General features: G+C 34.4%; 32 protein-coding genes, 3 non-coding genes and 1 pseudogene across 56 annotated transcripts; 12 read left to right on the top strand and 24 right to left on the bottom strand.

Moving 5' to 3' along the window:
• Positions 1 to 398: 398 nt before the first annotated feature.
• Positions 399 to 3,139, bottom strand: LOC100242416 (uncharacterized). The gene is made up of 3 exons (XM_019225778.2): positions 3,044 to 3,139; positions 962 to 1,185; positions 399 to 778 (listed from the first exon to the last, which is right to left on the bottom strand). Exons 1-3 carry the CDS (start codon positions 3,124 to 3,126, stop codon positions 681 to 683), a joined length of 405 nt encoding a protein of 134 aa, XP_019081323.1. The 5' UTR covers positions 3,127 to 3,139; the 3' UTR covers positions 399 to 680.
• A 6,190-nt stretch (positions 3,140 to 9,329) lies between these two features.
• Positions 9,330 to 15,019, top strand: LOC100247487 (serine carboxypeptidase-like 35). The gene is made up of 8 exons (XM_002278278.4): positions 9,330 to 9,643; positions 11,810 to 11,917; positions 12,146 to 12,334; positions 12,418 to 12,506; positions 12,627 to 12,905; positions 13,172 to 13,308; positions 14,040 to 14,132; positions 14,587 to 15,019. The coding sequence occupies exons 1-8, from the start codon at positions 9,373 to 9,375 to the stop codon at positions 14,843 to 14,845; spliced, it is 1,425 nt and encodes a 474-aa protein (XP_002278314.1). The 5' UTR covers positions 9,330 to 9,372; the 3' UTR covers positions 14,846 to 15,019.
• A 1,391-nt stretch (positions 15,020 to 16,410) lies between these two features.
• LOC100252595 (glycine cleavage system H protein 2, mitochondrial) lies at positions 16,411 to 20,059 on the bottom strand. Its single transcript, XM_002278216.5, has 3 exons — positions 19,843 to 20,059; positions 17,850 to 18,109; positions 16,411 to 16,769 (listed from the first exon to the last, which is right to left on the bottom strand). The coding sequence occupies exons 1-3, from the start codon at positions 19,916 to 19,918 to the stop codon at positions 16,641 to 16,643; spliced, it is 465 nt and encodes a 154-aa protein (XP_002278252.1). The 5' UTR covers positions 19,919 to 20,059; the 3' UTR covers positions 16,411 to 16,640.
• A 4,160-nt stretch (positions 20,060 to 24,219) lies between these two features.
• Positions 24,220 to 24,879, bottom strand: LOC104879364 (putative F-box protein At4g38870). The gene has a single exon (XM_010652002.1). It carries the CDS (start codon positions 24,877 to 24,879, stop codon positions 24,220 to 24,222), a length of 660 nt encoding a protein of 219 aa, XP_010650304.1.
• Positions 24,880 to 24,988: 109 nt separating this feature from the next.
• On the top strand, positions 24,989 to 27,028 carry LOC104879367 (putative F-box protein At5g52610). The gene is made up of 2 exons (XM_019222975.1): positions 24,989 to 25,141; positions 25,901 to 27,028. Exons 1-2 carry the CDS (start codon positions 24,989 to 24,991, stop codon positions 27,026 to 27,028), a joined length of 1,281 nt encoding a protein of 426 aa, XP_019078520.1.
• A 240-nt stretch (positions 27,029 to 27,268) lies between these two features.
• LOC104879009 (uncharacterized) lies at positions 27,269 to 28,597 on the bottom strand. Its single transcript, XM_010650269.3, has one exon. It carries the CDS (start codon positions 28,595 to 28,597, stop codon positions 27,536 to 27,538), a length of 1,062 nt encoding a protein of 353 aa, XP_010648571.1. The 3' UTR covers positions 27,269 to 27,535.
• LOC100257798 (pentatricopeptide repeat-containing protein At2g35130) lies at positions 27,269 to 32,854 on the bottom strand. Of its 2 annotated transcripts, XM_010650282.3 has the most exons (8): positions 32,690 to 32,854; positions 31,981 to 32,165; positions 31,647 to 31,879; positions 30,688 to 30,937; positions 30,405 to 30,550; positions 30,043 to 30,248; positions 29,604 to 29,728; positions 27,269 to 29,372 (listed from the first exon to the last, which is right to left on the bottom strand). In XM_010650282.3, coding segments are annotated over exons 1-8 (1,725 nt in total). In that variant the 5' UTR covers positions 32,692 to 32,854; the 3' UTR covers positions 27,269 to 28,794. The 2 variants fall into 2 exon arrangements, with proteins under 2 accessions (XP_010648584.1, XP_010648592.1); XM_010650290.3 differs by lacking the exon at positions 32,690 to 32,854 and having other exon boundaries at positions 28,773 to 29,372; positions 31,647 to 31,884; positions 31,981 to 32,070.
• Positions 32,855 to 33,885: 1,031 nt separating this feature from the next.
• On the bottom strand, positions 33,886 to 41,481 carry LOC100262851 (proteasome subunit alpha type-2-B). Its single transcript, XM_002278090.5, has 11 exons — positions 41,289 to 41,481; positions 41,131 to 41,207; positions 40,596 to 40,660; positions 39,553 to 39,599; positions 39,335 to 39,410; positions 38,100 to 38,167; positions 37,448 to 37,517; positions 36,117 to 36,202; positions 35,548 to 35,610; positions 34,886 to 34,951; positions 33,886 to 34,156 (listed from the first exon to the last, which is right to left on the bottom strand). The coding sequence occupies exons 1-11, from the start codon at positions 41,327 to 41,329 to the stop codon at positions 34,108 to 34,110; spliced, it is 708 nt and encodes a 235-aa protein (XP_002278126.1). The 5' UTR covers positions 41,330 to 41,481; the 3' UTR covers positions 33,886 to 34,107.
• A 6,737-nt stretch (positions 41,482 to 48,218) lies between these two features.
• LOC104879015 (uncharacterized) lies at positions 48,219 to 59,875 on the top strand. Of its 8 annotated transcripts, none has more exons than XM_010650314.3 (5): positions 48,219 to 48,397; positions 55,080 to 55,177; positions 55,973 to 56,255; positions 56,420 to 56,536; positions 56,632 to 59,875. In XM_010650314.3, the coding sequence occupies exons 2-5, from the start codon at positions 55,107 to 55,109 to the stop codon at positions 59,578 to 59,580; spliced, it is 3,420 nt and encodes a 1,139-aa protein (XP_010648616.1). In that variant the 5' UTR covers positions 48,219 to 48,397; positions 55,080 to 55,106; the 3' UTR covers positions 59,581 to 59,875. The 8 variants fall into 8 exon arrangements, with proteins under 8 accessions (XP_010648616.1, XP_010648612.1, XP_010648602.1 ...); XM_010650310.3 differs by having other exon boundaries at positions 55,964 to 56,255; XM_010650300.3 differs by having other exon boundaries at positions 55,952 to 56,255.
• A 2,017-nt stretch (positions 59,876 to 61,892) lies between these two features.
• Positions 61,893 to 71,802, top strand: LOC100268073 (uncharacterized protein At4g19900). Its single transcript, XM_010650334.3, has 5 exons — positions 61,893 to 63,525; positions 63,992 to 64,141; positions 67,217 to 67,351; positions 68,136 to 68,330; positions 71,249 to 71,802. Exons 1-5 carry the CDS (start codon positions 62,027 to 62,029, stop codon positions 71,433 to 71,435), a joined length of 2,166 nt encoding a protein of 721 aa, XP_010648636.1. The 5' UTR covers positions 61,893 to 62,026; the 3' UTR covers positions 71,436 to 71,802.
• A 544-nt stretch (positions 71,803 to 72,346) lies between these two features.
• LOC100854077 (hypothetical protein) lies at positions 72,347 to 73,661 on the bottom strand. Its single transcript, XM_003631190.4, has one exon. The coding sequence runs from the start codon at positions 73,586 to 73,588 to the stop codon at positions 72,584 to 72,586; it is 1,005 nt and encodes a 334-aa protein (XP_003631238.1). The 5' UTR covers positions 73,589 to 73,661; the 3' UTR covers positions 72,347 to 72,583.
• Positions 73,662 to 76,585: 2,924 nt separating this feature from the next.
• On the top strand, positions 76,586 to 79,074 carry LOC100854972 (pentatricopeptide repeat-containing protein At4g19890). Its single transcript, XM_003631144.4, has one exon. The coding sequence runs from the start codon at positions 76,752 to 76,754 to the stop codon at positions 78,876 to 78,878; it is 2,127 nt and encodes a 708-aa protein (XP_003631192.1). The 5' UTR covers positions 76,586 to 76,751; the 3' UTR covers positions 78,879 to 79,074.
• A 2,100-nt stretch (positions 79,075 to 81,174) lies between these two features.
• Positions 81,175 to 84,645, bottom strand: LOC100268002 (uncharacterized). 2 transcript variants are annotated; one of them, XM_002277850.5, is made up of 6 exons: positions 84,417 to 84,645; positions 82,522 to 82,746; positions 82,251 to 82,427; positions 81,924 to 82,148; positions 81,706 to 81,834; positions 81,175 to 81,603 (listed from the first exon to the last, which is right to left on the bottom strand). In XM_002277850.5, exons 1-6 carry the CDS (start codon positions 84,495 to 84,497, stop codon positions 81,370 to 81,372), a joined length of 1,071 nt encoding a protein of 356 aa, XP_002277886.1. In that variant the 5' UTR covers positions 84,498 to 84,645; the 3' UTR covers positions 81,175 to 81,369. The 2 variants fall into 2 exon arrangements, with proteins under 2 accessions (XP_002277886.1, XP_059593654.1); XM_059737671.1 differs by lacking the exon at positions 84,417 to 84,645 and adding an exon at positions 83,502 to 83,533.
• A 621-nt stretch (positions 84,646 to 85,266) lies between these two features.
• LOC100245685 (uncharacterized) lies at positions 85,267 to 90,257 on the top strand. Of its 2 annotated transcripts, none has more exons than XM_002277795.2 (7): positions 85,267 to 85,454; positions 85,837 to 85,936; positions 87,408 to 87,632; positions 87,718 to 87,894; positions 87,995 to 88,219; positions 88,317 to 88,445; positions 89,848 to 90,257. In XM_002277795.2, the coding sequence occupies exons 2-7, from the start codon at positions 85,844 to 85,846 to the stop codon at positions 90,079 to 90,081; spliced, it is 1,083 nt and encodes a 360-aa protein (XP_002277831.1). In that variant the 5' UTR covers positions 85,267 to 85,454; positions 85,837 to 85,843; the 3' UTR covers positions 90,082 to 90,257. The 2 variants fall into 2 exon arrangements, with proteins under 2 accessions (XP_002277831.1, XP_010648666.1); XM_010650364.3 differs by having other exon boundaries at positions 85,273 to 85,454; positions 85,826 to 85,936.
• A 620-nt stretch (positions 90,258 to 90,877) lies between these two features.
• Positions 90,878 to 91,334, bottom strand: LOC100245750 (uncharacterized). The gene has a single exon (XM_002277750.4). It carries the CDS (start codon positions 91,288 to 91,290, stop codon positions 90,994 to 90,996), a length of 297 nt encoding a protein of 98 aa, XP_002277786.2. The 5' UTR covers positions 91,291 to 91,334; the 3' UTR covers positions 90,878 to 90,993.
• A 2,262-nt stretch (positions 91,335 to 93,596) lies between these two features.
• LOC100250825 (protein NARROW LEAF 1) lies at positions 93,597 to 101,840 on the top strand. 4 transcript variants are annotated; one of them, XM_019225158.2, is made up of 8 exons: positions 93,597 to 93,806; positions 93,934 to 94,025; positions 94,192 to 94,320; positions 95,048 to 95,553; positions 96,098 to 96,241; positions 98,458 to 98,698; positions 100,032 to 100,532; positions 101,032 to 101,840. In XM_019225158.2, the coding sequence occupies exons 4-8, from the start codon at positions 95,059 to 95,061 to the stop codon at positions 101,439 to 101,441; spliced, it is 1,791 nt and encodes a 596-aa protein (XP_019080703.1). In that variant the 5' UTR covers positions 93,597 to 93,806; positions 93,934 to 94,025; positions 94,192 to 94,320; positions 95,048 to 95,058; the 3' UTR covers positions 101,442 to 101,840. The 4 variants fall into 4 exon arrangements, with proteins under 4 accessions (XP_019080703.1, XP_010648685.1, XP_010648699.1 ...); XM_010650383.3 differs by lacking the exon at positions 94,192 to 94,320 and having other exon boundaries at positions 93,598 to 93,806; XM_010650397.2 differs by lacking the exons at positions 93,597 to 93,806; positions 93,934 to 94,025; positions 94,192 to 94,320 and adding an exon at positions 94,337 to 94,667 and having other exon boundaries at positions 100,998 to 101,840.
• A 4,296-nt stretch (positions 101,841 to 106,136) lies between these two features.
• MIR167A (microRNA MIR167a) lies at positions 106,137 to 106,487 on the bottom strand. The gene has a single exon (NR_127761.1). It is a non-coding gene; the product is annotated as a microRNA MIR167a (primary transcript).
• Positions 106,488 to 109,553: 3,066 nt separating this feature from the next.
• On the bottom strand, positions 109,554 to 114,854 carry LOC100250897 (cytochrome c6, chloroplastic). 2 transcript variants are annotated; one of them, XR_785593.2, is made up of 8 exons: positions 114,732 to 114,854; positions 114,528 to 114,654; positions 113,255 to 113,352; positions 113,148 to 113,179; positions 112,572 to 112,635; positions 112,335 to 112,492; positions 109,936 to 110,010; positions 109,554 to 109,809 (listed from the first exon to the last, which is right to left on the bottom strand). XR_785593.2 is itself a non-coding variant. In XM_002277563.5 (6 exons), exons 1-6 carry the CDS (start codon positions 114,789 to 114,791, stop codon positions 112,352 to 112,354), a joined length of 522 nt encoding a protein of 173 aa, XP_002277599.3. In that variant the 5' UTR covers positions 114,792 to 114,854; the 3' UTR covers positions 112,209 to 112,351. The 2 variants fall into 2 exon arrangements, 1 of the variants encoding a protein (XP_002277599.3); XM_002277563.5 differs by lacking the exons at positions 109,554 to 109,809; positions 109,936 to 110,010 and having other exon boundaries at positions 112,209 to 112,492.
• A 7,619-nt stretch (positions 114,855 to 122,473) lies between these two features.
• On the top strand, positions 122,474 to 125,251 carry LOC104879371 (MADS-box protein FBP24-like; annotated as a pseudogene).
• Positions 125,252 to 127,008: 1,757 nt separating this feature from the next.
• On the top strand, positions 127,009 to 135,594 carry LOC100255965 (lecithin-cholesterol acyltransferase-like 4). Its single transcript, XM_002277480.4, has 11 exons — positions 127,009 to 127,564; positions 128,662 to 128,753; positions 130,331 to 130,449; positions 130,803 to 130,938; positions 131,094 to 131,145; positions 131,674 to 131,774; positions 132,523 to 132,705; positions 133,037 to 133,194; positions 133,361 to 133,415; positions 133,596 to 133,649; positions 134,898 to 135,594. The coding sequence occupies exons 1-11, from the start codon at positions 127,327 to 127,329 to the stop codon at positions 135,309 to 135,311; spliced, it is 1,602 nt and encodes a 533-aa protein (XP_002277516.1). The 5' UTR covers positions 127,009 to 127,326; the 3' UTR covers positions 135,312 to 135,594.
• Positions 135,595 to 136,954: 1,360 nt separating this feature from the next.
• LOC100261052 (large ribosomal subunit protein eL27x) lies at positions 136,955 to 137,662 on the top strand. Its single transcript, XM_010650427.3, has one exon. The coding sequence runs from the start codon at positions 137,083 to 137,085 to the stop codon at positions 137,488 to 137,490; it is 408 nt and encodes a 135-aa protein (XP_010648729.1). The 5' UTR covers positions 136,955 to 137,082; the 3' UTR covers positions 137,491 to 137,662.
• A 3,666-nt stretch (positions 137,663 to 141,328) lies between these two features.
• LOC100244000 (protein CYSTEINE-RICH TRANSMEMBRANE MODULE 6) lies at positions 141,329 to 142,386 on the bottom strand. Its single transcript, XM_002276680.5, has 3 exons — positions 141,996 to 142,386; positions 141,623 to 141,872; positions 141,329 to 141,532 (listed from the first exon to the last, which is right to left on the bottom strand). The coding sequence occupies exons 1-3, from the start codon at positions 142,024 to 142,026 to the stop codon at positions 141,487 to 141,489; spliced, it is 327 nt and encodes a 108-aa protein (XP_002276716.1). The 5' UTR covers positions 142,027 to 142,386; the 3' UTR covers positions 141,329 to 141,486.
• Positions 142,387 to 142,625: 239 nt separating this feature from the next.
• Positions 142,626 to 162,562, top strand: LOC100249170 (phosphatase IMPL1, chloroplastic). Of its 4 annotated transcripts, none has more exons than XM_010650457.3 (12): positions 142,627 to 143,024; positions 143,109 to 143,176; positions 143,598 to 143,731; positions 145,866 to 145,954; positions 146,692 to 146,749; positions 146,852 to 146,904; positions 147,097 to 147,195; positions 147,337 to 147,450; positions 148,732 to 148,836; positions 152,050 to 152,207; positions 161,780 to 161,820; positions 162,248 to 162,562. In XM_010650457.3, exons 1-10 carry the CDS (start codon positions 142,734 to 142,736, stop codon positions 152,146 to 152,148), a joined length of 1,110 nt encoding a protein of 369 aa, XP_010648759.1. In that variant the 5' UTR covers positions 142,627 to 142,733; the 3' UTR covers positions 152,149 to 152,207; positions 161,780 to 161,820; positions 162,248 to 162,562. The 4 variants fall into 4 exon arrangements, with proteins under 4 accessions (XP_019080272.1, XP_010648759.1, XP_010648756.1 ...); XM_002276661.4 differs by having other exon boundaries at positions 142,628 to 143,024; positions 148,735 to 148,836; XM_010650454.3 differs by lacking the exon at positions 162,248 to 162,562 and having other exon boundaries at positions 161,780 to 162,130.
• LOC132252534 (lectin-like) lies at positions 154,794 to 155,894 on the bottom strand. The gene is made up of 3 exons (XM_010650448.3): positions 155,623 to 155,894; positions 155,380 to 155,495; positions 154,794 to 155,215 (listed from the first exon to the last, which is right to left on the bottom strand). Exons 1-3 carry the CDS (start codon positions 155,854 to 155,856, stop codon positions 154,846 to 154,848), a joined length of 720 nt encoding a protein of 239 aa, XP_010648750.1. The 5' UTR covers positions 155,857 to 155,894; the 3' UTR covers positions 154,794 to 154,845.
• LOC104879035 (protein PHLOEM PROTEIN 2-LIKE A5) lies at positions 160,277 to 161,528 on the bottom strand. Its single transcript, XM_059737650.1, has 3 exons — positions 161,319 to 161,528; positions 160,971 to 161,095; positions 160,277 to 160,863 (listed from the first exon to the last, which is right to left on the bottom strand). The coding sequence occupies exons 1-3, from the start codon at positions 161,367 to 161,369 to the stop codon at positions 160,482 to 160,484; spliced, it is 558 nt and encodes a 185-aa protein (XP_059593633.1). The 5' UTR covers positions 161,370 to 161,528; the 3' UTR covers positions 160,277 to 160,481.
• A 954-nt stretch (positions 162,563 to 163,516) lies between the features above and the next one.
• LOC132252533 (protein PHLOEM PROTEIN 2-LIKE A9-like) lies at positions 163,517 to 165,201 on the bottom strand. Its single transcript, XM_019224859.2, has 3 exons — positions 164,980 to 165,201; positions 164,787 to 164,878; positions 163,517 to 164,280 (listed from the first exon to the last, which is right to left on the bottom strand). Exons 1-3 carry the CDS (start codon positions 165,028 to 165,030, stop codon positions 163,890 to 163,892), a joined length of 534 nt encoding a protein of 177 aa, XP_019080404.1. The 5' UTR covers positions 165,031 to 165,201; the 3' UTR covers positions 163,517 to 163,889.
• Positions 165,202 to 171,925: 6,724 nt separating this feature from the next.
• LOC100243937 (uncharacterized) lies at positions 171,926 to 179,166 on the bottom strand. Its single transcript, XR_009465906.1, has 4 exons — positions 179,152 to 179,166; positions 177,613 to 178,981; positions 177,438 to 177,529; positions 171,926 to 176,950 (listed from the first exon to the last, which is right to left on the bottom strand). It is a non-coding gene; the product is annotated as an uncharacterized LOC100243937 (transcript).
• A 948-nt stretch (positions 179,167 to 180,114) lies between these two features.
• Positions 180,115 to 186,150, bottom strand: LOC100252517 (uncharacterized). The gene is made up of 5 exons (XM_019224785.2): positions 185,926 to 186,150; positions 185,721 to 185,813; positions 185,516 to 185,578; positions 184,770 to 184,951; positions 180,115 to 180,354 (listed from the first exon to the last, which is right to left on the bottom strand). Exons 1-5 carry the CDS (start codon positions 186,092 to 186,094, stop codon positions 180,274 to 180,276), a joined length of 588 nt encoding a protein of 195 aa, XP_019080330.1. The 5' UTR covers positions 186,095 to 186,150; the 3' UTR covers positions 180,115 to 180,273.
• A 2,120-nt stretch (positions 186,151 to 188,270) lies between these two features.
• LOC100249093 (exocyst complex component EXO84C) lies at positions 188,271 to 195,353 on the bottom strand. The gene is made up of 7 exons (XM_002277054.4): positions 195,011 to 195,353; positions 194,058 to 194,152; positions 192,369 to 193,413; positions 190,513 to 191,022; positions 189,662 to 189,850; positions 188,836 to 188,972; positions 188,271 to 188,764 (listed from the first exon to the last, which is right to left on the bottom strand). Exons 1-7 carry the CDS (start codon positions 195,110 to 195,112, stop codon positions 188,503 to 188,505), a joined length of 2,340 nt encoding a protein of 779 aa, XP_002277090.1. The 5' UTR covers positions 195,113 to 195,353; the 3' UTR covers positions 188,271 to 188,502.
• A 689-nt stretch (positions 195,354 to 196,042) lies between these two features.
• LOC100254202 (uncharacterized) lies at positions 196,043 to 210,053 on the bottom strand. 2 transcript variants are annotated; one of them, XM_002276969.4, is made up of 16 exons: positions 209,759 to 210,053; positions 209,566 to 209,610; positions 209,366 to 209,406; positions 209,177 to 209,258; positions 208,544 to 208,588; positions 203,301 to 203,357; positions 202,678 to 202,737; positions 202,459 to 202,586; positions 201,835 to 202,102; positions 201,670 to 201,736; positions 201,174 to 201,244; positions 200,768 to 200,857; positions 199,524 to 199,632; positions 198,000 to 198,091; positions 197,544 to 197,649; positions 196,043 to 196,587 (listed from the first exon to the last, which is right to left on the bottom strand). In XM_002276969.4, exons 1-16 carry the CDS (start codon positions 209,876 to 209,878, stop codon positions 196,499 to 196,501), a joined length of 1,470 nt encoding a protein of 489 aa, XP_002277005.1. In that variant the 5' UTR covers positions 209,879 to 210,053; the 3' UTR covers positions 196,043 to 196,498. The 2 variants fall into 2 exon arrangements, with proteins under 2 accessions (XP_002277005.1, XP_059593622.1); XM_059737639.1 differs by having other exon boundaries at positions 196,043 to 197,649.
• A 1,143-nt stretch (positions 210,054 to 211,196) lies between these two features.
• LOC100257653 (chaperonin 60 subunit alpha 2, chloroplastic) lies at positions 211,197 to 216,916 on the bottom strand. 2 transcript variants are annotated; one of them, XR_785608.3, is made up of 10 exons: positions 216,667 to 216,916; positions 216,400 to 216,574; positions 216,142 to 216,263; positions 215,827 to 216,034; positions 215,595 to 215,740; positions 214,654 to 214,960; positions 213,664 to 213,914; positions 212,584 to 212,784; positions 211,586 to 211,933; positions 211,197 to 211,502 (listed from the first exon to the last, which is right to left on the bottom strand). XR_785608.3 is itself a non-coding variant. In XM_010650508.3 (9 exons), exons 1-9 carry the CDS (start codon positions 216,718 to 216,720, stop codon positions 211,646 to 211,648), a joined length of 1,752 nt encoding a protein of 583 aa, XP_010648810.1. In that variant the 5' UTR covers positions 216,721 to 216,916; the 3' UTR covers positions 211,197 to 211,645. The 2 variants fall into 2 exon arrangements, 1 of the variants encoding a protein (XP_010648810.1); XM_010650508.3 differs by having other exon boundaries at positions 211,197 to 211,933.
• A 1,681-nt stretch (positions 216,917 to 218,597) lies between these two features.
• On the top strand, positions 218,598 to 221,085 carry LOC104879053 (transcription initiation factor TFIID subunit 8). Its single transcript, XM_010650516.3, has one exon. The coding sequence runs from the start codon at positions 219,031 to 219,033 to the stop codon at positions 219,826 to 219,828; it is 798 nt and encodes a 265-aa protein (XP_010648818.1). The 5' UTR covers positions 218,598 to 219,030; the 3' UTR covers positions 219,829 to 221,085.
• LOC100259316 (putative vesicle-associated membrane protein 726) lies at positions 220,600 to 224,447 on the bottom strand. The gene is made up of 5 exons (XM_002276731.4): positions 224,037 to 224,447; positions 222,209 to 222,350; positions 222,013 to 222,133; positions 221,458 to 221,520; positions 220,600 to 220,954 (listed from the first exon to the last, which is right to left on the bottom strand). The coding sequence occupies exons 1-5, from the start codon at positions 224,224 to 224,226 to the stop codon at positions 220,805 to 220,807; spliced, it is 666 nt and encodes a 221-aa protein (XP_002276767.1). The 5' UTR covers positions 224,227 to 224,447; the 3' UTR covers positions 220,600 to 220,804.
• Positions 224,448 to 225,873: 1,426 nt separating this feature from the next.
• Positions 225,874 to 229,223, bottom strand: LOC100262776 (peptidyl-prolyl cis-trans isomerase FKBP17-1, chloroplastic). Its single transcript, XM_002276480.4, has 4 exons — positions 228,825 to 229,223; positions 227,602 to 227,724; positions 226,621 to 226,737; positions 225,874 to 226,293 (listed from the first exon to the last, which is right to left on the bottom strand). Exons 1-4 carry the CDS (start codon positions 229,131 to 229,133, stop codon positions 226,171 to 226,173), a joined length of 672 nt encoding a protein of 223 aa, XP_002276516.2. The 5' UTR covers positions 229,134 to 229,223; the 3' UTR covers positions 225,874 to 226,170.
• A 48-nt stretch (positions 229,224 to 229,271) lies between these two features.
• On the bottom strand, positions 229,272 to 229,344 carry TRNAK-UUU (transfer RNA lysine (anticodon UUU)). Its single transcript has one exon. It is a non-coding gene; the product is annotated as a tRNA-Lys (tRNA).
• Positions 229,345 to 229,728: 384 nt separating this feature from the next.
• LOC100267922 (vacuolar protein sorting-associated protein 52 A) lies at positions 229,729 to 256,735 on the bottom strand. 3 transcript variants are annotated; one of them, XM_059737623.1, is made up of 21 exons: positions 256,605 to 256,735; positions 256,182 to 256,468; positions 255,122 to 255,216; positions 254,849 to 254,906; positions 254,227 to 254,322; positions 253,923 to 254,024; positions 245,069 to 245,152; positions 243,363 to 243,443; positions 241,755 to 241,898; positions 240,810 to 240,901; positions 239,632 to 239,713; positions 239,086 to 239,268; positions 236,589 to 236,704; positions 236,435 to 236,493; positions 233,346 to 233,446; positions 232,177 to 232,227; positions 231,407 to 231,586; positions 231,176 to 231,310; positions 230,857 to 230,931; positions 230,390 to 230,447; positions 229,729 to 230,303 (listed from the first exon to the last, which is right to left on the bottom strand). In XM_059737623.1, exons 2-21 carry the CDS (start codon positions 256,215 to 256,217, stop codon positions 229,999 to 230,001), a joined length of 2,133 nt encoding a protein of 710 aa, XP_059593606.1. In that variant the 5' UTR covers positions 256,218 to 256,468; positions 256,605 to 256,735; the 3' UTR covers positions 229,729 to 229,998. The 3 variants fall into 3 exon arrangements, with proteins under 3 accessions (XP_059593606.1, XP_059593601.1, XP_010648842.1); XM_059737618.1 differs by having other exon boundaries at positions 256,182 to 256,230; positions 256,508 to 256,680; XM_010650540.3 differs by having other exon boundaries at positions 256,182 to 256,333; positions 256,508 to 256,673.
• Between the last annotated feature and the right edge of the window lie 5,942 nt (positions 256,736 to 262,677).

Genomic DNA, 262,677 nt, shown 5'->3' with positions numbered 1-262,677 from the left:
ACCTAAGAGGTGTGATTTTTTTGAATTGGATATAGGCTCCATTGTCCAATCATCATAGTTTGGGAAATTGAATTTAGAAAAAACACAAGCACAAAATAAAAGAAAAGGAAGGGCCACCTTTCGGATTCGAACACTGCAGAAAAGAGAAAAGGAAGATGGGAGTGAGGAGTTTGAAAAAATGGTAATGGCGGCAGGCTAACAGTCTGAACAGTTCAACATTTATCTGAGTTTCAAATCACTCCTTTGAATGGGGAAACTTAACCATTATTGGGAAGTTTGCCAAAATCTTTAATTTACTTGTGCAAATTGGTTCTCTTCCTAACAAAAACAACACCAAGAACCAATTCAATGAGGCACAAATGTCATCAATCCAACACCCCCACATATGCATACAAAATTAAGAAAAATAAAAGAACAAAAGAAATTGATACCAAAACATCAATAATTCATTATAAAACAATATCAACAATTCATTTGAAAGCAATATCACAAACACTAACCAAGCATTTGAGGACTCAGCAAACCGGGTGAGCTGTTAAGCTCTTCATTAACTTCAACCACTTTTCCAGAAACAGGAGAGTTTATATCACTTGTGGCCTTCACGCTTTCAACTGCACCAAAACTGCTGCCCTGGGTTACAGCAGCCCCTGCTTCAGGTAACTCAACATACACAACATCACTTAATGATCTTGAGCATGGTCGGTTATGCCCACAATAGCAGAATTCCCATCAATTTTCACCCACTCATGAGAGTCAGCATACTTCAGATCCTTCACAACTGCAGATAGAAGGGAAAGTATGATCAAAAGTAACAGGAAGCTATATTTGTAACCAAATTCACTAAGGCTATGTTTGGTTCCAGGAAAATACTAAGGAAAAAAAAATGTTGAATAAATGAATTTCTCATGTTTAATTTCACCATGGAAAATCCCAAAGAAAATCAAATATAATTAAAATTAACTGAACTTTGCCATGATTCTTTTCTCAAATTCAGGACCATTTTTTGCAACAAACCGTGCAGTCTTGTCAACAATGTTTCTAATGTCTGGAGGAGGATGTATGATTCCAATGGTCCCTGTGTGGGTTGCAACTGAACCTGCAGCTGAGATAGGGGAAGAGAGCCAAGATTCCCATCTGAGGGAGTTGCTGGAAGGGGCAAGATTGGCAATGCACCCAGCATTATTCCTAATAAAAAAAAAAAAACAGAGCTTATAAACAGGAAAAGTAACACGAGTCAGCACACTTTGGTCTAACAAAGAACAATCTGCACGTTCTTAGGTTTTTCCACCAGATGGGCACTATTGGCAGCACACACAATACCTGACAATAACAAATTTCACATAAGATAACCTTAGCCCAAACACTAAAGTAACAATCAGTGTTTAAAATGTTCGATTTTTATCGGTGAAATTTCCCCGATATTTCGGTTATCAGTTGGTTGGGAGAAATTTTGCTATTTTTTTGAAGTTATCGCCGGCATTTATCAGCTTTTTTGCCGATTTTTCAAGAAATTTCCTGATATTTCGTTCTACAGCTCCCCTCAAAATTATTTTTTCACTGTCACTGCAGCGTGGGGTTCAAACCCTGGCCAAAAGACTTGAACTTCAGCATGGCCACCACTGGGACAAGTTTGCCCTTGTTAATAGGCATGCATATTACTATATCAAAGTTCCTTATTAAAACAAAATTCTAATAAATAAATTAATTCTAATTATTTTATTTTAATTTTTATTTAATTGATTACTAAAAATATAAAGCAATCATTATAATTTTCTTAACAAGTTTTTTATATCATTTATATGATAATTAAATATAAAAAATATAAATATTTAAAAAAAAAAATCATATATGTATCATAATTTATCTCATTAATCCTATTTTAAAAAATTGCCACAATAGGTTGTCACCATAATAAAATTTTGGAAATTAAATCTCAAATAAAATATTTTATATAAATTAATTTAATTTTTTATTTAAAATGTCATAAAACAAGTTTCAATAAAAGTATTTTTAAAATTTTTAAATAACTGAATTTGAATATATTAAAGGAATTTAAGCTAATTTTTTTATAAAATTTGATAAATAATATTTTTAATCATACTTATATCAATTACATATAAAAATAACTTTAATATGTGAATGCGTCTTTATTTTATCATTTTTTTGAAAGTTTTTTAAGCATTTTCATTAATTTTGGACAAGATCGATATTTTTGTCAAAATATTCATTGATATTTCTCCAATATTATTTCAAACCTTGGTAATAATTCTATCAGTTGTTGTTGAGACAAAGAAATAAAGCTAAACCCGAATTTTCATTCCCACATATTAAATCTGAGCAATTCCATATTCCAAACAAGTTATAAATAAGACAGTAGACTTTTTCTTGACTACTGCCATGGTATCTCTATAGATCGAGCAGTATCAAAAGATATAGTTTCAAAGACATAAAAGCATAACAACATGCAAAGTCAACTAAATTATTTAGTCTATCAACAAAGCATTAAGAACAAATGGAGTATGTGAATCTGCTTCTTTCTCTTTTTCTACAAAGAATAAAGACAACACTATACACTCAGAATATCAGATTATTCATACATATGATCTCAAACAGAAAGGAAAACGAAAAAATCTAAGTTATATTTGATAATTCCATTTGCAAAAACTTATAAATGAAGCATGAGAAAACCATACAAGAACCAGAAACCCTAGAAATCATCAAACAAACGAAAAAAAAAAAAAAAAAACCTAGAATCGCTTTAGTGATAAATAGGGATATGTCATTAGCGAAATACTACTTATACGAATCATTTTCAATCAAAACAACGACGTGGCTACGTTCTAACCAGAAAACGGCTCTCCATATCCAAACGAAGGGTAGGTTTCAGTGAGAAAAACCGAGAGAATTTCACAGGAAAACAACACCAAATGTCAAATACGATGCCACAAACAAATATGAAAAGCCTTATAGGAAAAGAAGAGAAAATTTCCATTTGCGGATCTTTGACTGTTCGGGAGACGAGAAAACAAAACTTTCAACTCACTTGAAACTGATCTGATTAATCCGAATAAAAATCCCTACAACTACTTGACTATTTTTCAGAAATTTTCTCAAGAGTACTAACATTAGGGATAGGGTTTTACCTAGAGCCGGAGAGAGAAGAAGGTGAGAAATTAAAATTTCTTTTATTTTTGTATATATAAAAGTCCTTTCACTCTTAATATTTCTCAATTTGACCCCAAACCGACTTGGAATTGGGGCTCGAGATGGGCTCCAAATTTAATGGGCCAAGCCCATCCAATTGTTGGGCCTGACAACCTTTGGGTTAATTGGGCATGACACTTAATCGAAAATTATTTTTAAATTACACTGCCAAACATGCTCTAAGTAACTATTTTTGAAAATAAAGAATAAAAAAAGAAACAAGATTTTTGAAAATAATTGTTAAAAATTAATTGTTGACAATGATTTAAAAAAATAGTTATGGATAAATATTTTGAAAAATACTCCTCATTCATATCAAAAGTAAAATCTATTTTTTCAAATTATTCTTCGCATTATATATATATATATATATATGAAAAATATTAAAGTCCATATTTTTATTTGTGTTTCCAAGAACTTTACAAAAAAAAAACACATGAGAAAATATATAAATTTGTTCTAAAAAAACAAAATTTTTAGTAAAAAAAAAAACAAAAATATATAAAATAATTTAAAATTTTGTACATGACACAAAATAAAAAATAATTTTTTAATAAATTATTCTTACCCTTTTAAAGCACCATCCTCAAAAATATGTTTTTTTTTTTTTTTTTTTAACTTTTTATGAAAGGACTTGTTGGGCGGAGAGCATGACTCTTGACTAGCTTGCAAGTTCCACGGCCCATAGCCGGGTCTGGCGGCGAGATTCTTATTTTTGAAGAAGATGTATCTAATATCACACGGTTGACTAGGAATTTGTGTCACAACCATACATCATGGATTCAAATTAATTAAATGATAAGTAGATTTTTGACGTAGTAATTATGAAAATAACACTCTAAAAAGAAAAACTTTAAAATTGAAATGACTTTAGAGTATCTAGTGTATTTGACAGTTATTTTTGAAATTTTTTATCTTTCGGTATTAAAAAGAGAAAAAATATTTCTTAAAATTATTGTTAAATACATTTTAAATATTATTTTAATTTAAAGTGTTTCTAGTAAAAATATATTTTCTAGGAGTATATTTTTGGCGAGAAGATTTCTATTTTTGAAAAAGATGTATTGAATTAATTTATAGGGTTGTCTCAAAAATGACAAATTGGCTAAGACTCTACCTCACAACCATCAATCATGAATTCAATTTCATTAAATGATAAGTAAATTATTTATATTGTGGGTTACTAATGTCATAATCATGAACAAAATACTTTAAAAGAAAAAATTTAAAATTGAAATGACTCTACAGTGTTTTGTGCATTTGAAAGTGATTTTAAAAAATATTTTTAGTCTTTTTTTAAAAAAAAGATGTACTGAATTAATTCACACGATTCTCTTAAAAATGACAAATTGACTAAGGTGGTGTTTGTTTTTTTTGGCTTTTTGCTAAAAGCAATTTATTTTCAGAATTTAGATTATTTGTTTTTCTACTTTTTCATAACTTATTATAAAATTTTTATAATTTTTGAAAAAGATGTACTGAATTAATTCACACAGTTTTCTAAAAAATGACAAATTGACTAAGACTTTGCCTCACAACCATCAATCATCAATTCAAATTCATTAAATGATAAGTATATTCTTTATATTGTGGGTCACTCATGTCATAATCATGAACAAAATGCTTTAAAAGAAAAAATTTAAAATTGAAATGACTCTAAAGTGTTTTGTGCGTTTGAAAGTGATTTTAAAAAATATTTTTATTCTTTTTTTTTTTTTTTGAAAAGGATGTACTGAATTAATTCACACGATTCTCTCAAAAATGACAAATTGACTAAGATAGTGTTTGTTTTTTTGGCTTTTTGTTAAAAGCGGTTTGTTTTCAGAATTTAAGTTGTTTGTTTTTCTACTTTTTCATAACTTATTATAAAATTTTTATAATTTTTAAAAAAGATGTACTGAATTAATTCATACGGTTCTCTTAAAAATGACAAATTGGCTAAGACTTTACCTCACAACCGTCAATCATCAATTCAAATTCATTAAATGATAAGTACATTCTTTATATTGTGGGTCATTGATGTCATAATCATGAACAAAATACTTTAAAAGAAAAAATTTAAAATTGAAATGACTCTAAAGTGTTTTGTGCATTTGAAAGTGATTTTAAAAAATATTTTTAGTCTTTTTTTTTTTTTGAAAAAAATGTACTAATTAATTCACACGATTTTCTCAAAAATGACAAATTGACTAAGATGGTGTTTGTTTTTTTGGCTTTTTGCTTAAAGTAATTTGTTTATCTATTTTTTCATAACTTATTATGAAATTTTTATAATTTTTGAAAAAGATGTACTAAATTAATTCACATGGATCCCTCAAAAATCACAAATTGGCTAAGACTTTGCCTCACAACCATCAATCATAAATTCAAATTCATTAAATGATAAGTAGATTCTTTATATTGTGAGTCAGTGATGTCATAATCATGAACAAAATACTTTAAAAGAAAAAATTTAAAATTGAAATGACTCTAAAGTGTTTTGTGCTTGAAAGTGATTTTTAAAAATATTTTTAGTCTTTTTTTTTTTTGAAAAAAATGTACTAATTAATTCACACAATTTTCTCAAAAATGACAAATTGACTAAGGTGGTGTTTGTTTTTTTTTTTGCTTTTTGCTGAAAACAAATTGTTTTCAAAATTTAGGTTGTTTGTTTATCTACTTTTTCATAACTTATTATAAAATTTTTACTAAATAAAAAAATCCAAAATATGTAACTTTTTCTAAATAGAAAAAATAACATATTGGTTTTTCTTTACTTTTTAATACTTAATAAAAATAAAATATTATAAAAATAAACAACTTAATATTTAACACTATTAAGTATTAAGGTTATATTTAGAATTAAGTAAAAAAACAAACACCACCTAAGACTTTGCCTCACAACCATAGATTATGGATTCAAATTCATTAAATGATAAGTAGATTCTTTATATTGTGGGTCATTGATGTTATAATCATGAACAAAATACTTTAAAAGAAAATTTTTTAAATTGAAATGACTCTAAAGTGTTTAGTGCATTTGAAAGTGATTTTAAGAAATGTTTTTAGTTTTTTTTTAATTTTAATTTTTTTGAAAAAGATGTATTGATTTAATTCACACAATTCTCTCAAAAATCACAAATTGACTAAGACTTTGCCTCGCAACCATAGATTATGGATTCAAATTCATTAAATGATAAGTAGATTCTTTATATTGTGGGTCACTGATGTCATAATCATGAACAAAATACTTTAAAAGAAAATTTTTTAAATTGAAATGACTCTAAAGTGTTTAGTGTGTTTGAAAGTGATTTTAAGAAATGTTTTTAATATTTTTTTTAATATTTGAAATTTTTTATCTTTTATTATTAGAAAAACTATAAATATTTCTTAAAATTATTGTCAAGCATATTTTAAAAATTATTTTAATTTGAAGTGTTTTTAGTAAAAATGTATTTTCTAAGAGAATATTTTGGTTGTGAGATTTCTATTTTTGAAAAAGATGTATTGAATTAATTCACACGGTTTTCTCAAAAATGACAAATTGACTAAGACTTTGCATTAACACCATCGATTATGGATTCAAATTCATTAAATGATAAGTAGATTCTTTATATTGTGGGTCACTGATGTGTAATCATGAACAAAATATTACAAAAAAAATAAAATTGAAATGACTTTAGAGTGTCTATTTGAAAATGATTTTAAGAAGTATTTTTACTCTTTTTAATACTTGAAATTTTTTATCTTTTAATATTATAAAGATTAAAAATATTTCTTAAAATTAAAGTCAAACATATTTTAAACATTATTTTAATTTGAAGTATTTTTAGTAAAAATATATTTTCTAGGAGTATATTTTTGGGTTGTGAGATTTCTATTTTTGAAAAGAAATGTATTGAATTAATTCACACGATTTCTCTTAAAGATGACAAATTGGCTAAGACTTTGTTGAGGGATTCAAATTCATTAAATGTTAAGTAGAATTGGCTAACACTTTGCCTCACAACCATCAATCATGGATTTAAATTCATTAAATGATAACTGGTTAAGACTCTGCCTCACAAGTATCAATCATGATTCAAATTCATAGATTCTTTATTTGTGAGTCACTAACGTCATAATCATAAACAAAATACTTTAAAAGAAATTTAAAATTGAAATCACTTTTAGAGTGTTTATTGCATTTGAAGGTGCTTTTAAAAAGTGTTTTTAGCAATTTTTACACTTGGAAAATTTTTATTTTTCAACATCAAAAAGGTTAAAAATATTATTAAAATCATTATCAAACGCATTTTAAATATTATTTTAATTTGAACTCGTTTTAAACATTATTTTCATTTGAAGTGTTTTTAGTAAAAAATTTATTTTCTAAGAGTACATTTTTGGAAAGTCACATTTCTAAGTGTTTTTTATAAACTACTATAAGCGAATTTTTTAATTTTTTTAAAATTAATTTCTAAATCTTATTTAATATCTCTTTTTTATTCAAAAATATTTTCTAAACTATAAGGATTTTCTACAAGTATTGATAGTAATTTATTTTAAGCACTTTTAGTAAAAATTATAAATGTTTTTTGAATAATCACCTATCAAATATTTCTTAAAAAATATAAGTGATTTTTTAACTTTTTAAAATTGTATCCAACATTTTGCATTTGATAGTATTTATACTCAAAGTGTTTTTAATGATTTTTTTTTTAGAAAATCATATATAACGTGTTTTTCTATAAAACATTACAATTGACTTTTCAACATTTTTCTGTTTCCTTAATTTTATCAAACACTCATTTTTTTTTTTTCAAAAACACATTTTAACTTAAAAACGCTTCTTATAATCATCACCAAATGGACTATTTTAATCATTTTTAGATTAGAAATGTTTTCTAAAAATTAGCTTAATCTATAAATTTATTTCAAAATTTTTTTGTATTAAACTTAGCCTTTGTTATTTTAACTCCTACATTTCAATTATTGAAGAAGTAAAAATATTTTTGTACAATCAACTATATTCTTAAAACACTATTATAAATATTTCCAATAAAAAAACATAATTTTATTATAATTTTAAAATATGGATAAATCAAATTTAAAAACAAAACATTTTCCCTCTATCCATTTTTTTAAAAAATAAATTGTAGACTCTAACTTTTTTTTTTCTTTTTCTTTTTTTCATTTTGCAACATCAAAAAAAAAACCACTCAAAAAAATGGACCTTCCTTCTTTTTTTCTTATTCTTTTTCCCTATTTTGAATGCCCAAAAAGATGACACGATTCCTAATTTTTTGGGTACTCAAAAAAGTGGGATTAATCCACAATCCGAAACGAGAAGGCTCCTATTGGCAACCCTGTCTTAAAAAGCCAAAACATTTGTACAAATCTTGTGACCAATAAAATATTATATCATTCAATTTACTTACTTTGGTTCCACTTGCCCTCCTTTTATTCTCCTGTGCATTTGAAAATGATTTTATAAAATATTTTTAATACTTAAATAATAAAAAACTTAAAGCATTAGAAAAATTAAAAATATTTTATAAAATCACTATTAAATGGGACTTTAATTAATAATAAAAATATATTATGGGTTTATCCAATATCCATTTACACAAAGTCGTTTCAAATTTTACATTCACTTCACTTTTTTTTTCAATAAATAAAGGAAAAAGACCAAAAAAATTAATATTAATTTTGTACTTGGAAGAGCTTTTAAAAAACCACAAGCATTGTTTTAAAGTTCAAGTGCAATTTAGGAGTGTTTAAATACAACTTTCAATCAGAATCCATAATTTAGATGCGGAAATCTGATTTTTATTTAATTAAAATATTTTAAAATTGCATAATTATCCTTTTTTTTTAACAAAAATATTTTTGAAATAGAAAATAATTTATTCTAGTGCTAAAAGATACCCAAACAAGACTTAAAAAAAATCATAATTTTTCATTCTAATTTAAATTTATAAAATATTAATTATAATTCTTGTGAGTTGTGTCTTCGTTCATTCTTCAATGCCATAAACATAAGTTGGGATAGAAAAATTTTGTAAGTGAAGTAGTGGAGCAATAAAATTCAGTTTTTACAGTTACTTTTATGAATTTAAAAAAAATAAAATGAAACTTTATTAGTGCTTCATTGTCTCTGCTGTTCGTCTATAAAGTAGACTGAGAGAAGGGCTGCGAGCACGGAGAATGGTTTCAATGGCGTCTTCTCTCTGCAACTGGCTGATCTTCTGTCTGGTTCTACAGGCGATGACGGCGGCTGCCTCGGTGGCCGGAGCGGAGGAATTACAGCAAGAGAAAGACAGAGTTAAGGATTTGCCGGGACAGCCGGCGGTGGAGTTCCGGCACTACGCAGGGTACGTGAAACTCCGGCCACAAGACGAGAAAGCACTCTTCTACTGGTTCTTTGAAGCCCAAGGCGGTGTTCTTGAAAAGCCTCTTGTGCTTTGGCTCAATGGAGGTCTCTCTTCTCGCTTCTCTCTTCTTCCTCTCTCGATTTATCCATTTTCTCAGATTTACTGCTTCATTTTCACAACTTTTCTGTTGGTCTTTTTCATCACTGATACACACGCCTCTGTAATAATTTTGAAGAAAAATGCCAGATTTTAAAGATTCTGTTTGGATGAAAGGAAACTAGAGGGAAAGGTAGAAAAACACAGAACGAAAAAGTGAATTGAAGTTGGATGCTGAAAAAAAAAAGGAAGAAGGAATTTTGCTATTTATTTATGTGATATAATTTTGCATACGAAGAAAGAAGAAAACATAATTAACTGATTTTATTGGTTTTTTTTTTTCTGATTTGTTTTCTTTAGTTGAACTATCAAATCAAGTTTCTATTTATGATCAATTTTTTTGTATATATATGACTACCCATATTTTGATATAAATTATAAGTAAAATTAAATTTAATTTAATTAAAATTTATAAAAATATAAAAAAAAACCTCTTAGAAATGAAATTATAAATATAATAAATTTTTTTAATTTTTTTTATGATATATATATATATATATATATATATATATATATATATATAATATAATATATTATATTTGATAATAATATTATATACGTGGATTAAAAAATATAAATTTTATAAATATGTATTAATTATTAAATTAATATTATGATATTTGATTATAATATATTTAATTTTAAAATATATTTAATATTAAATTATGATATATTTAATTCAATTATATTAAATGATGATAAATGTATAATTTTATATTTTTATTAATCAATTAAATGGAATTTTTGTATTTAAGTATAAAATAATTATAATTAATTTGTTTTTTAAGTAATTTTTTATATGATAGCTTTTAATATATATATATATATATATATATTTGGTGCAAAATATTTATTAATTTAGGGGTTCGAGTCCTCTCAGCGTTGCCCGCAAAAGGTGCGAGTCCCCTCAACGCTCAAAAAGCGTTGACCGTATACGAGAGAATATTCCCTCTGTTGTATCTCTAACGGCTTCTATAACTCTGTGATTCTCACCTTTCATAACTTTTCATTCATAATTTCTTTCTCTGCTATCCAAATCCACAATTTTTTCTGGCATACCATCCTAAACCTGATTTTTTGAATTTTACGGATATATATTTTTTTATATGTTGAGGAGTCAAAGACTTGAAAATAAAGAAGTAATATCGAAAAATAAAATCTGATTTTTTAAAATCTCAAATTATCTTTATAATTATTATTTTTTGTCAATATTTTATTAAAAAAAGTATTCACATATAAAAAATACCTGTGTAATGGATATATCTGGATTTGAAACGTATTTAATTTTTGGGTTTGACTGGATTGGAGATATGGAATAATAGCCGTTGGATCAGAAGCCTAAGATATGGATCGTTGCACAGGGGTGTCAGCCACTTGATTCGTCGCACTTCATCTTGGCTTTTTTTTTTTTTTTTTGGTCCTTTTCTTTTCTGTCAACCCCTTTTTCATGTGTTTGCGTTGGACTTTCTTCTTAATGTTATCCCCTTCCTTCTCTTTTGTCCTTCTGAGAAGGTCCACCTCACTGTGTAGTCTGTGTTCAGGCCCTAGGCATGCACCCAAAACTGGGTGGAACCCACCAAGCCTTACCATTATTTTCCTGGGAAAATGTGAGAAAATTTATGTTTTGCACACTGGGTTGTTGATTATGGAATGTGGGTCCTTTCTACTCGTGCTTAAAAAGGAGAAATGGGGGTTATTTGTTTGCAGGGATAAGATAAGAAATTTCATTGGCAAGTGGGGTTTTCTCCATTTTTGAGGTAAAAATGGGGTTGATGATGTTGTTGTCTTCCTTTTTTCTTTTTTTTCTTTTTTTTTTGTCATGTGGGTCTCTTTCTCTTCTTCAATGGCTTTAAAATATGCCCTCCTGTTGGATTTCAACTGAGAGGAAATACAAATTTGCAAATCATCTTTTTCTTTCAGAATCCGAGAAAATTTGGCTGGTTTGGAACAGAAGCGTCTTGGAAACTCTGAAAGATAATAAAAATCTCTCACTTAAAAGGAAAACAAATTCAAGCAAAACTCATGATATATCTAAGCTTGCTGCAACAACTCAATCAAAACTCACTATCCATTACCTTATTTCTACCTATCAGAGAATGTTCTTCTTATTGCAGGACCTGGATGCTCATCCATAGCTTATGGAGCTGCACAAGAACTCGGTCCGTTTCTTGTTAGGAGCAACGGAACTAAGCTTATCCTTAATGATTTTTCCTGGAACAAAGGTAATCATTTCAATAAATTTTCCTTCTGGATTAGCCATGAGCCCTGGAGAAAGAGGGTTTGGTGTAGAGTTAGGGGTAGGTTAGGTAGCCTACCAATTCAAGGCGGTCCATTCTATTGTTCTAATCAATGATTTGAATTAGCTTTTAGATCAAATGAAAAAGAAGTCAAAAACAATTTATGTGTAATTGTACTGATCACCTTCATTTTCTAACTACAATATCATCCAGTTGCAAACATTCTGTTCCTGGAGGCACCTGTGGGAGTAGGGTTTTCATACACGAACAAATCATCGGATTTACTTAAGCTTGGTGATCGAATCACAGCTGAAGATTCTCATGCATTCTTAGTCCAATGGTTCAAGAGGTTCCCCAGCCTCAAAACCCATGATTTCTACATCACTGGAGAGAGCTATGCTGGTATCTATAACTCCTTTTTCTTCCTATTTTTCTCTTCCTAATTCTTTGTAGCCAAACTGACCTCTTTCTCTCTTTCTTTTAAGGTCACTATGTTCCTCAGCTTGCTGAGCTCATTTATGAAAGGAACAAAAGAAGCAGCAAAGACTTTTACATTAATCTCAAGGGTTTCATGGTATATATGCCTCATCTACCAACTAAACTGATACTCGCTCCCTTATCAAGATCATGATCATGAGACTGTCATATTTTTATTAAGTACTGCTATTTACTTAAGGTTGTGATTGATAATCAGATTGGGAATGCAGTAATCAATGATGAAACGGACGATATGGGCCTCATTGAGTTCGCATGGAGTCATGCAATCATATCAGACCAAATCTACCATGGCATAATGAAGAATTGCGACTTCAAAAGTGGCAACCTTACAAACCTCTGCATTAAATATGTCGAGGGCTTCTTCGAGGCTTATCTCGATATCGACGTGTATAGCATTTACACACCTGTGTGCCTCAGTTCTTCCAAAGAAACCTACCGAAAACTTGTCACTGCACCAAGACTCTTCGCACAACACGTAAGTTGACTTGTCTCCAATCCCCTGTCCTGTGTTATGAAAAAATTTCCAGGATTATAGAGCCTTCTGCCTAAAGGGTCTCACAAACAAAAGATTATTCTTCATTTTCAAGAGGATAACTAATGAAATTAATGGGAAAAGAGCAAGATGCTATGTCCTATAAGAAGCTTAGCTTTCTGTTTTGAATCATGCAGCATTAATACAAGAATCGAAGTCCAACTGAATATGTTATTTAAGTGTATGTATTGTTGATTTCTTGATTTCAGGACCTCTGGCATCAGCTACCATCGGGATACGATCCATGTACAGAAGATTATGCTGAGAAATATTTCAACAGGGAGGATGTTCAGAAGGCCCTTCATGCCAATGTCACCAAACTCCCCTATCCATACACCACATGCAGGTAAGTAACAAATGAAACACAAATATTCAATTATGAACAACATTCAGCCACATTGAACAAGAACTTATTCTAAGTTCTACCCTTATATTTACATACATTTTTATTCAGAAGCATGCAATAAATGTATGCATTATGTAGAAAAGGAAAAAAGACATGATGGCGGTATCTTTTAATTTGGAGGACATTGAAACATTTACTAGACAGTTGTGGAACCTTCGAAGGAGAGCTTTCAAACATTTACTCAACTGTGGAACCTTTGACGGAGAGCTTTCACTCTGCTTTCCCGTCAGTAATTTAATGAACCATAGCAGTGGGATCCTCGATCTCTCTTTTTCATTTCTTTCTGGCACTTAAAAACCCACCTCCTAATACTTGCAACTGCTACTTCTTTCAGTAAATATCAACTTTCTATACTCTTTTAAGCCACAACCAATTATTGGTAGAAACTACACCAAGGAATGAATTTAATGGTAATTAAAGTAAATCTTCTCAGAGCTTAGACAACATTGGTTGTTTCACAGCTTAATATACCGTACGTGTAAGCTTAGGGGCTAATGATACTGAGATAATCTAACATGATGACAAAGCTTTTGATACTGTAGATTTGTTGTTTATCCCTTGTTTGTCGTACCTTTAAATGTGTAAGGACAATAGTGAAAGTATGCATTTTGTTTGGAAGGACTATTGGCAGAGTAGAGTTGTGAGTTATCTTTTGTTGGGTGTGTATGCAGTAAAGTTATTAGGAGGTGGAATGATTCGCCAGACACCGTGCTGCCCACCATTCAGAAGCTCTTAAAGGCTGGTCTGCGCATTTGGGTCTACAGGTACACTCTATAGACACCAAATTTCCACCCCCTCCTTTTTTCTTATCTTAGCTGTTGGTAAAAATGAGATATCAAAGCTCCTTTTTGTCATATTTGCTTTGATTGTAAATGAAAAAAAGTCATTTATCTCAACTACAGGAAATCCGGAGGCAAACTACCTGCACCCCATCCCCCAAAAGAAACATCAAAGCCAGTTTAGAGTTCAATTAGTGTGGTATTTTTTTTCATATTATATTGTTACATGATCAAGTAATGCTATTTACATCATTCACTGCAGTTTTTATACTCAGACACCAAGGGAGAAAAAAAGACCTCCAAATTAATAGCATAACCCAATCAAAATTTGTCTTAAGACTTTCATTACTAAACAAAAGCTTCTTCCATTCAGGACACATAGATAAACTATTTTGTATCATTAACACTGATAAAAATAGTGATGGTGATGATGAAACAGTGGGGACACAGATGGGAGGGTGCCAGTGACATCAACAAGGTACAGCATAAACAAGATGGGGTTAAGGATTCAGCAAAAGTGGAGGGCATGGTTCGACAGGAAACAAGTGGCCGGTTGGGTGGTGACTTATGAGGGTGGCCTTACACTAGCAACCGTAAGAGGTGCAGGTCACCAGGTCCCCATCCTTGCACCTTCTCAGTCCCTTGCTCTCTTCTCTCATTTCCTCTCGGATGCCACCTTGCCGTCTTCCAGAGCCTAGTTGCTGCTCAGATTCAGACTGCTACTACTTTTTCTATCAACTTACAATTATATCACATTATTATCATATTATGATTCATGTCCCTATCCCAAGAACGTTCAATTATTTACATAATGCAGAATTATGAGCATTGTAAGGCTTTATCCCTAGAAATTTTAAAAGAAAAAAATAAAATAGCCTGTTCATGCCATCATTTGTACTCCTTTTCCTACTAGTTCACTGGATTCCAAATTGAGGCAAATACATAAGTATTCCAAAAACAATTTCCAAATGGAAGAAAACACATATGACTGGAGCCTCATACACATGCATAAACACACAGAACAGAGTCAACAGACAGTATCACTGCATTAACAGTTGCATATCTAACAAATTGCCGGTTGCTCCAGGAATGTCCCAGTAATTTACACATTTGTATGATAGAAGACATGGCTTCATATAAGGGTGAAGTTTCACTATTCTGCATGCCTATGAATAGAATGTGGCTTGGTTTCTATTCTATGGCCAGACCTGATTAGTGTTACTTATTTGTACTCTTAAAACTAGAAAAAGTAGAGGAGAGAATGTCAATACAATGGTTGGAGGTCACCTGACCCTATACGGAAAGATTTGAGCCTCAGAATGGTCCTAGATATCAGAGATGTGGATTGATTATGGTATTTCTACTCGGAAAACCATTAGGATATAGGGCAATGCTAAAGGGAAAAGGCTGACAAATATTTATTTGCAGATATCGGCAAGTTAAGCAATTGGAGAGGGCAAAATTAACATGAAGAATATAATTCCCAAACAAACTGCACCAGAGACTGTAGGCTGGTTCCTTGACTTCCAGGATACGATATTTAATGCTAGGTTTGTGTATAAATTGTTGGGGATCATAAGGGTACCCAACAAAGTGGCAGCTAAAAAACACATACAGGATATAGAGACAGGATAAAGAATAATTACAGTACTAAAGAAGCCTTACAAAGCACCATGGAATGCATTTGATAGCCTGAAGATGTTTGCTTGTGATGCTTGATTCACAAGGGACATAATGAGGGAGTATGAGAGTAAGATAACAAACTGACCAGATGAGGGTGTATGAGCATTAGAAGTCATCATTTAGAAACCAAATACAACTAGTTGGTTTTGGGTTTACAGCCAATCATATAAGCATATTATAAAATATAAGAACACATCTATTCTTGGTGAGAGTCAACCATCGGGAGACCAAGTAGCTTTAATGCCCAAGAAAACATAAGGTCCCAAATAGGTGATATAAAATTGAATACTTACCAGAGAGGTGAAGGGCTTCATCAAGAAATGGAAAGCCAGTAGAATAAGACATTTAGAAGCCTAATGAAACAAGATTGTTGTTGGGTTTACGGCCATTCGTACCAACAATTAAAAATTATTCTTAGTGAGAGTAGGACTATCCACAGACCAAACAGCTTTAATGCCCAACAGAACTTAAAGTCACCCACATAAATAATAGGAAATTGAATGCTTCTCTGAGAGGTGAAGGGCTTCAGCAAAAAGAAAAAATTCTCAAATGTGAAATTTGTTAGCATGCCAATGGGAGATTAAATGCCAACATGAACAATTATTCTTAATCCAGACAGAAATGTTCTGTTCAAAATCACCGGAATTTATAGCTTGTAAGGAAAGACATAAAAGGAGTGCACAGTTGAAAGCACAATGGACAAAAATGCCAAGAAGAAAAAAAGCCCACCCTCTGGCTTCCTTTTAGAAATGATCACTTGTCCATGAAAAAGCTCTTTCCAGTTTCCATAAGGTGCCTAGAGTACCTCACTCAATGCTTGGCATCTTCTTCTTCACAAAACTTGGTGTACTGTTCTGAGTCCATCAAAGAATTTAATTCACCGGTGTCACTCATCTCCACCTTTATAATCCACCCATTTTCGTATGGGCTCGCATTAACCTGAATCAAGAAAGGGGTATCAAATATAGATAACGAGGAAAAGAATTAGGAGGAGAACACTTTGCTTTTTGCGTTTATATCAAGAAACCAAATATAAAAACTAAAGAGAGTGGAAGTAAGATGCATTTAGCACAAGGAAGTTGAAACCTGTTTAATGAGATAAGCATATCTTGGATAATTGCTGATACAGAATTCGAGCTCAGTGCTCTCAGTATTATGAGGAATTTCTGTTAAATTATTTAGTTTTGAGTCTAACTCGATTTTCTACTTTTGGTTATTTCTAAACAATGTTTTCACGACCCACAAAAGAAACTAGTTCAAGTCTAAAGGTTCAATCACCTCCAGGAGTGCCCAGTGAGCACCAATAAATTGAATGAACAACTCAAGATGAAGCACTGAAAGAGCTTATCAGTTGGGCCAATCTCATTATCCTTTCATTATCGACCAACCATTTTGAAAGGGATTTTAGAACAACAAATAAGGAACTAGAAAAGGGTGATCCTTAGGAACCTAGAAGTGGAATGCACAAAATCAATGCAAGCAAAATCGAAATGATGAAATACCCAAGAGGTATGATTTTTTTAAATTGGATATAGGCTGAATTGTCCAATCATCATAGTTTGGGAAATTGAATTTAGAAAAAACACAAGCACAAAATAAAAGAAAAGGAAAGGCCATCTCTTGGATTCAAACAGTGCAGAAAAGAGAAAAGGAAGACTGGAGTGAGGAGTTTGAAAAATTGTAATGGTGGCAGGCTAACAGTCTGAACAGTTCAACATTTATCTAAGTTTCAAAACACTCCTTTGAATGGGGAAAAATTAACCTTTAGTGGGAAGTTTGCTAAAATCTTTAATTTACTTGTGCAAATTGGTTCTCATCCTAACAAAAATAACACCAAGAACCAATTCAATGAGGCACAACTGTCATGAATCCAACAACCCCACATGTGCACACTAAGAAAAACAAAAGAAAAGAACAAAAGAAATTGATGCCAAAACATCAATAATTCATTATAAAGCAATATCAACAATTCATTTCAAAGCAATATCACAAACACTAATCGAGCATTTGAGGACTCACCAAACCGGGTGAGCTGTTGAGCTCTTCATTAACTTCAACCACTTTTCCAGAAACAGGAGAGTTTATATCACTTGTGGCCTTCACGCTTTCAACTGCACCAAAACCGCTGCCCTGGTTTACAGCAGCCCCTGCTTCTGGTAACTCAACATACACAACATCACCTAAATGATCTTGAGCATGGTCGGTTATGCCAACAATAGCAGAATTCCCATCAATTTTCACCCACTCATGAGAGTCAGCATACTTCAGATCCTTCACAACTGCACATATAAGGGAAGGTATGACCACAAGTAATAGGAAGCTATATTTGTAACCAAATTCACTAGGTTTATGTTTGGTTCCCATAAAGTATTAAGGAAAAATAAAAAGTTGAATAAATGATTTTCTCATGTGTTGGTTTCACCATAGAAAATACCAACGAAATTCAAATATAATTAAAATTAATTGAAAATTCATACATGTTTAAATTATTTAATCTTTACATAGAAGAGAAAAATTAAGTAAAATGAGTTTGAAATAGCATATAAAAATAATTTATTGATTTTAAATCTTTTTTTCCTTCTGCTTTTCTTCTCTATATTCTTTCTCTCACATTTTCCCTCATATTTTCCGGGAACCAGACATAACTTAAAGAACCAATCTCAAAATCCCTCAAAATAGAAGCTAGATCAAATAGGATCGATCTCTTCACTAACAAATAATAGTGCCAATTAGCTTCTTTTTTTGTTTTTTTTTTTGTTTGTTTGATAAACCATAGTGCCAATTAACTATGAAATTGACAAAGTTGATCATTATCAAGCCAATAAGCAAAATTAACAAAGGATTCGGACAGAGGCCATTTTGATTAAACACCATCTACTCGTTATGGAATAAAACTTTACCAATTCTACATAGCAACAAATGTACAGAAAAATGTGACCAAGATCCGAGGTATAAAAAAATTGACAAAAGGTACAAAAAATGTGGACAGGAAGGTATGGTACCGAATAGGTTGCATTTTATTTTAGAACCAAAGACCCCCAATGAACGAGTGTGAAGTATGTGGTAATACTGCCAATATCCAAAGATGATGATGGTGATTGGTGACACTCACCATTGAGGAGTGATGACAAAACTTTGTTAACCCAAAAAAGAAAACACATACACGCAGGTAAGCATCAGCTCTGCATTTCAATTCTGAAACCTAAACAAGAATAACCTGGGCTGTGTTTGGAACACTGGAATAGAGAATGGGGATGGGAAATCAATTTCATTCCCATTAATCATTAATGTATTTGGATTGTTTTTAAATCGGGAATAAGAATAAAAAATTCATTGTTTTGGAAATCAAATCCCGCTCTTCCAAGGATCTTGATTCCTCCATTCTACATGATATTATTATGATTCGTCTTCATTCCCATCTCATTCCCATTCCCATTCCATTCCCATTCCCATTCCCATTCCCATTAATCATTGATGTGATTGGATTGTTTTTCAAAACGAATAAAAAATTCGTTGTTATGAAAATCAAATCCCATCCTTCCTAGCATCTTGACTTCTCCATTCTACATGGTATTATTATGATTCATCTCCATTCCCATCCCATTTCCATTCCTATTCCCATATACCAAACACACCCAAGATGATTTAAATCAAGAGCCAAGAGCATGTTAACATCTTACTGATCCTGCTTAAAACCACCGATAATGCAAGGATATACAAATTCAAAATATTAAATACCACAACCTCAAACCCACGAAAAAAAGAATCCTCATACTGTCAATGAAATCAATGATTGAAATCTACACCAACCCAATGAGAAAAATAAACACAACCCATTTGAAAAAACCAGATCATTTCGCTCAAGGTTAATCAGATCAAGCATTCCCACAAACACATAAATGAGATCTACAAGGGCAATCACTTTACTCTGATCAGTGCCCAGATATGAAACAGCAGATCAAGATACCATGAACTGATTCAAATGAAAGAAGAAGTTGGGCATTTGATTTACCAGAAGAGAACCCTCTGTGGAAGACAGAGAGCCTGAGGTATGAAGCAGCCCTCGAAGCCCACAACCTTGAAGCCATAGCCTCTGCTTCTCTTCAATACACACACTCTCTGAGTTTTATTTATATATATATATTGGAAGATGTTTTTATTATTTTTGGTGGGTGTCTCATGGGAATAAAAATAAAAATTTAGTGAGGTGGTGGGTCGATGTGTCAACAAACCCATGAAGTTGGTGAGAGCTGGCTTTAGTGTTACGGCGGTGATGTAGTGACTCTTAGTTGCATCAACTTTCTATGCAACTATATTTTGCTTCTAAAATGTGTAGCAGATGGAACAAACATTCCCCTGCCCTGCTCACCCACCGGGCTTTTCTCAATAGTACAGTAGTTTAAAAAAGTTATGCTTAAATTATTGTAGTAGAAGAAGTTATTACAAATATATGGTAGTTTTTGCCACATAGGAGAGAGGAGAGAGGAGAGAGGAGAGAGGAGAGAGGGTGAGAGAGGAGAGAGGAGATAGGAGATAGGAGATAGGAGATAGGGTGAACGGATATTACAAAAGGGAACTCGTCTCTTGAAGAGACGAGTTCCATGAAAAAAAAAATATATATTTTTTAAAAAAAATTCCCATTTACTCAAGGCAACTCGTCTCTTCAAGAGACGAGTTCCATGAAAAAAGACAAAGGAAAGATGAGTTCCCAGGGAAATTTTTTTTTTTTTAAATATATTTTTTATTTAAAAAAAATCCCAAATTAAATAAATAAAAATTTCCTAAAGAGAACTCGTCTCTTTGGGAAAAAAAAAAAATTTTTAAATATATTTTTTATTTAAAAAAAATCCCAAATTAAAAAAAAAAAAAATTCTTAAAGGGAACTCGTCTCTTCAAGAGACGAGTTCCCATGTAAAAAAAAATGTATTTTTTTTTAAAATATATATATTAAAAAAAAAAATTTCCTAAAGGGAACTCGTCTCTTGAAGAGACGAGTTTCATGGGAAAAAATTTTTTTCTTTTTTTTAAATATATTTTTTGATTAAAAAAAAATTTCCTAAAGGGAACTCGTCTCTCTCCTCTCTCTCACCCTCTCTCCTCTCTCCTCTCTCACCCTCTCTCCTCTCTCCTCTCTCACCCTCTCTCCTCTCTCCTCTCTCCTCTCTCCTATGTGGCAAAAACTACCATATATTTGTAATAACTTCTTCTATTACAATAATTTAAGCATAACTTTTTTAAACTACTGTACTATTGAGAAAAGTCCCTCACCCACCCCTTTGGATTTAAATTTTAACCAGCCCAAATTCAATTCAATCCGTTGAATGATACTGAGTTGACCACCTTGAATTGCGGTTGGATTCGATAGAATGTTTGTTAATCCTGATTCAATGTTTCTTAATTTGGATTGTGTTACAAATTATATACAACCTTAATTAATAAGAATATTAAAGAAAGAGTTATAGCATGACTTAAATATTTATATACTCATATTTTTTAATAATTATGAAAAAATTTATTTTTCACCCATGATGATTATTTATTTGAAGTATATGAGTAAGGCCTTGTTCCGATTTTTTTAAACTCAATAAAAGCTTTTATGCTTTTCGGGTTTGACTAAATGTTAGTCCATAAAATATTTATTTTATCAAATTATATAATAATAATAATAATAATAATAATAATAATATTTATGATAATTTGTGAAGAACAATCCTATTATCATATATGTATTATTACCGTATTAACCACTTAACTTATAAAATAAGGGTTTACATGTTAATAGAAAAAAATTGAATAATTAAGTTATTCTTCATTTTTAATTTCTTCTCTTTTAATCTTTATATTTATTTTATAACATATTATCACCATGGTTTAGGCAAAGAAAAAAAAAAAGAATTAGTCTACAAGAGTTCTTGTAGTAGTGTTGTTTTATTTTCTTTAAATACTCTTATTTCAATGTATAATGCAACGTATAGAAACTTGTATATTTGTGTATAAAATATATATTTGATTTGTAATTTAATTTTTTAAATATATTTTTTGAAATTTTGGAATTTTGAAATTTTGTAATTTAGTTTGTCTATCAATTTTTTCTGAGACATGGTTTTTTATGTGTAGAAAATTTGGAGTCACATAAAAATAACATAGGTTAACCACACATGGTCTCTTATTAATGCAATGATTTTTTTATTTGAGAATGCATTAGGTTCAAATATATATATATATATATATATATTTGTATAAATTATTTTTTAATATATTCATGGTTTTTTCAATTAAAAGCTTCAAGGTATGGGACTAATCGCAAGATGTTTCAAATCATATGATAAGTTTTCTTGAAATTTTGATTTATGAATAAATTTTTGCACATTTAAATTATAATATATTTAACTAGAAATTATTGATAGTTCAATTATAAAATAGTTTTTAATTATTTAATGTATAAATTACTCTACATGTACAAAATTAAAAATGTGATGGGTTTAAGAGATATATTTTTAAATTCTCTCTTACATTTTTTTTTTTTGTGTTATATATGTTTTCATTACTTATGTACAATTTACTAAGCCTAGTCCTTATTAGTGACTAATGTTTTTCCATTGATTTTAATCATCCCTCTAAAATAAGTTTTCTTCAATCCTATAAGAATAAGGTTTTTATGAGTTGTCATTTTGATAAAACTATTATCTCATTCGTTGTATAATACTGATAGCAAACAATGTTAATATCATATCAGTTGATAAAAACTTGATTAAAGGCTCTAAAAAAACTTACATTATGTCACTAATAGCATTTAATTCAATGTAAATAACTTTTTGTATTATGTTAAATTTAGAAGAATCTTATAAGACTAACTTCGTCTTCCCAAATAAACAATCATACATCAACTCATTGCAAAATCATATGAACATACGTCATAAAATCAGAAGTTTTTACTAGGTAACTATCCTACTTATACACCTGAAGATGATATGTAGTATAAATTACTATGAGATAAATACCCCACTATTAAAGGGAGGAAAACTAGTTTTAGAATTACGATGCAAAATTATTTGAAATGCATTGATTTTATCTCATTTTGATCCTCATACTAATCAATGTAAATTAGAAATTCAGATATTATTCTTTTGCAAGGACTTGCAAATCAATTATTAGATGCATTGCAAAGAAAGCGACAAAGGTTGTGAATACTTCATTTTGAATTGACGCCTTTAAAGAACAATTAACTAATAAGTTTAAGACACATCTAAAATGCGGTAGACCTGTCAACTCAAAGGATTCAATTCCCCAAGAAAGGAAAACATAAGAAAAGACATTGGAAAAGATGACATTCATAAAGAAGTTGCATCCAAAAATAAGTTATTAAAAATGATTGGTTTGTCCTAAGTAGGCACCAAATAGTCATTAAAAGGGCATATATTGAACAAATAGCCCCTAAAGAAGTACAAATTAAATGAATTTTCCCAAAGAGATATAAACACTTGAAGAAATCTCTAGTAGTTATGTACATGACACGGGGAAGATGATATCAAAATAATGTTGTCATTAACAATACATGTATCTTATTTTTATATGATCTTTGATATCACGAGGAATGATAATGATTTCAAATCATGAATTATGCTAAATGTTAATATAGAAATAATTGGTCAAAGTGGAGAGATGCAATATAGATAAGTTAAACTCATTAATGAAATGAAGAGTGTTTTGGACTTGTAACCCATATGCTAGAAGACATTAAGCTTGTTGAATATAAATGGACTGAAGTCTAATATATGAAGACGTAAAATTGTTGAATACCATTGAGTTGCACAATGTGTGTGGATTCAAAGAAATTAAAATTTTGAAGGATTCAAAATAGATGAAACAACCAAGTCCTTGAAGCAAATAAATCCCTAAAAGATGTAAGATACCTTAAGCACATAATTTGAAATCTCATAACTTAATATTCATTAAACTATAAAGATCTTTGTATGAATTAAACAATTTAAATGCACGTGAATATTTGTTTATATAGACAAATCACATTTATTAAGTTCTCTATTGACTATTTGCATACATAAGTGACCATGATCCATTTCATTTTAAAAAAGATAACAAAGAGTTGTTTGATCTAGAAGTACCATATCTAAGTTTACTGGGTACATTGATGGATTTGGAAAATTTTCTAAAATTAAATGTATTATTATTTATGAATTTACTATAAAGATATCTTACAAGGACTAATAATATGGGATCAAATAATTGTCAGCAATTAGTATAGATTCCTTTTTGGAAAATGTTTTAAAATTTTAATTAATATAAATTCCTTTTTGTAAAGAATATTGATTAAATATTTCCTAAGTTGATAGTTATTATAATATTATAATAACGTAAATAAAGAAAGTTACTAGGAGAGCACAATTCTTTGCTTCATACTCCAAACCCCATTCGAAATAGAGGAAAACACAATTCTTTGCTTCATACTCCAAATCCCATTTTGATCATCTTCCAGTACCCATATCGGTATAGTGTCCCCACTGATCAGACCCCTGTAATTCACCATCACCAGACGCCCATCCAACTGTGCCAAAGAACTGTACTGGGCAGTGGGCACACCGGCCGGTGGTGGAACCAGTCGAAACCTCTCCTCCACCAGACCAAACGCCACTATTGCGTCTAAGAGCTCATGATCCCAATACAGACTTCCAAGGACGCATATAATCTGCAGGTACTTAAGGACAGGGAAATAATAAGAATCAACTGTAACTTCCCTCCATGTTTTGGAGCCGAGAGTGAGAATCTCGCATACGCAACTCCCTGGCTGATAGGTTATCGAAGCCTTCAAGATTTTGTAGGTGTTGCTGCAAGAGTCAAAGCCCAATGAGAAGCATGATTCTGGGAAGCTTAATCTTGAGGGCGGCAGCGTCACAGACTCTCTGGTGCTTAGATTGCAGAATCGGGGTTTGGGGCCGTTCAAGCAGATTAATCCGTTTATGCTCTCTGAAAGGTCGTAGAAAGATTCGTCGTAGGGAAAAGCGTTGCAGTCTTCTCCTTCCCCGTGGTCCATGGAGAATAGAAGCTTCACCGGCTGTTAGTAGAGCCGTCGGGGAAGGAGAAGAGGAGGAAGTTGCCATCGGAACGAGTCAAGGAATGGGTGCGGTGCAATTCGATGAAGGATGAATCGGAGATTATACGACGCCAAAGCTTGCAGACGCACCTGGATCGGAGCAACGATTGACCGGAAGTCTGACGAGTATTTCAAACACCACGTCGTCCGGAATGAAAACGGCGCTTGCCATCCTCTCGCCGCTGTTACGGCCACTGCAATGGCAATGAGAATAGAATTTACTTCATTTCCTTCTAAAAACACTTGCTTTATTATCTACCTCTAGAACGGGCGGAATCATCATGTTTCTTATTTGATTTTATCATGAAAAAAAAAGAAGAAAAAGAAAAAAAACTCGAAGCAAATAAACATTAAAAAGGAAAAGATATAGGTTATTGTTTGGTAAAGTAATAAAAATAAAATAATGGTTAAAAGAAATGAATTTTTTATATTTGATCTTATTATAAAAAATATAAAAAAATTAAATATAATTAAAATTTTATATATTTTAAAATTATATAATTTTATATCATGAAAAAAATAAGAAAAATGAATTTAAAAAAATATATAAAAATAATTTATTAATTTTGAATCTATTTTTAATTTTATTTTTTGTTTTTTTAAATAAAAATTATTTTTAATATTTTTTTTAAAAAAATTGACTATTTTGTTACCTGTAAAATTTTTAACTAAAAAGTTTAAAAAATTTAATAGGAAATACATGGGATACTTTGTCTTTATTTTGATGAAAAAATAATTTTAAATATTTTTACCTTCTCCTGTTTTAGCTAGTTTGAAAATCCCACGAATTGTATTAAAAAGAATATTTTCTTCTAACATGTATTTTCCAAAAAACAGTTTTATATATATATATATATATATAAAATTATCAAAATATATATATATAAATAAATAGAAACTAAAATTAATATATGTACCATGGACTCATGGACTCGAGTATAAATTTTCTAACTGCGGTGAGAAGATCACGGCCGTCGTTCAAATTCCCGACGACGTGGTAGTTGAAATACTCGCCAGACTTCCGGTGAAATCGTTACTTCGGTTCCGGTGCGTTTGTAAGCTTTGGCGTAGTATCATCTCCGATTCATCCTTTATCGAACTGCACCGAACCCTTTCCGTTACTCGCGCCGGCGGCAACCTTCTCCTTCTCTGCTTTCCCAGCGTCGCCCACTGGCCGTGGAGACTCCTGTTCTACATAGACCACTCGGAGGAAGAAGGCCACTGCAACGCTTTCCGCAACGACTTCTCTCTTTCAGGGTTCTCCGAGTGTATAAACGGACTCATCTGCCAGGACGATCCCCAACCCCAAGTCTGCAACCTGAGCACTAAAGAGCGCGTGATCCTTCCGACGACGGCAATTAATTTCCCGAAATGGATACAAACCAGTTCGCATTGCTCCCTCGGATTCGAACCTCGTAACAACACCTACAAAATCTTGAGGACCTGGAAAGTTTATTGGTCGTCCCTCGATTGGTCGTCCAGATTCGAGATTTTCACTCTGGGATCCAACACATGGCGGAGTCTTATCCCTGAATCCAACATCTCCGTCCCCGGGAACCGGCACAGTGTCTGCGTCGGCGGAACTATGTACTGGAATAATCTGCGGGAGAAGAACGTAGTGGCGTTCGATGTGGCGGAGGAGAGGTTTCGACTGGTTCCATCCCCCTGTCGTACCATCCATTCCGCCATAGTACAGTTAGATGGGCGGGTGGCCATGGTGAATTACCATGGTCTCGTCGATGGCGGCGACAGTATGAGGGTGTGGGTACTGGAAGACGATCGAAATGGGACTTGGAGTATGGAGAAAAAAATTGTCTTTCCATCGATTTGGAGGGATGTGAAGCGGGGCATGCCTTCGTTTTGTCATCTGATATTTGAAACAACGCATGGGGCTGAACTGGTGTTTTTTCCACAGTCGGAGTCAAGTGAGAAGATATATGTGGTGTATTATGATATAGAAAGGAGGAGGATGAGGTTCAAATCTTTGGTGAAACCAGAGATGTATGGGGTGGGATGTCCTCCCAGTGTTTGTAATTATGTGGAGAGTCTTGAATCGTTGAGGGAAATAATTAACCCAAACAATTCCTAAAATAGGGTTTTAAATTTTTCAAAACACAAATATTATTGTTATTTTATTTAATATTGTTGTTGTTATTGATGCTATATGATGTTATATGCTTATATATGTTTAATTTACATTACTGGGCAGTGTTTGGGGGATAATTTGGACTGTTTGGATGGGAAACACAAGTCAAAAATCGTTAATACAAAGTTATCTTAAAAAAGGTGATAATTTTTTTTAAAAAAATTATCAAAATATCTTTAAATCTTAAAACAAAAAAAACAAACAAGACATTATTTTTTTTGTTATTATTTTGAAATCCCAGGCCCATCGGATGCCACGTGGTCCATAATTTCTTTTTGGGCCTGGTCCATTGGGCCTCAATGAGATTACAGTTAGGTCAGCAGAAACAAAAAATGGGTTTCTTCGTTTGCTGCACAATGCAAGTGAGTAGTACGTAAAAGATACGATACAACTAGGAACGGAAGGATCATTGGATTACTACAATCATTCCACACTTACAGTGATCAGGTTTCAGAATCCATGGTCATCATCAATCTCAGCTGTCGATTTGATCTCCAGCGTGGGGGCCAGCGCACAAGATTCGTAGCCGTCCATTGACCCTTCAATCTCGCAGGAAGATGCTTGGGCCACCGGCGGATCATTGAGGTGCGGGAACGGCTTGGACAGGCCGTGAACCACGATCTTGAGATTATGGACGACATTAGGGCTCGTGATCCGCACGTGATTGATCCTCATTGGCTCCAACACTCCGCCTCCTCCGGCTGTGGTCACCACTAGGGTTTGGTTACGTTCCAAAGTCGGCAACACCGTCGCCGCCGGCATTTCTTCGAGATCGGAGGCCATCAGTAGGCGGTTTGGCACTATGTGAAACCTCACATCACGAACGTACGCCTGACCTCCGGCGAAGATCGCTGCATCGTCCACTCCAAACACCGTCACATTCTGCAGCCCTGCCAGCTCAGCGTACTTCACCCTCAGAGCAAGCGCGAGCACGCTGTACCCGCTGATCCTCAGTCTCATGGAGGCGTCCCTCAGCATCAGGCGCATGACAGAGAAGGCCGGAACAGGGTGCGCCGGTCCAAGGATGCAAGAAAAGGGCGAGAGGTGGGAGACGAATCCAGAAAGGCCATGAACGACGACAAAACCATTGTTGAACAGATTCGGACGGTCGATCTCGGCTCCTCCGAGGAACACCTTGGTGCCGTTGAGCAAATCGGACGTGATCGTGATGCACCTCCCCGGCACCATAGTCTCAAGTTTGGTGCCGAAGGCTAACGTGCGCAGGTAGTTGACGGAGAATATACCTGGAAGAGTGTGCTCCTGGAGGATCCTTGACACAGAACACGAGCCGCAGACGCTGATGGCAGCATCCGTTGGCGCAAAGATAGTGTACGGACCACCGCTCCAGGGTGACTCCGTGAGAGAGTAAGCGGCCACAGACAGCTCTCGGAAGCCTAGGCTCCTCAGAATCGAACCCAAGATTGGCGCTGTTGGAGAAAATGGAGATGGAGAAGCTGAACCAACAAGGAACGAGGCCATGAAGATGGCCACTTTCAGCAGAACATTCTCCATAGGTTAGGGTTTTGATTTGAGAGAGAGAAGACTCGAAAGTCTTTGTCTCATAGATGAAGAGGCTGATATGCAGTAGTTTGTAATATAACGGTTTTGAGAATCAGTTAGGATTTTCTCAATTCATGACGATAATACCCCTGGATTATCACCAGAATTACAATTTTACCCTCCCCTCTGTGTAAACGGTACCATTTATATTATAATGAAGTTCTCATGTCTTTATGCATTGTTCTAATTACAGTAGTAACCTCTTGGATTTGATCTCCATTTGAACAAGCCGAGAGAAGTACCTTGGCAGTTCCTCCATCTGGGTAACACCCGGCATCGATCATTTCTTCAAACACTTCCAGGCATCGATTGTACTGTTTCCTTCTTGAGTAGGCTCCAATTCGTGAAGTCCATGTGACAACGTCCGGTATCAAGTTTCTAGCAGGAAGTGATCTGAAAAGTTCTTCCATTCTGGCGAAGAATCCCGCCCTGCCGTATATGTTGATCAGGATGTTGTATGTGCTGATATCAGCTGGATATGGTCCTTTCTCCATTGCAGTCAAGACTTCTTCCATTTTCTCAAACTGGCCTAGCCGGCCATACAGGTTGAGCATACTGTTGAGGACGAATGTATCAGGTTTGATCCCTGATTTGTGCATCTGGTTCACGATCTCTTCGCATTTTGCCACTTTGCCGGCTCGGGAGTAGGCAGATAGAAGCAGCATGTGGGATTTCATAGTGGGAGTTATCCCCAATCGCTTCATCACCTCAAACACGGCTTGTGCATCTGAAAAACAACCAGCAAAAAGGGTAATGCAGGTTGAGTGAAGAGAAACAGAGATGTGGAACTTGAGAAATATCGAAACTCAAACGATCTATCATTTTAGGGGAAGAGCTAATCAAAATTTTCAAGGATTTTCAGGGTATATGGTATAGATTACTGATGAGAATGGTGCAAATTGATGTTTTGGTAGGCAATTGGGGCTAACGAATATAGCTTATGGGATCGAGTATTTACCCTCATGAAGACCAGCCCTTCCATATGCATCCACCATGATATTGTATGAAGCTCGATCTGGTTCACACCCCATGTGCTGCATGAGGGAAAATATCTCTGCAGCCCCATAGGGAAAACCTGCGCGACTATTAGAAGAGGGAGATCAAAAAAGGAAAGCGGGGAAAAACCTGAGAACTTTGACAAACAATTTCTAAGTCCCTAATCCAGAGTGAAGCGAGAAACATGTTGCTTGAGCATTGTACTAAACAACACCTAGTCTATCAATTGATTCAACCCAAAACCCCATATTGTATTATAATTCTTAATGTTTGATTGTCATACATATTTCTGAATAATTTCTAATGAGCTCAGGCAATTCTGGAAAAACGCATCGAGATGACTGCATTGCCATTGGGACACCCCTGACACCAGAGATGAGAGAACAGTATTCGATATTAACCTGTAGGCTTCCATGAGGGCATTATAAGCGTACACATCCGGTTCAAGCCCAGCTTCTTGCAGCTGCTCAAATATTTCTTCTGCTTTCTCACAAAGCCCCTCTCTTGCAAATGCATTCACCAGAGCAGTGAATGTGCAGATATTAGGCTTACACTTTTGACTCCTCATTTCATGAAACACCTTTAAGGCCATATAGGACTTGCTAGCCTGCATAGTGAGTAATATGCATATAATCCTTGAGTTCTAAGGAAAAAGAAAGTTACAGGGCAAAGATTTTATTGCCCGTTCTGGAGGGTTGAGAGTAGAGTTGAGGAAGGAAACCGCGATACTAAGATTTAGAATAAAACAATTGATATAATTCACCTTTCCATATAAGTTGATCAACATTGTGTAAGTTGCAGTAGATGGTTGACAGCGATCTCTCTTCATCCTCTCAAAGATCTCCACGGCCTTTTGGGTGTCTCCTCCCTTCATTAGCCCATCAATGTAAGCATTGTACACAACTGCACCTGAGTAAAATTAAGAACCCCCATACGTAAATTCACTTTTCTATTCGGTTCATAAACAAGTAAACAAGTATAAGCATTTATTGATTGTGATGCTTAACAATATAGTATAAACCTGAGTACAAGTATAGAAACCCTACTTGGGGGGAAGCCATATTTTCGCATCTCAGCAAAAACAGCTTCAGCTTTCTCCAGCAGCCCTGATGTGCAGTAGGCCTTTAGAAGAAGGGCATATGTATCTTCAGTAGGGACACATCGTGCTTCAAGAAGTTCTAAATATGTGGATTCTGCCTTCTTGTAAAGTGATTTCTGCCCATAAGCATCTATAAGTAAATTGTAACAGATGACATCTGGATGGAAGGAGCTCCTGTACAATATCCATCCACAGATCTGGAAAATGATCGAAGTGTTACACTCGAGAAGACGATTAGGAAAGATAAGTTCTGACGCAGATCCATCTATGAAAGCTAAGAAAGGGTAAATAAATCCATTACATATGACGGAGGCAAAAGTCGATCACATTATGTACAAGGTCTTCAATTTCTTCTGTGAACCATTTTTGAACGTTTCGTTTCTTTTTAAAACCAAACTTGCTTTTTCCTTCTCAAATGAAGATTTCTAGTAACCATTATTACTAAAGCAACCCAACATAATCATTGGAAGTATAGCATTACCAATAATAGATATTCAAGCAGATCAAACCAAAAAAGAGTTGTTCTGACATTAACCTTCATCTGAGTTGAGTGTTCTCTGGACTGTGAGCCTTTTGAAAAATTTCAAATATCAGTGGTTTACCATGGTGTTCACTCCATTCAAAGCACTAAAGAGTTATTAAAACATCCATCAAATAGCAAAAACCATAATCAACTGTTCAAACTTACTTCATCAATAGAATTCTCGATATCATGGAACTATTAGCCACATGACACAAACATTTAAGAAAATCCAAACCTTTAAGCTTTTACATTTCAACCAAATAACATAAATTCCCAGTTGGTTTTTCTGATTCTAAGAACATTAAATTCCAGTCCAAGATCATATACGAATGTTGAGGCCACTAATACCAATTCCACTAAGAAAGGGCAGATAAGTTCCTTACCAGCACAATCGCATCCCATTGTTTATTCAGACGAAGTTGGACAGCTACATTAATGATATCATCCCAGGTGGTGTGATTGGGGGAGAGAGAATCAAGTGAACCCCAAATTCTATTTGAACGCTCTTCCTTCTGTACAAAGTCGAGAATCTGCTGAGCAATGGGGCTCATTACAGGGAAAATCCCATCAACAAAACCAGATCCATATTTCCATCCTCGGCCCCTTAAAGAACCACCTACACTAAAGGCCATTGTTATGCATCTAAAGACGATATACACTTCAACATATGGATCAAAATTGCAGAGCAAATTTCAGATAAGAGAATTTTTGCTTTACCCTTTTTCCTGGATTGTTTTTTGAAATTAAAGCTTCTAAATTTGCCACGCTTGTCAATAAACAAACTGTCGCGTTTGCCTTTCTCAACCACACCACCGTTTGTATTCTCTGCTCTCCATTGGACATCACCCTTGCAACTTCTAGGTTCTACAAATATGTACTTCGATGTGCATTCAACAATCAACCTACCAAATTTCAGTGAAAATCAAAATGGGGTCAGTCTCTATTCCCTCTATCTATCAAATATGAAACTCTCTTAGTTTACATTCTGCATGAAGCCAATTACCTCAAAGAAAGGCAATAAGAGTACAAATATGACTAAATAGATCTTCAGGCCTCTTTGGAATTAAAAAGCAAACACATGGCAGGCAAAACTCATAACCGGGAACTGTCAATTGCCTCATCCCATAATGGTATTATCTTTAGGTTCTAGAGTCTTAATAAAGCCCACTTAAACATCAGCCATAAGGTTTTTAAGCTCAAAATGGGAATGATTTTGTATTACATGAACTTGAAAACAACTTGGCAATTGTATAAGAAACCCATCTCTAAACAATGTAATTAGAAACAAACAGTGGAGAAGTAAGAATTAAACTGAGAGAATTATTAAGAAAAAATAACATAAAAATTGAAGCTAAGAAACAAAGAAGACGAGTAGTGGAGAAGCAGTTAAAGTGAAACAGAGAGAGAAGTGAAGTGTGAGAGTTACATATGGAGGAATTCGCGGTTCGGGTGTAGCTGGAGAAGAAGCTATGCTATTTGGCCACGGCCATCAGGACCTTCGAGATAATGTAGCAGTCTGGTGGGGAAAGCAAACAAACGAGCTTCGAAATATCTGAAGGCGCAGCCATTCTAGCCACGTGGATGGATGACGTGGCCAGATTTATTTATCTGTATACGTAATACAATTATACAAACCAAAGAAGAGATGGAATAGACAGCATCTCTCCCTCTCAAAATGGAATCTATTCCAAAGATACATAACATATGGTTACTAACAATTTAAAAAAATATCTATATTTGACATTTTTAGATACTTAGATCTTTTCGTGATATTATGTGTGATTCAAATATATATAATATATTATTACAAAATAAAAATAAAAATATATATTAAAAAATGATTTTTCTCATATTTGATTTTAGAATGAGTAAAATAATTTTTTTAAAATATATAAAATAATTAATTAATTTTAAATTTATTTTATTTCTTTGACCTTTTTCGATAATCAAACATAATCTAACGTCTAGAAATGTTACTCATTTACCGAGGAAGAAAAAATTTAAGCTAGAGAAAGAATACAAGAAAAGAAAGAAAGAAAAATAAATTATTAAATTTAAAATTAATAAAATATTTTTATATATCTATTTAATTAATATTTATATATATTTCTTTAGTCTATTTTCATTTTTCTCATCTACATAAAATTTTAAATAATTTAAAAACACATTAAAAAATTTAACTAATTTTATTTAAATTTGATTTTCTTCCTTATTTTTTTTATAATAAAATGTAAATCAAATATGAAAAAGTAAATAAAATTTCATTTTTTTTCCGTTATTTTTTCTCCTTTCAGTTAATACTTTCATGATCAAAATATAATAATAGCATAACATAAATCATGTTTGGAAGTATTTTTATAAAGATTAGAATGTTTTAAAATTTTTCAATCCAACAAAAACGCTATAAATTAAAACCATTTTTCCTAGAATCATCTTCATCCGGCCTTTTCAAAGACTATCCGATTCTTTGAGGCACTGAAGCACACTCTCAGTAGGGCTCATAACCTGCCGTCAAACTCAAGTTTTCTTCCCAGAGGGAGCTAGCCTAACTCATACGTCAAGCATAAATTAGAAATAGCAAATTTAGAACAGTGGTAGTTTCCACTTGTAAGGGATAAAATGTGGGTTAAAATCTTGAATATTTGTTTGCTTCACCGTTCTGGGTAGGTTTTAAATAAATCCTCAATTCATAGCACGTTCATTAATCTTACATCAAATTGCCTTTTCCTGCTGAACAGCAAGGTGGGTACCACAAACAAAAGTCCATGCAACATAATAAACCAGAATCATAAATTTTGTTTTTGTTTTCCTTTTCTTCAAAGTGTTTTCTGGAAACAGGGCAAGCTACTCCACTTCAGCCAAATAGTCATCAATTTCAGCTGGTGTCAAGACCCTGCAACCATGTAACAGAAGAAAACTCAGTCAGAAGTATAAAAAATAATCGGAAAGATGTGTCCAGAATTCAGAAACTAATCATGAACATCTTATAAACAAGTCAGGAATAATGAATGATGAAATCTGTTGCCAGCTTGGAATTGCACGTTGTAACTTGGAATTTTCATGTGTAAATTTGAGAAATGCTAGTTCTCAAACCATTTAATGGCAAGCAATGAAATTTGGATCCAAAAACACAAAGGAAAAGTGAGGACTATTTTTCATTCAAGAATTTGCACTCTATGGTTGTGTGTGAATAACATCAGGCATATCTAAACAATTTGTAAATGAGGAAAAAGGTTAATGAAATTTTAAGAGTGGTTTGAGCATTTAATGGCAAGCGTTTTTTCTTTTCTGTCTCTTTTTGCATCAAGAACTATAATTTTGTTTATTTATTCTTAAAAGAAAGCACCTGAAAAAAAAAAAAAACAAAGCATTATTCTTAATTTCAGCAGAATGTAACTAAAAGAGTTTTGTTGCAGAGCAAAGGCCACAGAGAGAGAGAGAGAGAGAGAAAGAGTTAATATAATCATCTGATTTAAAACTAGAAAAGAAAATTTGCAGATCTGAGGATTTGAGCCAAAAGAAAACTTTCAAATCATTTTGGACTTAACCTAGGTCAATGTTCTGGGTCTCATAGGCATAAGACAACCAGCAAGCTTAATGAGAAAATGAAAACAAAACTTGCCTGAATTTTCTGTCAGTGCCTATAATACCAATCTCAATGTTTTTGCTAGAGATTTGCCCTTCAAATCTGCACAAATTTATGAAACTCAGCATATAACTAAAGAGTACGAAATGCAACATCATAAGTAAACCTGCAAGGGCTGATGTGGCACAGGCCATAAACAAGAAATATATTATCTTAAAATCCAAAAGAAAGAAACAGATCATTTCACCATGGTGTATGCATGAATCATGAGCCCAAATTGTGCTAATTAAAGGAAAAAGCTCATAGCACGGCAATGAGACTATCCAGTGATAGCCTCAGTTGTGATGAGTTTAATGATTCTATTCAGAGAACATTTTGTGCATTTTAATATCTCATACAAATTTTGAACACAATTTGAAGTTCTCAAAAACTCCGATTTAGTCAGCCATACTAGGCATCCTTTTTGGCCAGGGAAGTCCCTCTAGCAATCCAGGATGCGGAACCCTCTTACTCAAAGAATGATAAAATTATACGTTAGTAAATCACTCAACTGAATTTCTTTCAAGAAGAAAATTCACTAAGCAACTAAATGCAGAATGAACAACAGATAAGTTCAAAGCTTCTTGATGTGCCTTTTGATAGTTTTCAAACATTCGTTAGCTGAAATTTAAAAGAAAAGAAGTTTAAGATGCATATACCCCTCCTTGAGTGTCAAAATAGCTGTGTGGACAGCATCATCAAGTTCCATATCATCAGTGTACCTACATGGAAAAGGAAGATATTAAATTCTCCTCCTAAGTTAAGATCAAAGAGAGGGAAAGGAAATTGAATGTTAAAAAAGAAGGGAATGGGAAAGGAAAAGAAAGAAGGGAATCAAAGTTACAATAGTGAACAGAAGTTATTACCAAAATGCAGAAATAAATGAAAAAAAAAAATCACATGGATTAAGTTCAAGCCCTGGCAAAGTTGAAAGTGCATCCTACACATAAATTACCAATCCAATTTATTATAATTTTTTTATAGGAAACTAAAAAATCAGAAAACTCAAGGTGAACACAAGCCTTGCCCTTCATTTCCCATAGAAAGTTGAGTATGAAACATAAGGCTTATAATAGAACTTCAAGATGCAGCCACATAATCCTAGCAATGTGGCAATTCGAAGAGCCTTAAAAAAATTGTTGTTGCAAAAGTATCAAACACAATAAAGATAGGCTGCTGCTTGATATCATTTTAAAAAGACACAGCAACCAAATTCTGATTTAAATACCTCTTCTCAAGAAATGTCTTTGCATTTGAGACATTCTTCCCCATTGCGGAGGCTTTCCATGAGAAATATGAACCTGATGGATCCACCTAGAGGCATATAAATAAGTAAATGAATATTAGCAGAAATTTGTAGCATTATACTAATGCAGGATAGGGTAAAAAAACAGACTCAAAACTTATAATAATGACTACAAGAGCTTGCTGGGCAATTGAACCTTATCCACTATGTCTTTTCACCAAGAAATCTGAATCAGGTAGTTTTTTAAAGATAACTGTTTGGTCTTTTCTGCATTTCTATCAGTACCAAAGTGACTCATTGATTCCAAACAGATTTCAAAACTATTCTACAAATTGCAACAAAGGATCCTACAGTTGTAGATGGGCTGATGACCGTATCAAACCCAAAACAATTTGCCCAAAAAATGTAAAGAAACCCTAATGCACAGTTCGCAATACAGATATCCATATGATGAGAGATGGCAAGGTAGAAGGAAAAGAAAGAAAAGCATGCCAACATCCAAAGAAAGAGAAATTTAGATAAGTTCATCAATCTAACTGTTGAACTACCAATCTTCATAATGTGGTATTTAGCCCCACAACGTATATCATGCACTCTAACACCCTCCCTCATGTGCAACCCCATATTTGCACATGGAGAGACACAGAAGCCCATAGGCCAACAACCACAACCAGACTCTTTAGGGGTTAATAAGTTGGGGATATAAATATATGGTAGTGACATTTGAACACATGATCTCCTATCAAATGAGGCTCTAATACCATGTTAACTACCAATTTTCCTAAAAGTTTAAGCATGTAAGATTTGGGCCCACAATGTATGTCATGCAATCCAACACTAACCATAATATAGGAAACAAAGAATGTAAATACTCATATAGAAAATGAAAAGAAAGAAAAAGGTAAAACTGTTACTTTTTTCCTAGGATTAAGAATCAAACAAGTCACATCTTTTCTCCATTGCCACTCAAATAATAGAATCTACCAAATCCCTGAAAGTAAGTATTGTTCATATGGAAATTGAAAGCACAACAATCTAGAGTTGATAATAAAGGTGGTGGATAAAACTAAAGAACTACTCATTTGAGCTAAACAAAGCCTTAAGCCCAACTATTTCGGGGGGGCATGAACCCATGTTCTGCTGCCGGGTATCAGAGGAAAAAACCTATTCTGGAGTTGCCAATAGGTTAGATTGAAGTCAAGAGGATTGGAAATTGCCCAACCCACCAATCCATTAAATGCATTTGAAAAGGGAAGAACATTAAATAGTATATTAATAAAATGCTTAATAACTCAAACTTAAAATTTGAGTACCTGGTACAATTGTGGACCATTGTCATCAAAACCAGCAACCAACAGTGATACTCCAAAGGGCCTTACACCACTATAGGAATAAGAAGAAAGAAAAGATATCAAACTTCATTTAAATAATTGAGCTTTTCTATATGCTTCTGTAATTCAGAGGTTTATGCATTGCTTAAAATCAAATTGTGTGAAGATCCAAGATCTAGAGCGACTCGTATGAAGATCAAGTTATGTTTGGATAAGGATATTTACAGTAGCGTCTTTTTGTGACTCATATTGCCTAAAGCACGCAATTTAGTCTTTTTCTGGAAATGAGAACATTACAAACACCTACTGAGATGGTAATCAATCAATTAAACAAACTACAGTTTGGTGCAAAAACTTGCTACTTTAAACATCACCAGTTTCCATTAAAGTCCAAAATAGTCTGAAGCCAGCCTAACATAGGTCTCCCAGATCTAAGCAATCAATAAAGAAAAAAATACAGATAAGCACAGAATAGTGCAACTATAGAAGCCACTGGTTAGACATTGAATACTGAGGATATTTGAATATAACCTTTGATCTTTCAAGCTCCCCTAAAATCATGTATCTCTCTTTAGACACTAATCAGGAAATGATTGCAGCTAATTAATCATCATACTAATGAGATGGTGGTTACCCAGATTGAGTGAACTCCTGCATAACAGCTGCAGTCTCCCTCACAAGTTGCGTGACAGGGATTGATTCCTACAATCATGATATTTGCAATCAAGTTAATACCTTTTGCAAGGGACAAAAGCATGTATATGATTGAAAAAGGACACTCCATAATTAGGTAGAAGTTCCTTCTCATCTCCTTGACCATGTTGATCCAATAAAGGAAATAAAATCAAAACACACAACCAACCAATTGCAAGTAACTATGATCCAGAGCATCTTGAAAAAGACAAGGAAATCAGGACAATTGGGAGTCTCTTTAAGATAGGAAGTATTAATATTTGTATGGGTACCTCTTTGTAATTTTATATTTGGGATTCTTCAGGAAATTTTAGAATTTAAAAAATCTCTTACTCTGAATTCAATTAAAAGTTTGCTATTATGTTGTAAACCATTCTATTAGCTGCTTCGAAAAATTCTAGTTACCAGAATTCAAATCCTATTTGGCTTTTGCATCTATTAGTCTAGTTCTTAAAAGGTTCAATCATGAAAAGTTTCAGTCTATTAATATGGTCATCATCTAATGTCCTAAATATTTTAATTCACCACCCAAGGCAAACACCCATACATAATCTTTTCAGAGCCTGACAACTGTGCGCTAAGTTGTACAGAATGTTTTAATCCTATAAAAACTCAATAATAGTCATGGGCAAAGTTGTAGGGAGTGCCTTGATCAGTTGATCCTGTGGAAACCCAAATACAGCCCAATATTCATAGATATTTTTTTCTTGACCCAGAGTTCAAGGACGAAAAGAAATGTTCAGTAAATCAATTTGGAATGTCTCAACCTATGCTCCTATATCAGATCATAAAATAACATTCTCATCCACAACGATCACGAAGACATCTTCACAATCTAAACAAAGAAAGTAATGCATGTCTGCAGAGGTTAAAGAAAATTTTACATTTTGGAAAGAGAGAAAAAATGGTCAAGAAGCTTCTGAAACAAGTAGATACATGTTTAACTGATTGGACCACAGACCTCTTGCAATTAAGATTCCTTGTTGCCTTTGCCATGTCACTCCATTCTTCCCTCTTTTCTTTTACTTAATAAATAAAAAATATTTTTTTAATCCAATCAGTTGAGCAAGGCTTAAGCCATACTGATGATAACCTTAGAAATTAACCATTAAACATACATCACATCACGAATTATAGAAACAGCCAGTGGAAAAAATAAAATAAAAAATAATATACCTTATATAGCCTGTGATACTGCTCTGCCTGCTTCCTACTCTTTCGAACCAAAACTCGAGAATCAGGACCCATGCCGCTGCAAAAAATAAAACAACATTGATAAAAATTAAAACATGCAGATTAGGATCAAGTTAATGTGTGAAACACCACAAGCAGGGAAACATAAACATTAAATACTTAATCTCCCTAATAACTAAGAGGCAGCACAAAGATCAAACCTGTAGACAACTCCAATATTTGGTGTCAAAACCTGTATCTTTTGGACCTGAAATCAAATATAACAGATGTCGTTAAGGGTCACAAATTCAGGTGATTGGTGAAATTTTGGTGGAAAAATAAGACAAACTGCTGCCACTATGACATACTAAACCAATAGTGTGTGTTAGACATAAAACTGCAAGTTTTTAAAGGAAGGAGATGCTTACAACATAAGAAGAGAAAAATAAAGATTTAAATATGGATCTTTTTCAGTTTTAAATCAACGCAAATCAATTTCCTGGTGTTCATTTGTGTAGAATACACACATCATCAGGAACAACGCAACTTATTAAATGCAATATTGCACAAACTTTGGGTTGTCATAAGTGAATAAACAATCAAATGGAAAGCATAAATTGACATAACCACATGATCCACAATGTTCAGTGGATAAAAATTCTCCCCACCACAAGGAAAATAAACCATCATAAAAATAAAAAATAAAAAACAATACACCACTAACAACAATCATGAGGAATTGCATGAAGCAGGGAACAGATAGTGTACATAAATCTCAGATGGTCAAAATTGTATGTACATGATTTTGAAAGCATCTGGAAACACAAATATGCAAATGAACTCAATAACATTGACTATAGAGCATCTGACTACTATATAGAGCCAACCATACTCAAATTATTGTTTATATTAGACAAGGTGTTTGTTCAAATGTCTAATTGTTTCAAATAATGAATACTTTGAACTATATGAGACAAATGGCAACTTGACCTGCTACATCCTGATCCTTTTTCTTCATTAAGCATCCTAGCAACATGACCATGAATAAGGCAAGTAGGATTTTCGATATAAGAGTTATAACTGATAGAAATATAAAACTTATTGGCCTGGAAGAAGTAGGACCAAATCATTTTCCTCAGAGAACTATGAGCTGCTGCAAATTTAATGAAGTGCTAGGACGCCATTCATCCAAAAAGTTATACCCAGAAAAAGTGAGAAAAAAAAATATACAAATCATCAAAAACTTAGTCCACAATTGACTCACCGATGCCTCATCCACCAAGATAGAAGGTAGTTTCTTCTCAGTTGCAATAACAACACCATTGGCAGCTGCAGTAACAGGCAAAAGTATTAGTCAATTGGTAATGGGACAAGATGAACTCCAAATATGACCAAATTTGAGAACAAATCAAAACCATTATGCCACATTAAAATACAGAAGCAGCATAAACAAGCTAAGTATTGCGATCTATTCGTGACTTGCTCTATGGTAAGTAGCAAAGAAAACAGAAAGAATAACAAAAGAAGTTCAAAATTAGGATTGTACTTCTTTAAGACACTTAAAAAGAAAAATAAAACTATGAAATTCAAAACCTCATTTCCTCTCCTTTTCCTGATTTTCTCAGTAACCAAGTAGAGGGTTAACTCGGATTGCCCAAACCACAAACCAAAAACGAATCCAAAATTTCTAGAGAATTATAACAAAATGAATAAGACCATTACATAAAAAAGAATTCCAATTTTATTTTTTTTTTTTTTAAATGAAGTTTCCAAGAAACCAATAAAAATGGCGAATATACCTTTGATCCCTAGAGATGTTTGGCCTGAGCCAACGGCGGTCAATGCATGCTCGATCTGAACAAGCTTTCCCGAAGGACTGTCTCGTGACACACATAGAGATGTGAGAAGATCGAAAATATGAGTCTCTGCATGTGAATCTAGTGAATAAATTACTTACCTGAAAGTGGTGAGGGAGAATGAGTATTGACTGTCTCCCATGTTTGTTTACAGAGAAAATCTAGAGAAGGAAAGTAGAGAGAAAAGGGACTGAAACTTGGCGTTTTGGAACTGAGATGGAGGAGAAAATGGTTTTAGGTTTCTTGCTGGAGAAGAAGAGAATTATGGGCTTCAGTCTTTGGGCTTGAACAAAGCCCATGAAATCCGTTTGGGGGAAAGGAATTGGGCTTGGGTCTGTTTATCACTTGGGCCACCTATTGCTCACCCTTTGGCCCGTGGCCGAAGGGTGGGTGGAACGGATCCGGATGAGTGAGCCACGTGGCAACAAAGATGCATATGGGTGACCCACAACGTGATGAGGACAGGTAATAATAACAGTCACGTCACGTCACGTCTTGCCAACCTTTCCAACCTTTGGTAGTGCTTTTGGCTGTCGCTATTTAATGAAATTCTTGTGAGTTGTGACTACTAATTTTAATTTTTTTTTTAAATTCTTTGTGTAAAACACACCTCCCACCCAAAAACTATTTAATTAAAATTTTAAAAATATCACAACAAATTCCAAACAAATCGAAATATATTAAAATTCTAAAATTTGAATTGAAAATGACTTTATTATAAATGGGGAAAGTTATGTAGAAAGGTAGATAAAAATAACTATAAAATTATATATGATAACGGAGTAGATTTTCGTTTTTTACTCGGGACAAATAAATAAATTATGGGTAAGTTTTAAAAAAATTTTAAAACTTGGGACAGTTTAAGTAATACCTTGTCTCATGATCATATATAAAATTAATTAATTTTATTTTTTATTTATATATATTAATAATAATAATAAAATAACTTTCAATTAAGTAATTTATAAAAGAATATATAATATTTTGAATATTTATAAAATATATTTATTTTATTATAATTACAAAAAATTAAAATTTATTTTTTAACAAAAATTAAAAAAATTAAATAATCATAACCATCACATCTCATTTAAATTTCAAAATGAAACGATAATAAAAATTATTTTAAATAAATTAGGTAAATTAGACAAGATTGAATGGGTCATCTACTCGTTCCATTATCATCCCTAAATTGAACACGTGTTTTTCTACTTCTTAAAAAAAATGATGAAATATAAAAGAAAATAAAAATAACATAATATAATAAAAATAAGGGAAATAAACAATAAAACCAAGTAGTTTTTACCATTTATTAACAAATTTGATTTTTTTTTCTTTTTTTGATATGAAGAACAAAATATTTGCAAATGTACACAAAATTAAATAGATTTAATTATATATGATCTTTTGCGTAAATCAAATAAGAGCTTTTGATTTGTATTTCTTTTTTCCTTTTTAGTTATAAAAATGCATTTGAAGAAAAACTTAAAAAGGAAAAAAATCAAATTGTATTCTTATTAAAGAGCATGGACCATAAAAGTTAAAATAACTATTCATAAGTATCGATTTTAGTACACCATGGAGCAAATTGGAAATTAATAATATCGATATTAGTTTTAGTGTTTTTTTTTTTAAATAAAAGTCAAAGTTACCATTTATAAATGTCGATTTTGGTATATTGTATGGTAAATTATAAATTAATTTAAATTCACTTTCATGAATATTAAATTCACAATGAGAAAAATCCAAATTAGTCATGTTGATTAGGAGACATGTTTTGTTCAGTAATGATATATTTGACAGTTATTTTTAATAATAGTTTTTTATTATTTAAAATAAAAGCAAAAAAACATTTTGAAAGTTAGAAAATTATTTTTTATTTTTAAAAATAGAAAGGAGGTGAGATAAGATTTTTTTCTAATTGTTTTAAAAAATAATTATACGAATGTATAAAAAATTATATAGAATAATTAAAAATAAAATATTAAATATAAAAATAAATTTTAAAAATCCAGGTTTTCAAAACTTTTGTTATACAAAATATTATAAAATAAATTTTTAAAACAATTTTTTATGACTATTTTAAAAAATAATTACCAAGTTAATTGTTTTTTAAAATAGTTATAAGAAACAAAATTTTGGAAACAATTTTTAAAACCCGTTTTTTATATTTTGTAAGACAAACATTTGTTTGAAAACTTGATATATTTTAACTTATTTTTTATATTTTTTTAAAAAAAATTATCTACAATTTTAAAATTTTAACCATTTTCTATATTCTTATTTTTAAAACAACCATCCCAAAACAACTCAACAATATTATATAAAAATATTCAATTTTATATTTTTTTATTATCAAACTGTAGACCCCCTGTTTTAAACCAAGTGTATTGGTTCAAGGGTACGTTTTTTTTTAATTATTATTATTGCCTTCTTTTATTATTTTTATAAGTTGAAGCAAGGTGGCATTTCAAGGATGATCCCGGAGTGGGATTTAATGAGGAGGGGGGACCTCCCTTTCGGCATGAAAGCAGCTACGAGAGATGGGATGTGCAGCAAGTCAAGATGGCAGGGGCCATGCTGGTGATTGGAGGGCCATGCTGCTGATGCGAGGGAACAGTAGGGCAAGTAGTGGCTTGCCAAAGAAGATAGGAACAGGGGAGGATATACAAAACGGGAGAGGAGAGTTGTGGGGCGAAGGATTTTTTTTTTTTTTTGGGAGCATTGTATCTTTTCTGGAGGTTTTCTTTGAGAAGGACGAATCCCACTCGAAGCTAAGGGTGTGCATGGTTTGAGCAGAATTTTTCCCAGGTATGTTTGTTTTTTAGTCGTTTTGCTATGATCTCATTCACACTTCTATTCTTCTTTATTTATTTATTTTTTTTATTTATTTTTTTTGAATTCCTTGACATTGTTTGTGTTGGTATGGACATCATGATCACCTGTTCGTTTGCTGAATCTGATTGCTGGTTACCTTGCTCTGTTTTAGTCGTATTCTTAGGTTCTTTGTTTTTCTCTCTGTAAGCAGCTTGACTCATTCTTGAGTCTGATACTTGGTGAACACATGTATGTTTCCATGTTTGTCCCACCTGTTCATAGCCCACTGATTTTGAAACATGAAACCTGGTTCTCTTGGTTCATTCCACTTCTATATTTTCATGCTCTGTTTTGGATGTCTTTCCCGGTCTCTGATACTTATTTATGAAGAACGGGATGGAAATTTATGCTGAGAAAAGATATCCTGAACCTTTTCTCTTTCTTTGTCGTCAATATTGTGAGTGGTGGGGTGCGTGCTGTTGGAGGGATTGGCAAACCCTTGAGTGCAAGACCAGTTACACGGGTTCTATTGGCTGAGCTTCTCGGTCAATATTTGGTTTCCTGTAGGGTGGTCATCAGGGACAAGGAAGCTTGACACTAGGTATTGCTACAATTGGTCACGTTGGGCTCCATTTTGAGAATCAAAAGCTAACGAATTTCAATCCAAGGGCAATGAAAATGAAGATTCGACTGTGATTAATCTAGCTCAAAGCATTCACAGTGCTTTCTTCCCAAGTTTCAGCCAGGATGGGAAGTTTCTTGTGTTTTTATCCGTAAAAGAAGTTCTTTGGATTCTGGAGCACATTCTGCAGCTGTTTCAGTTCACACAATTGCTTGGCCTATCAATGGGAACCCTGCCCGCCTACATAGTTGATGTGATTCCTTGTTGTGATGGCTGCTAAGAATGAGGAACCTAGAAAGAGTGATGAAGAGTTAAGACCGGCAGCTTCTCCTTGGTGCTGTTTGCTATTGTGGTGACAGTGAGCACCATGTTGATCCTAACTTTCCACCCTCAACCCCCTCACCCTCTCATCACTCACGTTTCCCAGCCACTCTGCCTCTATACCCATATCTCACCCCCAATGCATGTCATCACACTCCCACACTCCACTATACCCGTCATTCATCTATCCATCTCTTCCTCTAAGTCTTCATACCAATTGTCATCCATTATAGCCATCAAGCCATCCCACTAAACCCATTTTCCTATTTCCTCATATCCATCTTTCATGCCTCCATGCACATCACTTCTTTTTAACACCACCATACCCCCCACATTTTCACCATGCATAGCCACCTTTCATACCCATCTCTTCCCCTCTTGGCATGGCCATGCACGGCCACATTGAACCCATTCCATGCACACCACATGCATGTGTGTACTCATCCCACCACCATTGGACTCACTTCCTCTCCTCAATTCACTCACCACCTATTCCTCACCCATTTATCTCTCATCTCTATGCCCATCTTTTTCTCCTTACCCATCTTTTGTTCCTGCCACCTTTCCTCTCTCTATCACCACCTACCCATTTTCTCACCTCATGCCCACTATACTCAAGGCCAATCTCATGCACTGGTAGATATATATGCAAGGCACGAAGATGAAGCTGTTGGATGTTTTTTTGAAATGCTCAACTAAGGGATAAAAGCAAATGACGTTTGTCTTCATGGGTTTGTTTACAATGTGTATTCATGCAAGGTTAGGTTGGTAAGGAGCTGTATCAATGCTATGGAAAAGGAGTTCATTCACTTGCATCTAAGGCCCCACGTGTATTGGGTTGATGGGAAAATGGGTTTGTGGCTTTTTTTTATATTATTTGTTTGTTTGCTTTTCTTTAAGTACACGCCTGTTTTCCATGCTAAGGTCATTCCTATTTTTTTTTATCATTTTCTTGGTTTTTTCCAACTTTTGATGCCAAATATTCATTTTCAAAATTTTATTTTTAATTTAATTATTTTTAAAAAAACTCCCATTAAAATATATATATATATATATATATATATATATATATATATATATATATATATATATGTATATATAGTTTTCAAAACTTTGACCTCCCAAACTTTAATTATTTTATTTATTTATTTATTTATTTTTAAAATTTCATCCTTAAAATAATTTTTCGGGTTTCCACTTTTCAAAATTTAATTTTCCGATGTTCCGTCCTTAAAATAATTTTTCGGGTTTCCACTTTTCGAAATTTAATTTTCCGACATTCCATCTCTAAATAATTTTTCAAATTTTCAATTCTTAAGTTCACTTCCCAATTTTCACAATTATTTACCTAATCATTATTATTATTTTTCCATTCGTTTATCCATTCACTTATTTTTTTATTTAAAATCTCATTTCTAAATAACTCTTCAAACTTTCAATCTCAAATATTCCACTATTCACGGTCATTCGTTTAAATATTATTCTCATTATTATTATTATTATTCCATTCATTTATTTTACAAATTCCAATAATTAAGGTTCAATTTTTCAAGATTCCGTTTTCTAAATTTAATTTTCAATCTCAAAAATTCCACTATTCACATTAAGTTGTTTAATGATTATTTTCGTTATTATTATTATCCTATTCATTTATTTATTCACTTATTCATATATTTAAAATCTCATCCCCAAATAATTTCTCAAAATGTCAATCTCTAAATTCAAATCTCCAATCTCTAAAATTCTATTTTTTGCAATTATTTACCTAATCTTTATAATTTCATCATTATTATTATTCCATTCATTTATTTATTCACTCATTCGTTATTTAAGATTTTGTCTTTAAATAATTCTTCAAAATTCCGATTCCCAAATTTAGTTATCCGAAATTCCAATTCCTTTCAAATTTAATTTCTAAAATTCTCATTCTTGTATTTAATTTCAAAAATTCCAATTTTCAAATAAATTTCAAAAATCCGGTTTTCCCTTGAACAGTTTTTAATTTCTATTTGGTGACGCATGTGATATGTTTTGTACTCTTTATTATACACTAACCTCACTTCTTGATAGCGCCTCATGGATCACTGCCCAAGTACGCATCTACATCCGCTCTGGTCATTTTCGATATGCATGTTTAGATTCTCACGTGTGCATGATCACTCTGAGTATTCATTGATTTCCTCATCAATTGTCACGATTATTTCATTTTATTAGTAGAGACCCGTTTTTAGGGACTTAGAAGGGTGCTACGGTTTTTACCGTACCTTCCTGATAAGTAACCTGACCCCCGAACTCGATCCGGTTTTTCACAGACCATCTTTTCCAAAACAAGGAGTCACACTTAGGGTTTTTCTTTCTTATTTTGTTTACCCTTTAAAAATAAAACAAAAATAAGTGGCGACTCCAAGTCATTTTCTTAATCAACAAAAATCATTTTTTTTCGAAATTAAAATCGAGCTCGCCTTCGAGTGGGAAACGCATGAGCTGAAATGCGAGGTCCACACAAACATTTTTTTTTTTTTTAGTTTTGGAAAACCAAAAACTAGTTTTTTTTTTTAAATAGTTACCAAACACAATTATAATGTCCCGATTAGTTTTAAAAAAATTATAGAATATCAATTTCGTACTCATTAAATTTGTTATATGTATTGGTTGAAAGTGTAGGACCAAATTTAATTCATTCGATTAAAGAAAAATATTAAATTATAATAAGATTAGGTTTTGGGCTTGATACTATGATCAAATTATGTATATATATATATATATATATATATATATATATATATATGAAATATGTTGATCGGTGATTCGCCTGTCTTTTCTTCCCTGATGAAGGTCAGGCTTGATCCTTATTTTAGCTAAAGCCAGAGTCACCATCGGTTTTTCTCAAGAAGGTTTTCAAGAGAGTTCTTTTCTTCAAATCAAATTAGTCAAAATGGAGACGCGGCAATGAAAAAAGTCAAAAATTTTACCACCAAAACTAAAAATGAAGTCTGCAGCAGAGGCGGGCCCAAACAAGATCTCAAGAAAAGGGGCGAGCCCGTCGAGCCGTCGCATTTTAAACATAAAATATTAAAATGTATGGGCGCCTTCTCCCACCAGTTTTTTTTTTCAACCAAATCAAATGGATTCGCTCGCTTGAAAATCACAAATAAATGTTGAATATTCATCTATGACGTGGCACAATCTTGGTGCCCATCGAGGCAAAAACCCAAAATTACCCCTATCCCACCGCCATTGCTCACATGTGGATTTCTTACATATAGATGGGGAGTGCGGTGCGTAGTGGTTGCCATTTTCAGACGTCTGTGCTGCAACAGCCATCAACGTCTCCATCATTGTCACCTACCGATGATGGCCGTCTGTCTTCCCTTCGTTCAATCTCTCTCTATCCTTTCTTCCTTTCTCTAGAATATCCGATCTTCTGGGGAGCAAATAAATAAGTTGCAGGTTCGGATTTGGTGGATTCTATCACCTTGGATTTTGTTTTTTATTATATAGGGTTTCTTTTTTTGTTTGGATCGATTCAATCCGTCTGCATTGGTATTGCGGTTGCTTTTTTTTTCTTTTTCTTTCCCTTTATATCTGTTTCTGCGATTTTGCATCGGCTTTGAGGCAGCTTCTGCAGATTTGAATAGCGACAGAGAATAGTTTGAAACCTGTTCGCCCGTTTGCGAATAGTGTATTATTCTTCTAAAGAGACTCTGGATTTGATTTTCCACTCTAGAAAGTGGCGATGCTTGATACTTCTGTACTGTGTTGTTGATCAAAACCTATATTTCTGTTTGTTACGAGCGTTATCTTTTTGATTCAGAGCTCAAATCCTTATTGACATGGATTATTGATTTTCTCTGAATATTGTTTCTTTCAGTATTTGAAAGCAGGCATGTTATATTTCGTTGTTACAGTTTTATTTATTTATGTGTCATGTTTCAAATCTAAAATAAAGTTGATGCTATTGGACTCCAAAGGGAGATTTGGTGGCTGAATCCTTATTAACATGGATTTGATTTTCCAATTTAGAAAGTGGCTATGCTTGATACTTCCGTGCTGTGTTGTTGATCAAAACCTCTATTTCTGTGGTGTTACTAGCGTTATCTTTTTTATTCAGAGCTCAAATCCTTATTGACATGGATTATTGATTTTCTCTGAATATTATTTCTTTCAGTATTTGAAAGCAGGCATGTTATATTTCGTTGTTATAGTTTTATTTATTTATGTTTCATGTTTCAAATCTAAAATAAAGTCGATGCTATTGGACTCCAAAGGTAGATTTAGTGGCTAAATCATCAAAGGATGCATTTTTACTCGTCTGCCCATTTGAAGGTGAACTGGATGTTTAGAAATTGATTGATGATGAGTTTAGACATATGGAATTGATGTTGAGTTCTCTTAAACTGTCCAAGAATCAGAATAGAGTGGCTGTGAAGGTCAAATTTTACTTATGATGCTTTTTTTGATACGCAAAAGGAGATTATATTGAGCAGTGCTTAGTTTAATGTAATCAAAGATTAAGTTGGCTGTTCCTAAAAGAAAAATTTGATGAAAGGGATGATCTGTTGCGGGTTTGAACATAAAAGAATTGACACTCTCTTTTATAATTAATTTATCCATATATGGATTCACTCACTTAAAGATTAGACAAATAATAAGCTATATACTGAATCTCTTCTCTAAATCCATCAATTAAAATTAAAATTCACTATTGCTTATTGAATATTGACCTTTCTGATGTAGAAAAATCTTGGCAGTCATCAAGGTGAAAATCCAAAAGAGCCCCTGTTGCACTGTCTCTGTCTATATATAAATGAGAAGAGTGGGGCGGTTACCATTTTCAGAGGTTTCTGCTTCCACCGCAATCACAATCACCTACCATCTTTGCCTTTTCTCCACTTTGCTCAATCTTTCTCCATTCCCCGTCCCTCTCCAGAATATGATATTTTTTGGACCAAATCAATAAACTACAAGTTGAGTTCTTGGACTCTCCTCTTGATTTTGTTTTGTTGTTTGTAGGGTTTTTTTGTGTTTATATTTTTGCTTGTAATTGATTGAATCATTCCGCATTGTTATTGTGTTATTTTTTTCCTTTTTTCTTTTCTTGTTGAGGCTTGGATTGGCTCTTAAGGTAGCTTTTGTGGATTTGAATAGTGAGAGCTAACTGTCACAGGATGCTTTAAATGAGCCTCCCCATGGGTTTATATAAAGCCCAAGAAGCTTCTAGAGACTCTTACACTTAGCCATTCGTGGGAAGAGTGTGGAAGATTCTAGAAATGCCTAGAGAAGTCCATACATCTCTACATTATGATGGGAGGCATGAGAAGAGCCCAGAGCTTTTTAGAGAATTCTAGAGGTCTCTTGTGCATAGAATGATGTAGGACGTTCTAAAATATTCTTGAATTGTAAGGAACCCTCCAAGGTTTCAGAGAGTTTCATCGGTGCCTATAAATAGGTGAGGGCCTCATTTGGCCAAGACACTAAGCAAGTGAGCTTCCAAGCATTGTAAAGCTTTCTTGAAAGCAATAAAGCTTCCATTCTTTAAAGAGTTGCTTACTACGCCTTCTAAAGCTTTTGAGTCGTAAGCATCTTAGTCTAGCAAGTTAAGCATTGAGAGTAAGGTTGACTTAGCAAGATCAAGCGTCTTGACTTGTCTAAGTGCCGCATGAGCTTAGGAAACGACTAAGTCCGTGACATAACGGTTTGGTATCTGTATCTGTGTTGAGAATATTCTTCTATTATTTTAAGACAGATTTTGCATTCAATTTCTACTTTAGAAAATTGGCATTGCCTAATAGTTTTATAGTTGCGCTGTTGATTAGAATTTCTGTTTTTGTGCCTTAGTGCCTCATCTTTTTTTTATTTGAAGCCTGGTTGATTTCTAGGATAAAAGTTGTGCTCAGATCTGCATTAACATGTATTTTGGATTTCCTCTGAATAGTATGTCTGTGCAATACTTCTAATTAGGCATGTTGTTGTCTTTCTTTTAATATTTTTTTCCTTTCTTTTTTTCACCTTTTATTATGTGAGATGTTATGGTTTAAATTTTTAGATAGAGTAGATTCTATATAAGTCCATGTGTGAATTTGGTTGACTTGAATTGGGTTGTCATCATGATGCATTTTCATTGTTTACTGTTTGAAGGTTAATTGGGATTTGTAGAAATTAATGAATGATGAGTTTAAACATATGTCGTAGGGGATCAATTTTGAGTTCCCCTTACCATCCAAGGAGTGTAACCTCTTTTGGGGTTTTCCTTGGAATGTCATTTACTGGAATGAACCTATGGATGTTGCTTATTCCATGTTCCATTTCATCTAAATTTTATTCTTGGTTTTGTAGGAGAATATTTTCTTCCCATTTGGAAGTGAAATGAACAGTTCAACTCAATAAACCTAAGTAATTGCACTAGGCTAAGTTGAGTGGATTATTTTTAAAAATAATAATGATTTTTTTTTCTCATTAGGATTTATTAGGAAAGGAATAGAGCTTTTGTCTTGTTTGGAGCTCAAAAATATATTTTTTTTTGGGTGAAGCAAGAGAATATTATAAAAAGAAATGCTAACAAAGCATTGCAAGGTACGTACTTCCCATTGATGTCAAAAGAATAGAGGGACAACAAAAAAATCACCTCCTTTAATTAAAGCCTAATTGGTTAACAAAATTTACTATAGAGGGAGAATAAAAAACTATAAACAACTTAGACCAAATCCATTGATTACAGCAAAAGAGTGTTTCAACCCTTGAACGAAATGCTCCTCATTTTCAAACGATTTACTATTTCTTTCCTTCCAAATTGTCCAGAATAAGTATAAGGGAGTAGCCCACCACGTTTTTTTTTTTTTTCCCATGAAGAGCCATGTCAACCTAATAGTGTCCTTTAACCGAAGAGGGAAGCATCCAAGACATGCCAAATAGGGAAAACAACAAATGCCATAAATCCCTTGTCTTGACTCAATGGATAAGGATGTGCTTGATGAATTCTTCATCTAAATGACAAAAGGAAATATGTGCTTTCCAAATACCCTAATCTCCTTTTTAAATGATTCAAGGTTAAAACTTTTTTTTGAGTAGCCTCCCAAGCAAAAAAGCCCACCTTTAGTAGCACCCAAGAATTCTAAATAACACTTGTCAAAAAAGAATCTAGACTTCTCGACTCTTTGCCAAACCATTCTTTGATTTTGTCCTGATCACCTTATCTTTCTCTTCCTTGCACACCCCTCCTCCCTTACAAGCTTGTAAGGAATTGCTTCATAATTTCCATCTCCTAATCATTTAGGAGCCTAGAGAAGTGAGGGGCCCAACAACCCCCTTTATCTGTCAAGTTCCAAACATCTGCCACCTAATTCTCTTTTGAAACAATAATAGCAAGTAAAAAAGGAAAAATAGTACACAATGGCACGTCGCCAAACCATTTGTCTTTCCAAAATCTCATTTTTTGCCATTACCAATTGAGAAGGTAACTCTATTAGTCAAAAGATTTCAATCATTTCTAATGACTTTCCATAACGCTACCACGTACCTTCTCACACTTTACAGGAGCACCATTTTCCTTCTTCCCCATACTTTTCACTAATAACTTGCTTCTAAAGAGCCCCTCTATCCTTAGCATAATGCCAATTCCATTTACAAAGAAGGGCCTTGTTAGGCGTTGAGAGATTCCTAACCCTTGGACCACTTTTACTTTTTTCTAAACAAACAATAGCCCACTTTACTAAATGTGGTTTCCGCTTAAGGGCCCCTCATTCCAATATGGAATCTCTTTGAATTTGCTCCGACCTCAACATGATTGTCTTTGGAATGCAAAAGAAAGACATAAAATAGATAGGTATACTAGGTAAAGTGCTTCAAATCAGGATAAGCCTCCCACCTTTGGAGATTATTGTCTTTTACACATGGCTAATCTTTTGTGAAAACTATCGCCTACTTCATTTCATAATGCCACAAACTTAAAAGGAACACCGAAAACAAGACCTAGGTAAGAAGATGAAAGTGCACCCACCTTGCAACCAAACTCTAGAGCAAACTCTTTTAAGTTCTCAACCCTTCCTATTGGAATTAGCTCACTATTTTCTAAATTGATTTTTAGCCTTGAAATGGCCTCAAACCATATGAACAACTAGTTTAGATTAGTCAATAGGTTTTGAGAAGGCTCTCAAAAGACTAAAGTATCATTGCCTAACAATAGATGAGAAACTTCCACCCCTTTTCCACCTTTGCTATTCACTTGCCAACCTGATAAGAAACCTCTAACTTTAGCCCTTTTGAGCAAACAATTGAGAGCCTTCATGGAAAATCACAAATAAATAGGGTGAGGGAGGGTTCCCTTACCTCAATCCTTGAGAGCTTTGAAAAAAGCCCAATAAAGTGCCATTAACAAGAAAAGATACCTTATTGTAGAAATGCAACATGTAATCCAATGGATCCACTTCTCCACAAAAGCCCTCTTTTTTAAAATTGAGAGCTAGTCCCTACTAATATGATCATAAACTTTCACAATGTCAAGCTTACAAATTAATCCATAATCAATGCTTTTCATCGATGAGTCAATAGCCTTGTTAGTAATGAGTACTGCATTTGCAATCATTTACTTTTTATCATCCTTTATCTTTTGCCTCACAGTTCCCAATATATAAATGGAACCTTAATATATCTTTCCCTTGCTTGCTTTGTTAATTCAATGGATTAGAAGACTGGCAAAGGTAATGGTCCTATTGTATGCTAAAAACTACATATTTTTTTCCTCAAATATACATTTTCATTAATAGTTCATTTTAGGTTTAATGCACCTTCATTGAATTTCATTCACTAGAATCATTTACATTATCTCTTCAAAAGAGACTAAACAAACCAAAGATTCTTGGTGTCATTTATCATCGGATCTAGAGTTCCCCTTAAAATTATGAAAAATGGAGATCAGTTGATATCCCACATGAAACCTCCAAATTTGCCTGGAGAAATTGTAATAATCAGAACTAAGTTGTTGTCTGAAGACATGTTGCTTCTCATACATTTCCTGCTGTTGATACTTGGGGACATAATTTAAGAGCTGTAATGCTAGATTGCTGTGTGATGTTTCAAAGTAAAGCTTAATCACTACTAGTTTCTGGTTAGTCTTATTCTTGTACATGCTTTAGTTGCAGGATTCTTATCCATAATTTTTGTACTCTTAACAAAATCCATCTGAGAGAACAAACTCATCTCTGCTTAAACTTCTTTTTTTTTTTAGCAACTTTGAAAATTGTTGTTATTTTTATTTGTCACGCTTTTTTGGGCTTTTGATCATTCTTGTAACAATGCTATTACCTTGAAACCCTTAAGAAACCACTATTGAATTATTGCCCTTCAAAATTGCTAGTGTTCTTGATAAACTATTTAATATCTAAAATACAGTTGTCATGACAGATAGGCTTATATTTCTGAATACAGAAGATAACACTTTAACTGAGTGGATCTCAATTTCTCTCTAGTCTATCTGCCTTCAGATCTACATTGAAATTTTACTGTGCTTCTTCATTTCAGGCCTTGAAAATACTGAAAAAATAATTACACCTGCCTTTTCTTCTGCAAAAAAACATTTCAGTCATTAGACTGTTAAGTGACTTTTTGCTCAATTTATAGGCTTCTGCATCAGAAGTTCTGTGTGCATTAATGCATCAACATATAGTACATGTGCTTCTAAGAATGCTGGTGAAAGTATTCTTTTCAAGACTTGGCTTAAGGCTTAATAATCCATGACATGCCTTTTAAAACCAAGTTTTTCTAACTTGTGATGAGTATGGTGTATTTGGAAGCAGATGATAGTGTTGATTTTTGGAGGATGGATCTCTTTTCATTTTAAAAATTGGGATCTTATTAACACTGGGTTTTGATTAGTATGGAACTTAGAAGGATACTGTCACACATTTTTGGAGACTGCATCACTATTAATCTTGTGAAATTGCTTCTCTTGAGGTTGCACGTATCTTTCATAGATATGAGATGCACCTTATCTTTTATTGTAATGCATTCTTCTATTCATTAGAGAAAATCAATGCTAGATGCATGTATTTTTTTGCTCATCTTTTCTGGATTATAATTGGCTTTTTTTTTTCCTCTAAGGCAGTGCTTATTCCATTTTGTCTCTCTTTTTTGATAGGAAACATAAAATAGTATTGACAAGAGAATGGAACCACAGGGAAGGATGAGATATCCTGCAAAGAAAGCAAAAATAAGAGAGTCAAGCAGCCAAAAAAGGTAGTGCTTTCTAGATATAGCAAAAAAAAAGCTATTGGGACTTGCGAACAAAGTTATGAGATAGGTTTTTCTTTTAATATTAACTCAATTGTTGCTAGGTGCCTCTTAATACATGCTGTTTTCTTGCCTATGAAAATAAATAAATAAATAAATAGAGATGTAGGTACATATATGTAGCTATATAGTTGTTGATTTTTTGATTTATGGGTTTCTATTTAGGCATGCATTAGGAATATAGTAAATCAGGGCCATCATTTGATGGATCATGCTAGTTTAAGGAAATTCATGGCCATCATTAGGAAATATGACTACACACTAATTATTTTTTAAGGTTTAAAAATGTAAGTTGGGTTCAGATATTTTATATTAGTTGATTTATAAGGAAATTAAATTATTTGAAAAGTAATGGAACATGTTAAGAAGAACTCAACTGTGTGAATACTTGGATACGGAAGATGGGATTAAAGTGAAAATTTTATTTTAGCAAGTGCTTTTCTTTGGGTTATTAGAGTTTGTTGAAAAATTATTCTTTGAACCATGTTTAGAGCAGATGCTTCTTTCTTTTCTTTTGTGTGTGTTGTATCATGTATGTTTATGTTATTGGAGGAATGAGTTTTTGGTTGTTTTTCCCCTTTAAATCTAGGATTTGGAACCTGGCACCATCATAAAATTGTCTTGGTACCGATGAAAATATTCAATCTGCTGAAAAAAGAAGAGCCATTTACATCCTGGGTTTTTTTCCCCTTTTTTTGCTGGTATCATGATCATCATTAGTGAATTTGGTAGCATGTTCAGAAGAGCATCAATGGATTTGATGGGGGATGGTGGCACAGTTCCCGAATGTGGTGCAATCTTCATGTCAAACAGGAAAACAATGGAAGAATGTCTTAGACGGAACCTATTCGGCCTTCCATTTTCTAAGGCTGGATTTGTAAAACATGTCAAAGTGGGAATGGTTTTATTTTTATTTGAATATGAGAAGCGAGAACTTCATGGCGTATTCCAGGCAAGCACAGATGGTGCAATTGATATTGTTCCCGAGGCTTTCTGTTCATCTGGCAAACGGTTCTCTGCCCAGGTGTGTAGTTGTAAGATTTACTGTGCTTTTTAGTTCATTCTCTGTTGTTATTTACTAAGGATAAGTTTTTTTAGTGATTAACTTTGAGTTGGAGCATGTAATACTGCTTTTAGGAGTTCTCCCAGGGTTTTATGATTTCTGGTTTCATGGGTTTTTCTGTACAGGTTCGCATTACAACAATCTGGAATTGCACTCCTCTGACTGAGCATGAATTCAGTGATGCTATTCGAGATAACTACTTTGCGGCAAACAAGTTCAACTTTGGTTTGTCCAAAGACCAGGTCTGCTTTTACCCCCCTTCAAGTCAACCTGGATGAAACTCTGAATATGCTTCTGCAAAGGTTCTTATCCCTTCCTATTTCTATCTAACGTGTAGGTTCACAGGCTTCTATTGTTGTTTAGTTCTAAAAAGTTGAAAGATCTACAACCTCAGAGACAACTCAGAAGAAGTAATGTCTCAAAACCAGTCAGGAGCTCTTTAGGTAAAGTTCGAAGAGTAGATGCTAAAACTGGTCATAGGAAAGAAAATGTACATGGAGTGAACAATGATCTTTGGCCAGCCATCTTGACTGAGTACCCTGGGAATTCTTTGGGTAAAATAAGTAGACTTCCTGATGAAGCCAGTTTTGCAGTAAGTGATCAGGGAGAACGTCAACGTGCTTTGGAAAGAGATATTGGGCTGTTCATATCGACCGTGAAAGATGAAGTAATTAAAATACCTGACAGTGGCAGGTTTACAACGAGTGATAGGGTAGGAAATGATCGTATCACAGCTGAATACCAAGAGAAATCTTTGGGCAAAGAAAGAAGGGCATCCTATAATGGCAGGTATCCAACAAGTGATTGGGTTGAAAAAGATTATAATGTGGACCCTGATATTGCCCAGGGGCACATCAGAAACCCTTTAAAACAACCCAATGATCTTAAGCCAGTCTTGACAACTGAACGCCGTGAGAAATCTTTGGGCAAAGAAAGGATGGCTTATGTAGGCAGGCATTCAACGAGTGATTGGTTTGGAAATGAATGTAATGCTCACAGTGATCTTGGTGCGGTCATCTCAACTGAATACACCAGAAACTCTTTAAAACTATCCAATGATGACAGGTTTGAAATGAGTGGTAGATCAGGAAATCAACTTGATAGTGGGAATGATGATCTTGGGCCTGCCATCTCGGTTGAGTGCCTTGGCAACTCTTTGGGTGAAGTTAGAAGAGGACCTGATCCTGAGAGGTTTATGACAAGTGATAGGATAGGGAATGAAGGTCAGGTCAACGATGATCTTGGGCCAGCTATCTCAACTGGGATCCCAGTTAACCCCTTGGGTGATGCAAGAAGAGTGGTTGATGATAACAGGTTTATGGTAAGTAATAGAGTAAGAAATCAACTCCAGGTGGATGATGATCCTAGGATGGCCTTCTCGACTGAGTATTATAGGAACTCTTTGGGTGAAGCAAGAAGAGTAACTAATGTGGACAGGTTTGCAAAAAGTGATTGGGTGGGAAATGAATGTCAAATGGACAATAATATTGAGCCTGCCATCTCTACTGAATACTTATGTAAGCCTAACCTGAATAGGTTGGATTATTCTGGCAAACAAATTAAAGGAACTGATAATAGCTCAGCTCAACCTTATTTTGAATCATCAGCATTTTGCTTGAGAGAGCAAAGAACATCTTGTGAAGATACAATTGCCACAAGTACTGATCCTTACAGATCTGGAACACCCACTATTCACTATAGTGGCTTGCCATCTTGTGGGTTGTATCACAGTTCTAATTCTGTACAAGAATGCCCTCACTGCAGTTCTCTGGGTAATGCTTTTAGTTCACCTAAAAACAAATCACCTCCATTTCATGCAGAGTCCAGAGGTGTAACCAGATGCTTGGACATCACTTCTGGCCTTGGGAATTGTGTTTCTTCACCTACTCCCAATGATTACGAGTGTTCTTGCTATAGGACCACTATGCCATTCTCAGGGCCTGGATATTCTGAAAGCAAGGCTGTAGAATTCTCTGATCTTGAAGGTTACAGAGGCTCATCCTTTGCAGGGTCCTTACTTCCTGTGCCTCTCCTAAAGGGTGAAAATGATGGCCCTGCTCCATATTCCTTCTGGCCCATTGAGGAGACTCCATATGATTATGGGTATCCTGAAGCATCACACTACAAAAATAAACTACTTCCGAAAGGTGGGGATGGTGAAGCTTATGCTGCCAATGTTCCTCTGTCAAATGAGGTTCAATGCCACTCTCAAGGTGATCTTTGTTCTCTAGAGGCAAAAAGCTTGAACTTCCATGAAAACAATATGTCAGATCATGACTTCCAGTCAAGAAAAAAATTCAGAGGAATGTATTCTGCTCATCAAAAGAGCAGAAATAGTGTCTTTTCTCGCTTGACTTTTGCTGCTGAAGCGTGTGCAGAAGACAATGATAGCCCTGTGGACTACAATGAACATAATGTGGACACATCAGTGGATGAACTCATGGACATGTTGCATGACAGTAGTTATCACTGGGCAAAGAAATTGAGAAAGTCCAAACCATTAATTGGACATCATGATAATGGCGAAAACATTAGGAATAAGAAACTAAAAACCATCTACAGTGAGATGGAGAGGGATCAATGTACATTATTTCCGATACAGAAGAACATGGATGCTACTCTAGGCAATGGAGAGAGTGATCATGAAAGGACCAAAGGCAAGCCAGCAGTGCATTTCAAAAGGCGAAGTGAGACAGGGAAAAATAGGGATGAAATCAAGACTGGGGGGTTTGTTGAAAGTACAGGGAGCAATGGCTTGTTGGGTGCTCATCAGAAGAGGAGAAAACTAGTCCGGCCAAACTTCAGTAAAAATGAGCCTTCTCATGAGAAAGACGTCATTGGTGAAAACACTCCAAATCTACAGCTATCATCTCAAGAAAGCTCTTTCAGTAAAGATAATACTGGAAGTTGTGAGGCTTCGGATAGAAACCATGAAAACAAAAAGAATGTGGGGCAGCAAGCTGGTTTGCTGCATGCACCGTGTCAAGCAGGTTGTGAAGCTATCTCCACTGAAGCAAAAAGTGGTTCAGACAGCGAAGGAGGGAGGAAAGAAGAAAGCGGTTCAGGGTTGTCTCTTAAAAATGAAGGTGAAAATGGGAAAGAAGGTTCAAAAATTGAAGAGGCAAACCTTTCAGTTACTTGTAGAGATGAATCCATTGCCGAGGAATCCATGGGGCATGGATTATCTCAGGATCATGTTACTGAGAGCTGCTCCAATGTGCAAGAGTCATCTCTCAAGATATGTGAAGAAAATGCTGGAAGTGTAACTGGATTGGAAAGCGCTTGAAAAAATGATAGAGATTATGAAATGGAGTCAGCTTCAAAATGTTGGGAACTTGAAAGAAGCTTAAAGCCAGACATTCACAGAAACTAGTTCAGGCAATCAGAATTCAGAATCAAAGATAGTATATATAAACATTCAAAGGTCAAGGTCAGGCATGTCTGTCCTTTTATCATTGGTCTTGTAGTTTGGATTAACTGATATTCTTTTGGTGTTTTGATGCTGCCTGCTTTGAATGGGCTTATGTATGTTTTTGACAAAACCTGTTTACTCATCTACAGAGTATTCTCTCTTTCTGCAATCTTCATATTCTTTCACCTTGACCTGTTATTCTCATTGAAATGAGCATTACTCCACCTGAGCCACCTTAGAATTAAGGTTTGATTTGGATTTGGCTTTTAGAAAACCTCTAAAGCGAAAGATATGCTTGTGTCTACTGCAATGAAGATTCTTAAAGATAGGAGTTGTTAATCTTCAAGTGTATTTTCATGGATCATGCTTCTTCCCAGGTCAACTTATACCTCACTTAAGGGTAGTCAATTTTGGTGATGTGGAGATTGTTTCTATGAATTTGCAGATGGGTTTGATTTGTGGATGTCCAGAGGAAGATGTGACAAAAGTTGGATGAAATAAGGGCATTTTGGCAGGAGAGCAGGGTGAGTAATGGTATTATGGTGAACTAGTTAAGAATATTGCTCTATGGCTCTTGCCCTACAAATTGCTCTTTCCAAACTAAAACTAAATGAAATAAAATAAAATAATCAATATGTTGGGCTCTAAAAAGAAAAAAGAGAAGCTTAGGCACTATTAGGTAAGTGTTTTTCTGAAAATAGTTCTTTGTTTTTTAAAATAAAAAAAAAACAGGAAATAATCAGAAAATAAAAAGTAATTTTTTGTTCCTTAAAATAGAAAAAAGAAAAGAAGAAGCTCAGGCACTATTAGGTAATTGTTTTTTGGAAATGGTTTTTGGTTTTTTAAAATAAAAAAAATAGGAAAACATGTCAGATAATAAAAAATATTTTTTTGTTCCTTAATATATGAAAAAAGAGAAGCTTATACACTATTATGTAATTGTTTTTTGAAAATGGTTTTTTGTTTTTTAAAATAAAAAAGGGAAAATGAAAAATAATATTTTGTTCCTTAGTCCTTACAATAGAAAATTGGGAGGTTTAATATCTTTTGGTTGTTTTCAAAATTTTAATGATTATTTCAAAAAATAATTATATAAATATAGAAAATGATTAAAATTAAAGTATTATTTTTGAAATATATTTAAAAATATAAAAAAAATAGGTAAAAAAACGTTTCCAAATGGATTTTTTTAATAAAATACTAAAAAATTGTTTTTAAAATTGTTTTTTAGAACTGTTATGTGAAAAAAAAAATCATGAACAAGAATATTGAATATGAAGAAAAATGAATTTAACTAGTTTGAAAGGAAAAATTAATTTATTAATTTTAAATTTATGTTTTATTATTATTATTATTTATGTTTTTTTCCTTTCCTCCATTGCCTTTTTCTTGTATTTTCCTCAACAAAACATACTAGACACTACAACCGCATTCAAAATTTGAAAGTGAACAAACCTAATATGAGAGCGTGAAGAACTTGCTCCTTGACTAAGCTTCCCTGATGAATGGGTTTACTCTATTTTAAGACTTGTATTTATGATTTTTGTAAATATTTTTCTATCATTTTCCTTTTTAGTTGCTTCATTTAAAAATAAGTTGTTTGTTTTGATTAGAGAGAATTGGATAAGGTTGAAATGAGGTGATTGTGTATAAAATATCTATTGGTTCAATTGTTGTATTTTTTTTTTTATAAATATTTTTGAAATGAAAATCACCTATAATAAAATAATAGATATGGTGTAAGTATATATTTTTAATGTTTGGATCGAGTTCTGGTTCGGTATTTGTAACATAAACTCAATTTATATCGAGTTTATACCAAAGTTCGGGTTTAATGAAATCTTGTTAATATTTTTATGGTATTATAATTTATATCAATTATATTAATTTTAACATATTAAAAAATATAACCTTTCTTATAAAATAGTGCACTTATATTATATGCATAATTTCATAAATTATTGATAGTTAAAATAATAATAAAATATTTAAAAAAGAAAAATATTGAAGTAAGGATTTATAATATATATTATATTTTGATGTATTTGGGATATTTTATTGTTAAATTAATAAAAATAATAGTTAGATAAAATTAATATATATTTTTAGATTTATAAATATTAATCTAATTTTACTTTTATCAGTTTATGTATTAGTAATTTAAAAAATAGAAATAAAAATAAAATAACTTAGCCTCTTCCCGCGGTAAAGGCAACGGTTCTGCTTTCAGCAACCTCTTTTCGAAGGGAAAAAAGGAGCTCGCCCGGAATCGTTAAATTTAACAGAATGTCCGCAATATTGCTCATTTTGTAACCGGAAAATGCTGAGGACTCTTCGTTCCCGGCGCCGTCCTCGTTACGGTGCACAGGTGTGCGCCGTCATCGCTGCTCTTCTTCTCCTCTTGTCGGTCACAGTTCTGCACAGTCGCCTTAGCTTCTCTCGCGACTCCCGCCTCTCCCCCAAAGTAGGGTTAGGGTTACGGTTTCCAAATTCTAAAGTTCCCCCAATAGACCCTCAAAACGACGCCGTTGTACTAGATCCGCTCACTCAGGACTCCGATCCCGGTGGAAACTCCGGCGCCGACGACCGGATCGACGAGCTCGATGTGATGGAAGAGGAGGCGGATCAGGCTGGGCTTTCCAATGAGGAGGAGATTCTGAGAGGGGTGGAGTCGGAGGATGAGGAGGTCGGTGAGTCTAGGGTTTCTGGGTATTTCTTTGATCATGTGAGCGGGGTCATACGACGAGCTTTTGATAAGCGTTCGATCGATCAGTGGGAGGATTATGTGGGTTTTGATGTTGGATCGGGTATGGAGGATCGGAGCAAGGGCGTGTTTGCGTCGGATGATGTGGTGGTTGATGAGGAGGTGAGGAGGAAGGTGGGAGAGGTGGATGGGATCGAAGACATGCTTTTGTTGAAGACGGGGCGGCGAGCAAATCCATTGAGAGAGGGCTGGGGCCCTTGGTTTGATACAAAAAGCGATTTTCTGAGAAGGGATAGAATGTTCAAGTCGAATTTGGAGGTGTTGAATCCGATGAATAATCCACTTCTGCAGGATCCCGACGGGATCGGAATTACCAGCCTGACTAGGGGTGATAGACTTGTTCAGAAGTTTTTGTTGAACAAATTTAAGAAAGTTCCTTTCCTGGTTAAGAAACCATTGGGTGTTTCAGCTACTACAAATCTTGGATCGAGATTGGTAGAAGATGGTGGTCAAGTGGCAATTAAGATACGTGATAGTTTAAATGTACAGAAAACCACATTGGGGAGTGATGTGGAAGGTAGAAGAACTGAAATTAGGAGAGCTGAGCGCAGAACTTTACATGACAGCTATGGTTTTGGTTTGGATACTAAAAAAATTGTCGATGTTAATGAGGTTTTAAATGGCACTACTACTGGGAATTCATCATACAAGCATGATAGGAATGAGACTGTTGAATACAAAAGCGTGCAAAATATTAGTGAATTGGGTCACAAGAATGGGGATTCTAAAGCTAGGAGATTGGGTCACAATAATGAGGATTCCAAAGCTAGGAGGAAATCTGAGTTGTCTGGTCACATATACGCTGATGGGAAGAGATGGGGATATTTTCCTGGTTTACATCCCCGCTTATCTTTTTCAAACTTCATGAATGCGTTCATCAGGAAAGGGAAGTGTCGGATGAGGTTTTTCATGGTGTGGAATTCCCCACCATGGATGTTTAGCATTAGACACCAACGTGGTCTTGAGAGTCTACTCTCCCACCATCGAGATGCTTGTGTTGTGGTATTTTCTGAGACAATTGAGCTTGATTTCTTCAAAGACTTTGTAGAGAAGGGGTATTTCCTCAAATCATGTCCTCAATTTTATTTTATTTTATTTTTTGTCTTTTAACTCACATGGTTAAAAATCAATAGTGTTCACTAAATTGAAGGTTTTCTTTATTATTTTCCGAACATAAATGAGCATCTAAATGTACATTGTTTCCCCATTTCCCTGATATTCACATTTTATTTTTGTCCTCTTTTCCTCCTATAGTCAAGTTTCCTTAATAAATGAAGGGGCGATGATGAGAATGATCTATTTTCACTTACGGTTTTTGGGTCATTTTATTTTATTTTGCTTCGTAGGAATGGTGTTCTGTTTGGTGATCAAAGCATGCTTACCTTCAGTATCCTTTAATTTTTCTTTTGAACCTCTTTGTGAGAACACACACGTGTTAAAACCAAAACTTCTCCAAATTTGTTATTTAATTCAGTTAAAATATTTGTGAAATAATTACTCATAAATTTCTTTGCTTTCCAGTTTCAAAGTTGCTGTTGCCATGCCAAATCTTGATGAACTTCTGAAGAATACAGCAGCTCATATATTTGCATCTGTCTGGTTTGAATGGAGAAAAACAAACTTCTATTCTACTCACTACAGTGAACTTGTTCGTCTTGCTGCTCTCTACAAGTAAGTTTGCTTAGTTATTGCACCTTTCAGACCATTCATTATGAAACCTTGGATTGGTTTCAATATCAATAGACATGCACAACTAATAATTAAATAGATTCTATGGGTAATGCATTAGGACCATTACATTTTAGACCATTAATTGTGAAATCTTGGATTAGTTTCAATATTAAAAGACACATTAGGACTTAATTTTACGGACCTAAATGGCTAAACTGATAGTTAATCTATTTATTCATATCATCCTGGAGATCACGGGAGTGAGTACCCTGGAGTGAAAATGTGCTTGCTTTGCATGAACAATCTATTTCAATTTTTGTCATAAGCCATGCAAATGTAATCATTGAGAAGTGAAGGAATGGTGAGGCTTGAGGCTTAATTTGTTATCTCCCTCAGACTAAAAATAACAAAATTAGAAACATTGGAGAAGTGTTTACAGAAGTTGTGAATGACGTACCTCATCTATGAAACTATATTTTTAATCATCCAAACATGCATAGAAAAATTATGAACTTTAGATTGGCAAGCTACAGAGTACTGGCATTTATAAAGAGGATTCACAGCTTTGTCAGAGATGATAGTCCTCAACGCTGATGTTGGACACTTCCTGCAAATTTTCTACATTTTTAAAGCAATTATTTAACATTCTGCACTCAAGGTCTTGACAGTTCTAGTTCACCATGGACACATCAAGACACAACTATGTTTTTTTTTTTTTTTGATAGGTAAACAAAGCAAATATATTAAAAGCGTTTGTAATAGGCACACAAAGTACACACGCAGTATACAAGGAGTAGCCAAAAACACAGAAGGAAAGAGAAACAACAAACTAACACCCGATACAAAAGACTTCACCCTAAAGCCTAGAAAGACAAAGAAACCCTAGACTTATCAAACACTTGGAATGAAACCAAACTGAATCACCCTACTACTTCCACAACCATTCTTCCTTGCCTTTCTTGAAACCACCACCTTCTGCCCCCCAAGAATTACAAAATGCCCTCAACCCTAAAACCCTTACCTTAAGACAAAGTGAGAGATCTCCAGCTCCCTCTCCTCTACCATGAACCTCCTAGATTTGAGGAGAAAAGATCACCTAGCCTCTAAGCCAACCAACAACAACCCAAAAAACACAACCTACAAGGTCTCTTACAAGCCATCTCCCTCCCACCACTTTGGCTCCTCTCTTTTTTGTTTGAATTGCAGTAATTGATTGAACGTTCCAAATTTCAAAGCTCCCTAAGAAAGCAGGGTGTGGAGGAAGGCCTCCTCTTCGTAGCGTAAACTCTACAACCCTTTATGGTTTTTAACTTTCTTAGTAGGGAAGCAATTTCCTACTCATGTCCACCATAGGCAATCCCATAAACTTTGTTATTTATTTTTTATTTTTTATTTTTTATAAATAAAAGAATATGTTAAATAATGCAAAAAACACACAAAAGTACATGAGTTGTATACAATGAACACCAAAAGATAAAACAGAAAAGAGATGGCATAAATATACTCCCTCCCTCAACAAAGGCCTAACCAATCTATGAAGTCAACCAAAGGCATATAGCCTCCGCCTATGTACACATTAACCCACATGAAGAAATTAAGGAAAAAGGTTTTTAGTCTTTGATCTCACAATTCCTCTCTTTCAAAACATCTCTGATTTCTTTCCTGCTGGATAGTTTAGAAAATACATAAAGGAGCAGCTTTCCAGGCCTTCTACCTACAATAGAGTTGTGTCACCCTGATAGATTCTCCCTAATCAACTTAGAGATAACCCATTGAATACCAAAAATGGAGAACACCAATTGCCATAATATCCTTACCTTATCACAATGTAGGAGAATATAATCAATGGACTCTAACTCCTTTTTGCACAAGGCACACCTACTGACCAAAGTCTACCTTCTTCTTTGAAGCTAATCCAAATTCAACACCTTACCCCAACAAACCTCCTATGTGAAGAAACTCACCTTAGAAGGAATCAATGAATTCTAAATAATCTTTAAAGGGAATGGGATGACACAATCTGTTTCCAAAAGAGAATAAAGTCCTCTTATAGAGAATACTCCTTTGCTCTCATTTTTTGTGCGTTCTTGCCCCTATTGGTTTTTTGTATATGTATAAGTTAAGGAGACATTTAGAACCTATATTTACAGCAAGCATCAATCCTCAAGATTAAAGATTTTGAAGCGTCTCATGGAGTGATTTAATAGTTGAAGGCTTGAAGTGTTAGAGATTAGCCCCTCCTGGCCTGTGTTTATGCTTGTGCAAAGACTGAGAAGCATTCTTTGTAGTCAAAACAATCTTTCTTTAAATATTTGTTTTCTTAGTCTGGGATGCTTTATGGTGGATCATGCTTCTTTTTCTATAATTTATTGATAGCTCCTATAGGGTCTTTTATTTTTATTCTTCTTTGGGTGATGCCTTTTGGCACACTTTTGCAGACTTCTTATGCACATGGGTTAAACTCCTTTTCTATTAGGCCTATGCTATAAATATGCATAATATCTGTATCAGAAGAAGAAACCTGCACCAGAAAGCTCATGAGTGGTTGTAGAACTAGTCACATACTGAGTTTTTTTTTTTATAACCGAGGAACCTCCCATGGCCAAGCCCTTAGGACTCTCCATGGGGACCCAAACCTCGGGTGCTAACCGCCTCACAACAATCAGCACCGTGTAAATTCAGGGTATCATTGGTGACAAGATTTGAATCTAAGACTATGTGCCATTTACTAGGACCACACTTCCCAGTGTTTTCCTTGACCAACTGGGTTACCCTGACGGGTTAGTTACATACTGAGTTTTGAGGTCAATAATATATAAATATATTCTTGATAAAACATTAATATTTTTGTCCTGAGCTGTGATGTTGTTTGATATGAGATTTTACATCCTTCCTAATCTAGAATAGGTATTATCTTTTTAGTTACAGGTGATGATGCTTAATAATAATAGAGTCTTCTAAATTGGACATGTATTGTGCTATAGATTGAATGACAGCTTTTCTTACTGCAATGTTTGATTCTGTTGGTGCATATCTAACTTCAAATTTATGTGTATCTTTTGTTGTATTCTCCAGATATGGTGGAATCTATCTTGATTCTGACATTATTGTCGTGAAACCTCTTTCTTCACTTAATAATTCTGTTGGCTTAGAGGATCAACTTGCTGGAAGTTCTTTAAATGGTGCTGTGATGGTATTTAGAAAGGACAGGTACTCCAGGCACTCCTCATTCTAACTTTTGATTTCAAGGTTTTTTCTTTCTTTCTTTTTTTCTCATTTCCCCCCTATTTTCCCCCTCATGAGTAATTCTAGAAACATAAATGGATTTTCAGTTGAATTCTCCAAGTTCTGATTTTTTGTCTTCACTTTCCTATGTGATTATCTATTGTTTGTTTGTTTTTGTTAGTCTGGTATACATTGTGAGCTATATTCTAACCACTTCAGTTTGTAAGAAAGTTGGTAGCTTAACAGGTTATGAAAGCTATGGTTAACTAAAGATCTCAAGTTCAAGTCTTTGTTTATTCCCCCATCCATTTATTTGTAATCTATAACTTCTAATTTGACTCTTAACATGCTTAACCTTTTAGGAGAGTCTGTAGCTTTAAAAGTTTTTTTCTTTTTTTTTTCTCTTTTATCCCTGTTGGATTTTGGATTCCAATTCTTATCCTTACTGATAGTTACACTAATTTAATGGTATGAGAGGGATGTCTAAAATATGTAAACATGGATTTTATTCTCTTCTATATGTTATCGATTGCCAAGAACGGCTGAAGCACTTAGCTTTCAATGGTCATGTTGGGGAGTTCAAAAAACATAACCCTGTTAGGTTATATCTTAGGAGGTGCAATTTAAGTTTTTTAGGTTTTTCAAGTTGTAGTTTGTTAGTAGCTCTCTACTGAATAGTCATTCATAATAGCGAGTATATAATAAAATCATTTTCTTTGTGTTCTCCACTACTTACAAGATTTGAGCTTTCTTTCTCATTTGCATGCAGCCCTTTCATAATGGAGTGCTTGAATGAGTTCTATTCAACATATGATGATACATGTTTGAAGTGTAATGGGGCTGATCTTTTGACAAGAGTTGCTAAAAAATTTTTGAGTAAAGAAAATGCCTCTGATAAACAGCTGGAGCTTCTAGTGCAGCCCTCCTTTATTTTCTTCCCTATTAGTCCTCACAATATCACAAGGTACTTCTCCAAGTTCTTCACTTCCTCTGTTTGTTTTTCCTGTTTTCTTTTTTCATAAGATTTTGAAAGTTCTTTTCTTTCCCTATCTCTACATGCGCTTGCTCGTCAGAAGATTTGGAATTCACAAAGAGAATAGTTTTTTTTTTGTTCTTTTTTTCTCCTTAAATTCATACAGATGCACTGAGTGGAACCTAAAAGGATAATATATACTATGAAAATTTAGACATATATCTGATGCTAAGAATGGTGGAAGTGGTATTGAAGCTCAATACAAATTAGCTAAAGGTATTGGGGTGGGGCTGGGATGCAGGGGTTTTTTTGGTGTTTTGTTTTATTTGATAGGCAAATAGAAAAATATATTAATAGAATAACACCCAATAAAGAGAGGCGCATCCCATGTAAGTAGGTGGTATACAAAAGGCTCAAAAAGACAGGAGAGTTACTGAACAAGGTAGCCCATTGAACAACGTAACTATTCACAATTTAGGCTATCTAAAAAATCCAACATTGTGGCGATCTCCATCCCCATTGCATCATGATATCACTCCATCAAGGATTTCAATAAAGTCTCTTTCAGTCTTTGTTTTGATATCTCTTCCTCACAGAATATCCTTTGAGTACCCTCTTTCCAAATGCATCAAAATAAACACAATGGAACCATGCGCCAAACCTTCCTTTGTCTTTTCTCCATCCCCTTGGCCTTCCATCCTAGGAGAAGGCGAGATAGTAAACGTGGAGAATGAAAAAGGTTCCTTGCTGTTTTGTGACTGTTGGCAGAATGTGTCATATAAGTGACTTGTAATGTCCCATAACAATGGCTTGTCGCCAAAGTCAGAAATTGGTTTATGCCAGAAGTTAATATAGGAAAATTTGGTACCTCATATTGACACATTTTTTTATTTTTTTATTTTTGATAAATAAAGAGATTGTATTAAAAAACCACTGAAGCAATGGCTAAAAATACAAGAAAGAGAAAAGAAAAAGAAAAACGTCCCTCACTCCCTAGCAGAATGCCAAGGCCCGAAGAGCATCCCAACCCACACCCTTAACAGGAAGCCACCCAACCAACAAAATCAACTAAGGTCGAGGGACCATCTTTTATAGACCTCTTCGTCTCCGACCAAAGAAAATAAACAAAAGAAGACTTAAGTCTTTGAATTGACAGCTCCTCTTCCTCAAAAGCAACTTTGTTCCTTGTCTTCCAAACCGTCCAAAAGAGGCACAAAGGACTTGCTTTCCAAACACCCTTCCTCTTCTTACCCACAAAAGTCCCATTCCACCCCGAAAGCATCTCCTTAACCGTGGCTAGCAGCACCCACTGCACCCCGAACATAGAGAAAAGCAGCACCCAAAGAGTTCTTGCCTTATCACAATGGAGAAGAATGTGATCAATTGATTCTTCATGCCTTTGACAAACGTAACATCTGTTCTCTAGAGCCCAACCTCTCCTTTGAAGCTGATCCAAGGTGAGGGCCTTCCCCCACGTTGCTTCCCACCCAAAAAAACTCACTTTAGGCTGCACCGAAACTTTCCAAATAGCCGATGAAGGGAAGGAGATTGGATGGCCTGATACTAATGATTTGTAGAGAGACTTAACTGAAAACTTCCCACATTCAAAAACTGTGTTTATAACATTCTGAATGTCTCATGTTTGGACCCTTGTTTTTTATGCATAGCTTACTCTAATCCATATGATTTCTGTAAGTCTTTGTTAGATTAAACTATTCAACGTCCATCTTGGGATATATCTAGAGATGATGATTGAGCAAATAAACTTGCAAGCAAAGTGCAAGTCTCAACTTTAGAGGTTAAAACAGGAAGGTTCTTGTTTCAGAGTGTATGGCAGCACCTGCATGCCTAGAAGCTTGCTTATGTTTTTGAGGAAACTGTATAATGAGTACACCAGAATAAGTATTTTTATCACTCATGTTTTTAGAACTTAAATGTTTGCATTATGCTGGGGATTGCTATGGTAAGGAGTTTAGGGCATGCTTTGAATCTAATTCACAATTTCTTTTTGTACTAAGTAATGTTTTCACTTTGGAAATACAATTGGATGGTGCTTCGTTGTTAGTAGGTTGTGACACCATTCTTTTAATACAGAATTTTGTTTAAATCTATATTGAATTTGAACTCTGGAGAAGATGTTTTTTTTTCCCTATTGCATAGTGTATAGTTTTTGGAAGAAAATGGAAGCCATTCTAATTGAGATGCTGTTTCAAAGTTCCCAAAAACTTAAAGAAGTAACTATAATAATACCTGATCTAAACCTTCAATTGCCCTCTTTACTTTGGAGGACAAATTTCTCTATGCCTGAGTATTAAATTTTAAAACTATAGTCATGTAACAATGACTATTCGGTTTATCATCCACATATATGCACCTTCTCAATGTTGTTACCTTGGGCCCAAAATCTGGAAGGCCTGAGGTTGTCATAGTCATCAAATAATTGCATAAGATCAACAATCAGAATAAGATGAAGTAGAAAATGACAGTGAAAACCAACCAATCCTTTATCATGCATTGGGTTGTTTCTGGCCCAAGGTTCTGCAAATTGTTTACCATGGAAAGTTGGGTAAATAAGATTTTCCTTGGGATAGATCGAGTGGATTCATGGCTTTCAGATGCATTGTTATCATAGTGAAATTCAAGTTTCATTCTGATACATTTTCTCGAAATATACCCAGCATCCATGTATATTTGATTGGTTTGCATTGCTCACATATTCTCCCTTCTTTTTCCTTAACCCTTTCTGAGTTACAAACAGATATTCCACTGCACCCATCTTAAACATGTTACATTTCATTCTAATGCATTGTCTGACTCTTACAGAAATTTAGTTTGCATATATGCTTGGTTGGTTTTCATTGTTCTCATATTCTTCCTCCTTTTTTCTTAACCCTTCAAATTGTAAACAGGTACTTTACTACACCTGCAACAGAAACTGAAAAGGCTGAGCAAGATATTTTGTTTTCAAAGATTCTGAATGAGTCTTTCACATTTCATTTTTGGAATAGCTTGACATCATCTCTCATTCCAGAGCCTGAGAGTCTTGTAGCAAGGCTTATTGACCACTCATGTATCCGATGCTCTGATGTGTTATGAATTTTTTCTAAATTCAGTTAAAAGTAGAAGATCCAGATACATCCAGGTTTGTCAAAGAATTCAATTTTTGCCCAGTGCTTGAAGAAAATTCAGGGCCATGTTTTGAAAACATGAAGGATAGGGGAAACATGTGTCAAGTAGCGGTGAAGTACAGTTCTATTATCCATGGACATCTTTTGTGCTGAAGAACTGGAAATCTTCTGTCAAGTAGTGGTACAAAATCAATTTTGTATGAGAGATGAATAAACTTGTATTCTTTGTTTGTTTGCTGGTAAGGCAGCATTTGTATCATACATAATTACATCATCATTGTCCTTAATTTTTACTGGTAAAAGAATGGAGAATTGAGTAAATTTTTCAGTTGGAAGCAGAATATCTTTTATTGGTGGTCTTCATCTGTAGTACTGAACAGAGCAATGGTTGGTTTAAATATGGAAAGTTGCAATTTTACCCTTGTTTTCGCCTATGAAAAAATAATTATTTCCTTTTTCTTCTTCTCTTGTTGATGCAGAAACTTTTGCAGGAATATGGAATCTTCGAGGTAAGTTCAGTATTTTGTTTTTGGTAGGTAATTTTTGTAGGTTAACATGCTTAAACCTGATAATCTTGGTTTTGCCTTTCCAGTAATGGGTAGGTGGTTTGCTTTTTCTATGCTGATAAGTTGGTCGCCCATGTGTGGAAAACCAGAGCCAAGTCCATGAGGTAAAACATTGGTTAGTTTACTGGATTGCAAAAGACTCGGAGGCTGTTCTGAATTGCTATGTAACTAGTCATTTTGATCTCTTTTTACCTAAGAATATTGCAACTCTGAAGCATATCCCAGACCAATTAAGTTTACTAACCTTGAGTTTATTCAGACTTGTGCTGAATCCCCATGGCCAATTTTTTAGTTTGCCACATAATGCCTTACATGATCTATTGTATTTCTATAACTTTGTTAAAGACAGAAGATTAGCTACAAATTCAAAAAGGAAAGCATGATTCCTTTATAAAAGTCATACTTTGTGCCATCACTATGGGCCATCCCTTGTACATTGTCCCCCTAGCCTCATTTCACTTGATTCCCACATCTTTCCTTGGGTCCCCCGTCTTGCTTTCTCGATCAATTAGCGGAAGAAATCATAGGAAATCATGTACATAATACACTTCTAGTCCATGGCATTGGGGCCAAAACATCTCCTTTTCACTGGGTTCCATACCCATTGAACTAGGAACTTCCTTCCCTTCACCCCATTAACATTATACCCATTTCCCCATGAGTCCTTGTACACATTTCCTATGTACCCACCTCCCCCACCAGACCCATACACACCCATGCACAAATCTGCAATCTCAGTGGGTGCAGTTGGGTCATCCCCTGCATACCATGCATTCACAAGTGGGTTACTAGACATTTCAGCTAGCTCATGAGCTATCACGCTGATCATTCCATCAACCCCTGCATCTCCATTTGGTGCTCCCATTATATTGTTTCCACCATTTGTGCTTGGTGGTGGTCTTCCTGAATACTTGGGCCATGCAAACGGGTAAGCACACATACCTGGGCACTGGGTGCCACTGTAACCCACCCATGCGTAGGGCACTGTGACACCAACAATGGTTGGGAAGGTGAAGTAGTGAAACCCGCAAACTGCCCTACAGAAGTCTTGAACTTGAACATCGGAGGAGCTCAGCACTAGGTAAACACCATTGTAAGGATTGAGAGGTAGAGCCCGTGGGTGAGAAGTGACAGCCTTTTTTATGACAGATTGGATTCCTAAGCGACTTAGATACCTGCCCTGTGAGTATCTGGAGTCATAGAACTCCCCTGAGAGAACAATACTACCAGTGATGTTAGATCCTGTTTGGTCAGTATAGAGCCTGACAGTGCGCCACCAATCAGCAACAGAAGGGAAAGAGGAGGAAGACGAGAGAGAATAGATGAAATCTCTAATAGTAGTTTGGTGCCTCCAGTTCCAATGGCCATACCAGATTATATAGAGGTTGATGGGAGAAGCCAGGACAGGACCCATGTGGTAATCTAGATCCACTAGGTTAGAAGAGCCTTCATAGTTCTTGGCATGGCTGAACTGCTGGCTTTGGCTCCATGAAAGAGCCAGAACAAAGCAACAAGACAAAGATAACAAGAGCAAATGGAAATGCAGCTTCTGCATTTTGTTTCTTCTGCTCTCTAAGTCTTGTGAGTAGTGACAGTTAGAAAAAAGTTCTTATATAAGAGAAGCTGCCGAAGTTAGTGGGAAGGGGAGGTCAGATTCTTCCATATTATTTCATTGTGGTGGACAATGGCTTGCATGTTTACATTATTTCCAACTCCATCATTGTGTACTTTTAAATGATAACTATCTTCCTCCCTTTTTTTCCTCTCTTTCTTTATTCCTTTACACATTGAAAAAGGGTGTTAGTCTAACAAACCCTTCTATGTATTTTGTGCCAGATCTACATTAAGTTTTGGTAAAGCATTGGGATCACAACAACAAACATTTATTAATACTTAGTTGGAAAATTCAATGCTACTAGTTCGGTACGTATTTTACTTTGAGTCTGAGCTCTTAATGTATGTAGTCAAATCTAAACCATTGAATAATAATACAAAGTTATAGAACTTACATACAAGAAAATATGATCGAATATTGAGAAAGTGGATCTACCAGGCACAAAGAAATAAAACAATTGCCAAGATAAGCAAATATAAACCTACTTTGAAAACTATGTGGCTATTTTTTATTGGGTGTCTTGTGTCAGTGAAAAAAGACTTATTGTACATTTCTTATCTTCATTGAATTTTGCCTTATAATGGGTTGCCTGTACATGTATTTTATCAAAAATCCTAGAGCTAAATGTGATTAGTAAAAGATGAACAATAGAAAAGAAGTGGATGATAGTCAAAACTCAACAAAAAAATAAAAAAGAATGATTGTTGTCCCCTTTTAATCAAAGCAAGCATGTGACGCTTTTCAAGTTTTCCTCCCTTTTGCACTACACCTCTCCCTTTCAAACTCTTTGACTGTGTGAGGGTTTCTTTTGGGTGAAAAAGTGAAACAAGCATATTAGCAAGAGTGGTATGGTAGGTGGCAGTTCCATGGAATTTTCATGGGAGCAATGTCAAGTGGCAGCTGTAAAATTTATTTTTGTTTACTTTGTTTTGTCTAACTTTGACAAAAATAACAGGAAAATAGACTAGTTTTAGTTTGTCTTGTAGCTCTTGGTGACCTCAGGCTCATGGAAAATCCATGGGACCACAAGTCATTGTAGTTTTTTCCTTTTGATCTGCAATCATGGAAAAATGGAGGTGCATGTGATGGTTGAAGCATCTTCAACCTCTCACTCCTTTAATAAAGGGGATTGATTGATTCCTAGAAAAGCTTAGAAAAATTATTGTACAAACTTGGATACAATACTTGTATATATGGATACTAATCTTATATATAGGATTGGGTTACATTATTGATTCAGTAAATATCAAAAAACAAAATTAATCATATTCTTTACATTTAGATTTCATTATTTCATACGAGTTCAAACATATATTTTTTAGTTTGATCTTATTGTTTATACGTAATCTTGTTTCTTTGTATTTTGGTTTCATTGTTTATACCATCTTTCGATGAGTCTAGACTTTCTTTCTTTTTTTTTTTAATATTTTTTCCATGTATCACAAATAAACTTTTCCAAAATCATAGTGTACTTGGAAAGCTATTAATTTGTCATTATTCATCAAAGATACCATCCATTTCCTCTCCATCATTAGGGCAACTTAAGGAAAAAAGGAATATGGGTGGTTAGAAATATCTTGGAAGATCTTTACTTAATTGAAAGGTAGTGGTAAAGCTTAATATAAATGCAACATGCAAAGATGCCTTAATAAGGAAATATATACATATATAGTTTCAAAATGGGTGCAATGTACCTTGGAGACTTTTAAAGTTCACAAGCATAACCAATGTGTGAAGATAGAATTTCTCCACCTTATTTTCTAGATCATCGTGGGTGAGAGTTTTTGGTAATGGATTGTTTATTATTATTATTATTATTTTATAAAAGAAGTTCTTACTCTTCATTTGATTGTGAATAAGATGAGTTTAAGATATAAGTTTATACAATGTTTTCAAAATTGAATCTATTGTTTAACCAAATAAAATTATTCGTTGTTTTACAAGTTAGGTCAATAGTTTAATTATTAATATACAATTTATTAAATGGTTTAAATTATAATAAAAATAAAATATAGATTTATTAAACATTTATGATTTCTAATTGTTTAGATGGAATAAGATTTAATAGTTTAAAGCTATATTTGGTTCCAAAAAAATATTAGGGAAAGGAAAAAAGAATATTAAGAAAAATGATTTTTTTTCATATTTGCTTTGTTATAGAAAATATAAAAGAAAATCAAATATAATTAAAATTTATATATTTTTAAATTATTTAATTTTAATATAATAAAGAGAAAGGTGATCCGTTGGTTTTAAGTCTAATAAGTTACTATTGATATTAAATTTTCTTGATTAATATCCCTATAAATATATTTCATATGTAAAATTTATTTTTTTAGAAAATTATTAAGAATATGTTTTTAAAATATTTTTATCCAAAATCTCTTTAAAAAATTTAAATTTTATAAAGTATATTTATTGAGATATTAACGGGATGTAATGAAATTTTTAATGAAATTTTATATTTATAATTGAATATTAAAGGTACCATGTAATGAAAAATCTTCTTATTTAAAAAAGGTAAATTTTATTTATTATTTATATTAAATAAAATATTATTAACAATTATTATTATTTATTATTTATTAAAATTTTAATTAGATTTTACAAAGATGTAATATCGATAAAAAGATATACTGAAATAGTATAATTTTTGTGAAAAAAAATATAATTTATCCTAAAGCTATTTATTCTTATTTTAATTGTAATTATAAAATTATTTTTATTTTTAATAAGATTTACTATTGTATCAATTAAATTTATAGTATTTTTACCAAATGAAAATACAAAAATTATTTTTAAAAATCCCCATCTAAATAATTTTTTTATTTTTTTATTTTTAAATACTGTTTTTAAAAACAAATTCTCAAATTCTTATTAGACATTAACATTTTTTTTTTCTTTTAAATTTTATCTTTCAAAACATGCAGCCAAACAGGTTTTTAAATTTGTTCAACCCATAGTTATTAATTATTATTGTTGATTATAAGTTAATAATCCCGACCGTTTTCTTAGCAGCCAAACAGAATTTTGAATCATCCATTTCCCTCTTTTATTCCAGTTCATTTTTCGTTGATTCCTCTTCTACCATTGATCTGTTTTCATGGTGTTACGTCTTCTTCTTCATCGGTTTCATGTACTGCCTCAGAAATTGCCAGCATCGTCAATCTTGAGTAGCGTCTTCCTCTCCCAGCTACACCCTACATTCAGTCTCAGACCACACTGTTACATTCACGATGAACCCTCTACTTCTTCATCATCTCAATCCCAATCACACTCACAATCCGTTGTGAGAACAATCTGTTCCTTGGTCTGTCAATCTTATTACCAGCAAACCCATGTCAGATTCACCCCTCCAAAGCTGCACCTCCCATTAGACTCCGAGTCTCTGACCCATGACCAGGCGATTACGGTCGTTGCTTCGCTGGCTGATGAAGCTGGTTCCATGGTGGCCTTGAGTTTCTTGTACTGGGCAATTGGGTTTCCTAAATTCCGGCATTTCATGCGCCTTTACATAGTTTCAGCCACCGCTTTGATTGGTAACAAGAATTTGGAGAGAGCCAATGAGGTGATGCAGTGTATGGTGATGAATTTTGCTGAAAATGGAAAATTGAAGGAGGCTGTTAACATGGTGGTGGAGATGCAAAATCAGGGCTTGGTTCCAAGTACCCAAACACTTAATTGTGTTCTGGATGTTGCAGTGGGAATGGGGTTGGTTGAAATTGCAGAGAATATGTTCGTTGAAATGTGTCAAAGAGGGGTGTCTCCTGATTGTGTAAGTTTCAAGTTAATGGTTGTTGCTTGCTGTAACATGGGTAGGGTTTTAGAGGCAGAGAGGTGGTTGAATGCGATGGTTGAAAGAGGGTTTATAGTCGATAACGCGACTTGTACCTTGATCATTGATGCATTCTGCCAAAAGGGTTATGTGAATAGAGTTGTTGGGTACTTTTGGAAGATGGTTGAGATGGGTTTGGCTCCGAATGTGATAAATTTCACTGCTCTGATTAATGGGTTGTGCAAGCAAGGAAGCATCAAGCAGGCGTTTGAGTTGTTGGAGGAGATGGTTCGGAGAGGCTGGAAGCCTAATGTGTATACCCACACAACATTGATTGATGGGTTGTGCAAGAAGGGGTGGACCGAAAAGGCATTTAGGCTGTTTCTTAAGCTCGTTAGGAGCGACGGTTACAAGCCAAATGTGCATACCTACACTGCTATGATCAATGGATATTGCAAGGAGGACAAGTTGAATCGGGCAGAGATGCTGCTGAGTAGAATGCAGGAACAGGGATTGGTTCCCAACACGAACACATACACTACTCTCATTGATGGGCATTGTAAAGTGGGCAATTTCGTTCGAGCATATGAATTGATGGATCTAATGGGCAAGGAAGGTTTCTCTCCCAATATCTATACATATAATGCAATCATTGATGGCCTTTGTAAGAAGGGAAGTCTTGATGAGGCTTATAGGCTGCTTAATAAGGTCTCTGTTCATGGCCTCCAAGCTGATGGAGTCACATATACCATTCTCATGTCTGTACATTGCAGGCAGGCTGATACCAACCGATCTCTGGTGTTTTTCAATAAGATGCTCAAAGTTGGCTTCACGCCTGACATACATTCCTATACAACATTGATTTCCACCTTCTGTAGGCAAAAACAGATGAAAGAAAGCGAGAGACTCTTTGAGGAAGCTGTCAGTCTTGGCTTGATCCCCACCAAGAAAACATACACATCCATGATATGTGGATACTGCAGATATGGGAATACAAGCTTGGCAGTGAAGCTGTTCCAAAGAATGAGTAACCATGGCTGTGCTCCTGATAGTATAACTTATGGTGCTCTGATCAGTGGACTCTGCAAAGAGTCCAAGCTTGATGATGCTCGAAACCTCTACGATGCCATGATGGACAAGGGCCTGTCGCCATGTGAAGTTACACGACTGACGCTAGCTTATGAGTACTGCAAGAAGGATGATTCCTCTACTGCCATCAATGTCTTGGACCGGTTAGAGAAGAGGCAGTGGATAAGAACGGTGAACACCTTGGTCAGGAAGCTTTGCAGTGAGGGGAAATTAGACATGGCAGCATTGTTCTTTCACAAGTTACTGGACAAAGAGCCAAATGTGAATCGAGTAACCCTGTTAGGGTTCATGAACAAATGCTATGAAAGCAACAAATATGGTCTTGTCTCCGAGTTGTCTGAGAGGATTTGTGAGGGAATTGGTTAGCATATGCAGTGTACTGAAATGGGCAAAACTTCATTTGCTCTGGAATGTATTATTGAGTTGCAGAAGCAGCCTACATGAATTTCCCTCAGAAGGGGTTCCCAGTTTTGGTTCTTTTTTATCCTTTGATTTATCAAAATGTGAATTCTTGGTGTCTTCCCCACCATTTATAGAGATCTACATTGATTATTTATGATATGACATTTATTTTATGGCGTAACATAACTATATTTAGGAAAATATTAGGGTACCAATTCAATACATTTTGAACTTGCAATCTATGGATGAAATATATGTTGTTGAATGAAGGACAAGATGAAACCGAATAAATGAAATCAAAGTACAAAAAGAATTGGATTAAAGAATAAATGAATGAAGTATGATAGGTACTGATTCATTAACTATCGAATTTGTAATCTTGATCGTTGAAAGCGCACAATAAAATTTAAGTTATTGAATGATGGTATGAATATATGAATTTAAAGCATAAACAAATGATATCAAAATATAAAATAATGAACCAAGTTACAAGCAAATGAAATGAAGTGAAGTATAATGGGAGCTTCTCTTTAATAAATGAATTTAGTTGCTTTATATAATATATATATATATATATATATATTTTGATAAATATTGGTATAGTACTTAGTGGGAGCTTAAGAAGATAAAACTTTTTAAAGAATTTTAATAATACTTTAAATTTTTTAAAAATTTACAATAAATTCTAAAAGGCCAAGGTATTTACATATTTTTTTTATTCATTTATTTTATATAAAATTTATTATTTTATATTTTAAAATATTTTAAATTATTACAAATTTTTATAATTTTCAAAATATATAAAATTTAGTTATAAATTTTATTAAATAAATCATAAATTAATTAGGTCAAGTTGTTTTATTGATATCGATACAACATGTCCAACTCAACCTAAATTACTAAGGTAATTTGGTTCTCCAAAAATATAAGAGAAAGAAAAAATAAATATTAAAAAAAAAAATTTATATTTGGTATTGTTATGAAAAATACAAAAAGAAAGTAAAAAATAATTAAAATTATTAAGAAAATTTATATATTTTTAAATTATTTAATTTTCATGCAAAAATAATTAAATATATAAATTTTTTTGAAGCAATATATAAAAACAATTTATTAACCTAAAATTTATTTCTTATTTTCCTTTATTTTTCATTTCTTCTACTTTTTCTATCTATTTTCTTTTCGTCGTATTTTTCTTGAAACTTTCCAGAGCCAAAGAGAACCTAAATGAATAATGCCATAGTCCAAACTATGTTATATGCTATTTGGTTTTATAAAGTATTTATCAAATGAAAAAATATATATTAAAAGAATTATTTTCTTATATTTATCATAAAAAAGTATAAAAAATTAGAAAAAATAATATGGAGAAAAGGTTCCGATTTTACATAGAGTAGAAAAGTTTGTGAAACTACATCCCTTGACCAAGTGTGAAAACAATTTACTTTTTTTTTTTTCTTGTAAACCTTTAAAAAAAATATATATACAAATTTTCTTGAATTAATTGGCTAAAAGGGATGAAATAATCCTCATATTTGTGTATTTAACCCTTTTTATATTTTTGTTTGAAGATAAACACATTTTTTTACATAAATACCCTTAATTATTTCAAGTATTTACGTTATGTTTAAAAGAAATAATTATTTTTATGATAAAAAAATAAGTGTTGTAAAATGAGGATAAATGCAACGCATCTAAAAGAAGAGATAAAATATACATTACTTTAATAATATATATAATGGGAGGAAGGAATCAAATAAGAGAGTTGAGAAAATGAAAGACAGAAAGAATAAGAGAAAGGGAAAATTTTCTTTTTTACTTGAAGGTACATATCATCGGGATGGGAAGCCCCTTTATAGGCTTTCAAAATGGCTTTCATTAATATTCCATTAATGAATATTAATGGAAATCATAAATAATATTTAATTAATATTTTATTATATTTAATTTTTTAAAATATGAAAATACTTCCAATTTCCATGTAATAATAGTTTTCAAATAAACCCTATAATGAAAAGAAAATGAAAAGTAGATTTCCAGTGTTTTTACTCGAGGTTTTTTTAGTGAAAGTATTTTTCTCTGAAAGTATTTTTAAGAGAATCTCTCATCAAATGTTTCTTTAAAAAACACTAAAAGTGATTTTTCAGATTTTTCAAAATGCTTCCTAAATTTTGTCAAAGTCTAATTTGTTTTTTTTTTTTTTTCAAAAACACTTTTTAAGTTAAAAACACTTTCTAAAATCATTTTTTGTATACTAGAGTGAAAGGTAAACTATTCATTATTTATTTAAAAATAGAAAATTTTCTCACATATTTAGTGGCATTCTACACGTGCCAATATCGTCTATACCATCCTTTACAAAGGTGTCATTTTCTCTAGAAACAAACAGAGCCTATAAGGCATTCAACTCAGCAGTGGAAAGAAACACTCAACTTCAAGCCCCAAACGATTGAATCTATGAAGAAAACCTCTCTCTGTCATGGGGAGCAGAGTAGTCTACATCTGGCCCTTGAGGGATGATCCCAAAAGGATTGATAGAAGGGTGGCTTCCATAGTAATGCTTCTTGATATGTTCCACGTGTACAGTGCTGCTCATACCTGGGATCTGGAAAATTTCTTTCGTGTAATTGAACAGATTTGGGTACTCGCGGAGAAGTTTCTTGTTGCATTTGAAATGAACTGCATAAACCTGAGATTATAGCAGATTCAGGTTTCTAAGATCCTGAACTGTTTGATTGAAAGAGAGAAATAAACTAAATGAAACTTTTGTAAGGATTTTTTGGAGCTTTACCTCATCAAATCTGATAAGGGTGACAAACAATCGAATATCAGATTCAGTGAGCGTGTTCCCACAAAGGAATCGTTGCTTGCTGAGTATCTCTTCACATTTGTCCAATGCTTCATACAAGTTTTTCACAGCCTGTGACAATGGCAAGATCAAGAAGGATGAGTGACCATTCTTTGAGCTGCATGGCTGTTGAAAGGACAGTACATGTTCTTAGTTCTTACCTCATCATAAGGCTCCTGTTTTTTGGCGAACCCACATTTGTAGACACCATTGTTTATCCCACTGTATATCCAGTCATTGATCTTGTCGATCTGGGCTTGCAAATGGGGAGGATAAAGGTCCAAAGATGGATTCTCTGCTATATCATTGAATTCAGTATTGAACATGCGGATTATCTCTGAACTCTCATTGTTCACAATTGTTTTGAGCTTCTTATCCCATAGAACCTGTCACAAAGCACACGTTCATCATATGATTCAAGAGATTTCAGCACATAAAAGAGCTATGAGAAACGGAAAAAATGGCTGGTTGACATGAAAAATACATACAGGAACTGTGTATTTTCCTGAGTAGTTTGTGCTTGCTAGCTCGTAAAGTTCTCTTATACTTCTGGTTCCATTCAAAGGGTCAGGTCCAGCTCCAGGTTCCTCTGTATCAGAAGCAGGAAACACCCACCCCATATGCTCATCTGTATCCCTTGTTCTTTCCCATTTGGGTTTCACTGACTGAGTAGAAAATGAAAACCAACGATTCAATTTGGTGGTATTTTTTTCTTATAACAATTTGAATCTACCTAGAAGAACGTATTAACTAATTTACCGTAAAACTGATGGCTTTGTCAAGTCCTTTGATCTTCAAGTAGGCAAGGCACCTGGATGCCCAAGGACAGGCATATGATACATACAGATGGTATCTTCCAGATTCTGCTGGGAATGGGGAGTTCGGGTCTCGGGTGACAAAATTACGGAATGTTGATGCAGTTCTCATAAAAGCACCAGATTCTGACATCTCGTCCAGTGCAGATCGAGCCATTAGAAGAGTGTGCTGAAGAATGCATTACTTCAAAAAATTAGTACTATTCCCCACCATCGAACATGAAAGAATTATGAAGAGAAAATAGTTTGGTTTCAAGAACAGGACATGTCACAGATGAACTAGCAAGATAATTAAGGAATCTTAATGATTACAAACCAATACTATATCACAGGAATACCAAATGGCAGATTAGTCTAAGGTGGGGATGGATATTATCAAAATATGTATGTAAATATTGCATCAGTGCTTATCACATAGAATGCTGATGGATGGAGCCATTCACTTTATTAAAATTACAGTAAAATACCAATTATGTTTCATCAAATGGTTATTACTCCCAAATTGCACCCGAAAAAACAGATGCTAGAGTAGATGAGGAAAGAACTTCGAGAATGATTCACAACTGATCTTTCCATGTGTGTGGAGCTGTTATTGACTACCATTTTTTCAGGGTTCATCAGAATCTTTGGCCCCAAGAGGGAAAGACTCTTTAGGAGCAGTTTAATGGGATTGAACCTAGAGGTAAATTGCTGAAGGAGATGTACATGCTCTCATCCATTTGTGTGCACCTCATGAAAATGGAATCCATTTGTTTTGATTTCTTTGAAAAATGAAAATTTCTTTTTACCTTCAATGAAGGTTTCTTTACTCTACAAAATCCCCGATAATTCATGAAAAAAATTCGAACTCAACCAAAAGAAACTGAAATAACAAGTTAGACAAGGTATGAATAGCAAGCAGTTCAGAGACAGGGAAGTCCAAACCAGAATATGCTTGTCCCTAAAGCTACCAGTTTGGTTGCTGGAACATAAAAACCGAGCAATGAATTGAAAGCATCCCGGAAGACGAGGTAAAAAAAAATGAAGAGAAATTGCAGCAAGCTTTAATACATGTTTCAGCAGATCACAAAAAAAAAGGATAGACCAACATCAAAATCAATGAAGATGGGACCCCATTAATCAGGACAAGAATACAAGATCAACCCTGATCCCCATTTTTTATTTTTTTTCCAAACAACTCTACACCAACTCCATTCATTATTATTATTTCTTTTATTATTATTATTATTATTATTAATTGCAATACCCAACAACACCTTAACCTATTTCTCTTCCAAGCCATCAACGTCCTTTTCTTCCTCATTGTTTACCAATATACTATTTACTTCCTTTCCTAGGTCAACGTGCAGGCCATTTCTGTGTGTTGTTTTTTTTTTTTTTTTCAACATGCCAAATCCTTCCTTTCATCATCTTTTTTTCTAAGGATGCTTCCATAACTTGCAGACCTGCCCTTTACAGTTGCACAAACAAAATTCCCAATTCAACCCATTAATTTCAAGGTTCTAGGGCTTTAGCAAATAGAAGAAAGGCTAGCCAGAATGATCCTCTGGGGATTTGCAATAAATCCCAGTTCAACATCCCAAATTCCTGGAAAATACACCAAGAATTTTCTCTTTTCTTCAATCAAAACAGTGACAGAGCCACTCCACAAGAACTAAACAATTCATCCAGGCAAACCCACTTCAATTTAGATTCTAACAAACACCAAACTGATCATCAAAATCCACCAAAAAAAAAATAAAACCCATTAAATATCTAGCCAGAAAGAATCAATAAAACATGAAACTAAACCAGGAAATGAACTGCAGGGAAGAATCAACACTGGGTTTTAGTTTTTACCTTGAAAGAGGCTTGTACAAAAGTCACGGAGTTTTCCTTTCCACCAAGCAGAGTGTTGGGTTTGGTGAAGAAATAGATCATGGCCTTGCAAATCGTTGTATGAGTATGACTCGGTGAATAGGGGTCCTTTTTTATGGCCACTTGGCAGTTCTTTATTGCCCAAGACTATCAAAATATGAATTTGTAACTCCAACGCGCCAGTGGTAGAAACAAACTTGCACTGGCTTTCAGTTTTCAAATATTTTTAGTATTTCAAATTTCATTTTTTCTAGATTCTTTTCCATTTTTAAGGTTTAAAAAAAATATATACTTATTTAAGATTTTTTTTTTCAAAATTTATTTAATGCAGTTTTCTTTTCTAGATTGTTTTCCATTTTTAAGGTTTAAAAAAAAATACTTATTTAATAATTTTTTTTCAAAATTTATTTAATGAAGTTTTCAAACACGTGTCTTAATTGAAGTAATAAATGATACCACATTAATTATAATAAATATTATTTATAAATTCTATAAAAGGACTTCTTATACCCATACTATGTAACTCAAAACAAAAATAAAATTTCATTTTTCTTATTATTTCATTTTTTTTAATTATCTTCTTTAATTTTATTATATATATTATTAAAGTAATATATATTTATTTCATTTTTCTTATTATTTCATTTTTTTTAATTATCTTCTTTAATTTTATTATATATATTATTAAAGTAATATATATTTTATCTTTGCATTTATTCTCGTATTATAATAGCTCAAAATTTATTTTTTAAAACCTATGGCCGTCAAAACACATCTCTTTGTCTTAAAACGACGTCGTTTTTAATTTTATATTTTCTTAGAAAATTTTACAAAAAAAATTCGACCATTCCCTGCTCTTACTGTAGATTTCACGCGATTGATCAAAATGGCGGGCCTCCGTTTGGTCGCCGAGAAAATGTGGGAAAAGTGAAGTGAATCTTTAACTCCACGGGTTTCATTATTTAGGTGGTCCACTCAGCTAAGAGTTTGAGCGCAATACAACTATTGGGATTTTTTGGGGTGAGTTAGTTGCATTTTCTGAATCCATTGTAACATCAGACCCAAGATTTTATTTTCCTTCAGTTTTCCCAGCAACCAAACAGTGGTTAAAAGTTTGAGAAAAAAAACAGTTTTTATGAAAGAAGCAAAGGTGAGGAATGGGAAAAAAATAGCCAGTCTTGCTTGTGAAAATGAAATTTTGGTTTGCATTTTAGCTCTTCACATCAAGAAAAATACATCCAAAATGGTAGTCAGTAGTATGAAATTATAGATAAATAAAGGAGGAATACAATTTGATTGAAAAACTTTGGGCTTTTCAATTATCAATCATATAATAAATAAAGGAGAAATACTTAAGCTCTGGTTTTGTCTCTTCCTTATGTTTTCATCAGTTGTTTTTAAGTGGTGAAATGGACGTTCAGAGGATGACTCTTTTTCTTCCCAAACCCCAAATAGCACTTTGTCCAAAGGAGAAGTGTCCTACTTTCAGATCCCCTTTCAAGGTAAAAATTGTCTGAACTTCTCCAAGTATGGAGTTAATCTACTATAGAATTCTTGCTATTCATACAGAAAGGGAACTGTGTTATGCTGTTGTTCTTTTGTTTTTCTAGATGTTGATGATCTCTTCTCTATTTATTGAATTCTTTCTTTTATTCGTTGTTTGTGACTGAATGTTAATCCGTGATTGGTCTTAGTTTGATGAATTGTTTGTGAAAATCTACCACTGTGGAAAAGAGAAAGAAATTGCAAGAAATACTGAATTGTGGAGGAATTTGAGTGATTGAACTGGTGTCATGGGGTTATTGATTATGATGAAATAAACACTTCTTTGAGAAGTCTTGGATACTGGGTTGTTGTTTCCATAAACTTTTAAAGTGGGCTTCTTTCATTTGTATCCTAAATTGTATATATTCCGTCTTTCCTGGCTTGAACTTAAGTCCTAGGATCCTATGGTTGTTTGGGGCTTGTGGGGATGTTTTGTATAAGGTTAGATATATTTCTGTTCTCTTTTTTGTTTCATACATTGTATTTTTTTACTTCAATATCAGTAATCATTCCTCAATGTAGAGAGGATGTAGAAAAAGAAAATGAAAAAGATATGGCACTGTCCTTTGTGCAATCATGAAGATGATTTGGAAAGTAAGCCAAAATTTTGGTGCTTTGCTATAGTCAGGTTGAGATGTATTTCAGTGGGTTCAGCTGAATTATGGGAGTGAACCTGTGGTTCCAATTGTTCTATCTGTTTGCATTTTGACCACAGATTGAAATTAACCCCATTAGTTGTAAACTGTGGCCCTACTTTTTTCATAATTTTTCCAGAATTATTTGACTCCTTGGGTTATTAGACTCTCAGGGGATAAAACTTGTCATGACAAACTGGACCACTATATGGTCTTTGTTGTTGTAATGTTTTATATAGGCTATAGCTTATTTTTCGGTGAATTGTTTGCTCTTTAAGAAGGAAGGATGTTTGCTTATTATTACTTGAGCTTCCATGTGATTTTTAGTTTTTCCTTGATTTTGTGACTTGTTTGAGATCCAAGAGAAGCAATCCATGAAAGTGTATCAAAAGGTAAAAAAAAAATTAAAATTTGAGAGAAAAGAATAGAACAAATGTTATGAATTGATCGATTCAAAAGTTATATGAAAGTGGCTTTGCATATTTGGCATTTTCCGCAACTTTATTGGCATGACTGTGGCTTTGACCTCCTTTAAGTTGCTGCTAGGCAACCTGTGACCTTTTACTCACTCTAAAAGGATCCAGTCGGGAGTTGACTACTAGTAACAGCTGACTGAAATCCTCAGGAAAAGTTGATGTTGAGGACATAATACAGTGGTTACTTAAAAAGGAAAAAAAAACGCGTATACTGATTTTGAGGATGGGATTATGGTGCTTGAGGTTGAGTTATTTATTATTCTTCTGAAACACAAGATGAAGGGAAGTTGAACTGATTTTGGACATATAATTATCAGCACATTATTCGAATGGCTCGATCTTCAATAGATGAGACTTCAGAATCTGGTGCCTTTACCAGAACTCCTTCAGCTTTCCGTAGTGTCATATCAAGGGATCCAAATGCCCCTTTCCCAGCAGAGTCTGGAAGGTATCATCTTTATATATCATATGCATGTCCCTGGGCATGCAGGTGCCTTTCATACTTGAAGATCAAAGGACTTGACAACGTCATTGCTTTCACGGTAAATTACATCCTAAAGTTCTTATAGTTAGATTCATATTGTCATAACTGAATTACATGAAACTGTGTATTCATCTCTTACTCAGGCAGTCAAATCCAAATGGGAAAGAACAAAGGACGGTGATGAGCATATGGGATGGGCTTTTCCTGCTTCAGAAACTGAAGAACCAGGAGCTGAGCCCGACCCCTTGTATGGAGCAAGAAGTATAAGGCAACTTTATGAACTGGCCAGCGCAAACTACACTGGAAAATATTCTGTTCCAGTACGTATCGCTCACATTTATAGTTCTTTTTCCTTTTCATTAGTTCTTGATTATGTTTGAATCTTGCAAATTATTCATTGGAGTTCTGTTTTTTTCGTAGGTTCTATGGGATAAGAAACTCAAAACAATCGTAAATAACGAAAGTTCAGAGATAATCCGCATGCTTAATTCTGAATTCAATGATATGGCAGAGAATGCAGCTCTGGACCTATATCCTCCTCACTTGCAGCCCCAGATTGATGAGATTAATGAATGGATATATGACAGGATAAACAATGGGGTTTATAAATGTGGTTTTGCTAAGAAGCAAGGGCCTTACAATGAGGTGAGCATTTCTATTCAAATGAAAAACCTCCATACTTTTAATAATTCTTGAAAAGGATTTCTATTCCTCAGTGATTTTTACTGTTCCTGCTTTGCAGGCTGTAGGAAAACTATATGAAGCTTTAGATAGATGTGAGGACATACTGAGCAAGCAACGGTACATATGTGGGAACTTGCTGTCCGAGGCTGATATAAGGTTGTTTGTCACTCTCATAAGATTTGATGAGGTAAGGCTATAACCGATGCACTAGTTGTTGACCCCTTTGCTACATACAAGTATGAAAAAAGTTGCATTCTTTAGGAAGGTCTGTCAAAAATGGCTTCATTCATGATTCAACAGAACCATATTCCGAATGAAATATTCCCGTTCTCCCTTTTTTTTAGATCATATTAAGAATCTGAGGTCCTATTTAGCAATGTTTTTGAAAATATTTCTTGAAATTTGGTTTTTGAGGACCATTTTTTTAAACTTGTTCTTTATTGTTTTCAGGAGTAAAGTTTTGTTTGGGAGCTCAATTTTGAAAAATGGTGTTATTCTCCTCATTTCAAAGTAGGGGCTTGTTTGGAATGGCCTCCTATTTTTAGTTTGAAGTCGAAACCAAAACTGAAGTCAATGTTTTTCAAAGAATAATATTAGTATCGTAAAAGTTTTATACATAAGTCAAAATATAGCAATTAGGAGAAGCAATATTTGCATGGGTAGATCTAAGGTTTGAAATATTGGGAAAGACAGGATATATCTGTACTTGGATTTTACAGATATATTAGAAATATTAATAGATATTTTAACAACAAATATTTCTGGATATTTTGACACAAATATATAAGTATAATTAATAAAAGTATAATGGAGAAAATATTGGTAAACAATAATATATCCCTCTTAATAATTTATTATTTATGTTATCAAATTAATTTTAATTTATAAAATATTAGAATTTCATTTTTTTTTTATATATTTTAGTAATTTTTTGAATATTTTAAAATAAAAATATTTAAAATTATAAAATTAAAATGATAAATATACAAAATTTAAAAGTAAATTTATAATAATTTTTAAAAATAAGATTAATAAAATAAATGATGATACATTTAATATTAAAACTATAATTTAGTTAATTTAAATGCATTCAATAATATAAAATAAATGATGAAGTACATATGATTTTTTTTAATATTTAATTATTATATAAATAATATAAAAAGGACTTATTGAGAAAATTATAATAATAGTTTTTTTTATACTTTTATTAATTAAATAAATAAAATTTAAAATAAAACAGTTAGAATTAATTTATTTATTCTTTTAATAATAAAGTTTAAGAAATTGATTATGAATATATATTAACAAACATAAACGTGGTCTAGTGGTAATTGAGCTCAACGCTTGCAGACGCGTCATAGCTTGCAAGGGCAGGCGGGTTGACGGCGTTGACTTCCCGAAAATTTGGGAAATTTTGAGAAATATCGGTGAACCGAAATTTGGACGATGCAAAATATCCCGACATTTCAAAACACTGGCGGATGCCGTGCATGCCCATATGCCCCCTGAAATTTCTTTAAATATGCTTTTTAAATTTAAAAAGTGTTTTCAAAATCAGTTGCTAACCGTTGCTATACATCATGCAGGTTTATGCGGTTCACTTCAAATGCAACAAGAAACTGATACGGGAATACCCGAATCTGTTGAATTACAGCAAAGACATTTTCCAAATCCCAGGCATGAGCAGCACAGTGAACATGGATCACATCAAGCGCAACTACTATGGAAGCCATCCTTCCATCGATCCACTTGGCATCATCCCCATCGGCTCTCATCTAAACTACTCCTCTCCCCATGATAGAGCTAAGTTTTCTATTTAGAATCCACTCTTCTTCCTGCAAAACTGAACTTTTCTGTTTGTCCCTACAATTATGCTTCTCTGGTTTCTGGTTTTAACTTGCTTTGGTAGACGCTGGTTGTTGTGGTGCAGTCAATATCCGGTTTGGATCCCCATGGTTTATAAAAAAGAAAAAAAAAAAATGCATTATCTGGTTAATACCTAGGTTTGAGATCCCTTTTGACAATATACCTACAAAGTGTTAGTGGTTTTTAAAAATTATTTTAAAACAAATTTATACATTTCTAAGTCTTATTCGGTAACAGTTTTAATTCTGAAAATTAATTTTTAAGACCAATTTTTGAAAATTCTTTTCTAATTTTTATAAAAAAAAATTATTTAGGAATTTAAAATATTTTTAACTTATTTTTAATATTTTAAAAATATTTTTTATATATACTGATTTATTTTTAATCATTCTATGTTTTTTTAAAAGAAAGCGGGTTTTGGTTGTCCTCTTTTTTATTTTTTTTATTTCGAAGGATAAAATACTGTTTTTAAAAACAGTTGTCAATCAGCCACTCATTTTTAAGGAATTTTTTTTGTTTTGTTTTTTTTGGAAAAACAAAAAGTGGAAAGTATATGCAAACTTATTTTTAATTTTATTTATTTCTTTTCAATCATCGATGATTTCAACTGCTATGACATGTACAATTGAGGTCTGCAAATTTTCCTAGAGATTTTGAAACCTTAATTCACAAATTTGGGCTTCGATCGTAGATTCAGCGTTCTGCTACTCACTAACCGCGATCCCTCACAAACAGCACTGATTCCATCAGTTTTGAAAAATAAAAATAAAATCGAATTGTATTGAAAGTTGAAACAAGAATATTACAAGCGAAGCAAGATCGATAATTCACATCGGAACAAAACTAGGGTTAGGGTTTTCGGAGTATCATTGATGAGAAGAGAGGCACACCGCGAGAGAGAGCTGCGCTTGCTGGCACTGCGACCGTTTCAGAGCGGTGCCGCCGCTGGAGCACAGGCTCCGGACTGCCTCCGACTCCGCGGGGCACGCCAGCGCCACCATGCACTCCGCCAGCGACCGGTTCAGGTGGCGACAGGCGGCGTCCCTGGCCGGCCCCGCCGCGATCCGGCGGTGGCACTCGCACAACGCCTGGTGGAGCCGCTCGCAGCCGGTAAGTTGGACTCGGTGGGTCGTTGGCGTCATTGGTGGGTCCTGCGGAGGCATGGAGATGATCAAAACGCTTGATAATATAAAAAAATAATGTGATGGGACAAATCATATATCATGTAGATTCGTGGATTGAATGTCCGTGATACGGAGTAAAAAGTCTTTTTCCATTCTCTTTTTACTTCTTAAAAAATTATTATTTTTTCTTAAATTTTATTTGAAAATTGAGTTTTAAAAGTATTTTTATAAATCAAAATTACAATTTTGATATTTTTAATTTTTCATTGAAAACAAAAGTGTGGTTAATTTAAGGTTTTTTCTTGGGAGTTTCATGTTTTCATAATTGGATAAAAAAAATTATCAATTTATAATTTAATGGTTTGATTAATGGTCGAGAGATATGATGTCATAAATATATAATTAATATATTAATTAATTTTTTTAATAAATAAAAATATTTAAATTTTTTATAAAGGAAAAGATGTGTAAGGGAATGTATTAATTAATTTGATGATATCTAAATATATTTTTATTTTAAAATATGATTTTTTATATAAAATACATAAAAATATGTATGCGTGTATAACTATTATATATTTAAAAATATTTTTAAAATTAAGAAAATAATTTTTTTTTTTAAATTCCCTTTTAAATTTGTGAACTTTTATAAAAAGTTTTTAATCATTTATGATAAATTTTTTATTATATATATTATTTATAAAAACGAAAAATGGAAAATATATGCATTTGGTAGGAATGGAAATGTGTGGGATTCACCAAGTGGGAGGGTTGAAAAAATGAATAAAAAAATAATGTTAAAGGGATGATGCACATTGATCCAATAATTGCAATGCAGAAAATTGATTTCTGCACACCCTTGACTTTTGGGCCAAAATTCAAAACATTTGTGCATGCGTGAGCTTGAGAAAACTCCAAGTGTATCACATTAGCAACAACCTTTTATCACCTTCACAAATGGACTCACCCTATCCTCTAAGCCCACAAAAATTCTTCACAATAATCCATACTTAATAATTCTTCTATAACTAGTTGAATGGTTCATGATGAGTACCCCAAAAGACAAAGAGAGATTTATTTATTTTTTATCCTAGTTGATGGAATTAAATGGTCCAAAATTTGTTTTTAGGTAATCAAATGAGATCTTAATTAGATTATGAATATGGGGATGTGTCATGCTATTTAGTTTCGATTTTTAAAAATAGTATTTGAGAATAGTTATTAAAAATAAAATTTAATTATTTTTATAAATAAAATTTTAGTTTTAACTCAAATTTAAAAAAAAAAAGTGCATCTATGTGAAAAAATTATAAATATTCTTTATATTTTGAATTATTTTTCAAAAAATGTATAAAAATATTTTCAAACAAAATATAGAATGCCCAAAATAGAAATAACAATTGGTCAGTTGATATGGGTGTCATTGTTTAGTAGTCCAAGCTTACACACATAGAAACATATCCTCATTTGAATGATAATATAAAATAAAGGAGAGGAGGCAGTAGGATCATTATTTGATAATTGAAATATGAATGAAGGTGATGTGAGTGACAAGATGTGAGGATAATGTCAGGGATAGTATGTGACAATGAGAGAGAGAGAGAGCTCAGAGAGGGAGAATAATAGGCTTAAAAAATTAAAATTTTCTTCTATTGAGATAAACCCAGGGAAAATAGTGAAAGTGGTAATGACACTTGAAGGAGATTGTCTCAGCTCTATTTCCTTTTTTTTTTTTTTTCCCTCCTGCCCCACTTTGAATTCTTCTTTTCCATAGTGTCACCTACAAAACCCATCTTTAGATTAAACCCCCCCTTTATGCCCCACTTCTAATTCTCCCACAACCCACCTTTAGATTAAAACCCCAGATGGAGAATCATAGAAATATGTGGAAGGGGTTTGAAAAATAATTAAAAAAATATATAAAAGGGGTTACTTTCTCCTATTGAGATAAACCCATTAAAGGAAAATAGTGAAAGTGGTAATGACACTTGAGGGAGTTTGTCCCCCACAGAGAAGTGTGATTAATCAATATGAGAGAAGAACCGTTTAAAAGATTAAAGGCTTTCGATCAAGGGTGAGAGAAAATTAGGAAAAACAACATCTAGAAGGAGTTAAAATATATATGAGGAAAAAGTGCAAAACAAGGAGAAAATAAATGAACCCCTTACACTTGACCCTTGTAGATAGGTGGGAATTGAATTATTTGGAGAAGAGTGTGCTACTTTTGGGGAGCAAATATGGATGGGGCCCTAATGGGCCTTATCCCCACCAGGCTAAATATCAATGGGATCCAAGAAAAAAATCAATTTTCTCTCTGCCCATTGCTCCTCCATTTTAATTTTCTGTGCCCCACAGAAAAGTGTGATTAATCAAAATGAGAGAGAATTTCAGGAAGGGGAAATGGGAAGGGAGAAAAGAAAAAGATAAAAACTGCAAAAAGGGGGAAAGGAAAAAAAGAGGGGGGATGACCAAAAATTCATTATTGAACAGTTTCTTAGTTCTTCTTGTACAAATACAACAATAACTGAAGGATATTTTATGCGTTTCTCTCTCTGGTACATTTTTCCACACACCCTTCTAATTTCTATGCAGACAGCCAATATAAGTATTTGTTTATTTGTTTATTCATTTTTAGTTTTGATGAAGAGATTCTGTTATCTATAATACCATATGATCTGGCAGATGGGTTTGGTAGAAAATCTGTACTAGGGCATGAGAATCTTCAAGGGGCTTGGTTCTGAATCCTCCATCTACAGCTCCACCATTGCTGGTTGGTGAGTTTTCATATGAATTGGCTTTCAAGATCCTGTTTTCTTCTCCTGTTTTATCTGGGTTTTGCCCAATCTGTGAACTGGATACTTTCTGCTTCCTGGGTTTGATTTCTTTCTTCTCTCACTACTTTGGGTGGTTTGCTCATTTTTTTCAATTACCCATTTCAAGGTTGTTTCTTCAATCTGATTTTAGAGGCACTTTTCAACTTTTTATTTCAAGTGGGTTTGCTCCCTTCTCTCTCTAGCTGTTCAGCTGCATAGTTTGTCCTCTTTGCCTGAGTGCATGCAACCTGCAAAGGTGATAATTTTCCTTTCTGGGTTTGCATTAAATTTCCATTTTCGCTGGTAAACTTTATTTCTTTAGCTACCCCATCACTTATTTTTGTACCCCTCTGAGCTTGGATCAGATGCTGAGCTGCTAATTTTGTGCTCCTTTAAAGAGTTCCAGTGCTTGTTTCAACCGCCCATGATTTACATTCTGTTTAACCTTTTATTATTTTCTCTGAAGAGGGGGCCACATGGGTTTCTTGTTGACCTTTGTTTCTTTCTTATTCTCAAGCACTGTACTTGTGTCTTTCCACTTGTTGGCTGTTGATTTCTGCCCTTATTTTCTCAATCTTCATGAATTATCAGGATATGTAGCTGGTATGGTTCTCATATAGTAGTTTATTTCTTTCCTTTTTCTGTTGCTAGAAGTGTTTTCTTAGTCTTATAGGTAGAACTGTGCCTCTGTGGATATGTTGCTTTTTTTTTTCAATCGATTGTTGAGGTTTATTTTATCTTGATCATGTTGGAACGAATTGTTAGGATCATAAAATTATTCATACTTATGGCGAAATTTCTCAGTGATGAACGCACATATTTCCCTCTAATCTTTTCAGAATTGTTTAGTTGCTATTAGAGATTATCATTTTCTTATATCTTATGATTGATTATAGAAAAAGGGAGGAGGTATTGAATTTATATTTGGGGCTGTTAGGCTGTATTTCAATTTAAGAAACATTTCATCTCCCCACTGCAATCAGGAGTGCTGAAAATGGACAGGACCAGATTGGATTTGAGATTTCATCACTCTGGATCTATACAATCAGAGGAATCAGCTCTGGATTTGGAAAGAAATTACTGCAATCATCCTAATCTGCCGTCGCCGAGCCCACCACCACTTCAAGCTTTTGCATCCGGTGGCCAGCTCTCTGAAAGCAATGCTGCATACTTCTCATGGCCTACTTCAAGTAGATTAAATGATGCGGCTGAAGATAGAGCAAACTATTTTGGGAACCTTCAGAAGGGGGTATTGCCAGAAACTCTTGGGCGGTTGCCAACTGGACAGCAAGCTACGACCTTGCTTGAGCTGATGACAATTAGGGCATTTCATAGCAAAATATTGCGTCGTTTTAGTCTTGGCACGGCAATTGGGTTTAGGATTCGACGAGGTGTGTTGACAGAAATACCAGCCATTCTGGTTTTTGTTGCACGAAAAGTTCATCGGCAATGGCTCAATCACATCCAATGTCTACCAGCAGCCCTGGAGGTGAGGAAAGAACACTGGTGCTTGTCTTTACTTTGGGTTTAATATGGTCCTCATCTGCAGACTTCTCCACTTTCCCCTTTGTGTGCCTGTCAAGAAAACATAGGAAAAGAACAGAAGATCTTTTTATTAAATCAAATGTTCTACATGTTGGATTCTTGGGGTAGAAATAGAAAGAAGAGAAAAAAAGAAAGAAAGAAAGAAAGAAATCTGCTAACCCAAATTTTACATAGCATAATTTATTTTCCTTCCTTCAATCTCCAACATTGGTTTATTTATTTCTTCTCTATTTAGTTGGAGGAAGAGTGGTTATGGGCATGAAGTGACTTTAAAACAACAGTGATTTTAATGTAAATTTATATAGATTGCTAGCATCTTTTAAATTGTCTACTTGAGTCCTAGGCCTAAGTCTGAAATTTTGGGATACTGTTCAAGATTTTGCCAAACTACTGCAACTTGGTATGGTTCATATCTTGACAGGGAAACTAAACTTGGATATTGTTCAAGTTTTCTTGGAAGTTGAAATGCCTTTAAATCTATTGAGCAGGGACCAGGAGGCGTATGGTGTGATGTGGATGTTGTGGAATTCTCTTACTATGGTGCACCTGCACCAACACCCAAAGAACAATTGTATACTGAACTTGTCGATGGCTTGCGAGGAAGTGATCCATGCATTGGTTCTGGTTCCCAGGTATCTTGTTTCTCTATTGCCAACTTGACTTGTGAAATGATGGGGAAAGTGCTGATTTATATGTAACAAATACATCATGTATCTTGGATGCAAGTAATGGATAGAGTATCGATGAGGACTATTCATGCATGGGTAAGACTTCGGGATGTAACTTATTTGTTCAAATGTTACTGGAACTAATTGATAAAACAAATCCTGGGGTTGTACATGTAAGTAGGCCCCCTTTCTTGATAATGGATTTCTTAGTTTTTAGTTGTTGGAAGATTAAATAAATGGAGACTAGTTGGTTTATTGGAACTTGGCTGTGTTTTTTCTCAGATTATGATGTATGAAGAATTCTTTATTGATGAAGCTTGAGTACTTTTGTTACCCATTCTGATAGGCAAAGCTCCTCTGCAGCATACTACTTCTATGGAAAATAACCTTAAATTTGCATGGCACGCTTGAACCCGAGTCTTCTGACAGGAGTCACTTGGGTGACAAAAAGTTGTCTTTCTTCTTATGATTAAAGTAAGAGTACTACTATGTAAACCTCTACTTGGATAGTTTTCATCAAAAGGCAAAGAATATTACTGTATTCTTCCTCTGAAAGGTTAAAGGAAAACATGCATTATATGGAGTAGAAGAAAGAACAAGTGATGGGAAGTTGTTAATTGGTTATATAATCATAAACCTATTAACAATGGAAATCTTAATTTGCCCTTCCAATTGAATCTCATGGGTTTGTTGGGTTTCTAACTGCAATTGTCATTGTGGCTTCAGGGTTTCATATTAATGTCTCCATTCTTGAAGATGCCTTTGTGACTTCAAATGGGATGGAACTGAATGAAAATTTTCATTGTGTGTGATATCCGAATGCGACTCCTCTTCCCTTACTTGAAATATGCAAATGATTAGGTGGCTTTTAAATTTTCATCTGCACGACAAATGTAGCTCCTTCAACTAGTCAATATCTTATTTATTAGTCTGGCAGTCAGTTACAACTATGTAGTCTTTAAACATCACAAAAACTTATCCCCTGTGAGTCTGCATCAATAGCTTGATTCCAAATCCAAAAATCAAGAGACATAGTACTCCTCTTTTATTGACTGTTGTAAAATTGAGTCCATTCTTAAAAGATTAAGATTTGTTTGACATTCAAACTTGCATGGGATGCAAGGTAAAATCCATTTCAAATACATGAATGCAAAAGCAAGTAAAATTCCTACTTAAATCAATGAGAAGAATCTTCTCATCTAGCAACTACTATTTTCCTTTTCGACTTTATACCTGTTATTGTAATGGATTTGGGATAAAGCTTTAGTCTATAGTTGAAAGGCAGATGAGGAATACATATTTTTGTGTTAGCCTACTAGATTGTTGCTGAGGTCGCAATTGAATAGCCAACTATCTACCATGATTGACTCAGTTTCCTCCAATGAATTACAGCAGTGATTCATACCCATATTTGTATGCTTTTAGAGCCGTTTGGAGGAACCTCAACTAGCTGATTTTTTTACTTTGGGTTTCTTAACTGCACCTGATACCCATGCTGGAGTCCAATTTAACCTGGGTTTACATTTCTATCCATAGTAAGTTTGCATACTTGGTATAAAGCTAGAATGCATTCTTGAACTTAGTTGTCTATGGAATGTTCTGTACTTGGTTTTGTGACTCTTTCTTTAGTTCATGCATTCTGTTGCATAATACGGGTAATGCATGGATTTCTTGTATCAGTTTTGATTCTGAATCAATTGTATGGCTCAATTTTGCCTTTATATCTTGTCTTCTGATATATATTGCTTTTGGCTGTGAAATGATCATCTTGCACTTGGTTTAATATGTGCAAGGTTTTCAACCATGTCAAGATTCATTACTTTTCTAATCTCCCGACTTGCATGATATTGTGTCAGCTGAGTAATGCATAGAGGCGACTTTAGAATTTGGAAAAGAAAAATATAATTTATCCCATTCAACTTTTCTCCAGTAAATAAATGAAAAATCATTTCCTTGTCAGGATAGTACGTTCTGCTACATTTGGATATCTTTCCAATAATATTTGTTTTTAATTCCAATTGATTTTTGTCTCTTTGGAGGGAATAGGTTTGATACTTTTTCCTGATTTTGTAATGCCTTTTACACCTGAACCTTGTCAACAGGAATCTGTTTACACATTCCATTGCTTGCATCTTCATCATTGCTTTTTCAAATTGCCCAATTGCTTCTTGTTCATGCAGGTTGCAAGCCAAGAGACATACGGAACCTTGGGTGCTATTGTAAAAAGCCGAACAGGAAACCAACAGGTTGGTTTCCTCACAAATCGGCACGTGGCAGTTGATTTGGACTATCCAAGCCAGAAAATGTTTCATCCTCTGCCACCCAGCCTTGGACCTGGGGTGTATCTGGGTGCAGTGGAGAGGGCAACATCCTTCATCACAGATGATCTTTGGTATGGCATCTTTGCCGGAACAAACCCAGGTAATGTAGTTCCAAATTGTAAGTATTGTTTTGTATCTACTCTGTCAACACTTCTCATTGTGAGCAAGCGAGTTCTGAGTGCATGAATCATTCATCTAGCACCCGTATTCTGTTAAGTCATTAAAGGTACACTAACCATTTGTGGAACTGATCATTGATGGGAGAAATTTTTTGAAGATACAAAATTAAAGCCCAGCAACGAAAAAAAGGACAAAAAAGAATACACTTCTGATTGTGAGCAAGCATGTTGTCAATGAATGAGTCACTCTTCTAGTGCCCTAATTCTACTAAGTCAATAAAGGTTCACTAACACTTTTTGGTGGAAATGATTGTTAATTGAAGAAATTACTTGAAGGAGACGGATTTGAAGCCCCCCCAAAAAAAAGGGATCAGGGGTGGGACAAACATCTAGTGGGCTCCATTTAGGGATCTCTTTGGTCAACATATGAATGATGTGTTTTAAGCTAGGGAGTAACCCAGTTAGGGTAGGTAGATTCAGCATTTAAACTGACCTGATCTGCACCTTAAGAGCATTTGCCCCAAATGGCAGCCTTGTCAGGATCAAAATCAAGACAATCGACCCAAACCCTGCCCAACTTAACCAGTTAACTCCATATTTGTTTTCTCATAACATAGATTTGGTTTCTATTTGGTATATCAGGACTTTAGCTTTGTGACTTTCAAATCAACAGTGTCTACTTTTTCAATAATTTTAGCAAAGTTTCAACGCTAACCTAACCAAACATCAAGTTGCTTTACACTGTATCTCAACCTAGAACCAACCGTGGAAAAAGGACAAGAAAAGAAAACAACACCTGAAACCAAACTGGGTGGGGTTTTTCTGGCCTTGGTTTGGACCAATTTATTTGCGTTCAAACCACTTTCCACTCTATCAGTCCCACTTTGTCATTTTCTAGGGAAGACATGGTTAATCCACAAGAACCATTGGGGCAAAATATATCGGCTTATCTCATCTTAGGAGACTAGGCTAGACTCGTTAATTTTTGTGGCTCCAATTCAGCTCCCAGGTACAGCATATATTGCAGTGGAAAGGAATGAAGCATTCCCTCTATTCTGGCATCCTAACTTTGAAAGGTCCTCTTCAATCTGATAGTTTGGACCATCGAGCTTTCTTGCTTGGCTTAACTTATTAAGCTTGCTTGACAGATATCTTGGTTTATTTTTGTTGCCTAATAGTTAGGTTGGATTTGTCTCTTGCGCATTCAAATAATAGATTGAAGTATGGTGATCTTTTATTTCATATATGTGCTAGTAAGTTTCTTGTTGTATCCTAACCCCCACACATGCCCATCACGATTTGGTGCCTTTGCAGAGACATTTGTGCGTGCGGATGGAGCCTTTATTCCGTTTGCTGACGATTTTAACGTCTCCAACGTAACAACAACAGTTAAAGGTGTAGGTGAGATCGGTGATGTCAACATCATAGACTTGCAATCTCCAATCAACAGTCTAATTGGGAGGCAAGTGGTGAAAGTTGGAAGAAGCTCTGGATTGACTACTGGGACCATAATGGCCTATGCCCTAGAGTACAATGATGAGAAAGGGATTTGTTTCTTTACCGATTTTCTAGTTGTTGGTGAGAACCAACAGACGTTTGACCTTGAAGGGGATAGCGGAAGCTTGATTCTCTTGACGGGTCAGAATGGGGAGAAGCCGCGGCCTGTTGGGATTATTTGGGGAGGAACAGCTAACAGGGGCAGATTGAAACTAAAAGTTGGTCAACCCCCGGAGAATTGGACTAGTGGAGTAGATCTTGGACGTCTTCTTGACCTCCTCGAACTTGATCTTATCACAACCAGCGAAGGGCTTCAAGGTTTGTAGTTTTGAATCGCCAAATCGTCTTTAGCATTTATTTTTGGTAGCCTGTTTATGTTTGATTACCTTTAAATGGAGAGGCAGGCTTATTACCCAGCCAAAAGCAACTGTCTCATAGAATATGCATCAACTCCTCTCACTGAAATAGCATGATTGTATGAACTGTGATTTTGAACCTCACAAAACTGTAAAATTTAGAGATGGAAGTGACTCCTGTTTGTGTATTTGGTAAATCCCTTGCAAAATCTTTCTTTCTTTGTCTATAATTCTACCTTCTGGGTAGTTTTTTGAACTTGATTTCTTTCAAGTTTGCTTGGTATTTACAATTAAAAACAGTATATGATAGTCAAGTGCCAAAAGTTAGCAATTTTTTTTTTCCTTTCTTTAGTACAGTGGTTATAGACTGGTCATAACAGTTCTTGAGGCAAAGATTGATCTGCAAAAGGGTTTTCTGACTATACAGATGATGTTTTTCTCGTGGTTCATTGTCAATATAGCTGCAGTGCATGAGCAAATAAATGCTTCAGCGGCAGGGATTGATTCTACGGTCGGAGAGTCATCTCCACCAGAACCAGTACTGCTGAAAAACAAAACTGAGGAGAACTTCGAGCCACTTGGTATAAACCTCCAGCAGGTCCCCATTGAAGGTGAGTCCCAGCAGGCAGTGCTCCCATCCTTCATACACACTGAGTTCCACATAGAAGAAGGGGTTGAAGCTGCTCCCAATGTGGAAGAACACCAGTTCATCCCCAGCTGCCCTGGGAAATCCCCAGTACACCAGAACAACAAACAGGAAAACCCAGAACTGAAAAACCTCTGGGCACTAAGGAATACCTCTGAAGAAGAGATGGCGGTTTCCCTGCAGCTGGGCAAACCCGAACCAAAGAGAAGAAAGCAGGCTGACTGAACCCCAAATGAAGCAGAAAGGGAGCTACTCATTCTGCCCAGAGAATCCGGTCTCACGACGAAGTTCTTCTGATTCTGCATCCTAGCTACAAATCATGGCGGCCTTCAAAGCCTGAAATGTGAGTATGCCATGGGAAATATGAGGTTGGTGCTCCAACTAGATCAGTTGAGTATTATTCATTTTTGAATGTTTTGGTTAAGATCACAACTATAGATTTACATATGTGGGGTCATACAATATCTAATAGAAAATGTTTAGACTGTAATTGTATTTTTTTTTTCTTCTTTGATTTGTATCATTTTGGTTAAGTTATAATGTTACCATAAGCACTCCTAAAGAGTGAGTGCCAACAGCTATTTGAAGAAGTTAGAAAATCTAAAAATTTCATTTTCTCCTGCTCTTCGTTCTGAATCCTTTTTGTGAGCTTCTTTTTCTTCATAATAATCATCAAGAACTGTTTCAACCGAATCAAATCAGCCTTTGTCCAGGGATGACATTAAAGTCCATTATCATTGGAAAGTTGGTGGTAGAAAGAAATTCTTTTGATATTCTCCTAAATTTGTAAAAAAAAAATTATTATTTTTATTATAATAATTTATTTTAATTATTTCAAATTAATTAATTATGATAATTATATTTATTTATTATAAAAATTAATTAATAGATTATTATCATTTTTAATTTAAAAGAAAAATGTTTTTCCTTTTCTGGATCATGTGACATATGTCATTATTTTAAAGCATTAAGTTAAAAAAAATGTTAAGAAAAAATACTTTTTCATATTGGGTTTTACTATGAAAAATACTAAAAAATCAAATATAATTAAAATTTATCATAAATTTATACATTTTCAAATTATTTCATTTTTATATAGAAGAGTTAAAATAAGTTATTATACATTTTAAAATTATTTAATCTTTTTTATAAAAAAAAGCTAAAATAAATTAAATGAAGTTAATGTAATATATAAAAATAATTTATTAATTTTAAATTTATTTTTTTATTTTCTTTCATTTTTTCTTTTTTCTTTTGCCCAAATTTTTTAAAAAGCAAACATAACCTTAAAAATTAAAAATATTAGAGATCTTGTCAACATTATAAAAGAGTGATTTTTTTTCATACTTTGGTCAAATATTAGTATTAAATTGGGTAAAACCAACTCTAACTTATTGGTCGTGAAGTGAAATTTCTCAAATGTCTATAAAATATTGTAACTATCAATTTTGATTTTTTTTTTAGAGGACTTAAAAATGTTAAAATTTTTAAATAAATTTACTTATTTTTTTCTAAAGGCATTGCAAAATTCAATTAAAACTTTAAACTTGAAATCAATTATTTTCTTAATTAAACTAATTCAACACTGTTAATAGTTAGAAAAAAAAACACTTTTGAGAAACTTTCAAAGCAGGGAGTACAAGTGAGAATAGGAGAAGTGGGGCAGAAAGTTATGTACAAAGGAGGATGAGGATTCAAAGAATGATTTTTTATTTTTATTCTTATTTCTAATCCTAAAATATATCAATTTTGGACAAAAATACCCTTTTTTTTTTGTAAAAATAATTTTTCATTTTAAAACACACATGTAAATTATTAATATGTAGAGGAACATTTATGTAAAAAAAAAAAGAGTTACTTTTTAAGACAAAAAAAATGAGGAATAGATATGAATTTTTTATATTCTTTTAGTTAATTAATTCCTATTCCCATTTCCGCATGCCAAACGCACCCTAATCATTATAAACCATTTCATTTTTATCTTGTAATTCTTTCAATCCCTCATGGTGTTAAAAGTAAATAGCATGACAGCATGAGAGAGCCGGGTCTACTATATAGTTGGGCCCGGGCCCGGGCAGATGAAGGCCAACATGACCCAAACTTGGCCCATCTAATTTGATTAAGTTTGTCCTCAGTGGGTTTAGACCTATGGAACCCATCAAGGTTGTCTTGGCTTTTTAGATTATTTCTATGTAATGAAATCGATTTCGCACACTACTGATTTTAAGCCCATCAAATCCAAAGTCACAATTGGTATTTACACATAAATTAACACTAAGGCCCTGTTTGGACTCATCCCAAAAAGATACATATATAAGAGATCAATGAACACCACAAATGAGAAAGAGATCAACGAACACCACAAATGAGAAAGAAAAAAGTGAGGATATGATCATATGGTTATGCATGTGGTCATAGACAACTAATAATAATAATAATAATAATAATGATAAGACTAATAATTCATACATGATCAGATTGAGCCAAATGGTTGAGCTGTTCCTTGGACAAACTCATAAGAAATATATATATATATATATATATATATATATATATATAGATGATGATGATGATAATGATGATGATGTGATGATGATGATGATGATGATGATGATGATGGCACACAATACAGTTGAACCGTTCCATCCTGCATAGCCTGCTACTAATGAATGACAGGTTCAATAAATCTCATAGAATTCAGAGTTTCTTTGTGATATCCTAAGATTTCTAAGCAGTTGAAGGAATAATTGAGACCTTTAACTACTACAGGTGTATATTATCATGTGAGTTAGGTGTAGAGTCGTTTCGTTAATCGACATCTGAGATGATATATATAGTCAGTGATTAGCAATAATAGAGGAGGGTTGATGCTATAAGTTGAATTTTTGGACGGATAGATGGATTGGTGGATAGCTTTGCTAGACAAAGTGGTCAACAAAACAATTAAGTTAACATTCAACAAGCCAAATGATTGTGTCCAAGTCTGTTGATTATTGTCCCCCCCTAAGATTAGTGTATCATTTCTTGTTAATTGTCCCCCCACCATGTCCCAGAAAATATCTACGTATTTCAACCAGGAATAATTAAGAATCATACCTGTGAATTTTTGCCTCAATCCTCTCCTCCCAATGGTCTTTCAGATTTTCATTTTTTCCATACATATATGTAGCTGAATCCCACCATTGAAATAACTCATGTTCATATGGCTTATAACCTATAGACATGGATGTTTTCTTACTCAGTTAAATTGCAGTTGTCTTCTGCTTTTTGACTCCAATGGAGGATGCTACCTGCATGTCATATAGAAATCAATGGTAGCTACTTGTTACTTAAACATGTTGGGGAAATTAATTAAACCGAAAAGCAACAGACCTTTGTTGGATGATGCTGAAGTAAAGTATAGATGACTGGCCTTGATCAGTTCTTGATGATCATAGCTCACTTGGCTCGAGAACCTGGTTAATGATACGATTAATTTCCAGCTAGCGATAATGATATTGATGTCCAGTAAATTACGAGCGCCCGAAGAGAGATTGAACTGTTGGTAGATTAATTTGTATGCACTCTACACTTATTCATCCATAATCCTTGTAGACTTTATTGTTCCTTTTGGTTCTTGGAAAGAATGAAAGGAAGGAAAGTAGTTGGGAAGAGAAGTGAAGAAAGCAAATTTCTTATCATTTTTCCTTTCCTTTTCTCCCATTTTCCTGAGATTCAAATCAATAGAGCCTAAGTTTCCCAGTTCCCACAAGATCCCAACTCACAGCATTTGACTAATTCCTTTATAAACTCCTATATATATTGTTAAAAGCCTTTAAGACTCCTATATCATGACTTTACCTTTTTATTGAAATTTTGGAATGCCCTTATTATGAACATGGGCTAATTAATGAAAAAATTGAAGTAAACATAGTCTCCTTCATTGCTATATAGACACTACAATGGAGTAATTAATTTGATATCAAACTTAGAATACATATAGAAGATTAACCAAAAGTCTAAACAAATGACTTCCTAAAATGATGTGTTTCGGTACAAGATTTAGCGATAATGATCCAATTATATCTGGGTTTACATGTTTAAACTTGACTCAAATTTAACCAGGATTTGTATGATATACAATGATGGAGCAGTTGACAGTAGTCACAGTACACATTAAATCGGTAGGTCATGAGCATCAAATGGAGCCCTAGAGCAGTATATGACAAGGACAAAGATACACCAAGATCATATTCTTTTGTCTCCTATCCTGTTTGTCTCTCAAAAAGCTGTGTCCTAATAGACGCAACGGACAACGAGGTTACCAGCTAGAAATTTAGGGACCATAAATTAAGTGATGAATCATATATAGAAAACAAAGTACTTAAATCTTATAATTTATGTGCCATTGTAAAAACTAATTGAATATTATACTGCTAATCCACTGTCTAACAACGTGTCTTTCTTGTGTTTCGAAAATTTGTTTTACATGTTGATTCTAGATGTTACTTTCAAGGTGAAGACAAACTCACACATGAGATCAGAGATGAAGAAAATGAATTGAAAAAGTGGGGAAGGTGTAAGATAAATACATTGCCTTGACATTTTGTATGATTAATAGGTAGGGTTTGGTGTTGGGTAAGTAGGAAATTCATCAAGCTTTGACTTGGAAAGGGAGATGTGTGCTTGGGAGGGATACTTTTCTGAGTATATGTATGTATGTATATGAGTATTTATGTATGTATGAGGCATGGAAACAGTGACTTGAATGAGAAAATTAAGTGCATATGATCAGAGATCAGTATGAGACTTAAAACCAAAGAATCTAATGCGTCAAGGGTAAGTAGATGAAGAATTAATTACCTGGATATGAGGTAGTTGTGGGAGGGAAATCCCCTCAAGAGCTGGATTGAAGGAGTTGGATCGATCTTCGTTTGTCGGTGAGTGAGTGATTGAAGCTGCAAGATGACCTGATCATGGAACCCTATCTCTATGGAGTTAGGTTTTGGAATTAGGCTATGAATTATACCCCCTCAGCTAAATCAAAACCCCGTTAGAATTAAAATAGAAAACAGACCTCACCATGATATATACCACCCATACAAACATCCATCCTAAGGATTAGATCCCACTAAAAAGTGAAAACCCCGAGCCTAATTATCGATCACTACATGGGAAACGGGCGGCCTGGTCTATAATAATGGATCGGTGGACGAATCCAGACATGGGGTTAGAGAAGAAAGAGATGGTGTTTGTTTCACCAGATCATGCTGGCAGCTTCAACCTCTCAAACCAACATAGGACGCATATGGGATGAACCAAAATGGTGAATAGGGTTTGTGCGGCAGTGAAGGGAAGTAGTAGTACTTCAGCCTTGGCTCTCAAAGAAGATCGATGGACAAAGGGAGAGAGATGGTGGCTGCAAACAACACGAGCCATGCATGTTTTTGGAGGGAAGATGTAGCTAGATAGCCCTCGTGACTACCTCCCCACCTATATAAATGCACCAGCTCGCTCCTCTTCTTTGGTACAGTGTCATACATGGAGTTTTTAATGGAGGGTTTTGGTGCTTTCTTACAGCTATTGACATTGACCCATTGCCCCCTTTCTCTGCCTCTCTCTCTCCCAAGTTTTCTACAAGGGACCACTGGTCCTCTTTGACATGGTAAAAAGAAACCAATCCCTAATCCAACTTGTAGTGATAATCCATAATTTTGTCTACAATTAATATTCGTAAAATTAAATGATGATACATATATATATATATAACTGAATTTGGAACTGAGATTCAGTCCAGTTCAGATCAAGGACTTTGTTCTTTCCCTTTTGTTTCTCTGGAAAAGCATAAAATCATGATTCACCTAAGTCATGTTCAATTCAATTCATTGGTTAATTAAAGTCGTTAGGGTTAGGATAATGTATTTTAGGGCGGTTTGGTGGGGCATTGTATTAATAGGGTTAATTAGGAGTTGCTTGATAACATGGGCAATGTCCTCAACCTAGAGGACTAGAAGGTCCTCCAAGCACTTGAGGACAACTTACATACAGTAATGGCTTTCATTTCATGTTGTTTTGCAGTGATCTAGTGATATTTTTTTATGGAGATTTAGGGTAGTACTCTCACAGAAAAAGCAATTACTAGAAGAGGCCGGGCCATGGTAGTCTCTCCATAGAAAATGGAGACACCCCCACATTGAGTACTAGCCTCCATTGCAGGACTACTAGTCCAACATGCAACAAATATTACTGTTTCATTATTTTTATGAATGGTATGTATTGGCCAGGTTGGTGGAATCAGTTGAGGGCATATCCTTTTGTCTTTAGCTTTGGGTGGTTCTTCTGTCTTTGGTGTCTTATGGTTGACAAACAATGACATGTAGACAAGCCCTAATGGAAGAGAAGGACCACCACACCTTTCTTTACACTCTGATTAATGGGTAGTGTCACATGGTTATGCTTTGTAAGTTAGCTAAAAGAGTTGAAACTTCATTTGATTAAGGTTGGTATACTAGTGGTGGTTGTGAATAAAGCTGTCCAGATTAGGGTTTCTTTTTCCTCATTAATTATTTCAGGGTTTTTTCTTTTTCATTCTTTTTTTTTCCCTCCCTTACATGTTTGGTCCCACTTGTTTTATTATTTGATTATTATACTCTATAGATAGGGTTTGCAGATGCCTTTTGTTTGTCCCACTGTTTTCAGTATTTGTTCAAGGGCTACTGTCAATGGTTCAGGTTCATTAGCTATGGACACAACCCATTATCTCAAATGGGTTTTTGTGATCATAATCAATTTCCCAAAGATTTCATCTAAAGAAAAATACAAAATCAAGAAACTTCCAATTTTCTTTTGAGAACACCATGCTAGCAGCTGGCCCATGATCAGATCTACCTTTATACAATTAATTGAGATCTCATTTTCACATAGAAAATTTGAAATCATTTCATGGGTCATTCCCCCTTTTTTTTTAAAAAATCTAAATAAATAATAAAACCAGTATCATTAAAAAAAAAAATCAAATATTTGATTCTTTGGACAGATCTGCACACTTCCATTAATGGCTTGACCATAGGAATTTTTTTTTTCTGTTTGCAAGATGATGAGAAGAAATTAATAAACTTAGCTTACATCATATTAATCTATTCCATGAATGTGAATCTTTCCAATTCAGTATTCAAAGTTTCATTTTCCTAGTAGATCCATTTCTTTAAGATTAAGGGTCATTTTTTTATAGGTCTCATTTGACTTTCCTAGCTGTTTTACTCATTGGAAAATGGATATTCTAGGCAGATATCAGTTTCTTTTTCCATTTCCCCCACCGCATCATGGGACCTCAGGCCATGAAAGTCTTCTCCATTTATTTGATTAAAAAGGGTAAGTCCAGATAAAGTGAGCTATGAGTTGATATCTAAATTACACTAGCCTAAACCTTTTTAGGGACTTTACATCTCATATAATTACTAATAATCAAAACCCACATGTCTATGTTCTCCTCTAGGGTTTCATGAAATGGAGATCTTAAAAAACCCTACTTTTTCCCCATTCGGCTCAGCTCGGCTTAAGCTCGCCCTAATCAAAATGATTAGCTAAGAGATTTTATTATAAACACTAGGGTTTGGCGCTCCGAGCCCTGCTTAATCAAACCCTAATCACTTTTCTTCTTTTTAAGCTAGTCTTAACCCATAGCTTAATAGTTTAATCACACCAAGCATGACCTTGAGCTCAAGGCATGGTAACATGGAGCAAGCCATCGCAACCCATGCAAGCTTGGCTTAATAAATAATTATGAAGGATAAAAAAGTCATTAAGGAGACTAAACAGGGTTGAGGGATTCATGATTAAATTAAGTTTGCTCCATTTACCAACTTGGGGGGTCCATATGATGTGATTATGTCTGTGTGCTTCCTATGCTGATCATGTTATTATCAAAATTAATGATGGGATTTAATGTGTGACCATGGCAAACATGTTCAGTTCAAATCCTTGTATAAGATTATGATTAAGATGCATTAACTAGAGTGACAACTTGATATGATTAGGGATAATTTTTCCATGACGTGCCGACTAAACCCCCCAATGTACCCTTAAGTCAGTCTATAATTAGAGTGACTGTCTATTTTCATCCAATCTACAAAATATGTCATGTATTAATTACATTTTAAAAAAAATTACTATGATTTTTATGATTTTTCTACTGTTAAAATTAAAATTAATCACACCCATTAAGCTTGATCCATATGATTTGCCAATTTACTCTTCATTCTAGCACAATATCAGATTTGGGCCCAAAACACTCTAAACCTGCTATAGAATAGAAGTGGGCTGGGCCATTGAAGCCAGAACTTAATATTTTGGAGAAGGTAAAAAAATTATAATGCATAATTTTTAAATCTGTCGAAGAAATATTTTCATGGTGAATGGAGCTGTTGAAGCACTCTAAAATTTATGAGTAACGAACAGATATTTTCATGGTGGGTCTCACACCAAGTCAAATTTATACAATGGTGGAGTTACACTATAGATTTTGGCAGGAGATCATACCAAGGAAAATGGCCACTGGCTAGCCATCTTGATTAAGCTTAAACCGTTGCATGTTCTTGCGGAGGATCCCAGAAATCTGCATTCAGAGTAGAGGAGGACATGTTTTATTTGCACATATGCATTATGCATACACTCTAAGAATCATCTAATCACATTGGATTGGTCATAAGACTATCTACTCATTTCTAGGATAGACGATAACCTGAAAACTGTCCTTGTTTGCATAGTTGCACCACAAGTTCTTCTACAGTCATAAGACTCAGAGTCCCTGCATTTCCTGCAAAAACCATTCAAATTATACCACATCAGAGTCTAAACCATTTCATAATCATAGACGTGCTTCAAGTAATCAAATGATAAGTATTGATATGTACTATTCTTTGTCACCTTGCATATACTAGAGTCTAAGAGTAGGTTTTTCAACTTGTTCCACCTTGTGTCAGTCACCGTGTTGCGTGTCTTCTATTGGGTTTTTTGACTGAAGAGCAAGGATAGCAGAAATCATTCTTACTGCTTTTCTCGAAGTCCTCTCTTGGAGGTTAGGTTCCTTTGTTGGAAGCCGGCTTGGACTGGCATGGAGTCTAAGAAGGAGCAGAAAAGGCTGGAAAATATGCTAACTATAGTGCGGTGGTAGGCAATTGAGGTTCATGACCATGCTATATGATTGTGTTTCATTCATAAAGCATCTCCTGAATCTTAACTTTAAGGGTGTGTTTGGAACACTGGAATAGGGGATGGAAATAGGAAATCTATTCTGGTTCCTATTCATTATTGAGTGTCGATTATAATTAAAAATGGGTATAGGAATAAAAAAAAATTCATTCTCATAAAAACCAAAATCTAATTTTGTAAGGATTTTCTGATAACCAAGGAACCTTCCATGGCCAAGCCCTTAGGTCTCCATGGAGACCCAAGCCTCGGGGTGCTGACCGCCTACTTTTGTAAGGATTCTAATCCTCCCTTGTGTATGGTATTGTGATTCACCTCTATTTCCATCCCTAATATGAATTCTCTTAAGCATTTGCCCCTTGATAGATGCTACATGCTATTTGACTTCATTTTCCAGCTTCATTACTTCACATCATCTGAGTCTTGTGTAGCGTTGTCCCTTGTTTATTGCATTATTAGAGGAAATGCAGAATCTTACTTCTCTAAATATCTAAGAACCGAGTTTTATCATAATCTCAAATCTATATTGGGATTTCAACACCTTGTTTCACTCCAAGAACTAGAAATTGATGAGTACTCGGGTCTAATTACACTGACTGAAAATGTTGAAGACCTTAAATCTCTTAAGAATGTCAAGATTTCATCACTAGCCCGTGCAGGTTAATGCCGTCAAATTGTCACAAGGTTTCCATGTCTGAAACATGAGATGTGCATATTTCCTCTATGCTAGATAAAATAATGGTTTTTGGGAAAACAAACATGGAGCAGATATGATCACATGTACACGAGCTAGTTTCAAACTCAAAATGCTTCTAAATAGGAGAAGTTAGTATCTGTTATGGTTAGCATAGTGATGGGTCCTGGCACATGAAAATAGAAATAATTCTACTCTACTTTTCATTTATGTGCTTCATATGGAGAGACAATACTACCTTGAGTGAATACATAAAGATACGAATAGAAGGAGCAAGCAAAAGGTGGGGCAGAAATAGACTGACCCTGCCTCACCCCTCTGTAATAAAGAATGAGCAAGTTCATCAACAGACTAACAATGAGCTAAAAAACAAAGAAATAGTGGAACCAGTGGCATATACAATGTTTTTATTCACATTTTGATTCTTATTGCAACTGGTATCATGTATAACAAGAATCAAGGGGGTAACACAACCCTTTGTGGCTCATGTCTTTAGGTTTAAGAAATTGATAAGGAAGGAAACCCAAGCCCCAATGGTTTTCCTGTTTACCAGATGTGTGCCTCCTCAAGATTGACAACAGATTTTGGTCAGAATCTTGAAGGTCGAAATCTGTTATTTCTTGGCTTAACTAATTTATCATCGCTTGTAAGTGGAAACGCATTTGAGAATTTCACATTAAGCGTCCTCTAATTGAAATCAAGTATTACCCTAGGCAGTTTTACCTTCTTTTTCTAATCCCCAATTATCTCTTAGAGCCATCTAGACTAATAATGCCCAAGAACATTACAAGCCATTTTTCTTCTCTCTTTTTTCAAACCCCTCAAGGTGTTCAATAAAGTAGGCTATTGACAGGGAGTACAAGGCCAAGTATTGGCATTGCCTTGGGGCAACATTGGAGGCCCTTGAAGAGTGAATTGCTCCATGGTACATGAATGGAAAATTACAATTAAATGGAGGGATCATTTGGAATGATAATAAATGATTGAAATGACTTTATTTCATTCAATGTAAGATGCAACAGAGCCTTCCTAATTGCTTGGAGCGATTTCTTGCACTTTATGTGACCTAAAACTTCTGGGAAAACATGCATCAAAACTCAAGACCTATCAGATATTCAATTTGTAGATATTTTCACCATCGCCAACTTATACAATTTTCACTATGAGGTGCAAGACATTAAAAACATTCTCCTCTGCAAATAAGTTAGCATAGCAACCAGTTGAAACATCATTTGTACCTTCCTATTAGCAGGAATCAATCTCCAGAAATTTCTAAGTTTGGCCACCCTTGATCAGCCTGTAGCTTTACAAATTCAGCTAAAAGCTTAATTTCTTCTTCCTGTAAACGAGCCCCAAATGTGCATTGGCCCCTTGGTGTGCAGTTCTCACCAAAGCCCTGCAGAAATCCATAACCCATATGATCGTCGGCCAAGTAGAAGCTTAATAGTGACATAAATTTTCAGCACCAAACTTACCGGCATTCGTCCCTTGCCATAGTATGTCACACGATATATCTCCTCCTCAGTGTCAACTCCATTTCTGTGAAGAAGGCAGGTGAATTATTTCAAGGAAGATTTGATGAAAGAAGATATAATTACCATCACTTTGTAACATTTCACCATGCTTAGGGAACACATACTGATTTGAAGCAGGTTATTGGAAAAGTGAACCAGACTAACCAGTAGAAGATGAAACCAAGTTAACCGTCTGAACATCATTTTTGGGGCTAAATTGTTTTATGCATAAAATGCTTTATAAAAAAAATGTTTTCTTCCATTTAGATGTTCTTTAAGTCCACTGTTTTTTATATTTAACCATAACAGTACCAATTGATGCTTTCCATAGACCCTATTGCTCATTTGGATATGGAAAGAATTAGGGAAAAGAAAAGAAAATGCAGAAAGAGATTCTCCTGATTGAGAAATCCATTCTTAAGTAATTTTCAGAAATTTTCTTTTGTTTTGCTTATGCTTTTCAAGATCCAAAATGAAGCCTAAAGGACTTTGGCCTTCCGAGTTCCAACAGAAGATTGACTGACTCTGCGTTATTACCTTTGTAGATCCTTTAAGAAGAGTGTTGCACCCTGGGAAGAGAAGGAACCTACAAATTAGACAATAAGTGATTATATTTGATATTTCATAAGTTCAATGAAACTCACTGGTTGTATGATGTTTCCACCAGCATCATGGCATCCAATACAAGCTCGACCAAACAATGCAGCTCCTCTTTGTATATCTGTGGTTTGTGCAAGTGATACTGCACCACGAAAGAAGACAAGGGAAGTAAGGTAAAATTTGATCCCCTTTCATTTTTTGTTTAGTGCCAATACATTATGATTTTCTTTGTCATTTTATTTTATTTTATTTTTTGTTTAGTAAATGTCTTTACATAAACACAGTCACGTATGACAAAAATAAAATTTTCATTCTTAATTTCTCAAGATCCAAAACCAATAGCAATACAACTATTATGACCTATGTGACGAACAATCATTTTGAATGGAAACTTGACCTTCTTTCAGTCAAATCATAAGTGGAAAAAACAGGTTTTACAACAACATATTATTTGATGATAGGTCAGTTACAGCCCATTAGCAGAGCGAAAGCCGAACACAGCAAAGACATTAATTAAATTATGTGGCTTTCCAACATTAGCCGCTTATTCAATAATTTGTTCCCTACTGGTGATCACCATTTAAGGATCCAACAGCAGGCAAGGTATGCAATTTGCATTGGTGGTCAAGCCAGATTCAAGTGGACTGAAACCAACACAAACTTGGGCCTACCTGAGTAAGTTTGCTAAAGTTTACCCACTAGTTTGATGAAGTTCCTAAGGATCCTACTGGAGATGAGATGAAATGAAATCCACCTTCCTTAGGGTTGTATTTAATATTTATGGTTATAGGAATGACTACTCTGTTGTATACAGCCCATTGCTGGCTTCAGAATGAAAAACCCTGGTGAATCCATTAGTTTGAAAAAGCTCCTAATGATTACACTGGAGACAAGGTGAAACCCACTTTCAACAGGCTTTTATTCATGGTTGTAGCAAACAGCTAACCCTTTCTGTAGCCCCTCCCTACCTTTGTACCAAAAAGATTATCCAAATTATATAGCATCCTAAGTTTCTACCACATAAATTTTTGCGGACAGACCATCAATTATTCATCAGGGTTCATTGCAATACACTGATTCTTCAATCTCCCAAATGGGGTTTCAAAATCCTGGTTAAAAAAACCCACCAGAATCTGTACCGAAAAGACCCAGTTACTCAACCCCCAAGCCTTGGTTTCTGAACATAATATAAATCCCGCATAACAGCCCAGCAACAAGATGTGGCAAATGAATATGACAGTGACTCTAATGGCATTGTGCATTATTGGAAAGGAAAAAACAAGGGCATTTGAGCAGTGGAAACAAATGGAGGGTTACCTGGGGTGTTGCAGATAGGAGATAAGGCAACAACTGCAGCCATGAGAGGTGGAGCCAAACCCTTGAGGAACTTCACCTGTTTTTGCTTTTCATGAACTGGGGTTTTTCCTCTTTCCCCCACCATTCCCTATTGAAAAATCTCTTCATAAAATGAATCAAATTTCCACTTAGAAAATATGAACAGAAATTGAGAGAGACGTATACCTTTACTGGGAGGGCATAGTTCATGCTCCTGCAGGTAGGCATTAAACACAAAAGCTGCATTTCTGAGTGTAGATGGAGATATGGAGTTTTGGCATGAATTGAAATCCATATTCATGTTCAATTTCATAGATGAATAGCTGTTTATGGGACCCATACTTGAGATAGGCACGGTTGACAGTACAGGAGAAATTGGTCAAAAAAAAATGGAGGAAGCAATGATTATTTACCAACAAAAAGGGAGAGAAAAAATGCTGATAATGATTCATAGATTGGTACCAAATGGAGCATAATTTTAAGTACAATTTGAATATATTTTTATATTTCCATGAAATATTTCTAATTGATAAATACTAAGAGGGATATAAATATTTATTTAATATTTGACTATTTCTTATTCATCTTAGGCTAAAAAAAAATCAAAATACTTATGATAAAAATAAAATAAAATATATTATTTTTAAATTTTCTATCTTTAAAACTAAAAATTAAATTGCATTCTAATATTTAAAAAAAAACATTATTTTCTTAATATTTAGAAATTGTTCAATAACTTAAAATTTAGTAAATAAAATTTTTATTTATTTACAAGAATATCCATGATTAAAATATCTAAAATTTATATAATTTTGTCATTAATTTTATAAATATTATTTTAGTTCTTCTTTTTCAACTATAAATTTAATTTTTTTAATCAAAATTTTCTATTTTGTAAAATATATATATATATATATATATATATATATGTGTGTGAAATTATGGTTAACATAGCATATATAAAAGGAATATAAAAAAGATAAAGGATAATAATCTCACGATTTATCATACTTTATATTTGGTTAAATATAAAATAAAATAAGTGATATGATGATTTTTTTTGGTAATTTTTTTAAATAGTGTTTTTCTCGATAATTAAAAGACAAAACTTTGACAAAAAAAATAGAAAACAAATTTTTTAAATCATATTTTTTAGTTATTTTCACTTTTTATGACTATTTTAAAAATATAATTGTACAAATATTGAGAATATTAAAAATAATTATTTTAAAAAATAACTAAAAAAAAGTTAAAAACATTTTATGTTTCTAAATAGACTTTTACTCCATAAAATATTATAGAACAATTTTAGAAAATTGTTATAAAAAAATGTTTTTTAAAACTGTTTTTGAAACCATTTGTCAAACAATGCCTAAGTATTCTTTTTCTCATTTTTTTTATTTAAATAATTATGAATTAGGGCCAGTTAAAGCAAATAATGGATTTAATGTCCGTATATAAAAAAACAAAAATATTATGGAAGAAAATTAGGAATGTAAATGTGTTCGTGGGTAGGATAAAAAAAAATGGTTTTAGTGAAATGAACTTGAAATATATATTGAAGTCAATAACATTAAGATATATATGTTTGATAGGTAAGGGTTTTGGTTTGTATGATGTGTTGTTTAATGTTGGTAATGAGGTGATTAAGGTAATTAACTATTTCAAAATTCTATACATAAATGCGTAGTGAAGGGAAAGTCGAAAATTTTACATATCAAATGGATTTTTTTTTTGTGAAGATATCAAATAAGATTAAGAAAAATCCAATTTAAGTTGATCGCATTTTTATGGATATAAAAGAAAAGTAAATAATAGAAGAAAATAAGGGCTTTGTATGATAAAGTTTTCGAAAATAGTTTTTGAAAATAACTTTAAAAAAAAATAGTTATTTATAAGTTTAATATGAAAAAACTATTTTCTTGATTCATTCTTCATGAAAGTGTTATACGTACTTATATGCAATGTAAAAATTTGCAACATGTTTTATTTTGATCAATTCAATTAAGGTATTAGTATTTATTCTATTAGATCATAAAGATCGCATTTTTATTAAGAGTTGTACCCGTATGAAATTCTTCTGTTTATCAATATGATCTCTATCATCATCTCTATTCCATTTATCAATTCTTCAATCCCACTTAGGTTTATGAATTTCTCTATCAATTCCATTACCTTATCCTTACCCATGAGGTTCCAACATTTGATCCTTAATTGATCTAGAAACCAAATAATTTTGAAAAGAGAAGCCGACAAATTCTAGAGGGGTTGAAAACGAATTTTGAAATTATTTGGAAGGCCATGATTTTTCATAATTTATGCTAGTTCCCCACATGGTTGTCAATTTACACTGTATCCACCTTATATAAATTTTAGGCTATAATGTTCTAACTCCTATTAACCCGGATTTGATTGGTGATAATTAACTAATTTTTATATATATTTTATAATAATAATTTATTATTAGGGTTTAAGAGAGGTTTCGCTAGCATTGTGATAATAATTTACATAATCGTATTTTTTTTAGTAATTTCTTTGGTTTTCTTTTGATCTTCTGCAAAATTATTAGGGTTAAAGAGAGGATGAGACATGGAAGGAAGCAGTATTGGGGGATTACATATTTATATATAGTATTCCTCATTTTCATGATGTTATATCATATACATATATGCATGCATCTTCATTTGGGAGATTTTATATCCATGTTTTTTTTTTTTTTTTTTTTGCTAATTTTATGGTATAACACTACATAGTATGAACATTATATATATAATATGCATACACAAAAGTATATGCTATACACGAAGTCTAACTGATTCCTAATATTCAGCATCTATATATGGTAAGCCAATATGTACAACTAATATTAATAGAGTCATAAATTATATAAATTCCTAAAATTGTATACGGTAACATCCCCCCTCAAATTGATGTTGGTAAGTCAACCAACAACAATTTGCCAACAAGAAATTAATGTCGTTGTTGAGTCAAAGCTTTGGTGAAGACATCAGCCACTTGGAGATCAAAAGAGATGTGAGGAAGAGATATCACTCGACTTTCCAAGGTGTCTTAAATAGAATGACAAAAAATCTCAATGTGCTTGGTGCGTTCATGGAAAGCAAAATGGGTACCAATCTGAATAGCATTAGTGTTATCAGCATGAAGAGGAATAGAATTAGTACGAGGAAACCCAAGCTCCTCAAGAAGACCACATAGCCATACAATTTCAAAACAAGCAGTAGACATGGCACGGTACTCGACTTCAATATAGAATTTAGAAACATAGTCTTGTTTCTTACATCTCCAAGAAATTCAGGCATCACCTAAAAACATACATCAACCTGTAGTAGATCGACGTGTATCTAGACTCCCAACCCAATCAGCATCACTATAGGCAACAAGTTGAAGAGATGAGTCGGTAGGAAAGAACAACCCACGAGTAAGTGAACCTTGAAGATAGCGGATGATGCGTCGAACTACAGCAAGATGGAGATGCCAATGAGAAGACATAAACTGACTGACCTGATGAACAACATAAGAGATATCAGGTCGAGTAGTGGTCAAGTAGATAAGACTCCCAACCAGGCGCAGATAGAGAGTATGATCATCCAGAATGTCCCTTTCATCTTTCTTGTATTTGACATTTACTTCCATAGGAGTATCAACAGAGGAAGTGTCCTCCAAACCAGTCAAAGTGATAAAATCTTGAATATACTTATGTTGGTTTACGAAAATACCACTAGCACGATGATGAACTTCCAATCCTAAGAAGTATGTGAGTTGACCAAGATCTTTCATATGGAAAGTTGCATGCAACAACCATTGAAGCTTAGTAATCAAACCACTGTCAGTGCCAGTAATGATAATATCATCCACATAAACCAATAGTAGGACTATATAAAATTATGTCAATGTTTCCACAAGGGTTGATACTGGATCAGTTTATTAGTTGAGGGTTATTGTCAAAAAAATGCTTTACTACAAAGTCTACAACTAACCAGAGACAATTAGTCAAATTTCTATGATGTCATTTTCAAATTTCTTTCTTTTTTTTTTAAATCATTTTTTGTTCTTTTTTCTTCATGTTTTAGCAGTATCATCATCTCTCTCCTTTTTACTATTTTTTAGCAGTACTACCAGTTCTCATTCTTGTTTGCTTTCGTGTTTTATTAATGGTGATGATTAGTAATGAAACAAGCCTTGCAGAGAGGCCTACAAGGGGGGAAAATGACTTATTAGTAATAGCTTTAACTCAAGTTAACTCACATTATGTTTTGTTTGGATGGGTGGAAAATGGATGGTCAGATCCAAGAAAAGCAACAGGAAACAGTAATAGAGCATCAACAACAGTAGCTGGGAATTGAATTGAAGCCAGTAGAGGAATAGCAGGTAATGGAGCAGTTCCCATTCAGTGGAGAATAACAACCCAACAATGTCATTCAGCTGGTCACCCTCCCCCCTCATTTCTACTCCTACCACCTCAACCTCTTGGATTTCACCCTCCAATACCTTGGATTTGGCTCTATAGGCACTGCTGTCACAGTAAGTTCAATCATCCTCACCATATATAATAATCCAAGGAACATTTTTTCACTTCATTTTTCTTGGCCAGCTCATGATCATTGCAGAATCATATCATGCCGTCCATAGGAAAAAGTTTCAATATTTTCATCAGTTCATCATCTTTGAATAATGATGTTTAGGATTTAAGACAGGTCTAGTTAGCATTGTGATAATAATTTACATAATCTTATTTTTTTCCAGTAATTTCTTTGGTTTTCTTTTGATATTCTGCAAAATGATTAGGGTTGAAGAGATGAAAAGACATGGAAGGAAGCAGTATTGGGGGATTACATATTTATATATAGTACTCTTCATTTTCATGATGTTATATCATTTACATATATGCATGCATCTTCATTTGGGGGATTTTATATCCATGTTTTTTTTTTTTTCTAATTTTATGGTATAACACTACATAGTATGGACATTATACATATAATATGCATACATAGAAGTATATGCTATGCACGGAGTCTAACTGATTCCTAATATTCAACATCTATACATGGTAAGCCAATCTATACAACTAATATTAATAGAGTCCTAAATTATATAAATTCCTAAAATTGTATACGGTAATAAGCCAATCTATACAACTAATATTAATAGAGTCCTAAATTATATAAATTCCTAAAATTGTATATGGTAACATCCTCCCTCAAATTGATGCTGGTAAGTCAACCAACAACAATTTGCCAACAAGAAATTGATGTCGTTGTCGAGTCAAAGCTTTGGTGAAGACATCAGCCACTTGGAGATCAGAAGAGATATGAGAAAGAGATATCACCCGACTTTCCAAGGTGTCTCGAATAGAATGACAAAAAACCTCAATGTGCTTGGTGCGTTCATGGAAAGCAGGATCAGTGCCAATCTGAATAGCATTAGTGTTATCAGCATGAAAAGGGATATAAGTAGTATGAGGAAACCCAAGCTCCTCAAGAATACCACAACCATACGATTTCAGAACAAGTAGTAGACTTGACACGATACTCGGCCTCATTAGAGAATTTAGAAACACGATCTTGTTTCTTACATCTCCAAGAAATTCAGACATCACTTAAAAACATACACCAACCCGTAGTAGATTGACGTGTATCTGGACACCCAACCCAATCAGCATCACTATAGGCAACAAGTTGAAGAGATGAGCCAGTAGGAAATAACAACCCAAGAGTAGGTGAACTTCAAAGATAGCGAATGATGCATCGAACTACAACAAGATGGAGATGCCAAGGAGAAGACATAAATTGATTGACCTGATGAACAACATAGGAGATATCAGGTTGAGTAGTGGTAAAGTAGATAAGACTCCTAACCAGGCGCATATAAAGAGTAGGATCATTCAGAAGGTCCTTTTCATCTTTCCTGTATTTGACATTTACCTTCATAGAAGTATCAACAGAGGAAGTGTCCTCCAAACCAGCCAAAGTGATAAAATCTTGAATATACTTATGTTGGTTCACGAAAATACCACTGACTCGATGATGAACTTCCAATCTTAAGAAATATGTGAGCTGACCAAGATCTTTCATATAGAAAGTTGCATGTAACAGCCGCTAAAGCTTAGTAATCAAACCACAGTCAGTGCCAGTAATGATAATATCATCCACATAAACCAAGAGTAGGACTATATAAAATCTTGTCAATGTTTCCATAAGGGCTGATGCTGAATCAGTTTATTAGTTGAGGGTTACTGTCAAAAAATGCTTTATTACAAAGTTTACAACTAACCAGAGATAATTAGTCAAATTTCTATGAGGTCATTTTCAAATTTTTTTTTTTTTTTTATAATCATTTTTTGTTCTTTTTTCTTCATGTTTTAGTAGTATCATCATCTCTCTCATTTTTACTATTTTTTAGTAGTGCTACTAGTTGTCATCCTTTTTTACTTTCGTGTTTTATTAATGGTGATGATCAGTAATGAAACAAACCCTGCAGAGAGGCCTGCAAGGGGGAAAATGACTTTTTAGTAATAACTTTAACTCAAGTTAACTCACATTATGTTGTGTTTGGATGGGTGGAGAATGGATGGTCAAATCCAGGAAAAGCAACAGGCAGCAGCAATGAAACATCAACAGCAGCAGTTGGGAATTGAGCTGAAGCCAGTAGAGGAGCAGCAGGTGATGGAGCAGTTCCCATTCAGTGGAGAAGAACAACCTAGCAGTGTCCTTCAACTGGCCACCCTCCCTCCTCATTTCTACCCCTACCGCCTCTAACCAACCCACCCTAACTTTTAGGACTTCACCCTCCAATACCTTGGATTTGGCTCTTTAGGCACTATTGTCACAATAAGTTCAATCATCCTCACCATATATAATAATCCAAGGAACATTTTTTCACTTCATTTTTCTTGGCCAACTCATGATCATTACAGAATCATATCATGTTGTCCATAGAAAAAAGTTTCAGTATTTTCCTCAGTTCATCATCTTTGAAGAGTGATGATTAGGGTTTAAGAGAGTTCTAGCTAGCATTGTGATAGTAATTTACATAATCTTATTATTTTCAGTAATTTCATTGGTTTTTTTTTTTTTGCTCTTCTGCAAAATCAGTAGAGTTTAAGAGATGAGGAGACATGGAAGAAAATAGTACTAGGGGATTACATATTCATATACATATATGCATGCATCTTCATTTAGGAGATTTTATATCAATGTTTTTTTTTTCTTTCTAATTTTATGGTATAACACTACATAGTATGGACATTATATATATAATATGCATACACAGAAGTATATGCTTTACACGGAGTCTAACTGATTCCTAATATTTAGCATCTATACATGGTAAGCCAATCTGTACAGCTACCAATCTGTACAAATAATATTAATAGAGTCCTAAATTATATAAATTCCTCAAATTGTATACGATAACATTCCCTCTTAAATTGATGCTGGTAAGTCAACCAACAACAATTTGCTAACAAGAAATTGATGTTGTTGTTGAGTCAAGGCTTTGGTGAAAACATCAACCCCTTGGAGATCAGAAGAAATGTGAGAAAGAGATATCACCCGACTTTCCAAGGTGTCTCGAATAGAATGACAATCAACCTCAATGTGCTTGGTGTGTTCATAGAAAACGAGATTGGTGGCAATTTGAATAGCACTAGTGTTATTAGCATGAAAAGAGGTACAAGTAGTTTGAGGAAACCCAAACTTCTCAAGAAGACCGCGTAGCCATACAATTTCAGAACAAGCAGTAGACATGACATGATACTCGACTTCGGTAGAGGATTTAGAAACATAATCTTGTTTCTTACATTTCCAAGCCAGGAAATCCAAGCAAGGAAAATGGCATAATATATATCCATTTTGTTTTACGTCTTTCCCTAAGAAAAAGAGGGACAACACCAAACTATTTGATAAATGGGACGTGGAAAGATCGCGATCAGGAGGATTGAGAACAACACCAATAGGCAAGTCACCTTCTCAAAGCGCCAATGAGGGTTGTTCAAGAAGACTCAATAACTTTCTGTGCTTTGTGATGCCTATATTAGGTTCATCATCTTCTCATGCATTGGCAAGTTGTCCGAATACTGCAGCCTCCCTTCAAGGTGCAACTACTCATTTCTCTCTTTCAATTTTCATGCTTATTAATTGTCTTTTTTTCCCTTTAATTGTCAATGGCTTCATTTTTTCTTGGTCATGACTAGGGTTTATAGAATTGATAAAGGTTTTCAATTGGTAGGGCTCAATCTTCATGTTCTTGATTTCATCTATTGTGATTAATGCCTTGGGTTTCTTTCATTAATGGCTCCCAACTGCTCACTGAGTATTAAACCAAAGCTTTATTATTCCATTAACCCCATTAGAATTTCATTTTTTTTTACCTACTCGAGTGCTTGCATCTCTTCCATGATTCTAAAAAACTAGCCAGGGTTTCCGTACCACGCATCCATGGCTAGTTTTGTGATGATTGTTTTTCAGTTTTGATCAGTCTATATATTGAAAGCTCTGATGCAACATATTTACTTCTAATCATTTTTAATTTGTTATCTAGAATGATAATTAAGGTGATGATTTTAGCATAATCTTCATGAAAACCCCAAATTTATGTTCATAAAATTTTCACTAAGATTTTATTAAGATTCTCTCATGTATTTCACAAAAAATTACATGTGACAAAGGCATATAAAAAGATAAATCAATTCATCGTAATCTTTGACATCTCATCCCAATACTACGATTTTAAATAAACGGATTCATCGAGGAACTTTCAAGTAAACTCAACATTGTATGCGAATTAGGAGAAACAATTCAAAAAACTCATCATTTTCCAAAGGAAAAAAAATGTTAGGGACTCAACTAATGTCTATATCCTGGAATTTTTAGAAACACAGTAGCATGATGATCTTCTTCTAATTTCATGTTCATCGGTAAGTACTCGCTTGATTGGACAGATCTCATAGTTTGTTTTTTCCTTGAATTGCTGCAGCATGGAACAGATCATAAGAAGGTACCAAAGAGTCACTGGAACTCATATTTCCAAGCAGGATAACCGGGTAGGTACCATCGTCTCATCTTCTGCATAATTAGTCCAGTTATGGCTAATTAGTACAAGTTCTTAAATTTTGAGACTAATTTTAATGTTTGCTCACTGAAAAATTGTAGGATCAAAGGCACAATGAGCTAGCGAGGATGAGGAATGAAAAGCACAATCTTCAACTAAATCTACAGCGCAACACTGATGATGACTTGAGCTTCATACAGTTCAAGGAATTTGATGAACTTGAACAACAACTTGAACACTCAATTAAGAAGGTTGGAGCTCGAAATGTATTACTAATTAGTTTTCTCTATCTCATTTTTCAGACATGTTTATCCATAATTAACCTTACCAATTAATGGTTTTAATCTATGCTGATAACTTTCAGATTTAACAACTTCTTCATTGAATATGAAAATATTTCAAATGCTGAAAAAAATTGAAGATGATACATTTAGTTAACAATATTTAAGCCTTGGGAATACATGCATGCAGTACTAGCTTCTCTAACAGCAGATAGACAATCTTCAGAGGAAGGTAAAACCCTAACTCTTACCATTTGTATTCCATCTCACACCATGCACACAGTTACCATCATCATCACATTGCTTGCTCACCATTGAAATTAAACCATTTCTTAGGTGCTGTTTGAATTTAGGTGAAAATGTTGAAAGCGAAAAATGAGCAGATATGCCATTGGGTGAGTGGAATTAAATTAATGGCATTCAATTCCAATTTTCCTAAAGTGGAAAAATGGCTCATTAGTAATAGCTTTAACTCAAGTTAACTCACATTATGTTGTGTTTGGATGGGTAGATCCAGGAAAAGCAGCAGGCAACAACAATGGAGCAGCAGCAACAGCTGGGAATTGAGCGGAAGCCAGTGATAGAGCAGTTCCCATTTAGTGGAAAAGAACAACCTAGCAGTGTTCTTCTGCTGGCCACGTTTCCCTCTCATTTCTACCCCCATTGCCCCTAGCCAACTTACCCCAACCTCCAGGACTTCACCCTCCAATACCTTGGATTTGGCTCCATAGGCACTACTCCCACAGTAAGTTCAATCATACTCGCCATATATAATAATCCAAGGAACATTTTTTCACTTCATTTTTCTTGGCTAGCTCATGATCATCGTAGAATCATATCATGTCATCCATATAAAAAAATTTCAGTATTTTCCTTAGTTCATCATCTTTGAAGAGTGATGATTATGATTTAGGAGAGGTCTAGCTGGCATTGTGATAATAATTTACAAAATATAATTTTTTTTCCAATAATTTATTTGGTTTTCTTTTGATATTCTGTAGAATGATTAGGGTTGAAAAGAAAAGGAGACATGGAAAGAAGCAGTGCTGGGGGATTACATATTTATATATAGTACTCCTCATTTTCATGATGTTATATCATATACATATATGCGTGCATCTTCATTTGGGAGATTTTATATCCATGTCTTTCCTTTTTTCTTTTCTTTTTTTCTAATTTTATGGTATAACACTACATGGACATTATATATATATATATATAATATGCAGACCATATGATATAAACTATAGGCCTTATACTTCTCATTTTTTGACTTTTATATAATTTTTTCGTTTTTACTCTGCTCTTTATTAGGTATACTCTCCCTATGTCACTTTTGTTCCACCTCTTTAATTTATTTTATAAAATTATTTTAATATTTTTCTATTTCCCTTTTCATTAAAAAAAAATTCAAAAAGGAAAGTTCAATAGAAATATTAATAGAATTTAGTTATATCTTTTTAAATTTTTATTTTTTTAAAATCTAATTCAATTTTGATATTTTATAATTGAATAAGTTAAAATTTAAGTATCTTCTATAATTTAAATTTATTTTTAGTTTTATTTCTTATTTTTTATTATTATTAATAGTATAACATTTTAGTAACATTGCTACAAGTAACTAATGAAAGTTTCATTAAAATATAATATTAATAACATTTTTAAGATACAATTTTCATATGTTTAATAGGGAGGACTAATCATTGTTTCTAGAATTTTTACATATATTTTAGATTTTGATGCAATACATATTGTTATGATATGAAATAAAAAAATCATGTTGAAATAATTTAAAAATAATAATTTTAATATTTTAATCTTGAATTGTATTTTAAAAATAATTTAAAATTACATATTGAAATAAGCTTTTCCAATCAAAATTTTATAGGTTTAATTTATTTATTTTTATCATTTTTTTAAAATTTTTTTAATCACTAAGAATTAAAAACTTAAAGCAAAAAAAATAAAAAATGAAAAAATAAAATGCATAGTTAATGATACAAAATATTCATACTATGTAAATTCATTTTATACAATTTCTATGTTTTTTGGGATATGTTTGGCATTACAATAAAATCAAATCCTTTAGTTCAATTATAAATGTTTTGTTAGCTTTTTGACTAAATTTTATATTTTTTTTATATCAAATTTACGCCCAATATCGGTTTTATCTATCCCTAAGCATAATTGTTCTTACATAGATTTACCCAATAACAAAATTGTTGAATTAAATTTAGTATTCCTTTAGGTATACTAAATTTGGAAAAGGAGAAAAAAAGGCCACAAAAGGAGGTTTAATAAGACATATTTATCTTATTTGACTAATGTGCCGATGAAGTAGATTAAACATGTCATGTTAAATAACTTAATATTATAACTTAAAATTAAAAAATACTTTAAGTATTAAATCAAAATAATTAACTTATTATCGATTATTTTTTGTTTTATTTGCCCACATCTACTAAAATTATATTTAAAAACCATGATTCAACATTATGACTTATTTTTTATAATAAATATTTTAAGATTATCTTATATAAATATAATATATTTAATAAACAAATTTATAATTTAAAGATTAATGAAATAAATTAACTAAGATAAATATGTCAATTTAACAAATTAAGATAAATTTTAAGTTAATTATATAATTTTCTTTATTTCTTAACACTTAATCAAAATAAAATATTAAAAAAATATAACTTAATACTTAACATTATTAAACATTATTTAGAGTTTGTTTTATTTCATATCCCAAAATTACAATATTGGTCATTTTTCAAACTAAAACCAAACTTCATAAATACGGTTTCTTTGGAAAGATTAAAAATTGTCTATCGTGGCCCATAAACTTTAATTTGACATTATTTTACAACCCATATTGTTATTTAATTTAATTAATCTTTTTGAAAAAAAGAAACATTATTTTTTCCAAAAACTCAAATATTCGCTGACGTGAAATATATTAAAATACTCGAAAATTATATGATAAGAATTATTCCAATTATTTTTGGAGTATGCGGATATTCCTAAGACTTGAGAATAAAAAAATAAAAATTTTAAAAATAAAGAAATAAGACCAACGTCCAGATAAAGTTGGCTGCTGCTGACGATCGAAAGTCGTAAATTATTATTATATATATATTTTTCATATTATTAAAATAATTTTCAGTCGCCTTTCATCTTCTTGAATGGTTGCTCGTTTCCCTTGGCTTTACGTTTCTATTGCTTCTCTCTCCAATTAACAACTCGTCTCCAAACCCTAATTTCATCCGATTTTCATCTCAAATTCATCTCTAGTTTTCGATCGTCGTGTCTGGTGGTCGCCAAGTTTGAATCCGCTTGCGGCTAAAGTTTCTCAGAATTTGGAATCGGAGGGATAGGTTTGATGCATTTGTCGGAATTGAGTTGCGATTAGGGTTTCGGAGATGGCGGTGTTGTTGGAGGAGATAGCGCAGTCGGTAGAGATATGGTTGAAGCTGATTAAGAAACCTCAGCCGTACGTTGACCCCAATCTTGACCCGGTTCTGTTGGTGCCCGGCATCGCCGGTTCGATCCTGAAAGCCGTCGACGACAATGGTCGCGGCGAGCGGGTTTGGGTCCGGATAATCGGTGCCGATTACAAGTTCCGGACTAAGCTTTGGTCGCGATTTGACCCCTCTACTGGTATATTTTCAAGGATATTCTTTTTCTATTTTTCCTAGGAGAAATGGATATTTGTAATTCATGGGGCTTGAAAGATAATTAGGGTATCTTCATGGATTATGACTTGTCGTGTTGTTGTTTGGTTTGAATTGGATTGGATTGTTTTGAAGTACTCTTGCTTGGATTTTAGCACGTAAATGTGAGTTTTAAATTTCATCCGAGATGATAAGTAGGAGGCTTGTGGATGACTGTTTCTGTGAGGTCAAGATGATGTGAACGCAAGTTCAAAACTCGATGGGGTCAAATTTTGTCCCTAACTTCAAATTTATTGACAATCTTACTATTATGTCTTTATGCATTTGGGCAAATGGAAATTATTATTCAGAATCTTAACCAAACTTGCTAGGAAAGGAAAAGAATACTAAAATTTGTCTGTTTTTCCAGGCAAAGTTTCTGGTTTTCGTGACATTTAAACAGTTCCTACGTTAACTTTCTGGGTAATTATTGGCACTACTTTTTAAAAAGTGAAGCAGGTTCTTGGTGCACTTTCTCAGTTCTTTCCAGAATGACCATTGTTTATTTTTCTTTTTCAGTTTACACATCAGAAAACCTAGCAGTCAGTTTGATAAAATTCTCAGCTGGATGCTAATATATATATATATAACAAATTGGTTATGTATGTAGTTGCATTCTTATGCACCTTTTTTTGGGTAATTGTTAAAAAACTTCTCCTTTAGTCTGTGTAATGCCATAAGATGAGTGCTGGTTATAGTAGTGATGAAATTTAACTGATCTATACACTACAGTGCCTGTCCATATTCAGTAATTTCTTGAAGTTTTGGAAGAATGCTTTACACCCTGAAGGAGGGGGGGCGTGTAGTATGGAGCCTTCGCCTCCTTTAGAGAGACAAAATGATATTAAAAAGAAAGCAGAAAGACCTTATCCATTATTCTTTGCTCCCGCTAGATTGGATTTCTGTCTCTGCACAGCTGTCAAGAGTGTTTATTTATAATGTTTATTAGTGATTTCTGCGAGGTGTGCATTTCCTTTTGTGGAACATTCAATTTTGAATTATGAGTTTTTAGATAAAGATAAAAGGCTTCTTTGCGTGGATCAGGTCAAACAGTGTCTTTAGATCCAAAAACCCATATTGTGGTCCCTGAAGAGAGATATGGATTGCATGCAATTGATGTCTTGGATCCTGAAATGGTAAGCATGTCTTCACATTTTTTTAATCATTATTATTAGTATTGCATTTTAGCAAGGGTCCGAACTTTAAAGGCCTAAGGTGCTTTTACCATTATCCTTTCAACATCTGTGCCTTCCCTTTTTTCCTATGAATTTCTATGGGATACTTGATGATAAACTACAGTAGGTGGCTGTTGATAAATATGATGCAGCAGATCACTTATGGACTGGAATTAAATATGTCAAATGGCATCAGATTGTGTCCTCATTTATGCTGGTGGTGATCACTAATGGGAATTGTTCCATCCTTAGAAATTTTATTAGTTCAATCCCATAGCTTGGTCCATTATGGTAGTTTTAGTCAGCATCCAGAGTGTAATAGAAAGGGCTCTCGGACTGACTCCAAAAATTCTATTGATCAAACTGTATGAAGCAGTCCAAGTTGAGGAAATGTTAACCTTTTATGTTTACCACAATTTTACTGCCAATTGCCCATAAGACTAACAATGTCCATCAACAGTGTTGTACTTCTTGATAAATTTCCAATGACATGAGAATCACATCAATTCAATATCATGACCATTCTCATGAAACTGTGGTAGGAACAAGTATATCTTCTATGATTGCTCCGGTCTTCACAGTGACACACCTGGGCATGAAATTTATGAATTTAGTTTGATTTATATGTGTTTTAGTTAGCTTGTTCTTGTTCTTTATCTTTGTATTACTATTATTTTTATTATTAGAAAAGTTTTTGTTATCTTATTGTATTCTATTTTTGCTTTTAGTAGATTCACTATATTATTATTACTATTATATTATTATTATTATACTATCACTATTATTTTATTGTTACATTTGCACCATTCCTTTACATCTTTATTACTGTGTATTATTATTATTATTGTTTTTATTATCAAAAGGGTTTTAGTTATCTTATTGCATTCTATTTTGTCTTTTAATAGGCACACCGTATTATTATTACTATCATTATTGTTTTTGTTGCTATTGTTGTTATCATTATCAGAAGAGTTTTAATTATCTTATTCTATTTTGTCTATTTATAGTCACACTTTATTTTTATTCTTACATGTGCTGCCTTCCTGCACATCTTTATTACTATTATTATCAAAAGAGTTTTAGTTATCTTATTGCATTATATATTGTCTTTTAACAGGCACACTTTTATTTTTATTTTTACTTTTACAGATACGTTCTTTGTACTGTGTTCCTTCACACCTTTAAGGTTGAAACCAGTAATGTTGATATAGCAGCATCTAGTTATTAACCATATAGTTAGGATTATAAAATTCCATTTTGAGTCAGCAGACACATGGTCAAAAATGCTGAGGACCAAGGATAACATGAGAAGAAGAAGCGTTTTATAATATTGGAATGCCTTCACCAAACATTTTTTAAAAAATGAAATGGAATGCCCCTTGTATATGTCCTCTGTACTTTGGTGTACTTTTTGTTATATTAATTTATACACACCTATCTTTATCTATATTATATATATATATATATATTAAAAAAAATAGTCTTCTGGATCGGAAAATTACAACTCATGATGAATTTTAACCATTTCTTTCGTGCAGATTATTGGGCGTGATTGTGTTTATTATTTCCATGACATGATAGTTGAAATGATGAAATGGGGTTTTCAAGAGGGAAAAACACTATTTGGTTTTGGTTATGATTTCCGCCAAAGTAACAGGTATTTGCCTAGCTTTATGTTCAGTTGAATACTCTCGTTTGAATAAATATTTCCTTTCCAATAGATCCATGTTAACATTGGTTAGGCTAGTTTAGCAGATTGGTTTGATCAGCTAAATCAACATCCTCGTTGAATTTTTTTGAATGTTTTTGCTGGATCATAGTCTGTTATTGTAAAGTGGTTTGTCACTTTTGACCCTAAAGAGTAATGTTGCTGAATGATATAGTAAATAGCTAATGTGAAAAAGCATTTATAAATTAAAATTTGTTCTACTTTGAAATGGTTTCATTTCTTCTGCTTGAAGTTCACTCTCATGTCTGATGAATTGGTGCGACTACCTGCTTGTTTTCTAGGTTTCAGGAAACACTAGAGCGCTTTGCTGCGAAACTGGAGGCTGTGTACACCGCCTCAGGAGGAAAAAAAATAAACATAATAAGTCATTCTATGGGGGGTCTACTTGTGAAATGTTTCATGAGTTTACACACTGATGTAAGGAATCCATATTCTTTACTTCTTTCTTTTATTTGTTATTTTCTTTCCATTTCAGGAGTTTTGTTTGAGCAGTTCATGTCTTTGTAAATTGTTGCTTCGTCTAGATGCTGTATGAAGTCAATAGTTTTATGTTAATGTTATTTGTTTTGCAGATCTTTGAGAAGTATGTGCAGAACTGGATAGCAATTGCTGCACCATTCCAGGGTAAGGAGCCAATATAACTTAAAAAGGGATGTAAGAAGATTGTAGATGTTGGACAGTGTAAATTTGAGTATCCTGATATGGAAATAAGAATTTTATGTGGCTCAGATTCTACAACTCAACGATTAATTAGTCCCTAAAATTATAAGGTTCTTATAATGGTTGAAAATATATTTTAAACATTTATTTTTTCTAAGGGCAACTATTTTCTATACACAAGTTGCATATAGAAGAAATATTATGAGTTAAACAGGTGCATTACATTGTAGGAATGTTATCTCTCTTACTGACATTTCTTATACTTTTTAATTGGTGTGGACTAAACGGCCATAACCTTCTAAGAATTCATCTCCATATCTGGAGTCCAAAGTCTGATGGACGTTGAATTTTTAAAACTTGTCTGATTAAATTGATGTTTTGCTTTTAAAGTTCCATTTCTACAAATTCATTTGATATGAGAATTGAAAACCTTATTTAATAAAAGTTCTGTGTCTATGGATCTGTGATTTTGAGAAGTTTGTGTATGAACAGGTGCACCTGGATATATCTCATCGACATTTCTGAATGGAATGTCATTTGTGGAAGGTTGGGAACAGAATTTTTTTATATCAAAATGGAGCATGCACCAGCTGGTATGGGTCTATGACTTCTCTTCAGCACTTGAGTTGTCTATTTCTGAAGTTTTCTGTTTAGCATGTGTATGATAGTATTGAATATCTTTTGTAATTACAACATCTTTATGTTGCTGCTTTTTGTTTGTTACAGATACTGTCTTTCCTTTGCCAAACTTATTTATTTGTGACACCTTTAAAATTAATCACAATGTCAATCACTTATGTGCTTATTCCTTTTATCTGGATCAGCATAGAGAAAAGAAAAACTGTCTAGTGCATATCAAGCAGATTCTGCTGTATGAATGATGTGAATCTGAATGGAGAATAGATTTAATTGTTGTTGTTATTTATCAAAACATGAATTATTCATATGTTTGCATGCTAATCCAACATGATCAATTCTGGTCCCTTGCTTTTGCATCTAGTCTGGAAACCCTGTTGGTTTCAGTTACTGAGCAGAGAAAGAATGAGCATCGCACCTGTAGGAGTACATCTTGTTGACTTGTTGGATATTGCTGCTTGGTTCTGCTAGCATTTTATTCTGCTATTATGCCATATACAAGAATGTTTTCGCATTTAAGTGACTGTAGAGTTTCTTTTAATTTTCTGATTATTGGATGCGTTGGTTGTTCCATCATAGAGAGTATTTCACTATTGTAGTGGCTCTAATTGTTGGACCCTTTTTTTATTCTGTTTAGTAGTTAATAAAGAGAAGAAAAAGTTGTTTGCTTCATTTATATATTTATTTCTCTTTGCAATTTTTCAGCTTATTGAATGTCCATCAATATATGAATTGATGGCTTGTCCGGATTTTCAATGGGAACACAATCCACTTTTGGAAATTTGGAGAGAGAAGCATGATAAGGATGGTAACTCTAACATTGTTCTGGAGTCTTATTCCCCAGAAGAAAGTGTTCCAATTTTTAAGGAAGCTCTTTCCAGTAATACGGTGAGTTGTGATCTCCTCTTGTGTCAAATGCAGATTAATGGAACTAGAAATAATCTTCAAGCAAGAGAGGATGATACTTTTCTCAAGTTTCTCTCAAGTTTAAGATTGTAAAGTTTGGTGGTGATAATTTCAAACTTAAGCTTTATTTTTGGGATTTGAAAGACTAAAATTTTAAAATTGAAATCCACCATGGAGAAAAAAAAACCTGACTATTCTTAATGGAAATATTTTTCTATTATTGATAGTGACAGTATCTTGGAAAAGCGATCAGGATATCTGCTTTTTTGGTCTGTTTGGAGTATTATCTTACATTTCACATTTTTCATTCCAGGTTAATTATGATGGATTGGACATTCCTCTACCTTTCAATTTAGAGATCTTGCAATGGGCTTGTGAAACACGCAAGATCTTATCTTGTGCTAAGGTTCCTTCTCAAGTTAAATTTTACAATATATATGGGATGAACCTCAAGACGCCTCATAGTGTTTGGTAATGCTTCTTGTATATAATACTTTCCATCTTTATTTGAACCACTTACCATTGTGATTATTTTTTAGATTTGCCATGGGATACACATTCTAAAATAGAAGGTATTGTACGATTCTGGTTGCTTCTACACCTATTTCATCTCTAACATCCACTCATTGCCCTGCAGTTATGGAAGTGTGGAAGAACCTGTTACAGATCTAGAGCAATTAAAATTTGTCCAGGTCATTACCAGTTTCTGAATGCCTATCTCATCGTCATTCCAAATGTTAAGATGGTTTCACTTTTTCTTTTGTTTTTTTATTTTTCCATGTTTCATCTGGAACGGGCGTATGTGCTGGGATATAAGATCTTTTGCTCTTAATAATAAGTTAGAGAACCTAACTTGTGTTTTCATTTTTCAGGCTCAATATGTATGCGTTGATGGTGATGGGACTGTTCCAGTGGAATCAGCAATGGTATGTTAACTTGTCCATCTGGTGTCCTTGTTCATCTAATAATTTACTTACTGGATTATTTTTATAACCTTTGAACATAATCCATTAAAAATATTCCATTTGAAGTGGATATCTTTTTCATGATTTTTGTTTAATTAGATAGAATCTCTCTTGGAACTCCTTTTGTTGGTTACCATGAAAGTTATATTTTATCAAATGCCATTGCTTTAAAGATATCTGAAAGGTGCCTAGTCAAATTAACCAAAATTCATATATCATTCTTGCAAACCAAAATTAAAGGAATATTTTATAACTCCTAGCTTATGTTTGGTTTCTGAAAAATTTAAGGGAAAATGCAAGGGAAATAAACTAGAAAAGAAAAATAAAAGGAAAATAAAAAATAGATTTAAGTTCAATAAATTATTTTTATATGCTACTTTAAACTCATTTAACTTATTCTAACTCTTTTATAATAAGATTAAATAATTCTAAAATGTATAATTTTTTAACTAATTTTAATTATATTTGATTTTTTTACTATTTCCTATAGTAAAACTAAATATAAGAAAATCATCTTCTTTAATCTTTTTTTCTTTTCTTAGTACTTTTCTAGAACTAAACATGACATTGAAGATAAAAAGGGGAAACAGGATATAATATTGTTTTATAAACAATATATGTGTATGTGTATTTGTATACTCTTTGTATACCTAGAGGACACTAGTTTGGTGTTTCCTCTTTCATTTTAATATACTTCACTTTACTTATCAAAAAAAAAATATATGTGTATGTGTATTAAAGAGGCATATACGATAATGTTTGGATTATAGGGTTCTTGATCTTGGGTACCAAACTTCATAATTAAAGGAGAGTTTTTGAGTTGATTGGGATATCGAGCTGAATGATTTATGGAAGTAAACGGTAAACCTATTGTTATATTGATAGCATTTGATGTAAAAGCAACAGGAGTGCTGGATATGAGAAAAATGGACAAAAACAAATAAATAACGAACAACATCTGTGGTGATTGTGAATGGGAAAAGTTAAGCCCTTAGCCTATTATTAATGTTCATAATAGATAAAATAATTAATGGAAGGGAAAAGACAAGTTGCCTTGCTGTCCATCTATTATATAGTTGTCTTTTTCCAAGCAAGAATGATCTACTTTTTGCTTTCTTGTAACCTAGTTCATATCGGGGCATTATTAACATTTTCAAACATGAACTGGAAATGTCTTTCTAAGCTGCTATTCCATCTTCTTGTTTCCAGGCGGATGGGCTTACTGCAGAAGCAAGGATTGGAGTCCCTGGTGAGCACCGGGGAATCCTTGCTGAACCGCATGTATTTCGGATTCTAAAACACTGGCTGAAGGCAGGGGATCCAGATCCTTACTACAATCCTCTAAACGATTACGTGATCCTGCCCACTGCATTTGAAATGGAGAGGCACAAAGAGAGAGGCCTGCAGGTGACTTCCCTCAAAGAAGAATGGGAAATCATCTCTAGAGACTTAAACGATGAGGACAATATCATCGTCAACAACGGGAAGCCTCTGGTAAGCTCAATAGCTGTTTGTGATCAGTCATCTCTGACAGAGGCTCGAGCCACCGTCACTCTTCACCCCCAGAGTGAGGGCAAGCGACACATTGAACTAAATGCCATAAGCGTTTCTGCAACTGTTTAAAACCCAGTTGGTGGTGAAAAATTGTCATCAGCTCTGGGATTCAATGGTCTCTACTGTATAGTTGCTATTCCTTCAGTTTGAACTTTGAAGCCGGTATCCCTTGTGTCTCTTGTGTGTATATAGTGTTCCTGGAAGAAGGGTTTCATGTAAGATCTATTCTGGACAAATTCATTCATGGGATATATGAATATATGCATATATACATATATATAATATTTGTTATGTACAGATATACCATGATGATGCTCTTTGTTATGTAGTAAATATTCAGTATATTTGTGAAGACTCACTTTTAAGGGAAGCTTTAGTGGGAGCTTCACTTCTTCCTTTTTTTCTTTTAGAACCTCACTTACTTGAAAGTGCAACTATCCTTTAAAACCAAGTGGAAAAGTGCTTCTTAATATGTAGAAAGGTGCAATGAGCAGGACATAAAATCAATGATAATTGTGGCTTATTTAGTAAGGGTTTTTGAAAATAGTTATTAAAAAAAAAAAAGGTTTCTTAATCGTTTTCAAGAATAAAATCATGTTTAAAAATTTAAATAAGTAAAATAGTTTTTTTTTTAAAATAATTTTGGAAAGTAGTAAAAATATTTAAATAATTTTTAAAATATTACTTTTTAAATGTAAATTTTGATGAAAGTTATTATTGATTTTTTATTTTAAAAACAGAAAATATGAACACTTAAATGATTTATGTTTGGCAGTGATTTTTAAAAGTGTTTCTACCCTTAAAAACACTTTTAAGTATTTTTGGGATGAAAATAAAGTGTTTGGCAAATTTTAAAAAACACTTTTAAAAATCCGGAAAAACACTTGAAGTGATTTTTAGAGAATCACTTGACAGGTGTTTTCTTTAAAAAAACACTTAAATTTTTTTGAAATATTCCAAAAATGCCCCCCCAGTGATAAATCAATTAGAAAAATCTTTTTTTTTTTTAGAAATTAATAGATGGTCATATATTGTTTTACTTTTAAAATTATCTTTTATTCAATGTTCTTTTTTATTTATTTATTGATTTAGATGTTTTTTGTAAATATTTTTTAAAATTTTAGTATAGTGATAAAAAAATTATTATTTTTAATTAGAAAAGTCTTTCTTTTTTTTAGAAATGAATAGGTAATCATATATTGTTTTAATTTTAAAATTATCTTTTATTCAATGTTATTTTTTTTAGTGATTTAGATGTTTTTTCATTAATAAAAAGTTTTTTTGTTTATCATACCATTTTTTTTAATTAAAATTGTATGTCCTTTTTGGTAATTTATTAATATTAAAAGTGTTGTTATATTTATACAATATATTATCAAAAACACTTTAGAATCATTTTTTCTGATTATTATAAAAGTGTTTTTCACAAAAACACTATAGCAGAAAACACTTCAAATAAAAACACTTCCACTAGAATCACTACCAAACGGCTCTTAAACTTGTTTTAAAAAAATTAGGACATTGTTTACAGTTAGGCGCTTAGTTTTTCAAAATCAGCCATACCAGTGAAAGTTTAGCCTAAACTTGGCCCAATTTGGTGTCATGAATTTGGCCCAGATTGTTCTACTATGGAACAGAACAAGCTCGGCTCACAAGGCCCAAAGTTGGCCCATTCTATGTCCGTGGCAATTACGTAATTTCAGACTCATTAGGGTTTTTGTTATAAAATGAAGAAGTGTATAAAAGCCTCCTACAGCCACAAAACCTAGGGTTTCCATTTAGGAGAGAAAGCGAGCAGGTAGGCTAGGGTTTTGGGTTGTCTCTCTCTCTCAGAGCAGAAATGGTGAAGTTCCTCAAGCAAAACAAGGCCGTCGTCGTCCTCCAGGGGCGTTTCGCCGGTCGGAAGGCGGTGATTGTCCGCTCTTTCGACGACGGAACCCGCGATCGGCCGTATGGGCACTGCCTTGTCGCCGGAATTGCCAAGTACCCGAAGAAGGTGATCCGGAAGGACTCTGCGAAGAAGACGGCGAAGAAGTCGAGAGTGAAGGCTTTCATCAAGCTCGTCAACTACAACCACCTGATGCCCACTCGTTACACCCTGGACGTGGATCTCAAGGACGTAGTCACCGTCGACGCACTTCAGAGCAGGGACAAGAAGGTGACGGCGGCCAAGGAGACCAAGGCCAGGTTCGAGGAGCGGTTCAAGACTGGGAAGAACAGGTGGTTCTTTACCAAGCTCAGGTTCTGAGTCATGTGTCTTAAGGCTTTCTTTACTATGAACTCAAATCGGACTTGTTATGTTTTAGGGATTCTGTCTTTTTGATGTGTTAATTTTAAGGATTATGGAGATGGAGTTTAGTTTCTGTTTTGAATTTGGTTCAATATTGGTTAAATCTAATATGGTTGCGATTTCCTGTTTATTTGGTTTTGTTAACTATTGAATTCTGTGGTTTGTTTTATAGTTCACGCGCTTGTTCGAAATTAATGGAACCCCCTTTTTCAGATGCTTTTGGAAAACAAGTGGGATGGACTCCTTTATACCTTTTTTCGTGAACTTACACGAATCCCTTTCTTTTAAATAGGGTTTTAAGTATGGTTGCTTCAAAGGAATTGAATGCTTCCAACATTGTAAACGGGAAATGTGAAGAAAATAGCAGTCCCTTCTCAAATGGTGGTGTAAAGTCATGACTTGGGAATTATTTGTGCTCAGTCGCCCTTGTTCTTTATTGGCTTCTTCTAGTAATCGTTTTTCAGATGTTATATGGAACTGAAGAGACGCCCACCTTTAAACTATTTACCTCCTTAACAGTGCCACCTCTTGTGCTTTGCTAGTCCATGGTTTCTTATTAGGATTTGTGCTTGCAGTAGAGATGGGTACATGTAAGGTTGTGATTTACGATCCCCCCTCTCCTCTTCTAATTATTGCTTGAGGTGTAAAATAAAGTGCTTGATATGTCATAAGTTCGGACCCCTTCTAGATTGGTGAGTTGATTATATATTCTATCCTATTTCATTTTTTATTTTGTTTCTCTCCTTCTGTCCCTTTTTATCTTTTATTAGCTAGATAGTGTGGATGTTATGGACCTTGGCTAATCCTATTGTTTCAGAGGAAGTAACTATGCTATATTTGATTTATCATGAACCCTACTTTATGGAGCAAGTGAATTGATGTCTCCATGTGATGAGACCACTCAAATCTGTTGGGCCATTACATGCCTGCTTCTATTAGTTAGGACTAAATGCCTGTTGTAATTTACCATTGTGATTAGCAATTTTACACTTTGAAAGGATTACTCATCCTTCTTTGTTTTTTACCATTCAATGCAATGATTTTCCTTTTTTTTTTTTATTCTTTTAATAAAAAGTACAATGGATTGAATTAAGATCTGTGTTCTTTCCACTAGATGGCAACAAAACCATTTCATTATTTTTTGATGTCAAAAACCAGATGCCACTCCCAAAATCATGGTTATATTAGAAACGGTGGGAAATGTGAATTGTCCTTGGAATATGTAACATTTTCCTGAAGACTATGGTTTTGTGCTGACTTGGTTCTTTGCCACAACTTGTACACGATTTTTTTTTGTTTTTAAAATTTTTAATTCTGCCGTTTTGCTTTTATTCCTCACTATACACACGTGCACGTGCATGTGCACACACATACACACAACCACAACCTACATGAAACACCGCTCAATTTCTTTGTTTTGTTTGGTTAGGAGGTAGAATTGGCCTTTTGTTGGGTTTTATCTACTTCAATTGGATTGAGTAAACCCTTTTAAATATGTGATATTGGTAGGGATGGGTGGGTGGGTATAGAGTAGGGGTGACAATTCATGTTAGTGGGTCATGTTCGTGTTGTGTCAAAACTTAGGCATTCTACCATATAGGCATTGACATGAATAATAATCAAGTAAAAAACATAAACTCAAATGCTACCTAATTATCAAACATGTAGCATGCCGTATAACCCATTTAATAATTTGGTCCTCCTATTTAATAATTATATTGAATTAGGTCTTGTATTAATATTTATAATTAATGTCTCAATCAAATATGTTTATAACTCAATCGACCTATTTATTAAAAATAAATTTATGAGTCAAATATGAGTTAAATGGTTTTAAGTTATAATCGATTGGTTAAGGTGAATGGGAAGTGTGGTCCTAGTAAGTGACCTATGGTTTTGGGTTCGAATCCTACTAATGATGATACCTTGAATTTATCCAGTGTTGATTGTTGTTGGGTGGTTAGCATCCCAAGGTTTGGGTTCCCATGGAGAGTCACAAGGGCTTGGCCATAAAAGGTTCCTCCGTTATATAAAAAAGAAGTTATAATTAGGTTAATCGACATTATTATCAAATGGATCAATTAGGGTCAAATTTGTGTTACACAAGTTGATTTAAAAATTACTTATTTGTTAAATGGGTTATGCGGGTTGACACGAATTTGATCCGAACTTAATCACACTCAATTCAAACCCGTGAAAAGCGTGTTGGGTTCAAGTAGTGTATCACACTTTGTCACCCCTAGTATAGAGTTCTTTAAGTTAGTAAACTTGATAGGAACTAAATAAATCCCTAATCAGAATTTAAGAACTTATAGTGTGTTGAAATTGTGGGGTAGTTGGTAATGCTTGGAGTGGGGTTAATCTCACCCCTAACTTGTGAGATTGTTTTATACTACCCAAATTAAACAAGCCTCTTACCCAAACTTCAGAGCTTGTGTCATGCATCTTATGACACTGTGCTCTATTTTAAAGAATTGCCTGATCTTATGATCAAATACTATTAGACACTGTGCTATGCATGATAACTTGAACATAAGTGATTTCTAATGTCATGCATCTATTGATTGTGATAGTCACATGCAGCAAGAAATAATAATATAGGACATTGATGGAGTCTCAGCTGGATTCATTGGGTTGATGTACAAAAGATAATTAGTTTGATTGTTCTCAGCCTGGCCCGGGATTGTATAGGGCATATTAGTTTGGTTGTCTTTCATCTTTCCTTGCCCATGTCCCAGGAAAAGTGGGTAATACTGCTAGTTTTCTGTGATCTAAGTGAGGTTTCTTTCAGTTTTTTTCATCTATCCTTTTCCCTTGATGTATAATCATGAACTTGACCGTCTGGCTGATGGCCTGTATGTTTATCTTTGTAGCCATTTGGATTATTGTCTGGTATACTTTACAGAGAGAATCTTGCTAATGCATTGCTATATATGAGGCAGCCACTACAAGCTTTGCTATATACTTCATTGTGCTGTTGAAATGATCTGCATAAAAGGCAGAAATAGGTGTATGCGTTAATCATTGGCTTGGGCCTCTCCATTCAAATAGACAAACTGGCTTTTATATGCTATTGCTTTCTATTGAGATTTAGGTCTGGTGTTAAGACAATGGACTATTCTTTCACATGCATTTGAAACCTTATCATGGGTTGTGAGAATCAATCCCTAGGAATAAGAGAGAGGTGGTGGAGTTAGAAGTGTTAACAAATTAATACTTGCACTCTCAGCTCAATCCCATGCCTTTACCTATTAGCTCAATTCTGCACTTCTCCTACTTCCATTTCTTTGATTTGAGAAGGGGGTGGATGATGCAATTCCTCACTTTTCCCCCTAGAGGGAAGATGATTCGGTAATGTTGAAGAACAAAATTGTTCATTGGATTCAAACCCCTTTCTTTGCTAGAGTGAGATGGTGTGTTGGCAACAAAGCAAAGCATCATATCCAACCTGATTCTCTCCTTTGGCCGGCGCTCATTGCTTCTTGGCCTAAGTAACAGTTATTTTATTAGTACTGACTACATCATTCCCTTGCATTCTCCTGCCAAAATTTGCTCCTACTGGTTGGTATACTTTTTCTCGAGGGTCATGATTTGGTTACCCATAAACTCCGCAATGAGGTTATTTTTGAAAGAATGGGCTTGATTGAGAATTCTGTCTCAAGGCTGATATAATACTAATTTAAGGTTGCCGTCCAAGAACTGCGGTCTCTGGTAAGACCGGATCAGATTAATGATCAACACCTTTAGCCTATTGGTTAAGGCATTTTTTTTCCCTTTTATTTATGTAAAATTCGAGTAGGAAAACCAACCTGAAACACTGTATTATAAAAGAATGCATACAACATGTAAATCGTCTATACTGTGAAAGAATTCATAAATGACCTTATACTAAAAGGTCCATATCTCACATACACTCGAGAAAAAGAATTGGGAAAGAAATGTGATTCAGAGTCCTCAAAAGCACATATCCAAGAGGCAGCAGCAACACAAAGCAGCACAACTGCAGTTCAGAAAAAAGGGAGATCATTCAAATTGTTGTTTTTGATTCATATGCATAATGGAGAGAGGGAGAGGGCGTGGAGATGCTTACCATCCCCTGCAGAAACCACTTCCTCTGTGATTACTTCTTGCTGGAGGTGGAGGAGGTTGATGGCCATTTTTCATGGGATAAGCAACTGGGGGTGGAGCCACATATTGGGCTTGAGGGTACCCTTGTACCGGCGGCGGATAGGATCGGGGTGGCCGCGGGGGTGGATAAACCACACTGTGTGGTGGGGGATAAGCTGCAGATGGTGGCTGGCCCGGCGGCGGGTACGGTGCTGATGGAGGAGGATACACCACTGGAAAACAAAATTTAAAGGAAGAAAAAAGAACCCATTAATGAAATCTGATTATTGAAGACTAGCCGAGAATTAAGAAGTAATACAAATAGAGTCCATATACCATGGGACAACAGAACTCACCTGGACCTTGGTGATGGCCGTGTTGGGTCATGGCTGTGAAATCCTCCTGAGAAGAGAAGAGTAGGGAAAGAAGAAGAGCTGTCTGGTTCTGAAATAGGGGTGGTTTGTGTCTGCTATTTAAGATGATAACCGGAGGGCAGATTCACAGAGTGGAGTCATTCTCAAATGGCAACTTCAAACACGGAAACCATGGTCATTGGGCAGGTTATCATCCATCTCAATGCTTGGAAATCAGGAAAGTCGAGGGCAGCTTCATGGGGAGTCCGTCTCCTTCTAGATGACTGCGTAAGAAAGTCAGGAAAAAAAACGCATTAACCAATTGTTTGATGCTCCTCAAAGTCCTTCCATCTCTGCCATTGGAGCTCACGAATATTCTTAATGATATCATGTGAAATCAGGTGTACTTCATTTGGGTATTTTGAAAAAATACATCTCACATTTGTCAAATACCTTCTAGAAATAAGCTTTCAAAGTTTGAAGGAAGCTTGGTCAAACTCGTAAAATAAATAATTTAAAAATAAAAAGAAAAGATATATTTAATTAAGAGAGCAGAAGAATTGAATTTTCGAAGAAAATTTTATTTTATTAAAATAGAAAGTTTCCTCTTTCTCCGTTAACAAAAACGACGTCGTTTGCCCATCACGAAACAGATCATCATTCGCAGAATCTCCGACACACAGCACAAAGTGCCTGTGAGAGAGGCTGAAGGCGAAGCAGAAAATCCTGAAATTCTCCGACATGGGCAGGTCTCTTCTCTCCTCTACGGTCATTCCCGTGAGATTTCCACAGATACCCAAATCAATCCCGCCATTCAATCGATCAATCCACCCAATTCCGCCCACTTTCGCTCCAAATTATCAACGCATTCGCGGGTTTTCTATTCCCACAAAAACCTTTTGCACAAAGGCTGTATTATCTGAATCTCCCAATCCCAAACGCTACCCAAAAATGGGTTCAGATTCTGTTGGCCCAATTCCGCCTTCTCAGCTCATCCAAGTGGTCGAACATGCTGCCAACACCGGTGCTCAGGTTTGGCACATTCCCAGGTCTCCTTGTTTGGTAGCTGAGAAAACCAAGGAAAAGAAGTATTTCATAATTCTGGTTTCGTTTCAGGTTGTGATGGAAGCTGTTAATAAGCCTCGGAATGTTACCTATAAAGGGCTCACCGACTTGGTGACTGAGTGAGGAAACTTTCAATGCTCTCTTACTTGCATGATTTCTAATTCGAAAAATGACTCATTGATAATTGATTTGGCACGGCATGTTTTTCAATAACAGCATTTTCTCTCTATATTTGTTGTATCATAAACCATGATAGAGTAGCGCACACATGTTTGAATTATACTTTTTTTTTTTTTTTTTTAAGTGTAGTTATTTTTATGCATTCTGATTTTCAAACAACATGCTTTTCTGTTGCTTAGTACTAATGTTTATTTCATATATGTGGATGAACTTATCTTATCATCTCTTCAATTTTGTTTACAGGATTGAGGTTGATTTTTGAATAGTATATTGTTGTGGTAGATTCATTCGATAAAAATAATGTTTGTAGCAATGAAACTCAGATGGGATTTTCACATTATCTATTTGGATTTACTGCAGCACAGATAAAATGAGTGAGGCTGCTATCCTAGAAGTTGTAAGAAAAAACTTTGGAGATCACCTCATTCTTGGGGAGGAGGGAGGGCTCATCGGAGATACTTCTTCTGATTATCTCTGGTGTATCGATCCTTTAGGTTTGGCACCATGAAAGCTCGACTATTTTCTTATTGTTATTTTATTTTGTTTTAAATTTTTAAATTTTTTTAGCTTTTTAATTTTAATTTTAGTTTTTTAATGGGATGGAGAGTAATGAAGGTCAGATGTTATTCATGAAGTGTTGCGGTACTTTGGGATATATTGTTGTTTTTTAACTTACACATTTTGAAAAACCACTGAAAGTCTAATAGGAACACCCAGGGGTGAATGGGTTATTAAAAAATGTTAAATAAATATTTATATATGATACCAAATTCTTTTAACCCAATAGATATCATGGTAACCCAAATAACTAAATGGGTTATACCTAAAATCTTTAGATATATATAAATAAAGAAAACAATAATTGGTTATAGGTATAACTACCATAACTTTCAAGATAACCATCCCAACAACCTCAATAACAAACTAACCAATCAATCAAAATGTTATCAATATCATTCTAAATATAAGTAGGAATAAAAGATATACAATGAGATACAAGATTTTTACTTGAAAAACCCTCACAAACTATGGAGAAAAAAAATCATGAGGTCTAAAACTTACTAATCTAAATCCACTATTCGAAATCAAGTTACACAGATTTACCTGATAACTTTACCTTAAAGACTTACTCTTCAGTACATACAATTTGATTCACATCTGCAACGTAGCAACTTCTTGTTGTTCTCAATAAGTCCCTCTTTTAAGAATGAGAGGTCTCTCAAATGATCTCAATTCAATCTCTCACCAATCTCCAAAATCTCTAACCCTTTTGAGAATTTATAGGCAAAAATCCAAAGAGTTTCGGTATCTTAAGTTTCCAAAATAAAGTTTGAGTGAAATTAATCCAAAATCCATTTTTAAACTTGGCAGAATAGTCATGACTGCTTGAGAGGACTTATGCCACTTGAGCGGTCCGCTTGAGCAGGTTGATTGCTTGAGCGAGATTAACAGCTTGAGTGACCCCTACTTCTTTTGAAAAATCATTTTAAAATATTTTAAATAAAAAAATGATACCAAATCTTTTTATACCTCAAAAGGCCTAATATGCCACAAGTCAAGCCTCTTTAGACGTATTTGTGACTTGCCGGTTGGACGAACTATCTAAAAAGGCTTCTATGGCCAAACATAAAAAGGGATAAAATTGCCAACATATAAACAAGATTCAATGTCCTAACTTCTCTCAATCTAGTTAAAAAATAAAAAATTATATTTTTTGGTCTATAATATTGTTAACATGAAAATTGGTGCAAACTTATTGTGATTCAGTCTTATGTTTAAACAGTGGAATATTTATTTATTTTATTAAGTGAATATGTGATTAATTGAGATAGATTTTTTTATTTTTAAAAATATTGGGAAAGGGAGTTGGGGTTCTTCTAAAAGAAAAATGTGTTTGGGCACTGAAGTTGAGGCTGGAGAAGTTATTCATTGAGAGTGTTTTTTCTTTATGGTTATGCTTTGTGAAAATGTTTGACACAAATTGACATTTAAACCAGAAGACCTCATCTTCCAGCTGATATGCAGATCTTCTTATCTTTCCTTATTGTTTAGTATACTGTCAAAATTGATTTCTTGTGCATCCTAACATAAATGCAGCCTAATGTATCTATATAAAGACTTAGGGTAAGCAAGTTGGGGTTCTTAAATGGAAAAGTGTTTCAGTAATTTGCTTGTCTTAATAAAGATGAAGTAATTGCTACTAGAGAATGTTTTCTTTTCATGATTGTGCCTTGTTGTGATATGCTCTTTTGCTAAGGTATTTAATTGCAACAAGCTGAAAGAATATCTGCACTCATAATTTTGTTCTTAGAATTTTTTATTAAATTATAATATCGAACTATTCAAGTTTTCAATAACCACTAAGTTATTTGTAAAGAAATTAGCATGTACACTATCAGTATTTGAAGTGTACATGATGCACTTTTTGCTTATCTTTGTGCTGTACATGATGTACTGTTTGCTACCAGTATTTGAAGTGAACTCACAGGCACTCTTTCTAGAAAGTTTCTTCAGATTGCAATGTGTATGTGCAGACATGTGCTTCATTGTTACCTTGCACTTCTTTGTGTTTACTTTTAATAATATTAGCTTTTTTGAGGCTAAAGCTATCTGAATATGCCTGCATAGATGGAACAACAAATTTTGCACACTGCTATCCTAGCTTTGCAGTTTCTGTGGGAGTTCTGTTTCGAGGCAAACCAGCTGCTGCTGCTGTGGTATTTGATCACAACTTAAATTTTATTTTGCCAGTGTTCGCATTCTGTATCAGTCTGTCAGATGGTGAAGTTAATACGTTCACAATTGCTATGGAAGAGTTAATATGTTCATAATCTTGTGAGGCTTTGAACCATCTTTTGATGTTTTCCAAGGTAGTGAACAATTTCTAAGCACACAGTGGGGCCATTATAAGCATGCCCAGATTACTGAAAATCTATATTACCAAGTAACATTTAGTTTCATTTGTAAGCTGATTGACTTCCTCCTTTTCATTTTTAGATAAGAAACCATACTTGTGATTGTATTAAAGATAGAAGGATACACACAAGGACAAAAGTTCCTTCAGACATTTTCTCTAATTATTATTATCAAAGGTAGGACTACCATTGCCACTGATTGAACTGAGCCCAGGTGACCATTATACCCTTTTCCTAAGTAATAAATAACCTTCTTTTTTAAAAAAATTTTTCTAAAATAATAATTAGAAGTATTTTATAATTAATATCATTACCTACTGTGTTAACCTGTTTGCTTCTCTCTCTTTCTCTCATTCTATAAAGGGCGTCTAGCACCTATCTTGTATATCTATCCTCTTTCACTAGTCCCCTCAAGGCCGACCTTACTTCAATGACTCCCCCTTAGAACAAGATGATCATATGGTTTGTTTAAGGTAAAATGTGAATGATAGCTTAGCATAAGATAGAAGTGAAGATGATAATATAGTTTGTGGTTATAGGTGGAGTTTGTTGGGGGCCCCATGTGTTGGAATACCCGTATATTTTCTGCAACCACTGGTAATAAGGTTCTATCTGATGAATTATATCTTATGCATATTTTGTATTCAAATTATGAAATTAAAGTTGGAAATGTAATCCTCACTGTTTATTTATTTTTAGGTGGGGGAGCATTTTGTAACGGGCAAAAGATTCATGCAAGCCAAACAGATCTGGTGAGTCAACATTATATTTAATTGAAGCACATATCAACTGAATGCTTTCATTTTCATGGCTGGCTATTGTTACACATTCTCTGATTTTGCTTGCAACTGGAATAAAGATTGTCTGGATGATGATTTTTAATGTTTTATTGTGATTAACATGGTAAGAGTGACTGATTGAAATGTCCCTTGTCTTTGTTTTAGGTAGAGCAATCTCTTCTAGTGACTGGGTTTGGTTATGAGCATGATGACGCATGGGCTACCAACATAGATTTGTTTAAAGAGTTTACTGATGTCAGCAGGGTACTAACCCTTTCTTTCTTTATTATTATTTCTTTCATTTCTCTTTTTAAAATAAGAAGCTATTCTTCTCCTAGTATCATAACTCAAGTCTGCTCTCTTTCTCTCATTTTCATTTTTTTTTTTTGTCATTGTAATGTGTAGGGTGTGCGCAGGCTTGGTGCTGCTGCAGTGGACATGTGCCATGTTGCTCTTGGGATTGTAGAAGCGTATTGGGAATACCGTCTAAAACCATGGGATATGGCTGCTGGCGTTTTGGTACTTTTTTTTTTTTTTCCAAAGACCTCTATTCTGATTTTATACTTAACAATGGTCAATAAGGATGGTAAGAGGGTAGGTTCAGGATGGAGTGACCCTACCCAAGAAAGGTAAACCCCTTCCTGGACCTGACATTCATCCAAGTTTGGTCGGACATAGGCAGGGCACGGCCTGTAGAGCACTCAAAGTCAAGCTTTATATAGAGATTTCATTTTACTGTTGTCCAATGCCATCTCAGATTCAATGACATGGCTTCAGTTTTGTCTTGGGGACCAAACTACATCCATACATTGTTTTGTTTGTTTATTTGCCTAAACCAGAAGATTCCTTTCTCCACAGTTTGCAGTATGGGGGAAGTTGGGCAGTCAAATGTTAGGAACTTCAACTCTCATTTTTTATGCCTGAACAACAGTCCTCAGGTGCTATAATATTATAATATAAACCCAAAATTTCATAAATTTTTAGATTCTGTCATAGCGGATCACAAATAATTCTATGTATTTTTGGAAGGATTTCTCATCCTTCACTTGTACTTAAAAATTTAATTCAATAATTTGTTTACCCTTTATCACCAAAACCAAAACCAAAAAAAAAATAACGGCATCAGGCAGATCTTCAAAATATATAGGAGTAGGAGGGAATCAGGCATATCAGACCCTACTCTTCCTAGAAATCAATGCAATTATGCAACATGAGGTTTTAACCTCATTAATGATATACCATGCACATCCATATAGGGCAGGCAGGAGTAGGTTGCTGGATCCATCTCACTTCATCTCATATTACTGGTGCTCCAAATAATGCAATTTCCAAATTGCAAATGGTGCTGTTGCAATTTTGAACTATAGGCAAGGCCCAAAAAAATTGTCAACCCTCTTGTTGTTTGTGGAATTGCTTGATTATGCTTTTTTATTTGTCCAAAATCTCAGCTTTATTTGGTTCAGAAGGTCAACAATCCTTACTGGAATGATTTTGCAGAAAGATGAGCTTGATTATACTGGCTAATGTTTCTGTCCAGTTTGATAAAAATCTATCTTTTAACTGCCTTAATGAAGGAATTTGAAGTAAAACTCAATCTTCTTTGCCATTACTTGGGAAAGGCTATAAAAACATTTCCTAAACAGATCTTTGTTCAAGAGTGGTTTTTTTTTTTTTGGTTATTTCACACCTTGACTTCTAACTCATGATACTTTTGAGGCATGAGAACTATTGAATATGACTTATAGTATTGCAAATTTATATTTCAGTTTGAATTAAAATCTGTTTTGTTCCCTTTTTAAGCAGATAGTTGAAGAGGCTGGTGGGACAGTTACCTGCATGGATGGTGGCAAATTTTGTGTATTTGACAGATCTGTTTTGGTATCCAATGGTGTGTTGCACTCAAAGGTTAGTATTGTTCCATGTTTTTTCTTTTCCACAAACTTGATTTAGATCCTTGTTTTTGAACCTTGTTAGATGTTGGTCAAGTCATTCATATTTGATGGTGCTAGTAGTGGTGGTATGAGGCAGATTAATGCCCACAGTGATAATCTATATCTCAAATCACGACTAGCAAGCTTGATGATGGCAACTATCTTGCTTGCCTCCATTCAGCACATTTTTTTTAATTGAGCATAGAGGATGGCTTCCCTTGAGAGAAACTTGAATGCAATGTTTTTTGTTCTAGTTCCCAATAAGTGCAAACGTGGAGGACATCAAGGATTTTTAGCCAATTAAATTGGTTGGAACACACTTTTGGCAAAATTATTGCCTAATAGACTGAGAAAAGTCATTAAGGTGGTATTTGACACCTAGAATGCTTTTGTTCAAGGGAGGTAGATCCTTGATGCAGTTCTTATTCAACTAAGGCTATTCCTCTATATTGAAGAGCTTGAAACCAGGTGTTGTTTGTAAGTTGGATATTGAGAAAGCCTACTGCCATGTTAATTAGGATTTCTTGTTGTCAGTCACGAAAATCATGTGGTTCAGGCAGAAATGGATGGTGAGGATCAAGTTCTGCAGTTCTGCAGCTCTGCTGTAGTCAAGTTCTTTGTGCTGGTTAACAGGGCACCGATTGGTTTTTTTTCCTGAGCTTCAGTGATCTGAGGTAGCCCTTTATTTCTCTATTTTTTGTGCTAGTTGTGGAGACTTTGAGCTGTATTTTCTTTCGGACTATGAAGCTGACTTCTTTAGAGGTTTCAAGAGAGGAGGAAGAGATGGAGAAGGGGAATGGATTTTGTTTTTTTGATGACTCCCTCCTTTTTTATGACGTTGATGGTGAAAGCTGTTGAATATGAGGTGGATTCTCTTCTACTTTGATTGACCTTGGGTCTTAAAACTGATCTAGAGGAAAGTGGGCTTATTTTGATGGGGAATGTGGCAAATTTGGAGCTACCAGCTGCAATTCTTGGGTGTGGGGTGGGGAAGTTGCCTTCTTCTCACTTAGGTTTACTGTCCAGTGCCTTGGAAAGCAAATAGAAAAGGATGGAAAGCCTTCGAGTGATGCATTTTCTGGGAGATGATGCTTAGTTTGAGTCTTGGTTTGATATGTGGTAGGGGAGCACTTGTTGAAGGATTCCTTTCCAGTTCTAGCTGGTATTATTTCTTTTATAAAGCTTGGGTTGCTGACTTCTGAGATGGGGTGGGTGGTCAAGGTCATTTGTCCTTTCATTTTCAGAAAGGGTTCTAGAAGTAAGGAGTTGGGGATGGTGCATTTCCAATCAGTTGCTCTGAAGGAAGGAGCCAATAAGTTGGGGGTGGAGATTAAGAAAGAATTGTAACTGTTTGGCCAAATCATTCGACCACTCTTTAAGCCGAGGGCCCTAGGTTCTTTTCTTGGCCAACGAGGTTTGGGTTTCTATGGCACCATCTAAGTCTTCTTGGGTGATATGTTCTCTTCATCTTCAGAAAGGCTTCTTGAGACAAGGAGTTGGGGTTGGCATGCATCCAATGTGTTGCTGTGAACAGATGATGTTCTGATAAGTTGGGGATGGAGAGTAGGAATGAATTGTAATTTCTCAGTTAAACCATTTTACCACTCCTTGAACCCGAGGGTGCTATGTTCTTTTCTTGCCAAGCAGATTTAGGTTTCCATGGCCCTATCTAAGTCTTTTTTTTTTATTTTTATGTTGACTTAACTTGTTAGAAGGGTTGGTCTTTAGTTAGTTGGTGCTACCTCGGTAAGCAGCAGGAGTTTGCTAATCATGTTCTCATTTGTTATGGAATGACGCATATTTGTGGATTTTCTGTTTTCTTTGTTTTGGATTTCTTAGGTGCTTCTCCGATTACTCAAGGAGGTATTGTAAGGTTTGCATGGGAGGTCCTTGTGAAGGAGTTGAAAAAGGCTTGAAGCTTGTACTTCTTTGCTTGTTATGCTAAATTTGGAGAGAGTGAAATACAAGATTTTTTTTGTGGGGTGGAGATTTCAAAAGTGATGGTAAAGGACTTCATCATGGATACTCTTGGTCTGGTCTCTTTTTTTTTTTTTCTTTTTTGATCTGTCTTTGGTTCCTTATTTAGTTTCAACTGGTATGAAGGATTAAGGCATTGTTTATCCTTTCATTTGGCCTTTTTTTCCCTGTTCATGTTCTATTTACCGCCTTTGGTGCTCCATGTATACATTTTCTGACTTTGGTTGCACCCCCTTTTTTGTTAAGCACCATTTAATGAATTTTTGAATTGCGTATCAAAAAAAAAAAAAGGGCTATTATATGGTGAGATTGAGGAACCTGTCCCCCTCTGATCCTGGTTATGCTAAGTGGAAGTTTTGAGAATTTCATGTGGATTTCAGGCTCCATTCTACAACCTGAAATAAGCAAAAGATAAGAATTATTAATGCTGTAAAGAAGTTTTGGGATGCTGGTGCCAAATTATCTGAAGAGAATATGCTGAGATTTTTGAGGTGAAGAAATAGATATGGAAGGCAACATGGAAAGATAAGAATTTAGCTACCTTTGCTACCTTGTGGAGTCTCTAGGAGGAGCAACTCCATTATCAGCCCTTCTAAGATGATTGTTCAGCGGATGCCTAGGAGTTTAAGAAAAAGAACTAGAAATCTTTGAGTCCCTGTCTTTACAGTCTGAATATGAACTCCATGGTTATATTGAATAATTTCCTTCCCTCTGAACAATGTTAGAATGGCAACGATGTGTTTCTCTATTTCCTATCTGGTCTGACATGTATTTTCCATATTCATCTTCATTCCTTATTTTCAGTATTTCCAGTATAGGAATGAGCTTGGAAATGTTGGGATTCTTATTCATTATCAATCAGTGCCAAAACTGATATTGAAACTGATTAGTAGAACCTAAACTGGAGGCTCATAATCTAGATTAAAACCATAATCCTTGCTCATGAATGATTCTAAAGACTACTATTTTATTTTTTTTAAATTCTTTAAATGGTCAAAAGTAGTTCCAGGCAACCTAATTTTTTCCAGTCCAAGAGGTTGAGACTTGTGGATTTTGGGACCATCTATTAAGTAAATATATAAAAGAACATGCTATGACTGAATTGTAGTTAGAATTGCCCATCAAGAAAATATGAGAAAAGAGAAGAGTCAAATATTTTTCCCTCGATGTTATCCAAATTGCATAATGTTTTAATGCTTGTGATGTTCAGCTTTTGGAGAGAATTGGTCCTGCGACAGAAAAACTGAAGAAGAAAGGGATTGATTTCTCATTGTGGTACAAGCCAGAAAATTACAACACAGACTTTTGAATTCCTAGGAAGTGTGCTTTCTTTGCTGGTTGTATGAGAAAGATCTCCTTGGCAATCAGGTAACTCTTTTTTTCATCCTGTGATGCCCTTAATTGTTGGTCTTTTCATCCTTACTAGACAATTATGGTTTTTTTTTTTTTTCACCAACAGAGTTGACAATGATTTTATTGAAAATACAGTCATTTCAATTTTTAGAGCAAGAGAAAAAATGCAACCTTGGTATCCTTTTTTAAATCAAGTATATCATTTTCTTGTTGAAAATTAGAGATGAAGCATGCTAAGGAAGAGCTTGCTTGTCCTGCTAAAGAGGCTGAGGGCAAGGCTAAGTACAATTATGATAAAGGGGAGGTGTTGATGCTATTTGGCTGTTATGATGCTGATAACTGTGGAGAAGAAGATGATATCTGTACTTAGCATTGTTTCCTGACACTAGGGGTTATGTAATGGTATTCAGATCTGTCCATTATGATGGATGTCTTATGTCTAGCACTTTTACTAACCCCATGGTACTTTGAAGTGGACAAAGAACATATGAAACATTAGGGGGAACTCCTTCCTTCCAAACATGGAATCCCTTATCTCTTAGAGAACCAAGAGACCTTGTTTGAACTTTCCCATTAAAATATAAAAAATCCTCGGTGGACTGAGTTTATTATTCACCACATGTTTTCTGAGTACTTCTATGGCAAAATCAATAGAAAAGTCAAAACACAACCTAATAGATTGGACATTAGATAGATATTGTTGAACATTTTTAAGCTTAATTCTTTGGTTGAATGATAATACCTTTGACGACAAGTCCTCTCTTCCGGGGTTTCGTAAAGAAGAAATGATGACCAACAACTTGAATGTGGGATCATGTAAAACAAGTGATCATGGGTTGGGGTTGATAAAGTGGGTTGGCAGCATTGTTACAAACTCCTACGTGAGAATCACAATACTAGTTGGATAACTAGAGTGGGGCAAAAAGTAAATATCCTTAACTAAAAACGCAAAGATAGGTTAAGCCAGTGCCAGAAATGATGATCTTCTGGCTAAGTCATTGAAAGATTCCTTGCGAACAACATGAAGCAGTTGTTGAACTGCTTTTCCATCCAAAATTTCTGCACTAACAAAAAAAAAATTATTACAATGTTAATAACCTTGTTGTAAATCTTTTTTATTAGACTGGTTTTGCAGCATATAATATGCATTGTTAATGAAAATCTTTAGTCTATGGAGCTGGGTTGGGGGACTCGCCATCCACTTTTCATTTAAAAGCACTCCAGCATAGAGCTGATTATACAGCTTTTCCAAGGAGGATACGTCGACTGTTTGAGTCTGCATCTTTCATAATTGCTGCATAGTTATGTGGAAGCTTTTTTGCTTGCATACTTGTTTTGTGTAAAGTCTTTCTTTTCAGCTCTTTCAAAGCCCTTGATTTCGAGCCTGCCCTTCCTCATCCATTTCATTTGGAACTCTGAAGCCTCATCTAAGGTTAAAACCTTTGCATGGCAAGTGGTGAATAAGAACATCAACACCAATGGTTTGCTGCAGTTGAGGAGGTCTTTTGAGATCATTATTGTGCATAAAGAGTTGGGAATCAATTGATCACCTATTTTTACATTGCCTAGTGGAACTGTGACTATGGAATAGCCTACTTGCATTGCTAAGATAAATTGGGCTCCCTTCAAGAGTGACAGATATATTGTTTATATCTTTTAAAAGGTTAGGGGATACTCCTAGAGGAAGGGTAGTTTGAGGATCAATGGAGGACCCTAGAATCTATTTGAGATCTGATACATTTCTATTCATCCTTTTGGGCTTCTCCCTTTTCAACTTTCGAGGGTACTCCATTGGATATTCTACAGCATGATTGGAATATGGTTTGTAGGTCAAAGAGGGTAAGTTTTTAGATGCTCTCAGTATATACTCCACCTCCATTTGTTTGATTAAATTAAACTTCGATGGGTGTGCTCTAGGCCACCTAGGTTAGTTGGGAATTGGAGGTGTAAGTTGGGAATTGGAGGTGTAATTAGGGATCACCTTGGTATAGGCTGTATAGCATCGAGAGCTTTCTTCAAATTGGCAAGGATGAGTTGGCCATTGAGGCAAATATCTTAGACCTTTTGGTGGGTTTATTACAAGCCAAGGTTTTGGATCTTTCTACTTGTTTGGTGGAGGGATGTTCTGCCATAGTGATCTCATGGTTGTGTTTGTTAGAGAGAGATCCTTGGAAATACAGTATGTGGGTCCATCAAATCCTAGATCTGGCTAGCAGCTTAGGTTGTTCCTTCTCTTGGTCTCCTCATTCAACTATCATGATTGCTGATTGTTTAGCTAAATGTGCAGCCAAACAAATGGTTTCTTTTGTAAGGGATTTTTTACTCCTTGAGTTGTACACTGTTGCATATTTTGTGCATGTCTTTGTCTCATACTAGTTCAATATAACAAACTTAGGTTTTCTCTTTTGATCATCCTTTATATTTTGGAAGAATTTCTTGTATCTAAAATTAATGTGAATGAATAGTTAGTTTCTGATTAATAAAAAGTACTATGTATTTCCTATTAAAATATGAAACATTCTCAGTGGACTGAGTTTGTTATTCACCACATTTTTTCTGAGCACTTCTATGGCAAAATCAATAGAAAACTGAAAAAAAAAGGAAGAAAAAGAAATGTTTGGAAATTAGATAAAAATTTCTGGACAGTTTAAACTTAATTTTTTGGTTGAATGATAACACCTTTTACAACGAGTCCACTTTTCCAATCCCCACCTTCGTATTCAAACAGGGAGAACTCAATCTCTCCAATGTTTTCTGCTGATGTCTGGAATTGCCCTACTGGGATTTCTATCCATTGTCCCTTTGGCTTTTCCCTTAAATTTTCTTTATGTTCTTGTGTGTTTCCATCTGGGAGAGCAAGTTTGAGGTTCACTGGGACTCCCCATCCATAGGCAGGATCCTTCATCATCACCACAAATGCAACCTTGTACATAATTCCAGGCGAGAGCTTTGCTGTCTCAAATTTTCCATGCACTTCGAGCCAGCAAACGTTTATAAGTTCAGCTACATCAACAAACACATCACTGCAAAGCAAGAATCATGAATTGCATCAAACAGACTACTCAAAAAATATGGTGGTTCTAGCTGCCCAACCAGTGAAATAGCCAGGCTGTTTTGTAGGCCTCAGCTTGTCGAAATGGAACCTTCTAGCTTAGGTGGTTACAGTTGTGAACTTTCTTTAGGTTACCTTGTTTCCTTTATCTTAAGCCAGTGCCAGTAACGAGAATCTTCAGCCCAAGTGATTGAGAGATTCCTTGCAAAAATCATGAAGCAGTTGTTGAACTTCTTTTCCATCCAAAATTTCTGCACTAATAGGAAAAAGTTGTTATAATGACTTTGTGAGAACTTTTTTGGTTTAACTGATTTTGGAGATATTATAGGTCATAGTTCATGACAATTTTTAGCCTATCAAGCTGGGTTGGGGACTTACCTTCCTATTCCCATTTAAAAGCACTCCAGCATAGAGCTGATCATTCAGCTTTTCGATGGAGGACTCATTGATTGGCGAGTCTGCATCTTTCATAATGGCTGCATAGTTGTATGGGAGCTGTTTTGCTTGAATTGTCTCCTTTGCCTTTGTATTGATGTCAAGGGTCTGTGACAGAGTCTCGCCAGGTTTTTCACTTAGCTGTGAACTCTCATCTTGTGACCAACTTGATCCCATCTCCTAATGATATTCATGTCTTCCATGAAACACTCTTCTTATAGCACACAACCTTTAAATGTGATTTATTAATCTAAACCTTTATGTATAGAATATAGTTTTAGCATACAGTCAAATAATATATTTCATGATGTTGGGTACTGCATGTGGATGTGGAATGTAATTGTCCCTAATAAGTGATTGTCCATCATCCTAAAATTCCTTTTTCCTACATGTCAGAAAGTTATATTCTGTGATAACGGGCATCAATTCATCTGGATTTTATTCCATTCATCACTCAGAAGAGATTTTTTTTTTTTTATAAAGCATCGATTATCTCTTTTATCATAATCGACAAAATGCTTGAATGTCTTGGGTTCTTTTGTGTAGGGGAAAGATAGATGCTTAGGACCACTATAGTGAATGCTAGATATTGTGCTTTCGGTTTTGGATGGTACTTGTGATTATTTTATTTTTATATTCAATTCTCATGATATATATCATTGACAAAGCTGATGGATTATTCGAATTGGTCCTTCCATTGAATGGTTTGGACTATGATTCTTCATAAATAAGAAAAACTGACACATCTTTTGAATTACTTTTCTAATATATTAATGCCCTGTAATTTGATTCTTTAGAAATAAGAGATATTTATATATTTTGGCTCCATTCAAAGAGGAAGGGGAGGATAAGGGGAGATCAGCATTTTGATTGGTATAAAGAGAAAGGAAAGGAGATTGCACTCTGGTTTTTTTCATTTGATTTATATAGGTATTCAGATTTTAGGACAAGGACAACAACTAATTTTCCTTTACCATAAATTTATAATGATATTTGTCAAACTCAACAATGCTTCATGCTAACTATTTGGAATATTAGTTAACTGCATTACTTTTTCCACTATTCTGCATGACTTTTTCTTGTATTTTGCTCTTGTTTCCATTTGATTTGTTTTGTTGGTATTCCAAAATCAAAGAATATTAGATCTTCATGTAGGAACCCTTGAGAGTCCTAGTGGTGCTAGCTTTCTCGCTCTATCAGCTAAGTATTCTCCTTTTCTTGCTTTTAGTGTCTCGAATATGTCTTTGCTAGACTCTTGGGTTATCAACTCGAGACTTACAGATCATATGACTCATTCTTCACAAAAGTTTAGTACCTATAGCCTATCCTAGTAATAAAAAAAATAGCCATTGTTGATGACTTTTTAGCCACCAAGATTAGTCAAGGAGAAGTTCACTTGAATTAATACATAGCTTTGAAAAATGTGCTACATGTACCTAAGCTTTCCACCAATCTTGTTTCCATTCGTCAACTTACCAAAGAATTGAATTATCATATGATTTTTATCCCTCTCATTGTGTATTTTAGAAATAAGGTACGAGAAAGGCAATTGGATATGTTAGGGAAAAGTATGGACTTTATTATTTTGAGTTGTCGTTTGGTTAAGATAGGACCAAGAAACAGGTACCCTTATCATTCCTTTTTGAAATCCCATCCACAATAAAAGATAAGATTTGACTTCATCATCATTATCTTGGACGTCCGTCGTTTGACATTCTTAAAACTATGTTTCCTTTGTTGTTCAAAGGAATTGATGTAGAAAAATTATATCGTGATGTTTGTGAACTTGCAAAGCATTGTCGTGTTTCTTTTCCAATAAGTAATAAAAGAGTTTCAATTCCTTTTGTGTTAGTTCATAGTGACATTTAAGGTCCTTCCACAATTCTTGATATTTCAGGCTTTAGATGGTTTGTCTCATTTATAGATGATTGTACTCGAGTATCTTGGATTTTTTTTCTCAAACAAAAATTGAATGTGAGTACTAAATTTTCCAATTTTCACAAAATAGTCAAAACTCAATTTGGAGTGGGAATTAAGAAGTTTAGGTCTGATAATGCAAATGATTACTTCTACCAAGTCTTATCTCCTAATTTTTAAAAAAAAAGTAATATCTATGAATCCTCTTATTTTAGTACTCCCCAACAAAATGGGGTAGTCAAAAGGAAAAAGAGTTATTTTCTTGCTGTTACAACAGTTTTTTTTTGTTCCAGAAAAATGTTCTTAAATCTTATTAGGAGGAAGTAGTACGTATTGTTGCTCATCTTATAAACCGATTGTCATCTAGAATTTTAGGGTTCAAAAGTCCAATGGAATTTTTGTCAAATACTTCCTAATTACAACATCTATCAAACTTGTTCCACGCTCATAACAAAGAGAAGCTAGATCTAAGAGCAATTAAGTGTATTTTTGTGGGGTATTCATCCACTCAAAAGGGTTACAAATATTATCATCCACTCACTTGACAATTTTATGTCTCTTCCGATGTGTCCTTTGTTGAACATGAATACTACTTAAATCATCCTTAGCTTCAGGGGAAGACATCATTCATGGAAGATACAAATACAAGAGATTTGTTCTTACTTGACTTGTTCCCATCTGTATCTTAAACCCTCATAATTGTTATCATCCGTGTCTAAGTTTGTGTTTGGGCAATCACAAATTCTAGAACCTACAAGTCCTAATCCTAGAAGTCCACCTTTAGGGAAACATAGTTCCCAGTTCTACAAGGGCAACTTTGGTTTACTCAAGGAAGAAAGCAACAATCACTGAACCTATGCAAGTCGAAGAGTTAGAACCAACCACTTCCTATGAGGTAAATGATCTATCTTCTCCTGAGATTTCTCCTGATTCCATTGATATTAGTGATCTAAATCCACCCATTTCAGTTAGAAAAGGTACAAGAACATGTATTCAACACCCTTTATATCCACTTTCCCACTTTGTGTCCTATGACAGATTATTATCATCTTGTAGAAATTTTCTTACCAGCCTAAACACCATAGCCATACCTAAGACTTTATCTAAGGCACTAAATAGTAAAGAACGGAAACAAGCCATGAGGGCCAAGATGGAAGCACTTGAAAAGAATGGGACTTGGGATGTGGTTGAGTTATCAAGAGAGAAGAGTCTAGAAGGGTGCAAGTAGGTGTTCATAGTAAAGTACAAGATGGATGGTTCTCTTGATAGATACAAAGCCATACTTGTTGCTAAAGGTTATATTCAGATATATGGAGTAGAATTACCAAGAGACTTTCGCACTAGTAGCCAAGATGAACATTGTGAGAGTTTTACTCTCTTTGGCTACTCAATTTGATTGAGACTTACAACAGTTTGATGTGAAAAATGCATTCCTATATGGAGAGCTCAAAGAGGAAATTTATATGGATCTTCAATTTAGTTTTAATATGCACTTGCAAGAAAAAAAGGGTATGTAAACTGAAAAAAGCTTTGTATGGGCTAAAACAATCTCCACAATCTTGGTTTGAAAGATTTGTCAAAGTCATGATAATTGTTGGCTACAAACAAAGCCACGGACCACACCTTATTTGTTAAATAATTGACCTCAGGGGGAGTAACTACCCTATTGGTTTATGTGAATGATATGAATAGAGACTGAAAATCATCTTGAAGAAAGAAAAGCATTGAAGTGATGCTTAGCAAAAGAGTTTGAAATAAAGAAGCTTGGAAGACTAAAGTTTTTCTTAGGAACTGAAGTGATTCACTCAAATAAGGGAATTTTTGTCTCCCAACAGAAGTATGTTCTTGACTTATTGTAGAAGAAAGGAAAAATAGGATGTCAACACACCTATTGATCTAAATCACAAGCTTGGAGAAGCAAGTGAGGATGCAACCATAGAAAAAGTTGTTGATCGAAGGTCTACTACAGGATATTACACTTTTCTTAGAGGGAACTTGGTAACTTGGAGGAGTAAGAAACAAAATATTGTTGCAAGATCTAGTGAAAAAGCAGAGTTTCATGCGATGGCCCAAATCTATGAGTTGCTTTGGCTCAAGATTATCTTGGAGGACTTGAAGATTAAGTGGGAAACACCAATGAGACTTTATTGCGACAATAAGTCTGCCATCAACATTGCACATAACTTGATACAACATGATAGAACCAAGCATGTGGAAGTAGACAAACATTTTATTAAGGAGAAGTTGGATAGTGGCTTAATCTACACACCATATGTCTCCACTAGAGGTCAATTAGTTGATATCTTAACGAAAAGATCAGCCAGTGCTCAGTTTCAAGAAATCATTATCAAGTTGGGAATGAACGACATTTATTCACCAGCTTGAGGGGGAGTGTTGAAAATTATTACAGTTGTAATATATTGTTGTGTGTGTGTACAGCTATGTGAATATCCAACTGTGTATATTTGTGTATATAATCCTTTATTTGTAGGGATCTTTAATAAGGTAGTTTCCAATTCTTTCCTTATTCTTTCTTTTCTGCTGATGTATATATTTCTAGGGTTGTATACTTTTAAAATATGAATGAGAAATACAAGTTTTCTCCACACAAAAAACTCCTAATACAAACAGCCAAAGCATATATAGGGCTTTGGTTTTTTATACTGCAACAATAAAACCATACACACAACTTTATATATATATTTTAATTATGAAAACTCATAATAATAACACAAACAGCCGAAGCATGTATAGGGCTTTGGTTCTTTATACTGCAACAATGAAACCATACAACTTTATATATATTTTAATCATGAAAACTCATAATAAGCCTAGCATGTAGATTTTAGAAGCAACTTCCAAATCTTCAACGAAAAGCCATCTCATCAACCTGATTTTGCCTTAATCTTAACTCCTCCAAGAACCATACCACCCTTCCACCAGTCACTATCAACTTCAAAGATACCAAATTCAACATTCACAGGGTCCTTTGATGCAACTGAGAATTCACCACCTGGAATTTCATGCCACACATCATGTTTCTCTCTGTAGGACTCCAATATCATAATGTTACTGTGTGTCTCTTCTCCTTTGTGTCTCACCTTGAACTTGATAGGAGCTGAATGCCAACCAAATGCATCAACCCTGAACTTGACCATATAATATATTTCATATTTTGTGTCCTCAGTGGGAGTGATATTCAGATTTCCTTTGACTTCAATCCAATTCACCTGAAGGAGCAGCATACCTTCCTTGAATCCGATCTCCCTGATAACCAAAAAATGATATCATCATGTTCAAGTAAAGATGCCTGTCATCAGAAATATATAGGAGAAATTTCTCAAAGAATGATACGATGTAATGAAAATTCTCACTGGGTATCATGATCCGTAAGATCTATCTGTTGCCAAAACCGAGTATCATTACCCCATGTGATGTCTAGAGCCTTAACAGGGACTTTAATCAATCCTGAGAAACTTTGGTCAAGTGTAGAACCATCCTGTAGAATCAAATTTACTTTGTATAAATTCTTTAAGGCTCTCTGGAAATATACACACAAACTCTTGCCATAAACATGGAAATGAAACATTTCATTTTAATTTTCATGGCATTTGAACAAATCCTTCTAAAAAAACAAAATCATCAAAGAAAATGAACATGAAATCTAAAGAAAAGACTTGGACATGATGGTAAAGAAATGAAGGACAAACAGTTCAACTTACGCCTTTCCAATGTGGGCTGGAGTAACCTCCTTCTCTTTGTTCATGAGTCATCTCTTTTTTGCTCTGATCAAAATGTTACACTAGTGGTTTCAGATTTTGTTGCTACAAATCGAAGAAGCATTCCAACATTAATTTATAGGAGTATGTCATGATCTGCACCCTGAAATTGCTTGAACATGTGTAAAGTGAAAAGAAATATCAGAATTACATGGATTGGTAACAACAAACATGCAATATAATCACCAAAGATTCCACATCTTACTTCTTCCTTACTTTTCTTTTATTCTTTTTTGTCTTTTACTTTTCTCTTTATCACTTTCTCTTTCTCCAAAGCTTGATACAGATTATGTAGTATGTGCTACAAAATCGTTCCTTTATTATTTTTATCATTCCTTTTCTTTCCAAAGTTAGAAATTCCCTACATGGAATGTTCACACTTCTGCTATTCTCACTTTTGTCAGGAAAGAAAATGGTGGCAGCATCAAATTTTTATTCTTCTAAGGTACTGTGGTAAACCTTTTTCTTTTCTATTTTGTCAGAGATAATGAAAACCTGCCGTGATACCAATTTATTGCTATGTTCTTTTTTTCTTTCCTATACGAATATGCATATTTATCTTAAACCATTGAAATCTGGGAATATTAGTTTGTATCTGTTTGGGAAGTTTTTTTCAAACAACATTAAACACAATCTGAAAAAAAATGTTAGGCTTTTTGCTGTGAATAATTTGATTCAGTACTAGAAATGAAAAGTATCGGTATTGTATTGACATTATGACATTACGTATTTGCATAGCAATATCATATTCTAAAGAGACGGTATCTTCTCTTGTTGCTTTCATCTATTGTGAATGAAAATGATGTCTCTTCAAATAGACCCTCGTTAAGATGATTGCATGGGTCGATAACATTTACTATGCAACTGTGCAGTGATCTATCCCAGCTTTATTTGTGAGTGATAGAGAGATGGATAACCATACTTCCTGCAATACCCAATAATGCGGGATGCTAGAAGGAACTGATGAGCACCATAGGCAAGTAAGAAATGGTACACAATTCATCATGCCTGTATCAATCTGAAACTTTATTAAAGAAAATTCTTTGATAAAGATGAAACAAGTTGCAACCTATGACTAGGCTTGTCCATCCGCTTTCCTACAGTGGTTTCTCATGGAACACGTGGGCCTCAGACAAAGCCATGACTGAGGCATTCTTTGGAGTAATCTTAGAGTGCGTTTGACAGCATTTTCATTCAGAGTGTTTTCTCTTGAAGTGTTTTTAAGAGGATCACCTGTCAAGTATTTCTCCCAAAAATATTACAAGTGATTTTTCAGATTTTTAAAAATATTTCCTAAATTTTGCTAAAAACCTAATTTATTTTTTTCAAATACACTTTTTAGGTTAAAAACATTTCTTAAAATCACTTTCAAACTGAGTTTTAATATAGTTACATCCCGCTTGTACTTATTACATCTTTGAATTGTATAATCTCAACAAAAACCAATTGTGAACTCTCCCTGATCCAAATAAAAAATGGTGCTTTAAATGAATAAGTTTTTCGAATTATTGTCTATCAGGTGTAACAGTATGTATGCTTTGCAGGAAGGAGGACATCTATATGTAATATGTTGTGAAAACCTTGTTTATGAAAAAGGGTACATACTTTCATTTCCGTTTGTAAATGGATAAGAACCTGAATAGCTTCTGCTTGTTGCAGGGAAATGATTTTTCTTGTTATCAGGGGGTCAGGAGGGTTAACAGTCTCTTTTCTTTTCTTTTCTATTCCTTTTCTCCTCATCTTTTTTTAATCCCTCTTTCATTTTTCCTCTTCTTAGATCCCCTTTTATTTCTTCTTCAATTAGGCATTTTTTGGATCGATCTCTCATAAGCCAAAAGGGTTTTATTATTATTATTATTATTTTCTTTGTAAGTTAAATAAGAGATTTTACATCAAACTGTATTTTCACAACTTCAATATCATCTTTGAAAAATTGTGATAAGAATTTCTTTTATGATCAATAAAACTTTTACAATTTTAATATTGTCTTTTAAAATTTGTGACATTGGCTTCAGTGTACTGCTTTTAACCAGAGAAGCAAGAAGCTATCTCAAACGAGACCTAAGAGACGGGAGGAATTCGGATCTGTATTGAGCAGTTAATAAATTTTGAAGGAAAGAAGAGGCAAAAGCAAAGTGAAGTATGGTTGTATAGAAACCCAAGAAAGTGAACTTTATTAGCTTAATGATTTAATACATAATACATAATACAACAATATTCCAGAGGCAGAGAGTAACCAGCAACTTGTTTTATTTATGAAAAGTGCTCTGCAAGCCAAATACCCAAAAGATGAAATCATTCCTAGAAGAAGACACATACAAGAAAAACTGGTTGTGGTGGCAATGATTTCAGCAAATGAGAATTCGAATGAGTAGCAGCATTTTTACCCTTAATACCTATTATATAAGCCATATTCTTGAATGTGCAAGCTGCACACTGCACACTGCACACTGCACACTGCGCACAGACCCACACACAAACACATTAATGTTTTCTGGGTACTGCCGCGCATTACTATTTATTATTCATTTGTTCAACCGTGGCATTATGAAGTTCTAATCCTCCCTTCCACTTCCCACTCCATACTTCATATAGGCCAAAGTAAATGGTATCATTTACATTTGGAGCATCTTTGGTTACAATCTCCAGGCCCTCAGGTGGGAGGATATTGGTTGGCTGTGAATAGTCAGTACGCAGCGATATTTTCGTCCACGCGTACTTTCCTTTCTTCCCAAACTTAGCCATCACATAAACGGGACAGTTATTCCATCCAAATGCATCGGATTTGAAGGATACTTGGAAGGTAATTCTGAACTTGGTTCCAATTGATGCGCTGCGTATGGGGACACTGCCGCTCACTTCAAGCCAGCATACCTGCAATAGTTCTGCAGGACTGCCGCTGTTCCTGCAAATGGTGGGTAGATGTTTAGGTTGTGTGACTTGCCATATCTCTTGAATATTCTACGATTAACTGATATCTGTTGGGAAAATTAGGAAAACCCACAAAGTCCCTTTTAAAAAAAAAAAAAAAAAATCCAGTTTTGGACTTTTGAATTCACAAGTCAAATTTGGATCAGGGCTTCGACTCCAAAACTGATATTATTCAAGCAGAGAAACCCTTCTGAGGAGCTAAAAGGAAAGAAAAGTGGGTAAGCCCTAGGGGGTAGGATATAATCATATAACCCTCCTCCCTCTTACCTACCCCACCAATCAATTTCAAAAGATGAGCATCAACCAGACACAAGCAGCGATGTCTAAAACCCTAACCCACACAGTCTTATTGCTTCTTTCTGAGTCTCAGCCTATAGTGATCCTTAAATTAGTGACAGTGACATACTTTCTTTTCAAAACCGTAGTTCGACCCTAATCAGAAATAAAAATAACTCAAAGAATAGACAAAAGGACCCTCACTTTTCTGGCATCTTCCAGTAGCGGAGGTTTCCGCCCCAGATAACGTTCAGCTGTCTGGGATTAAACGTAGCCATCAGCTTGCCATCCTTCGACTGTACAAGTGAGAGCAGGATGGTAAAGCATAAGAGAGAGAGAGAGAGAGAGAGAAAGAGAGAGATGAACTTTGAGAAACCTGGGAAAACAAATATACTACCTGCAACTGGGGGGGGTCTTCTGCATCGTGATGAGGAGCTGTCGAAGACATCGAGGAAGAAAAAAATGGAGTTTGTTGACTTGAAGCCAATGGAATGATTTGGGTCTTCTATACATATGTGTATATATATATATATATATATATATATATATATAGCATATCTAAAGGCTAATAGGGAAGACAATTTTTTTGGGTTCATGACTGCCCATCTCGAGGAATAAAAATCCAGTTGCATTTCACAAGAAAAGAAAAGAAAAAGAGGAGAAACCAGAACGCATAGATAAAAAACTAAATTGGAATTAAACTCTATCTAAAAAAGATTAATAAATACATTTAAAATAAAAACAAATTAAAACCAAACTAAATAGAATTAAAAATACAAATTTTATTTGACACGATTATTTAAACTAATGAATTAAGATCAACAAATGTATTTAAATTAAAAATAAATTAAAATTAAATTAACTAGAATTAAAAACACAAACTTTATTTAACATGATTATTTAAACTAAAAAATAAAAATAAAAAATACATTTAAACTAAAAACAAATTGAAATTAAACTAATTAGAATTAAAAACACGAACTTTATTTAACTATTATATAAATTAAAATAATTGGAACTAATGAATTGTAATCATCAAAAGAAGACATCTGATATAAGAAAAATAAAAAATTGTAGGAATTGAGATTTAAAAAAATTATCACAAAAAATTAATTAAACTAATGAATTAAAATCTAAATAAATAAAAATGTTTTATCGGCTAACCTCCAGTTGTGTCGAAAAAAAGACTCTCTTGATGTGTCAAAGTGGCAGCCCGATCCCCGTCCGAAATCCTCTATTCTCCTCCCAAAATTCTTGTGCGTGTTCTCCCTGGAAAAGAAATCCTTCTCGTGTTCTCTCTGCCCAAAAAATTTCCTCTTTCTCTTCCTCCTCTAAAAACCCCTATGCGTGTCCTCATCAGAAAAAATTATTCTCTTGTGTGTCCTCATCCGATTGGTAGCCTTCCCATTCTTTGGCAGCGTGCTGAGTGTGTGAGAGAGATCTCTTGTGGGTGGTTTCTTTGTTGAATGGCATCCATAGCAGAGTCTGATCCCACCCCAGCATGTCGGCTATCCTTGAAGAAAACTGATGGTGCATGTCTGTTCCTCCAAAATTCTGATGGTGGCGTATTCCTGGAGAATTCTGAGATGCCACCCCCATTTTCCTCCCGTGGTCGAGATCTTCCTTTTTCTGTGGTTGGTGCATCAATCTTCCTCACCAGTGTGCTGTTCCTTCACTTTCTGGACAATGCTTGCAAGTGGTAATAAGATCAGAACCTTAGGACGAGTAAACCGATGGTCAAGGGAACTATCACCAGTTAGAATTTCCTCTTTAACTGTCTCTCGGTGCTTGGCCACTTTTGAATCATTCTTGGTCACAAGATCTCTCGTTCTGAATATGTGATTAAGCGCATGCATAATATAAGCATCCATGATACAAGAGTCTTCTTCCTGGCCTTTGAGATAAAAGGGTTTCTTGTTGCAGTACAGTATATCTCGATAGTTGTTACATGGAGAGAAGAACAATCTTTGCTTGGATGAATGAAAATCATTGCCACCAGATGTCTTATAGTTTTCCAACCAATGTTTGTACAGTTTTAGCTTGAGATCATAAGCAGAACTGGTGTTAACATCCTTTAGAAAAGACTCCCCTGTACCCATCCACTTGCAACTTGACATGTCAAAAGCAGGCATCTCCCAATTATATTTCCATTTCCTTCGTGTTAGATAGTCAACTTCTTCTTTGGATAATTTGTGCCCCACGTGACTGGTAAAGGAACTTGTGTTCTTTGATGCACCAACAGCAGATTGATCATCAACATCTAGGTCATGCATTTGATCTATGTCAGAAGCCTCATCGTCATCTTCAGTTTCAGCATCTTCACTCTGCTCCATAATACTTTCACTAGCATGACCCCTAGCAGACTCATTATCAGTACCTTCCTCATTGTCCTCTTCTTTTCTCCTCCATCTCCCTGCGTACTGTATATGGGTCCCCCCCACCTTGCAAGCTGCTCCTCTTCAGCTGTGATCCCCTCTCCTTGATCGCTCCGAGTCTCATGCAAAATTAAAAAAAGAAATCATGTAATTGGAAATAGAATGAAATAAAATAAAAAATCAAATCACATGCCACAAAAATCTAAGATGTCAATTCATGGAATTAAAGAATGAATGAATAAGTGAGTAAATAAATAAATAAATTAATAAGGGTATAAAAATAAATATTAGACGTATACAATTAAAAAAAAATTAAATTAATGCAAACGGATTATAACAATTTAAATGTCAAACTCAAATCATCAAAAATAAAAAATATTCATTTCATGCAATATATAGTCAAGTCAATACTCATCTTATCTGGGAAAAATAAAATCAAGAACATGCCTAAGTGAACTATGCCAAAAAAAGTGTCCAAGTGACCTATTCCGAAAAAGAGCTTAGGTGACCTCGGGTGAATGTGTGCAAGTTGGAAGGTGTCTAGGTATCTAAATGGGTCAAAGGGAACCTAAGTAGGCTTAAGGTGGTACCTAATATGCCAAATGTATCTAAATAGGTTTAGGGTGCCTAAGTGAGTTTAACTAAGTCTAACCTAAAGTGCATCTAAGTAAACATAATCTAAACTTGAAGGACAGCCAAGGTCGTAATGTAGAACCAAATAAACCCCTCAACCAAAGCCTCCAAAGTAACTAAGAAAAGGTAAGCTACATGAGTAGTAATGGGTCATCAAAGAACCATTGTAAAACACTAGAAGTGAACTTAAAGACATGTGCTAAAGAGACAAAATGAAGGGTCTACAAGTTAGATGATAAAGTCACAGTTTATAAACTTATGATTCAAATAGAGACTGCCCCTGGCACATGTAGACAAGGAACATTTTAGCCGAGTTTAGGAACTCAAGTTTCCTAGGTGCCCAATCTATGGATCCTTAGAGGCAGATTGGACTTTGGCAAATTAGAAGTTCCAGCTAGCCAAACATAAATTGGGCCCGGATTGCTGAACTCGTATTTGGTTAACAAGACCTATCAGAAAGCTAGTATAAAAAGTCTCCCATAACACCTTCCTTCTATGGAAATAATTGAAACCACATGAACTCGATTTCTACCAAGCATAACTGCCCAGATAGGATTCTGAACTTCCACCTGATTATGCAGTCTCCATAAAAACAGGCCTTCAATGCTTAACCAATAAGAACTAGAAAAATTGAAATATCAAATAATCCCAAACTTCCTCCTTGTTGCAGTGTCCACTCTTGTTCAAGCCCTCAACCTCAGTGGGTCCCGTCCTATCTCTTTTCTTATAGGGTTAAGGGCTTCCTCTCCTTCTCTCTTGCTGTTGGGTGATTCTGTTGTTATGGCAGAACCAGTCGTCGAAATGAAGCGGCAGGTTTAAGGGTGGGTCAATGGATGGAGAAAAGCCTTTGAGAATGATTATGAAAGATGGAAGGTTAATAGAGTTCTTGGAAAATGTGATGAGAAACGATTCTTCATCCTTGGTTGCAATCTCTTTAATATCTCACAATTCTAGCAGTTCAATAGAAGGAGCTTTAGATTCGCAGAAGGAAGCCCACTCAGGCTGGTCTTTTGAAAAATTTGCAGCCTTCAGTAAGTTTTCAAGGAAGCCAATCAATGTTTCTGAGAAGGAGATTTCAGATTTGCTAAGAAAAGTGGAAACTAGACAAAAAATGAAAGCTTCAATCTGTATAAAAGGTCACAAGGCTATAATTTATCACGTAGAGAAAGGGAGTTGAAAAAATTGGAATGCTCTGTGAACTGAGTCTTCAGTGAGGAGGTTAAAAAGGGTAGACAAGAGGGGTTGGGATTTATCAATGGTTTCTCTATGAAGCTAAGGATCATATCTTGAAATGTCAGAAGGGTTAACAGTAAGGAGAAGAGGAAGTTTATTAAATCTATGATTCATTCTCGTAATGTAGACTTGATGTGCGTACAGGAAACAAAGGCTATGTCATTAGCTTTGGTCAGAAGCTTAAGGGTGTGGTCAGATTCCCTGAGTGGGGTGCCCTAGAGGCAATGGGAGCAACTGAAGGGGCGGTGGTTTTCTCAGACAATAGAGTCTTAGAGATGCTTAAGATGGAGATAGGCTCTTATTTAGTCTCTTGTCGATGCAGATGTTGTGAGGACAATTTCACTTTAAGTATTTTTTTAGATTTATGGCCCTAGGGCTGGAGAGATCTTGAAGATTTCTGGGAGGAGCTGGGGGTCATTAAAGAGCTATAGAAAGATCCTTGGTGCATTAGGGTTGATTTTAATGCAATGAGATTCCCAAAGGAAAGAAAGAATTGTGATAGAATTTCCCAATCCATGAGACAATTCTCTAACATCATGGAGGAGTTATCCCTAGTTGATCTTCCCTTGAGAAAGGGCTTTTTCACATGGTGTGAAGGTCTGAATAAGTAATCGATGTCAAGGATTAACCACTTCCTAATAAGACTAAGAGGATGGCTTCACAAATGCATCACAATTCCTATTACCACAACCGTGTATGATCATTCTACTATCTTATTGGAGGGAAGAACGGTAAGAAGAGGAAGGACCCCTTTTAGATTTGAAAACATGTGGCTTAAGATCGAGGGATTCAAATATATTATTATGGGTAATAGGAAGGGTATCAATTTAGTGGATCCTGTAGCTTCGTTGTAGCTTCAAAGGCGAAAGCATTAAAAGAGAACCTTAAAGCTTGGAATGAAGGTGGTCTTTTAGGAATGTAGCAACCTACGAGGCTTGTGTCATGGATTAGATTAGCTATCAGACAAAAAGGAGGGGGAAGGATTGTTTCCCTTGGAAGATAAGGAAGTTTGAGTTGTTGCATTAAAAGAGTTCAATCATTGAGCCATTCTAGAGGAAATCTCTTTGAGACAAAAATCAAGGGATGTGAGGTTAAAGGATTGATTAGATTCAATTTTGCATTTCAATGGCGAGATTCTCATTCTTAGTGAATGAAGTTCCATTGATCTTGGAGCACAAAAGGCATGGGATCCCCTATCCTCTCACTTATTGGTGTTGGTGATAGAGGTTGTCAGTATTCTCTTGCGAAGGGGTACAGAAGGCGGCTTCATTTTAAGTTTTAAGATAGCAGGGAGGAGGTGGTGAATGAGTGGATATTTTGCACCTTTTATTTGTTGATAAAAGAGGTTTTCCAAAAGACTAACAATGTAAAAGAGGCAATAACTCTCAAAAGGTGGGAGACTCATTTTACTAGAAAGCACTTTGGCAACCTACCAATTTATTTCATGTTCCTTTTTATTATTCCTAAATTGATGGCTTTGAGACTGGTGAAAATTTAGAGGGATTCCTATAAGAAGAAGGGGCTCTTAAGAAGAAACCTCATCTAGTAAGATGATTGTTGATCTATAAAGATAAAAAGAAAGAGGCTTTGGCATCAAGGACCTACCCACTCTTAATGAAGCCTCGTTGGGAAAATGGTGTTGGGGATTCACTCTAAAGAGGGAAATGCTTTGGAGAAAGGTCATAGTACACAAGTATAGAGAGAAGCCAAGTGGGTGGTTCTCTCTAGTAGGAAGGAAAGGTCATGGTGTTGGCTTATGGAAGTCAATAAGAAAATGATGCAAAGTTTATAAGGCTAGGACAAATTTGAGGTGGGCAATTGGAGAAGAATAGAATTTTGGCAAGATGTATAGTGTGGTTTCGATTTCTCATGGACCATATGGGCCTTAGACAAAGCCATGATTGAGGCGTTCTTTGGAGTAATCTTAGAGTGTGTTTGATAGTATTTTTATTTAGAGTGTTTTCTCCTTCAGAAAATACTACAAGTGATTTTTTCAGATTTTTAAAAATATTTCTTAAATTTTGCTAAAAACTTAATTTATTTTTTTTCAAATACACTTTTTAGGCTAAAAACATTTCCTAAAATCACTTTCAAACTGAGTTTTAATACAGTTACATTCCGCTTGTACTTATTACATCTTTGAATTGTATAATCTCGACAAAAACCAATTGTGAACTCTCCCTGATCCAAATAAAAAATGGTGCTTTAAATGAATAAGTTTTTCGAATTATAGACTATTAGGTGTAACGGTATGTATGCTTTACAGGAAGGAGGACATTTATATGTTATATGTTGTGAAAACCTTGTTTATGAAAAAGAGTACATACTTTCATTTCCGTGTGTAAATGGATAAGAACCTGAATAGCTTCTGCTTGTTGTGGGGAAATGATTTTTCGTGTTCTCAAGGGTTAGGAGGGTTAACAGCCTCTTTTCTTTTCTTTTATTTTCTTTTCCTCGTCCTCATCTTCTTTTAATCTCTCTTTCATTTTCCCTCTTCTTAGATCCCTTTTTATTTCTTCTTCAAGTAGGCATTTTTTGGATCGATCTCTCATAAGCCAAAGGGGTTTTATTATTATTATTTTCTTCGTAAGTTTAATAAGAGATTTTACAACAAACTCTATTTTCACAACTTCAATATCATCTTTGAAAAATTGTGATAAGAAGTTTTTTATGATTAATAAAACTTTTACAATTTTAATATTGTCTTTTAAAATTTGTGACATTGGCTTCAGTGTACTGTTTCTAACCAGAGAAGCAAAAAAGCAAGAAGCTAGCTATCTCAAACAAGACCTAAGAGACAGAGGAGGAATTCGGATCTGCGTTGAGCAGTTAATAAATTTTGAAGAAAAGAAGAGGCAAAAGCAAAGTGAAGTACGGTATAGAAACCCAAGAAAGTAAACTTTATTAGCTTAATGATTTAATACATAATACATAATACAACAATATTCCAGAGGTAGAGAGTAACAGCAACTTGTTTTATTTATGAAAAGTGCTCTGCAATCGAAATACCCAAAAGATGAAATCATTCCTAGAAGAAGACACATAAGAGAAAAACTGGTTGTGATGGGAATGATTTCAGCAAATGAGAATTCGAATGAGTAGCAGCATCCTTAATACCTATGATATAAGCCATACTCTTGAATGTGCAAGCTGCACACAGACACGCACAAACACATATTAATGTTTTCTGGGTACTGCCGCCCATTACCGTATATTATTGATTTGTTCAACCGTGGCATTATGAAGTTGTAATCCTCCCTTCCAGTGCCCAGTCCATATATCATATAGGCCAAAGTAAATGGTATCATTTGCATCTTCGGTTTCAATCTCTAGGCCCTCAGTTGAGGGGATACTGGTTGGCTCTGAATAGTGAGCTTGCAGCGATATTTTCTTCCAACTGTTCTTTCCTTCCTTCCCAAACTTAGCCATCACATAAACGGGACAGTCATTCCATCCAAATGCATCGGATTTCAAGGATATTTGGAAGGTAATTCTGTACTTGGTTCCAGGTGGTACGCTGCCTATGGGGACACTACCGCTCACTTCAAGCCAGCATACCCGCAATAGTTCTGCAGGACGGTTGCTGCCCCTGCAAATGGTGGGTAGACGTTTAGATTATGTTGACTTGCCACATCACCTGCAAATTCTACGATTATACTGATATCTGTTGGAAATATTAGGAAAACCCACAAAGCCCTATTTTTTAAAAAAAATAATAATAATAATCCAGTTTTAGACTTTGAATTCACAAGTCAACTTTGGATCAGGGCTTCGACTCCAAAACTGATATTATTCAAGCAGAGAAACCCTTTGGAGGAGCTAAAAGGAAAGAAAAGTGGGTAAGCCCTAGGGGGTAAGATATAATCAAATAATCCTCCCTCTTACCTACCCCAACAATCAATTACAAAAATGAGCATCAACCAGACACAAGCAGCGATGTCTAAAACCCACAGAGTCTTATTGCTTCTTTCTGAGTCTCAGCCTATAGTGGTCCTTAAATTAGTGACACTAGCATACTTTGTTTTCAAAACCATAGTTCGACCCTAATCAGAAATAAAAATAACTCAAAGAATAGACAAAAGGACCCTCACTTTCCTGGCATCTTCCAGTAGCGGCTGTCTCTGCCCCAGCTAACGTTCAGCTGTCTGGGATTAAACGTAGCCTTCATCTTGCCATCCTTCCTCTGTACAAGTGAGAGCAGGATGGCAACGCATGAGAGAGAGAGATGAACTTTAAGAAGCCTGGGAAAACAAATATACTACCTGCAACTGGGGGGGGTTCTTCTGCATCGTGATTAGTAGTTGTCGAAGACATCGAGGAAGCACAAAATGGAGTTTGTTAACTTGAAGCCAATGGAATGATGTTATTTGGTTATGATTTGGGTCTTCTATACATATGTGTATTTATACATAGCATATCCAAAGGCTAAAAGGGAATAAAAATCCAGTTGCATGACTGCCCATCTTGAGGAATAAAAATCCAGTTGCATTCCAAAAGAAAAGAAAAAAGAGGAGAAACCAGAGAATCAAAACTAAATGCTATCGCATGGATGGGTCTGAGCCATGTCTAAGCCCCACTTAGTAAAAGAGGCGACCCACGAGCTCTATCACGTAAAAGCATTCATCCTTTTTCCCTACCAAATGTTTTTAAACTTGTTAACGTTAAATTAGCCTTCTTTAAAGAGTTTTCACATATCAATTATGAAATTATATCTGTTGTTATTGACAACTTCAAAAAGAAACCCATCCATGTTTTGTTAAATGAATACACTTTATGTCTATAATTTTTCAGACTTCATTTGAGAATTGAGACACACCCTATTTTCAATGATTTCAAGATGTATAATCAAATATGCCTGATAAGGTTCACGGCATGAAAAAGAAAGAAATTGAAACAGGAAAAAATCTCCACCAATCCTTTTTACATGAACACTTTCAAACAAATATTCCATGAAATCATCATGGAAAGTTGCTAAGGGATAATTCTGAGGCGATAGATTCTTGATTCGCAAGGGAAGAATAAACCACCCTGTGGGCTGCACAGCTTTTCAACATTCGATTCTTTCCATTGTTTTTAGCCCAAAGATTCCTTTCATTTTTCATGGTCACATATTTTTCTTCAGTTTTTTAATGGGAAAAAAAAAATCACTATAAGAAATATTATAACCACAAGCTTATGAATTAAACAAATAGAAAGAAGATAAACACAAAATCTGCAGAATCATGGCTACAGAAATTCCATCAAGTATATTCAAATGTTTTTACCTTGTTCGTGCTCTTCAATTTGTTCAAAATCTCCGCTGGTTCCCACACTAAATCCTTCATGCCTAGACAAGGTATAAACTTTTATTTTGGTGAAAAATTTCAGTTTTGGAAAAGTCGGAGTCGCCGCTTATTTTATTTTATTTTAAAGGGAAAATAAAATAAGAAATAAAACCCTAAAAAATGACTTCATAGTTTTTGGAAAAACGTGTCTTTGAAAAACCCGAGTCTAGGTTTGGGGATCAGGTTACTTATTGGGAAAGTACCTCTAGGAGGTAGCACCCCTCTAAGCCCTATAAAGTTCTCTAGTGACTAAGTCGAGAGATATGTGACAACTAATTGGTTAATTATAGATATCTAAGTAGGATAGGTGATTTCAAAAAAAGCATACCTAACAAAAAAACCAATCACAATCATAAAGAAGATTTAAGGTATGTACCTGATATGCTTCTCAAACACTATCACAGAACATTAATGGTTAGTTTGAATAGTATTTCACCCAGCATGTATTTTATCATAAATGATCGAACATTGTAACAAATATCAAGACATCCAAGCATTATCAAACATAAGTGCAATTCACAATGACAAGCATATTCACAGAATTTAGAAAGTGGGTGATAGAGGGCGTACCTAGATAGTATAGATAATTTGTAATGTGCTTCCGCAAGACATGAGAGGTTAGATAATAAATAATAAAATACAGAAATCCTAACATGTTATTTAATTATCATAGCAAAAATGATCAAAGTATACAAAATCATCAATTATCACGTACATCTTATATACAATCCCTAAAAAAATATGTAAATATGAACACAATAAGTAGCAAAGGTGGCAGCAAAGATGACTTTTGAAAAGATTTTCTTATGTAGGGGTTTCACCAATTCCCCAATTAATATACACAAATCTAGCCTAGAATTATCTCATCTGTTTGGAACCACAAGCCTGGATTTGTGTCTTACTCAAAACCATAACTTTCATTGAAAACCGAGAAATATGCAAACCAATCAAGAGATGGTTGCATATTATTTAAAAAAAATGAGATTTTAATTCTATGGACTCTAAATGAATTTTTTTTTAAATAGATTTTCAAGGGGATCTTTTGAGAAAAATGTTTTGCTTTAGAATAAAAGAAATTAATTTAAAAAACAACGGAACTTAAGAAACAAAATTCTAAACGAAACAAAAGAAAACGAAATCACAAAGTAAATTTTTTTAGTAATCAACAAAAATGATAATGGTGAGGGTAGAGGTCAATTTTCATGATTTTCCAATAGCCTCTAAAAAAAGGAGATTGGACTAACAATTACTAAGGCAGCAAACTAATGACTTCCAAATCAAACAAGCTAACAAAATATTATCCAAAGCTAACATCTAGAATTCAAGAAGCGCATGAATTAAGATAAAAAAAAAAAACCAATGAAGAATCAAAATTAACAATCTTAACATATAGAGATAATAGCATGGGATCAATTAAAGTAAATTAACACTATGACAAAATATGATGAATCAAAAACCAAAGTTTAACAAACTTGAAAATATGAAAACAATAATATGTAATTAACTATGTTGATTAGCTTCCAAAAAGCTCAAACTAAATATTAATAGATCAAAAATAAAATTACTAAACTTAAAACACGAAAACAATAACATGTGATTAACTAAATTAATTGACCAAAATTCTAAAACACTCAAACTAAATATTAATGGATCAAAATCTATAGAATCATGGCTACAATTTTTATTTCTTCTTAGATCCCTTTTTATTTCTTCTTCAAGTAGGCATTTTTTGGATCGATCTCTTAGAAGCCAAAGGGGCTTTATTATTATTATTATTTTCTTTGTAAGTTTAACAGACTCTATTTTCACAACTTAAATATCATTGTGATAAGAAGTTGTTTCATGATTAATAAAACTTTTACAATTTTAATATTGTATTTTAAAATTTGTGACATTGGCCTCAGTGTACTGCTTTTAACCAGAGAAGCAAGAAGCTATCTCAAACAAGACCTAAGAGACAGAGGAGGAATTCGGATCTGTATTGAGCAGTTAATAAATTTTGAAGGAAAGAAGAGGCAAAAGCAAAGTGAAGTATGATATGGAAACCTAAGAAAGTAAACTTTATTAGCTTAATGATTTAATACATAATACATAATACAACAATATTCCAGAGGCAGAGAGTAACCAGCAACTTGTTTTATACTTTTATTTATGAAAAGTGCTCTGCAGTCCAAATACCCAAAAGATGAAATCATTCCTAGAAGAAGCCACATATAAGAAAAACTGGTTGTGGTGGCAATGATTTCAGCAAATGAGAATTCGAATGAGTAGCAGCATTTTTACCCTTTTATTCAGCATCCTTAATACCTATGATATAAGCCATACTCTTGAATGTGCAAGCTGCAAGCTGCACACAGACCCACACACAAACACATATTAATGTTTTCTGGGCACTGCCGCGCATTACTATTTATTATTGATTTGTTCAACCATGGCATTATGAAGTTCTAATCCTCCCTTCCACTTCCCACTCCATACTTCATATAGGCCAAAGTAAATGGTATCATTTACATTTGCGGTTGTAGCCTCTTTGGTTACAATCTCCAGGCCGTCAGGTGGGAGGATATTGGTTGGCTGTGAATTGTCAGTACGCAGCGATATTTTCGTCCACGTGTACTTTCCTTTCTTCCCAAACTTAGCCATCACATAAACGGGACAGTTATTCCATCCAAATGCATCGGATTTGAAGGATACTTGGAAGGTAATTTTGAACTTGGTTCCAATTGGTGCGCTGCGTATGGGGACACTGCCGCTCACTTCAAGCCAGCATACCTGCAATAGTTCTGCAGGACCGCCGCTGTTCCTGCAAATGGTGGGTAGATGTTTAGGTTGTGTGACTTGCCATATCTCTTGCAAATTCTACGATTAACTGATATCTGTTGGGAAAAGTAGGAAAACCCACAAAGTCCCTTTTTCACAAAAAAAAAAAAAAAAAAACAATCCAGTTTTGGACTTTTGAATTCACAAGTCAACTTTGGATCAGGGCTTCCACTCCAAAACTGATATTATTCAAGCAGAGAAACCCTTTTGAGGAGCTAAAAGGAAAGAATAGTGGGTAAGCCCTAGGGGGTAAGATATAATCATATAACCCTCCTCCCTCTTACCTACCCCACCAATCAATTTCAAAAGATGAGCATCAACCTAACCCACAGAGTCTTATTGCTTCTTTCTGAGTCTCAGCCTATAGTGGTCCTTAAATTAGTGACACTAACATACTTTCTTTTCAAAACCATAGTTCGACCCTAATCAGAAATAAAAATAACTCAAAGAATAGACAAAAGGACCCTCACTTTTCTGGCATCTTCCAGTAGCGGGGGTCTCTGCCCCAGATAACGTTCAGCTGTCTGGGATTAAACGTAGCCATCAACTTGCCATCCTTCGACTGTACAAGTGAGAGAACAGGATGGTAAAGCATAAGAGAGAGAGAGATGAACTTTGAGAAACCTGGGAAAACAAATATACTACCTGCAACTGGGGGGGTTCTTCTGCATCGTGATGAGGAGTTGTCGAAGACATCGAGGAAGCAAAAAATGGAGTTTGTTAACCGATGGAATGATGTTATTTGGTTATGATTTGGGTCTTCTATACATATGTGTGTATATATATATATATAGCATCTCCAAAGGCTAAAAGGGAAGACAATTTTTTTGGGTTCATGACTGCCCATCTTGAGGAATAAAAACCCAGTTGCATTCCACAAGAAAAGAAAAGAAAAAGAGGAGAAACCAGAACGCATAAATACCAAAGAATCAAAACTAAATGCTATTGACTTTTCTTTGATGCATGGATGGGTCTGAGCCATGTCTAAGCCCCACTTTGTAAAAGAGAATATTGGCAGAATTGTTATAAAAGGCAAGCCACGATAAATTGGTCTTCCGCTCTATCACGTAAAAGCATCTATCCTTTTTCCATACCAAATGTTTTTAAACTTCTTAACGTTACTTTATTTTTAAATTAGCTTTTCTTTAAAGAGTTTTCACACATCAATTATGAAATTATCTGTTGTTCCTTCCTTGTTATTGACAACTCCAAAAAGAAACCCACCCATCAAACTACTTTCTCATTTTGATCCATGTTTTGTTAAATGAATACACTTTATGTCTAATTTTTCAGGATTTTCTCTTTAACTTCATTTGAGAATTGAGACACACCCTGTTTTCAATGATTTCAAGACGTATAATTAATATGCTTGACAAGGTTCACGGCATGAAAAAAAACATTGAAACAGGTAAAAATCTCCACCAATCCTTTTTACATGACGACTTTCAAACAAATATTCCATATTATCATGGAAAGTTGCTAAGGGATAATTCTGAGCCGATATGTACTTGATAGATTCTTGATTCGCAAGGGAAGAATAAAGGTTTTCCTCTAATGTGAAACCACCCTGTGGGCTGCAGAGCTTTTCAACATTCGATTCTTCCCATCGTTTTTAGCCAAATCTCCAGCGTTTTAGATTCCTTTCATTTTTCATGGTCACATATTTTTCTTCAGTTGTTTAATGGGAAAAAAAATCACTATAAGAAATATTATATCCACAAGTTTATGAATTAAAGAAGTTGAAAGAAGATAAATACAGAAACTGCAGAATCATGGCTAGACAAGACATAAATGTTCATGGCTACAGAAATTCCACCAAGTATATTCAAATGTTTTTACCTTTTTTTTTATAGGTAAATTTTTGGTTCCCATTGGGAATTGAACTTGGAACCTCCCCGAAACACTTTATGTCCCTTTACCACTTGAGCCTAGCCTCAAAGGCATGTTTTTACCTTGTTGGTGCTCTTCAATTTTTTCAAAATCTCCGCTGGTTCACACACTAAATCCTTCATGCCTAGACAAGGTATAAACATCAGATGCTTAGGGCAATCCTATGGCATCAGCATTGAATTTATTCTAAAACCTAATATTTCACAAGTTCAGATATTAAAATGTGGCACTCAATGGATTCATTACAAGAGTTAAGAGTTTTCCTAATTCCAGGGGTGCCATTCGAATATCAACCTGTTTCATGCCTTTAACTCAATGTTGCAGTCTCTTGAAACAAACTGCAGGTATCTATGTTCAGAGCCTTGCAAAATCTGTTCATGTATTCCTCTGAAAAGCAAACATGAAATTAAGCAATATTAAATGTTAAAATAATCAAGCTAATCCTGAAGGGTGACACACTCACTATCATGCGTTCTCTAGAACTATGACCTGAAAAACTTAATCAATACCCTATTCATTGTCACCAACATTGTTGAGTTGAATGGACCAAAGTCGGCCAAAGATTCTGGCTAAGTAATCTTATTCAGGTCTTAATTACAAGAGCATTACTAGTAGAAGAGGGTTCTGGAGCAAAACACGCCTTTCATGTTTTATAGGGATAACAATACAATTCATGCTTGTTCCTTTCACAAAATATCATGTATGAGATAGATTGCAAGGATTGAAGGCATACCTTTCAGGTTTTACTGGGGCACGAATACAATTGGATGCTTGTTCCTAACCTTCAATGCATGAGATGGAAAGTCAAGATTTCAAGATTAGTCTGCACCTTAAAAGAGCCAATCATAGTGGAAGCCCATCAAGTTTAGCCCATGTACTAATGGCTTACAAGCACTGATCACTGCCTGAAAGAACTGTCTCTGCCATCTAAAATCTTGTCTTGAGAAGGTAATACAAGATGGATTCTATATAAGCTATCTAGGATTCTAGGTTGTTATTATTGAAAGTGTGGATAAATAGGTTTAATTCATTCTTTTCATGAAAACATTTTGAATCCAGAATGAGATTTTAGATCTTGAAGCACTCTGATATCGGTTAGGTGAACTTAAAAGCAGAAAATCAGAATCCATCATCTGACAGCTCCCACCTAAGAGATCTAGAAGGAAAAATTTAATGATAACATGTCACAAAAGAAATTCTCGCAATCACGATAACATGTTAATGATAACATGACATAGTCACACTATACACCACTACTGGAATGAACTTCACATTGTATGATAATTAAGAATCCCTTTTCAGGTTTGAAGCTCAAATGAAAAGTATTAATACAATTTCAAATTTGACTACACTATGATTACAAAAACAGTTACTTAGGCATGGAAAGTACACTGGAAATGTGGAAGATTATGCTCCTCACTTTTCTGATGTACACAACTCTTGCTCCAGGGCAAGAGATGCAACCCTCAAATCTTCAGCCATCGCTGGCTTATGCAGCTGCATTCATAGACGAACATAAATTTATTGAATTAGGAGAGAGGGAGAAATGCCCATAACAGAATAGATGTCAACTAATGTTTCTTCATATTATGCACTAGTTTGTCAGATAGGAAAGAGAAAACAGATAGATGATAAAGTCACGGTTTATGAACTTATGATTCCAATAGAGACTGCCCCCTGTACATGTAGACAAGAAACATTTTCGCTGAGTTTGGGAACTCAAGTTTCCTAGGTGCCAATTTATCTATGGATCCTTAGAGGAAGATTGGACTTTGGCAAATTAGAAGTTTCAGCTAGCCAAACATAAATCGGGCCTCGATTGCTGAACTTGTGTTTGGTTAACAAGACCTATCAGAAAGCTAGTGTAAAAAGTCTCCCATAACACCTTACTTCTATGGAAATAATTGAAACCACATGAACACGGTTTCTACCAAGCATAACTGCCCAGATAGGATTCTGAACTTCCACCTGATTATGCAGTCTCCATAAAAACAGGTTTTCAATACTTAACCAATAAGAACTAGAAAAATTGAAATATCAAATAATCCCAAACTTCCTCCGTGTTGCAGTGTCCACTCTTGTTGAAGCCCTCAACCTAAGTGAGTCCTATCCTATCTCTTTTCTTATAGGGTTAAGTGCTTCCTCTCCTTCTCTTTTGCTGTTGGCTCATTCTGTTGTTATGGCGGAACAAGTCGTCGAAATGAAGCAGCAGGTTTAAGGGTGGGTTGATGGATGGAGAAAAGCCTTTGAGAATGATTATGAAAGATGGAAGGTTAATAGAGTTCTTGGAAAATGTGATGAGAAACGATTCTTCATCCTTGGTTGCAATCTCTTTAATATCTCACAATTCTAGCATTTCAATAGAAGGGGCTTTAGATTCGCAGAAGGAAGCCCACTCAGGTTGTTGAAAAATTTGCAGCCTTCAGTAAGTTTTCAAGGAAGCTGATCAATGTTTCTGAGAAGGAGATTTCAGCTTTGCTGATAAAAGTGGAAACTAGACAAAAAATGAAAGCTTCAATCTGTATAAAAGGTCACAAGGCTATAATTTATCACGTAGAGAAAGGGAGTTGAAAAAATTGGAATGCTCTGTGAACTGAGTCTTCAGTGAGGAGGTTAAAAAGGGTAGACAAGAGGGGTTGGGATTTATCAATGGTTTCTCTATGAAGCTAAGGATCATATCTTGAAATGTCAGAAGGGTTAACAGTAAGGAGAAGAGGAAGTTTATTAAATCTATGATTCATTCTCGTAATGTAGACTTGATGTGCGTACAGGAAACAAAGGCTATGTCATTAGCTTAGGTCAGAAGCTTAAGGGTGGGCAGATTCCCCGAGTAGGGTGCCCTAGAGGCAATGGGAGCAACTGAAGGGGCAGTGGTTTTCTCAAAGAATAGAGTCTTAGAGATGCTTAAGATGGAGATAGGCTCTTATTTAGTCTCTTGTCGATTCAGATGTTGTGAGGACAGTTTCACTTAAGTATTTTTTGAGATTTATGGCCTAGGGCTGGAGAGATCTTGAAGATTTCTAGGAGGAGCTGGGGGCCATTAAAGAGCTATAGAAAGATCCTTGGTGTATTAGGGTTGATTTTAATCCGGTCAGATTCCCAAAGGAAAGAAAGAATTGTGATAAAATCTCCCAATCCATGAGACAATTCTCTAACATCATGGAGGAGTTATCCCTAGTTGATCTTCCCTTGAGAAGGGGCTTTTTCACATGGTGTGAAGGTCTGAATAAGTAATCGATGTCAAGGATTAACCACTTCCTAATAAGACTAGGAGGATGGCTTCACAAATGCATCGCAATTCCTGTTACCACAACCTGTGTCTGATCATTCTACTATCTTATTAGAGGGAAGAAGGGTAAGAAGAGGAAGGACCCCTTTCAGATTTGAAAACATGTGGCTTAAGGTCGAGGGATTCAAAGATATGGTTAAGGGTGATAGGAAGGGTATCAATTTAGTGGATCCTGTAGCTTCATTGTAGCTTCAAAGGCAAAAGCATTAAAAGCTTGGAATGAAGGAGCCTTCTAGGAATGTAGCAACCCGCGAAGCTTGTTCCTTGGATTAGATTAGCTATCGGACAAAAAGGAGGGGGAAGGATTGTTTCCCTTGGAAGATAGGGAAGTTTGAATTGTAGCATTAGAAGAGTTCAATCTTTGAGCCATTCTAGAGGAAATCTCTTAAAGACCAAAATCAAGGAATGTGAGGCTAAAGGAAGGTGACAAAAATACTATGTATTTTTTACAAGATGGCTAATGCCAGGCATTTAAGAAATTTCATAGTGAGAATCAGGGAAAATGGTGAGTGGGTGACAAAGGAAGCTGAGAGTTTAGAAAGGGTTGTGAATTATTTTCAACTTCTTTTGTTGGAAATATAGATGACATGTCTTTCAAGATGTTGAGCAATAATACTCTAATAGGTTGGAAGAGGCATTCACCGAGGAGATTCATGACACTCTTAGAGTTGAACAATGCCAAAGCCCCGATATCAAATGTTCTTTCTTTGGCATTTTGGCAACATTGTTAGGATTTTGTTAATGAGGAGGTCTTAGGCCTATTAAGGGATTTTATTTTTATTTTTTTTTGTGAGGTGTACCTTTGAAAAAAGTCCAAGCACTAATTTTTGTTTTGATCCAAAAAAAGGTGAAGCCAAAGATTTAAAGGAATTTAGACTTGTTAGCCTTGTGGGTAATTTGTACAAGATTCTAGCCTAAGTTTTGGAAAATAGACTAAAGAAAACGATAGGAAAATGGTGTTGAAGTCTTACAATGTGTTTGTAGAAGGGAGACAAATTCTAGAAACGGTCTTAATCACCAATAAAGCTATAGATTCAGGGTCGAGGAGTCATAGAGAGGGAGTAGTCTATTAAACATTGAAAAAGCCTATGACCATGTTGGAGCTTCCTCTTAAGAGTAATGTAATGTAGTGGGATTTGAATAAAAATGGATTGATTAGATTCAATTTTGCATTTCAATGGCGAGATTCTCATTCTTAGTGAATGAAGTTTCATTGAGCTTGGAGCACAAAAGGCAATGGGACCCCCTATCCTCTCACTTATTGGTGTTGGTGATAGAGGTTGTTAGTATTCTCTTGAGAAAGAGTAGGGAAGGTAGCTTCATTTCAAGTTTTAAGATAGCAAGGGGAGGTGGTGAAGGAGGGGATATTTTGCACCTCTTATTTGTTGATGAAAGAGGTTTTCCAAAAGACTAACAATGTGAAAGAGGCAATAACTCTCAAAAGGTGGGAGACTCATTTTACTAGACAGCACTTTTGGCAGCCTACCAATTTATTTCATGTTCCTTTCTATTATTCCTAAATTGATGGCTTTGAGACTGGTGAAAATTTAGAGGGATTCCTATAAGGAAAAGGAGCTCTTAAGAAGAAACCTCATCTAGTAAAATGATTGTTAATCTATAGAGATAAAAAGAAAGAGGCTTTGGCATCAAGGACCTACCCACTCTTAATGAAGCCTTGTTGGGAAAATAGTGTTGGAGATTCGCTCTAAAGAGGGAGATGCCTTGGAGAAAGGTCATAGTACACAAGAATAGAGAGAAGCCAAGTGGGTGGTTCTCTCAAGTAGGAAGGAAAGGTCATGGTGTTGGCTTATGGAAGTCAATAAGATAATGATGTAAAGTTTACAAGGCTAGGATAAGATTTGAGGTGGGCAATGGGAGAAGAATAGAATTTTGGCAAGATGTATAGTGTGGTGATGTTCCTTTGAAAGATTCTATTACATCTCTATTCTACTTTACAGCTTCTAAAGAGACATTGGTGGCTTTACCGGTTGATCTTGTGAAACTCATGCTTCTTGAGACATTTCCAAGATTGAGAGGTGGAAAATGTTGAAGAGTTGCCTTGGAAGCCATATGTGTCAGGAAGGAGTATTGGAGAAGGCTATCAAAAGTGGGGTATTCTCGATTAAGTCCTTCTACTCTACCCTTGAGTTAGAGGGAGAAGTGTCTTTCCCCTAAAAAATAATGTGGGGCTCTTGGCTCTTATTAAGGTGAATTTCCTCACATGGAAAGCGGCTTGGGGAAAGATTCTAACCCTTAACCAAATTAACAGAAGAGGCTGGTTCTTGGCAAGTCATTGCCGTATGTGTAAAAGCACAAAAGAATTAGTAGACCATCTCCTTATCCATTGTGGGGAAGCTAAGGAGCTATGACACTTCTTGTTCTCTTCATTTAGCATTTGATGGGTTCTTCCACTTTCGGTGAAAGACTTGCTAATATGTTGGAACAAGAGTTTTGTGCATAAGAAATGAAGAAATGCTTGACTTACAAAAAACATTAATTCATATATGTCCCTTTTTTTTATAGGTCAATTCATATATGTATGTCAGATCAAAGAATGCAAAGACACAAAGCCATCATGGCTGTACCAAGTAGAATAACTCAAAGGTATCACACAGAAACTTACTGCTTTGGAAACAGCCAACCAGTGAAATGACCGCACATAAGAATCATCTTGTGAAGGAAGATTGTCATGATTCCAAAATGTTATCGCCTGAAATTTTGCATTTGTTTCCCATCTGTTCATGTTTCCTTCAGATGTGCCAGTAGATTTTGTCGTGTTGGAACTCTTTTTTCCTAGGACAAAGCCTGCAAAGTTATAATCAGGAGTTAGTTATATGAACCTTCTAAGATGACCTAAACTCAAACGTTAAGGGCCTTCTACAAATGTTTTGAAATTTTACATAAATAGGTGTACAGTTCAATTTCACCCCGCATTATGAATTAAAGGTATCATTTACCCAGATGACTGATTCAGTTCAATCATACATCTCTTGAATTTAAAAGTCTTCCCATATATCTCTACCTCTTGTCCTATACATTGTTCATTTTATTCATTCTTTTATATCACTATTCTAGTGGCCAATTTCCCATTCATTTTATATTGATAGTTAAACAAAAAATTTATTAAAGAAAGTGTCTAACAAAAAGGGAGAGCAATCCATTCCCATCCAACTACGAATATGATTTGCACTAGGGCTCTTCAAATAAGGAAACGAAATAAAACCTAAGTACATTGTGAATTGTCCAAATCCGTGCCCCAATGTATCATGTTCCTTGCACAATGTGCAAACCATCAATCATTTCTAACTCTTGACCGCCAGATACTAAATCATGAACTGGCTTTGGATCTCAAGTAACAATTTCACTCACTCAATATTCCCGGTACAATCAAAAGGGCTTCCGTTCTGAGATTGGTTTCTTCTACGCTCTTGTCTCCTCGAGTCCAAAACAATGAAAAAAAAAATCCACAATTCAAAACTTCACTTCCCTTTGTTTTCCTCCATCTTCTTAGAACCCAACAGAACATCAGAGCAAAAGAAAAAACAAAAACAAAAACTTCCCAGAAATCACATACCAGAATAGCCCTCCGGAAGGTGAATAGTGGTTCCCTGCAACTTTCTTCCCCTAAAGAAGGCCTCCTCCACCTTCAAACCCTCAACCTCTATCCCTATTGTGTAAAAAACAAAAAAGTCAAAAATCAGCAAACCCCTAAACCACGAAAAAAGAGACCCAGCTAACAAACGTGAAAGAAAGTGAAAGAAAGGGAGAGGAAAGTTCACCGGTATGTTTAGGTTTGAAATAGTGAGAAACAGAACAAGGTCCGTTGTACTTGATGCAGCATGGGAGCTGATGAATGTGGCCAGTCAGATCCACTACTGCTTCGCCAAGGCACAGATCGATGCATCCACCGCTTTCCTTCTCCGCAACTCTCTCTTCGATTGCATCCATTTCTAGCAATTTCAAAACCCTAGAAAATCTCAATTCCCACGCTTCACATCAGTCGCACTTCTCTTTTATATAGTTATATATCATAACCGTCCATTTCCCGCGCTTTTTCATTTTATAATTATTTTTATTTAATTTTTAAAAAATATCCTATTGTGTATTTTCCTCTCTTTTTTCCTTTTTTTTCATCTCCTTTTTTGGGGCCTACTGTCTTAGTTATGAACTTCTGATGAATTACAATTTTTAAATATAACAATATTTTCATGGAAAGGATAATTTTCCTAATTATAAAATTAATTTTTTATTAGTACAATATATAGTTATGCTTTTAAACTTATTATTAAAACAATCTTTTTGATGTCATTATTATTATTATTATTTTAAATTAAGCTGAAAGTACATTTTGAGAAAGAAATTTTTTAAAAATAATTTTCATTTTTTCTATTAACATGTTTTTATTTCAAAATATAATTTAACATATTTTTTTTTGAAAAAAAAAATTGAAAAGATGAAGGATGCGGAAGAAAGGGGTCATTTCCAACCATTGTTTTAAAAATGAATCCCAAATTTATATTTTAATAATCGTTTGAACCAACATTCTAAATCATGACTAAAGAACAAGCTCTTATACTTGGCCTTTTCCAACACTTGTATCTTTCAACTTTTCAGGATTGTGTCCACACACCTTATTTCAAGAGTTGGAATCTGCAAAAGAAGAATGCATATGGGCTACCTTTGGCCTACACAAAGACCCAAAAGTTCTCTTATGAAAAATTATAGTTATTTTGCAAAGGATTTCAAGTTTGAGCCCAACTGGGGTTGGGGCAATGAGGATGATCCAACAGTGTTTGACTGTATTTCTGAGAGGAGAATTAAGGCATGTGAAGCAGGGGAATCTGTCCCCAATTGAACAGGTCCCCATATGGCAATATGCCCCTCTATACAAAATCATATACATTCCATAATATAAGTATTCTTTTAAGCATGCTTAGTTTCTGCTCTTACTCATCCTAAAAATACACTCTGTTTGGTCAAAATCACCAAAAAGTTTAAATGACTCAAGTTTAAAGGTCCATCTATGGCACTGAATGATGATTTTTTCGAAAGAAATGCACTCATACGTGCCAAAGAGACTTCCTTCTCTTACCCTCACATGCATTAGGTGCCTGGCCTTGCTAGCTACTTCACCCGAGGATGTCTAAAAAGGTGTTTGTTTTTTTGGTTTTTTGCTAAAAATAATTTGTTTTCAGAATTTAGGTTATTTGTTTTTCTACTTTTTCATGACTTATTATAAATTTATTACTAAATAGAAAAAGCTAAAATATGTAGCTTTTTCTAAATAGAAAAAATAACATATTGGTTTTTCTTTACTTTTTAATACTTAATAGAAATAAAATAATCCAAAAACAAATAACCTAATATTTAACACTATTAAGTAATAAGATTCTATTTAGAATTAAGTAAAAAAACAAACACCACCTAAGTCTTCTTTCTAATAAGGATTTTTGCAACCTATCATGTGAAGACATCGTAGGCGAATTACCTGCTTCCTCAAACGAAGGCCAAAGAGGACTCTTTCAATGAATGCAAATTTCCAAGATCGGAGATTCTGAAGGAAAGAGAGGAGCAGGGGCTGGGTGTCTCATTTCTTTTCGATAGCATATTAAAAAGACACCATCAATCAGATGTGCCATATATGCATTTTTAAGTCCCATTATTTGTACCCTAATTATATTTGTTTGTACCTTTATATCTTGGTCTCATTTAATTTTATTCTCATTAAACAACCTAGATCTCAATATACATATCTAACGATCTAAATCTAGACTTCAATAGGTACCACTACGGCACCATAACATTTTCTGATGTATATAGATCGACCCTAAATAAACAAAAAACCTACCCCTTTAACCTGGATCACCTAAATACCAGGGAAGCTCAAACTCAGAACTGTAGTCAAAGCACACTATCACTGAGTTACCCCCTAGAGGGCTTATTGATACTGCATGTCTAGAGCTCATTAAACGTTCAGCATTTTCTAATTAAAATCCTTACAAAACTAGCTATTCTACCTAGAAAGGCCAAAACCCCATGAGTTAGATTGAAACTGTGGAAGGGATAACAGAGGACCAGAGTGAATGCTGAAAATACTGTCATATAGGAAAGATCGAGATGGGAGTGAAAGGAAAAGAGAAGATGGAACTTCTACTTCTATCCAAAGACAAATTTATGATCACAAGAAAGATCCACAACAGCTGCCTAGACTTGCTCTTATACAACAGTTTACATTTAAATATGATCTACTACCTCATCTCTAACTACAAAATCTGTAAATAAACTTCCTACAATGCTAAATGAATGAGCATCTGAAGAAACTTGAGTCCTGAAAAGATGAATTTAGCTGTAGAGTTTCAGTTCTCAGGATCAGTCAAGTCAGTGGGGCTTTCTAAGTCACCCATGTTTGCAGAAGCAAACGACTCGGAACTTTCTACTGATGAAAGGGAAGACGGACTGTCATCAGAATCAGAGGCCATCTCATCATGCATAATCATGTGTTCGTCAATGAGGTGTTCATCAATGATGTGTTCATCATCAGTGTCTGAAGCGTCTGACATAAGCTTGTGTATTGCTCCTTTGGCAGTTTCCACAAACCATTCATCCTCAGGGAGTGCACTGAGGAGAAACATAACAGTTTTAGTTGCAGGTGAGAATGTAAGAACTTTCAGAAAATGAAGGGGTGGTACCTTTGTGGGTCTATGCCTCTAGCAGAGAAGGTCCTAATGGCACGAGCAATTATGGCTGCTGCAATCTGGTGCACATGTCGTGATGAGTAACCAGCAAAACGTGCAATTTCAACGGTGAAGTGCATATCAAGAATCAACTGCCAAGACAACCAACAGCAGGATGACCATTTTAACATATGCAACAAGATGAAGATCCTAAACAAATGTAACATACCACTTGTGCTAATCAGGATGCTTTTACTAAGATATAGACACCATTGTGAAATCCTAGAAGAAAAAATATGGTCACAACTGCAAAACTTGGAAGAAAGAATTCCATAAAGACGGTATATATGATTATCATATATATATTAATAGTATGACACCTGTTGTTATAATTTTTTCGTAATAGGTGTATTCCTTTTTTAAAATAGAAATAGTTTGATTCTGACATTTTGGTTAATCATTGACATGGATGGGTCAAGTGTAAAATGAAAAAAAGAAAGATACTGTAAAATTTTGGCTAGTTTTACAAGTGCCCCAGTTAAATAATCAACAATATATATATATATATATATATATTCATTTCTTAAAATCTTGTAATTCTCTATATAGTCCAATAATTGATCCTAAACATCCCCCATGAGATCCATCAAGAGTCTGTATTATCACAACCTTCCCTGGTAGAGGGAAAGATAATCGAGTTTTTGACTGATATTAAACAAATGAAAGAAGGAAAACTATGTATAGGGCGTAAAAGAATGGATAACCAACACAGACATCAGATGTTCCAGAGTTTCATATCATAAAGAAGGATTTTAAGAAAGGCCTAGAAGGGTACAATTACCTGCCGCAACCCGATTGGCCGAAGGGGAGCTGACTCATCCTCAAATACACCCCAGAATTCCTGTTCATCAGACAACCATATTACCACTGTCTCTGTTAGCCTGGCAAGCAAAATTTTCTGTATTTTCTCCTTTCCAAGTAATACATCTCCAGCCACAGTTGCTAACTGCTGCAGCTTCACAAATAACATCTGCAGTCATAGCACAGAATCTCATTATGAGTACCTGAAAAGAAAATTCATAAGAAACTATATTGATGCTGCTCGGCAGAACACAGGAAACCTGGCAACAATCATATAGATAGGATCAGATGCCAGTATCCCTGGGCTTGAAAAAGGAAATCATGCCTCCAAAATAAAACAAAATCTGTGAGCATGGACCTTCACAAAATATGTTGCAATGTATATTTTAAGTGAAAAACAAGTTTAAGTGAAATCCAGTATCAAGCAGCATTTTTTCTACGAGTCTACACTAGAATGAAAGAACACATTAAAATGCATATTATGCAATATCTTATATGCAATAAGCCAACACACTAGCTCCAAGCAGCCCAACAAATCACCATATTCACACAACTATATGCTGACATAAACAAATATTACATAACATTATATTCATTAAAAGAAATAATGGAGATGTATGAAAATGTCACATATATAATACAGGGAATATATCCTAAAATTAAAGGAGTATTTTCTTGATAATAAGATGATTCCTTTAAAAAACGAAGAGCCCTTAAATGAAAATAACAATAAGGATTAAACAGAAACAAGATTAATAAATGAGAACACATCCAAATATGGCATCTACAGACCCCAGAATAACACTTCAGCAATTACAGAAAAGGGACAACCTGGAAAGGCAGTGAAGGCAGTGGGCCAGAGTCCCAACTCAGGTCATCTCCTTTCCCATTTAAATAAATTTGTGCATTCAATTGTGTTTTCCCTTCCCTTGAATAGATAAAATTCAAAACATATTGTCGACAGAAGTGATCTCTAAGCTCATCCAATGAATGCTGAATATGGCGCCTCCATTCCTTAGATTCCATGGCACTTGCAGTATGCACAATGTTTTCAGTGGGTCCACTACCTGGTTCCTTGCATTCATTCTGTGTTCTCCATATAGCCATCGGTAATAGCTCTGCCACAGTAAATGCTATTCCCAAAAGTGCAAGCTGTTGTGCATCTGTTTCAGCCCTGAAGGGTATGTCCTCTTTCAGCTCTGTAAGATTATCATCTTCAGAGGGGCCAGGTAAGGCTTTAATTAGAACACCCACGTATTTAGCAAACAGCTGTGAAATTCTAGTTAATATGCTTCCTCCAAAGTGCAAAATGGTGAGTGGGGTTAGCTGTTCCACTATTTCCTGCAGAGAATATTGAACTTCAAGATTTTACAATGAATTGAATCAATTGATCATTGGTAGCGATGAACTACTTAACTAGCAGTCGACCAGTAGTCTACTATAAAACACTGCTTAGCAAGAATTTAGAGCGTTCCCTGTCATCGTATGTGCAAATTTTTGTGTCAAATATTACCATTATCTTTATGCATTTAAAGTATTTATGTATGCACATACAAACACATTTACAATCACATAACATATACATGTTAACATGTATGTACATAAATATGGGGTCATATATATATCTAAGCATATGCAATCATTTTGTACTCTATCGACTGCTTGAAGCTTAAATCATAGAACTTTCCAGCCCAGCACAAGTGGCATGGGTTCTTGTGCACCAATATGACTTAACTGGCAATCTTAGATTCAAAACATACTTCCATATATTCAAAATAATCATATCCACATAGGAGAGCACATTTGCATGAGAGTGTGTGTGTGTGTGTGTGTGTGCGCACACACACATCCATGTATGCATATCTAGGTACCTATATATCTGTGTGTTTGCCTGTGTACAAGTGTACTTTTTTGTTTATGGATGGGTAGCAGGTCCATATAGGTACATACATACTAGTGAGAGTGCAAGACAAATTTTACTAGCATAGCAATTTCCAACTAGAGCCACCAATCTGCCTAAAATTAACAAGAACAGGTTGGTATTTTATGAACCCAATGGAATCTTTTTGGGTTCAACCCAAGACCAATCCAAATTTACACAGGTTAGGTCCAGACTTGGCTTTTCCAACCACCCAAACTTCAATAGAATTAGTTAATTATAACCGATTAATTTTAAATTGTTTAAATAAATAATTAATATTATATTGCTATCTTCTATAATTTTGAAACTAAAGCTTTAATTTCAAAATATTTTAAAAAATTTCTAGCCGATTTGATACAATTTGAAAATGCAGGTCTGTGATGAGCATATTCTAACCTGAGCCAAGTCCTGTAATCCATGTCATGTTGCTAGCTTTACATTTCAGTTAAGATATTGTCAACACAAAGAATCCTTACAAAATGATTCAATGAGTTTGAATTTGCCCCAAAAAAAAAAATTGACACATCTTTCATAGATTAAAAAAAATGCATGCTTGGAGTAACAAAATTAAATCAAATGGTCTTAAGTCATCCAGTATGCTAATGCTTCCAGTGAAATCACTTATTTGGGGCCCATCAAACACTATATCTTGATTTTTCATTTGAAAACCATGTCTCAAAAGATAAGGTGCTTATGGTGGTTTCACTATTGAGATTCAAATTTACTGTTTAGTGATAGCTAAATCATAAAGAAAAGATTAGCTTACATTGACATTGTACATAAACCTGATTCCGCTGTCAATGAGCATGGTATCTGATGATGTTGCAAAAGCAGACAATGGAGATGCAAAGCAGGGTGACAATGGGAAGCTTTCATCAATTGCATCCAAGTCAAGAATCACTCTTCTAGCCCGTCTAAAATTTAACTCCAAAACTTCTTCAATATATGGCCGCAAGAGCACCATAAGCAACTTTGAGAGTTTCAGGCCTTGTGATTCCAACAGTGAGCAGTGGCTCAGACTAGCCTGAATGCAAATGCTAGCTGCACGTAGAGCAGAAATGGACTCTGAAGGGGGTGCATTCTCCTTCACTAGTCGTACAAAAGATTCAATTTCCCACTCTGCCCACTGAACAATTCTGTTGGTATAAGCGGGATCATCACCAAATATTGAACCTGATTCTTTTGTTGTCAATGAGATCAGAGAAAATACAAGCTTAGATAAGGTGGCTGAATATGTTTTGGGGCAGCTAGAACATGCAGGAAGAAAAGCCTCAATGCTCTTTTGGAGGCGTGAACCATATGATTTTAGAAGTAGCTGATGTGCCAAAGGACCTTTTCCCAGTTTTATCAAACCAGATAGAGCCTTCTTCAGTTCCAGGGTACCAACTAAAGGTTGTTCAGTGATCTCAACTAGCTGATCCTCAAGCATTGCCTTTCTTTTCAAGAAAGCAGACCTGTAAGAAGATGCTTCAGTAGGTGAAGTATCTCCCGAGCTTTTCAAGTCTGGAGAATTTCTCTCTTCCGCATCTAAAGCCTCTATTGCTTCTTCCACTTTATGTTCAGCCAAGAGAACATCAATTTTCTCCAAGAATATTGTCTTGGCATCAACTATGTTATTTGGAAAAGGATCTTGAAGTTCACCAATTTGAGGATCTTGTTGAGCTTCATGAATATCACCATTAGCTTTGTTCCACTCTTCCAATTCACGGCACACACCACTCATCAAATCCTGCACAAGAATCCCTTGTGCAGAAATATGCTTTTGCAGCTCAATTAACTCATGCTCCATTTCAACAACTTCATCAGATATCCTACCATTATAATATAATCAATAGTATAGACATATGGATCAGAATCATTAATTAATGAACCAAATAACTGAAATTCAAGTGATCTATAACTGGAATTAAAGAAGCAAAAGGCAATTATAAGCATAGCATTGGGAGGGAAAAAGTTTGAAAATTCATTAATAATTGGAAATGTAGAGCTGCAATGACAAGTTATAAATCATAGATAAGTCTCATTGATCAAGACATGCATTTTTTTCTCGCACAAGCAAATGAATTTGAGCTCAGGCCTGGGCCAATATGGAATGTAAGTATTCAATTCCTCAAAAGATATCTCATACTGGAAGTCTCCTATCCAGGGTAGAAGCAGCTTCAAGGAAGTTATGACTTCTAATGACTGCTAGATAATTTCTATCTTCTTTCAAATTGCTGCTATATAATTTCAAGGAATAGCAAGAAAGGCAAAGGTGAGAACTTAGTTAAATTTTTAACAGGTGAAATTGCTAGAAGATATCAAACAAGAAATTAATGTCCCTTGGTTTGATAAGGTACAAGCAACAAGTGCTATTCCATGATGTTGCCCAAGAAGAAAAAGGGAAATCATCTAATACTCACTAAAACCGTTTCATATAATTCAGCATGAACATAAAAACTATGCATTTTGTTACCTCAGGAAAGCCAAGTACTTAGTACGCATATTCCCACGTAAGTTTTCCACCGCATCCTTCAAAACTAAGAGCTCACAACAAAGCTTTCTGATTCCCTACACAAACAAAATTTTATTTATAATAAATGGAAATGTAACTATCTCCCATAACACAACAAAACATAATTAAAAACTGTTACAACAATTCCTGGAAGGGCATAAAAGTAAACAAAATTATGATATGCCGGGGTGATGCAGGTGTGCTTTAACCAAGGAGATTGACAAGTTATCAAGGCCAATCTTTGATTGCTTGTTGAAGATTTTAGCTAACATTACTGACCTCAAAGCCGAGCTCATGGAGATATGTCTATCTATTACGGAGGTTGCTGCTATAGCAAGAATAAAGAATGTGGAATTTAGATGGGCAAATGAGGTTAGGATTTTTCTCTTTGTAGAAAAATCAAGCAACATACTCTAAGTACTGTAAGGGACCTTTGTTTTCCTCCTTGATTGTATCCCCTTTTCCATTATTGAAGTGAGTTCTACGTTTCTATCATTTCCAACAATGCCACCCATAGGGCCATAAACAAATCCCTCACATAGATTGAACTCAAAGTGGTGCAAACTCTTACAAAGACAGCCCATTAAAGATACGCAGATAAATGCAGGAACAACGAAACCCAGATAGGAAAACAGAAAAATGTTCCATTTACCGAACTTTAAACAGAGCACTTAGGTATTTCACACTCCAAGACCAAGAAATTTTGGGGAAAACACTTTCGATTGCGGAGAAAAGAGAGGATTTTTTGTTTTTTTTTCAAATGCTTTTCCTTGTTGTCCCCCCACTTTCTCCGCAAACAAAGACGGGCCGGAAAAGGGAGGACCCTATGGAAGTGGGATTGAAAAGTGGGTCAAAAATTTCTCCCATTTTCCTAGCGATTTTCTCCTGAACCAGACATGGGGAAAAGGGAATACCTTTTCGGTATTGGACTGATAGATGGAGTCAATCTTGGATTGGGGAGTGATGCCATCATTGATTGGGTAGTCCAAATCGTCTTCTTCTTCACTGCTCTCCATCTCTCTCTCTATGTTCTGTTTCACCTGTGCCGTCACTTGTTCTTGAGTTATACTTCTGTTGACTCTTTAAGTTCTCAACTCTCTCTCTCTCTCTCTCTACTTATTGTCAGACCATCAAATTTTGAAATCTGATTGTACTTACAGTTAACACTTTTCTCAAATCAATTGATCCAATCATCCTCCCTTCTCCCCTGCCCACCTCTTTAATATTTAAGCTGTTTCCCATTTGCCATAAGCAAAAGTATCAGGAAAAATAAAATAAAAATATGTATAAATAATATTTTTTTGTATATTTTAAAATTTTAAAAAATACAGCACATTCCAGAGAGTCTAGCCAAATTAATAAGTATTATCGCTAGATATTATTTTTTTATGTAATTAAATAATATTTTATACAACATTTTTAGTGATATAATGATTTAGTTTAAATTATTACATTAATTATATTTAATAAAATAATCTAATATTATAATATAAAACTAAAAATTATTTTACTAAAATAATTTAAAGACTTTATATAATTTAATAACTTAAAAAAATAATTTAATTTTTGAGAAAATATTTAAAAATATGACAGACTTTAGAACAAATTTAAGAAATATCCTCAAAATTTTAATTTTAAAAACTGTTTCCACAAATTGTATCAAACCAACCCTTAAGAACCTCCCATATGCTTAGTAAATAGTTTCTTATTTGTGCTTTAAGGACATGCAGAAGCAAATTAATACCCTCTTCAAAGAGAAAATATTGAGAGTTAACTTCCCCAATAAGCTGAAAAGAAGCTAACATTATTTGACTTTTGTAAAATTACATAATCACATCCTCAATCCAATCCAAATGGTGTCCAAAAATAATGACTTCATTAAATTTCAGTCTCTCATAATCCAACCCAAATGGGATCTAAAATTATAAGTAAAAAGCATTATAGAATTTAAGAAAAATAATCAATGTGATTCTTCCAACTAGTCCATTATACAGTGTCCTGAAATCTACTGAGCAGATGGCAATTTTTTCCAGTCATATCCAACACCAGATGATGTGATAAGATTAATAGTACATTGATTGCTAAGATTTTACTTTTTGAAATCAAAACCATAACACAAACAATTTGAAATGCTGCATGGGGTTAAACTAGAAGATACATTTCCCTTCCAGAAGAAAAAGAAAAAGAAAAAGAGATTAGCCATTTGTCTTCTCCTATTACACTCAGTACCCATCAGTTGTATCCGGCATCTGCTGAAGAAGTGTCCATATCGTTAAGACCCAGCTCCTCATTCTGCTCCCACGACCTCTCGTATTCCTCAACTGGAGATGGTGACAATACAGTATCATCACAACAAAGGAAGAGATTAGCCATTTGTCTTCTCCTATAACACTCAATACCCATCAGTTGTATGCGGCATCTGCTGAAGAAGTGTCCATATCATTAAGACCCAGCTCCTCATTCTGCTCCCATGACCTCTCGTATTCCTCAACTGGAGATGGTGACAATACAGTATTATCACAACAAAAGAAAAAATAGTAATAACTGGATACTAGAGTGAATGATGTTTTAATAGAGGCAATCTAATGCAGAACTGGTGGGAGAAACTGGGTACGAAAATAGCCAAATGGTGAAGGAACTGAGTGACCAAGTGGATGACCCTAATTCTTAAGTTTTATATGCTAAATGATTCGATGCTAAAATGATTTATATGAATTTCTGGATCATAATTGATGCAAGTGTCTGAAAACTGAATATGTTTTCGTCACATGGTTCAAAGTAAAACATCTTTCAAGGCGTTCTTAATGTGTATATTCTGGCCTTCCATGTTTACTGACATCTATCTTTGTTATAATCCAACAGATCACAGTTGTACCCTACCCATTCTACAAGATTATTTAGGATCAATCAAGTATAGAAGCAAGAAAACAAATTAACACCAAGCACCTCATTACAATTCTGACTTTTGAAAGCAAGAAAAGCATCCAAGTAACTTAAATTCCAAACTTGCTGGAATTCTTTGCCCTAAGAGGTAGTGTACAGAAGAAAATGTCAGAAAATTTTAGAACATGCCTAAAGCAGGCATCCAGTTGAATGGATGGCCAAGATAACTAGAAATGCCCAACTCTGGAGGGGTGGTGAAGCAGTGGAATCTAACATGAATGAAGGAGCATTCTGACCCTCCAGAGTGCCTGCCCTTTCTTATTTATATTTCAAATTTTTGCAATCACTGTATCATGAATGCAAAAGCCATCTACGAATGGCCTTTGTTTGGACAGTGGTGCAAAAACCTGAAATAAACAAATAAAATAAAATAATTCCTTATTCGGAGCACAGCTTTACCCACCCCTAGATACCTCAATGGTTTAAAAATTATCAGTCTTTTCATTAAAAATGAAGTACATTTCAAAATCAAACTTGCCTCAGACTGGCAGGAAGAGAACTTACACGTTAACTGATGGTCATCTTTGATATCATCAGTGGTTGGTGCAACAAAAGAATTTGCTAGTGCGTCATCAATGATTAAAGTCCAAGGCTCTTCCAGACTCAGAAGCTGCATAACATTAGAACTTGCATCATGAGAAAATGAAGATTTATGAAACAAAATAACCTCCATTTGTTAAAACCTAAAACCTCATTAAACTTGCATCAAGGGGAGACAAGGGGGGGAAAAAACCACCTCCATTTATCAATAAATGGTTTCCAAGTCCTCCATTTCAATCATCAATAGTTTAAACAATGACAAAGTATATCTTATAAAAAATTTTCAGATCCCCAAAAGCAATGGAAATCAAATTAGAAAAACACACAAAATAATTGTTTGAACCGGAAGGTTCTCACAGAACTTGATAAACAATGTGCCCGCACGCTGATTTTCAAATTGGGGCTATTGTCAAACAGTACCTTGCTTAGCCTCATTCTGAAATCTTGCCATTTGCTTCTTTTAGAATCATCGAGACTGTCCCCAAAAGTAAATCCGTGTACTCTCTCAAGGTCTACACAAGTAAATCAAAAAGGTTATGATTGATCGTTTTTCTTTGTGTTTGTATAATATGTCAAGACGATAAAATCCACTTACATGACCCAATTTTAAAATAGAATAAACTAAATACAGAATTGTGTTGTGTGCACCACTGCATGTCCAGGAATATGTTTGATGTGCAAAGGACTATCAACAATCAATATCTCATAAATTAATAGCCTCTAATAATTAAAAATTCTTTTGAGGAACCAACCTGGTTCAACAGTGGAACATTAAAAATTCTTCAACTTTAACAATAATAATACTTCATAAAATCTTTTGTATAATTAATCATTGAGCATACACATGAAATAAAATTTATTTATTACAAAAAAATGCACAATATTACAAAAAAAAAAAAAAAAACACTAATGCACATAAAAAAAAATGCACAATATTACAAAAGAACACAAATGCACATATAAGAAAATTTATAAAATGAACTACAACATGTACAGATTACATTCTTAAGCAGTCATACCAATCGGTTGGACTATCTCATCAAACATTTAAAAGAAATAGCTACTTAATGGAAATTAGTCAGTTCCACAAGACATTATCCATTTTTCCTTTTTCAGTCATGATCCAATGGACCTTAATCCATGATAAGGAGCCATACAGCCTAAATTAAAGCCTAAAATCAGGTGAACCTAATGACATGGGAAGAGGAAGAATGACCTTTCAACCAAGGACGCACAACTATGTGAATTTAGAATTCCTTCTCTTTTTTAGCCTTTTAGCCTTATATACATCATACATACTTTTAGGTGTATTTTTTTGGCTTTCTTAATACAATTGCATTTACTTATAAAAAAAAAAAGGTTTTGCCTCTCTTGAACTTGCTTTTGTTGGAGTCTATAAAACACAAGAAACCACTAGGAAAGATAGTTCACTGTCACATAAAGCTGCCCCTTAATAAATTCTTCTATCACTGAACAACACCAGCAGTTAAGGTACCCTCTCTAGGTCTTCTTTTGCTCTGTTTTCATACCCATGAACGATTGGGTTCCAAGCCCATATATACAGCCATGCCATAACCATGGCAACTTCCTTCTTTTGTTAAAAAGGAAAAAAGAAAAAGAAAATCTATTTCCTGTTCAAACTGCAAAAACTATTCTGCTGTTCTTCAGAAACTCCATGAATGTAATTTTATAAAAAATTTCGCTAATTCAACACCATGGCTGTTTTTGCTTTCTGTGTGCGTTTTGTCTAAAGCACACTAGTTCTATATTTCTCAACCAGGAGTTCTTTCAACCAGGTGCATGCCTCAGACTCAAGACCCTCACGTCACAATGTGCCTTGAGCCTTAAACAACAACGTATTTGAGAGTGTGGCAAAGGAAATTTTCATGTTTAGCATATGAAAAAAGGAATCAAAATGGAATGCAAAAGTGAAAAAACACTCACTTTCACAAATTTTTGTAATCAAGCCTTCAACAGTTGTAACAACTCCACCCAAAGTGCCACTAGCCAGCTCCAAGTCAAGCTCTGGGACACTCACACCTGCAGTATCTGACTGATATGTCCACATGGCTACTGTCAGATAATGCTACAATGCCTCATGAATAGTATAAGTTATGTGAGTACTGAACAACCATAAAAGAGAGAAACCAAAGAATATGGGTCTGTTTGTTAACTGTTCTAAAAAAATAGTTTTCTTTTTTTAAGAACAAAAAAACAGAAAAACATGTTTGACAATCTGGAAATAGGGAACAGTGTTCCACTCTTAAAAACATAAAATAAGGCCTTGTTTGGCAACTATTTTTGAAAACAATTTTGTGTTCTTCAGAATAATAAAATAGAAAAACACCTTTAGCAATCAAAAAAAGAAAATAAATTTCAGTTTTTTAAAAATAAAAAAATAGTGTTTCCTGATAACATCTTTTAGTTGCTTTCAATTGTTTTCACTGGTTCTTTGAAAGCTATTTTAAAAAATAATTATACAAATAAGGAGAATGATTAAAAATAAAGTACTATACATAAAAGTTATTTTTAAGGCTTTAAGCATATTTAAAAACATAGAAAACAAGTAAAGAATATTTCAAGTTTCCAAACATACTTTTGTTCTACAAAACTTTAGAGAATAATTTTCAAAAACTGTTTTCAGAACTATTTTTGAAAACACTTCCCAAACAAAGCTTAAAATATTTTCCGAGAACATATTTTAGTTGTTTTCACTTGTTTTCGGAGAGGTCTCTGCTTCAAAACCAACTACCTCTAGCTTTTTATCATTCAATACAGGACAAAAGTACATGCATTTCTTTTATAGGTAAACTAGAATACACATAAAAGATGTCAAGCAAAGAGCAGAGGGTGCACCCCAAGTACACAGGAGGAAAACAAAGGATGCAACAAGAGTACATGCATTATGATAGTGTTAGACTGAAAATTTATTAACTACTATTGAAATTTCCCTCCCACTGGACGAACCAAATTAAAATTGCTTATAGGATGTAAATTAATAAAATTGGTATATTCTCACAAGCCACTGCTGCATGCAAGGTTTAAAAAAGGAAAATAGAAAAGAAATTAGAACAAAATTATAATATGAGGTCACTATTGCAGACCAACGCCAGGTGAAAAACAAGTGAACAAAGGCAGGTTTTGATTGCATTGCACATACAAGAAGTTTTAAAAGAATAATAACAAACCTTTATTACATCACGGCTTAGATCATTAACATTCTTCACACAAACAGTAATTTTCTTTCCTTTAACAGGAATTCGACCACCAGGCTTCAACTGCACAGAGAGGGAGAGATTTATAAGCATATGATATAGAGTAGGGAGCTAGGCTCTAAGCTTGGATTTCAGGGGTCTTTTTTTTGGATAGGTTTCAGGCTTCTTATATTGTTAGCTAGGCAATCATGAGATTGGGGGATTTTGAGCTTCTAACAAACATAGAAGCAAAGAAGGATTCAGGTCATAGAAGGGTTCATCGGTTTTGGGTTTTTGATTCTTTTTCTTGAAGAAACCCCATCCTTCTGATTGCTATTTTGCAATTCCACTTTTCAATTAATAAAATAATTTTGTTTACTATGAGCACAAAATGACAAACCTCGGAATTTCGGTAGCCACAACCATCACAAGATGAAGCCATAACAATTACTTCTTGGAAATATGGAATGTCTGCAAGTAAGTTGATTAGTTATCACTAGAGACAGCATTAAAGAAAGTTTCTTATTTGCCACATTAAATTCCATGCTAACAAGATTAAAAATATGGATTTGTACTTCTTAAATCCTTTTTCAATATAATTCATTGTTGTTTCCTACAAAAAAAAAAAAAAAAAAGATTAAAAAAAATGTATGATTAATAAAGAGAGTACTGGCCAAGGTTTTTTTTCCCCCTCAAATAGGGGATAAGAATTCTAGCTTAATTTTGATCAAAAAAAGAGGAGGAAACTAGTTTTTTTTTTTTCAATATCAAAACAAACCTCTGCAAACTATCAAGAAAGTTAAAGAAGGTAACTAATTTAACCATTCATGTCAATCTGTTTAAACATGACATGCTGCAACATCTCAAGGGAGATGGAAAAAAGCTAAGAAGTATACTGGTGACAAACATTCGGGTCTCGCATCTTGCAGCACAAGCTCCACATGTTGATGGGAAAGTCATTACCTGTCACACAAAAACAGAACACAACAGGTGTAATACATGAAGTCATAAGGAAATGGAGAAAGCATGTAACCTTTGTTAACTGAAAACAACTGTCATACCTCTTCTGGTGTAGAATATCGAAACAAATTTTCAGCAATCTCTGCACTATTAACCTGAGCAATAGCTCGATGGCCGGCTGCGGCTCCAATTGATCCATGTGGTTCTCTTTTCATTTGATCAGATGTATTCTTTACTTCTTTTATTGACTCCTCATCACAAGACTCTCCCAACTGTGATGAGTCAACAAGGTAGCCCAATGATGCTTGTTGCTCAGGGCTTCGCTTGTAGAACTTGATAGTTAATGATGGATCCGGAGATGGAGCAAACCTATTTCCAATTTAATCAAATCCTCTTTAGACTATAATCAAGCAAAATCAGGTTAAAAATTAATTTGAAAGAAGGAAAATGACTTCAATATTTACAAAAGAAGGAGAAACTTATACACACATAACAAGTAATTAACACTGCAAGCAAGAGAAGGTTGATTTGTCTTTCTCAGCTAAGAGAATCACAAAAAAGAGAGAAAACCTTAAAGCTCTTGTCGAATTTTCTGCTTTAGAGGAATGCTTAAGTATTCAGTAAACTAAATAACACTCTATCTCAACCATATACCTAAAAGGGACAGCACAAGTTAAAAGGCAAAAGTTTCCCTTCCAATTAAAAAAAAAAAAAAATGCTCTTACGGGTTCTCAATGAAGCTGTTGCCAGCAGGATCATCCAGGTTGAAGGTGAAAGATGAATCTCCTGTTGCACAAGGCTTCAATTTTAACAAAAACTGATCTATTGCTTCCGCAGTCTGAGAATCCACTTTCTGAGAAACCATATAAGATAGATTATATAGGTGCTGAGAAAGAAAACATTTGATATCAAATAGAAACATACATTCAAATCTAGAAGTGCACCTTGCGTTCTTCCTGAAGGGCCTGTAAATCATCCACGGCTTTTGTCAATATTCCTTCCACCTAAAAATTGGAAACAGATTTAAGATAGCATAAAGAAAGGACAAAAAATCTGTAGAAACACATAATTCTGCAAGAAGCACAGAAACTGTGATCTAGAAGATAAAAACAATTGTTAGATAACGAATTTCTAGCTCATCCTTCTTGTACTTTTAAATTGATTTCATCAAGCAGTTTCTTTCAATTAAAATAAATACAAGAGATATGGATCACCAAGTTGTATGGTCGAAATAGTTATGAGAGGTTTATGGCTGCTCAAGGTGTTGGTAAATCAAGCATGATGTACTAGCATTCTTAAAGACTAATACTGGTACTCTTGAACTCAGAGACCACATTGGCACTATATCTATTACTTGAGAAGTCAGTTACAGTTCAATTATTGAAAAAAAAATAAAATCAAGAAGTGCAATAGGGAAATAACCCTGCATAAAATCCAGGTGATGAATGAGTAAAGAATATTAACCAAAGCAGCCAGAAGTGGGAGCATCCATCCACAAAAGGCAGCTAGTTAGAGTTCAACCAGTGAAGAAAAAAATCGAACTATGAGTAGGGTGCAAAAGAAATACTGTTGATAGACTTCCACACTGAGCCTCTGGAGGGATCTCAAAATCCAATTCAGGAATCTGCACATATATGCATAAAAGGCTGAGAGAAAATGAAGAACCATACTCATGACTAAAATTTAAAGGAGTTCCTTAGCAATATGACTTTGAATTCATTGTAGTAGAATAAAAGGCGAAGCAGGTAATCAATCTTGATTAAAAACACATGAACAACACCTGTAAGAATGAACATTTTTTTTCTAATCAGAAACAAAAGCATTTTCATTAACAAAGTAACATTGAGAAGGATGAGAAATTCTTACCTAATGACAAACCTGAACAAAACAAAAGGAAAAGAAAAAAGAATCAAGAGACATTAAAACATCTCAACATTACTCTTTTGACACTCTTGAACTACATATCGAAATTCAATCGAGTTAATAAAGTTGAGAGGAATGCCTTTGAAAGCTATAGTAGTAGATGCCCAAAATGATGAATAGAAATAGACTATGCCCCATAACATTTTCAATGTCCGCAAAGATCCTTCCATTTCTTTCCCGCTATACTATTTGAATCAAGTAAGATAAGCATTGTGCTATAGATCTTTGCCCCTATCCATGCTCCCCAACCCCCAAAAGAAATGGTTAATATGTCACATACACTTCTAAAAGGAACCCAAACCAAGTTGGCCAGTCTTAAAAACTTATACCACAACTCTATAGTCATTGAACAGTCCAAAAAAAGGTGATCTATCGATTCTCCATGGCTCATACATAGAGTGCAACAATCTGGACTAAGGGCTTTGAAAGGTCTTCTTACTTGAAGCACATCATTGGTATTAATTGGCTACTAACCAAGCAAAGGCCTTGACCTTTGATGGGCCTTTTGATTTCCAAATGAGATTAGAAGGAGACGAGAGCTGAAGTAGATTGATTTGATAAAGATAGGAAAAAAGATTTGACCAAAAATAAGCCAAAAGGTCAAAAGACCAAGCTCTCACATCTAGGGATTATGGTAGTGGGTTAATACTATTGAGAATGGACATGAGTCTTTCGAGATCCTTTATCTCTAAAACTAGTGAGGTTTCATTGAAAGTTAAAATTCTAAGAAAGAAGAAGAGAAAGTCCAAGGATAGATGGAAATAGAAGAATTTCAAACTGATGAAACCTGGTAAGTTTCGGAAATTGCAAAGCCAAAGGTTGATTCCCCATCCACAAGTCTTCCCAAAAAATCCAACAGGACTTGACAAAATTATACAATGGGTTAGCAATCCTGAGAAAGCATTCTTTCAATGCAAAAAAATGTCCATAAAAATAGGACAAACCTGAGATCAAAATTCTGTAATGAAGCTCTTAACCCCAAACTAAAGCTAAGCAGTCCCTTCATTTTCATGTTCATGCTTATTTGCCTTGCTTTTGGGTTTTCCTTTTATTTCTTTTGGTCATTTGCGAACGATTCTTCAAATATATTTTATCTGCTTTTACCCAACATCTCACAGTCAGCAAATGGAACTATCATGTACTTGGCAAACAGCCTCCAACCAATGGGACTCTCAAAATTCCCAACTCTTATCCTGAATAAATACAAAGCATCAATAAGAAAGAAACCAAAATCCAATTTCAATTTATAAAATTCCCATCTTCAATTTTTAGTCCATTAGTTTAAAAAGAGGAATAGTAGCCACCTTTTAGTTAAAAGCTCTCTTTTCTATACTTCCCTTGAACATGGACCTTTTCCTATCTCCTTTTCAATATAATTTGTCAAAAGCAATGTTTTAAAAAGCTATTGAGGATTATGCCCCAAGACTTGCCTCAAGTCAACGATATGCAAATTAACCTTGAGGGTTGTAGCCTCAATATAGGGTCATCAAGGCTTAAGCCTCACTTCATTGTGACTTACAACCTTAAGTATAGCCCTAAGGCTATTAAGGCTTAAGCTTCAAATATGCAAAGGGTTTTAATTGATTTAGGGCCTTTATGGGCTTTTGATATGTACTTTATAAGAGGTTTAAACCTCTATATTCAATGGTTTGTGCTGTGGGCATAGATTTACAAGTTTTGTTATTGGGTCCATAACTAAGGTTAAGCCTTTTACAAAGTAAGAACTTAGTTAGCTAGAAAAAAATGATTGAGAAGAAAAAAATAAAGGAATTGTTGACCACTATAATGGCTGAGTACATATATAATTATTATCTTATTATTGATAAATAAAGGAAAAAGACCAGTGCAATTGGTCGATAAAGAAGTAGAATAGGTGGACATCAACATTGATGAGGAGGATAAAAAAGCAATTGGATATTATTATGATTCCTTAGAGGATCCTACTAGTGATAGTAACGGTAGTGCTTAAGATTATTTGATGAAGGCATGAGAGAGAGTTGGATTTTAAAATAAAGAAAGTGAAACTAAATTAGAAACTTTTTTTTTTTTTTATCAGAAACAAAATATTAATTGATAAGGATTTAAAAGTAAATGTAAAGAATGAAGAATCCTTCCCAAATAAACACACTCTAATCAAAAGAACATACAAACAAGACATACTTCAATATAGTACCACATGCCACTAAACAAAGAAAAAGTGACTCTACTCTTTATAGAGATCAATACATCTACAAAAAGAAATCAAAGCTTTTGCTCCACTTCCACACTTTGTCATTTTAACCCTTTTGATCGACACACAAAATTCCAATTAAGCTAAAAAACATTGAGAAGATTGCCTTTGAAAGTAATAATTGTTGAGGCCGAAAAGGAGGAATATAAATAAATTACCTCCCATATCAACTCTATAGTTCTCCACCTATCCACAAAATCCTTGAATTTCTTTCCCACCATACTTATCTAAATCAGAGTGAGGCAAGCAACTTGCTATAGAATTTTGCCTCTAACCATACTCCCTAAACCCTAAAATGAAATGGTCATCATGTCACTTATGCTCCTAGGAGGAACCCAATCTATCCTTGCTAGTCTAAATAGCCTACGCCATGGCCCCAAAGTCATCAAACAGTCCAAAAAAAATATGATCAATTAATTCTCCACTCTCCATACATACAATGAAACAATCAGAACAAAGGGCTTAGTAAGATCTTCTCACCTATAACAAGTCATTAGTATCACCCTATTAGCCACTAATCATGCAAAGGTCTTGACCTTAGATGAGATTTTTACAATTCCATATAAATTTAGCTAGAGAGAAATGAATAGGAGTTTATAGATTGAACCAAACTAAAAGGCAAGATTGCACTATAAATAAGCCTAAAAAAGACAATGACCAAACTCTCACGTTAAGGACAAATAGTGACAAGTGCCTGAGAGAGAAAGGACATAAATCTTTCAAGGTTGTTCTTTATTTTCAAATCAATAAGGTTACAACAAAAGTTAATGATCTAAGAAAAATGAAAAGAGATACCAAGGATAAATGAAATAGAAGTATTTCTAACTATCATGACTCTTGAAAGATTTGAAAATTGAGAGCATAGAAATTGATTCCCCCCCCAAACAAGTCTTACCAAAAACGAATCCTTGACTCATCACCCACCACAAAATGAGTATGTCTAGAGAAATCTTATAAAACCTATGCAATCGCCTTCTAAGGGCATTGATGTGTCCACCTAACTAGAACGTTGGCACCATAGCCATTGAAGCGTGTCCTATTCATACTCAATATTATCTTATGCCAAAGAACAACATTTTCCCTAGAAAACCTCCAAACCCACTTCTCTAAGTGGATTCTATTCCCTAATGAAATCTTCCCACCCTAAACCCCTTTCCATGTTAGGCTTGCACACTAGATTCCAACTAAGGAGATGATCTTTTTTTCCCTCCTCAAAACTTGAGCAAAGAAAATTCCTTTTATTTTCTCGATCTAGTAATCCGATCCTAGCTCATATTGATACTAGAAAAAAATGCTCATCTAAATTAATCTAAAGTCCTGAAATATGCCTAAAAACCATCAAGATTAGCTTAGGTTTTACAAATCTTCCATGCTAACTCTTGAAGAAAAGATGGTATCATCTACAAACTGCAAATGTGACACTCTACTTCTACTCCATCCTACTAGGAAACCTTCCAAGGTACCACTCTCATTTGTTTTCAACATTATCTTGCTTAAGACATTAGTTACAATGGTAAAGGAAAAAATGAAAAAGGATCTCTCCTTGTCTAAAATCTCAAGTTACCCCAAAATTTGTTAAAGACAAGAAACCCCTCAACCAAGACCTCCATCTAGTACTGAATCCCTTTCTTTCTAATGCTTGATCCAAAAAGCCTCAAAACACATGATCATAAGTCTTTTCAAAATAAATCTTAAAAACTGCACCATCCTCTTCTGACCATCTTTGTTGATCCACCATTTCATTGGCTATTGATACTACATCAAAACTTTTGTCTCTCGTCAACAAAATTAAAAATTACTAACAATGGCAAACAACTAATTTGATAATTATGAATTGTATGATTTCCTATTATTCAAATTTCATATGATTTTATTAGGTTTTTTTTTTGTTTTGATAAGTGATTTTATAGTACTTTTCATTTTTTAAACTCCTGTTTCCTTTTATTATTTCTTTTTGTTTAAGTTAAGGCTTATGCCTTGTTCCAACTTGAGGCTTATGTCTTGCCTCATTTAGGCAAAACACCTCAAGTCCACCTTTGGCCTTTTAAAACATTGGTCAAAAGGAATATTAGGCCTAAATTTCATCAACATGTACAATAGAGCCTAACCATAAAACGGTATTATACTAGAGATTTGGGATCTGGATTGCAATCTAGTACATGTCACGGTTTTGCTCCAGCAAGCCAAGTTTAGTGATGTTCAGAAGGAAAAATTTATCCCCTACTTTGTCATTGAAAAAACCCTAGCAACCATGAGTCCTTATGTAAAGGAAAACTGCTGAAGCACAGGAGCAATCAAACATAAATAGAAAATACTCGGTTCTGATGGTTTTGTACTCTTACAATTAATGGCAATCTACCAGGGGTACTGATGCAAGGAAGAAGGAAAGATCAGAATCCATGTAAACATTGGAATATGTCAGTTTATCACCTCACCTTCAGATTCTCAAGGAGGCACGGTCTCCTACGTTCTCATCAGTATCCTAAATTCTAACTCACTATGCCAGTGCTGGTTAGTTCATTTAATATGAAACTAAAAACAACAGGAATTAAAATTCCAATACAAGAAAAGAAGTTTTAAAACTTGTAACATATGATAACTGTTAAAAAAGCATGAGAACTCATTTTTCAAAGTAAGCAGGAAAAACTACAAAGTACCTTGATAGTGGCAGATTCTGATTTCACTACCTGTCGGTTGAGCATCTGTATTGCAGAAACCCATTAGTCTAACACTCATATCTAAATAAAACATATTGTTCTTCACCAGCTATGAAAAACAAATACACCACAGAAAGAGAGAGAGAGAAAAAAAAAAACTCAAAATAATTCACATGCACATTAGAGTAGAGGAAAACAAGCTCTTATGCAAAAAAAGCTCAATAAAAAGAAAAATGCAAGTCTGCTCCATGATGAAAATTAAACAGAACCAATGAAAGAAAGATGAGTTTTCAAGAGCTTCTTGTGTAAAAGACTAGAAACAAATAAAGTTACTTGCACAAAAGAAAAAGCACTGAGGGGCAATAAAATAAGGGAATGCTTATTGATTAAGTGTCATTGAGAAGAGATGAGCAAATGTGAATTAAAGATTCCAACAGTGGGTGAAGAAGGACAACAATAACAAAGATGGTTAACAATAAGAAAGGCAGGGATAGGGGAGAGAGCAAGAGAGAGAGAACCAAGTTAATTTACATATAAATGCATAGACACTCATAAACATCTCAAAGATCTTTATACAAATGAACATAACCGTGGAATAACATCTCATAGATATTTCATTCAAGCTGACACAACCTTCTGATCACCCGCTGAAAAATGCAGACTGTAAGAACACCCTCTGGGTTGTAATTCACCAGCAAACTGAACTTCATTGTTCCTGAGGGAAAAACAACAACAATAGATTAAATCTCTTATAAAAGGCCAAATTTCAATTGATCTATATAATTTGAAACCCTCACAGCCTTAATGAAAATTTTAGTTTACCTCTCACCACAATGTGGGCATTCAAAGGCTGACAACAATATCTGCAAAGAGAATTTCAGGACCAGAGAATAAAAACTAAACTTACTTCACAGCTTAAAGAAACACAGTCATAAAAGCCCAAAAGTGCGCTTCTTTTAGAAACCCTTGTACAGAAAATAAAAGAAAAAAAAAATCATAAGGAGGCAAATTGAGGGACGCACCTTTCTGAAGTGTGGAATTTCAGTAAACAAAAACCTTGTTGTTCCCTGTTAACAATAAACAAGTTGGGTTTCAGAAAAAACTAGCAAACAAGTCATCTTCTTTAGCATTTATCCACAACTTTTACAGACTGATACCAAAAAAGAAACTAAACAAATAATATACAGAGAGAATGAGAAAAAAGAAAGCACATACGTTTTGGGTGCAGCGCATGCAGAGGCTCTCAACCTGGTACAAAGGTGCATCTTCATTATCAGTCGAAATGGCTTCGACCACCGACCTCACATCCACCATTTGCTCTCCTGATTTTTCCATTCTGCTTCAATTTTGGACCAAAATCAACGAAACAATCAAGGAATCAAGCAAAAAGAAAAATAAATAAACAAAGGTTGCTTTCTGGAACACCCCAGAGGAACCAAGGCTGGGACCCGGGTTAGGGTTTTGGAGTTGGCCCGAATTCTTTTCAACTCGATCCGATACCCATCTACCCAACCCGAGTCTTCTCAACCGAGACCGCTCCCCATAAAAAGACACCCATCAATATAAAATCTTAATAAAAAAAACCTAACGGCTAGGAAAATTATATTTTCTAATTGTAATATGGGTTACAAAACTAAGTTTTTTTTTTTCAATATTTATAGAAATTTTCACTTTTATTTCATACATTTTAAAATAAAATTATATATATATATATATATATATTTTTTTAAATTTTATAAGAGTTGGAAATTTTGTTTAAATAAGATTATTATTTTAGTTTTCAAACTTCAACAAATATGCTTGTCCATTAAATAATAAAGAATAAATTAAATTAAGTATAATTATATTATTGATTATTAATTAAGTTAATAAAAATAATTAATTATTTTCTATTTAATATTAATTTTTTTATTCAAAATACTAATACTAGAACCTATGAATGAAGATGTCATAATCCTTCTAATTTCAATATTTTTAAACAATTATTATGTATTTGAGTTTATATTTGAATTTACTAATAAAGAAAGGAAAAAAATAAGAATAAGAAGAAATATAGAAAATAAATAATAAATTTATTAAATTATAATAAGACTTAATTTCAGTTTTGAACAAAATTAAAATATTACTAAAAATAAATAAATAATTTATTAATTTATTATAAAACTTATTTGCAATTTTGATTTAGATTGTATATTATTATATTACAATTTGAAAGATTATTTCTTTTCAAAAGAATGAATAAAATTTAATCTTCTCTCGAAGAATACAAATATGATTTTAACTAATAATATAATCATTTAATAAATATAAATATTTTAAAATAAAATAAATTAAAACACAATCATAAAATAAATGAAAATTATTAAAACCGAATTTAAATATAAAAATATACGCTATTAGTTAGTAGTTCATGTGCCTTGCACATGGAACAAACCTAATATTTATAAAAGTTCTTTTTTAATTTGTTAATATTTTTAAAAAACATTTTCAAACGAACTCTTAATTCAATACAGTATGTAAACCGCGATACAACAACAGCAAAATTTTCCAAAACACTTGTAGAAAGAGCTTGAGCCTTTTGAGCTTTGACCAGCTGACCTGCGGCAGGCTGCCCAATAGAGCTTATAGTGTTAACATTACAAACTCACAAATATGAATAAACCCTAATGACATGTCATTTATCATATATTCAAAAAGTGAACAACATTTCAGAGAATGATTGCCCATTGATCATATGTTCAGTGAGACAAGTACCAAACACAAACACAATCTTTCATCAAAAAATGGCATTCCATTATTCCTCTCAATCAGGGTATTCCGATAAAAAAACCTGAATTCCATGGGGTTTTCCTCAGCTTCGTCTTTAACTCCAAATCAAGCCACTTGAAGTTGGAGGGTTCTGTTCCATGGAAGACAATGTGGACTTACTTGGCTTTGTTTCTTCATTGTCTTGCTTGCCCTGATTTTCACTCCAAATGAAGCTAACTTGACAAGGCAAAAATTCAGTCAAATGAAAAGCATGTAGCTTAGTTGGGGGGCTACCTTCTCAGCTCTGGTCTGGCTCTCCATGAATTTCTGCTTCTTGTTCTTCTACTCTGCTGTTTAAGGAGTTATTCCAGGGAGACGAGGAACTGCTGACTTGGGCGGCTTTGTTTTCTCCACCAATACAGCTTGGGTTGTTAGAACAATGCCAGCAACAGATACTGCATTTTGAAGGGCACACCTTGAGACCCGACAGGGATCAACCACTCCAGCATTGAGAAGATCTTGGTATCTACCCGTCATTGCATCATACCCTGTTCTCCAGTCACAAGTCCGGATCTTCTCTATGACAACAGCTCCATCAACTCCTGCATTAGTTGCAATTGCTTTGGCTGGTGCAGCAAGTGCCTGAAACTCGACCAACCAGGGTTTTAGATGTGAAAAAGATGATGAAATGTCTAAACACTAAAGCCATACATTTGCACAAGACCGTTTGGGGTAACTGGGCTGGTTAAGCCATCTCAAATATGATAGTATAATCTCAACAACTTTGTTATCTAACAAAACGTCGGTGTTTGATGAAATCTCGGGGTTCCTTTTTCATTTCAAATAAAAACATTCATGCATACTTATTTCACCTGGAACACTTGCAACAAATCAACTTCAATCCCATAGCTGGTGGAAACAATGGGATTTAACAATGGAAAGAAGAAATATCAATTCCGGGCGGTGAAGTTTAACCTAGCACAAATCATTTATTCGGTGTTTTAGTTGTCCTCAAACCATTCCTGACCAGATATCGTGACTTGTAAGCATTCGATAGGAGGAAAAGGATGATGAACAAAATTGACGATGCTATGCAATTAAAGATCCAGTAAGGGACCAAATGGCAAATGAATTAACCAAAGAAACAACCCTAAATAAGACAATGGATGGTGGATTTGATTAGAAGACGCCAATCAGTTGGGATAGTATTTTGCTTATTGGAGTAGGAATGGACAAATGTAGAAAATATAATCCAGGAAAAGGAAAAAGGAAAAAGGAAAATGACAACATACCTTTGCCACAATGTCAGCACCAATCTGCTCGTCCGGATCTTCCATGGAGTGCTTTATGATGGGTATCTGTTCTTCCAGATGAATATAGGTAGCCCCACCACCAGGTACTATACCTTCATCCATGGCAGCAAACGTTGCATTCTTTGCATCCTCAATTCTGAGTTTCCGATCTTCGAGTTCCGTCTCTGTATGTGCTCCTACCTAAATCCACACACTCTGCTTAGCAATGTAAAAGAGATATCGTGTGGTTAAAGATCCACACTTCAAATTCAAGTCACTTATTTATTATGTATCTTTATAATATATAGCTACCAGTCATCCTTCTGATAATCACTTCAACACATTGTGTTAAGCGTCTTACTTCCATGTTGATCTACTTCACTCGAATAATATGGCAACATTTAGGCTATGTTTGGTTTCCCGAAAATACTAAGGGAAAAAATTAAGGAAAATAATATTCTTATTTTTGGATGTCATGAAAAAAGGTAAGGAAAAAAAAACTATGGAAAAAGAGGAGGAAAAATGTTAAAAGATTTTCCTTCCCATTTTCCTAAGATAAAGGTGAGGAAAGTTTGGAGAAATAACATTCCTCAATAATTTAATTTTCTTTCTTTCAACTTTTCTATAGAAAACCAAACAAGAAAAAGATTTCAATATTTTCTTTACTTTCTTTCCCTATATTTTTCCTCTCCATTTTCTTTTCCTCGAACTTTCCGGCAACCGAACATAGCCTTAAGGCCACCATGTCTGGTAAATTTGACAAAGTTTCAAGTATGATATTCCGTCTAAACTTTGAGCCATTCAAAAACTTCAACATTTCAAAATTTTGACCAAGTTCAAATTAAAATTTCCAGTATTCTAAACGAAATCTCAAAAACCCTACAAAGAGTTTGGATTTTGTCTTAATCTCTACCTGATTTGAAATGTAGGCAGATAAAATATGAAACCTTCTTTACAGCTCAAAAGTCTTGCATGAACTAAAGAAAAATTACTCAAGCCAACTCAAGGTTGCAGCAGAAATTACATCACACAGTTAATGCATTAAGTTCTCTCTGCCGTATAGGTTTAAGTATAGCAGACCTTGATTATGGCCACACCACCAGAGAGTTTAGCAATCCTTTCAGAGAGCTTCCTTGAAAGATACGAACTATCAGTTTCAGCGAGATCTTTCTTTATCTGCAAAATTCTTGCCTGTATTTCAGGTTTAGTTGAAGGATCAGCAACAAAGGTTGTTGAATTGCTTGTTATGGTTACTTTTCTTGCAATGCCAAGCTGATCTGACGTTGCACTGTCAAGAGTCAGTCCCAAATCTCCAGAGAGGAAATCAGCACCTAATTACATTACAATGGTGTCAATAAGAATGCATAGTGCATATATAGTTAGATTATGTGGAAGTACCACATCGCATGATAAAAGAATACCATATGGTTTTCAAAAGCAAGCATATGGTTGTGCTCATATTTCTAAACCATTAATCATTAAGATTTCAGGGATGTTTACAATAGCATTTTTTTAACATGTGATCCAGATAAACCATTTAATGGCATTTACATGCATGGTCTGTTAGATGAGTATTCTTTATGGATGTTACTTAAACAATGGCAACGGATTTCAACTCAACAATCCTTGCACTGGGAGAGGAAACTATTTCTTTCACAACCTTCAGGAAGGAAAAGGAAAATAATATCTTCAAGTGATAATAAGACCTGGGTCATTATCATAGACTTTCTTTGTTATCCAAGTGTTCTTTGAAACCAAAATATAAATTCACAAGACAGATGCACAATCAGAGCTACTGCAAAATATTTTGAAGTTCATATCAAGTGATAATAAAACCTTTGTCATTATCATAGAATTTTCTGGTTATCAAAGTAGCCTTTGAAATCAAATATAACTCATCAAGACATGTGTGCACGCACACACACACACATGAGATTTTTAGGGTGAAGAAGACAATCCCGTTACTCAATATCAGTTTTATATTAAAAAAAAAAAGGAAAAACAAACAAACAAAAAAACAAAAAGCCAACCAAATTGACAAATTAAGATTGCAATGCATTAGTAAGCCACCTGTCAAAAGGGCTATATCTTGCAATAAAGCTTTCTTTCCTTCTCCAAATCCTGGACATTTGACCACAGCAACATTAATTATTCCTTGCATTTTGTTCACAACCAGTGTTTCAAGTACTTGACTTGAGATGTCCTCAGCAATGATTAGCAGTGGGACACTCAGTTGGGTAGTCTTTTCCAGTAAAGGAACTATTCCTTTGATGGTTGAAATCTTTTGATCAGTTACAAGAACTTTAGCATTCTCGAACTCCACAATAGATTTGTCCTGGTTTGTGATAAAGTGGGGTGACATATAACCTTTGTCGATCTGTATGGAAACAATGTTAGAATAGAATCGTTAGACAGCAATAGTAATAATAAATAAAAATGAACAATATTTCACAAATGAGGAAATCAAGATTAAGTTAAGCTTACAAACTCTATACATTCTTTTGGATGCTTATAAAACTAGAATTAAAAGTCTGAAAAGAAGTTTGCACACAGTGCATCCACCAGAGGCTGATTAAAAATATAAATTTAAAATTAAAATATATATATATATAAAATAAAATAAAATCATCGTCCATCAGAGGCAAGCTTTAGGCCTTGCGATCTATCTAGCACTATTGTGACTTCCCATGCCCAAGGTTTCAATCTTTGGCAAGCATCATAAAGGTTGTAGTTTTCTTTGAATTTCAAGCCATTTCAAGATTCAAACAATTTTATTTTTTTTTTATTTATTTTATAAAGATTCAGACAAATTCAGACCCATTTCTAAACAAATTTCTCATTTCAATGAATTCAAAAACTTTGCAATATGTTTTCACATCTAGACCAATACCAGAATTAATGCCAAACCAAAATTTAAAATCTTGCCAGAACCATTAGGCCCCCCTACAATATGTTGTCTTCAAAAGTTGTTAAAGAACTATCTAACTAAGAAATATCTTAATGTGACTCACCTTCATTCCTTCTTCAATTATAACAGAGGTTTCAGACGATGAGGATGATTCAATGGAGATTACTCCATCAGGGCCAATTTTATCTATAGCTTCAGCAATTAAATTCCCAACGAAGTCATCATTTCCAGCAGAAATTGAGGCCACAGCTGCAGATAGTAAAGGCATTTCAAGATTTCCTTTGATTAACATGTTGCAATTTCTAAAAAAATTCAAACAAATAGATGTATCCAACCTCTTATATCATCCCTCCCTTTTACAGGAAAGCTTTTCTTCTTCAAAACCTTGACCAATTCTCTCACAGTCTTATCCATTCCTTTCTTCAAACCAATTGGGTTAGCTCCAAAAGCGACCACCAACAAACCAGACTTGATCATTTCCCGAGCCAAAATGATAGCAGTCGTAGTACCATCACCTGCCACATCATTTGTCTTACTTGCAACCTGTTAACAACATACAAACAATTAGGTACACATTCAAACGACGTTCAAACAAATTTATGCCAAATAAACTGGTTAGGTAAAAGAAACATCTAAGGACCCTGAATGACCTCTTGCATAAGCGTTGCTCCTGCGTTTTCAATTGCATCCGAAAGCTCTATAGCCCGAGCAATTGTCACCCCATCATTGATCACTTTTAATGTTCCGGCCTCAGAAAGAATCACATTACGTCCTGCAGGATTTAAGCTAAAACCAATCAAGAAATTCTCTATAAGCATACATTCTTTTTTTTTTTTTATAAGTCTCTGTAAGCATACATTCATTGACATGAAAAAGAAAAAAGAGAAACCAATTAAGGCATCTGAAACCTTTGGGTCCTAAGGTAAGAGAAACAGCATCAGCAAGCTTATCTATCCCAGCTTGTAAGCCCTCCCTACATTCTCTGTCAAAAGATATCCTCTTGGGGCCAGCTCTGACCCGCAAACTCCTAAAAATCCGCGGATTTCTCCATAACCCACAAACCCTTTGCTCCCCGTTCAGATTCTACAACAGTAGTATTATCCGTTGTTCAAATTCAAACACAAAATTTACTGAATTACACATACATGTATGTGATAAATGAAATATTCTCTTACAGAAAAGAAAGACGGCTGCGGAAGAGAGAGGCTTGAAGAAAAGCAAAGAGACATCTGCAGCTAAACCCACCAGAAAGAAGGTGAAACCCTTGATTGCAACTGTGAAATCTAAAAGCCCTTCTTCGTGGAACTAGAATCGGAGCAATTTTCGATTTTGAGAGAGGTTTTAAGGGGTTTAAGGAAGAACAGGGCTTTTGGGGACGACTTCTTGTTTTTTATACTTTTATTTTAAGAGGGAAAATCTAAATACTTTTCACGGTTTATTTAAAATATAAATTTTAATATTTATAATATTAAATATGTTTAATAGTCTTAGTTTTTTTAAATCAAGAAAAAATATAGTAGTGATTGAATAATAAACATTAAAAATTTATAATTTTAAATAGGATTGATTAATTTTTTATAATTTTAAAATTATAATTTTTATTCCAAGAAAAAATTGGAATAAAAATTTCTTTTAAACCAACTTTTTTTTTAATATAGTTTTGTTATCAAATGTTAAAAATAAAAGTGAAAATAAATTATTTATTATGAAAATTTTCTTAAAAAAATTAAAAGAACAAAATAAGGGGATAATAAATTTCAATCTCTTTTATTAAATCATAAAATCCTTATTTATATGCTAAAGGATAATATTGTTGTAATTCATAAGCTATTATAAAAATTTATGACACTCCCATCAAATGACAATCATTTTTACAGTGATGTTCTCATTGATTTCCTTTCCTTATGTTGACATAGTTATATTCTTTAATAGTTTACCGTAAAGGTTTTTGAATCATTGCATTTCAATATTATATTCGAGTTTTTTCAATGTCGACAATGCTTTTATGAATAAGTTTGTTAAATTGTCATTTGATCTTACACATTAAGTAATAATTTTACTACTCTTCTAAAGCTTTTAAGTGTAAATGAGCCTGAGCAATACAATACAACATTGTTTTCATATATCATCGATTGTCTTTAATGAAAGATAGTTCGCATGATTCTCAACTATATTTGTTCAAGTTTTCATATATTTCAAATATATCAAAATAAAATCTCTATTTTTCACCAAGCATGATATTAAAATATGTATATTAAAACTAAAATTTTTTTTTTACACTCAAGTCATAAAATCGAAATAGTATTATTCCATCAATCTTAAATCTCCAAAAATTTTAAAATATGTCAATATCGAACAAAATCATATGAAATATTACATATATTTTATAAGATTTAACAAAAACAACATATAGTCTCAATATTATAATATTCAAAATAAAATATTTCCATATTAGAATAAGTATATCCAAAATTCGAATAAAGAAAATCAAATATTACGTTTGGTTAGTGTTTTCAAGAAATGTTTTATGTTTTTAAAAATAAAAAACAGTGAAAACTTGTTTGGTAAAGAAAATGATTTTTGTTTTTCGTGTCCCAATATTATCAAAATTCTTCTTTTTAGAGAATAAAAAAACTTGTTTTGCTTGTTTTTTTGTATTGTTTAGAGAACAAAAAGAGCATATTTGTTCTTCATGTTTTTCCCAAAGTTCTTCTCCATGTTCTCGCATTCTTTGTCCTCGTCTTCTTCCCGCTGTTGTCACCCTCTTTATCGGCATAGTTATCATCAAAATATTCACTGGAAACCCTACCCCCTCTCCCTTTCTTTCCCCAATTCCACCCATCAACGAAATCCAACCTGGAATCACAGCAAGAGATGTGATCTGACATGTGAAGTCATGAAGTCTATCACTTTCTTATATACTAATTAATTTAAATATACACACGAAAGGGAATATATTGGTTTGGTTTGTTCGGTGAAATTTGACTCACACTTTCTTATTTGATGAGACTTTTGTATATTTTTTTCAATTGTTCTTACTTAATTTTAAATTTCAATTATATCTTTTTTATTAACTCAAAAACATGTTTTTCTTAGAATATTTTTTTTTTCCAAAATTTAATTATTAAATATAATTTTATTTCCAAAAACACACAAAAATATGTCATAAAAATTGTTTTTTAAAAAACAGTTTTCAAAAATTGTTTTATAAGACTTGCGTGGACTGAAGTTTTTATTTATTTACTGAAAATTAAAAAAAAAATTAAATTGTAATTGAATTAATCTTTACAAATTTATAAATTTATAGTGGACCCAAAGTAGGATTTTATGCTTTTTTTTTATTTCTATTTTATTTTTTTACAAAGAAAATTAATTAAATAAAAAAAACAAAAAACAAAAGTCACCATCAGTTGATGTATTTATCTCATGTTTCTTTAATTAAGAATAAATAAATAAATAAGAGATTAAATGTAAAAAATAATTACAGTAATAAAGTTTACGAGCTCCTTTTAAACAGGCTAGGGTTCTAAGGTTCTTACATGTCTAAAGTTGTGTTTTTGCAGACAATGAACATGGAATCGGAGACCCTAGAAACCCTAGGGCCGTCCGAGTTCTCATTCGCTATCACGAAGGTAGCAGTGGCTCAGATCTGTCAATCTGCAGGCTTCAGAACCGCCCAATCCTCCGCCCTCGAAACAATTACTAGAATCACCACACTCTATCTCCAAACCCTCGCCAAATCCGCCTCCTCACGGGCCGCCTCCTCCGGTCGCACGCAATCCAATATCTACGACGTCGTCCACGCCCTCGAACACCTCTCCTCCGACCAAGGCTTCGCCGGCGCCTCCAACCCCAACGGCTGCCTCCTCGCATCGAGCCCTCTTCTTGACCTCATCAAATTCGTCTACTCCCGCTGCGAAATCCCATTCGCCAAGCCCCTCCCCCGCCGCTCCAACCTCTCCCAAAATCTACCGTTGCCGCAAAACCCATCGAATTCAAAACAGAGCCCCCACATTCCGACATGGCTGCCTGGTTTCCCCGATCCGAGCACGTACATAGAGCCCAAAACCGAGATTCCTAGTGGGTTAAACTGGAATGCAGAAGTGGAGGAGAGGAAACACAGCGGAAACGAGAAGGAGAAAAAATCGAGGTTGGGCAACATGGAATTGCCGAAAAAGCGGGAGAGGGTGACATTCAGAATGGGAGAAGCAGCAGAAGCTAAGGGTCCGAGGTTAGGGTTTAGGGTCGGAATGAAGAATGGGGTTTGCAGAGGAGGGAAGAGAGTTTCTTGGCAAAATCACAATCTCCAAAATTCCAAATTCAAAAGACCAAGATAAAGATGCCCTTCCCAAAACGACGTCGTCGGAGTGGGCTTGGAGCTTCGAATATAACAAATCCTCTGGGAGTGAAAGAGACGATGCAACGTTGGTATATCTGGTTGGCAACTTGGCAAAGCGCTTGGGAAAAAAAAACGGCGGCCGAGGTTCGATTCACGACAGCCGCTATCTTTTTCGCATTAATTCCATGATTTAAGATATTTCGAATATAATAAAAACAACTAAAAAATCTAAGCTTTTATTTATTAATAATAATAAAAAAAATTTGTGAAAATTATTTAAACATAATGAATTTAAAACAAAAAAAAAAAAATTTTGAAATCCATTTTTTTTTTTTAATTTCCATTTATTTCCCACCCAACTTAGCCTTGAAAAACCAAATAAAATATCCCATCATATGGAATGATGGCACTACCAATCATGTTTGTATCCTTTGTTCTTACCTTGTACCACGATTTAGATCTCTTCATATATATTCAATGATTTCGTTGTACAATGATGATTTAGATCTCTTCATATATATATTCAATGATTCGAATATATTAATTTTGTTGGTCGTAGTATGGAATCGTAAAATAATATGCTTAATATGATAATGGATTGCACCACAATCATGACATTGTATCTATAAATGCATGGCAATGAGGCTCGAGCATTGAGCTCATTAGCGTTGCTTTTTGAAAGAGAACAAGAATGGAAAGAATGCGAAAAATTTTGAGCTGCCTGCATGATGGGCGGCAGGTTTATGAAGAGAAGCAAAAACAAGTTCCATTTTCTAAATTTGTTTGCAAACAAGCAATTTCATATTTCTGAATGCAGTTATAATGACATGACACGATATATATGTTGTTTGTATTACTCTCTAAAATAACTTGTCTTTGGTTCAGATTTTAACTGGGAGTCGCTTACTTTTGTTCTTCTACTACAAACGCTAGGGCATTTCTCCGGACACCAAGATCAGCAGATGGAGCGCCGCTCACTTCCCGCAGTTGAAGCCATGGCAGACAGAGAGGACTATGATGAGGATCAAGGCTACCAGAATCCCCAACACAATGAGTTTGATCTTCATGTTCTGCAGCCACATTTTCCGCCGGATTTTGGTTCCAGCACTCCGAAAATCTTGTGCCTGTATCAAAATTAACTTCATTACAAATCTGATGGATGAGCATGATAGTATACTGTATACCTTTGGATGCTAGTAAAGGCATATTTGTTACCAATCTTTTTATCAGAATATCATTATCATTTCCCTGTTGTACATAACCCTAGTTCCCAATACCTATTTCTTTATATGTATTTATAGCCTTTTTGGTTACCTATAAAAGAAAAACCCTAGTTCCGATACCTAACTGTTGTCTTGCTCATCTTCCCTGTAATCCAATTTTTTGCTAATAAAACAAAGGTTGCAATATATATATATATATGAGTGTGGAGCTAATTCACAAAGTCTCTTTTTTAATGGGCACATGAACATGAATAAGAGTTTGTTGTTAACTCCAAATTACACTTCTAGTGAAATTTGGTAGGGAGATTAACCGGTTGAAGTTCATAGAGAAGTGTTAAGTTCCAGAATCAGTGAACACAGATGAAGACAAATAGATGGACAGCGAGAAAGAGAAAAGTACTGACCTGTTCATGAAGGTTATGAGTCTTATCCACCAGAAGCTCTATCTTTTCCCCTCTGTCTAGAACCTACAACACGGCACAGGGTTAATATCATGTGCATGATGTTCCTGAACAAGGGATAAAATAACAGTTGGCATACAAATGCATCAGAGATTATCCAAGCATAAAGGTTACAAGGACAGATTATCACTTCATCGTCCTTTACATGGCATTTCGGCATATAGATCTGTGGTTAGTTGTGAACTCAGGTCAGTAATAAAAATGGCATACCCAACCCTGACTCCAGTTATAGCCATCCAAAACCCATCCCCATAAGGTTGAAGCAGGTCAGAACAGGCCACTTAATCCCTCCCATTGCATCCTTAAGACAGTTGAATCTTGTACACCCATAAAGAGTAAAATCATATGCTAGTCTGAATCTCCTTACTTAGTTTTATTTTTTGGAGCTTGGTTAAAGAAGGGAAAAATGTGAACCCTTTGTTGGCTTCGTCTCTTACATTCTGAGTGAGGTCTCAAAGAAAAAAGCGCTTAAAAAGTAGCCAAACAATGCAACTTTACCTTCTCAATATTCTCCATCATAACACCTTTAACTTCTGAAACCTGATCTTTCACCTTCGCAAGCTTGCTTATCTCCTCGGGATGATCAACACAGTACTGCATGTGTTCCTTCAATTTTGAACTGCAACAAAGACACTTATCAGCAACTATAAGATAAAATCCAACCAAAATGTCTCTCTAAATCAGAAAAGAATACCTAAAATCCTTGTTAAGGCTGTTTGCAGGAGCTGTGGCAGCCTTCTCACCCCCATATCGTGCAACAAAGTCATCTCTGATGCGTTCCAGGAAAGCCATGGGAACCTGTCTTCCTACTGATTCATCTGCAACCACACAATAAGCTGCAACACCCGAAAATTAGAAAATATATAAAAGAAAATAAGAAAATAATTCTAAAAACTGCCAACAACTACAATCAAAATAAGAAGTAATAAAGAAAATCTCTATTAGATGTTCTAGATGAAAAATATTTTCCCACCTAAGATAAATCCATTAGGGAAAAAGTAATAAAAATAATCAGTTTTTTAAACATTGGAAAGAAAAGACCGGTCTGATCGTAGTAAGAAGTCTGAAAAACAATGGCAAACACATCAGCACAGAAGATAGTACATCCCCAAACACAGAATTGATTTCCATAAGAAACAGAATTTCATTAATAATGAAGCAAACACAGAAAATTTTCAACAAACAAAGAGGTTTTGAGGGAAATGATATCATGCCGGTTGAAAGCTAGCTTACTTTACCACCCTCCCATTTATCGTAAAAGAGATTGGGACAAAATTGTTACCTTGTCTAAATTTATTCAAGGTGCATTTTTCCAGTGTAAACTTAATCTAAATGAAAGAAAACACCAATAATAACTTTCAAAGGCTTCATACAAGATAATGCAGATAGAATGTCTAATATACAAGTACGAGCAAGAGTAATGCACAGCAGCATAGGTACGAAAAATAAACGAGATCTTAAACAACTTATTTTAAAAAGATACAAAAATTTTAATAATTTTATTAATACAACAATATTAGATTCCTGGTTGGAGAGCACAAAAATGAATCAATGATTTTATTTTTATTTTTATTTTTGTTTTTAACTTTTAATAAGTTGATCAAAGATATAATAATTTACATAGGAGAAAGTTCCTCCATTTCTATATTCTTAATGAAAATTTGTGATTGGGTTTTTCTTTTCTTCTTTCTTGGTTCTGAAACTGATCCCTTGTTCACTCTCATTTCCTTTTACTTTCTTGGCAACTAAATGGAGAATTTGCAACTAATATAAAACTTCATAGAATTATTTCTCTTCAACTTTCTCAGGCAAAAAGAAAAGGGAAAAGGAAAAAAAAAAACCAGATCTGAACCACTATAGGATCAAAACATTATACAAACAAGAACAATCAGATCATTGAAGAGAGAGAAAGAAAAACACAATACTCAATATCATGTTTTCCGTTGGTTTGTATTCGTAAGAAGAACCCCAACAAGGAAAATATCTTAGATTCAAAACGCTAATTTCATTTTCTTTCCTTCTCCCAAATTTTCTCAGGAACCAAGCGGGCCTGAGAAACAAACCACAACATAGAAATTAAACCAACCCACTTGAAAACCCTAGCTCCCCGTAAACCTAAACAGAACTACAGTAATTTGGTTTCTTCATTTTACCGCATTTTCTCAGAAAAAAACACGGAAACTCAAAGAAAAGAGGAGAAAAAAAAAGAAAAGGAAAGAGAGGTACTGCAACCATTGTGGGGACGGGAAATGAATGTGTAGGCATCACATAAACATAGTCTTCACCTTTCTTCCCCTTTCCACATTTTCTCAGCAATCAAACAAATCCCAGAAACAAACTAAAACGTAGAAACCAAACTAATCAAACCCAATTGAAAAACCACTCGCCCAAACCAAACAAAACCACACCAACATCCACTCCCGTCTCTTTCCAAACCTAAAATACTTCAAACTCCCACGTTTTTCCAGTAAAGAAAAACCGAAACCAAAAGAGAAGAAGGGAAAGGAGAAAAAGGCACGCACTGTAGCCATTATCGAGAAGGTAAGTGAAGGTGTGGGCGTCGCAATTGTAGGTGAACTTGTTGCTGGTGGCGGGGAGTTTCTGAAGGCACTGAAAGGCAATGGAATTGAAATTGCCGCTGAATTCAGTGTACTCCGCCAGAATCACAGTCCCACGAGCCACGAAGGCGTAGATGAGAGACTTCTGACCCATCTCAGGGAGGAATTTTGCCTCGCAGATCTCAGCTCTGTTCCTCTTCTCCTTCTCCTTTATCCACCGCTTCTTCCTCCTCACTCGCTGCTTTTGCTTTGGTGGGGGAAAGAGGCAAAAAAGTGTGGGGTTTGAATGGAGGAGTGTGAGACACAAGTTTTATACATAAACAGAGAAATCCCAAGAAAATGATGGAAAAGTGGTTTTGAGTCATGCGCCACTGTGTATATATGTATATATTTTCTTTTATAATTTTGGGTTGTGGGTCTTTTTTTTTTCTTTTTTTTTTCCCCTAATTTATTATCTTTAATTAAATAATTTTGAGAATAAAAACGACAAATTACCATAAAATTCTAAAAAAAAAAAGTTTTATAAATTAATGATATTCTTCCAAGGTTATCCATATGGTATAGTCACTTTTTTAATCCTAATTTCTTTTGTCATACTCTACAAATGGAGATATGTGTCATCAAAAGATTTCTTACCACTACTTCCCTTTTGGAATGAGTGGATGATAGACTTTGGTATCTTATTTAAAATGATGATATTGTTCCTCCATTAATAAATGAATTTTGATTTTAAAAAAAATATTATAGTCATTTAATAATAAAAGTTTCTATCTTTCTAGATGAATGATTTGAATATCATTGATTCTAACAACTTGTTGTAGAGATTATAATTGGGATCTTTCCATTCATATTCATAGATGTGAAAATGAGAACTAATTCTGTCATGGAAGCAAGGGAGAGCATTTGTGTTTTGATTTGTTTCTAGAAATTTTGTGGGGTAGAAATGAAAAAAATTAAATTTAAGTTAATAAATTGTTTTTCATTGCTATTTTCTCAAAATTAATTAATTAATTAAATAAAATAAACTATTTATAATTATAATTGATTTTGTAAAGGTTTCGATGCTAAATATTTTTCTTGGAAGTTTTGAAATTAAGGACTTAATATATCAGCAAAATAAAAATAATGGCTATATTTAGAAAAAAAAAACATTTGAAACAATATCTTTTTATTTTTTTTGTAAAAAAAATAAAAATAAACACCCAACCTTCCCTGAGATTTTCATGTAAACTGTTTATAAAATAAACTAAAATTTCAGAGCATTCTATAAATTAAATTTCAAAGCATTTTATAACCAAAATATTTGGTGATGATTCTATTAATGATCTTAAACCCTAATCTTTTGGATGACAATTTGATAATATGAAGTTTCCTTGGAAGCTCAATATTCAGTTTGTCTCCAAACACTTTTGCCTTTACTCCAAATCCTTACATTTTTATAATTGGCTTTACCCAATTTCCAAGTGAAGATTCAAATTCCTTAGGGCTCAAGATGAGGGCCCAAAATAATTTCTCCATCTCATCTTTTTCCACTTAGATGTGTTAACTTCACCTTGGGATTTGTTTGGAATAATAGAAAGAAGTTTCTCAACTTCCAAAACATCTTTAGGATTTAAAAATAGAATAACTTTTTAGAGCAATTAGAGGTATTTTCAGGCTTTTGTTGTAAAATAGTGTAAAAAATAATTGGAAGCACAAAAAATAGGTCAAAAACTTTTTCATGTAGCATATAATTAGACATTGTTAAATTGAAAAACTATTTTTTTTTTTCATATTTCAATTCAAAATTAACTTGACCCAATTCAAAATTAACCTCCAGTGACATTCATAGCTTGGCTAAATGACCCAATTAAAAAATTTAACTTCCAAATTTTAGGTACATTTTGGACTATCAACAGAGAACCCATACATACATACACACACACCTGCATTATCTCATTGGAGCATTGGTGTAGAGCTTGGGAAACCAACATTCTGGAAGCTTGGTATCAGAGATAAGAGGCTGCAACACCTTCAGCACTCACAATCGAATGAAAATGCAGGATCCAGCTTGTATTGAATACAAATAACTTGTTTTTAGAATCATGGAATCTGGGTTTCATGGGTGCTTCAGGCTGACCAATTCAATATCAAATATGAGAGTCCCCAACGTCGAGCCTTCTCCATTTGCAAGACGGGTTGGATTAAAAATGGTGGTAAATAATCTCTGCCTGTCGAAAAACTGTTAAAAGGACATAACAAAGAAGATTAACAGTCTGGGAAAGGCTGCACAAAAACAATCTGAGCTAATAGAAATGCACATAGCGTTCAGCATTGTGGCAAGGCTGTCCAACAGCGTAACTAAAGTATCGCTAGTTGCTGCCATTATTCAATTTAAACCACCAATAATAATAAAATCTCACATGTTATTAGGTTAATGGTAATGGGGCAAGTTAATACCATTTGAGTAGATCTATAACAGACACATCTTTTTCCCCAAGCAATGTATCATCAAATTTTAACCAAAACATAGCCTAAGAGGAATGTAGTTGAAAAATAGAGAACATACATTGGGTGGTATGGGCTCTTGGGATGTGTTCTGATATCCTTGGGATGGTGGGATGATGACTCGACGAATGCTCCCTACTTTCATAGATCTCACAGCAGCTTCAATCCCTGAAATAACCTGCATACAACTCTGACATTTCGCATCAAATATAAAATAAAACAAAAAAACCTCTAAATTTGATTTCTTAAGAATAATCATTAAAGAGATCCAATTGTCAATACCATTTATCATTCTATGATAAGAAGTTTACTATTCTAAACTATCATCAGAAGAGAAAAAAAGGAAAAAAACTATTGTAAGAGATATATACAAAGGGAAGCAGAGATTTAAACCCTGATTGGCAATGGTAGTTCTGCTCCTTCGGAGTCCAGAAAAAGAACTAATTGGATCCTAAGGTTCAAAATTTTCTTGATTGCAGTACTCAGATTTGGAATTTTACTTTTGATTTAAAAATCTTCCTAAGGAAGAACTTTCTTATATTCAGGAATCTCTATCCCTGTTAATAATATATGATATGAAATAAATTGGAGTTTGCAATTGATGGTAAGTTCTCAATTAAATTAATTATTTGAGGGAATAGAAAGCCCACATCTTATGCTATTCTACTTGAAATCCAAACTAGGACTCATAAGAAGCTGGATCTCATTTGGCCCTGCTCATGTGTGACTTGGATGGTAGGAAATGATCAGATAAGTCAGTCAACATGAGTTTCCAGGCATGCAGCTGACCCTCTGCATTACAAGCATACGGGGTTCAGATTCTTCAGAAGGAACATTATAAACTAGTGAAAGAAAAGGAAAAGATGAAAGCTAAAACAATTAAGAGAAGCAACACAAGCTCCCATCCATTTGGGCATGGGTTGATAACATAAACCATAAGCATTGCATGCCTTGTATTTGCAACATGAGGCATTTTTGCAACCCATAAACATGAAATGAGCGGTATACACATAAAGAAGAATTGGAAAACCATCAGACTTACTTTCCCAGACCCAAGGGTGAAGACAAAAGGAATCGGTTCACCCGTTTCATCTTTGTGATCATATGTTGAATCAAAACGCCATCCTTGTTTAGCTGCCAATCTTCCATAGTAATGAACTGCAACCTGCACATTCAAAAACCAAATTAGGGTTAGTTTGTGCTGATTATTATAAAAGGTCTTAATGTTCCACATTTTTTTATTCTAGATCCTATGATAAACAGTGTTTAAAAGCAAAAAAAGCTAGGCAATGTATTCTTGGATTTTTTATTTGTTGCAATATCTCAAATGCTGCACTTTACAGGATTTCCAATATAACAACAGTCAATATGATAGTCTAGAATGGTGTTTTTTTTGGTGGGTTATTTGTAGAAGTATGAATTCTAGAATGGTTTAATCAGAATCGTCAAGAAAAGTATTAATTAGCTCTATGTCAGCCAATCATAAACTATATCACATGCTGCGTAACAATATAGCATGGACAAGTTTATTAATACACAGAACCATGAGAATTGCCATTATGACTGGTAAGCCACATATCGAGTTCCTAATAAACATTCAACTCCAACCTGCTCCCATTATATTGCTTCTTGCATCACTAATCAAAAGATGGGAATTTTCAATCACAAATCCTAGTAAGTCGATCACAAAGGTCCTTTCAATAATAAAATTATGAAATATTAAAATAACTTTTCATTATAGTTTCTAAATATGCAGGCTTGAACCCCAACCCCCGACCCACACAAGCACTCAAAGTGGGGATTTCTTAGCACTATTTTCCCCTTCTCCTAAACCCGTCATATTGTTCAAAAATGAAATTAAAAACTGGAAGGACCAAACCGGTTTTTCCAGATAATGAAGAAATTACTTGCAAATTACAAGTTACCAAAAACCTGTAACCCACAACTTCAATCCTTAAGCTTTCAAGGACAAGCAAAACACACCCTCCCAAAAGATCTTAGGGCTCTTATCAAAGCACTACTTTTTTCTTTTTCTTTTTCTTTAATCATCTAGTCTATCAATTTGCAAATGTTAAAACTCTAGCAAATGAACTGACACCTTGGATTTGAAATTAGGGTTTCATGGCATACATAGCCTATCGATTAGCAAATTTCAGGATTCTAATAAATAAACATACACCTAGGGTTAGAATTTAGGGTTTAATCGCATGCATGAAAAAAATGAATAAGATAGAGAGAAAATTGAGAGAATGGGAAGGGAATCACCTGGTCGCCATCCACGGGAACCTCACCGGAACCAGTTCGGAGGTCCAATGCCTTGACACCACCCGAACCTTGGAGCTCGAAGAACTCAGAAGTGGCAGCTTCTGAAGAAGAATAATAAGAACAAGTGAATGATGAGAAGATTAGAGAAAGAGATAGAGCTCTTCTCGTTGTCGAAGAAGAAGCAGGAGAAGATGATTTTGCATAGACGACGGATGGAGGTTTGGGACAGGAGAAACGTGCGGTGGGATGGTGAGGGAGCAGGAGAGTTGGCGGTGGTGCGCACCACCGAATTATCACCATCTTCGTCATCCAATGAGGAAAGAAACGTGTGGTGGGATGGCGAGGAAGCAGGCGAGATGTTGGTGGTGCGCATCACTGAATCATAACCAATAAAAAATTGACATGAAACGACGCCGTTAAGACAAAGGTTTAAAATGGAAAAAGTATCGCCGTCTGTGGGAATCGAACCCACGACCACGTGGTTAAAAGCCACGCGCTCTACCGGCTGAGCTAAGACGGCTGTGCGGGTGATAATTACAAAATAAATATAAGTAATAGAAGTTTGAAAAGTTGAACCAAAAGGAAACCTTCTAATATTTAATTTTTTAGGATCATTTAATAATTATTATTTAAATAAAAATAATTTATGAAATTTCCACTCAATTTAATGGGATAAAATAAAAAATTTAAGATAAATTAGGACGACTTACATATGAAGCTCTATTTTCATTTGCTAAATTGTTTTCTCTAAAATATAAATTTTTTAGTATTTTTTTTTAAAGATCTGCTTGCCTTTAATTAAACTAGAGGGAGCAAATTTCAAAAATAAATTCATTCAAAGCTATAACTTAACGCTATAAGTCATAAACTTCACCTAGGTGTCTCCTGCATCATCCACAGCCCCAGTTCAAATTCCTATTTTATTAGAAACAACTAATAATAAAAATCACATTCCAAACTTTACTCACCGTTTGCAACGGTCACGAAACATTCAAAATAATTACGAATTATAGTTTGTTTTTCTGTATTTTTTTCCCTCTCCATTTTAATGTTTGTTAAGTTTATCCTCAAATTTGAGCCTACGTCCAAAATGGTTTCCGTTGCCATGACAACAATCAACCTCTGTTCAAAGCCTTGTTTTCCACCAGCAGAGCAGCAGCATTAGGTCGATGATTTAGAAAGTTCTCGAGTATTTTCTGATTTCATACATGATCGATGATATGGAAACGAGATCTTTGTTCAGGGCCGATCCACCGGGAATTCTTTTTATGCAATCGGAAAGTCTGGTATAATAAAGCAGCAGCTGTGTCAATGCAGCTCTCAAGATCTCCATACCGCACAAGAAATTGCTGAAAGAGGTAATCACATCTTTGTGCATCAGCTCTATCGCAGATTTCCATCTGCTTGCAAAGTCCTTCACAAGCGGTTCAACTTCAGCCACAGTTATGGGCCTCTCGGAGCTGGAACTCGGGTCCTCGGCTAATAACAGAGCTTTGCACATAAGCTTATGTAGCCAATGGAGAAGTTAGATGTCACAGTGAGGGTGAAAAGATGGAGATACTTACAGGCCCTGGTCTTTACAAACTTGATTAGGTCACCGAAATGCTCTAGTAGTAGTTCCTCCTGCAGGGAGACACAGGCAAGGTAACAGGAGTTCGAAAATCAGCCTAAATGATCGGTCTTGCCACAGGGATTCAACCCATTAGGTTTCAGACGACCCATTTGTAAAAGAACTAGTTGCATAACTCACTTTTGCTACTGATGGAAAAGGTTTTACTGTTCTAACACTACCAAGCAATATGGTTTTCTGAAGCAAAGATTAATGGCTTGATGTTTGGATTACTCCTTTTTGAAAACAGACAAACTGCAGATTGAAAGGAGATGATTCTTCCCCTTCTAATTCCTATTATTTTTGTCAATATTTTTTTCTCTAAAAAAGAGCCGAACAGAGTTTAGCTGCAATCATCCAACTTCTAGATTCATAATGGGATTTCTGTGCTGTATAAATACAAGCTTTAAACTCAAATCATACCACAAATATTGCTGTGTTGCTCTTCAGAAGTTCCTCGAAGTGCAGTTGAATTTTCCCACCTTCTGGACCAGCTTCCTGTAAACAAATATCGAAAAAAAAAATGCAATCAACTATGGAAATTGTAACCTTCTGCAGCATCCAAGATGAGTAGACATGGCTTCCATCTGAAAGACATTATATGTGAAGCAAAGTAATTTCTCCAAGTAATGCTTCACACTGTTCAACCCATTAAGTGACTTGAGGGGTCTAGCATTTAATACGTGACTTGACTCCATTATCTTGTTTTGTCCATAAAGAAAATGTAGATACTGATCCATACCTTCAAAATGGCAATTGTCATATCATAGTTGTTTATAAGAAACACAGTCTGTAGTTTAGTTTTTGAGAATGTTTTAGCAAGCTTGATGACCATATCATCAATAGCCATCCTCAACCGTTCCAAGTTTAGTTCAAGCTGCAAATATCAAGGGGCAATATATTTAAGCAGTAACTCCAACTAAAATATTACTAAGAAACATCTTAGAATTTTCAATCACAAAATGCATCAAACCTGCCCATCTCCATATTCAACATTGAGGTGAATAAGTGAGGATGTAAACTCAGCATAACGCCTCATGACATAGTGAGGATGAATATCATCTTCCCACAATGCCCTCATGTTGGCATTGCGCAAGCTGTTCAAGTGCATGTCAAATACCATCTTGAAACGTGGCCACAGAGAAATATTGACCTGCAAAATTCATCTGAAATTAGTTAGTGTCATCTAATTAAGACTAAATTTAGCTTAGTTTTGCTGTATTCACTCATCCAAGTCAGGTCAAACCAAAGCAAGTTGGTCAAGGTTGCAAAATATACTTTTGCAGTTGTCTTTTCTACGTACAACTTTCATCACTCTAAACTTGAATGATGTAAGCCTATAAGAAACAAAAAATAAGATGATAAAGTACTCAGTTCTCCATTTACTTTTCTTGTCTTTCAATACGTTCTACTGATACTAAGATAAAGTAGCACCTCCCCGAACTCTTAGGAGTCTTAGCCATCCCCCTCCCACCTTCCTACACAATTACAAAATATAATTCTAAAGCCTACCACCGAGATATTTGAGTTATATTGCGTTTTCCTTTATTCTTTTGTTTTTCTCTGACAAATAACTAAATCCACTAATTGTTCAGCAGCTTGCACTGCAATATGTATGGTGGTTATAAGAGAACTGCATACATGGTGGTTGATTGTCAGTCCTTTATGAATGGTAAGGGCACTCATCATAGATAACCAAGTAAATGGAGAATAAAATATTTAATTAAATTTGAAGATACAGACCTTATCCAAATATGAATCCAAGCATGGAATCCGCCGACGAGACATAACAAGCTGAAAAAGAAAGAAGTTATCAGTGCCAGATTGTAATATGTAATCAATGTTGACCAAATTTGAACCACAGAGCAAAAGATTAGTTATGCTAAATTTTAAAAATCCTTTACTTAGGGATGAAATACTTGCAAAATGACACTCCACACTGTTTGAGCTTGCCAAAGCATCAGGTCAAAGATTTTGACCAGGGGAATTGATATTTATAAAACAAAACTCAAAGCAATTAATCTTGTTCTGGGGAATGTGATCATTGATAAAATACCTACTTTAAAAAGCCCCCTGCAATCCCTACCAATTTCAAGCATACTTTTGAACCAGTAAACATGAATTTGCCATGTGACTATTCAATGAAAATGAGTACTGGATAAATGGAGATCATTTAACAGAGATCAGATAGCATTAAATCAACCTGACCCAAATTCTCTTCAAACCAAAGAGAACATGAGACCCAGTGCTTAAAGCAGACTCAATATGACCTGGTTAAGCAGGTTGGACAGTTGATTTGAATATTGGAATGGGTCAGAGTTCAAGAAGAGCTCCCACCTTTCAGAAGCTTGATTTAAATTTGTACCACACAAGTTGTAACTCTATCCCTGTGTTATGTTCAATGCCAACTTCAAGCAATAAGATGACTTTAACAACAAAGTTTGACTATCTCACAGAGACCCACAAATATACTCAGAAATATAAGTAGAAAATCGGAGCCAGACTGCTAGTATTAGAGAGCACAGTTTACATTTTGCACATTTATGTAATCAATATTGTCTTGAGGTGCCCATTAATCAGTTTAAATAATGTATTCAAACTGGCCTCTTCACTATCAGTACCAATACGCTTCATGACACTGAACTCACCTATTATCAAATTAGATATCCATCATATCATTCTAAAATTTTTGTAAATGTTCTCTGTCCACTTTCATTTTGTCACATCCCACAACTTTGAAAGCAGTTGGTTTGATTGATGATGAATAGACAAGGCAGGTGCATATGCATGTATTTGTGCATATAAATGAAGTCTTTGTGACTCTTGGTATGAGGTTCAGTTGGGAAACCAGAAGTACATATATTAAGTTAACCCAAAAAAGCAATACCATGATGTTATAGATGTAACATTACCTGGTGTTGATGTATTATGCGGATCATAAGCATCAGGCCAATTGCATCAAAACAATTTGGAAGGATTGAATTGAAGTGTTCATCAATGACAGCAAATGGACCTGATAATATCAAAGTTAAAGCATATTTGAGGTTATTGTTATGTCTTCAAAAATTTTGTAACCACAAAAAGTATAAGAATGTTCTTTACTGCTAAAGAATATTTTTAAGCCAAAAAAATGTGAATTAGTATTGCCCATATTTATCCCATGTTTTTTTTTTTTTTTTTTGAGATAGGTAATCAGAATCAATTTATAAAAAGTAACACCAGAAAAAGCGTTCCAAAGTACATACGACGTATACAAAGAAACACCTCAAGGCAACACAAAAGCAAAGAGGGACACCAACTACAACCCCCTTATCCTAAACCCAACCACTCCACAAAGTCTACAAAGGAAAGAGGACTAGGAACCATGTGCAGCCTGCACCGAGTCCAAAGATTACAAAGGAAAATTTCAACCCTTGAATCAACTGCCCAAAGATTACAAGCAATGTTAGTTTATGATGCTCAGGATAAATTAATTTAAAGATTTAAAAACCTAAAAAGATGGTTTTTTTTACAAGTCCCTAGTATATGACAATGGTTACTGGCTTAAAATGATGGCTACAAGAAAGTCTTAGCATCCATAAAAATCTGCAAAGCCAACAGCCGCAGCTCCTCGATCAACTGTAAGTGCTGCTTCATAGAGGTGTGCTTTTGATGGTTACAAATGAACATATGTGAGCCTTCTTAGATATGAATAGATCTGAAAGTTCCATATTGAGGCAATATTCCGATACTTGAAGATTTAGAGTCTGTTTGGGAACTGTTTTTTAAAATGGTTTTTTGTCCTCTAGAACAAAAAATGCAAAAAACACGTTTGATAATGAAAAACTATTTTCTATTTGTTGTTTTTAAGAACAGAAAATAAGGTGTTTTCAGATAAAATCTTTTACTTGTTTTCTTTTGTTCTCACTTGTTTTCTGAGGGTTGTTTTAAGAAATAATTATACAAACATGTAGAATAATTAAAAATAAAACACTAGATATAAAAATTATTTTTAAAACATATATAAAATATTAAAAATAGGTTAAAAACATTTTAGGTTTTCAAATAGACTTTTGTTTTACAAAAATTAGAGAACAGTTTTCAAAAATGTTTTCGAAAACAGTTACCAAACAAGTCCTTAATTTTATTTTTTTTCCACCAAAGTAGGCATTTCATCATGGATCTTATTAGTTCTCTTCTTTCTTTGTTCTAGTCCGGATCTTATCTGATAACATCCTTTTTTTACCAAAGTATTTTATTTGATAATTAGGAAGTCCTTAGTTTTCTACACTTTTTTTCCACAAACAATAAAAAATGTCATTAATCAAAGAAAGAAAGTACAAGAATTGAGGTCCTTCAAGAGAGATGACAGAAGTAGTTTTTATATTTGAAGAGAAAACTTTAGCAAGTAGTTTCTATAAGTAGTGTTTTCCCCTTGTGATTTAAGTTAATGAGATTTCTCACTTGGTGAGGGCTTTCCAAGTTTGAGCCTTATTTAGAGTTTAGAAAGCCTTTGTTTGGTAAAAATTTCTTTGTTTGGAAGTTTTCTAAGCCAGAGGAAACTCCGCTTCTATATAAGCAAGAGTCGTAGATACAATTTAACCAATTAATGTATAGAGTTCTATAGGCTCCAGTTGATGGTCCCTAAAAGGTGAAACTCATGAAAGGTTTTTTGTGAAATTTAAGGCATCTTCTCTTTCTCCTGTTAGTGCTCTACACTTCTTTTCAGACTCTTTTTCTTTTTGCCCCCTTTTGTCCCTTTTGATGGGCCGAAGAGGTAATAAATTAAAGCACCTATAAGGGGATGAATCCTGCAAACAGGAAGTATACAAGGGATTTCCATACAAAGACAAGAGGAAAGAAAAACAAATAAAAAAACTCAGCCAAGCCATAGTCCCAGGCCAATCCCACCTTATCAACAAAATCAATAAGAGACATCTTGCCCTAGACAGACGATCAACCAAAACTTAAGGAAAGCATCTTTTGGCCTCAAGGCCAAAAACTCCAAAATCCCTCCTATTCCATTCCAGATATACCAAATGACACACTGGTCTGCAAGCTTTTTACCTACAACCAGCACTATTAATCCCCAACTTTTACTTCACAAATCTTCAGGTTGCAGTGGACTTTCCCAGAGTCAATTAGATAGCTTCTTTTGGATTGGAAAGTTCAGAGTATGGACAAGAGGAGGAAGGTGTAGTGAATGACTTCAGTTTGCTTGTTCTGGTGCTTTTGATAAGGGTGAAATCGTCATGGTTTTAACAACGAGGAGCTTCCTGAACAAGATCTAAAGGAGGACTTGATCAAACCCTTTTCAAGTGATCTAGAGTACCATTGGAGATGGTGTCCTGGTTCATTGGATTTCACTGATTGTCTAAACTTGGGATAGTAGGCTTTTGTATTGCTGGTTGTGCTTTGTATCCATCATATGGTTAGTCAGTTGTTGTTTTATTGTTTTTTTTTACACTGAATATACCTAGGGTATGCTCCTTTCCTGTTAAGTGCTTATCAATAGATTCAATACAGCTTTATTTGCCTATGAAAAGAAGGGGGGGTGGGGGTGTGGAAGATTATCCCTAAACCCTACCTAGAAAGATAACCCAATTGCTAATCTTACCCCACTAAAGCCCAGTTCTTTAGTTGCTGCCTGGACATTACAGCAAGGTTTTCCCCCTAATTTCAGCCCATAAACCACCCAAAATCGTTGCCATTTTATCCCTTACTCCATCCCTAATGGTGATTTTTTTTTTCTTTTTCACCACCACACCCCTCAGGCTTTAATTCCACCCTCCTCTCTAAAACTCAAAGCCCTTACCACTGATATTTAATTGAAGGCTACCTTATTCATTACCTGTAAGGATATTCTTATATCAAAATCTATGTATCTTACAAAAGCTGTGTCACATAATGTCAAATAAAATTGGATAGGGACCAACGCAATGAAGCACTTCTACTTCTAAAATTTCAATCAGTACATGAATGTCGAGGTTCAAAATATTTTACAAAAATAAATCACTGTTACCTGCAAAAATTTCATAAAATATATTTTCTTCCCCAAAAAAATCATCACAGAAAAGGTACCTGTAGGATAAAAGAAAAGCAATAAAGATATATTGACTAAGCATTCACAAGCATTTAAATAGAAGAACCAAGGGACAGAGCAAACTCTATGGTACTCGGAACTAGCAGTATCCATAAGCAGCTTGTGCAAACTCCTGAAGAGGACCTCATAAGGATACTTTGTGGAGCTGGCTTCAGCAATATGTGGAATCAATGCAGGTTGATCAATCTCCTGAACCCAATGAAGAATCAAAGTACATGTTCCAGTTAGATACAAAGAAAATAAGAAAGCAATACAACTGAAAAAAAGGAAAATAGAGGAAAAAACAAAACGCAGTTACCCCAAATTTAATCATAAGAGGAATCTTTCTTCTTTTACGGATTTCATACAGACACTATAGAGATTGTCCTGCATGTCACCAAACATCATCCATTCTCTCCAACCCTCACAAATTTATTGTTAATAGGGTTCAACCTTTTCCCCCTTGTATCTATGAATGTCATTCATAACTCATCAAGGTTTTGGGAAAATTTTGACCGAACTTTTGTGTCAACACCAGTCAAAACAAGACACAATTTCCTTAATAGAACAATATATGGCCTTAGCTCATACATTCTCTAGTAAAATGCCCCACTTGTTCAGCTCCTAACTGAGAGGGAAAATTTTATTCCTTGAAATCAATTCACCTAAAACCAGACTTCCTCACTTTTAGAGTAACACGCTACTGTCAACTCCACAAAATCTATCTCTTAATTTCATGAGTAAACCATCATTTTGATCATTGAAAGATAGTAAACAGGAAAGTTAGTCAAGAGTGAACAGGTGATCCTTCCTCCATTTCCTATGGAGGTCTGACAAAACATAGCTGTTTGAGTCTTCTGGACCACAATTTATAATCATAGCATCAATCACAAATAAAATTACACTAGCATTAATAATGAGTCTCTCTCTCTCTCTCCATCTCTCTTTCTTTGTTTTCTTCTGGTAAGCCAGGCTTTTAGAGAATAATGAATCTCTCTTCTTTTTCTTTTTTTTTTAATTTATTTTTGTGATCAAAAGCAGACATTTTATTGCCATGAAACAAGCATTTATAATGAGTTTTTTAATCAGAGTCTACAATGAGTTTTTTTAATGTTGATGCTTAAACATTTCCATTTAGAAGACTATTCTATCTAGATGGCCCATTATTATATTGAGAATCATGCACACATGGAAACAATAGAAAAACCCCTCTTGCACAAACCATGTTAAGCACCATATGCATATTGTCTAAATTACTGGAAACCATAGAAAATATAAATGAAAAGGACAAACTAAGAAAATGCCATGAACCTAAGAAAATGAAAACATTTTATTTTAGTTTTGTCCTTTTCATTTATAACTACAGAGAACTGAATTAATATATATATGTAATTTTTCTGAATAAAGGTTTCTAAGAGAACAGAGAAGAAAAGCATTAGAAAGAAGCCTGCAAATGGAGTGGTGGGACCAGCTGTTTCAGTCTATGGCAATCAGGAGTTTGTAGGACCTGATAGGATGTTGGGCTCCCCTCGAGGCTTCCAAGGGACATTGTATGGGTGTTGTTGAGCTGGTGGGCCCAAATAAGCTTTATTCCTAAAAGGAATTGGACCGCCTCTAGCCCATTGCAATGCAGCTCATTGGACTTAGGTGATAAGGGCCAGGCAAGATTTGAAGGTGGAGACTACCCTAGTGGATCTGGCCCAGCTGGGTCTAGTGATGTATCTTGCAGCCCAATCAAGCGCCTATTCAAAGTGGATCAGGCCAAAGGCAAACAGGGGAAACCCAAACTTAATCTTATAATGAAAGGAAATGGAACCCAGAGGGGGTTCCAGATTTCTCCTACCTGCAATGTGAGGGGTCGCAACAGGTCCTTATTCTTTGACCCATGTGTGTTGGGGACAACCCAGAGATCAAAGGGGAGGTGTATGCGGTTAGCCAAAGCTGCAAGATTTATAGGTAGACCTCAGTCCTTTGTTTCCTTGTTGAGGGGCAGGATCTCTTCTTCTTCCTATTCTGTCTCAACTGAAGGGCATCCAGACTTGGGGCAGGACAATAGTATGGTTTCTTGGAGAAAGCCAAAAGGGGGATGCTTGCTGAACAAGAGATGGGATAAAAACACCAATTTTCTTTCATAAAATGGCCCACGCACATAAAAGAAGAGATTTCTTAGCCAAAGTCAGAGCAAATGGAGAATGGTTGTCTGAGGATGCAGATATAAAGGAGGGGGTGTCTAAGGTCTTTCAAACCCTCCTGTTCAAAGTGGGGGATTGGAGATCGAGAATTAGTGAGATGAGCTTTGAAGCTCTAGGAAGTGATGATTGAAGGAGCTTGGAGGTGCCCTTTTATGAGGAGGAGGTTTCCACCATCTTGTCCCCTTTGTGTGGGAATAAAGCTCCAAGGCCAACTGGTTTCACCATGGCATTTTGGGAATCGTATTGCAACCTTGTAAAGAATGAGACAATGGGTTTTAGGGAGTTTTTAATATTGGACATTGCAAATAAACTCTATCTCACTGCATATGACACCCATATGTACATGCGTGTTTGTGTATGTTTGTGTTTGTGTGTGTCTCAATGTTAGCAGCAAAATACCTTTAAAATGCTTATCCTCTCCCCCAAAGCATAAACAGCAGATCGGTTCTTCAAAGGTTCTCTTCCTCTTGAGAAAAGACTGGTGCTTCTGGTGTCAACACCAATCAAATCGCTGGATGTCGCTATATCCAATTGCAATTTTTCTAAAGCTTGAATATAAGCACGGAAATGTGCACTTAAAACCTGCAAAATAAACTTGCTTAGCATGCATCTCTGAGATAACTTTAACCTGATCCCCTTGGAACTTCAAAACAGGATTAGCTGTTAAAGATGGAATTCTAACATACATGTGTAAAACATGTATACAGTGATCGAAAACCATAGGGGCACTCATATGCACAAAAGAGAGATAGTCGGTTACATGTACAACATGTTGAATGCCAAAAGAAATCAAATAAGAGAAAAAAAACCACAAATCACTGCACCATCCATTAAAGGGAAAAAAACCAGAGAACAATATTTAAAATATCCATATAAATGTATTTGAATGGTGTAGTGCAAGCAAAACTTAATTCTGAGATTTACAGTTGATTCTATAGCATTTACCTTGTTCATTGTATCAATGTATGCCGCACGGACTTCAATATATACCTCTTTGCCATGTTCCTTGAGAAAGGAAACAACATACCTGCACATCATGTTAATTCATATTAAATTACATTAAAATTTTAACTGACACAATCTCTTTCCAAAAGAAAAAATATTGTGATTAACACAAACAACTGCAGTAACTAATAAATTGATGGATAAGCCATAAACATAGGTAAACTTGATAATGGATACTAATTATCCAATTTGGATTAGTGGCACTCTTTACAAACATAAATTCTTAATGTTTTAGTTGGTTCCATGCATTGATACTTTACTCAGAAGTCGGATTATAGAAAATCAATGTAAAGATTAAGCACCTTCTATCAACAACTTAATGACAAAAATTAAACAAGTAAAGCAACAGTTAATCAGCACCATGAACTCAAGAACCAGAAGAATGGACTACAACACACTCGAAAATTGAAACTGACAAGAATACACGCCTAGTTTCTCCTATTGGTAAACTCAATATTTTTACATGACATAACTGCATTACTGTTTGTATAGATGACAAGGAAAACAGTAGAATCCTGCCATAGTGAATAGAAATATAAACAAATTCCCAAAGCATTCATCAATTGATAACAGGCATGATATATAGAGAATATTAAAAATATGAAGAATAATATACAAATTTCTGATGTATTTCATCTATTGAAAATCAGTAGGGCATATGATAACATTAAAAATATAGACAAAAATATCAACAAATCCCAATATAAGTCATATATCGTGAATAGGAATGGCTTCTGGAGAATATTAAAAACATATAAAAAGGTTCCTAATATCATCATCTACTGCAAATAGATACGGTAAATGAAAATTATTGAAAATATCAGTAACAGGTTCTCAATGCAACATAAATTAGACATGGCTGCAAGTTGGTTTCTTAATAGGGCACAAGAAACAACAGTTCAAATATTTGGATGTCACATATTATGATAAACAACAGTTCAAACAACAGGCCAAAAATACAATACTAATTGTGATTCACATATTATAAACAACTGAAACTCTAGGGCAAAAAATGAGTTGGATATCACAAAAGATCAAACATGGTTGATTTTGCACCAAACAATAAATAAATGAATTTGAGCAAAGCACCATTAAAAAAGTCAAATTAAACAACTAACTTGTATTTTAGAAGAACACTCTGTTGAAGGATCTGGATATTTGTTTTAGGTTTCCTCAATGCATAAAGCTTCTGAACAATGAACTCAAACACCTGCAGAAGGATGGATAGAAAGATTTACATGTAATTATTGATGGACAACATATGCAGTAATAGGGTTTCATGAATTTCCAACAAACTATCATTATGTGATTAATATAAATCATTTGAATCATTTTTGGTGCCCCCTGCTTTTTTCTGTTTGCCTCTTCGAGGAAAAAAAATTTCATGACAGTTCAGATTTTGATTTTCAAGTAAGCCTTTCTATTAGCAAATTTACCTAAACTGGTAAGATTCCAGTAATAAATGAACCAAGTCTTTTGAACAACCTTGATAGCTCTATGATTTACAGATGAAACTTCTATCATATCCCTGCCCCACAAAGGGAAATAGGAAAGCAAATTAAGAACACTGCACTTGTTGGCAGACGAGTGAGAGTTCTGATTTTGTAAGATCTCATTGGAAGGAAAAATAAGCCTAGAATTTTTAGAAGATTAACAAAGAATAATTAATTAGTTTTCCACATAATTGAAAGCTGAATAGAGTGGATGTAGATGTTGTAATGTTAAATAGGTTAAAGTGACAAATATAGCATGTACCAACTGCCTCATGTTTAAATGTGTATTTTTGGTTCTTTACAATACATATGATTGCAACAGATCCAGAGTCATAGCTGCAGATCTTTCTTAATGGAGCCAATTAATAATCCACACTACCAGACTGAAGCAAAAAACACCATCTAAAATGCAGGCATTATATGTATGACATCCATGCATAAAAACATATGATATCCAAGACATTAGAGTGGGATCAAACATGATGACACCTATGTAGTGAAACATGCTGCCATACATGTAACTAACTGGTTAATAACAGAAAATTGCATCTTCATATGCCAGCTAACAACCTTTGAGACTGCTTTTTGACGAAGTTTTTCTAGCTCGGGTTGAACATCTTTTAGAGCTTTTGAAGTTTTAACCATAGGTTCCACTTCAACAAACTTCAACTTCTTACTTAGGATCTCAAGAGTTCTCATATATTCCTCATTCACCTGAACAAGAATACCAATCCAAGTAGATTAGCAGCTAAGTGAGAACAAAAACAAGATAACTTCTTTTCAGACAAAATACTTGAATTGTATTCAGAAACAGAATAAATTCCATATTCAGAAGATGAATCAAAAGGCAACTTGTACTGTACAATAAGCAAACCAAGGAAACGTGGCTGAATTCTATCATGCACATAACAGATCAACACTATGCTATACCTAAAAGTAAATCATATATGACAAAGCACCAACAGCTACAAAATTAACCAGGTTAAGATGGCAGAGAAAGGAGTTTATATACCAGAGAGTATCTGGTCTTATAGGTGAATGAGTGATTATTACCAAAGTACACATGTTCATAATACTGAATGAACAGAGTTGTTGAAAGGAAAAAACAAATACCTGTAAACCAACTCAGCCCTGTGGAATGAGTTTTCCAAGTCTAATTTATGTAAAAGAATACTAAAATCTCTCAATCTAGTACACAGGAAACACAAAAGAACAAATTTTGTAGTCAAGAAGAACCCCAACTACTGATTTTTTTATTTTTTTTTTATCTTTTTTGATAAGAACTATTGATTATATTGTGCATAGAAAACAACCATTAAATTGCTACTAAAGCAAATGTCCCAAACCAAAGTCCTTGCGTTTTAAGTCTTTTCATGAAACCACTCAAGAAATGACTAATAATGTCTCCAACCATAAAAAGAATCACTAATCGTACTATCTGTTACTACTTCCTAGGCCCCAGTTGGTGAACTATTTATATGGCTTAAAAGAGCATTTTGACAATAAAACCTTATTTTCTCCTATGTTTAGTTGTATCTAAGAAATCCTTTGAGTTAAAGACATTACGACTTAAAGCTCCTTTAGTCAAAGTTACAATACAATAGCTTTGAAAGAGATGCTGGAAGTTAGTATTTATTCTAGAAAAAAAAAAACACATGGACATTTATAACCTCATAGGTATGATGACAAAATTATCCATATTAAAAGTCTTTCTAAAAATATGGTAACCAAAGACTAACAATTCTCCTTCCAGCAAGCTCTTCTATCAGTCTATGTAGGGATCTTTCAAAAATGACCTTATTAGAAGCTAAATCCGTATCAAACAAGACCAAAATCCACATCCTAAGGCTTGAAACAACAGCATCAATAAAAGAATTAAAAAACAATTATTTAACAAACCTACCCAGCAATAACATAATTGAGTGGTTAATAAACCTGTATTTTTGTTCTAAAATACAGGAAATGCCAAGGACAGGTTACCCCAAAAATACTTCTGAAAATTACCAGATAAGAGCAAGTTTGAAATTAGCATGATAAGAAAAAACTATTTCAATGAAATAAAAAATGTAGATAAATGCACAAAAATTGCAATTACCCCTCCATCAACAATTACGTCTACCATCCTTGGAGGAACTATAATATCAAAAATGTAGATAAATGCACAAAAATTGCAATTACCTCTCCATCAACAATTATGTCTACCATCCTTGGAGGAACTATAATATCTTCAACAAATTTTGCCAGTTTTGACTCTGCTACCTGTTAAAGAGCACAAACAACAACCATAGTGTCAGGCATAAAAGAAAACTGGAAAAAATGGGAGAAATAAGAATTTAGAGGAAAGGATAACCTGGAATTAATAGATGTGAGATTTTTATTTCTCTCATGATGAATTATAAATATTATTTAAAAGAGGCTGAAGAATTTAGGGGACATATTAAAGGACAAGTAAAAGCAAAACAAATTTACTTTTACATTTACATTCTATCAACTCTCCCAGTTCATACGTATGCTGGCATTAACACATTATGGATTGCTGACATCACCAAAAGCTTTAATGATTCTTGGAAAACGTCCTTTGGCGGGATCAACCAAAAACAGGAAGAATGGGAGAAGGAAAAAAATGTCTAAAAAAAAGAGCCAAATATAACAAAGTCGGATGAGAGTCTGACACCATGCTAGCATAGCAAATTAAAGAGGAGAAGAAAGTAGTCCCGTATTTTTCTTTTACTTTTTTTCTTTTTGGTAAGTAAGAAAGTAAGTCTCATATTCCATCATACATTATTTTGACGAAACCACAATGGTTATGTTTGATTCCTGGAAAGTACTAAGGAAAAGGGAAAAAAATTTCTCTTCTTTGGTTTACCACAGAAAATACAAAATAAAATCAAATATAATTAAAATTAGTTAAAGTTTTATGTATTTTCAAATTATTTAATCTTTATATAGAAGTGGAAAGATGAGTGAAATGAGTTTGAAAGAGCATATCAAAATAATTTATTAATTTCAAACATATTTTTTATTTTCCTTTATTTTTCTTTCCTTTTATTTTTCCTCTTCATTTTCTTTGCCTCACATTTCCCTCAAATTTTCCAATAACCAAACATATAGCATCTAATAAACCCATATTACATCATAAGGCTAATGTTTTAAAATCGGACTGGACCAGCCAATTCTACTGGTTAAACCACTGACGGACTGGTTCTTTTACCTGTTAGGCAGGGGGTTTTTTTTTCTTTCCAAAAGTGGATTGCAGAGTGTGGAGGGTGCCTGGGTTTGAACCCAGCCCCTTTGTAAAAACTAAGTGCTAGCTGCCACTAGGCCAAGTTAACCCCTTTAAAAATATGCTGAGTTACATTAGTAAAATAGCATGTTTAAAAACTTCAAAATAAATATGAATATTAACCTCAATTCATTCATAAGTTGATAAGCATAATAATACCATAGGTAAATGAATTTATCAATTTTGAACACAATAGAATGATAAAATATATAATTTTTAAAATATGGATAAATCCATAATATATATATATATATATTTAACTAAATTACAAATATTAATACATTTACATTTTATTCTTCTCATGATTTAATCTAGTAATGTTAAAGGCAAAAAAGATGAATCATCTTTTAAGTCTTTTAATTATTTATATATTTTTTAAATTTTAGCAATATAAAACATCATAGTTTGACCATGCTAGTTAACCTTAACCCAATAACTTTTTTGGGTCAATTACCGGTCTAGTTCTAAAAACATTGCATGAGACAATATTGTTTAACAGGCAAGAAGCAAATGTCAAAAGGTACACAAACTAAAAACTAAACCAAAAATTTAATGCAACAAACTAGGAAATACACCACAATACAACAGACAAAGATGATACCTTACGGTTCTTCAGCTTCAGACCCATATCCATAGACTTCTCCTGGAGAATTTTTATGTCTGAACTTATGGAACCAATCTCAGCCTAGCACAAAATTTCTGAAACTATCAATCCAACTATAACAAAGAAAAACATCAATGTCCATTGGGTTTAAGAAGAAAAGAATAAAAGGGAGAGAACTGAAAGTTAGTAATGAGCATAGAAAAAAAGACGATCTGATACCGCACTAATGAATTAACATAAGAAAAGGATTAAACAAACAGCACTAATATCATATCCCATGCATATATGTATACATCGTGTACACCTTTTCTTTAATACAACACACGTTTAATAATGTTTTTTCAGTGCTTGTTTACACCATTTAACTCATACTGGCAACAACGACCAATGGTAGCAGTAGTAACATGTGCCGCCAGAACTCAATTCTAACTTATGAAATGTTCGTTTTTGAGCACCTAAAAGAATGGAATGGCCTTTTTATCCAGGCATTCATGCAATCCATAAATAGATCTTTGTAAACCATCTTCAGTTGTTAATTCCTGAATTTGTTGCTACTAGAAGGGCCCAAAACTATAAAACCCATACCATGTTGTATTTTTCCAACAACAATAAATTAGTAGCGGGCCTAGTGGCCAAGAGTTCTGGTTTTTTATAAGCAAGCAAAAAAATATATTAACAGCGCCTATCAAAAAACGCACCAAAGTAGACGGGATGTATACAAGGGCACCAAGTCAAGAACAAAAAGAATAGAAGAGATGGGCAAGATCAATAGCCCCATCCCTTACATAACACCGAGCCAATCGACTAGGCCTACCATAGACATAGTCGCATCATTTAAGCCCACCCTCACCCAATCCAAAAGTAAGCAAAAGAAGGAGGATTATAATGCTTGATCCGATTTTTCCATGTCCTCAAAGTACCTCCTGTTCTCTCCCTCCAAATGGTCCAAAAAAATACATAAAGGGACAACCTTCCAAGCTTTTTTCTTCTCTTCCCCACAATATTCCACTGCCAAGGTAAGAGGGCCCCTTTAATTGAATCTAGCATCAACCATTCTATCCCAAACAAAGAGAAGATTAGCTATCACAAGATTCCTGTCTTAGTGCAATGAAGCAAAAGATGATCTGCTGATTCTTCCTCATTTTTACATAAAGAGCATCTGTTCCCTAAGGTCCAACCCCTCTTTTTCAGCTGATCTGTGGTGAGAATCCTACCCCAAACTGCCTCCCAGGCAAAGAAAACCACTTTCGTTGGTACTCAAGGGTTCCATATAATGTCTTTTTGGAAACGGATCATATCTACTCGACATCAAATAGGAATACAATTATTTTACTGAAAATGTGCCACTCTTCAATCCCAACCAAATCATCTAAAGCAATCATTCCAAAGCAAGTAGATAAGTGTACAATACTGTAGCCAAAATGGCCATGCTGCCTTAAAGTGTTGATAAGATTAATAAGGTCATTTGAGTTATTTTTTATTAGCTTTTACTTATGTTGTGAATGTACTGCTTGGTCTGTCTTTGAGCTAACCTGACAAAGTACTTCAGCTTGGTAACTAGAAGACTAAGTAATTGAGTTGGTAATCTATAAGCATGAACTATATAAATACAATTATTCGGCTCAAAGGTTTCCCTTTTTTTTAATAGCACTATAATCAATTTAGCTAACTAGGTGATCCGTCAAGTGAAATAACAAGCCCAATGAAAAGAATTAACAAGCCCAATGAAAAGAATTAACAACGCCATATAGAAAGCCCACCTAACTTAACCAACCTATCCATTGTTTGGCTGGCTAGACAAGGGATTTACTTTAGAGAACAACATAACTCTGAAGAAAGAAAAAAGTTGCTCTCTATTTTGCCCACTAAAAAAAAATTCTCTACATAAAGACAAAAGATTTTCTGCAACCATTATCCCCCTTCCAAGAGCCTCGCCTTTTCAAAAAAAAACCAAGACTGAGGATGGGACGCAGAGTCAGGCCAGTGGGTCGGGTCAGAACTCAGATCCAATTCGGAGCGAAGACGGGCCTCCAGTTGGGTTCCATGCATCGGGTGGGCTGGGTTTGCTGGGCCAAGCATCATCTTCTAGCGGGCCTAAAGCTTACATTTCTACTGGGCCAAGTCCGCTTGGGCTGGTGTGTTATGGGAATGGAAATGGGAAGCCCAAGGAAAAGGTCGGGCCTTTGGGATTATTAAAAAGGGATGGGCCTGCATTTCGAAGCACATATCCTCCTGTTTCTTCTAAGGCCCAGAAGGAGAAGGGCTCCTCTGCTATGGAGCGAAGCCCACTGAGGGGCCCAGACGTGGGCATCTCTAACTGCTGGGGGAAGGATGATCAGTGGGGGCTAAGACGTGGAGACGAGACACAGTGGGGGGGAATCTCCAGAACTGATAGCTCTCTGCTGGAGGAAGACGCAAGGTATGTTCCGTATTCCTCTGGAATGGTGACTTTGGACCCTTCTCCTCCTTTCTTTTCCTCTTTTGGTCGGACTCCAAGGAAGGAGTCTTTCGACCGTTCTGGAATTTTAGTGGAGTCAACCAAGGGGGATTGTCTATGCAAGGAAATTGGGCATTCACAGCAGGCTGTGGGGAAGTGTTGGGACTTGGTCGAGATCAGTAACGACAGCATGGAGGATGATAGAAAGGCTTTGTGCCTAGCCCGGCCTATTTCTCAAGAAGAGGGTGCATGGGTGGAGGAAAGATGGGAAGAAAGTGATTTGGCTAGGTTCAGTCAATTCCTGGGATTTTCGACAGAGGGCTTAGAGAAAGACATTCTGGAGTTCATGGTTAAAATTAGGAAGAGAAGAGAAAGAATTCACAGCAAAGCTATGTTGGAGAAATCGAAATTCGAAAGGGAGTTGAGAAGACTCGAATGCTCAGTTAACTATGAGGGAGGGAAGAAGAGAAAGGGTACTGTGCAAGGAAGAGGGTGTCAAATTATGGAAGTCCAATGAAAATAAGGCTTTTGAGCTGGAATGTACGCGGGGTCAATGATAGATCAAAGAGGAAAGTGATTAAAGCTCTGATTAGAAAGCAAAAAGTTGACTTGTTTTGTATCCAGGAAACGAAAATTCAATCCATGAATGAGGGTATGGTTAAGAGTTTGGGGTCAGGGAGGTTCCTGGATTGGGGTGCTTTGGATGCTCAGGGAGCAACAGGAGGGATTCTAATTTGTTGGGACAAAAGAACCCTAGAAATCCTTGAGATGGAAATGGGCCAATTCACAATTTCTTGCAGACTTAGGAATGTTGAGGATGGGAAGACCTGGATTTTTACGGGTGTGTATGGGCCGTTTCCCAAAGAAGACAGGGACACCTTCTGGGGGGAGCTTGGGGCGATTAGGGGAATCTGGGATGACCCTTGGTGTGTTGGGGGTGATTTTAATGTCACTCTAAACCTTGGGGAAAGGAGTAATCAGGGGAGGCTGACTGGCGCCATGAGAAAATTTGCCCAGGTGACGGATGAGTTAGAGCTTTTGGATATTCCTTTGCATGGGGGGGTGGCTTCCTGGAGTGGGGGAAGGAATAACCAAGCTTGGGCTAGACTGGACCGGTTTTTAGTGACCCAAGATTGGCTGGACTGTTTCAGTGGGGTCCTTCAGTGCAGGCTGCCCAGACCCGTTTCTGACCATTTCCCCATTTTACTGAAAGGTGGGGGGGGTAAGAAAGGGCCCCTCCCCTTTTAGGTTTGAAAACATGTGGCTCAAAGTTGAGGGGTTTAAGGATCTCCTTCGGGGGTGGTGGCAGGAGGCGAGGGGAAGGGGGAGGGCTAGCTTCAGAGTGGCCTCAAAATTGAAGTTTTTGAAGGATAAAATTAAATCTTGGAACAGGGAAGTGTTTGGTAGGGTGGAAGTCAACAAAAATCTAGCCTTGCAACAAGTAGATTTTTGGGATAGGGTGGAGAGCGACAGGAGTCTAACTGAAAGGGAGTTAGAGCTGAAAACTGAGGCTAAGGAGGCATTCAAAAATTGGGTTCTTCTGGAAGAAACACATTGGAGACAATCTTCTAGGGAGTTGTGGCTGAGGGAAGGTGATAAGAATACGGGTTTCTTTCACCGGATGGCTAATGCTCATAGAAGGAATAACTCCATGGATAAGATTAAAATCAATGGGAGGTGGTTGGAGGAGGAGAGGGAGGTGAGAGAGGGGGTTGTGAATGCCTTTCAACAGTTGTTGTCAAAGGACCAAGCTTGGAAATCTGATATAGAAGGGCTGCAGCTCAAAAGCTTAAACCATGCTGAAGCTGAAGGTTTGGAGCAGCCCTTTACTGAGGTAGAGATTCATTTGGCTCTGATGGAGATGAATGGTGATAAGGCCCCAGGCCCGGATGGGTTCACAGTGGCCTTTTGGCAGTTCTGTTGGGAGTTCGTGAAAGAGGAAATTGTGGACGTGTTCAAGGAGTTTTATGAAGACAAGTCGTTTGCCAAGAGCCTTAACTCTACTTTTCTTGTCCTCATTCCTAAGAAAGGGGGGGCTGAGGATTTGGGGGATTTCAGACCAATCAGCTTGCTTGGGGGTGTGTATAAGCTCTTGGCCAAAGTGCTGGCCAACAGAATTAAGAAGGTGCTAGACAAGGTGGTTTCGCCGGACCAAAATGCCTTTGTGAAGGGAAGACAGATTTTAGATGCTTCACTCATAGCCAATGAGGTAATTGACTATTGGCTTAAACGCAAGGAGAAAGGGGTGATATGTAAACTGGATATTGAAAAAGCCTATGATAGTATTAATTGGAACTTCCTAATGAAGGTCATGCGGAAGATGGGCTTTGGGGACCGGTGGTTGAAATGGATTTGGTGGTGTATTTCAACGGCAAGCTTTTCTATTCTGGTCAATGGGGTGCCAGCTGGTTATTTCTCCAACTCTAGGGGGTTACGCCAAGGTGATCCACTATCCCCCTACCTTTTTGTGCTGGGCATGGAAGTTCTAAGCGCTATGTTGAGAAGGGTTGTTGATGGGGGCTTCACTTCAGGTTGTAGCATTCAAGGGAGGGGGGGAATGGAGATAAACGTGTCCCATTTACTTTTTGCGGATGATACGATTATTTTTTGTGAAGCAAGGCAAGATCACATTACTTACCTAAGCTGGATTTTGGTATGGTTTGAGGCAACCTCTGGTCTTAGAATAAATCTTGCTAAAAGTGAAGTAATCCCGGTTGGAGAGGTGGAAGACATTGAGATGTTGGCGGTGGAGTTAGGGTGTAAAGTGGGGACCCTACCTTCGGTTTATTTGGGGCTGCCTTTGGGAGCCAAGCATAAGGCCATGGCTATGTGGGATGGGGTTGAAGCAAGAATGAGAAGAAGGCTTGCACTGTGGAAAAGAAAATATTTGTCAAAGGGTGGGAGGATTACCCTCATCAAAAGCACTTTGGCCAGCATGCCGATTTACCAATTGTCTCTTTTTCGCATGCCTAAGCTGGTTGTTAAAAGGCTTGAAAAGCTTCAAAGGGACTTTCTTTGGGGAGGGGGAAGTATGGAAAGAAAGATTCATCTTATCAATTGGGCGGTGGTGTGTACCCAAAAGGAGAGTGGGGGCCTTGGTATTCGGAAAATTGATCTTTTGAATAAGGCTCTGTTAGGGAAATGGATTTGGCGGTTCGCCATTGAGGAAGATTTTTTCTGGAGAAAGGTGGTTGGGGTGAAGTATGGTCGGTTGGGTTTTGGTTGGAGAACAAAGGAGGCCCGCGGAACGTTTGGGGTGGGGGTTTGGAGGGATATCTTGAAGGAGTCGTCTTGGTGTTGGGATAATATTGAATTCAAAGTGGGAAAGGGGACTAAGGTGAGTTTCTGGACTGACCATTGGTGTGGTAATGAGGAGTTGGCCCAAGTTTTTCCCCAGTTGTTTGAATTGGCAGTCCTAAGGAACGCCTCGGTAAATGAGATGTGGGATTCTAGCCTCGGCCAAGGAGGTTGGAATTTAAGACTCTCCAGAAACCTTAATGATTGGGAGCTGGACGCTTTAGGAGAGCTGCTGCAGTTGTTGAGGGATCTGAGGATTTCTCTTGAAGAGGATGCAGTGATTTGGAAAGGAGAGAGCCCCGGCCTCTTTCGGATTAGAGATGCCTACAAGCTATTGGCAGGGTCTAATGTCATTAGCTTCCCGAAAAAGGGCATTTGGGTGGATAAGGTTCCAACCAAAGTTGCTTTTTTTGCTTGGGAGGCGTCTTGGGAGAAAGTTTTAACTTTGGACAAGCTTCAAAGAAGGGGATGGCAGTTTCCTAACAGGTGTTTTTTATGTGGTTGCGAAGAGGAAAATGTAAATCATATACTTTTGCACTGTATAGTTGTAAGGGCTCTCTGGGAGATTGTCTTGGCCTTGTTTGGGGCTAATTGGGTGTTCCCAGAGAAAGTCAAAGATATGTTAGTCAGTTGGAGGGGCCCTTTTGTGGGGAGAAAGAGGAAAAGGATTTGGACTTCCATTCCATTGTGTATTTTTTGGACGGTATGGAAGGAGAGAAATAGATTAGCTTTCAAGGGGGGCTCTCTAGCTATCCAGAAGCTAAAGAATTCTTTTGTTTGTAACTTGTGGAGTTGGGCTAGGGTGTATATGGGAGAGGAGTCCTCTTCGCTTATAGGTTTTTTGGAATGGCTTGCCGCTCCTTAAGGGGTGGTGAGTGTTGGTTGTTGGTTTGGCTACTGTGTATACGTCCTGTATGCCTTGTGGCTTTTTGCCTCTTTTAATATATTTGCGCACACTTATCAAAAAAAAAAAAAAACCAAGAAATAACTAAAATAAAGTTACCTTCCACTAAAAGATTGTTGGGTCTCTAAGAAGAATCTAGGGTCACACTTAAGAAATGCCAAAAACTCTGCCTTGATAGCCAATCTTTCCTCAGAAGCCTAAGAATAAGATCTAACAACAAATCACTCCTCCATGTCTAGAAAATTTCTGCTAATGCTAATCTGGCTTGGGTTTTCCAACTAGAAACTTAAATTAAAAATAATCCAGCAGAGGAGGTCCCCATGTGGTGACCACTCTTCAGAGAACCTTACTCCTGTTAGATCCTCAAAATCCCTGGAAGGCAATCTCACCCGCACATCAACCAAAGATCTAGGTGGGATCTAAACGGCCCCAAAAAGTGCAAAAAGCCTATGCCATGATCCCAATGTTCTAGGACAATGAAGGAAAAGATGGTCAATAGTCTCACCACTGCTGCTTGAAGGAATAACACAAAACTCAGGGTTTGGGGTTCTATACAACCTACTTAGTTGCTACATATAATTGATATTGATCTATTTGTTTGCCATTTGCCACAAGCGAAGCCAAAGTTGGAGCCTTAGCTTTCCATATAATGCTGGAAGGAAGAAAGGGAATCGAAATCTGAGATTCATTGAGAAAGTCAAAGGGGAAAAAAACAGGTTGAAAAAATAACCCCGAAGGGGTAAGAAGATTAGGAAAGTGAAAGCACAAGGGTAAATCTTCTCCATCAAATATCCTCCTAGAAATGACTCTTAGTAACATTGCCATCAAAAAAGCAAGTGAGGAAGGTCAAGGAAACCTTGTGAGCCTTCCATGGGCATTCATACGACCACCTAACCCAATGCTAGCATTCCAACCATTAGTGTGCGCCCCATGGGTGCTCCTACTGATCCTGTGACACAAAATGTCACTTTCCATGGGCAACCTTCATAACCACTTGCTTAAAAAGAATCCATTCCTGAAGGCAACTTTACCAATGCCAAGCCCACCTTCACCATTGGGTCTATACACCTAATGTGAACCAATCAAATGATGTCTCCCTGCCTTCCCCATCATAGTTCTTAAATATGTGCCCCAGGTGCCAAGCATAGAGAGACACGTGTTAAGTGCATCACTTTGGTTTAGGTGAGGCATCTTTTGAAAAGCACTGATTTTGGTGCAAGGCAGTGCCTTTGGACTAGGCCATGCACTAGCAAGGCATGCTTCTTAGTTGTTTTCTTTTTCTTAACCTATTAACATTTTTTAAAGGTTTTACCATTTTAACAGGACACTTCCATCACAACTAAGTGTGGTGACATGCATAACACTAAGCATGCTGAACATTAAAAAGAGCAAGATTTTTTTTTCAGTCTTTTCTCAATCTTTCACAATCTCTTTTTCTCATCTTACAGTCTTCTCTGTTCAGTCTCTATGCAGCCTCCCGATCTCCTCTCAATCTCTCTTTTGAACTCTTCTTAGTGATGTTGGATCCTCTATGTCTGCACCCATAATAAACTTGAAATGGTGATTATGATCCCCATCACTGAGTCTCTCTTTCAGATGGAAAACCCCAGGCCTGTCTCTTTTTCTTTCTTTATAAGTATTACAAAAACCCTAAATGATCTCCATTGAAGGCAACTACCCCCAGGGACTCAAAGACCTCACTTCTTTGCAACAAAACTTTCTCTATAATGAAGCTTTTGTGCAAAATAAATCCCCCTTATGCTCCCTCTTTTGTAAAATGGGGTTTCTCTCCCTTCCTTTTCGACATTCAAAATCAAAGCAATAATTTTTGTTTTATTTTTTATTTTTTTGACAAAATTGCATGGTTATGCAGTACAGTGTATAATGTTAAATGCTATCCATGGGATTATTCTGTAATATAGTAGATACTCAATTGTCCATTTTGTTCTTTTTATTCTAATTAATCCAATATATATATATATATATATCAACATGTCCTTCATTGTACAGCCAATAAATAAGATAATGTCATAAATTAGAACTGCTCCAAAGTAATAAAAGCACAATAAAGACCTATACTATTTCTCTAGCTAATATGTTGATGGCTGCCAACAAATATAATCAGCATGCCTTCCTATGTTGTTACAGACAATGAGATGTTAAATGCAAGAGAATACAACTGAATATTGTTCTCCTAGAAAGAGTTAAAATACCTGAAATCCACTGAGAAGTGTTTCCATCTGTGACAGTATACTGTCGCAATCACGGATTTGATCATGAAGAGAGACTAAATTATCACTTTCTTTTATATAATCCTGCATTGTTAGGACAGTAAAGAAATAATATATAAATATGGCTCATGAATACTGGAAGAAGAAAGAGATAACTCGACAATGACTGAAGAACAGTCATACATAAGTTGTATAGAATGAACAATAACAAATTAAACCGCTTGTTAGAACACAAATCCCACAACAATGCATTGCCCATAAATGGTAATGCAAAGTAAACACCAACCTGAATCGAGTCCAACTCGACTTGCCGTAAATTGTTCTCAACACCCTTTGTATATTCTCTTAATTTTGTACCTTTAGACAGTATGTTTGCAACTACCTGCATACAGTTAAGATAAATAGGAAGGAGAGAAATTTGATTAAAGCATTTAGACAGGAATTATTTATTTCATAAAAAGGATGGGGCCAACTTTAAACTTCTAATTTACTGTGAAAGCATGAGAAGATAGTAAACCATATGGTACATCAATGCCTTTCCATTTATGTAAAAACAGCAAGCTGAAGAATAAACCCCATTCATTGCCACAGCAATTAAATACGAGACCTTAAGTTCAGTCTGTGACAAATTTTTTTACAATTAACAAAAATCTATTAAGGGATAAATACAGGATAAACAAGGATTGGAAGAATAAAATAGGTACAATCAACTATTTTATTTTTAGGCTAAGAAAATAAGACATTTAAAAAAGAGCACCAAAATGGGGGGCCCAAGTCATTTACATCGAATGTATGTGCAGGATGCAAACAATAAACAATTACTGAAACTTGAAGAAGCATTAATACGATAAATATCATATATTGGTAACAATTGAATCCCCACAGAAAATAATAGTTGAGTTACTTACATCATCGTTTCTACATTCTTCTAATTCTTTTTGTAATCCTTCCAGGGATATATCATCACTATAACATAAATAATATAAGAGTAAGTACCAGTGATGTTAGTATAGTAGACATCATGCTGAGAATATGATAGTAAGATGCATGTAAACATGGACCTGATACTGGAATGTTCATGATTGTAAACCTTGGGGAGGTTCTTTAGTATCAAATAGTTTAAATAGCAATTAAACGGAAATTAAATGACAATTTAAATTAACTTTAAGAAATAAGTATACCTGCTTACATCCTCCTCAAAATTTAAATCCCCAACAAATACTCCTAAATCAAATGCAATTTCCTGAGAGTCATTTGCCTCACCATAAGAGTTACCCTGATACACACACAGTGCAAAATGTAGCATTCAGAAACTACTCGTGATAAGAACAAGAGTTGGTGTGGAAATGTAGATGCTAAGGTACAATTAAGAATTCAGAATTTTAATGCAACTGTAGCATGTCTATCAAGTGAAGAATCAGAAACAAGCAAACGAAACAGCATACAACAATGGCCCAAGGTAGTTTTCATGTGCAGGTTCAGGTTTAGGCCAACAGGTACGAGGAAAAATATTTTTAGCCGGATTGATCATGTGCATGGGAACCCTTTGATAGCACCACCAGTAGAAAACAATGTGGTCCAAAGCAACAAGAGAATCAGAAATATATATATATATAAAAGTTTAGCAGCAATTATGCCTTTAACATTTGTAACCTTTCACAATCCAAAGGATGTTATAGCTCCAATGGAACAAATAAATAAAGTTTGAAATTAACACTACTTTTGGTTGCCAAAAAACAGTGGAAACTGGAAAAGGGAGAGAGAAAAAAAAAAAAAAAAACAACTTTGAAGTCTTAATTTCCCTGTAGGCTTTGTTTATTAAAAACAAAGAATTCACCTCGACTTAGCCTGAACATTTTCAGAATTAAAATTTTAGTTTCCTGTCTTTACTTATTTCTAACATTCCATCAACCACGGAGAACATAAAAAAGAGAAATATGGATTGTTTACTAGGAAAATGAATTAATATTTGTTTCAACCAACCAAAAAATATTAATTACAACGAGTTTCTTAAGTCGCATTTTCGGAGCGACCTAACGAAGCAAAAGCAATAATTGATTTCTTTTCCTTTCATTTTCCTCGGCAACCAAACAGATAAAAAAAACCGTTATGATCCCTCATCTCTTGGCATTTTATCGGATCTGATCACCGATTTTTGGATCTATAGCCCTACCGAGACTTCTCGGATTCGAGATAATATGAATTCAAATAACACAAGAAAGTCAGATTTTGAAACTTTACCACTTGATTTGTTGCAGTATCAGCCATTTTAGTCATCGTCTGGCGCCAACTGAACCGTCGAGAGTGTCAAGAAGAAAACCAGAACACGAAAAATGTAGAGTGCAATAAGATCGAGTTTGCTTGCATGGAATCAAATTCAAATTCCGTAAACCCTAAATCGACAATATGTCAATAACAACTCGAATTCCATAGCATTCGTTGGAACACAAATCAAATCCAATTCTCAGCAACCAAACAACGCCTCGGAGATTTAAGATGCCGCAGATTTTGAAAAAACAAGTATAATTCTGTAGAAATGCAAAAAAGTAGTCAATAAGGAGATGTACCGGCGGCAGTGACACTGGCGGTGGCGCGTGAGATGAGTTCTGAAATTCAAGAAGTGAGAACATGGAAGCAGAGGCCGATTTTGACGAGTTAAATTACCTTACGCCCCGTGATTTTGTCGAAAATATGAAAACGCCCTTTCTAGTTCTGAGCTTCGCCTCCCAATGATCACCGGTTGGTAATTTTGGTAGATTTGGGGGATAAAATTTCATATTGGGATTCAATTTATTTAATAATAAGATAAATTTTATATTCTTTTATCATATGGAGCTTGACAACAATATTTTATGTACCAAATAATAAATTTATTAAATTATATTTGATTGTTAGCTCAAATTTCTCCTCATCAAGTTTTGATGATTACATGATTAAGTTAACTAATAATCAAAATCAAGTGAAGTTTTCAAGTTTAGGTGAAAAAATTCTAAAAAAAAAAACTAAAACAATTAAGAAAGAAATTTGATATCGGGAAGATTTTGATTTCTTAAATATTTGAATTTTTATAGAAAAAATTGTAAGACTGTATTTATTTATATACTTAAATTTAAAAATTTTCTCGCACATTTAAAAGTTATTTTTCAATATCACTTAAAAATTATATTTCTTATTATTAACATTGATGACTATTTGTTTTAATTTGAAACCTTTAACTATATTTTTTTAAACTAACTTACAAAGTTAACTATATATTAACTTACAAAATTTAATTTGAAACCTAATGGTCACCTACAAAACACTTAATATTCAACGGCTAGTCAATCAATGAAACTGGAGTTTGACCGATTAGGGTACTTTGGTGCCTTTTTGGGTTTCTAAACTATAAACATATAAATTAAAAAATTATACTATATTTATGAAGTATGATAACAATTTCATGCAATTCAAAAACGTTTATTTTCTTGTATTCAAAACTTTTTATGTTGAACACATTGATTTATAGCTTGCAAATTTTTTAGTGCACCTTTCAAACCCATCTTAACTTCCTTTATATTGTGAGTCAAACTGGTGTTTAAGATTTGAAGCATTAAAAACTTCACTATCTACTTATCTTTAGTGAGGATACTTCAAGTAGATGGAATACTTTAAGGGAATGTGAGTGCTTGTTGAAACTCCTAAATCTAATTATAGAGTTTGAAAGCTTGTATTGGAAGCCTTGATAGTGAAACTCTTACTTGGTTAAGAGGTTAACGAAAGTGGACATGGATGAATTGTCAAACCACTATAAAAAAGCTTGCATGTTTTTTATCCTCATCATTTATTTTTTTATTGTCATGTTAACTATTTGTTGTCGTTTTGTTTATTGATTAATTGTTTTCAATAAGTTTTTAGTACCTTGCTCACCTCGTCATTTTTTTGGTGACTTAATTTAATTAATCATTTTTCATTTCAATAAATTAGCATCGAATTGACCTGGCGATTGATTTATTTGTGTATTATCAAATCATAGTAATGACCCACGTGATAATCTAACTCATTTAAAGCCTATAATCATGACTGTAATTTGGGGCATAACTTGTGATGATAAAACAAGGGTAGTAGCTAATTTAAGCTCCGTAAAAAACCATCAATATGAACTCGGCCATGAACCTAAGGTACTAAATCTAAACTCAACTCAATCTCATTTTTTCAAATTCAAGTTGGTTGGATTTCAATAAAGTTAGTAAAATTTATAGGGTTGTATAATTCAAAACCTACCCACCAAACATTATGTATATATATTATACTTATACTAAATTAAAAATAGTAAATATGAAAAAAAAATTAAAGTTAGTAACAAAATAATAAAAATAAATTTATATATGGGAAAATAAATATTAATCTTAAACGAGAAAAACACCCAAGAGAGGGAGTGAATTTATTTATTTTTAAACACAACAAATTTAAGTACAAGAGAAGGAAAGATAAAAAGATAAGGTTGGATAAATCAAACTCATATTTTATAGCGGTTCAACACTTTTTTGCCTACGTACACTCTCCTCAAGTTCCTAACCGAGTGAGGGTTCCACTAACTTGAAACTTCAACCAATCTTCTAATCACCTTTACACTTGGATTGTGGCTTCAATGGGTTTTTACACAATATCTTTAAGTTTCAACTCACTTAAAGGTTTTAACACTCAATTAACAGGTATGAATCTCTCAACCTAACTCAACAAAGGCTCAAATATAACTCAAAGCTATGATGAATCACAAAGGTGCACTGAATGATATACAAATGGAATTTAATGCACCAAGAAAAGAAATGAGAGCTTTTAAGGCAATAACAAGTAAGTAAACAAATAAATGCAAGTGTTCTATTGCTCATAAATGAAGTGGAACTCTCTATTTATAGGTTTCTAACCTCATGAGCAAAGAAAACCAAAAATCAATCTCAACCAATCGAGTTGGGAGTCAATCGATTCACTAGCCGTTTGAACATTTAATGCTTGACAGCTAACCGTTACCCTCGATCGGATGTCGACCAAGAAGGCAAATATCTTGACCGAGAAGGAAAGGCTACTGGAAGAGAAAGTGTTTTTTGCTAATCTCGACCGTACCTTGATCGGGAAGAGGGAACCGGTCGACCGATATCATGGCCGATTAAGCCGGTTTGGACAGTTCCTCAACCGATTCACCATTTTTGGCTCGAAAACCTATATTTTTATGTTTTATCTTCTAACACTTAGGTAAAGTCTTTAGGTAAAGTTATATACCAATTTTGAAATGTTTTGCCTACGGTTCATTTGACAAAATTCGGGTTTTGATGAAACTGTAACTTTAAATAATAAACTAAGTTTTTAAAAAATGCATGAAATGATATGTAAAACCTAAGTGCACCCATGCATTCATCTTACAATTGTTTCATATGATTAAAGGTCTTCCAGAAATATTGATTTTGCATCCATTAGGTCATTTGATGGATTTTCAAATTAATATATGAAATTCTTTATAATTCAAACTAATTATTAATTTAACCATGATTTGTTATCATCAAAACCTGACTAGGATAACCATTGAGTTAACAATATATTTTTATGAAATTGAAAGTATACAATTTAATTATAATTTGATATTTTCATAAATCCAAAAAGAAATAAAAATAATGTGATAAGACATATTATAAATATGATTAATTTTTTTCCCATATAAAATGGCTTTTATTATTTGGTGTATTTAAAATAATTTAAATATAGATATTTAATAAATAATTTTAATATTCGAGACTAATGGAAGTAAATATTAGTTAAAATCAAGAAAAACAAGTAGATATTAGTTAAAACTAACGAGGGTAAATATGTCAATTTAATAATTTAAGTTAATTTTACCAAATAAATTTGATAATTACAAAATAAAATTATATCTGCATGAGCCTATTTATGTATCCACTTAAAAACAATAATTTTTTTTTTTCAATGCATCCACCAACAGTTTTAAAAATATCTAAAACACCCTTCTCATTCTTCACCCCAACACTAATCTTCCTCAATTTTTTTGTTCAACTTATTTTTTCTCAACCACAAGCCCTAAGAGAAAATCATATTCTCCAAAGTTTATTTCATAGTAGAAAAAGTATTCAAAACACGTTCATAACCAATTCTATTTTTTTATACATTTTGTTTGAATTCATATAATATACGACAGTAATATTTTTCAAGACTTATTCCTTATGTAACCTTTAACATAAACACTTGTTGTAAAAACGATTGAAAAACAAAGAATCTATTAAATGATTTAGAAGTAAGAAAATCATGGAAAAAATGTAATATAGATGAAAAAAAAAACTCATTCCACGGTATTTGAACATGAAATTTTAGACGTCATGGAAAAATCTAGACTTGAAAGTTCAAACAAGAAGGAAATATCCAAAACTAAAAGATTGAACACAATATAAATATCTAAATGTATGAGACTAATCATAGTTCAATTATTTGACAAATAAGACGAGATATAAGATGACTAAAATAGTGTACAGATGTTATTTTTTATGAACATTCTAAGTATGTCCACAATACCAAATATTTATAGAATGCCTAACCATACAACACCAAACACCATTCATAATACCTCATTGTTTAAACTAAAAAAATGCAAAAAAATATCTATACACTCATACCATTGATGGATAAATTTTGTTAAGGTTATAAAAATATTATAACAAAAGAAGTGAAAAAGGAAAAATGACAGTCAAGGGATTTCATAAAAGGACGTTTTTGTCCTAAAATATTAATTTAAAGGGTGGATAAAAAGATTACGAAATAAATATAATCTTATAATTAAAAATCAAATAATAAATTTTAAATCGATAATATAAAGATAATTTAACTTAAATTGATTAAATAACACCTTTTGAGTTTTACCAAACATTGTTGCAGTGTGTTATGTGAGATCTCAATACTAGTTTCTTAAAGGGTACTGTTCTATTTGCTTCCAAAGAGTATTTGGAAAAAAAAAAGAAATTTGATGCGACTAAATTTAATTAAATATTATATAAAATTTTAAACTATTTACTATTTATACAAAATAATTAAAATAAGTATTATATTTTAATAATATTTACTATTTACTATAAATAGTTTTCATTTATTATATTTTAATAATATTTACTATTTACTATAAATAGTTTTCATTTATTATATTTTAATGAAATAATCCATAATATAATTAAAAATAATTGAATAATGTGCATTTTAAGTTTCATCGATGAGTTGAACCTTCAAACGATTTGATCATAATCTTTTAAGGCATTTCTAATCCAAATTTAACCACAAGTTTGAAGTTTGCTAAGCAAATCAGATCGGCCAATATCGGTTAGCCATCCATTCTTGGTAAAAAAACATTATGAAACGTTTTCAAAATTATTTGTTAATAAGCTACAATATGAATCCAACCGATCTGATAGGAACTTGTTATAAAAATCATGAACAAAAGAACAGAACCACGGTTGTGATGTATCCACATGTCAGGTAGCATCATCGTCGACGGTGGTGAGTTCTATGGCGACTTTAGGTAAGCCAGATACATAGTTAAGTAGGCAATGATTTAGGCTTAGTCTCTAAGCCAAGTATGTCCTAACTGGGGTGGAGCCTTCCAATGTACGCACTGCGCGAACCTCCCCACTAACAGAAAGAAATCGAAGTCAACAGTCGTACAAAATTATTTATTTTACCTTCACTCCGCTACTTCTCGTACCACCATAACTATCATGTGTTAGTGACGTAAAAAAATCAGTTTCAATTTATTTAAAAAATAATCGCTTATTTATGAATTGGGGTTATACATCATGTAGCCATAAAAAGAATAACTCTCGTAATAAAAATAAAAAAGTTAAATGCATAAAAATTATTTATCAACATTTAAAAAAAATAAAATTAATTATAATAAGCCACCAACTCACCGTTACCTTACCCATTTTCTCTATAATTATTATTTTTGTTTTGTAATTTTTAGTTATTTTCAATATATTATAAAAATGCATTAAATTTATTATAAAAAACCATCTATTAAAAATTAAAATTAAAATAGCGATCATGACCCATCCAATTGAAAAATCATCAAAACTATTTAAACATAATTTATTATGTTAATGTTTGGTTTTCAAAAACTATTAAAGATGGAAAAGGTGATATTTCACATTGATAAGAAATAAAGTTTTCGATGTCCTATAAATATAAATTTTTTTTAATTATGTAACATGTTTTAAAGTTCTAAGAGTATGTTTAGGCTTAGAGTAAATAATATCTATATAGATTTGGTATAAGTCGTTACAAATGATATCGTATTTAAATCTCGATCATAATGTTGAAACTTGTTTATTTGAGTTCATAAATAATTTGTGATATTTCACACATTAAATATGAGGAATTTTTTTTTGAAGCTATATGAATATAAATTTGTAAACATGTTTTTACATTGTGAGAACTTTTTTAGGTCAGTCGGATAATATCTATATAAAAAATTATAATGATTTTTTTTGTTTAATTATATTATAAAATATAAAAAACATATAATTTAAATATTTTAAAAACTTACTAATATTTAAATTATTTAATTTTTAGAATGAGTAGTTAAAATAAGTAAAATTAATTTGAAATAACATATAAAAACAAATTATTGATTTTAATTTTTTAATTTATATTTTTATATTTTCTTTTGAATTTTTTCATAACTAAGCGTAAGATATTTTATTTTTCAAAC

The sequence above is a fragment of the Vitis vinifera genome, chromosome 1, assembly GCF_030704535.1.
Source record: "Vitis vinifera cultivar Pinot Noir 40024 chromosome 1, ASM3070453v1".
Classification (NCBI taxonomy): domain Eukaryota; kingdom Viridiplantae; phylum Streptophyta; class Magnoliopsida; order Vitales; family Vitaceae; genus Vitis; species Vitis vinifera.
Note: the sequence above shows the minus strand (reverse complement) of the source record. Positions and strands in the feature narration are given on the sequence as shown.

Bases quoted from the DNA above. Each gene is read 5' to 3' on its own strand.
- LOC100242416 (XM_019225778.2), bottom strand. From the start codon at position 3,126: ATGTTAGTACTCTTGAGAAAATTTCTGAAAAATAGTCAAGTAGTTGTA. The intron at 1,186-3,043 runs GTGAGTTGAAAG...TTTTTTTATTAG, and splicing joins ATTAATCAGATCAGTTTCAA to GAATAATGCTGGGTGCATTG. The intron at 779-961 runs GTTAATTTTAAT...TTCTATCTGCAG, and splicing joins AAGAATCATGGCAAAGTTCA to TTGTGAAGGATCTGAAGTAT.
- LOC100247487 (XM_002278278.4), top strand. From the start codon at position 9,373: ATGGTTTCAATGGCGTCTTCTCTCTGCAACTGGCTGATCTTCTGTCTG. The intron at 11,918-12,145 runs GTAATCATTTCA...AATATCATCCAG, and splicing joins TGATTTTTCCTGGAACAAAG to TTGCAAACATTCTGTTCCTG. The intron at 14,133-14,586 runs GTACACTCTATA...ATGATGAAACAG, and splicing joins CTGCGCATTTGGGTCTACAG to TGGGGACACAGATGGGAGGG.
- LOC100252595 (XM_002278216.5), bottom strand. From the start codon at position 19,918: ATGGCTTCAAGGTTGTGGGCTTCGAGGGCTGCTTCATACCTCAGGCTC. The intron at 18,110-19,842 runs GTAAATCAAATG...TTATATGTGCAG, and splicing joins CCACAGAGGGTTCTCTTCTG to TTGTGAAGGATCTGAAGTAT. The intron at 16,770-17,849 runs GTGAGTCCTCAA...TTCTTGATTCAG, and splicing joins TCAACAGCTCACCCGGTTTG to GTTAATGCGAGCCCATACGA.
- LOC104879364 (XM_010652002.1), bottom strand. From the start codon at position 24,879: ATGGACCACGGGGAAGGAGAAGACTGCAACGCTTTTCCCTACGACGAA.
- LOC104879367 (XM_019222975.1), top strand. From the start codon at position 24,989: ATGAATCGGAGATTATACGACGCCAAAGCTTGCAGACGCACCTGGATC. The intron at 25,142-25,900 runs GCAATGAGAATA...AACTGCGGTGAG, and splicing joins CTGTTACGGCCACTGCAATG to AAGATCACGGCCGTCGTTCA.
- LOC104879009 (XM_010650269.3), bottom strand. From the start codon at position 28,597: ATGGAGAATGTTCTGCTGAAAGTGGCCATCTTCATGGCCTCGTTCCTT.
- LOC100257798 (XM_010650282.3), bottom strand. The intron at 31,880-31,980 runs GTAAAGCAAAAA...CCTTTAGTGTAG, and splicing joins AAAACAATCCAGGAAAAAGG to GTGGTTCTTTAAGGGGCCGA. The intron at 30,249-30,404 runs GTGAATTATATC...CTCACTATGCAG, and splicing joins TGATCAACTTATATGGAAAG to GCTAGCAAGTCCTATATGGC.
- LOC100262851 (XM_002278090.5), bottom strand. From the start codon at position 41,329: ATGGGAGACAGTCAATACTCATTCTCCCTCACCACTTTCAG. The intron at 37,518-38,099 runs GTAACCACCATC...TTATTCCTATAG, and splicing joins CAGGAGTTCACTCAATCTGG to TGGTGTAAGGCCCTTTGGAG. The intron at 34,952-35,547 runs GTATATGCATCT...AAATTTGTGCAG, and splicing joins ATTTTGACACTCAAGGAGGG to ATTTGAAGGGCAAATCTCTA.
- LOC104879015 (XM_010650300.3), top strand. From the start codon at position 55,107: ATGGAACCACAGGGAAGGATGAGATATCCTGCAAAGAAAGCAAAAATA. The intron at 55,178-55,951 runs GTAGTGCTTTCT...GATCATCATTAG, and splicing joins GAGTCAAGCAGCCAAAAAAG to TGAATTTGGTAGCATGTTCA. The intron at 56,256-56,419 runs GTGTGTAGTTGT...TTTTCTGTACAG, and splicing joins GCAAACGGTTCTCTGCCCAG to GTTCGCATTACAACAATCTG.
- LOC100268073 (XM_010650334.3), top strand. From the start codon at position 62,027: ATGCTGAGGACTCTTCGTTCCCGGCGCCGTCCTCGTTACGGTGCACAG. The intron at 64,142-67,216 runs GTAAGTTTGCTT...TGTATTCTCCAG, and splicing joins CGTCTTGCTGCTCTCTACAA to ATATGGTGGAATCTATCTTG. The intron at 68,331-71,248 runs GTACTTCTCCAA...AATTGTAAACAG, and splicing joins AGTCCTCACAATATCACAAG to GTACTTTACTACACCTGCAA.
- LOC100854077 (XM_003631190.4), bottom strand. From the start codon at position 73,588: ATGCAGAAGCTGCATTTCCATTTGCTCTTGTTATCTTTGTCTTGTTGC.
- LOC100854972 (XM_003631144.4), top strand. From the start codon at position 76,752: ATGGTGTTACGTCTTCTTCTTCATCGGTTTCATGTACTGCCTCAGAAA.
- LOC100268002 (XM_002277850.5), bottom strand. From the start codon at position 84,497: ATGATCTATTTCTTCACCAAACCCAACACTCTGCTTGGTGGAAAGGAA. The intron at 82,747-84,416 runs GTAAAAACTAAA...TGCATTCTTCAG, and splicing joins TTGTACAAGCCTCTTTCAAG to CACACTCTTCTAATGGCTCG. The intron at 81,835-81,923 runs GTAAGAACTAAG...CCATTGTCACAG, and splicing joins AACAGGAGCCTTATGATGAG to GCTGTGAAAAACTTGTATGA.
- LOC100245685 (XM_002277795.2), top strand. From the start codon at position 85,844: ATGGACGTTCAGAGGATGACTCTTTTTCTTCCCAAACCCCAAATAGCA. The intron at 87,895-87,994 runs GTACGTATCGCT...TTTTTTTCGTAG, and splicing joins CTGGAAAATATTCTGTTCCA to GTTCTATGGGATAAGAAACT. The intron at 88,220-88,316 runs GTGAGCATTTCT...CCTGCTTTGCAG, and splicing joins AGCAAGGGCCTTACAATGAG to GCTGTAGGAAAACTATATGA.
- LOC100245750 (XM_002277750.4), bottom strand. From the start codon at position 91,290: ATGCCTCCGCAGGACCCACCAATGACGCCAACGACCCACCGAGTCCAA.
- LOC100250825 (XM_002277691.4), top strand. From the start codon at position 94,541: ATGGGTTTCTTGTTGACCTTTGTTTCTTTCTTATTCTCAAGCACTGTA. The intron at 94,668-95,047 runs GTATGGTTCTCA...CACTGCAATCAG, and splicing joins ATTATCAGGATATGTAGCTG to GAGTGCTGAAAATGGACAGG. The intron at 100,533-101,031 runs GTTTGTAGTTTT...TTGTCAATATAG, and splicing joins AACCAGCGAAGGGCTTCAAG to CTGCAGTGCATGAGCAAATA.
- LOC100250897 (XM_002277563.5), bottom strand. From the start codon at position 114,791: ATGCAGCTTTTGTGTTTAATGCCTACCTGCAGGAGCATGAACTATGCC. The intron at 114,655-114,731 runs GTATACGTCTCT...ATTTTTCAATAG, and splicing joins ACTATGCCCTCCCAGTAAAG to GGAATGGTGGGGGAAAGAGG. The intron at 113,180-113,254 runs GTGAGTTTCATT...TTCTCTTCCCAG, and splicing joins GTGGAAACATCATACAACCA to GGTGCAACACTCTTCTTAAA.
- LOC100255965 (XM_002277480.4), top strand. From the start codon at position 127,327: ATGGCGGTGTTGTTGGAGGAGATAGCGCAGTCGGTAGAGATATGGTTG. The intron at 127,565-128,661 runs GTATATTTTCAA...TGCGTGGATCAG, and splicing joins GCGATTTGACCCCTCTACTG to GTCAAACAGTGTCTTTAGAT. The intron at 133,195-133,360 runs GTAATGCTTCTT...ATTGCCCTGCAG, and splicing joins AAGACGCCTCATAGTGTTTG to TTATGGAAGTGTGGAAGAAC.
- LOC100261052 (XM_010650427.3), top strand. From the start codon at position 137,083: ATGGTGAAGTTCCTCAAGCAAAACAAGGCCGTCGTCGTCCTCCAGGGG.
- LOC100244000 (XM_002276680.5), bottom strand. From the start codon at position 142,026: ATGACCCAACACGGCCATCACCAAGGTCCAG. The intron at 141,873-141,995 runs GTGAGTTCTGTT...TTTGTTTTCCAG, and splicing joins CGGCCATCACCAAGGTCCAG to TGGTGTATCCTCCTCCATCA. The intron at 141,533-141,622 runs GTAAGCATCTCC...TCTGAACTGCAG, and splicing joins AGTGGTTTCTGCAGGGGATG to TTGTGCTGCTTTGTGTTGCT.
- LOC100249170 (XM_010650457.3), top strand. From the start codon at position 142,734: ATGGGCAGGTCTCTTCTCTCCTCTACGGTCATTCCCGTGAGATTTCCA. The intron at 143,732-145,865 runs GTTTGGCACCAT...ATGCCTGCATAG, and splicing joins CTGGTGTATCGATCCTTTAG to ATGGAACAACAAATTTTGCA. The intron at 148,837-152,049 runs GTTAGTATTGTT...TGTGATGTTCAG, and splicing joins ATGGTGTGTTGCACTCAAAG to CTTTTGGAGAGAATTGGTCC.
- LOC132252534 (XM_010650448.3), bottom strand. From the start codon at position 155,856: ATGGGATCAAGTTGGTCACAAGATGAGAGTTCACAGCTAAGTGAAAAA. The intron at 155,496-155,622 runs GTAAGTCCCCAA...CTATTAGTGCAG, and splicing joins TTTTAAATGGGAATAGGAAG to AAATTTTGGATGGAAAAGAA. The intron at 155,216-155,379 runs GTAACCTAAAGA...CTTGCTTTGCAG, and splicing joins CTTAAGATAAAGGAAACAAG to TGATGTGTTTGTTGATGTAG.
- LOC104879035 (XM_059737650.1), bottom strand. From the start codon at position 161,369: ATGACTCATGAACAAAGAGAAGGAGGTTACTCCAGCCCACATTGGAAA. The intron at 161,096-161,318 runs GTAAGTTGAACT...TTGATTCTACAG, and splicing joins CCAGCCCACATTGGAAAGGC to GATGGTTCTACACTTGACCA. The intron at 160,864-160,970 runs GTGAGAATTTTC...TTTGGTTATCAG, and splicing joins CTTACGGATCATGATACCCA to GGAGATCGGATTCAAGGAAG.
- LOC132252533 (XM_019224859.2), bottom strand. From the start codon at position 165,030: ATGTCTTCGACAGCTCCTCATCACGATGCAGAAGACCCCCCCCAGTTG. The intron at 164,879-164,979 runs GTAGTATATTTG...TCACTTGTACAG, and splicing joins AAGACCCCCCCCAGTTGCAG to TCGAAGGATGGCAAGCTGAT. The intron at 164,281-164,786 runs GTGAGGGTCCTT...CACCATTTGCAG, and splicing joins TACTGGAAGATGCCAGAAAA to GAACAGCGGCAGTCCTGCAG.
- LOC100252517 (XM_019224785.2), bottom strand. From the start codon at position 186,094: ATGGATGCAATCGAAGAGAGAGTTGCGGAGAAGGAAAGCGGTGGATGC. The intron at 185,814-185,925 runs GTGAACTTTCCT...TTTACACAATAG, and splicing joins TTTCAAACCTAAACATACCG to GGATAGAGGTTGAGGGTTTG. The intron at 185,579-185,720 runs GTATGTGATTTC...GGACTCGAGGAG, and splicing joins CCTTCCGGAGGGCTATTCTG to ACAAGAGCGTAGAAGAAACC.
- LOC100249093 (XM_002277054.4), bottom strand. From the start codon at position 195,112: ATGGAGAGCAGTGAAGAAGAAGACGATTTGGACTACCCAATCAATGAT. The intron at 194,153-195,010 runs GTATTCCCTTTT...TTGTTTGTGTAG, and splicing joins ATCAGTCCAATACCGAAAAG to GGAATCAGAAAGCTTTGTTG. The intron at 189,851-190,512 runs GTTGTCCCTTTT...CTATGACTGCAG, and splicing joins TGCCTTCACTGCCTTTCCAG to ATGTTATTTGTGAAGCTGCA.
- LOC100254202 (XM_059737639.1), bottom strand. From the start codon at position 209,878: ATGGAAAAATCAGGAGAGCAAATGGTGGATGTGAGGTCGGTGGTCGAA. The intron at 209,259-209,365 runs GTAAACTAAAAT...TTTTTCCCTCAG, and splicing joins TGCCCACATTGTGGTGAGAG to GAACAATGAAGTTCAGTTTG. The intron at 202,587-202,677 runs GTGCACTTCTAG...ATGGTTTCTCAG, and splicing joins CCCTTCAGGAAGAACGCAAG to AAAGTGGATTCTCAGACTGC.
- LOC100257653 (XM_010650508.3), bottom strand. From the start codon at position 216,720: ATGTCTCTTTGCTTTTCTTCAAGCCTCTCTCTTCCGCAGCCGTCTTTC. The intron at 213,915-214,653 runs GTGGCTTACTAA...TAATGTAATTAG, and splicing joins AGATATAGCCCTTTTGACAG to GTGCTGATTTCCTCTCTGGA. The intron at 212,785-213,663 runs GTCTGCTATACT...GTGTGGATTTAG, and splicing joins GTGGTGTGGCCATAATCAAG to GTAGGAGCACATACAGAGAC.
- LOC104879053 (XM_010650516.3), top strand. From the start codon at position 219,031: ATGTCTAAAGTTGTGTTTTTGCAGACAATGAACATGGAATCGGAGACC.
- LOC100259316 (XM_002276731.4), bottom strand. From the start codon at position 224,226: ATGGGTCAGAAGTCTCTCATCTACGCCTTCGTGGCTCGTGGGACTGTG. The intron at 222,351-224,036 runs GTGCGTGCCTTT...CGGGTGTTGCAG, and splicing joins CCTTCTCGATAATGGCTACA to CTTATTGTGTGGTTGCAGAT. The intron at 221,521-222,012 runs GTAAAGTTGCAT...GCCGTGTTGTAG, and splicing joins TGATGGAGAATATTGAGAAG to GTTCTAGACAGAGGGGAAAA.
- LOC100262776 (XM_002276480.4), bottom strand. From the start codon at position 229,133: ATGACGAAGATGGTGATAATTCGGTGGTGCGCACCACCGCCAACTCTC. The intron at 226,738-227,601 runs GTAAGTCTGATG...AGTTGTATGCAG, and splicing joins TCACCCTTGGGTCTGGGAAA to GTTATTTCAGGGATTGAAGC. The intron at 226,294-226,620 runs GTATGTTCTCTA...TCCTTTTAACAG, and splicing joins AAGAGCCCATACCACCCAAT to TTTTTCGACAGGCAGAGATT.
- LOC100267922 (XM_059737623.1), bottom strand. From the start codon at position 256,217: ATGACTAAAATGGCTGATACTGCAACAAATCAAGTG. The intron at 236,705-239,085 runs GTATTTTGCTGC...CATTGGGTTCAG, and splicing joins AGAGGATAAGCATTTTAAAG to GAGATTGATCAACCTGCATT. The intron at 231,587-232,176 runs GTCTGTATCTTC...TGAATTTTGCAG, and splicing joins TGGATTCATATTTGGATAAG to GTCAATATTTCTCTGTGGCC.